The sequence below is a fragment of the Euphorbia lathyris genome, chromosome 3 (assembly GCF_963576675.1).
Source record: "Euphorbia lathyris chromosome 3, ddEupLath1.1, whole genome shotgun sequence".
NCBI classification, from domain to species: domain Eukaryota; kingdom Viridiplantae; phylum Streptophyta; class Magnoliopsida; order Malpighiales; family Euphorbiaceae; genus Euphorbia; species Euphorbia lathyris.
In genome coordinates, this window is record NC_088912.1 from 317,004 (window position 1) to 605,361 (window position 288,358).

Genomic DNA, 288,358 nt, shown 5'->3' on the forward strand with positions numbered 1-288,358 from the left:
TTAACTAACAAAAATAAGTTTCGTGAGCCACCACTTGGTTACCTTGTGCCAATGCCACATCTTCTCTAGTTGGAATTTGTCAGGCCAAATTATCAATAAACAGAGCCTTAGCAGATTTGGACAAGAGAAGACGCTCTATGATGACATTGTATTGAACCACTGAGTTAATTACTAAAAATTCAGTTTTGGAATTTCTTTTTATTGGGCCATCCCCAAGAGATACTTGCAAATGAGCACTGGCCAGCAAAAGTACAATATGATCAGAAATTCCCACCAATGGTGATAAAGTGGTAGTGAATATCAAGATCAAGATTCAATGCCTCATATGCCTTTCTAGTGATGATGTTTACAGAACTTCCAGCATCAATGAATACTCTACGAACCTTATATTCATCCACATTGATCTCAATTACCAAAGCATCATTGTGTGCATGAAATTCTTTCTATTAAACCAGAGTCATACGGGTTTCTGATCTGACCGCCAGTTTCTGGTTTGATTTCAGTTCTGTCAGTTTAATTCGGACTAGAGATCCTGCCGGTTCCCGCTTCAACCGGTCGAACCATTTGGTCCGAGTTTGAGAACATTGATAATAAGTACTTAATTGGTTTTCTTTTGGAATTGGATTCCTCACATGATTTGGTTCATTGAATTTGGACATTGATAAAATCTAATTGGACATTGGTTGAATAGGAATGAAATTGTAATTCAATTAAAAAGGAATAAAATATTAACACACCTACATCTAACCCATTAATGAGTTACTACTACTTAAAGGTAGCAGTTATGCGCTACTGTCTATGACAACAGCAGGACTGTGTGAATAATTTGGGATGTGTTTGATTGGTTTTATTTTTTCTGATTTTATTTGGATACAAAATATGAGTATTCCAAGTTGGCCACTAGACTCTTAATCAGAATAAGACTCCGTTATTCCAATAAAAAAATGATGTATTCTAGAAATTTATTTGGGTCATCCAGTCTCTCTCCTATATAGGATCCAGCCAAGTGCATCGAAATCTAATCCAAAATATATATTGGGTTGTTATCGGTTGTGTTTTTTTATCTATAATATGAAAATAAATTTATAATTAGAAATAGCATATCTAATGAAAATACATGTACTAGAAATATCATATTTTTTTAGTGAAAGCTGTGAACAGAAAATTAAAGATATGAATATTTTAATTAGGTTAACACAATCAAACCTTTAAAACAACGGAACCCTATTATTATTAAAGAAATAAAATAAAACAAATTCACAAGATAAAATAACCCAAAAACCCGGAAAGAAAACAAACAAGCTCAAAAACATCATAAGAAGTAAGAATATATTTATTTCATAGGGTAATAATAAGAAATGAAACACATAGGTCATGCAAGATTACATAGAGGATTGATGAATTGATCAACAATAGCAATGACAGTAAGGCTTTTTAACATGCTTGCAAAATCCACCTTTTGTGCACTCAGAACAATAGCTTGTGCAATCTGAATCAGCTGAGCAACTTGGTCCATCGGCATTGCAGCACACAGAAGTAGGAACTATTTCACCCATCACAACCTTTGGACTCAAAACCATCATAATTGATATAAGAATAAAAATTCCAAACACCTTCATTTTTCACTGTTAGTTACACTTAAACGTCTCTATTAATATCAATTTCTGTTATGATGCCTTCTTTTTATACTACTATAATTATTTAGAAAAGGAAACTAAATCCTTTTGTTACTAGAAAAGAAACAAAATCCTTTTGTTACTCAACTACTATATATATTCTATTTTATATGATCTTCTTACCATTACTGTTAAAATATGAAAAATATGTCAATAATTTGGAAAATCTTCTATCATGTTTTTGTTACTTTTTAACTTACATCTGAAACAAATTCTTCTTATTTTTTTGGAGAATAATTGGAATTGAATTTTCTTATGCAGGTGATACTGCTTTTTAATAGCTTCTTAATCAGTGAACTTACTATGGAATTGAATTCTTCTAGCTATAAATTACTCACAATTTTTTTAAAGTGTCTAAAATATTTAGTGTCTTACTAATATAGTTACAAATAATCCACTAAAAATGTACGAAGTTGTTCAGTTTATTGATATACTTGTTTGGAAGTTTGATGTGACATTTTAAACCAGTTTTTTCAATTTTTTTGCAACTTGTCCCTAAATTTCATCTTGATTTGAAATGTTACTGTTAAATTTACATCATTTTATAAGTTATGACTAAATCTACACTCCTTAAAAAAAACTTTAGGGTCTGTTTACACCATAATTTAATTTTTTGGCACTTGTATATTTTTAATATATTAAATTGGCCTAACTTACGTCTAAATAGATTTTCCAATAGTGAATACCGTGGGAAAACTATTTTCTAAGATGAACCTCAAGGAGAACCTAAGGTAAATCAAAGGGACATCAGAAAGCCATTTAATATTTTAACGTGTATTTTGTGAGCCAATTAGAATGCAGGAAAGTTAGAAAGCGCCATAAGGAATCCATCATGAAAGTCAAAGTGGAGCAGTTATTCAAGACGTGGTTTGAAGGTGGAGAACGTGACTTGTGGAAACAATCAGGAAGTTACCTCCAACGTCTATTAAAGAAAGAAATCACGATGAAACAACCCCAATCAACCAACCAACAACTCAACACAACTACCCAAAACTCTAGCAAATTATCTCTAGACTTGAGCATTTTTACAATTCTTGATTGTTTCCTTAGATTTAATTTTCCAGTGCAAAGTTCATTCAAGCTTCCAGTACATTTTTATTTTATTTGTTGTTCAACCATTTTCTGCAAGGTCGGTATCGTTTTGATAATCGAATCTTAGGAATTTTACGGTCTCTTTATTCCTTACAATCGTTTTGATAATTAGAAGTTAGCAAGCGCACTCAATTTCACTCCATAGTTTGATAATACTATAATTATCTGGCACGCCCGCAATTTCCCACGAAAGAGCCAAACAAAAATTGGCACGCCCAGTGGCACACAATCACAATGTGGCCGAAGAAAAGTGATAAGAGCAACAAAGATCCCGTAGTTGCAAGTTCTGAAGAAGAGGAGGTCATGACAATAGGCAATGTTCCACAGATGGTGGGACGAATCGAAGGGGAAAAGGTTGCTAGCCCTAGAGGAGAATCATGGATCTCTACAGAGATCCAAAATTCACCATTCTTGGAGGAGCGTTTCAATTCCATCGAGAAGAATATGGAAGCTCTGCGGAGTGACATGGATTCGAAGATGTATAAAATACTCAAGAAGCTGTCAGAACCAGGGGTAATCAATAATGGAGAAAACCATGTTCCTCAAGGTTCCCTAGATTCCAATGGGGGACGTGGGGTGTCCGACGCTGAGAAGTATCAAATTCCACATTTGAGGGATGAAGTTGTCTTGCAGAAGGCCGCTAGTTCAGTAGGCCGGGAAAATACTGGTAAGTCACCTGTTTCTCAATATTTTGGAAACACTAATCCTACCTCCCATACAGCTTTGTATCATGAGGAGGCAGGAGGCCACCATATCACTGGGGACATGGGGGGGCAACTATAGAGGCAATGGAAGGAACACTGGATTTCTTCATATGCCTTACGGTCACCATCAGAATGGCATGCCTCAACAAGTTCCATCATTCAATATGGAGGCTGTGAGAGAAGTTGTTCAAGAGCTGTATGGGCCTGGCCTTCGTCAAGTTGGCCGCCCTGAGTTCCACAAGCCTTACCCTCATGCGATTGAAATGGAGAATCCTTACCCAAAGGGTACAAAGTACCTGACTTCTCCCTATTCTCTGGGGAAGATGGGTTGTCAACTTTGGAGCACGTAGCAAGGTTCACGATCTAGTGTGGATAACTTGCCAACTACCCTAACTTCAACCATCTCAAGTTGAGGCTCTTCCCAAATTCTCTGACGGGACCAGCCTTCACTTGGTATGCTACTCTCCCTAGAGACTCCATCCATGGTTGGCAAGATATGGAGAGGCAATTTCACACTCAATTATTCTGAGCAGAGCCAGAAGTGTGTGTTGCAGAACTTTCTAGGCTTACTCAGAAGGGAGGTGAAAGAGCAGACCAGTTCATTACTCGTTTCAAAAAGATGAGGAACAGATGCAATGTCTATCTCCCAGAGGTGGAGTACGTGAAGATGGCCCAGAGGGGACTTGACATCGAGCTGAGGAAGAAGTTCCAAGGAATGGAGTTTAGAGACTTTTATGAGTTAGCTGCCAAGGTGACAGAATACGAAGATCTGTTAAGGGAAGAGAGCCACAGAAAGAAGAGTGCCATGGGAACTTATTGCCAAGAAATATACCACGAGGTTGCAGTGGCAGATCTTAAAAGTACAAGGACTCATGTTTGCCCCTTACTCCAGTCCACCGGAGGGCATGATGCAGCAAAGAAATCTTTCAACGATAAACCTCCACAATTCATCTTTGATGTGTCCAAGAGTGATGAACTCTTTGACTTTCTCTTAAAGGAGAAGTTTATTACTTTGCCTGCAGGTCATAAATTGCCAACAAAAGAAGAAACCAAAGGGAAGACATATTGCAAGTATCATGATTCCTGGAATCATGCAACCAACAATTGTTGGGGCTTCAAGAATGCAGTTCAGGAAAGAATCAACAAGGGAATTCTTAAGTTCGCTGAGAAGAAAGAAGCAATGTTGGTTGATGAAGATCCTTTTCCACCGGTGGTGACTATGAACATGGTGGAAGTAGATATGCGAGATGTCCTCAATAGGAAGAAGGGAGACCTTCATTTGAGACTTACAGAGTCCAAGAAGGAGAAAGGCAGAAGTTACCATACTTGGATCCCTAAGGAGTATCTCAGAGGTCCTGATGAACTTCAGGCTAACATCAAGGAGCAAGGGGGTCAGAAGTCAAAAATTCGAGTAGAAGTGAAGAGCATCGTAGGGAATCATTATGAAAGAAGAGTTCAGATTGAGAGGAATCAAAAACCTCTAAGAAGTAAATTTCACCGAGAGAAGTATGCCCAACTTCCAATCAGAGGAGACCTCGTTTTGTGGTGCCTCAAGCAGAAACTTCTGGTAAGTGGCGCGTGGTACGCCATAAAAAGTTCCCCCAACCTCTTACAAGAACACAGAAGAGAAGGATGCAACGTAAGAGAGCAGCTGTTGAAAGACACCATGATGAGAAAGATGAAGTAGGGGAACGGGTGGAAAAAGAAGAAGTGAAAGCTGGTGAGCCAAAACCAATAGTTTCAGAGGAGGAGCCAGAGGAAATCATTCAAAATGTGCGAATAGGTGACATGGTGATACCTATCAGGTGTGCAACAGCTTCAGTGACATTGCCAGCAGATTTCCTAGGAAGTTCAAGGGATCATCATGGTGAGGAGGAAAAGAGTTCACTTATTCCTGAGAAGAGAGATTCATTCACCAGTGGGGTCGCAATTCAATCGAGTGGCCCAGGAGAACCAAAAAGAGTGGTTTTTGAGAAACCTGCAGATAGCATGACCAAACATATCAGGCATCTTTACATCAAGGCACGTCTGAATGGCAAGCCAGTATCAAAAGTGTTGATCGATAATGGCTCTGCAGTGAATATCATGCCATTTAGGATGATGAAGACCTTCGGGAAGTCAATAGAAGATCTAATTGCCACAGAGGTTATGGTCTCAACTTTCACAGGGGAAACCACCAAAACCTTAGGAGTTCTGCCAGTAGATATTACTGTGGGAAGCAACACATCTATGGCAGCATTCTTCGTTGTTGATTCAACAGCAAGTTATCAAATCTTGCTAGGGAGAGACTGGATTCATGCCAATTGGTGTGTACCGTCCTCACTCCATCAATTCTTGCTTTTTTGGAAAGGAAATGAAGTAGAAGTTGTCTGGACAGATGGGAAACCGTTTACAACTCAAGCTGATTCTGTAGAGGCAAGGTACTATGATGGAGCTGTGGGTCCAATAGATTTCAGAGGTGAAAGCAAGAGAGGAGGACCCAAAAGTATCACCTGGAAGAAGCAATGTCAGAACAAAGGGAAAGCTATCCTCCAACCATCAGCCATCGTTCCATCCAAATCTTGGGGAGCGTTAGGAGAACTGATCATCGAAGAAATCGATGATTAGTAAGCATAATGAGAAAGAAATGGCAGTAGTTGGCGCTGCCATACAAAAAGCCCAATTGCAGCAGGTGTTGGACGAATTGCAGAAGGAAGAATGTCTGGAGGCTCTGGGTGCTGAAGTAATCTATGAAGAAGAGCCTCTAGAATAAGAAAGTGAAAACGTCATCCAGATAGATGAATTGAAACCAGCTCCTTCACCATTAGAGGATGACAGATCATTGGCCAGAGATCCATTGGAGGAAGTGAACTTGGGAACTTCTGAGAACCCAAGATGTACATACATCAGTAGTCTTTTGGATCCACACATCAAAGAGAGACTCATTGCATTGTTGCAAGAGTACAAGGATTGCTTTGCATGGGAGTATCATGAGATGCCTGGACTTAGTAGAAAGTTGGTGGAGCATCATCTGCCAATGAAGCCAGAATTCAAACCTTATAAACAACCTCCCAGAAGAATGTCCAAAGAGGTAGAATTGAAGGTGAAGGAAGAAATTGAAAAGTTGTTGAAAGCTGGATTCATAAGACCCATCAGGTATGCTCAATGGCTATCTAATGTTGTACCGGTGGTAAAGAAGAATGGCAAGCTACGAGTTTGTGTGGACTTCAGAGACCTTAATACAGCAACTCCGAAGGATGTGTATGTGATGCCCATGGCAGACATGTTGGTGGATGTAGTAGCTAACAATGAGCTTTTATCTTTTTTAGATTGTGTGGCAGGATATAATCAAATTGCCATTGCTGAAGAAGATACTTCAAAGACCGCCTTTCGATGTTCAGGTGCTATTGGGACATTTGAGTGGCTTGTCATGCCTTTTGGCTTGAAGAATGCAGGTGCTACCTACTAAAGAGACATGAATGCCATTTTCCATGATATGATTGGAAAACATCTTGAGGTTTACATTGATGACATCGTCATAAAGTCCAAAAAAGAAATGGAGCACATAAATCACTTGAGATGTGGTTTTCAAAGGATGAGGGAGCATCAATTAAAACTCAATCCCCTCAAGTGTGCTTTTGGGGTGAAAGCTAGAAACTTCCTTGGGTTCCTAGTGCACCAAAGAGGCATGGAGATAGATCAGAACAAAGCCAAGGCGATCATGGAGTCCAAATCCCCTCAAACAAAAAAGGAGCTTCAACGGTTCTTGGGGCAAGTGAATTATCTCAGGACGTTCATCTCCAACTTGGCTAGAAAATCTAAGACATTTTCTGATTTGCTGCGATTAAAGAAGGAAGATGAATTCAAATGGGAGGAACACCATCAGCAAGCCTTCAAGAGTATCAAAGAGTATCTATGCAAAGCTCATGTACTTATGCCGCCAAGACCAGGTGTACCTCTGAAACTTTATCTATTTGCCGCTCATGATTCCATTGGATGCTTGTTAGCACAAAACAATTCCAAAGGATATGAGCAGGCAATATATTATTTCAGTAGATTCTTGAATGCAACTGAGGTAAAATATTCACCAATCGAGAAACTCTGCCTTACATTGTATTTTGCTTGTACCAAACTCCGGCATTATATGATTGGGGCAAGGGTGTTGGTGGTATCTCAGACTGTTGAATAAGCCGCTTATAACTGGGAGGATTGAAAAGTGGTCGCTGGCTTTGGCAGAGTTTACTCTGGTGTACTATCCTCAAAAATCTGTGAAGGGCCAAGCACTTGCAGATTTCCTGGCAGATCACCCATGTCTTGATGTGAAGGATGAAATAGATCAAGATCTACCAATCTTGAGTGTTGAAAAAAAATCCCACTGGATTTTAAAATTTGATGGATCTAGCACCGAGATATCTGCATGAGCAGGAGTAGTCATTATATCCCCCATAGGAACCAAAACAACAATGTCTTTCAACCTGGATTTCAAATGTACGAACAATCAGGCGGAATATGAAGCTGCGGTCATTGGCCTAGAGATCTTGAGGGTGTTATGAGCAGATGAAGTCTTGATCCAAGGGGATTCCCAACTTGTGCTGAGGCAACTATCAGGAGAATACAAATGCACTAGTCTAAGCTTGGCTCCATATTATACAGCCGCTGTTCAACTACTGCAGGAATTCAATGACTTCTCCTTTCTTCATGTTCCAAGAGAGATGAACTAGGAGGCTAATGAGCTAGCTCAAATAGCCTCTAGTTTGAAAATGTCAGAAGAACTCACCCATAGGTTGATAATGATCAAGAAGCTCATACATCCTTCCATCATGGAGAGGGGAATTCAAGTGGAGACATTCAATATAGATGTCAATCTAGCTAGTGACTGGAGGAGTCCCATCAAGGAGTATTTGTCGAACCCAGGAAGACGAGTACCTTATTCCCTCAAGATTAGAGCATTGAACTTCTTATTGATGGAAGGTGACTTGTACCGCAAAAATGTAGATGGACTTTTGCTGAAATGCTTAGGATTTCCAGACAGAATGGAAGTTATGAAACAAGTCCACGAAGGAGTATGTGGAGCTCATCAGGCAGGCATCAAGATGAAGTGGCTCATAAGGAGACATGGGTACTTCTGGCCATCTATGCTGAAGGATTGTATGTCGTATGCAAAAGGATGCCGCCAATGCCAAAGATATAGGCAGATTCAAAGAGTTCCTGCAGATGAGATGCACGAAGTCGTCAAGCCGTGGCCTTTCAGAGGATGGGCAATTGATTTGATAGGGAAAATTTATCCTACATCATCAAAAGGGCATAGCTTTATGTTCGTGGCAACAGACTACTTCACAAAATGGGTAGAGGCCTAACCAATGAAGAAAGTGGACCAGAGAGATGTTGTGAAGTTCATCAAGGAGAACATCATTCACAGGTATGGGATCCCTCAGTCAATTACCACAGACCAAGGAACCATGTTCACCGGAGATGACATGAAGGACTTCATGGAAGATTATCCATAAGCTAATGGTCAAGCTGAGGCCTCCAACAAAGTTCTCATCAACATCCTTAAAAAGATGATCGAAGATAACCCTAGGGAATGGCACATCTTACTTTCAGAAACTTTATGGGCATATAGAACATCAAAAAGGAGTGCCACATGCGTCAGTCCTTTCTCATTAACATATGGACATGATGCCGTGCTTCTTATGGAGGTAGTAGTGTCGTCCCTCAGAGTAGCCAGACAAAATAAACTCACTCCAGCAGAATACACAAAAGCTATGATGATGGAACTTGAAGAATCTGATGAAGCTAGAATGCAAGCACTTGATCGAATGATCGCCCAGAAAAAGAAAGTAACCAAAGCATATAATAAGAGAGTGAAGAAAAAGACCTTTGAAGAATGAGACATGGTTTGGAAACTCATCTTACTAGTTGGAAGTAAAGATAGAGCGTATGGAAAATGGTCTCCAAATTGGGAAGGACCATTCAAAATCTTCCAAGTTCTAAAAGGAAACTCTTATTGGTTAGCCAGCTTGCAAGGGGAGCCATATAAGAGGTTCATCAATGGAAAGTACCTCAAGAAATTCTATCCCACCCTTTGGGAACTGAGGGAGTATCAGCCATAGGATATAGGCAATATGTATTTGATGTAATGCAAAGCAATTTTAATTTGAAAATTATAAAGCTGGCTTATAGCCGCTATTCTATTGCAATAAATAATAGCAGGCCACAAGGCCGCAATTTATTCATCATTCAATGTCTATCAAATATGTTTAACAAAGAAATCTATCTAGCAAGGAATCAAATCAAACATCCTCTAAATCTATGGTCTTTAGATCTTCCCAACAAGCCCGAGAAGCAGATCGAAGTTTTTGACGTTCGGCAGCCCATGCTTTAGCTTGGTCATAGTTTGATCTCAAAGAGTTCGCCATGAGTATCTTGTTCTCCCACCTATCTTTCTGGAGGTGGCGCAACTTTTCACCTTGGACTATCGAGCTCATCAGTTCATCTTCAATTGTCTTCAACAGTTTCTTGACTTCTTCCACCTTTTTATACCTTTGGTCGATCAATTAAATGGAAGACTCAACCTCTTGGTCAGCAATAGAGTTACTTTCACACAACTTCTGGTAAAGGAGGTGATCGGAGGCACACGAATCTAACTTGTCACTTAAAAGGGTCAACTGAGGTTCCACAGTAGAGTAATCAGAGTGACATGAGTGAACTTGAGTCTTGAATCTAGTCAGGCGTTTCTTAAACTCAGCAGAAGAGGAGCGGTGAATAAGATCATCAATAGTTGAAAAGAGTATCGTCAAATGTTGAGCAGAAATTGAGGATATATCAAGATCATTAACAAAAATCTTGAAGTTGGAAGTTGGTTTTATTTACCTCAGATCTAGAAGCAATGTGAGCATCATTCTTTGATGGAAGTTCCCCTACATGGTCTATGCTGGCTAGATCAGATGAAGATTGAGATTGAGGGATATTGACCACGGCTGAAGCAAGAATCTCACCTACTGATGGCGAAGTACAATCAACTTGTGCTACAGAGAGTACGCCATCATGCTCTGCCTGAGTGCCTTCATCACCTAGGTCAACGGTGTCAGCCGGAATATCAGGGGACTTGTCCATTCTTTGCCTTTTTAAAGGAGGAGAATCATCTTCCAAGAGTCTCTCATCTGAATCTAAATCTAAATCTTCAAAGTTAACTTGAGCAAGGAAAGCAAAATCTGCTTCAGGGAAGTCGTCGAGGTCGGCAGATTCAGATTCATCAGGAGCAACATCGGCTTCAACAACATCGTTATCTTCGTCTCCATTGACTTCTTCCTCATCAACCACCTTCCCTGCATGAAATATGTGTGAATGGCAAGGAAGGCGCAAAGACCACCACTTGTCAAACTCAGCAACAACTTTGTTCATACTCCAATCCAACGTGCAAGTAGACTGAATGATGGAATCTTCATCAACAATACTTGGTAGTGCAACACGAAAAACTTGGTAGCGCTGTGATTAAAGGAAACCGATCAGTTGACTGATCCAGCCTCTAATCCTTGGCATCATCAAATCTTTCGTCAGAATAGGGATTGATAGTGCACTGATCTCCACAACAGCTTCATTGAAAAATTGAGTCGGTAATCCAATCACAAGCAACTTGTTGGCACCTTGATTAAAGGAAACCGATCAATGTTTGATCCGGCCTTTAATCCTTCTCACCGGGAAACTTTTTGTCAGAATAAGTACTGGTTGTGCACTTATGTTCAGAGGCCTTTACTTCTTGACACCGACAAACCCTTTATGAGAACAGGGACTAGTTATGGACTTCTGTTCAAGAGCTCTAATCCAACGTACAAGCAAGCCGAATGATGGAAACTTGGTCAAACAAGAGTTGGTGATGCACGTACAACTTGGTAGCACCGTGATTAAAGGAACCCGATCAATGATTGATCCGTCCCCTAATCTTGGACACTAACAAGCTTTCCCGTCACAATAGGGACTGTACATGTAATATACACAGCAGTCCCAGGGACGACTTTATCAGGAAACACCGATTAAAGAAGATGCAATGGTCAATAAGATTCATTCTTCAATCTGGGAAAAAAAACTTGTTGAGAGATATCAAAGAAAAGTCAGTGATCTTAAATCACTCGGGAGCTGAAGTTTGAGGATGAGTTTCTCCATGGAAATTATATTTTGGAAAGGATGAGTCTCCTTCATTATCTCTGGCAAGGTGCGCAAGTTGATTACAAGCTTCAATTTTCTCCATCAATGGTGGCAAGCAATTGAAGACCAAACCCAAGCAAGAATAAGATGTTACTCGCAATTGGAGGAAGAGTAAGAACAGTACCAACATCATCACTCGCACCGCTGCTTCGAAAGCCTCATATACTCTCCAGCCACTTTATATCAGCAACCGAAGGTTCAAGAAGATTTTGCACTTTCCTAAAGCAGCACCGATGATCGTCACAACCCGGCGAAACAGACTCCATCGCTTACACTTGCAGACGAGGGTTAGGGCACAGTCAAGATTCTTATAAACCACGGCAATGATCCTCCGAACTGGGCGGTCATAGGAAGATTGAACGGAGCTAGTGAATCGGATGAGACGGTGCAGCTTATCGGAAAGCATATCGGTGCTGATGTTAGCACTCTTGCTTAATGGTGTCGGCCTCCTCAACAGCTGAAGTGTGGTGACTGGTGAGGATAATCTGAAAACTGAGGTTGTGCTGGATATATGCAAACTCACCGCAGACATTACTGATGCGTGTTTGGATTAGCAGGTAAACAAAAAGAAAGAAAAAAAAGAAGTCGAGCATATATACTGGTGAGTTTGAGGCTTCTCTTCCACTACGGTTCAGTTTTCTAATTCTAATCAAATTGGTTAGCTTTTTATTATTATTTTATTTTTTAACATAATTTATTCTACTGCAAATAGTTTTTAAGTCCATCTAAAAGTCTCAAAATCTGTACTTCTGTTTTGATGGATCTTGTTGGTTTTTGTTTTTATCTCATTTTTCTTCTTTTCGGTCTATACTTATATTTTTAATTAATTTATATTTTTTTTTAAGTTTTGATTTTAGATTAGGATTAGTGTTTTCTTTTAAGAGTCTTAATTCATTTGGAAGATTAATACCTAGTCTTTTATTTTAATTAAGCTTCTTAAATTTGTTTTATTTTATTCCTTTATGCATTTTGATTTTTTTTTTTGGAGTCTAAAAGATTTTGTTAGGGACCAAACATAAATTTTCGTCTCTCAAATTCATGTTTGTGGGGGGCAATTGTTTACACCATAATTTAATTTTTTGGCACTTGTATATTTTTAATATATTAAATTGGCCTAACTTACGTCTAAATAGATTTTCCAATAGTGAATGCCGGGGGAAAACTATTTTCTAAGATGAACCTCAAGGAGAACCTAAGGTAAATCAAAGGGACATCAGAAAGCCATTTAATATTTTAACGTGTATTTTGTGAGCCAATTAGAATGCAGGAAAGTTAGAAAGCGCCATAAGGAATCCATCATGAAAGTCAAAGTGGAGCAGTTATTCAAGACGTGGTTTGAAGGTGGAGAACGTGACTTGTGGAAACAATCAGGAAGTTACCTCCAACGTCTATTAAAGAAAGAAATCACGATGAAACAACCCCCATCAACCAACCAACAACTCAACACAACTACCCAAAACTCTAGCAAATTATCTCTAGACTTCAGCATTTTTACAATTCTCGATTATTTCCTTAGATTTAATTTTTCAGTGCAAAGTTTATTCAAGCTTCCAGTACATTTTTTTTATTTGTTGTTCAACCATTTTCTGTAAGGTCTGTATCGTTTTGATAATCGAATCTTAGGAATTTTACGGTCTCTTTATTCCTTACAATCGTTTTGATAATTAGAAGTTAGCAAGCGCACTCAATTTCACTCCATAGTTTGATAATACTATAATTATCTGGCACGCCCGCAATTTCCCACGAAAGAGCCAAACAGGGTCAAATTTAATTTTTATCTCTTTTTAAAAACAAGCTTATGTTACCTTTATGTTCACAATGTTTGAGTTCCCTTTGTAAAATTGAAATCTAGTAATGCATCTTTTGCAATAGTTTCACAAAATTTCATTTCAATTAAGAGTCCATCTTATCGAGGCAAGGTGACTTTTTCTTATAAAATTACTATGTTATTTTCAATAATTACAAAATACCTTAGAGCTTCGATAAATTAATATTCGATAAACTAATAAACTCTATTAAATAATAATTTTTTCCGGCCCAGATTTGGGCCAATGGAATAAAATAAAAATCTCGCTAAATGCATAAGATAATAATTCAAAAAAAACTCCTTATCGTCCACTTAAAATAAAAAATAATGACTCATTGAATATGAATGTAAATTACGTATATAATTCATAAAATAAACCACTTCCCAAATGTGACCAATGGAAAAACTTCTTTTAGAAAAACATGTGGTATATCTTTATTATCATATGGACCTTGATTGTCATCGTATAATCAATGGAATATAACTTTAATTTTACACCTACACATATGACCAAATGTGACCAATGGAATATAACTATAAACCAATTTATAAAGATGACTTTAAATTAATTGTTAAAAATAAAGATCATCGATGTAATTGTACCTAAAGCGGATAAACTGAATCTCGTGTTTAGAGACGAAAGTCGCCACTGACATCAACCTCAAATGTAGTACCAACACCTAATTCACTCATTTTTCCTTCAACACTCTGACTTGGTTCATCTACTTTCTTTCGATTCTGCATTATTCTTTTTCTCTATTTCAATCATTTCTTTTGGTAAATTCTTTACAAACCACGGGATTGTATTCCTCTTTGCAGTAGCGGAGCTAGGAATTTCGATTTAGTGGGGCTAATTTTAGTCGTGGGGTTAAGGGTAAATTTTCAAAGTTCAGCCCGTTAGGACTGAGCAAATTTTTTTTGACTCCAATGCATTACAACTATAAATTTTTTATCATTTTTAGAAACTAGCACTTAACTAATAAAAAATTAAATATGTTTACTCTTTTCACGTTGGACACTTTTAATGTTTTAACGAACACAACGTTCGTTGTCAAACGTGAAAATAGTAAACATATTTAATTTTCTATTAGTTCAATGCTAGCTTTTAAGAAATTATAACATTTTTACTGTTTTTATTTTTAAATTTTTCATAAATTAAAATTTAATTTAAAAACTAAATTATTTGAATTTCAAAAATAAGAAAGTAATTTTTTTAATGATAAAGATATAATAAAAATGAATTCAAAAGTGTTACCACAATAAATAATCCATTTAAATTAATTAATAATAGTAACATGTTTTATAGTTATTGAAAAATAAACGAGGTTTGGGGGAGTTGAACCTAGGACCTCTTGAATATAAGCATGCATTCCTAACCATCTCATCAACCTTCAAACATTTAAATAATATTATATAGAATCAATGTATACGAATTTTAGGGGGGCTATAGAGGACAAAACGAAAAATACAAAAGGGCGGAGTGTTAAAAAATTAATAAACTTAATTTTGATATAAAAAATAATAAATAAAAATTAAATAAATAAAGACATGTGATGATGTCAAAGTCTTGGTATGGGTTGTAAAAGTCATCGTATGGAGTTTGTTTTTTATTTTGTCATATATGTTCAAAATGTCAAAGTAGTAGTATGGGTTTAGTATGGGTTAGTTTTTATCCAGAAAATAAATTGTGCCATTGGTATGGTGCAAGTAGTATATATATATATATTGAGTGAATGTGGTGTAGAGAAAAAAAAGTGAAGTCTTTAATATTTTGTATCATATGTATCCTGGAATGAAATTAATTTTTCCATAAAGTAATTAGTCCCTCTAGTCTAACAAAGTGGTATCAGAGCCACGTTACGAGAGTTAGTCTTCTGCAGAAATAATTATATTCTCTCAAAACCAAGTGTTCCAAATACCCTACAAAAATGTCAGACGGTCTCAAACTTCCTTATCAATAGCCTCAGCTCACCAAAACCAATTATTCAAGTTGGTGTATTCGAATGAATGCGTTACTCGGATGTCAAGATGTCTGGGATATTATCGAAAAAGACTACGTAGTTCCAGCCAACAAGGTAGCGTTGTCACAGGTAGAAAAAGATACTCTGCAGAAAAATCGCAAAAGCGCTCAAAATGCACTTACTCTCATCCATCAAGGATTGGATGAATTAATGTTCGAGAAAGTAGCCGAAGCTACCACCGCCAAACAAGCGTGAGAAATCCTACAAGTTTCTCTTCAAGGGAGGAGAAAGTTAAAAAGGTTCGTTTGCAGATGCTGAGAGGAGAATTTGAGACAATGAGGATGAAAGAGACAGAGGCCATTAGTGATTACTCATCCCGAGTAAAATCTGTCGTAAATCAGATGCGGTAGTATGGAGAAAAAATTACAGGACTGAAGCTGTTGGGACAGAAGCAGATGGTAAACGGATTGCCTCACATTGACCAGCCCCATCAACTGTGCGAAGGATGTCTTGTTGGAGAACAATTCAGAACCAGTTTTCCAAAGGAGTCCATATCAAGAGCAAAGACACCACTTGAGCTAGTTCACACAGACGTGTGTGGACCGATCACTCCACAGTCTCTGGGTAAAAATAAGTATTTTCTACTTTTCATTGATGATTATAGTAGAAAAACTTGGGTGTATCTTTTGAAGGAAAAATCAGAAGTTTTTGAGACATTTAAAAAATTCAAAGTCCAAGTAGAGAAAGAAAGTGGCCATCTTATTAAGGCACTCAGATCAGACAGAGGCGGTGAATATATATCCATCTCTTTCAACCAATTTTGTGAAGAGCATGGAATCTGTCATTTCCTTTCAGTCCCCATATCACTTCAGCAAAATGGCGTAGTCGAAAGAAAGAACAGAACGGTGCTCAACATGGTGAGAAGCATGTTAAAAAGCAAAAATTTGCCGAAGCAGTTATGGGCTGAAGCAGTAGACTGTGTTGTCTACCTGGTGAACAGATCACCAACTGTTAGTGTTTGGGATCAAACTCCATAAAAAGCATGGAGCGGAATAAAACCCAGTATTTCTCATTTGCGTGTTTTTGGTAGTGTTGCTCATGTCCATGTACCAGATGAAGAACGCAAAAAGCTAGATGATAAAAGTAAGAAATACTTGTTTGTGGGCTATTCAAAACATTCCATAGGGTACAAAATGTTTGATCCTCAGACTTAAAAAATCGTCATCAGTAGAGATGTCACCATTGATGAAGAAGTAGTTTGGGACTGGACTGGTGAAAAAGAAAACAACTACAGTTTTTATTCTTTTATGGATGAAGACAATGATCAAGAAGAACCAGCCACAGTTGCAGCCACTGTTAGAGATTATTGCCAGTTAATCAACTGTAATGCAGCGGAATTGCGGTTTAAAATTTATTTCTAATCCCTTATAGCTTGATCTTTGTCCGTTAACCATTGATTGAATAAAACCTTTTAGATCCATTTAAGGATAAAAACTTACCCGGACTGTCTCTTCTAGAGATGGCTGAAGAATCCACAAAGTAGTAAGATCTCCATATAGTCAGGTGCACGAACAGCTATCGAGCTAAAACCGGTGCTAGCCGAAGAACGAAGAAGAACTAGAGAGATTTTGATATTTGCCTAAACAAAATCCCACTTTCAAGTGGAATGGTGGCTGCCGAAAATCGTTTCGATTTTCTTCCTCCATGTTTGTGGTGGCCGAATAAGTGTATTAGTTAATTAGGTTTAGAGTGTTTTTAATTTATATATATATAGTGTATTCTATATATAGTTAATTAGGTTAAATTGGTTAATTACAAAACTAATCCAATCCTAATCTAATTACATAAATAAATACCAATAATATTTATTCTATGCAATTAGTTATGATTAGATTAAATTTAATTACCCCAATTAAATGAATAACACTAATTAATAAATTGACGTGTTAATTTAATTAATTATTCACCGAATGCAATTTCATTAATTTACTAATTAATTAATTACATTCCACAAACTAATTTATCAATTAAATACTCAACACTTAAGACCATTAATCAATTACCTTGATACAAAGTATCAATTAATCAATTAACTAACCACCAATTAATTACCTTGACATTTTACTGTCAATCAATTAATTAATTCTATCTCTCTAATGTACCGTTCTATAAGTTCCAACTCAGATGTTTGATGTGCACGATCATATGGGAATGTCTTTAGCTAGCAGTGGGCTTATGGTACACAGACAGTAAATGGGTTCTAGCAAACCATTACTGCCCCTAACTAAGACAGAATTTCAGCAGTCTAAAGATGCAGAGACCCTGTAGTTATCTCTTAACGTCTTTTACCATTTGATATCGATATTATATAAACTAGAGGCATGGCGGCTGTCATCTCTCTATTGTTTATGATATTTCTTGATCTTAAGTAGATTAATGAATCAGATAAGTAACCTACTTATCAAGGTGTGGCCACACACTTATCAATTTCACTTATCAAGTGGCTTGTGATATCATCTCACTATTACATGAGTGGTAATTCCATCACTTCACTATCAATACCAACGTGTTCAGTTGTTCACCCAATCATACTCGTATTTGGCATCCTGTTACAGACCTATTAGGCGTATGTCAAAGTGAACCGGATCCCACATTGATATTATAATGAAATCTGGTCTGAAGACAGTTAGAGACCTACATAAGAAGACCAATGACACAACCACTATGTAGTTTTCTCGGGCGGATCGATTCAGTCACATGTATACAACATGTACCCATATTCACAACTGACTTATCAAGTGCTATGGCTAGTATCAATTACTACCATACAAGTCTGTGGTCCTAATCATTCCCATGATAGAATAGACTTGGGATATGGTTTTACGATTATCAATCAATGGATTCTCTATTCATATTATAGCACAAGATATAAATGAACTAGATTAATGCCTTTATTAATGTGACACATATACATTTTATAAGAACTAATGCCTATGAACTAGGGCACACCAACAGCCACAACACCAGCAACCAGTTCGACATCAGCAATCTCATCTAGTTCGAGTTTGTCCTCGAGTGATGAAAACAGTTCAGATGAACATCCGCCCAGAAAGCCTACGAAATTCATACCTATTAAAGATCTCTATGATGTAACAAGAAATCTCAATGATGAATTAACTCTTTATTCTCATTTTGTTAATGATGAACCAACAGATTCAGAAAAAGCAACGAAAGATGAAAAATGGAGAAAAGCCATGGAAAAGGACATTCATTAGATCCAGAAAAATAAAACATGGGAGCTGACATCACTTCCGGCTCGTCAAAAACCCATTGGAGTTAAATGGGTGTTCAAAGCACAGAAAGATGCAAACAGTGTAATTTTCCGACATAAAGCAAGATTGGTGGTAAAAGAGTTCAGTCAAGGACCCGGAATTGACTATAATGAAGTTTTTGCTCTTGTTGCCAGAATGGAGAGTATCATACTGGTAATTTCTGTAGCTGCTCAACATGGTTGGAGAATCCATCAAATGGACGTGAAATCCATATTTCTCAACGGATATCTAGAAGAGGAAATTAATATCCAGCAACCACCTGGGTATGTTGTGAAAGGTCAAGAAAATAAAGTGCTAAAATTGAAAAAAGGCAAGCACGAGCCTGAAACAGTCGCATTGACAAATATTTTCAAGAAAATGGTTTTGTCAAATGCCCACATGAATATGACCTATATGCAAAGATGAAAAATGGAGATATGTTACTTGTTTGTTTGTATGTGGATGATCCTAAGATGTTTGAAGAGTTCAAGAAGACAATGGCTCGTGAGTTCGAGATGACTGACATTGGTCTAATGTCATATTATCTTGGCATTGAAGTTAGGGGTGAGCATGGTCCGGTTCGGTCCAAAAATCGAACCAAACCGAATTGGACCGAACCAAATTACCTCTATTTTTAGGACCAAACCAAACCAAATTATAATTCGGTTTGGTCTAGACCGAACCGAATTATTCTGGTTCGGTCCGGTCCGGTTTGGTTCATGTTTGGACCAAACAAAGCACTAGAGACCTATAACTATTGTACCTTCACTAACTAAACAATTATATAAAGAAAATAATCATATAATTAGTTTTTCTTTTGTATATATAATTAGTTGAGAGAGAAAAAAACATGTTTAATTGTTTCTTCTTTTCTATATATAATTAGTTAATTAATTTAGAACCTTAAAATTAAGAGTAGTACATATTGTATTTCGGTTTGATTTTGTTCGGTTTTGGACTGGACCAAACCGAACCGAAACCAAACTAGCTTAAAAATTAGGACCGAACCAAACCAAAATATAATTTGATCCGATTTGGTTCGGTTTTTTCAGTCCGATTTTTTTCGGTCTTTGGATTTTCGGTTCGGTTCTGCTCACCCCTATTTGAAGTGAAGCAGAATGATGACAAAATTTTTATTTTTCAAAGTGGTTTTGCAAAGGAGATCTTAAAGAAGTTCAAGATGGAAAATTATAATTCTGTCAGCACGCTAGTCGAATGTGGAATTAGGTTGACAAAAGATGAATGTGGATACAGAGTCAACCCGACATTATTCCGAAGCTTGGTCGGAAGTCTCAGATACTTGACATGTACGAGACCGGATATTCTTTATGCAGTCGGCTTAGTAAGTCGATACATGGAAGCTCCAACAGTGTCACTTTGGAAAGCAGCAAAAAGAATTCTCCGTTATGTGAAAGGTACAACTAATTTGGGATTACTTTATTAAAAAACTGATGATTTCAAATTATTTGGATACTGTGATAATGATTGGACCGGTGATAAAGATGACCGAAAAAGTACAACTGGATTTGTATTTTTTCTGGGTGACACATCATTCACATGGAGTTCAAAGAAGCAACCGATCGTGACCTTATCTACATGTGAATCTGAATATGTTGCTGGAACATCATGTGTTTGTCATGCAATATGGCTCCGAAGATTGTTAAAAGAATTTCAGATGGAAGAACGAGATTAGAAGGAGATTTCGTTGATAACAAGTCTGCATTGGCATTAGCTAAAAATCCAGTGTTTCATGACCGGAGTAAACACATCGACACGAGGTATCATTTTATTCGGGAGTGCGTTGAGCAAAAGGAGGTGACACTAAAGTACGTAAAAACACAAGATCAGTTTACAGACATTTTCACGAAGCCGCTAAAGTATGATGTGTTCAGTCATTTGAGAGCTCAACTGGGAGTCGTGGAAAATTAAGTTTAAGGGAGCATGTTAAAAAATTAATAAACTTAATTTTGATATAAAAAATAATAAAAAAATTAAATAAAGAAAGACATGTGATGATATCAAAGTCTTGGTGTGGGTTGTCAAAGTCATTGTATGGGGTTTGTTTTTTATTTTGTGATATATGTTCAAAATGTCAAAGTAGTAGTATGGGTTTAGTATGAGTTTAGTTTTTATCCAGGAAATAAATTGTGTCATTGGTATGGTGCAAGTAGTATATATATATATATATATATATATATATATATATATATATATATATATATATATATATATAGGGGTGAGATCCAGTGTGATAAGGGGTTAGGGTGTGACAAGGAGCTTATTGTGTGACATAACAAAACTACGTAGTTTTGATGATAATTAAAAAGGGCAATGTGACAAATTTGTAAATAAAATAAAAGATATGATAGAAAAAATTGTTTTATTTCTTTTCTTTAAAATACATTTTCCCGACATCTCTAACATCGTTTTTCGAAAATTTTTATACTATTAGACTCGTCTAAATTAGACGGTCATTTTAAGATCCCTGAAACTCAAGTAAAAAAATTCCGGTGATCGGAATCCGGGTGGACGTTTTTCGGCGAGAAATAAAGTGCCCATAAAATTCTCAAAAAACTCTAGAAAATGTAAAACATTATTCTAAGAAACTTTAATTCTTGGGTCGAAGCGAGATTTATTACGGTTTAGTCCCAATAAAACGTTTTCCTTAATTTTATCAATTTTTCATGCTTCAACAATTTGTTGGGTCAAACCTGTAAGGAATCTCGCTTTGAGCCAAGAATTAAAGTTTCTTAAAATGATGTTTTAAATGTTTTGGAATTTTTTGATAATTTCTTGGGCACGTTTTTTGTCCTACTTACATTGTTCCAAATCAGTGTACTATTTGTTCCAACATAATGCTTATATTGTTCCAACAGAAAATTGTTTTATTTCTTTTCTTTAAAATACATTTTTCTGACATTTCTAACCTCGTTTTTCAAAAAATTTTATACCATTAGACTCGTCTAAATTAAACGGTCATTTTAAGATCCCTGAAGTTCAAGTAAAAAAAATTCCGGTGAACGGAATCCGGGTGGACGTTTTCTGGCGAGAAAAAAAGTACCCAGAAAATTCTCAAACAATTCCAGAAAATGTAAAATATTATACTAAAAAATTTTAATTCTTGTGTCGAAGCGGGATTTCTTACGGTTTAATCCCAATAAAACTTGTTCCTTAATTTTATCCGTTTTAAATTCTTCAACAATTTATTGGGTGAAAACTATAAGGAACCTCGCTTTGAGCCAAGAATTAAAGTTTCTTAAAATAAAGTTTTACATGTTTTGGAATTTTTTGATAATTTTCTAGCCACGTTTTTTATCCTACTTACATTGTTCCAAATCAGTGTACCATTTGTTCCAAATCAGTGTATCATTTGTTCCAAGATAATACTTATATTGTTCCAACAGAAAAATGTTTTATTTCTTTTCTTTAAAATACATTTTCACGACATTTCTAACCTCGCTTTTCAAAAAAATTTATACTATTAGTATTCAAGACACTATTAATATTTTCTGAAGCAAAATAACAAATATTATGTGTCGTTTATTTTGCGACGCTTTATTAAAACGTAGTGGGAGTTTCTGAAATTGAAAATAAATAATATTAAAAAAATTACGACGCTAAAAATTTAAGCGTTGGAAACATAACGACGCTTGTATGAGGTATGTCGTCGGATTGAATTTACCTACACAATGTCTTATGCGTCGTTAAATTTAACGACACACGATTTAAGGACGCTTACGACGACTCTTTGAAAAGCGTGAGTAAGCATTTAGAGACGCCGAAAAGCGTCGTTAAACCTTAAATTTTAGCGTCGTAATAGACCATTTTTTTTGTAGTGAAACCGGGTGGGCGTTTTCTGGTGAGAAAGAAAAGTGCTCAGAAAATTCTCAACAAATTTCAGAAAATGTAAAACATTATTCTAAGAAACTTTAATTCTTGGGCTGCAGCGGTATTTTTACGGTTTTGACCCAATCAATTGTTGAAGGATGTAAAATGGATAAAATTAAGGAAAACGTTTTATTGGGACTAAACCGTAAGAAATCCTACTTCGACTCAAGAGTTAAAGTTTCTCCAAATAATGTGTTACATTTTCTCGAATTGTTTGAGAATTTTCTGGGCACTTTCGAGTTTTTTTATCGGACGCCCATCTAACCGCTGGATTCCGTTGATTTGGGACTAAACCGTAAGTAATCTCATTTTGAATCAAGAATTAAAGTTTCTCAAAATAATATTTTAAATTTTCTAGAATTTTTTGGATATTTTTTCTTACAGAGAAACGGATCACCGGATTCCATTCACCGGAAATTTTTTTACCCGAGCTTCTGGGATCTTAAAATGACCGTCTAATTAAGACGAGTCCAACGGTATAAAATTTTTTGAAGAACAAGGTTGGAAAAGTTGGGAAAATACATTTTAAAGAAAAAAAATAAAACAATTTTCTCTTTCCTTTTATTTATAAATTTGCCATCTCCTTTTGGTTAATTACAAAATTGGTTATTGTAACAAAATAAGAAATGTCTCACACCTGATATCTCCTCGATATATATATACTTAATATTGAGTGAATGTGGTGTAGAGAAAAAAAAAGTGAAGTCTTTAATCTTTTGTATCATATGTATCCTGGAATGAAATTAATTTTTCCATAAAGTAATTAGTCTCTCTAGTCTAACACGGAGTCGGTGGCCGGCGGGCCGGCCCCCCCAAGCCCTGGGCTGGCTCCGCCCCTACCTCTTTGCGCACAATCAAACCATCCAGGAACAAGATCATTTGGATCAAAAATACGAGACAGCAAATGCTTGCAATCTCCAGAAACACTCATTACTCTTTGAAAAAGTTTCAACTGTCAATTTGAGTTCCGTAACATGATAACAGATAAGAATAAACTTGAACTTCCTTGGTGAGACGCATGATAAAGTTACCACCAAAGCTCGTTCTGCTTCACCTTTTCTTCATCTTCCACCGGTGTTGTTGTCACATTTAATACAAATTTTCTTGCTTTTTGTCACATTTATGAATATTCTGCTACCTTGCATCTTCAAGCGGGAGGCAGTGGCTCTTCTTGCTGTAGAAATTTGACTACCTTAGAATCAAACAACTCAATGATTTGATCTAAGAGAACAAAAACAGATGGTTGAAACCCATAGCAGCACCCTGAATTCATTTGTCAATAATGGAAATCAGCTTATATTTTAAGCTAAATATAGTAAAATAAGATTGATGGATGATTAGACCAAAATATGAGATTGAACAGAGGATATCACACCCAAATTAAGAACAACAGAGATTTAAAATTGAAAATTAATTTAGAAACAAATATGTCAATGATTTGAAGACAACAAAGCTTAGATTAGATCGAAGAGGAAGAAATCAGATGATGTAAACCTATGGAAACGGCTTGAATATCAGAGAGAGATAATTCAAGGACCAAAATTAGATGAGTTACTCTCATTTCCTCCATGGGAATTTCAAGTCAGAGAAACACATGGTTGACTCTTTGATTTCATTTCTTTTTGCGGACAGGTTTCCTTTTATGGGTGTTCCGTGATAAGTGTCTTTTAACATAACATCTTTAAGACCATCCTACATTTAGCCTGAAAGTTAAATGTTTGAACATCTGTAATTTATAATAGAAAACACAAATGCATTATTGTTTCTAATCAAACCAGAATGCATAATGTCAGCTAAATTGGAAGGACACGAAAAAGGTCTTCCTGCTATCATCTAAGCGTCAAACGTTATGGCGACAAATGAGCGAGAGACGTGTTGAAAGGGACAACAAGGAGAACACTCAAAAGTATATTGCACTAATAGGAGAAGTAAGAACATAACAAAACCGAATCAGACCGACACTTCATATTTATTCCGCACATGAATTAAAACCCACTTAGAATCAACATCCAAAGTACCATAGCCAGGAACACAAGCACGACCATGAGGTGCTCATCAAGGTTCAGCTGTCTTAGCTTACAATAATGCACTACTTAAAGAAAAATCAACAACAATATGTACTACTTTCCAATATGATAGTTTTTCAAAACCAAACCTTAAAAGCATTGAATGAATATAGAACGGATATAGTTTAGCCCATGAATAGGATCATTGTAAGCTATGTTGAATTTGCAGTTCAGTTCAATAACGAACCTTTCCTCAGGATCCTACCAGATTCATCTTATTTTCAACAAAGTCTTTTAAAACCAAGCCTTAAAAGCATAGAAAGAATATAGTTTAGCCCATGAATAGAAATCATTGCAACCTATGTTGAATTTGCAGTTCAGGTCAACAAGGAACCTTTCATCACGAGCCTATTGATCCTACCAGATTCATCTTATCTTCAACAAGCAATGTTAACAATTTGACTCCTAATTTGCACATTTGAACAAAGAATTAGTAATTTAAACCTCAACTTACTTATGTGTTATTATCATCTTCATGATAGTTTTCGCCAGCAACATTCTGCAATCAGTGATAAAATATGTTTTTTTGTTTTTCTTAGTGCCCGGAAGATCTGCTAGTGCACTCACATCTTGATCTGAATCTTCTTTCCGTTTCTCCACCATCAATTTTTCTGTAAAAAATTAACTAAGTTAAAATCATGGTTTCCATAGGTTTTGATTTAAATAAAAATACGAAGACCTTCCTTTCTTTACTCTATCGCTTAAAGGAAACAAAAGCAACTAAACTAACCAAGTCAAAAACTAAACATTTGAGTCGAAAGCAAACTAGCAAAGTGTCCACAAATATTTCTCATAATAGTGTAATGTTATTTTATTCTAGGTACAATAGCCTGATAAAATCCATCTTAAATCAAGTGAAATATTGAAGGATAAATAAAACAAATAAACAACTTGGAACATACAATATCAGTATTCACATAATGTGAAGAGAGGATAAGAAATTTAAAATAGTTAAGTCTTATAATTATCAGGTTATCCAGAAAAATTAAAAGAATGAAAAATTATCTTTGTAGATGCCGTGCTTATTACCTATTGTATCGAGAAGGTCTGAATCTTTGAAATGTGTTTCTTGCGTCACATGAAAGTATGACATTGAAACAACAATTTAGATCCACCAAAAAATAGAACAATTGAAAATATTAATAAACTTGAACATTAACCACGCATGTAGTTCATACTTAGCAAGTAATCAAAACACTGAAGACATTTATCATAATATAAAAAAACACAAGTGATTAAAATATCCCATATCAGTGACCAACACAAAAACTCAGTGATTAAAAAACATACAGTGAAAGGATAGAAGCACATATGAGTAATTAAAGTAATGGAAACTATTTAAAATATTTAAAATTCAGATCATCAGACGCACTCAGTAACCCCAGTTACATCCTCTCGTACCAAGAACAAAACGAAGACCACAATGATTTAAAGTTGAAAACTGATAACGTGAGTTAAAATTAAATACCTCGATCATGTTTCAGCTTTTCTTTTTATTCTTTATTTTTGAGTAATTGATTCAATTGAAAAAAAAATTTCAAAATTTACTCTTTTCTTAAGGTTTTTTATCAATACCAATACAATATTAATGAGGTTATTGAAATGACTAATGTACCCGTCATACTTTTTTCCCAGATCTCTTCTTTCTACGCAAAATTTCTCTCTCTTATTTATTTTTATGGCTTATTTAAGATAATTTGTATCAATAATTATACATCTCTCTTACCATAGGGACAAATTAGATAAAGCATTGTAAAAAGTATATTAGTAATACAAAACGACATAAAAAATGAACTTAATTTTACTTGCAACCTTACTTGTAACATGTTTAATAAATTTTTCATTGGCTTTTTTCCAATTGTCAAATCCATTGGTATTAAATACCTCATCTCTATAGCGACTGATATTAGGTGGCTTGAATAGAAAACAACAAAAACAATAAGCGGCATCATTCGATATTGATTAATGTGTAATGATCAAACAATTACTTTAAAAAAATGCCTAACCCATGATAAACCTGATTGGACCGGCCAAAGGTCTATCAATAGGTCTACTAAATATTAATTGAGAAAATACTTATGGGATTGGATTTGGTATAATTATATATATATTCAACTTTTTTATTGAAATGTATTTTCATTTCCTATTATTTTTTTATTGAAAGATATGTTATATTGGATAATTTTCAAGTCATTCTATGCATTTATTCAGATGCCAACGAGCATTTTCTACACTTTGAAAGTCCATTTAGCTGGCTAGTCATTATTTTTGAAGTGATGTTGTTTTGGAAATTTTCCAAACAAATTTATGCCACTTAGACATACACGCAAACAAAAAAAGAGGTAAAAAAACACTAAGTAATGTCAATATTTATATTAAATGTGCAGAATTTTATTTTATTTTTATATTTGTTTTTGTTTTCAATTTTTTTTAGGGAAAAGTATAAAAATAAATCTTGTGGTTACACTTGTTTTCGATTGCAGTCTTTTGGTTTAAAAATTTCCAAAATGGTACATTGAGGTTCATTCCGTTAGCAAACACATACCAAATTGACTAACGGTGTTAAAAGTCAAAAAGAAAAGAGTTAATTGAGTCCTTATATTTATTTATTTTATAAATTATCCCTCATTATTATCTAATTATCACAAACAAACCCCAAAATTAAAAATAAAAATCAAATACCTCTCTTCTCTTTTGGATTCCCTGCCATTTTCTCTTCTTCTTTTTTAATGCAAACACTCCAAATCCCATTTCCTTTCTTCTCTTTCTCCCTGTCACCTTAATCCATCGTCTTCTTCTCTACAAGATTCCAACTTTCTCATCTGAAACACCAAAACTTTCTCATTAATTTTCTAACCAACCAATCAAATGCTGTCTCTTCTTCTTCACAGAGTTTCACACATTGTACTTCCCTTTTCTCCGCCATTGTTGCTATTCCTCTCTTTTTTCTCCACTTCCGCTACTCAAATTGACTTCGAAACCTTAACTTTAAGTAGCCTGAAGCTCATCGGAGATGCTCATTTAAACAATGGGAGTGTCTGTCTCACTCGTGACCTCGCCGTTCCTAACTCTAGCGTTGGTAAAGTACTCTATTCGAAGCCAATTAGATTCCAGCAACCGGGGAGTCATTCCATTGCGAGTTTCGCTACCTTTTTCTCTTTCTCTGTTTCTAATTTAAAACCATCTTCAATCGGTGGTGGGCTTGCATTTGTCATCTCGCCTGATGCTGAAACAATTGGTGCCGCCGGTGGATGTCTCGGACTTCTCAACGTCGACGGGGTTGGGTCCGGGTTCGTTGCAGTTGAATCTGATACTCTTATGGATGTCGAATTTTGCACATAATATATATATATATATATATATATATATATATATATATAAAAGAAATTAAAGAGATGCGAAGATGATGCATTTGATTTTTATTTTTTATTTTAGGGTTTTTTTGTGATAATTAGATAATAAATGAAGTTAATTTATAAAATAAATAAATGTAAGGACCAAATTAACTATTTTCCTTTTGACTTTTAACACCGTTAGTCAATTTGGTATGTGTTTGCTAACGGAATGAACCTCAATGTACCATTTTGGAAATTTTTAAACCACAAGACTGCAATCGAAAACAGGCGTAACCACAAGGTTTATTTTTGTACTTTTCCCTTTTTTTTATTAAGGTTCATGAATATTATTGTTGTTTTGAAGTGTCTACTGAAAAATTAAAAACGCTAATGAATATCAAAGTCATTTGAAATGTACACAATAATAACAAAATATTGACACACATTTCAGATTTTAGCAATAATGGTAAGAAGATTGTATAAAATAGAATATATATAGTAGTTAAGTAACAAAAGGATTTTATTTCATTTACAGTAATAGTAGGATTTAGTTTCCATTTCCAAATAACTATAATAGTATAAAAAGAAGTTAGAATAAGAGAAATTGATATGAATAGAAGCATTTAAGTGTAACTAACAGTGGAAAAATGAGAGTTTTTGAGATATTTATTCTGATATCAATTATTATGGTTATGGGTCCAAATGTTGTTATGGGTGAAATAATTGCTGCTCCTTTATGCTGCAACAGTGATGGACCAAGATGCTCAGCTGATTCAGATTGCACAATCTATTGTTCTGATTGCACAAGTGGATTTTGCAAGCATTCCGAAAATCAAAAGGCTTACTGTCACTGCTATTGTTGATCAATTCATGAATTATCTATGTAATTTTACATTACTTATGTGTTTCATATCTTATCATTAGCCTATTAAATAAATATTATGGTCTTTTTTGTGTTGTTTTATCTTGTGACTTCGTTTTATTTTATTTCTTTAGTAATATGAGGGTCTGGTTATTTTAGAAGTGTTTGATCGTGTCAACCTAATTTAAATGTTCATCACCTTAATTTCCTACTCTCAGTTTTCACTAAAAAAATATGATATTTCTAATACAGTGAAACCTCTGTAAATTAATACTCGATAAATTAATAAACTCTTTAAAATAATAATTTCTTCTGATCCCGACTTCGGCCAGTTCAAAAAATGATTAATTTTAATAAATTAATAAGATAATAATTTTCTGGAACAACCCTTTATAAATACATTGTATTATTACCTCTATAAATTAATAATTTCTCAAATACATATGCGAAATATATATAGATATACATACTTAGGATAATTTAGCAAAATATGAATCTATAGTATTTTGTTTTTTCTTGAAATTTAAATCTAGTTGAATTTCATCTCTAACTATTCTTAGTGCATTCAAAAGTTCCAGTGTATCCTTGTCAAATTGTAACAAAAAATTGTAAAAAGTGGATGATACTATAATTGCTTCCTTTCCTTTGACTGGTTTCAAAAGTACCGAATTATCCTAAGCTTCATCATCATTTTTGGTATGATTGGAAACAACACTCCATATAAATTTATATAGTAATTCATTTTTTTTTGTAGGAAAGGAAAGGAAAGAAAACCACAAACAACAAAGAGCTTAGCCCGGGATCAGCCTAGGAAAACTAACCCCAACCATATCATCCATCAGAAGAGAAGAAAGGAAACGAGGAGGTGAAGAGAAGGTAGAGACCCCCAAAATCCTCACATGGCCTTCTGCTGCAAGACGATCCGTCACCCTATAATTCATTAACTATGATACATTGAATATATTTAACATAAATACAATGAACTTCCAAGTTCAATTAACTTATATAATGCACATTTAATTTTATTTGTTCATTGATTTTAGACAACAACTTTATTTAAATTAGTAATTTAAAATTTATTTTTAAAAAATTTAAAATCACTCTATAAATTAATAATTATTAATTTATCGATTAATTAATAACTCTATAAATTAATAAAATTTCATGGTCTTAACATTATTAATTTATAGAGGTTTTACTATATATGTATATTTTCATAAGATATGATATTTTTAATTATAAATTTATTTTCATACTATAGATAAAAAAAGACAAAATTGGAAACAACCATTATATATTTTGGATCAGATTTAGGTACCGAGATATAGGATTTCCAAGACACATATTTAAAATGCATCAGTGTTAGATTGGAATAACAATGTCCTATTCTTATTGGGAGTCAAACGGCCAAACACATGTGGAATCATATTTGAGCACTAAGTGCCTTAGATGTAGATGTGTTAATATTTTATTCTTTTATAATTTAATAGCAATTTCATTACTATTCAATTAATGTCCAATTAGATTTTATCAATGCTCAAATTCAGTGAAACAAATTAGGTGAGGAATCCAATTCCAAACAAAACCAATTAAATACTAATTGTACATTTTCTCACAAAACAAAACAAAACTTCTTATACATTAATTCTATTTCTAATAAGTAGTCCGAATAATAAAATGAAATTGCAAATCAAATTTGCAAATAAGAAATCTTCTAAAAAAAAGCAGGTTCAGTTGGCAAGAAGAAAGAAAAATGTGCCAGAATCATCCCCTACTAGTTGTTTTTGGATATTCATCTTGAAATATTTTGTACACCTCAAGGTAATGACAGAAAGTAAACTAGCTTGGTCATGAAAATCAGGATTATACTGAATTATATTTGTTCATAATACCAAACAATTCTAGAAAATCCCTCTTTTGGTTCAAGCATTCGTATGTACCCAACACTTTGCGTAACTTCTAAATTAGTATCAATAATTTAAACTCGCTTCAGCTGCAAGGTGGTGCCATGATCACTCTGCCAATCAAATTGTTAATATGATTATTTTATGGAAACTAGGGGATAACTTGACATGTGCTTATGCTTTAGCCTCCTACCAATTGATTGTGTATTTGGCCTTCTTTTCCTTGTGCTTTTTTTTATTAACTATTTGTATACATATGCAAATGACACTTACATTTATTGCATAAGTGAAAACAATTCCTACAAGTAAGTTGAGGTTTAGAATTACAAATTTCTTGTTTCTGTTAACCCTGAAGTTTTTGTTTAAGAACAGTTCTTTTTTTTTTGTTACGTGTAAGCAATGCTCTTTGCAATTATGTCATTTATTTTATACTTTTACTGTGCCATTATAATCCCATCCCAGGTAGAGTCTTGTGTTGTGCAAATGACTGATTTGATAGAGTTTTTTTGTGCAAATTATTATCTTACATAGTAGATTTAGAAGAAATGCAAGTCCTATGGACCTGATAAGCGTAATGGTGAAGGTCTGTGTCTTGTTCAGTGGTAACTGAAAGTTCTCCTAGGATCTCCAGAGGTAATTTGGTGCCTATTGTACTCCGACAGCTTAATTTATTGATACAGATTGAAAGCGAAAAATGAAGGTTTTAATCGTAAACCAACAAAGAGGTTCTTCTCTAGCTAAACTGGAAGGAGTGAATTCCGATAAACAAGGTATAAACCTTAGGTTCTCAAAGAGAATGAATTTGATTGATTAAAAGTTAGTTCATCCTTACAAAATGAGGGTTTAAATACATCCTCCTAATGACAATAAAAGACAAGGACTACCCCTTACTAGGGTTTCAATAAGGCTATCCGTAAAGGGTAAAATAGGTGATGCGCCCCGACAATCAGTACAATGGTACATGTACGGATTGTCAGGGTTGTTGGTGAATTACTTCGAGAGGAAGTAAACCGAGATTCGCCCAGGGGTAGATGTTGATTCGCCTCCTTGTGTACTCCTAGATCCGCCCTGCTCGTATGTCCTGGGGATCCGCCCTCCTAGGTACAACCTCTGTGGGTCTGATGTCTGAGGATCCGCCAGAGCGTGTGTGATCAGCGATCCCAGTTAGGATGTCCGCATCATTCTTTCCTTCTTTAAAAGAATTCGGCACTGATTTGTCTGTGTTGAACTCCAAAGGACCATCCGGCTTCCACGGGCTAAGGTCACGGATGTTGAACGCTGGTGAGATTTTACCAAGCCAATTCGGCAATGCTATATGATAGGCATTGGCATTGACTTTCTTGGTGACCTTGTATGGCCCGTATTTCCTAGGCCGAAGCTTGCTGCTTGTGGCGTTGGCGAGTCTCTCTTTGCCGAAATAGACCATAACCTCATCCCCAACCTCAAACTGTAGGTCCCTACGGTGCTCATCCGCCTTAGCCTTTAATTTCTGATTTCTCTCTTCAAGAGTCTCTCTCACCTCTTGGTGCATCTGTACATAATCCTTGGCCAGCTGGTTGGCAGTCACGTTTCCTTTAGGAAGATGGGCTATATCAAGGACGTGGTTCGGGGTCTTCGTGTATACCACCTCAAATGGGGATCTCCCGGTTCCCGAATGTACAGAGCCGTTGTAGGCGAACTCAGCTTGGGCTAAAACCACATCCCACATCCTGGGCTTATCCTTACATTTGTTGCGTAGTAAGTTTCCCAAAGTTCTATTGACCACCTCAGTCTGTCCGTCTGTTTGAGGGTGGGTGGTAGTACTAAACTTCAGAGACGTATCAAACAGAGCCCACAACGTTCGCCAGAAGTGACTGAGGAACTTCGTATCACGATCCGAGACAATGCTCTTAGGTACGCCATGTAGCCTGACAATCTCTTTGAAGAAAAGCTTAATAGTTGCTGAGGCATCATTAGTTTTACGACAAGGTATGAAGTGGGCCATCTTTGAAAACCGATCAACCAAAACAAAGATGGAATCCATGCCTCTCTGAGTTCTGGGCAACCCTAGGACAAAGTCCATGGACAGATCCTCCCATATGGTCTCTGGCACAGGCAAAGGTAGTTGCAAGCCAGCATTTGTAGTGCGTCCCTTGGCGGTCTGGAAAATATAGCATCGTTCTACTAAGTAGGCAACATCTCTTCTCATCTTAGGCCAGAAATAACGAGAACTCACTGCTTCAAATGTCTTGTCTCGCCCAAAATGCCCTCCAAGGGATCCACCATGTAGATCACGAACAACCTTTTCGCGGATGGAAGTGCAGGGTAAGCAAAGTTGGTTGCCCCTCATGAGATACTCATCCATCAGATGATACGCCCCATCCCCGTACTGGTGTTGACACTTCTCCCAGATACTGCCAAAGTCAGGATCCACCAAGTATTCTCCTCTGATGTGTTCAAAACAACCGGTCTCCAGGTTGACTGTTTTTATTAGCGACACCCTTCGACTCAAGGCGTCCGCCACCTTGTTCTGTTTTCCAGCCTTATGGATAAGCTTATAGGAGAACTTATCTATAAAGGCGGACCACCGGGCATGCATGGAGCTTCGAAGTTGCTTCTGACTTCCTAGGTACTTGAGAGCTTGATGGTCAGTGTAGAGGATGAATTCTTTCCCCACCAAGTAATGTTCCCAAACTTTCAACGCCCTCACTATAACATAAAACTCTTGATCATACGTGGCCCACTTTTGCCGTGCCTCACAGAGCTTCTCACTGAAATATGCAATGGGCCTCTTTTCTTGCATCAAGACTCCACCAATCCCAAATCCACTGGCATCACACTCAACTTCGAACAGTTTATCAAAATTGGGATACGCCAGCACTGGCGCTGTACTCAGCTTTTCCTTGATCAGGGCGAAGCTCTTCTCTTGGGCATCCGCCCACTCGAACCCCCTTCCATTCTTCAAACATTCTGTCAACAGGGCCACTATAGCACTGAAGTTCTTGATGAATCGGCGATAAAATATTGCTAGCCCATGAAAACTTCTGATATCTCCCATATTTCCTTGGAGTAGGCCATTCTCGGATGGCTCTTACCTTCTCCCCATCAACTTGGACCCCATCGCCACTGACCACGAACCCAAGGAAAACCAGGCTCTCCATGACAAAATCACATTTCTTAGTGTTGGCGTATAGCTGGTGTTTCCTTAACAGGTCAAATACTGTCCGCAAGTGCTCCACATGTTCCGCCAGGGTCTGGCTATGAATCAGAATATCATCAAAATACACAACTACAAATTTGCCAATTACCGGGCGGAGCACCTGATTCATCAGCCTCATAAATGTACTGGGGGCGTTAGTCATCCCGAATGGCATTATTAACCACTCATACAATCCATCTCTGGTCTTGAAAGCAATCTTCCACTCATCCCCAGCCTGAACCCGTATTTGATGATAGCCACTCCTGAGGTCAATCTTGGAGAAGACTTTGGATCCGCCAAGCTGATCCAGCATATCATCCAACCTCGGGATTGGGAACTTTTACTTGACGGTGATCTTGTTAATGGCTCTGCTGTCAACACACATCCGCCAAGACCCATCCTTCTTAGGTGTAAGTAAAGCTGGAACGGTGCAAGGACTCATGCTTTCTCTAACGTATCCCATCTCGATGAGCTCTTCCACTTTCTGCCTCATGATGTCATTTTCCTTTGGACTCATTCGATAATGAGGAAGGCTTGGTAAACTAGCCCCGGGCACAAGATCGATATGATGTTGGATGTCCCTCAAAGGTGGTAACCCACTCGGCAGCCCTTCAGGGAACAGATCTTGATATTCGCCAAGTAGGCGGGTCACCTCAGTTGGCATCTCCCTTTTGCCTCTTTGGGCGGATTCATGATTCGCCTTAACCATTACCACATACACCATCTGGCTCTCTTCACATTCGCTGACAAATGATTTGTGTGTAGGACAGACTACCAAGGTAGACTTCTCGTCGGTCTTTGGCTCTCTCATCATTGGCGTAAGTACGAACTTCACCCCATTCTTCACAAATCTGTAAGTGTTCTCTCTTCCTGCGTGGGTGGCATCATTATCAAACTGCCAGGGTCAGCCCAACAATAGGTGGCAGGCATCCATATCAACCATATCACAACAGACTTCATCGCTGTAATCACCAATCGCAATAGGTACCCTGCATCTCTGGGTCACCCTAAGTTCACCCACGTTTTTTATCCATCCCACCCTATAGGGGTCGGGATGCGCCTCCGCCAACAACCCGAATTTCTGAACGGCGCTACTGCTCACAATGTTCTCTTGGCTCCCACTATCTATTATCACATTGCATCGCCCACCTCTCACGAGACAGCGGGTCCTGAATAGTCGGTGCCTCTTGTTGAAACACCTTTCCACATAATTTTGATTTGACAAAATTATTTAAGTAAAATTAAATATATTCTAAACACACTAAGTTTAAATGCTTTCATTTATTTAACTAATGTGTTTGTTCAATGTTGAGTTATATTGTTTATAAGACATAAAGACTAAAAGGCTTAAAGCCCATACGGAAGTCAAAGCCCAAGTCAAATAGATCAAGACAACTCGGCCCGCGTGTGCAAAATGCTGTCGTTATGATCAAAACGCAACTCAGCAAAAGAAGGATCTAGAAGACCTTCGTTGAACAACTTCGGAATGAAGCTGCTGAATTGAATCGACAAAGAGTACAAGACAGCAGCTGAGCAAGAATAACTTCCAGACAAAGTGTTTCCACTTTGGGTAAAGTTCAGAAGACACAGGACGCTATCTAGTTGACCTTACCATAAAAGGAGAGACATTATGCCGAGCTGACTAAAAGCTGACCGAGGACAGAAGATACTCAAATCTGATTGGCCGAGAGCTCTGAGCAAGACAGAGTGACAACGACAGGAAGCCGTTTCCCTCCAATGGTTATTTCGAAATTCGAAATGACTGATGTCTCAGACGTCTCTATAAATAGTGCCCTTTAGTTGCTTCACTTCTACATAGAACATTATCAAGCCATTACGCTGACCAAAATTCTACTCAAGTTCTGTGAGAAAAAGCAAAGCAAATTCTTACACCAAATTATATATCTTTCGTGTAAAAGTCTAGAGTGATTATTCAATCATCTAAGGTCTCTTAGCAATTGTTGTTTAGGACAAATCTTTATCATTTCTAGAGATTAGAAAGGAGAGGCTGAGTACTCGGTTATAGTACTCAGCGAGAGATTAGGAGTGAGTAGAGGTATAGAGGAAGGTACTCTTGTTATACTCAGCTTCTAAGTTGTAAAAGGGTTGATGCTCTACCATTAAAGAGCTCAGTAGAGAATTCGAAAGCTCGGAACGTGTTCCGAGGACAGGACGTAGGCTTAGAGGCCGAACCTGGATAAATCTGTTGAGTAACATCTTTCTAACCTTAAACTTCTTAATATATATATTGCTTGCTTAAACAAAACTGCCCAAGTAAAGAGGTCACGCTGAGTTGTGTTGTATTGAGTATATGAGTTCAGGAATAGACTCAAGTGCTATCTCCTGACTCAAAGAAAGAAGCTGACTTAGTCACCAGTTGACTAAGCTAGTGTCTTAATTTACTCAGCGAGCTGTGTAATCCTTTTCAAAGAAAAAGAAGTCAGCATTAACGTATTAAAATTTTAAATAGTTCCTATCCCCCCCCTTGGAACTAACTTGTTACATTATAAGGGACCAACAAATGGTATCAGAGCTTAAAAGCTCACTGTTAAAGGTTTAACTACCTTGAGCTGATCCCCACTATGGCTGAAAACAGCCCTCGGTTTCTCCTAGGAAACCAGACAACTCAGATCTTACCTGAGGGGCTGTCCATTACTCGGCCTCCCCTATTCTTCGGGTCTAACTACACCTTTTGGAAGAACAGGATGAAAAACTTTATTCAGGCAACAAACATGAGTGCATGGCTTTCAATAGTCCAAGGCCCGTTTGTTCCTGTTGAAGTTGTGGCTGGCCAAACAGTTGTCAAAGCTGAGGCCAAATGGACAGAGGATGATCTCAAGAAGCTACAAAATCATGTTTCGGCTATAAATATGCTTCACTGTGCGCTTGATGCTGCAGAATATAATAAGATATCAGGTTGTGAGTCAGCGCAAGAGATCTGGAAGAAGCTGGAGGTCACCTACGAAGGAACCAACAAAGTAAAGGAGTCCAAGGTGAACCAGCAGATGAGACTATAGGAGCTGTTCGAGATGAACGATGATGAGGGAATCTCTGACATGAATGCAAGGTTTACAAACATCATCGATGAGCTCAAGAGACTTGGGAAGATCTTCACTGAGGAAGAACAAGTCAAGAAGATTCTTAGGAGTCTTCCTAAAAACTGGCAAGCAAAGAAGACTGTTGTTGAGGAAGCTCAAGACTTAACCACCTAAAAATATGATGAACTCATCGACTCACTGCTGACCCATGAGATCTCAATGAAGAATTTTGAGGTGAAGGAAAAGTCTGAAGACAAGAAGCAAAAATCTCTTGTAATGAAAGCTGACTCCACTGATGGGAGCTCAACAAATGATGAGGAGATGGCCATGTTCACCAGGAAGATGAAAAGGCTGTTCAGGAAGAATGACAAATATTCTAAGAAGCCTTACAGAAAGTTTGATAAGTATAAAGCTGAGTCCCGCGACAGCAAATACAAGAAGGACAACTCAAAGCCCATTACATGCTTTGAATGTCATCAAACTGGCCATATCAAGTCAAGATGCCCCACGCTGAGGAAAGAAAGGAAGAACGGCAAAAAGGCAATGGTGGCAACATGGAGCGACAGTGATGAGTCTTCATCATCAGAAGCTGATGTCACTGAGTCAGCAAAGATCTGTTTTATGGCTGATGAACTTGCTGAGCCGTGCATCTCTGAGCATGCTGACGCCTCCATCGCATCTGATGACGAGGAGCAATCAAATGAGGTACTATCACTACCCCAGCTCAGAAATGAAATGGTTAATGCCCTGAGTGATCTCTACACACTTGTCAAAAAGTGTAATAAGAAAGTTAGAGCACTCAGCAGGCGTTGTGACGAGGTTGAAGAGGTCAAGCTGAGTGACCTCAAATTCCTTCTTCAGGACAACTCAACTTTGCATGATAACATGGAGATCATACATAAGTCTGTCTCTGAAGTCCAATCAGTTTCTAAGAAACTGAGAAAGGACGTCACAACTATCCAGAACCAACTAAAGGTTCCAAACAAAAGAAATATTCCTCTGAATACTCAGTACCGAGGTACTGGTTAGCAGAGATGGAATCCTCAGCGGAAAGTCCAGTGTGACTTCTGTCGGAAGAAAGGACACACTATAAAGGTGTGCTGGCACGCTCGGCACTGGGGTGCTGACCAGTCAGTGAGAAATCCTAAACGGAAGGTCAGCTGTGACTTCTGTGGAAAGAATGGCCATACTGTTCAAGTATGTCGCCATAAAATAAAATATGATGCTTTACCTGTTGAACCTAACAAGCAAGGACCCAAAAAGAATTGGGTATCTAAGAGTAACTAGTTACATTGCAGGTAAGCCTGAGATGTGCTGAGAAGTCAAAGATGTGGTATATTGACAGCGCATGCTCGAGGCATATGACTAGTGATGAAACTCAGTTCATCATATTTGAGCGTAAACGAGGAGGAAGCGTAAGTTTTGGAGACAACAAAAAGGGTAAGATAGTAGGGTCAGGAACCGTTGGAGGTAATCCTACTATTGAGTCAGTCTCCCTAGTCAGCGGACTCAAATATAACTTACTCAGTGTAGCTCAGCTATGTGACAATGGGAGAAAAGTTATATTTGATGACACTGGATGTAAAATATACGAGGGTAAAACTAATGAGTTAATTTTAACTGTCCCTCGCATTGATAATGTCTTCATGCTGAACTTGGAGAAAAAGTTTTCAAAAACTGTATGCTTAGTTTCAAAGGAAGAAAATTCCTGGCTATGGCACAGGAGACTTGGTCATGTAAGCATGGACCTCCTGGCCAAATTAGCAAGAAAGCAATTAGTTGAGGGATTTCCAGAACTTAAATTTGAAAAAGATCAACTATGACACGCTTGCCAAGCGGGAAAACAAACTAAACTATCTTTTCATAGTAAAAATATTGTCTCAACTAAGCGTCTGTTAGAGTTACTACACTTGGATCTCTTCGGTCCAGTCCAGCCGCTGAGTCTGGGTGAAAGAAGATTTTCCTTGGTCATTGTAGATGACTTCTCTCGGTACACGTGGATCATCTTGCTGAGTAGCAAGGATGAGACCTTTGAGACATTTTCAAATTTGGTTAGAAAACTTGAAAATGATAAAGACCTAAAACTGGCTCACATTCGAAGTGATAATGGTGGAGAATTAAAAAACCAACAGTTTGTTGAATTCTGTGAAGCCAGCGGCATTGACCATAATTTTTCTGCTCCTAGGACGCCTCAACAAAATGGGGTTGTTGAAAGGAAGAACAGAACCTTGTTTGAAATAGCCAGGACAATGCTGAGTGAGCATAGGCTTCCAAAGTACTTTTGGGGAGAAGCTGTTAACACAGCATGCTATATTCTTAATAGGGCTCTTGTTAGACCTATACTAAAGAAAACCCCCTACGAACTTTGGAAAGGACGAAAGCCCAACATTGGATACTTTCGTGCCTTTGGCTGTAAATGTTTTATTTTAAACAGCAAAGCATACAGAGTTTTCAATAAACGAACTCAAGTTTTAGAAGAGTCAATACATGTTGAGTTCGACGAAACTAACCCTACAGGAAGATATCTGCCGCTGACCGAGGATGATCCACACTCAGTTCCCGCTGATCAAGAAACAGCCGCTGAGTCATTCCCTCAAGGGCTGACCCAAAGTAAAAGTGAACCTCAAATTGTTTTCACTGACCAGTCTACACCTGCAGAGATTGTTGAAACATAAACAACACAAGACATCAATCTACCAAAGGAGATAAGGATACCAAGAGGACACTCGAAGAGTGCTATTCTTGATGCCGCTGAGAATACCCTGATGACAAGAAACCAACTCAGGAGATACCTCAGCAATGTAGCCTTCGTCTTAGTTCAGGAACCAAAGAACTTCGCTGATGCTGAGGAAGATGAATTCTGGATGAGCGCAATGCAAGAGGAACTTGATCAATTCAGAAGAAACGATGTATGGGAGCTAGTGCCACATCCAAGGAGTCAGAAGACCATTGGAACAAGATGGGTCTTCCGCAATAAGCTGGATGAGCAAGGAAATGTAGTCAGGAACAAAGCAAGGATTGTAGCTCAGGGCTACAGTCAGCAAGAAGGTATTGACTACGGTGAGACCTTTGCCCCAGTGGCAAGGCTAGAGGCTATTAGAATTTTATGCGCTTATGCAAGCTATATGAACTTTAAACTGTTTCAAATGGATGTTAAGAGTGCGTTCCTTAATGGAGTTATAAATGAGGAAGTTTATGTTAATCAACCTCCCGGGTTTGAGGATCCTAAATTCCCAAACCACGTTTATAAACTCAAAAAGGCTCTGTACGACCTCAAGCAAGCACCACGTGCTTGGTATAAGAGGCTGACTAGTTTCCTGCTGACTAGAAACTATGTCAGGGGCAAAGCTGATACAACCTTATTCATTAAGAGAAAGGGTAAATATACCCTGCTGGCTCAAATATATGTTGATGATATTATTTTCGGTGCTACTAATGAGTCAATGTGCAAGGAATTTAGCAAGCAAATGCAGACTGAGTTTGAAATGTCTATGATGGGAGAACTCAACTTCTTCCTTGGACTTCAAATCAAACAAGGGAAAAATGACATCTTCATCAGTCAAGCTAAATATGCCAAGGAGATATTGAAGAAATATGATCTTGAAAATTGCAAACCAATATCCACTCCTATGGGCACTGACACTGTCCTCTGCGCTGACGAGAATGGTAAGTCGGTAGACAGCAAATTGTATCGAGGTATGATAGGCTCTCTACTTTACTTAACAGCAAGTAGACCAGACATTCAGTTCTCAGTATCCTACTGTGCTAGATATCAATCTAACCCTAAGGAATCTCATTACATAGCTGTAAAAAGAATCCTTAGATATTTGCAAAGCTCGGTGAACGCATGTTTATGGTATCCCAACACTCATGGTTTCACACTTGTTGGATACACTGACGCTGACTACGGACGAGACAAGCTTGAACGAAAAAGCACCTCTGGAGGATGTCACTTCTTAGGAAGCTGTCTTGTATCCTGGTTCAGCAAGAAGCAGGCGTCAGTAGCCTTGTCTACCACTGAAGCTGAGTACATTGCTGCTGGACACTGTGTTGCTCAAGTCCTATGGATTAAGCAACAGCTTGAAGACTATGGTGTTCAAACAAAGACGATTAAGGTCAAATGTGACAGCAAAAGTGCAATTGATCTATCCAAGAACCCAATTCAACACAGCATGATGAAGCATGTCAGCATAAGACATCGCTTCATTAGAGACCATGTACTCAAGGGTGAGATAAAGCTGACCTATGTCCCAACGGATGAGTAGCTTGCGGATATCTTCACAAAGCCACTGGCTCGTGAGCAGTTCAGCATACTGAGAGAAGCCATTGGTATGTTTAATCCTCTTCAGTAAATTCCAGCTCTTAATATATATTCATGCTGAGTGAATTAACATGCTGAGTGATCTATTATTTGCTGACTGAATAGATGTATGCTGAGTGATTAATGCTAAATGAATGAATATCACATACTGAGCAAACATTGGCACCGAGTAGTTATATCAAACTGAGAAATCATCCGTTTACATAAAACTGACCACTCAGAATATAAAACGCTTAGTATTCTAAACGCTGAGTATAAGATCTGTTGCATTTAATGCTAGAGCACGCGAATAGCCACCTAGGATGACGTATGCGCCGAATGTGTCATAAAAGCCAGGATCATTATCGGTTGACAATCCCAAGGCAAAACTGACACATGGATTCGATAAGATCCACTTTTCACCGCTATAAATAATGGGCAAATCCCCATTTTTATCTTTTTACACTTACTGAATCCTCTGGCATAAGCATTCTCTCTCTAAAAACTCTTAAAACTTCCCAATCTCTCTCTGAAGCTATGACTAAGGTTTCCGTGAACATCTCCGGTGCCGGTCACCCTAAGACCAGTTCCGATGAACCATCTAGGCAAACTACTTCGCCTCAAACGACTAAGGCCACTACACCGAGTAAAGGCAAAGCTGGCCAAGCTACCTCCTCTAAGGGAAAACCGACCAAAGTCAGAACCTACACTAAGGTGTTTGCAGACGTAAGAGAATGCGAGATAGACTTCTCAAGATGATTCTCTGAGGCTTTTGTAACAACCGAGCAACCATTCTGTGAATGGATATCGAAGAATGGCTGGACCGAGTTGTTCTCCATTAGAGATCCCAATTACACTGACCTTGTAAGGGAATTCTACCATAACTTGCGAGTTGCTAACGATAACCAGGACTATCTGGTAACCGTGGTAAAGGAGAAAACAATCTTTATCAACCCTACCTATCTTGCCAATTTGCTAAAACTGAAGAATGAGAGAACCAAGATGAGGAGAACTGGTGATCATGAAGGAACTGGGTATGTAGCCACCTTCTGCAAACCCCCTGGCCATTCTGGAGAAATCTCAAGTTCTTCAATGGGTCAGCACCAAAAGATGGCACACTATCTGCTGACCAATTACATTTACCCCAAGATTAATTGCACCAGCTCAGCGACAAATTTCGAGCAATGCTTCATATGGAATATGCTGACCTATAAGCCCATCAATATGCCAGTTTTCTTAATTGCTGGCTTCCAAAGGAGCACTGGAACTCTTAGGCTGGGCTCACTCATAACCAGAATCCTCAAAGACCATCAGATTGATCTATTCGAGGAAACTCAGGCCCAAGGCTCTGAGATCACAGCGGCTGCGCTGTGTGCCTTGAAGTATGACCAACCGATTAAGAAAGGCAAAAATGCTGATGACGCTGATAAGGAGACAACTGTCTCAAAGAAGGGGAAAAGGAAAAAGGCTCCATCTGCCCGAAAAAGGAAAGCTGTTGGGACTCCTTCCAAGAAGGCTGAGCCTCAGGCCAAGAAACTAAAGTCAGCTGCTCAAAAAGGTCAGGAGAGACCTAAGTCAGCTGAGAAGAGAAGCAGGCAAGATGAGCCTGATACTGAGGAAAGAGTAGAAGATGAGCAACCTCTGAAGAAGAAGAAGAAGTCTTCAGAGCTGACCCCTATTGATGCTATCCCCACTGACATCATTGTTCCTGGTGATTCTCACTTCACACAGTGTCAATGAACTAAAGCTGAGCATCAAGCAGATGATGTGGAACTGGATGATCACTTCATCACTCAGGTGGAAGAAGAATTAGATAACGAAGATCAGGATGATGAGGAAGAAGAAGACGAAAAAGACAGTGATCAGGATGACGCTGAGGAAACAGCGAGTGAAGAGGAAGCTGCTGACCCAACTAACACTGAGTTGGCGGCAGATGAAGTACAAGTACAAGCTAAACAGCCCAATGCTGATCAAGAAGAGACTTCTCCTTCTCACTCAAGAGAATCTATCCAAGCTGATCCCACTCCTCCTCGCAGAAGAAGATTAGTAAAGGCAAGTCAGAAAACGGTCATTGACCTCCCTATTCAAAAGCCGACTAAAGATCCTTCTTCTCTTAAGCTGAAGTTTTTCAGTAAGCAAACCCCTTCTTCTCAACGAGTTTCTCTTGAAAAGCAAGCCTCTGTTTCTTCACAAAAGGAACAAGCCGACTTGAATGCTTCTGCTAACTCTACAAGCCAAATCGAGCAAGTTCTCATCAATATTGCTACTCTAAGCACTGTGCTGACTCAGAACATTCCTGCCCCCGTCAGCACTGACTCTATTAGGGTTACTACTTCACCAACCATAGCTCCTGCTGATCAACAATCTCTTCCAGAACACCAAGTGCAGACTGAAAACTCCCTTCCAGTCACTGACCACGTCATAACTCTGACTCCTCCACAAACTGGTCATACTGAGGAAACTAGGCAACATGATGAAGAATCCCTCAGCTATCTGCATGCCACCGAGTCTGGTAGAAAACTCCTCAACTCGGTGCAGTCATTAATTAAGGACATTCATCAAACTGCTGAACCTACTGCTGGGTCTAGTAACAATGCATCAACTCAGTTGTCCCAAGTCACTCAGCTCTTAAATGAGGTTAAAGGACTGAAGGATCTGCTAAGTGATATGATTTCAATTCAATCACATCAGCCCAAACAGGACTCAATAACTAAGCTGGCTGAGCTCCAACTGACAACTGTTCAACATCTTAACACGCTTCAAGGCCAATTCCGGACCCTATCAGCTGCGAATACTCAGTATGCAACTTCTGATGAAGTTAAGATGCTCTTTGCCCAGCTTCACACTGAGCAAATCAAGACCAACAATCAGCTGGCCTCCTACTCCCAATGCTCGGTGGAGCAAATAAGCGAAGCAGTTCGTCTGCTGAACTTAAATAAACAAGAGATGGACACTGATCAGATGAAGCAGAATGAGATTCTGGTCACTACCCAAAGGACCTTCACACATGTGCGTCATAATAATATCCAGCGCCAATACTATGACTCAGCCCTGTTGAAGACGTTTCATCAAATGTTTGTTGTGCTGTCAGATACAATTACTTGGGTAGGTAAGTCTCAAGCCTACATCGTGAGCTTACTCAGCGCCGCTGAACTAGGTATACCTAAAGATGTCTTGGATGAAGGCGTTATTGTTTTCGACGGCATCAATGAAAGTGCCGATAAACTAAAGGAGCTGTCCGGTGTACTGACCGCCGCAGTCTTAACCGACTCCTTCAGGATTCCTGCTCCTCCCGATGCTGACAAAACGAGGGAGAAAGAATAAGCTAGAACTCAGCAGGAGGCTCCTAGAAGCAGTCAGTCTAAGCAAAAGAAAAAGAAGTAGAAATCGGCTAGCTTAGTTTTGTACTTAGTCTGTAGTCTCTATGTTCTTTTATGCTCATCTTTTGCTATGTATGCTGACTACTTTACTTCAATACAATACTTGCATCTTTTATCCTAACTTGAGTTATTTCATACGATGTTGAGTATTATGTTATTATGTATCTTCAATTACATCAACTGTGTTTACTGTCTATAATACTTGTTGATTGTATCCCATGCTGATCAAATGTTTGACATTGTCCTGTATGTTTATAAAACACTGTCTAATAAGACCCATTGAACAAAACAACTAGTCAGCGCTCTCTGAATGATAAACCTTCCGCTTAATACTGAGTAAAATAGAATATGTTCCATGAGCTGACCTATATCTGAAAACTGACCTTAGACTTACTCGATTAAACCTTAAAATGTTTGGAGTAAAACTAAGTCAGTAGCTCAACCGTGACGGGGGAGTTTGCTAAGTAATAATAGGTCAACTATCATGGGGGAGCTCAACACTGAGTTCCTCGCTGAATAGTTTTGCCAACATCAAAATGGGGGAGTTTGTTGAAACACCTTTCCACATGATTTTGATTTGACAAAATTATTTAAATAAAATTTAAGGGTAAATTCCAAAAAAAAACCCCTGTGGTTTGATGTTGTTCCAAAAAAACCCTTGTGGTTTGGTTTTACAAAAAAAAAGGACCGTGGTTTCGCCGTTACCCGAAAAACGGAAAATGACTTAACACCGTTAAAAATGCTGACGTGGCAAGGGGTAGAGTTGGAAAAATATTTTTTTTATTTTTTCTTTTTCTTTTTCTTTTTCTTCTTCTTCCTCTCCTCCTTTTCTTCTCCTCCTCCTCCTCCTCCTTCTTCTTCTTCTTCTTCTTCTTCTTCTTCTTCTTCTCTTTTTTCTTTTCTTCTTCTTTTTTCTTCTTCTTCCTCTCTCTCTTCTCTTCTTCTTCTTTTTTTCTATCTTTTTTTTTCTTTTTTTTAATTTCCAGAATTCTAGAAAATTCCAGAATTCTGGAACAGAATTCTGGAAAAGGAGACAGTGATGAGCGTTCAGTTCAAATTGAATCGCCTTCGCGTAAGGCTCCACCGACCGACCCTAAACGAGAAAGTGATGAGCGTTCAGTTCCAATCGAATCGCCTAGCGTTCAGTTCAAATCGAATCGCCTTCACCTAAACGAGAAGCTTACCGGAAAGAAACTTATTTGGTCGATTGACTGATAACGAGAAAGAGACTCAAGCTACTGGTCCGGTCGAGTAACGCGGTAAACTCATTGCTTCCTCTCTTTTCAAAGCTTGTGGTCCGGCGGAAAAATAGAAGTCATCTGTATCAAGTGATACGTGAATTGCAGGAAGTTCAAGATCGCATCAAGGAAAGCGGTGAAAGATAGAATCCATTCTTCTCCAAAGAATTCTATTATTACGAAGTCAATTCAAGTTTGGGAATCAATAAAACAGGAAAAGAAGGGTTTCTGGAAAATTCCAGAATTCTGGAAAATTTCCAGAATTATGGAAATTTTCCAGAATTCTGAAAATTAAAATAAAAATAGAAGAAGAAGAGGAGAGGAGGAAGAAGAAGAAGAAGAAGAAGAAGAAGAGAGGAAGAAGAAGAGAAGAGAGGAAGAAGGAGAAGAAGAGGAAGAAGAAGAAGAAGAGGAGGAGAGGAAGAAGGAGAAGAAGAAAAAGAAAAAAGAAAAATAAAAAAAATAAAAAAAATATTTTTCCAACTCTACCCCTTGCCACATCAGCAACTTTAACACTGTTAAGCCAATTTCTGTTTTTCGGGTAACGGTGAAACCACGGTCCTTTTTTTTTGTAAAACCAAACCACAAGGGTTTTTTTGGAACAACATTAAACCACAGGGGTTTTTTTTGGAATTTACCCTAAAATTAAATATATTCTAAACACGCTAAGTTTAAATGTTTTGATTTATTTAACTAATGTGTTTGTTCAATGTTGAGTTATATTGTTTATAAGACATAAAGACTAAAAGGGTTAAAGCCCATACGGAAGTCAAAGCCCAAGTCAAACAGATCAAGACAACTCGGCCCGCGTGTGCAAAACGTTGTCGTTATAATCAAAACGCAACTCAGCAAAAGAAGGATCTAGAAGACCTTCGTTGAACAACTTCGGAATGAAGCTGCTGAGTTGAATCGACAAAGAGTACAAGACAGCAGCTGAGCAAGAATAACTTCCAGACAAAGTGTTTCCACTTAGGGTAAAGTTCAGAAGACACAGGACGCTGTCTAATTAACCTTACCATAAATGGAGAGACATTCTGCCGAGCTGACTAAAAGCTGACCGAGGACAGAAGATACTCAAATCTGATTGGCCGAGAGCTCTGAGCAAGACAGAGTGACAACGACAGGAAGCCGTTTCCCTCCAACGGTTATTTCGAAATCCGAAATGACTGATGTCTCAGACGTCTCTATAAATAGTGCCCTTTAGTTTCTTCACTTCTACACAGAACATTATCAAGCCATTATGCTTTTCTCATGCTCATAAAATGGAATATCATTCACCTCAAATGGATAGATATGTACTTCAGTTCCTCTGCCTTCTGTAACATGACCCATAATTGATCTTATGTCTTTATCACCTTCAACTAACATTAAGCCATCAGACAAAGACTTCCCCAACTCTAAGTAATATAGATGTTGAATGTCCTTACACCCTAAATCATCAATGTATCTGTCTTTTATGTCTTTATAGCTGAGAAAATCTATGTCAAACCTGAATTCAATATCCACATTACCACCAATGTAATGCCTTGTGGGCATTAGTATCCACTTGCCACCAAAGTGCAGGTATAAATCACAGCAAGTTGTCATTCTGCAAATTATTAATAATAAAATTAATTTGTGAGCCAATAATCTGCATATGCACTGAACTAGGCTCAAATAAGAATTTTCATCAGGTCCAAATGAAGTTAAATGCATTTCAACTAAATGCATAATAACACCTTGAGAGGAAACACGGTGCACAAATGGCTTATATATGTAAAATTGGTACCACTAACTATCTTTACAAACAAAGTAACCATTAAAAAATGTGAACAAAGACAACTCACTAAAAGATAACTACATTCTTAGACTCATTAGAGTAATATCACACATCTGTAAATGACACGTATAGAGACAAATGACCTACTTCTATGCTAATCTTTTTTATATGAGATAAAAAATGTTATTATATTCAACCTGAATCCTTGCACATAAGAAAAAAAAAGTTAAGAAAGTTACCTTTGTTATTACTTGGTGGCTGCACAAATAAAAAAACCAGAATGCTTGAGTTCCTTTCAGTTCAATATCATCATTTACGATCCAGAAATGCTTGCTATTATATAGATAGAGGTCTTTTTCTCCAGCAAAAATCAAAGTGAATGGCAGGAAAAAAGAACCGAATCAAAGTGAAGTGAAAAAACCAAGAAGTGAAATAAACTATATTAGGGTTCCTGGGTTTTCGAATAATAGATTTGGGTGAAAATTTTAGATTTGTGAATTCTATGGCTTTACACTTAATCACATTAGTTCAATCTTCATGGAGGTACAAGAAAGAAGAAGCATATTCACCTGGATGCTTGAATCAACAAAGTCCATTCAAAATCCATTGCTTAACACAGAAGATGAAAGAGTGGGGGTACAATTGACATTTGATTAATTTATATCCCTATGAGTCGGCAAACGGCAATCACTATAAGTAACGGTGTAAATTAAGATTTGTTAGTATGGGTAAAATTGAACCAATAGGTTAACCATAGGTCCTTAATTGTACCATTTTAGACCTTAAGGGTATTATTGCTCTTGGCTGTCTATCTTAAGGGTATTTTTGAACCTTATCCCTAAATTAATTAGCAGTGTAATTGATCATTTTCAATGCCTTATTTTTCGTTTTCTTTTCTACTTTTAATTAGATGATAATAGAAGTTTTTATATATATATAAAAATACTTATAACTTTATTGGATTAAAACAGAATAATTATAACCAGAAAATAAACTTAAGAAATCAAATCTTACGAAATCTACAAAGCGACTAAAACCAGTGCACAAAGCAAAAAAAAAAAAAGTCATAAAAACATAAAACAACAATAAAACATAGCTACTAGACCAGAGATGAAGTATGAAAAAAAAACAATAATTAGGTTGATTAACTAGTCAAGGTTAATTGCAACTTTATTTAGAGATCTATACAATGACTTCAAGTTTTCCCCTGATATGAACTTTATATGTTCATAATTTGTTCAAAGTTTAGTATTTCATTTTGATAATTTGAGTGTTTATTATGTGATTTGTTAGTGTTTTATCCTTGTTTTAGTGTTATGTTTTGTATAGGAAAATTGTCAAATAGATGCATGAACATTCACATTTTGAGATGAAAATCAGCTGAAACGCGCCCGCAGAAAAAAGCACGCTCATTGGATTAAAGAGGCTTGGATTGCAGGAATTTCCAAAACGCGCTCGCGGAAAATAACACGCCCGCGGAATTTTCCAAAATTGCTGTAAAGTTATGTCTCTTTGTCAAAAGTCACATTCTTCCATCCAAAAGACATGTCTATCTAGAGTGGTGTTTCAAGGGGTGTCTCTACATTTAAAAGAACATAATTGCTGGATGTTTTGAGGATGACAAAATTACTTGAAGAAGAACACAAGAGATCAGAAAAAAAAAGAGACTTGAAGATCAATTGCATGTTTAAAGCATTTTGAAGAGAAGTTAAAGATCAAGAAGAAAGAAGACAGTAATGTAAAAAGGATAGAGAGATCATCCTTCACTATTCTCCTTCTTCTTTACTTCTTGTATTTACAATTACATTCTATATGTTTTTACATTTAAGGATGATAATTACTATCTACTTTAGTTTGTTCAATTGACTTAGTTTAATCTAACTTACAATATTCTTATCATAATACATGTCTCAGTTAAGATCTTAATTATTCTTTATAGTTAGGAATATGATCGAGAGACAATTCCTTAACGAAATTTATGAAAGAATTGATTATCTTTTATCACTAGAGAGATCAGGATAAAAAGATAGTTGTCGTATGTTGATTATTGAATTAGTAATGTTTATGATTGTTTAGTTGATTCAACAAGTGAGAACTGAGAATTAATATCATCATTTTATATTACTAAGTACTCTAATTTATGTCGAGAGAGTAGATTAGAATTATTTACAACCTAACTTGTAATCGTTAGATTGAATAAGTATAATTAAGCAAATCATTAAGTTTTTATCATCTGTCTCTGACTTGTTATTCAAATGCATATTTAAGTTTGATCTTTAGATTCAAGTAATTAGATTAGTTTTAGTTGGATAATTAACAACATTCTTATATTTTATTTCTGTAAACAAAAGAAACGGATTAAATGATAGTGAGTAATAATTTTGTTCCTCGAGGGATCGACATCTTTTATTACTACAAGGAAACCATATACTTGCGGAAATTTCCTCAACAAGTTTTTGGCGCCGTTGCCGGGGAGCAATTCTGTTTATTGCCATTATTTTACTTAGTCTAACTTTTGGATTACAGTCATTTTTTTTATTTACTGATTTTTTTTTTCTTTTCAATTTTGCAGATTTTTTTTAATTCAAGTACATGCCTAGGACAAGAAGTTCCAAGGAAAAGCTTGAAACATTTATCCCAGAGATTGAAAATTTTTATAAACAGAAAAGAAAAACAAAAAAATTGAAAGACAAGATGGCAAATCTACCCGAGCAAAGACTTATGGATTATGCCATTCCAGCAGTGAATGGGGCGCAACAAGGAGTGGTTCGTCCGACGGTTAATGCAAATCAATTTGAAATAAAACCAGCTTTGCTTCAAATGATGCAAAATTGTATCCAATTTTATGGTTTGCCAAATGAAAATCCAAACTCTCATTTAGCAAATTTTTTTGAGATATGTGATACATTTAAAATTAATAATGTTCCTGCCGAAGCAATTAAGCTTCGGCTTTTTCCATTTACTTTAAAGGATAAAGCCAAAGCTTGGTTAAATTCATTACCACCAGGATCCATTACAACTTGGGATCAATTGGCACAATCATTTTTATCCAAGTATTTTCCTTTGGCAAAAACAGCCAAGTTGATAAAGGAAATTACTACATTTACACAATTTGATTCTGAATCATTATATGAAGCATGGGAACGTTTTAAGGATTTGCAGCGGAGTTGCCCCCATCATAACCTTCCAAGAGAGTTACTTATGCAGACTTTCTACAATGGAGTTAATCTAGCCACCAGAACCACTATTGATTCAGCATCCGGAGGATCACTTATGAGGAAAACTACTACTGATGCCTATGATTTATTGGAAGAAATGGCTACTAACAATTGCATGTGGCCAAGTGAGAGAGCAAAGGAATCATCTTCTCAGCCTATGAAAGGAATTATTACTACTGACCCAATGACTGTTTTGCAGGCACAAATTTCAGCATTAACCAATAAGATTGAGAAAATGAGTATGGGTAATCAACCAACTTGTACAGTGTGTGGACAAAGTGGACATTATGAACTTGAATGTCCCTTGGGACAACCAAGTACAGAGGAGCAAGTTAATTATGTCCAAGGACAAGCACGGGGAAATCCATATCCTAATAATTACAGTTCTGGTTGGAGGCCTAATCAAAATTAATGCATAGGATTCATATGGAAGAAAAACACCAACCTAAAGCGGATAGGCAAAGAAGACTAAATCCAAACATGAAGGAAGTAGTTAAGAAAGAAATAATTAAACTACTTGATGCTGGCATAATATATCCCATATCAGATAGTGAATGACTTAGTCCAGTGCAGTGTGTACCAAAAAAAGGTGGGATCACAGTTGTAAAAAATGATAAAGGAGAGTTGATATCTACACGAACCACGACTAGATGGAGGGTTTGTATAGATTATAGAAAATTAAACTCAGCAACTAGGAAAGACCATTTTCCCTTACCATTTATTGACCAAATGCTAGAACGAATTGCTGGTCATGCATTTTATTGTTTCTTAGATGGATTTTCTGGATACTTCCAAATCTTTATATATCCAACTGACCAAGAAAAAACAACATTTACATGTCCCTACGGTACCTTTGCCTATAGGAGAATGCCGTTTGGATTATGTAATGCACCAGCAACTTTTCAAAGGTGCATGACTTCAATATTTGGGGATATGATAGAGCATATTATGGAGGTGTTTATGGATGATTTTTCTGTCTATGGTGATTCATTTGACTCATGTTTGTCTAATTTAGATAAAGTATTGGCTAGGTGTGAAGAATCCAATTTGGTCCTTAATTGGGAAAAATGCCATTTTATGGTTGAAGAAGGGATTGTGTTGGGACATAAAATATCAACCAAAGGCATAGAAGTTGATAGGGCTAAAACAGAGATGATAGAACGATTACCCCCACCTAATTCAGTAAAAGGTATCAGATCATTCCTAGGACATGCCAGATTTTATAGGAGATTCATTAAAAACTTCTCTTTAATAGCAAAACCATTAACAAATCTCTTGGTGAAAGATGCTAAATTTGATTTTGGAGATGATTGTTTGAAGGCTTTTGAGACTTTAAAAAATGCCTTAGTAAGTGCACCTATAATCACAACTCCGGATTGGAATTTACCTTTTGAGATAATGTGTGATGCTAGTGATCTAGCCATAGGGTGTGTTTTAGGCCAAAGAAGAGAGAACAGATTACATGTCATTTCTTATGCAAGTCATGCTTTAACAGGTGCTCAATTAAACTACACAACTACAGAAAAAGAAATGCTTGCTGTAGTATATGCGTGTGATAAGTTTAGGTCATATTTATTGGGTTCTAAAGTGATCATATTTACTGACCAAGCGGCACTTCGTTATTTATTTGCAAAAAAGGATGCAAAACCACGCCTCATTCGGTGGGTTTTGTTATTACAAGAATTTGATATCGTAATTAAAGATAAGAAAGGCACAGAAAATTCAGTGGCGGATCATTTATCCCGCCTTGAGGATAAAAATGGACCTATTGGAGATACGTCCGGAATCAATGATGATTTTCCGGACGAAGCATTAATGTTAGTTAGGCATTTGACTGCACCTTGGTATGCTGATTTCGCTAACTTTCATGCTGCAGGAATCACTCCCCATGATTTTACATATCAACAGAGAAAGAAATTTCTTTCTAATTCCAAACATTACTTTTGGGAGGAACCATACTTGTTTAAAGTCTGTGGGGATGGACTCATTAGGAGATGTGTGAGTGAGGACGAATATATTGATATCTTAACCACTTGTCATTCTAGTCCATATGCAGGCCATCATGGAAGTTTAAAAACAGCATCTCGTGTCCTTGAATGTGGTTTTCATTGGCCAACATTATTCAAAGATGCACGTGATTTTGTGCAAAGATGTGATCGATGCCAACGAGTCGGCAATATAAGTAAGAGGGATTCTATGCCATTAACCAACATGTTAGAGGTAGAGTTGTTTGATGTATGGGGAATAGACTTTATGGGTCCTTTTCCTACTTCTTTTGGGCAGAATTATATTCTAGTGGCTGTGGACTATGTGTCCAAATGGGTAGAGGCAATCGCCTCGCCAACAAATGATTCTAAGGTAGTAACTAAGTTCTTAAAAAAATTATTTACTCGATTTGGAGTTCCTAGAGTCATCATAAGTGACGGAGGTACGCATTTCATTAATCGTAATTTTGATGCTTTGCTTAGGAAATATGATGTTCACCATAGGGTATCTACACCATATCATCCACAAACTAGTGGCCAAGTGGAGATATCTAATCGAGAATTAAAATGGATTCTTGAGAAAACCGTTTCCAGTTCACGAAAAGATTGGTCACAAAAATTGGACGATGCCCTATGGGCATATCGTACAGCATTCAAAACTCCCATCGGCATGTCACCTTATAGGTTAATTTATGGAAAAGCATGCCATTTGCCCGTTGAATTGGAGCACAAGGCCTATTGGGCTATAAAAGCACTTAACTTTGATATGTCTAAAGCCGGATTTAAAAGAAAATTGCAATTAAACGAGTTAGATGAATTGCGGCTTTTCTCATATGAAAATGCTAAACTCTATAAAGAACGAACTAAGAAGTGGCATGATGCACATATTCATGTTAAGCATTTTAATATAGGGGATAAAGTTCTTCTATTTAATTCAAGGTTAAAACTATTTCCGGGTAAACTTAAATCTCGGTGGAGTGGTCCGTTTGAAGTTGTAAGAGTCTTTTACCATGGGGCTTTGGAATTAAAAAATTCGAAGGGCGAAATATTTAAAGCCAATGGACAACGATGTAAAATTTATTTTGACGATAAAATTCTTAGTCGGGAGATTTCGATCATTAAATTCATAAAGTAAGAATAAGTATTTTAGCGGGCCAAGTGGACGCAATGCGTCAGGAACACCAATCCTTTGCTCGGACGATGATGTCTTACTTCCGCAAGCAAAATGTGGAATTCACTCCTTCCCCGCCTGGTTCTCCAAATGGAAATGCATAAAGGGGCAGTTTTTCTTAACCTTTTATTTATTTATTTATTTTTGTTTTTTTTTTGTCTCATTTTTCATCTTATGCATGTTTTATTTTCTCCTAATCCTCTTCTTCATCTCTTCCTTACAATGAGGACATTGTATTTTTCAAGTATGGGGAGGAGATTTGTGTCGTTTTGTTATTCATGTATGCATTGGAGTTTCTTTTCTTGATTTGATATTGTCTACACTTTACAGGTGGAAATTTATCTTTGAAAATAGTGATTTTGGGGACATAATTGATTAGGTAGCTTTAAATGGATGTTGAACTTTGAGAATTAGTGTAAACTAATTTAGGAGCATTGATAAGTAAAGCACTGTTGATTAATTATATACTTTTCTAAGTTTATTTTTCATAATACATGCTTGATATTGAACAAACAAAGTTTTGTCATGAGTAACATTACCTTTTGTGAGAATTTTTGAGCCTAAATTAATGTGTTTTTACATATAATTTCTTTCATGAGTGTCCTTATATTTTGACTATATTCTAGAACTTGTGCGTTTTAAGTTTCAAGATTACATTTAATATTAGACTATGCTTTTAATATGATAAGGGCATTAGAATCACCCATCAAGTTTAGCCTTTCATTAGCCACCCGAATACTTTAGGTAGCCAAGTTTGAGCAGAAGCCCTTTCTTTGAATTAAACACATTACAACCCGAATATTCCTTTTGCACGCTTAACTTTGTTTATTGATTCAAAATGGTTCCTAGTTCCTTCAAAATGCAAAAATAAATGCATATCAAAGAGAACAAAGTTTTCTCTTAATCTAAAAAAAAAAAAAAAAAACAAAAACAGGAGCAAAAGAGAAAAAGGAAAGAAAAGAGAACAATGTTTTCTCTTGAGGAAAAAAAAAAGAAAAAGAAAAAAAAGGAACTTAGGAATGTAAAGAATTCTTCCAATGACATGCACAGCTTAAGTTTGTCTCTGTTATCTTTTTGTTGATTTTCTTTCCACAACTCAAGTCACTTCTACCTAAAAATTCCTACCCTAATAAAGTCCCTTTGATTAATTGCATAAATCTATGTTAGTAGTGAAGATTTTTATTGCTTACAAGCTTATGGTAGTATGTCAATATATTGAAGGAATAGAGTGCAAACACCAATACCCCTAAACACTTGATCCTATGTTTTATTTTGAAATTACTTCTTAATTAGCTTTACCATAATTTTGAATTTGCTATTATCCATTTGAGTTGCTTGAGATATTACTGGTCTAATATTTTTGAAAATTTTGTTTGATTGAAGCCTATCTATTTTTACAATTTCAATAAAAGAAAGATACTCCAGTGTTATGTTATGTTTGTGTTTAGTTGTGTCCTATTTCCTTAAGTCTTTCTTGGGGACAAGCAAGGGTTAAGTATGGGGAAATTTGATATGAACTTTATATGTTCATAATTTGTTCAAAGTTTAGTATTTCATTTTGATAATTTGAGTGTTTATTATGTGATTTGTTAGTGTTTTATCCTTGTTTTAGTGTTATGTTTTGTGTAGGAAAATTGTCAAATAGATGCATGAACATTCACATTTTGAGATGAAAATCAGCTGAAACGCGCCCGCAGAAAAAAGCACGCTCATTGGATTAAAGAGGCTTGGATTGAAAGAATTTCCAGAACGCGCTCGCGGAAAATAACACGCCCGCGGAATTTTCCAGAATTGCTGTAAAGTTATGTCTCTTTGTCAAAAGTCACATTCTTCCATCCAAAAGACATGTCTATCTAGAGTGGTGTTTCAACGGGTGTCTCTACATTTAAAAGAACATAATTGCTGGATGTTTTGAGGATGACAAAATTACTTGAAGAAGAACACAAGAGATCAGAAAAAAAAAGAGACTTGAAGATCAATTGCATGTTTAAAGCATTTTGAAGAGAAGTTAAAGATTAAGAAGAAAGAAGACAGTAATGTAAAAAGGATAGAGAGATCATCCTTCACTATTCTCCTTCTTTACTTCTTGTATTTACAATTACATTCTATATGTTTTTACATTTAAGGATGATAATTACTATCTACTTTAGTTTGTTCAATTGACTTAGTTTAATCTAACTTACAATATTCTTATCATAATACATGTCTCAGTTCTACTTTAGTTTGTTCAATTGACTTAGTTTAATCTAACTTACAATATTCTTATCATAATACATGTCTCAGTTAAGATCTTAATTATTCTTTATAGTTAGGAATATGATCGAGAGACAATTCCTTAACGAAATTTATGAAAGAATTGATTATCTTAATATCATCATTTTATATTACTAAGTACTCTAATTTATGTCGAGAGAGTAGAAAATGCATATTTAAGTTTGATCTTTAGATTCAAGTAATTAGATTAGTTTTAGTTGGATAATTAACAACATTCTTATATTTTATTTCTGTAAACAAAAGAAACGGATTAAATGATAGTGAGTAATAATTTTGTTCCTCGAGGGATCGACATCTTTTATTACTACAAGGAAACCGTATACTTGATGTGGTAACATTCAATAATTTTTTAACTGCTACCTAAGTTGCACAGGCATAGACAAACAAAAACTATAAAAGACATTTCAGTCTTAAATATTGAACTCGATTCTCCAGCTTTCATCTGATTAATTAATGACCTACAATTTTGTCTTCTTGGGATATGTGTGCTGTTCCAAAATTAAGGAAGGAGGGTTGGGTATGAAGGATTATTTTGTTTTGAATCAGGTCATGCTGCGCGGTTTCTGTTGGGACTTAATTGACTCTAAAAATATTCCCCTAAACATTCTGAAATCTCATTTTCTTACCGGCCCTTGCTCTCCGCGTTGCTCACCTATCGGGTTCTCGGTTTGGTCATCATTAAAGGGAGTTTTCAAGAAGGTGAACTCGCATTGTTTATGGTTGATTGACGTGACCTCAAAGCTAAGCTTTTGGACCGATTCCTGGATCCTCCCTTCATTTTGGGAGCGCTTGAATCTGAATCTTGGGGACACGTCCTGTAACACCCTGATCCAATACCATGTAGATATTGTCCGCTCTGGCCCAATTCCAACACATTGGGCCTCACGGCTTTAAAACGCGTCTACATGTATTGGATTCACATCTTACTAATAAGCCCCAATCACTCCCTCTCCATTTCCGATGTGGGATTCAGTTCATTCCTGCCCCCATCGCCATCCCTTAGGGCCGCTCCTTGCTCAGGCCTTCTTACCCCGGCGACCCACTCCGGACCGGGTCGTTACAGTCCCACCAGCTTTCGCCTGGTTCGTCCCTGAACCACACATCGTACGTGGAGAGTCAGCTCTGATACCAATTGTAACACCCTGATCCAATACCATGTAGATATTGTCCGCTCTGGCCCAATTCCAACACATTGGGCCTCACGGCTTTAAAACGCGTCTACATGTATTGGATTCACATCTTACTAATAAGCCCCAATCACTCCCCCTCCATTTCCGATGTGGGATTTAGTTCATTCCTGCCCCCATCGCCATCCCTTAGGGCCGCTCCTTGCTCAGGCCTTCTTACCCCGGCGCCACCCACTCCGGACCGGGTCGTTACACGTCCTTGATCAATTATTCGGTTCTAAATTATTTTGAGCATTCCTCGGGATGGTTAGAGCTACCTATTAGTGTGTACTCTCATCTTTTGCACATCCTAAGCATTAAGGATATGACCCTTCAGATGTTTTTGTTTGGACTAAATCGAATAAGAGGTGGTTCACGGTTGGAGCTTCTACTCCTTACTGTGTGGAGCTCATCCTAGGGTGGCTTGGGCTAATTTTATATGGAAACATTTTCTTCCTCCCTTGCGTTCATTTACTTGTTGGCGCGCCACTAGACGACGTCTTTTGATGCATAACTTTCTCCGGACTCGTGGTATGTTCATCATGTCAAGGTGTGTCTACTTTCAGCATTCTGAAACCGGAGACCATCTATTTGTTCGCTACCAGTTTGCACAGGTTTTTTGAAAGCCGTCATGTCGCTTTTTGGTTTACATCTGGACTGATTGACTCGATTGATGGACTACAACAAGTGTTTCAGTCTCAGCAATTTAGTCCGCAAATTGCAGACATTTGGGCTGCCAGCTTCGTCATCGGTATGTGGTTGCTTTGGTGCACTAGAAAAATCGCTATGTTTGACTCCATCACCCCAAATGTTCATATTTTTCTTAGGGATCTTTGGAGCGCCATTCGGGAGTCATTGCACGGGCAGCCTGGCTACGTCCTTTAATTCCACTCTTGATAGACACGTCTTGGATCAGCTCTCCGTTGCTCTGCGCCTTCCTATTGCACCTCGGGTATTGGATGTTATTTGGGCTCTCTCGTTGTTCGGCTGGAAGAAGCTTAACACTGATGGTTCTGTGGCGTCCTCGGCTGTTTCGGAACTCAAGTGGTCATCCAACGAGAGCATTTCTGATCCCACTTTCCTCTTGCGCGCCTTTTGAAGCGGAACTACATGTGGTCATTTTTTGTATTTTAGCAAGGGCGAAAGGGATCTGCCTCGTTTGGGTGGACTCTGACTCTTCGGTTATTGATGAGCCTTCGGTGAAGAAGACTCACTAAGGGATAAGTGTACCCCGTCGTTATCAAGTAATAAATTTCTGGTTAAGTCCAGGTTATCGTCCACAAGATTTATTCCTGCAAGTATCGAGTTACTTGGTTTCAGGTGTTATCTAGGCTTAGGGGGTTTTGAGTTGGTTTTTCTAAGTTAATCTACTCCTAGGTTGAATTATACTACTCCTAGCTAAGTTATCTGATTCTAACTAAGTTATTCTACTCCTAATTACGTTACTCTACTCCTAAGTTATTCTACTTCTGCCAATGCAATTATCCGAAGGAACATGAAGGGATACGATGATAATGAGAATAGATTGTTTAAGCAATTGAATTAAAACCTAAGTCACTTGTGTCCGAGGCGATTAACCCGACCTATCCTCCTAAAGTCCCTAGTTCGTGATTCCCTTGTAAGGCCGAAACTAGCTCTAAGGCTCAGCAATTTGGGCTTAATCTTCTATAGGGTCGTCAATCCTATAGGCACTGACTAGGTCAGATTCAGCTCGCAATATGTGCCAACTTGATTTTAGGATTATCGAATGAGTTAAACCAATCAGACAAAGCGTAGGACAAAGATTAAAGCATTAAAACAATTGAATGAACAAGAACTATAATATATATCAAAGATGAAAGTATTGTCACTAAGTTACAATGAGCCTAGGATTCATAACATGTATCAGAGGCTAGACATAATATAAAAGAAGAAAAATCCCTTTCAGGGAACCTGTCTACCAATGCAGGCGTCTTCCTAGGACTTAAGGATGGAGCTTGAGCAATCCTCGGTGAACGGAGCTTCGGAGGTGTCTTCAATGGAGGTTTGAAGGATATGGAGGAGGTGGAGAGGATTTCTCAAGATGAAAAGCTAAGAAAATTACAAAGATAAAAGATATCTAATTTATATTGGAAAAATCCTATTTATAGACGCGGCTCGACCCCTTTTCTTGACCTATTTCGTGTCCTTATGCAGGTAGGAAGTCATGGGGCCCATCGTGGCATCGTGGGGGCGGAATTGGTCTTTTTGACCAATTCCCGCAGGCCTGCTCGCCGAGCAGGGCGAGCTGCTCGGCGAGTAGGCGCTGCTCGTCGCGAGCAGGCATTGCCTGCTCGGCGAGTAGGCCTATGAGGGCCTGCTCGGCGAGCTGGCCTACGAAGGCCAGCTCGCCCGAGCAGGCCCCTAAGGGCCTGTTCGGCAAGCTGGCATAGCCAGCTCGGCGAGCTGGCCTAAAATAGGCTAGTTCGTCGAGCCGTCTTGCCCGATACGCCTCCGCTCGGTTGCCGAACGCCAACAACGTGCTTTTCGCCCGAATTTATCCCTGCGCATGCACAAAAACTCCAGATAACATTAGTCCAAAGGCTAAATTGACCCGCCAATCGCTTATTTTGAGCAAACGCTTCGTTTGGTGCGACTTTTGACGGATCAATTAGCTTCAAAAGATAACGAAATTGTTATACGCATGCCATTTTGGCCGTATTTGCCTAAATTGATCACAAAACGAGCCTAAACAACGAAAAGTAAATAAAACATTTCCAATTTCTAACTAACTCACACAAAAGCATTTAAATGCGAGAATTGCTCGCTTATTAACTAAATAACGCTAAAACCCGTCCTAAAACCGTACCCAAAGATAGGGGTTTTTGACCCCTATCAGTTATTACCACGATCGTGACTCGGACCAGTCGGGTTCTTTGGCATCTGCGTCCGGACTGGGTAACTAGTTGACACTTTTTTCCACCATGCAGTTGTTCGCATCGCATATCTTTCGTGAAGGCAACAAGGCAGCCGATGCTTTGGCAAATTTTGGTCGACTAGCTACTGATCCAACCATTTAGCCGCAGTCTCCTCCTTTTATCTCACATTTCATTTCTACAGATTTTGCATGCTTCCCGCAAAATCGGTTCTGCTGGGTGTTTTATTCTTTACTTTATATTCATTTCATCCTTTCTATTTTTCTATTCTTTTGTATTACATTTTGTGACATTATTTTCTTTTTAATAATATTTGGGCCTGTTGTTCTCGGTTTTGGGGGGTGCTGGCCTCGTTAGGTTGCCCTAGGATCGTTGGTAACGGCTTCCAACCTCTTTAATTAAAAAAAGGAACAAAAGAAGCTTAGCAGTTTTGAACTTTCAAACTAACATTTCTACTGAATGGAATAAATATATTGGGCATGGATGTTATTTGATATTCATGTGGACTTTGTTTAAATGAATAAGAATGAGAAATTGTCTTTCTTAACAAAATTAATGTTATTGCTAGGCAATAATCTAATTGTAAATTTGGATCTAATTAAACAAATTCAATATACTTTCTAAGAGTACTTACAAGCTCTAGCCCATTGAATATACAAGGATCATTTTAGTTTTTAAATTTCAACAAGAAATTAGTAATTTAAATAATACAGATTTAAACAAGAAATTAGTAATTTAAACCTAAACTTAATTGTAGTCTCTTATTAGAAAGGACAATATTCGCTAATGACATTGAACAAGCAGTTTTGGAATGTCATTTTTTGTTCTTTTGAGTACCCAGATGGATCAATTGCAAAACCATGGAGACTATGCACTGTATGGTCAAACAGTATACTAGTAGCTGTTGAAGTAGCACTAGTCCATATGCAGCCATTGAAGTAGCACTAGTCCAAGCAGCTTAACTGTTATGCATATCCACCTACTAAGATAGTTTATAGTCCTTTCATATAGTAAAAGGTTCTGCAATAGTTGGCCTTTTAAGTAAACAAAACAAGGCTGGGAAAATGGAAATAAGAGGCTAGAAAGAAGATCCAATCAGTGGTTTGCCGAACTCCATCATTCAACATATCCTCTCCTTTTTTCCATCAACCAAACAAGGTATTCACAATGGAATTATATAAGAACTATGGCCGAATCGATGGACTCAAGTCCCATTTATCATCTTCCAAAACTTCTTATGAAAACTGGTATGTCTTATGAAAACTTCTTTAAATTCATTGACAAAACATCAATTTCTTAGCCTACATCTTCCCTGTCAGTCGTTTTCGTCCGTGACACTGGATATGCTAATTTCAGGTAATTGTTACTTTGATTTGACAAATTTTCACCATTATTTAGTTTAAGTAAAATATAGTCTTATACAGCAAAATATTGGGGTTTTGTTTGCTTTGGCAATGATATAGTCTTATACAATAAAATATAGTCTTACACAGTATACTGAACTTGTTTAAAGTTGAAATTTATTTTTGAAAGGTTTAGAGGTCAAAGAATGCTAAAAAGTTGGAATCTATCTTGATTCAAAACAAAGTTCTACAATCCAATTGAAAAATCAAAGAAATTACTAAAAGGCAAATTTTATAATTTTAATCATGGCAATTCCATTAATCCCCAGTACTTAACTGGCGAATCTTTGCTTCCATGGATATTAACTGATGTAGCGAAATTAAACAGACTTTCGTCCTAAACGGTTGTTCGCGCACGAACAATGCTTAAAACCCTCAACGATCGTTGAATCGCGCACGACTAACGAAAATTGGAAAGAGAGAGAATAAACTCTGAAATTTTATTAATCAAATAACTGCATTACATAAGGTGGGGGTCGAGCCTTTATATAGGCTGGCCAATAAAACCTAATCCGAAACCTAAAAGGAAAAAGCAATAAAACAGGAAAATAACCGAAAGTGCGATAAAAACACAAAACGCCCTTTTGAGGCCCTAAACGACCTCGGATGGCTAAAAAACATGTCCACCATAGGTTTATTGACCGATGGGTTTTATTCAATGGGCCGAATCTAATAAAATTAGGGTCCGAAATCGCTAAATTCCAACGATCCCGTTTTAACTTCAAAATCTCAGTTTCGGGTCCGCTTTCTCCAAATAGTTCAAGGCCCGCTCCACTTCATCATTCTCCCCTGGGTGAACAGAATTCGCCCTCAAATGGTCATCATCAGAAGAATCCCCAGAAAAAGGAATCAGGTGGTTCACATTAAAAACATCTGCAGTGCGAATATCACTAGGCAACTTCAACCGGTAAGCATTTGGGTTGATTTTCTCCACAATCTCCACGGGCCCTATCTTCTTAGCAGACAGTTTGTTATAATCTCCCACGGAGTACCTTTCCTAAGTCAGGACAGCCCAAACAAAATCCCCAACTTCGAACTCTACGTGGCGACGCTTCCTATCCGCATATTTCTTGTAATTGCTGGCTGCCGTCACAAGATTATCATGAACTTGCTTATGCACCTCCACCAAGCTGTTCACAAAAGTTTCTGCCTTCCCATGCACGCGCGTCTTATCTGGTAATGGTACCAAATCAAGTGGACCTCTTGGAATAATAGAATAAACCACAGCAAAAGGACTGAAACCCGTACTGCGATTAACAGCATGGTTGTGTGCAAACTCAGCTTTGCTCAACAATTCATCCCACGTTTTAGCCTTGTCACCAATCAAACAACGCAACAGATTGCCTAAGGACCGATTCACAACTTCATTTTGCCCATCAGTTTGAGGATGGTAGGCACTACTAAAATTCAATTGTGTATTGACCATTTTCCACAAACTACGCCAAAAATGGCTAACAAATCGAGTGTCTCGGTCAGACACGATAGTTTTTGGCAAGCTGTGTAGCTTGTAAACCTCTCAGAAGAACAATTGGGCTACTTGAACAGCATCAGTTGTCTTTTTACAAGGAATAAAGTGTACCATTTTTGAAAAACGATCCACCACAACAAAAATAGAATCATTGCCTCGTTGTGTACGCGGTAACCCCAACACAAAGTCCATACTGATGTCTACCCACGGCTGTGTAGGAATAGGAAGTGGACGATACAACCCTGCATTAGTAGCTGTTCCCTTCGAAACTTGGCAAATGCGACATCTCTGTACCAATTTCTCCACTTCTTTTCTGATAGAAGGCCAGAAGTAATTGGCCTGAACCAACTGCAAGGTACGATCCCGGCCCACATGACCTTCTCCATGCAGCTCTTCAATAATTTTTAACCGCCAACTACAATCAGGGACACACAACTGGTTGCCCTTGAATAGAAAACCATCTTGAAGGTGGTAACCTGTACGCTCTCCAGCTCGTATTTTTGCCAATACGCCAACAAAATATGGGTCAGTGTCATACAATTCAGCGAAAGAGTCGAATCCAAATACCTCAACCGACAATTTGGTGAGCAACCCCCTCCTCCTACTCAATGCATCCGCCACCTTGTTGGTCACTCCAGATTTATGTTTCAAAACAAAGGTGAACTATTGCAGATACGCCACCCATCTCGCATGTCTGGCTGAAACTTTGTCATGACTATGCAAATGCTTCAACGCTTCATGGTCAGTGAACAAGACAAACTCCCGCTGGAACAAGTAATGCCTCCCATGCTTAATGGCCTGCACAACTGCGTAAAACTCAACATCATAAGTACTGTACCGCAGTTTAGCTCCTGACAGCTTCTCACTGAAATACGCCACGGGTCTATTATTCTGGCTGAGTACAGCTCCAATTCCCATCTTGGAAGCATCAGAATGAAGCTCGAATGGTTGCTGAAAATTAGGAAGGACTAAAATCGGAGCCGAAGTAAGGCGGTCCTTGATGAACTCAAAAGCTGACTCCGCTTCGTTGGTCCACACAAACTTTCCGTTCTGCTTCATACAATCAGTAATAGGAGCCATGATACTACTAAAATGAGGTATGAAACGCCGATAAAACAATGCGAGCCCATGGAAGCTCCGAACTTCAGTAATAGTATTGGGCCTGGCCCAGTGTCTGACAGCTTCAATTTTGGACTCATCCACCTGCAAACCCACATCTGAAACGACATAACCAAGAAACACCACCCTGGTTGACATGAAAACACACTTTTTGATAGTAGCAATAAATTTCTCTCCCCTCAAAACAGTGAGAACCTCCCTCAAAATAGCCAAATGTTCACGCGGATTTTTACTGTAAATTAGAATGTCATCAAAATACACAATGACACTATTACCAATAAAAGGCCTCAAGACCTGGTTCATAACTCGCATGAAAGTGCTAGGTGCATTTGACAACCCGAAATGCATCACCAGCCACTCATATAGTCCTTCGCATGTTTTAAAAGCTGTTTTCCACTCATCTCCCTCCCGAATACGAATCTGATGGTACCCGCTCTTCAAATCTAGCTTTGTAAACACAGTAGCTCCACTCAACTGATCCAACAGGTCATCTAAGCGAGGGATAGGAAAACGGTACCTGATCGTGATCTTATTGATAGCTCTACTATCCACGCACATTCTCCAAGTGCCATCTTTTTTTGGAATCAACAGGGCCGGTACTGCACAAGGGCTCAAACTCTCTAATGTACCCCTTTGCCAGCAACTCCTCTACATGTCTCCTCAACTCTTCATGTTCACCCGGACTCATTCTGTAATATGGACGGTTGGGTAATGCGGCCCCTGGCTCAAGATCAATCTGGTGTTGAATTTCCCGTATGGGTGGTAAACCATTGGGCAATTCTTCAGGGAACAGATCATGAAATTCTGACAGCAACGGCTTCACATCTTCTGGAATCACCCCTTCTTGATCTGCTCGCTTACCCATCAACAAATACACCACTTCAGTATCCCGAAGCTCTTCCTCCAGTTGTACCCGATTCACCAATAAGACGCTTCCGTTGGGCGCTGCTTTACTGATTTCCTCCTTCGTAGGCACCAGCACAATTTTAGCACCATTGAAAACAAAACTGTAAGTATTGGCCCTACCATTGTGGAATGTGATCCGGTCAAACTGCCACGGTCTCCCTAATAGGAGATGGCACGCATCCATGGGTACCACATCACACCACACCTCATCCTTATATCTGGTTCCCACAGAAAAAGATACCAAAACTCGTTTGGTTACAGTTAACTCACCTCCCTGCTTCGACCATGCCAACTTGTATGGTGCCGGATGTTTCTTGGGTACTAGTTCCAACTTCTTCACTGCCTCTGTTGAGATGATATTTTCACAGCTTCTAGAATCAATAATAAGCTTACACACCTTCTCCTTAATAGTGCAAGTGGATTGAAATATATTATTTCGTAGCCACCGTTCCTCCACAGCTCGGGGCGTCAAGCACGATCGCCTTACAACCAGCGAAGTCCCAACATCTCCTATCACAATCTCCTCATCTATAGGCTCCTCATCATCAAAGACAGGTTCTCCATCTATTTCTCGATAATGGACAGTCTCCTCTCCTTCTCCTGTATCAGCAAACATCACTCTCTTTCCTGCTTTTCTACAGTCAGCCTGTCTATGCCCAACCTCACCGCAAGAGAAACACTTCATAGAGCTACTGCTTGGTGCAGTTCGTCTGTTAGCACTAGGTGCTGCTGCTATTGTAGGGGCTGAAGTTTTCACAAATTCCCGAGTTCCTCCTACAGACTGCCCGAACCCGCTAACACGCCTCTTCTCCAGTTAGACTGCCCTTTGGTGTGTGGCAGAAACCGATATGGAATCAAACATATTGACGGTTTCCCTTATCTGTTCTCGCAATCCACCAATATACCTGGCCACCAATTGATCTTCTGTCTCATGTACCTCGTTCCGAGCAATGAGCTGGTAAAAGTCGGTCGTGTATTCATGAACTGAACGACTCCTTTGCCGCAGATTCTGCAACCTCTGGTACATAATACGCTGGTAATTGTATAGCAGGAACGTCGCACGCAACTTCTTCTTCATCTTCTCCCAACTTGTAATTTTCGATTTGCCCAGTCGAACCCTAGTTTGCTTCAACTGATGCCACCACGCCATCGTCCTATCTCTGAGCCGAGTAGCGACTAAAGGCACCCTTTTGTTTTCAGGAACACCCTTAAATTCTAGGATCTCTTCCACAGTGGTCAACCAATCAAGGAACTCTTCAGGTTGAAGGGAACCTCGAAACTCGGGAATCTCCGTCCTCATTCCAGCCTCCCAACGCCTATCGTCTCCCACAATACGTGGTGGACGAGGCCTCCTAACTTCTTCATAATACTCCTCATCAGTCCCTTCTTCATCAAAATCAGCAGCGAACAGATTCCTTTGCTGATGATGATATTGCGGATTAGGGTTTCGTTGTCCTTGAGTTGCGAACATGTCACCCAACCTCCGTGTCAGCTGATCCACGATGTCATCGAATCGCTGTTCGAATCGTTGCCCTATCGCTTGCTCACCCCGCTGTCCAATCCTTTGTTCCAGGTGTTGTTGATCCTCTCGCGCGTTAATCTCATCAACAACCGTTTTGGGCGGCATGACGATAACGGTTTAGGCTCTGATACCAACTGATGCAGCGAAATTAAACAAACTTTCGTCCTAAACGGTTGTTCGCGCACGAACAATGCTTAAAACCCTCAATGATCGTTGAATCGCGCACGACTAACGAAAATTGGAAAGAGAGAGAATAAACTCTGAAATTTTATTAATCAAATAACTGCCTTACATAAGGTGGGGGTCGAGCCTTTATATAGGCTGGCCAATAAAACCTAATCTGAAACCTAAAAGGAAAAAGCAATAAAACAGGAAAATAACCGAAAGTGCGATAAAAACACAAAACGCTGTTTTGAGGCCCTAAACGACCTCGGATGGCTAAAAAACACGTCCACCATGGGTCTATAGACCGATGGGTTTTAATCAATGGGCCGAATCCAATAAAATTAGGGTCCGAAATCGCTAAATTCCAACGATCCCGTTTTATCTTCAAAATCTCAGTTTCGGGTCCACTTTCTCCAAATAGTTCAAGGCCCGCTCCACTTCATCATTAACTCCATATATTGGATGGGATAGTTTAAATTCAGAAAAAAAAGTCCTAAGAAAGCAATGAAATGGAAGTGTATTTGTAGAGTTAAAGCTCAATGGAAGCTGCTGGCAAAGAGGAAGAGAAGATCATAGATTTGATTGCCCAAATTTTTAGTCAAATTTTTGTGTCTCTTCCTATCATTTTGATTATATTATGTATATGACTTGTGAACGGAGAAATATATTTAATTTGAATGCAGAAATTGGTAATTACAACAAAAACCATGGAATATATGCCATTTTCTTTCTGATTTGCTTCCTTTTGCAATGGAACTGCTTGGAGTACTTATGTTGTCATCCATTTTGATCCCTTTATTGCTAAATGTATTTTTCTCTTTTTTATTTCTCTGTCTGGTTGACATTGAAATCTTTATAATATTTGTCATCAAGTATAATAAATTAAACTTGAGGTTTTGGTTCAGATTGAGGGTATAATCCGAGTTGAAAATCTGATAAAAGATGGATATTCTTGAAATCTGATCATGCAAATAGAGTCAGTTGAGATTGAAGATGGCCATCAAAGAACGGAAATCAACAAGAAAGTTGCATTAGCATATTAATGATTCTAAACAATAAAAGGAGCAAATGACAAGAAGGATGTGTATAAGCCAAAGGACATTGCTTTGGGAGATTTTGTTACAAGCTCCTGAATCTGGTCTTAGTTGGTCTATTCCAGGGTATGATATTTATGGGTATTCAAAAAGTGGACGATTTGATGATTTCAAATAATGAAAGGAACTGGCTTCTCTTGTAACTATAATTGCTCTTGTCACTTTTATCTAAATAAGAATGATTGTGTAAAATTCATCATGTGATAATGAGTTAGCCAATTTTCCTTTAATACTTAATCCTCAATACATTATACACACCCAGACACGATGTAATATGATTCAGTGAGCACTGATTTGGTCCATTATTTTTTTTTTCTCAATCCATTACTTTTTATTTGGAATTATTTGTGATTTTGGATAATTGTTCTCTGTTTTATTTGTTTTAAGGTTTTCTGGATTTTCTTTGTGTAAAGGATATTTTTTTGTTTATTAGGATGTCACAATGAAGATTATATCATTTTCGAACAAGGCCCTCAAGCCATATGCATTCTCTATGCAAATGGTGTCATCTAAAGTCTTACAATTTGTCTGTCATCCCGGTCTGCTGGCAACCTCCTCCGCTGGGATGGTTAAAAGTCAATACTGACGCTTCTGTAATAGGCTGCCCTGGTCAGGCGGGATGTGGGGGAATTTTCAGAGGATCGGATGGTTGATTTTTTGGTGCATTTGCTTACCCATTATCTCCTACTTTCTCTTATTTAGCGCAACTGTCAGCTGCAATTTTTGCCATTAAAATGGCTCTCGAAAGGGGCTGGATGAATGTCTAGCTTCAATGGGATTTGCTTATGTCGTATCTTTTCTTCCAACAGAACTTTGGCAGCTCCCTGGATGCTTCGGTAAGATTGGTTGTTCCGTTTGCACCGTCTTGACTCTCTCCATCTGGTAATCTCGCACATCTTCCGTGTGCAGACACTCTAGCCAATTACGGACGAAGTGCTCCTGCTCAGGTTTGGTGGAACGAGCTTCCCTTTCTGTTCATGGTCTTTCTACTGTAATTTAGGAGGACGACATGTTTTCCGTTTCACATGACTTGCTCTACTTTGTAACTTTTTTCTTTCCATTAATAATATCGGCCCTAGATTCGGGTGTTCTATAGGGGGTGCCAACCTAGTCGGGATGTCCTTGGTTCACCCCTATCAGCTGCTTGCTTTCTATTAAAAAAGAATTCTTACAATTTGTCTGCCCTCTTTATCTAGTATGGAGGGCCTGCCAATAGGAAAAATTAAGAACAACACCAAACTGATTCCAAGTCAAAAGTAATATATCACCAAAACAAGCTTTTATTGTCAACTATAATCCAATATCATGTAAGAGGGCACTGAATGAAGTTCGTGGTGATAACAAGCCATTCTTAAAATTCAAGGATTTATTAAACCTTGTTTTATAAATAAATAAAGGTATAAGCGTGATAGGGGTAAAAAACCCCTATCTTTGGGTACGGTTTTAGGACGGGTTTTAGAGTTATTTGGTTAATAAGCGAGCAATTCTCGCATTTAAATGCTTTTGTGTGAGTTAGTTAGGAATTGGAAACGTTCTATTTACTTTTCGTCGTTTAGGCTCTTTTTATGATCAATTTAGGCAAATACGGTCGAAATAGCATGCATAATAGAATTCCGTTATCTTTTGAAGCTAATTGGTCCGTCAAAAGTCGCACCAATCGAAGCGTTTGCTTAAAATAAGCGATTGACGGATCAATTTGGCTTTTGGACTAATGTTTTCCGGAGTTTTTATGCGTGTGTAGGTGTAAGTTCGGACGAAAAAGGGCATGGAACTCATCAAGCTTGAATCGAGCACGCTTCGGGCGAAAACGCTCGGCGAGCAGGGCCCCACGGGCCATTTCTGCTCGCCGAGCAGGGCGCCAGGCGGCTGCTCGGCGAGCAGGGGGCTGCTCGGCGCGAGCAGCCCTGCTCGCCGAGCAGCCTTCCCTGCTCGGCGAGCAGCCCTGCGGGAATTGGTCAAAAAGACCAATTCCGCCCCCACGAAGCCACGTTCGGCCCCACGTCTTCTTACACCAACAATGGAAAGGATTGTCAAGCAGGTAGCCCTTTCGCTGGAGATGGGGTGGAGATGGTCAACTATGTTGGGGGGCAGCCGAGATACAATCAGAACTATAACAACTCCAACCCCAACAACTACAACTCCTACAACAACAACAACAATGGCAACTACAGGAGGCCTCAGCACCCGAACCTCTCTTACGGGAATTCAAATCAAAATGTGCTCCGACCTCCTAGCGGATTTGTTCAAGAGAATAGAGAGCAGGGGCTTGGCATGCCCCCATACCAACAGCAAAATCAAGGGCCAGTGCAACACCCTAAGGAATCTGACGAAGTGATCACTCTTTTAAAGGAGATATCGGCTAGGCTTGCCAACAACGAAGCCTTCTACAAGGATTTGAGCAATCAGGTAGCTCAGATTAATAGGGACAGGCAGGAAAGGCCACAGGGTTCTCTCCCGAGCACAACGGAGAAGAATCCAAAGATCCTGAGAAAGGATTGAGTACGGGGGAGAAATCGGGTTCTCCTCGGTTTTTAATTCAAAGTTTGAACAATTCCATTATGCATTCCCTTTTCTTTTTGTTTTTTTATTGATTATTGAATTTTAATCTCGTTGTTTATTTGCACTGTCAAACTTTGTTCCCCCGCACTCTAGAAAAAAAAAAAAAATTTCGCCCAACTCGAGCGAGTTAGGCACTGCCCAGTTCGCCGGGCTGGCCGGCCGAGTAAGCCGGCTCGGCCGACATGGGCTGTTCGGGATTCTAAAATCCCGAACCAAAAAAAAGAGAAAAAGAAAGGAAGAAGAAATATAAAATAAAAGAAAAAAAAGGAAGAAAGAATAAGAAAAAGGGGGGGTGACTCATCATCCCCTTCCCCACCTTCTTCTTCCCTTCTCTCTTCTTTCTTTTATTCTATTCTTTTCTTCTTCCCTCCTTCTTTTCCTTTTGCTTCTCCAAAACCTAACCCCCCAAATCCACCATTCTAACCCGAATTCAAGATTTAAGGTATGAATCTTTACCTATTTTTGATTTCTAACATGTTTCTAGGCTTAGATTTTAGCTTAGGGTGATAATTTTTGAGTTTTAAGAAAAACCTAAGTTTTAGGTTTCTCTCTCTTTTCTCAAATTAATCTCTTGTTTGCTTTTAAATTCTTGATTTCCTTGCAATTTGTGTTGACATGATGATTAATTTATAGTTTGGGTGTGATTTCCATTCTCAATTTGTGGATATTTGGAGAAATTGCTCAATTTGGGTAAAATCCCCATTTTAGCTCAAAGTTCAACTATTCAAATCATAGTTAGAAACGTATCAATGGAGTTGTGAATTGCATTCTTTTTATATTTTAGTCATTGGGTATCTCCAATTTTGCATGAATTTGTGAATTTCGGGTGAAACACTTAGGGACCAAATACTTATGGTTCAGTCCCTAAGTTCCTAAAGCTATGATTTTTGCCTATGAATGGTTGTTTCGGGGTTTATGTTGAAACTTGTAAATATGTTCTAACTCTTCCATTTTTGGTCTATTCCTCAGGAACTATGGGTCGGAAAGGCAAAGCTAAGGTCATCGTCGAGAATGAAGCCGAATCTGAGGTCGAGTTCGACGAAAGACTCCAAGCTAAGTATGATCCACCCTTTGGTCTTATTGATGAACGTGAGGGAATATTGTACGATAGGTTTTCCAAGCAAGACCTTGCCACACACATAGTTGTTGATCAAACTTATTTATCGAGTATAGGTTTAAAGAAGGATTTCAATGAAATCCTCAAATTCCACGGTGGTATAGACTAGCCACCAAACAGACTCCAGTTTATCACAACTTTACCATGGAATTCTTGACCACTTGGAAAAAAGAGCTACCCTTGGGCGGTGGGAAACACTCCTTTAGACTAAACGGTAAACCCTACCGTCTCGATGGCACCACACTAGCAGCCCTAATGGGAGTTTATAACGACCCAGAGGCAATCTCAGACTTTGAGAAGCCTATAACAAAAGATATAGCTTGGGAACAACTCACAAGCATATCAGACTTTAACTCCCAGACTGCTAGCCCAGTCGCTCTCCTAGACCCACTTCTCAATCTTGTTCACAAATTTGTGGCCCACAACTTATTGGGCAAAAACGAGAGCAATAAAGTCTCAAAGACGGAATTGCTCATACTATGGTGCGTGGCCAACAACAAACACGTGGACAATGTCAAGACCATATTTGAAGGCTTCTCAAGCCAAACAAGTAGAAAACGCGGTTCCCTAGGCCTTGGGCACTTAGTTACCAACCTACTTGAGAGCCAATTCAAAAATTTGGACAATCCCAAAATTGCTATTTACCCCACTTTGCTTAACTCCAAGGTTTTGGGGAAATCTACTTTTCAAGAAGTCTTAAACAGGAACCCAACCGGAGGAGCAAGCTCTAGCGCAGGGGGAAGAAAAAGAGCACGAGTTCCACAACAGCAAAGGGATGAAGAACCTGAGGAAGAAGAACCTGCGACAGCAGGAGACCAAAGGGAACACCAAGCGTCGGGGACGGAGGCCCAGTTCCAAGCCATCAACACTATGATGGCAGAAATGCGAGATCTTAACCTACGGACCTTTAACACTGTTCAGCAGATGGACCAACGGTTCACCAACTTTGAGCAGAACATGGACCGAAGGCTTTCGGGTCTTGAATACGTAGCAGCAGACTACTGCGAGCGCTACAACATGCCTTGGCCTGTCTTCTCCACCCTAACTCTTTACACTCGTACTTCATGATTTGTGATGCAATGTTGGAACTTATTGCATGTTTTAGTGTGAGGAGGAGGGGTAGACAAACTTACAAAAATTGTATAAATTTTAAATTTTTGTTGCGTCGTGTCTAGTTTAGTTTAGCGTTTTTAGGTTTTGTTTATGTTTTTGCATGTTTAGGACCTAAAACCGTGAACCTCCTTCGAATCTAAACTTCGTTATTTGTCTTTGAGGGCTGAGAACCGAATCTAAAATTGCATGACAACTAGTTTAGGCGTAGGACACAACTCTTGTATCTGTAAAAGCATGAGCTACAGTTTGCATTTAGACCCTACTTTTGAAGAAATGCTAAAATCATTACTTAGGTAGATAACTTAAGAATTGAAGGCATGTGATATTAAACTTGAGTTTGGGGAAAACTAGTAAACACAAAATTGAAACCCAAAGAATTGTGAGATGAATTTGAGCCTAAGAGTGAACATCAAAAAGCTCTTTTTCTTGACATTTTTGTGTGAATGCTTTGACTTGTGGAAGATTACAGATTTTTGTACCTAATACTGTGTTGAACCTACATGCAATGATTTGAGATGATAAACGATGAATCAGCCTCATTAGAATTAATCCTTTTCTTTACCTTATTTTTTCTTTTTCATCCACTCTAGGAAGCCCCTTTGAGCCGACATTTTTATAGTTTGTAGATTTTTCTTTCGTTCTAACCCGTTTTTTCAAACCACAACTTGGTTCGCTATTTAACCTTTGTTTTTGCAAAGCTCGAAATTGAGCCCTTGCTTTCTTCTAGCGCCTTACCTTTGTTTATGGCATTTTAGTAGCAAGCCAAAAGGCTAAGAAGTGAATGAGCATCACTACCCCAAAAAGAAAAAGAGAAAAACAGAAACAGAAAAAGAAAAGAAAAGAGACGAACAAAAGGGGAAAAACTTCATTCCCCAGTTCCTAAAAATCAAAAACGTCTCAAGAAAACATCCCAAAAGAAAAAATATAATAAGGGATGAATAAAAAGCTCAGTCACTTCGTATTTGCTAAAGCCATTTTAACTTTGTTTTTGTAGCGCTAGAACTTTTAACCCTTGTTGTACCTTTAACCCTCTAACCACATTACAACCCCAATTAGAGGCTGTTTTTGATATCATCGGAGTCATATAGCATAGTAGAGGAACTCGGATGAACATGCAAAATCAACGTAATCCTAAGCAAGAACATAAGCCGAGAGTAAACACTTTAGCCACCAAATTTGTGTGAATGAGTGAACTACCTATGGTGAGGTGTTTTACTTAGCGATCCCCTTAAACTCGTTTAATTGAACATGTGTCCATTTGCTTAAAACTATGACCCATGATAATTGAAATGCGGCTTTTGGATATCGTGTATCTACTTTGTATTTCCGAATGCATGTAATTACAGATGCTCGAAGTTGTGTCAAGCACCTAGTCAAACCGGGAGGTTTTCTAGCTTGCTTGTGATGGCGGGTTTAGTTTTTAGTTTACTTGGGGACAAGTAAAGTTTTAAGTGCGAGGAGGTTTGATAGGGGTCAAAAACCCCTATCTTTGGGTACGGTTTTAGGACGGGTTTTAGAGTTATTTGGTTAATAAGCGAGCAATTCTCGCATTTAAATGCTTTTGTGTGAGTTAGTTAGGAATTGGAAACGTTCTATTTACTTTTTGTCGTTTAGGCTCGTTTTATGATCAATTTAGGCAAATACGGCCAAAATAGCATGCATAATAGAATTCCGTTATCTTTTAAAGCTAATTGGTCCGTCAAAAGTCGCACCAAACGAAGCGTTTGCTTAAAATAAGCGATTGACGGATCAATTTGGCTTTTGGACTAATGTTTTCCGGAGTTTTTATGCGTGTGCAGGTGTAAGTTCGGACGAAAAAGGGCATGGAACTCATCAAGCTTGAATCGAGCACGCTTCGGGCGAAAACGCTCGGCGAGCAGGGCCCCATGGGCCATTTTTGCTCGCCGAGCAGGCCCCTGGTGGCCTGCTCGCCGAGCAGGGCGCCAGGCGCCTGCTCGGCGAGCAGCCTTCCCTGCTCGGCGAGCAGCCCTGCGGGAATTGGTCAAAAAGACCAATTCCGCCCCCACGAAGCCACGTTTGGCCCCACGTCTTCCTACACCAACAAGGACACGAAAATAGGTCAAAATGAGGCCCGAGACGCGTCTATAAATAGGATTTTTCCATTGTAATTTAGATATCTTTTTCCTTTGTAATTTACTTAGCTTTTCACCTTGAGAAATCCTCTCCAGCTCCTCCATATCCTTCAAACCTCCATTGAAGACACCTTCGAGGCTCCATTCACCGAGGATTACTCAAGCTTCATCCTTAAGTCCTAGAAAGATGCCTGCATTGGTAGACAGGTTCCCTGAAAGGGATTTTTCTTCTTTTACATTCTGTCTAGCCTCTGATACATGCTATGAATTCTAGGTTTATTGTAACTTCGTGACAATGTTTCCATCTTTGATATATATTATAGTTCTTGTTTATTCAATTGTTTTGATGTTTTAATCTTTGTCTTACGCTTTGTCTGATTGATTTAACTCATTCGATAATCCCAAAATTAGGTTGGCACATATTGCGAGCTGAATCTGACCTAGTCAGTGCCTATAGGATTGACAACCCTATAGAAGATTAAGCCCAAATTACTGAGCCTTAGAGCTAGTTTCGGCCTTACAAGGGAATCACGAACTAGGGACTTTAGGAGGATAGGTCGGGTTAATCGCCTTGGACACAAGTGACTTAGTTTCAATTCAATTGGTTAAACATTCTATTTTCATTATCATCGTATCCCTTCATGTTCATTCGGTTAATTGCATTGGTAAAAGATCAATTAGGGGTAGAGTAACTTAGTTAGGCGTAGAATAACTTAGCTAGAATTAGATAACTTAGTTAGAATTAGATAACTTAGCGAGGATTAGCATAATTCAACCTAGGAGTAGATTAATATAAACAAACCAACTCAAAACCCCCTAAGCCTAGATAACATCCGAGATCGAGTAGCTCAGTACTTGCAGAAATAAATCCTGTGGACGATAACCTGGACTTAAACCAGAAATTTATTACTTGATAACGACGGGGCCTCAGATCGGGTTTTTCGCGGAACCCGCATCAAAGCGCTAAAGTTAATCCTAACATTTTAAGCCAAATGCATATTTAGGCCTAACATATGAAATGGTACAAATTTAACCATAGTGTTTCTAAGAAAGAATAATTTTAGTCCTACACTATTGAAAATTTGAAAAGACTTGTTTCACTATTATTTAATTGTAGCATCAGACCTACTTAAATTGCAGTCTATATATATATTTGCTTCCAACCATATTACACATGTCAAAAACTTCTTTGAAACTGTAAAAAATATAAACTTTGGACGCAAGTGAAATGAATAACACTCTGTTAGCCGAGTTTTAGGCTCAAATTTGAATTTTTTTTTTTTTTTGTGATCATGGGCTTTATGTGGCAGAAATAAAAGATAAGAGGTTTAACATATCTAAATAAAAAATTAATTGTTTAATGATTCAACAATTGAAAGCTCATAGTAGATTTTTATAAGGGTATTGAAAAACTACAATCTATATAAATTCTATTGTTCTTAATATTGTAAAATATGAATATTCACAGAATAATTATCAAGTAAAAATAATAAAAAATAATAATTAATCATTAGAACATGGGTAAATTACATACATGGTGTATAACTTTTACTCATTTTCACTTTGGTGTACAACCTTCAATAAAATGTACAACCTTCTAGTGACCTCCCACTAAAGTGTACAACAGGTAAAAATGACCAATCAACCCAGTCAACATGCGAAATCATAAATTTTTAACGCATTTTTTAATGAAAGTATGACTCATTCATCTTCTTCAACCTTATATATTCATCTTTATTTTGTCTCTCCTCCATTTTTGTCAAATATTATTTCTCTCACTAACTCTCATCTCTCTCATTTTCACTTTCTCCTTTTAACTCTCATCTCTCTCTAATTCTCTCTTTCTTTTTCTAACTCATGAGAATATAAGTTGGTTCCAAATTTAATTTTTCTTCAAAGACAAAGAGTTCAAATTTATTTTTAAAAGTTAGACATACAGATGCAAAACATTTGACAGTAGAAAAATAATTAAAAAAAATGGAAATACAATTTGGCTTTTACTTTTTACCCTCTGCTCTCAATAAGAAGTCTCAGATTCAATTCTTTACCCAATCCCACAAACAGAAATTCTTCACAAAGCTTCAAACAGAATTCTTGCTCAACAACAGTGACCTTATCGGAAAAACTGGTGACCTTATCGGAAAAACTGATAAATCCGAAAGCAATAATGCTTCTTCTTCTTTGGGAGGCTCCCAATGCTTCTTCTTCTTCTTCCATGTCGACGGCGGCTCCCAATGCTTCTTCTTCTTCGACGCCGTCATCGACGTAGATCGGAGTTTGTGTTAAGTAGAAACTGTTCTTATTTTCATTTTTGTAGAGTTATGTGAGATGTTGAAGAAGATGAAGATTTAAATAGAGAAGTAGAGCTAAATTTTAAAACAAAAAAACAACCGAAGTTTCTAAATTTGGTGGGATTATGAAAACAAGAGAAAGAAAGGTAGACAGAGAAAGCGAAAGTGAGAGAGTTACAATTAGAGAAAGAAAGTGAAAGAGAGAAGTTTGGGAAATGAAAGAAGAAGGTGGGGATATTTTAGTAATTAATAAGAATAAGAGCATTTTAGTAATTAAATAAAGAGTGGGTCCCATTTTTTTAAATGTGTAAGATGAAAAATGGTGATGTGGCGCGTTAACTTTGACTTGACCGGTCATAATTACCGACTGTACACGAAAGTGTGAAAGAAGGTAAATGTTGTATACCACATATGTAATTTACCCATTAGAACATCTCCAACAGTTTCTTAGTTGCGCTTTTCAGTTAAAATTTGAGTAGAAAGAGAGTTATAAATCAACTCCAACAGCCTCTTAGTGACTCATCACTTAACTAGGAGATTATCTCTATTAAGAAGACTCTCTTTGCTCCTAGTCCCCTAAATTTTTATTAATAATTTATTATTTAGGAGTCCTGCCTCTCATTATTCATAAATATAAGGAGTATGAGGAGTATTATTAGAGATAATATGTATTATGCTCTCCATACTAGATATGGGTGGTTAGCACAGTCAGAATAGAATTATGAGTATTTGTTAATATTGACTTCAAAAACTTTCAAAAGTAATCATTAATTTTTTTGTAATTAGTTTTCTTAAGTTATACTTTTTTGTAAATTTTTCTTAAATAAATTGTGTGAAAAGCCGAAGGAAAATATTTTAAGTACTATAGAGTTTATTTTTTTTTTTTTTGTAGAAAAGGAAAAGAAAAACGAATAACAACAAACTACCCAGGAATTAGCCTAGGGAAGCTAACCCCAATCCTATCTTCTAAGAGAAGATGAGAGATGAAACTAGGGGAAACAGGAAGGGTAGTAACGCCTAACGTCCCTTCATGGCCCGCCGCCGCCAAGCGATCAGCAACACGATTCTGCTCTCTAAAAATGTGTCTGAACTCTACGAACTCAAAGGAGGAGCAAAGCCTTATAATAGCTTTGATGAGGTTGCGATTGTTAAGACCCATAGAATGATTCTCAGAAATCATTTTGATTGCTTCCAAATTATCAGACTCCACAGAGAGCCTCTTAACACCCAGCCTTTTAGCAAGTACTATAGAGTTTATAAATTAGTTGTCTATAATATATTTTTTGGGTCTAGGATTTATAGATTAGGTCTAGTTTTTTTAAAAGTACTGATTTTACTAGTTTCACATAATTCAAAATCATTAATTGACATAATTGTAGAATTTTTTTAAAAAGTGAATTTATATGTAAATTTCCCTAATTTTTATAGCTAATAATAATTTGAAAAATTTACTTGGAAATACAACTTTCAAAAATTATTTATAACTATGTCAAATTATTATTTGAATTATGTCAAATAAAGCAGATTATCATTTTTAATATATTTTAAGCATTGAGATTTATAAATTAGGAGAATATAATATATTTTTTAAGGTTAAAATTTATGAATTGAGGTATATAATTTATAAATTACAGTATAAAAACATACTTATTTTGTGGTATATAAAAAATAATGACATAGTTAGAATTAAGTTTTGTGATATGATGTAACTGTAATTTTTAAAACTAATGTGATTTTCAAATAAAAAACCCTAATGATTTCCTATGAAAAGCCCAAAGCCTAATCCAAAAGGCCTTCTAGATTGTTTTGCAGAGAAATGAGTTTGCCTGGAATCCTTAAACATCCGGACTTTCTTCTATAAATTCAAAAAACCTGATCCAGGCAAAGAAGAAGAGAAGGTTGCCTCTATCGGTCTCTCTTTCTCTCTCCTTGAACAGTAAGGCTTTGTTATCTCTAATTAGTTTTTCTTCCACGATGAGAATTCTAACTAATTTCCATCAAATCTCAAAATAGAATTCTGCAAGCATTCTTTGATAAATTAGCTGCTTATATTTGAGAATGGGTGCAGGAAAAATAACGGTGAAAAAACAAAAGTCAATATATTCCTATGTAAAGAAGGATATTCCAGCACTGATTGCAGAATGTCGCTGGCGATTCCTACAAGTAAGTTGAGGTTTAAAATTACTAATTTGTTATTTATCCTAAACATGAAGTTTTTGTTTACGAATAATTGTTTTATTGATAGGTTCATTTTGTTTTCTGATCAGTTTACAAACCTAAATTTATATATACACTAACATTTTTAAATTTATGCATATTAGTATATAACAAATTTATTATTTATTATTATTATTATTTTTTTTTTGCTCATTTGCTTTACTATTTGATATAATATGTTTTGGCCTAAAGTGATCTTTTGGCATCATGAACTTGGTTTAAGTGGTTTGTATTTGAACTTGCTCAAGTCCCCTCTTATGTTGCTACCTACCAAGAATAAATAAAATGTCATATTTTGTGAGTTCTTAGATGTAAAGGCTTAGCAATCAGAATAGTTCTTCACATAGCAATTGATGTATATATATAATAATAGTATAAACTTTTGTTATATTCTTTACTGCCTTTGGTGTATGGGTACGTTTTTGTGATGAATTTCAGTTACTTTCAGGATCTTGATACCATACTAATGATGAGTCTCCTGCCAATGTTGAAGCTGCAGTAAGTGATTTATTGCTTTATTGTCACCATTTCTATACTTGGCAACTTAACTCAGTTTTGGCCCTGGGCAATCATATTTTTGCTGTTCTGTGTTGATAGATAGTAACACAGTTTGATTTTGGTCGAATTAAAAGATTAGTCAATTTAGGTTTTCCTTTCTACTGGTTTATTTACATTAAGATACTAATTAATGCAGCAATCAATTGAGATAGATTTGAGGAATTAATTTGAAGTGCTTTAGGATGTTTGGAAGTTAGTTTAAGAAATACTAAAAGTAAATAATTTGCTTAAAGCGATGAACAGATGATGAAACAAACAAATAAGCCTTCTACTTATGTTCCGACTTATCATCTTACTCTGAAATTTTGATTATGAATTCTTAGAATAATATAAAAAATTAGAGTAATATACTATAAGTCTTATTCTGCCTGCTAATCTGACTTTGATATGGTTTATATAGGGCTTTCACCTCAACAAACTTCTGAAATGGAAACAATTCTGATGACAAAACAGATGACTACAAATATAAGGATTTCATACCTTCACTTATGGATAATACATCTAATGGGGTTTCTACTTTAAGAGAATTCAACATGGCTTCATCTTCCAATTAAGCTGTGAAGATTTCTTATTGCAGTTCTTCAGTAAACCCTTCTTTTCAAAGTCAATCTGATTGCAATTATTGGAGAAGTGGAAGATGAATAAAACTGTTGGAAATGGCTTGTGAACCTATCTTGTTTGTAAATACTAATTCTATAAATGTGCATGTACTCCATTTTAAGAAAAGTGATAAAATGCAGAAGGTAAAGCTTACCAAAAGTCTACATTCATCAAAGGTAAATTATGCTCTCGTTCATGGCAATAATTCTTGGTGCAGAGAAAGATATGGAATTGTTCATGCAGCTCGAGCTGCTAATCTAGTACCCAGTAAAAGCAAACAGGTGCTTCCAGTGGTAACTTAAAGTTACCCTGGGATCTGGAGAGGCAATTTCGTGCCTATTGTACTCCAACCAATAAATTTATGAAATAGGGCTGCTGGCCAAACATCCTCTAACACAACCATACGGGTTCAGGTAGCGCCCTCAAAAGGCAAACAAGTTTTAGATGCTGTAGATTCATTGATTATATCAACACCAACGAACCAAGCGCAGGCATTTGAAACACAGTTTATTCATTTCCAATCTCAATATAACCGTAGGGAAATACCTTCTGGCGTACAGCATAAAGCTCATGTTGCCCAAAATACAGTAGAGACGGTGCAAGAGTCTGAATCAAAGGGCACATGCCTTTTGAGAAACTGCTCACTGAAATCATAAAGAGAAATCAAGTATTGCTGTTATCAACAGATGCTAATACCAGCTCTGTTGGCAAAGTTGTCTGATGATTCTAGCGCTGCTTGGGATGTTTATAATGATGACGATGACAATGACAATGAAGACAACCACACACATGATGATGCACTTTTTGTTGAAGCCAAAGAAATATCTCATTTATCTTGATGATATAACTGGAGGAGAAGAAAGTGTAGAAATTTCAATAGCGAATGAATATGGTGATCTAGATTTGCCAAATTTTTTGTAGATAAAAAGAATATGGTTCACAAAGATGCTCATATGGTGTTTTCACTTGCTCGAATATCGGATGATATTATTCTGCAAATTGGTGTGGAGATTGTCTATCTTCAGCTTTGCCTTGTGCATGTGCTGGTGAAACTAGAGGTGAGTTTTGCTTATACAATGGATGGATTTGTCAAGGAAGAATGAATTGGTTTGAGTATCACTAAGTAATTGCTATCCTCAGTGAGAAAAAATCACTGAGGAACGGTATAGTATGCTTTCAAAAGCACTAACCAAACAATGAAATCAAATGATTAATTGCATATTTAAGTATATATTTCATTTATTGATGGGAGACGAGTTTTGTTTGGGTGAGCGGTAGTGTTTGGAGGAAAATATAGTCTTGTTTAAAGTTGAAATTTATTTTTGAATGCTTTAGAGCTCAATGAAATCTAAATATGTGTAAATTTACTAAATTATTCAAATGTTTTTGGTTCAGGTTGCTTAGAAGATTGAAAATATGATTGGAGTTAAAAATCACATAAAAGATGGATGTTCTTGGAGTACGATTCGGCGAATGGAGGTAGTTGAGATTGAAGATGGTAATAAAAGAATGAAAATCAAGATCAAAGTTGCATTAGCATATTAATGCATCTAAACCACAAAAAAAGAACAAGAAGGATGTTTATAAGGGAGAGGACTGTGCCTTGGGAGATTTCGTTTCGGTCAAATGTGGGAAAAGTTTTTCATTGTGATCAGTTTATTCTTAGTTGTTCCATTCTATTTGTTTTTTGTGTGATTTTTAGTGGTATTCAAAAAGTGGAACATGAATGGTATTATTCCTCTCTTTATAATGGAAATTAATGTTTTCTTAAATGGTAATATTTATGTTAATTCATGGATAGGTGTGTCTGCTATAAATGATGTTCCGTCTGAGTTGTTATATGTACAGAAAATCTAATTTCATTATATTATAATGTGAATCAAGTAAACCTCATGTCATTGTACAAAAAATACTTTTATAATTGTTAATTTCCTTCTTAAAAAAACATCTGTTAATTTTTTGTTATACTTCATAAAAAAACTGTTATTGCAGTTATTCATTTGACTAAATGTGGTTGCCATTATTCATTTAACTAAATGTGGTATGCTAACTCGTCATTAATATAATCACAATGATGTGATTACATTTTTTTTTGGGTTTCCATGTGACCAGATTGTGATGCCTTGTCATGGGTGCAACTATAATTTGTTGGTTTTAAACAAAAGCTACATGGGTGAAACTAAAACGATGGCTTTCTCGTTAAAAATCTAGTGATCCCCTAACGCTTCATTTGGCCAAAATGTCAAGGCGATATAATAACATTCTCTCACCATTTTCTTCTTTCTACCATTTTATTGCTTCTTTCTCCGGCTGCTTTATTTTGTGCAACAATCAAATATTTTCATCTTCAACCTTAATATCAATTATCAAAGCAACTCATGTCTTATTCTTGGTATTTTTATCTTTTTCGATTTTGCCTTACTTAGAATACAAATTTAAGAAATATAGAAATTATTTCATTTGCTCTTGAGCTATGTTGTAGGGAAATGGAAATTTAAATTGAAAAGGACACTCTGAAATGTTATTTCTAAAAGAAAATATAGCTAAAAATAGGAAATAGAATCCGAAAAAAGAAACTGAAATGATGCTAATTAAACTAAAGAAGAATTTCCGTTGCAACATAAAAATCTATGAGGTAATTCCTCAAGATCAAGTCTTAAAAATGAAATACAAGATTCTAACAATCTATGGGGGTAATTTCACCCTATATAGAGTTTACAACATTTTACACATTTTTTTAGGTTGTGATATCAAAAAAGAAAAGAAATACAAAATTTGAAGATTTACAATTTGATAAACAAATTCATTAATATTAGCACCAATGATGGTTGTTGAGGAGGTACTCACTGTAGCCGTATTGTTATTGTTATTATTACGGGTTTCCACATCCCATTAGCTCCCATGTCAATCTCTCAATTTCAGATACCCAAGCTAACTCTTTCACCATATCTGACCCTCCTTTTCTACACATTGTAACCAGAGTTGCAATTGAACTTTTCCTTGCCCCATCTGATCCTTCCCTTAATATTTTGCTTATTCCACCTCCCTTCACCACCGTTTCAAGTATCCTTAATGCGTCTTCCCACAACAAATTTGAAGGTGGACCTATAATTTATTGAGAAAATTGATCGGTAAACAAATAGCATCCAAAATTGATAATTTTATAACCATGCTTGTATAGACTTCAAATCTAAAAAGCATTCACATGTAAGTAGACATTAGAGATATAAAAGCTACTCTTGAAAACTTAAGCTTTACGAAATACAAAAGCTAAAATGCTTGCTTAGCTCTATCTTAAACTAATTTTTAATTTAACACCTTATCATTTCTCAACATACATCCGACAAACACGGTATCTAAGTTTTTGATCAATATCTGCCTTTTTATACACTTCTATTCCACTAGAACAATTCAACCCCTAATATCCTAGGCTAAACTGTGAAAGTTTAAGTGCAATAACAATAACACCATATTTCTGTAGGACTTGCCTGCAATCCAAATTCAAAGTAAAGTTAATCATTCGTTGCTGCTTAAATATGTAGATGGTTCTTATTAGGATCCGACAACCAATAATCGTGCATCTAAACAATAAAGGACCCCTAGAATGATTTGTTTTTAATAATGCAAATTTGAACTAGCAGTTAGTAATTTAAACCTCAACTTACATGGAGGATCCTATCCTCAAAACGGATCGTTTTCGCCGGCCACCTTCTGCAATCACCTATGAGATATCCTATTTTGTTTTCCTGAAAGCCCCAAAGATCCGTTGATGCACTCTGTTAGCAATGCAACTGTTAGGCCTAGGATTTGGAAAGTCTATGATGTTGGTCCCGTGTGATTAGTTCCAAGGGGGGGTTAGGAACTAATATAACTTTTTCCTTTTTAATTAAGCTGACTTAATATATTTTCTTGAGTTTGTTAATCCAGCTTTAGTCAGCACGGCCAATTGTAGTGTAAGATAGCTTTAGTCAAATGTTGAAACAAACGATGAACAGATGATGAACAGATGATGAAACAAACAAATAAGCCTTCTACTTATGTTCCGACTTATCATCTTACTCTGAAATTTTGATTATGAATTCTTAGAATAATATAAAAAATTAGAGTAATATACTATAAGTCTTATTCTGCCTGCTAATCTGACTTTGATATGGTTTATATAGGGCTTTCACCTCAACAAACTTCTGAAATGGAAACAATTCTGATGACAAAACAGATGACTACAAATATAAGGATTTCATACCTTCACTTATGGATAATACATCTAATGGGGTTTCTACTTTAAGAGAATTCAATATGGCTTCATCTTCCAATAAAGCTGTGAAGATTTCTAATTGCAGTTCTTCAGTAAACCCTTCTTTTCAAAGTCAAAATCTAATTCCAATTATTGGAGAAGTGGAAGATGAATAAAACTGTTGGAAATGGTTTGTGAACCTATCTTTTTTGTAAATACTAATCCTATAAATGTGCATGTACTCCATTTTAAGGAAAGTGATAAAATGGAGAAGGTAAAGCTTCCCAAAAGTCTACATTCATCAAAGGTAAATTATGCTCTCATTCATGGCAATAATTCTTGGTGCAGAGAAAGATATGGAACTATTCATACAACTTGAGCTGCTAATCTAGTACCCAGTAAAAGCAAATAGGTGCTTCCAGTGGTAACTGAAAGTTACCCTGGATCTGGAGAGGCAATTTCGTGCCTGTTGTACTCCAACCAATTAATTTATGAAATAGGGCTGCTGGCCAAACATCCTCTAACACAACCATACGGGTTCAGGTAGCGCCCTCAAAAGGCAAACAAGCTTTAGATGCTGCAGATTCATCGATTATATCAACACCAACGAACCAAACGCAGGCATTTGAAACACAGTTTATTCATTTCCAATCTCAATATAACCACAGGGAAATACTTCTGGCATACAACATAAAGCTCTTGTCCCTCAAAATCCAGTAGAGACGGTGCAAGAGTCTGAATCAAAGGGCATATGCCTTTTGAGAAACTGCTCACTAAAATCATCAAGAGAAATCAAGTGTCGCTGCTGTCAACAGATGCTAATACCAGCTCTGTTAGCAAAGTTGTCTGCTGATGATTCTAGCGCTGCTTGGGATGTTTATAATGATGACGATGACAATGACAATGAAGACAACGACACAAATGATGATGCCCTTTTTGTTGAAGCCAAAGAAATATCTCATTTATCTTGATGATATAACTGGAGGAGAAGAAAGTGTAGAAATTTCAATAGCGAATGAATATGGTGATCTAGATTTGCCAAAACTTTTGTCATTAAAAAAGAATATGGTTCACAAAAATGCTCATATGGAGTTTTCACTTGTTCGAATATCGGATGATATTATTGTGCAAATTGGTGTGGAGATTGTCTATCTTCAGCTTTGCCTTGTGCATGCGCTGGTGAAACTAGAGGTGAGTTTTCTTATACAATGGATGGATTTGTCAAGGAAGAATGCATTGGTTTGAGTATCACTAAGTAATTGCTATCCTCAGTGACAAAACATCACTGAGGAACGGTATAGTATGCTTTCAAAAGCACTAACCAAACAATGAAATCAAATGATTAATTGCATATTTAAGTATATATTTCATTTATTGATGGGAGAATGTTGGCAAGGGGTGAGCTGCCTACTTAATAAATATATTACGTATATATGTATTCAAAAGTAATGTAAAGAACACATATCAAAATATATCATCAGTACCAAGTTAGAATTTATTCACTTGTTTCACTTATTATAGTAATACTTATTTTAGAAAGGCCTTGTTATACTTAGACAATATATATAAAATGGTCCTTGGGCCCAATCTGTATCCCGGCTCACTAAATTCGGAATACAATCATCTGTGCTACAGAGGAGTTAAACTTAACTCACGTACTCATATATCTCAACACATGTGTTTCCGGCTCACAATATTCGGATAACACTGTCAACTTGGACCATTTCACATATGCATCTAAGCAAGATCATATTCATTTATAATCCAACCATTATCTAGTTCCAGTATGTGCACAAGGCTCAACATGCCACATTTACTCATAACACTGCAACGTACTCAATCATATCACTTTCGTATCAATCATAACGTATCACAAACACTCAAACATTATTCACATCATTCACATCAGATTCAACCACATCTCCCACTTAACAAGTTACAAGGCACAATACACTCATACACATATATAAGCAATATGCTTACCGTCGCACTCAGTTCGATCTATTCTACACGATCCGGTGTGCGTTCAATTGCACATTGTCCTCCTAATGTCACATAACATTTATACAATTAGTCATAACATAAACTTAATGAAAATATAAACTAATGAATGCTATATGATTTACAAGACACTAACTCCACAAAGTTCATGCAATCTAATCCTTTTGTCTTAGATCATCACATGACCTACTTGCACACATTCTGCCATAACTTTCTCTATATGCATCCAAATGCCCTGTTTCTTGAACCTACTGAAACTGGACATATATGGGTATAACATATCCAAAATTCACATTAATATCACTTCTACATAATATATGGCATACAAAATGATTATGTCCTGTTTCCAGCCAAGAAACAAACTACCCAGATTTGCATCCACCATAATTCACTCAACCTAGCTCACACTAAACATAATTGATTGCCAAATACTTTTACAGACATATACTTCAAGAAGTTAGGAACACGTTTTTATAGATAAACGTTCTCAAATTATGACTCTAAGGCCCTCAAAATGCTACATCAACATGGCTGCCTCACATGATATTCAATTTCGAGGCAGTCATGTTCCATCTAGGTTTTCTTCATCTATATATGGAATTAAAGCCTCATATTTTACAGAGGGTTTTATAATATATATATGAACATAGTTTATTCTTTATGTCTCTCCAAATTCGAACAAGATTGAGATGAAAAACATGCTCCAAGATGAATGAAAGCAGTACCCTATATTTCTGTTTAGGGCACTCACTACGCCAAAACCCCCTTCAGACGATAGTTAAAAACCGTCGTCCCGCGAGATATAAATCTGTCACAGGGCTCACTGTCGTCTATTGCACCTTCAGACGACGGTTAGGTTCTGTCATTTGAAGATACTATACATGACATCAGCTTAGTCTCGTACTGTCATATGAACATTGTTACGATGCATCTTTTTATTTATTAACGTCACTTTTAATGTCATCACATGACATACTAATAATTAAAAATGTCAAATCACTATATGGGAAATTGGCATATTGGTATTCGCGGTGACAGTTTTTATAATAATTTCTATCGTAGTAACTTGTATCAGATGGCATAGGTCTTAATCAATCATGTCAAGAGATTTGTTTTAGATGACAGATTCTTTTAATTTAATGTCTTTTTATTGTCGTTTAGATGATATTTTTTTAAACGTAAATGTCACTCATTGCCTTCTTCTTCGAATGATTCTGGAAATAAACAATAATTATCAAATGAACAAGAATTTATGTATATCAATGATTTTAATTTTACTGGAGACTAATGCTGATAATCTTGTTACATTTGAACTACACAAAATAACTGAATGAATGTCTGATGATAAAAAAATATAAGCAATTAATGAACATCTCCAAATCTGTATATATAGTCAAAGGCGTGGTGGTGTTGATTGGAAAGCCAAATCCAACTTGAACTGAAGCATATCTAAGTCATCATCTCCTAGAATCCCCAAAGTCTTGGTATCTGCAAAACCAATTGATGATGCTCATTAATTACACACCGTATACAGATAGACCTAATTAATCTCAATTTACCTTTTCTCCATTCTGAGACCCTTCACTTACCCACCCACATTATAAATACGAAGCGTTTACCAATTCTCAATAGTCACCCAGGGCAACGTAACACTATACTTAAAGATTGTTATGTCGAGCAGGAATAGAAGGAACCTCTATCGTAATGTTGGGTTTCAGATTGAACAACTCTGATATGAGGCACCTAGGTGGCTTGTCAATATACATGGTCCTGACCGGCAGCAATGGACTGCCGTGAAGAATGGCCCTCCAAACACCCCTTATGAAGGAGGTGTATTCATAGTCCAAATGGACTTCCCTGTCGATTTCCCCTCCACACCTCCAGTTGTAAGAACATGCATAAACTTGTTAACACACATAAATCAGTTCATATCTTTGTAAATACACTCATGATATTACTATTGTTCGCAGGTAATATTCAGGACCAAAATTTACCATCCTAATATTGGTCCCTTGGGGCATGTTTCTATGCCCCAGCTACTTGATCGCCCTCCGCATAGTATTGCCACGGTAAGATGTAAATCTATGTATTTTTTACCCGTAAATTTATCTATTCATGTTTGGGGTCTAGTTTATCTACTCATGTTTGGGGTCTAATTTAATTTATCTATGCATTTTATAGCTGATGTGGAATATTTATGGACTGCTGGTAGAGCCCTTCATTGAGGGGTTATTTCCTGGCCGAGAACGAATTACTGAACGATACATCAGCAACAGGGCAGGTTATGTAGCAACTGCCAGAAGATGGACTGAAGTGCATGCAATGGATATATGATGTGCAAATAGCAAGCAAGGGGGGCATTATGATGTGAGGTGCGAATAGCGTAAAGGGGGGGCGTGATGTGCAAATAGCAAGGAAATTTGGATGCTGGGCAACCATTGATTTAGATGGTGTCGACTAGTGGATGGGCATAGAGCCAATCTTGAAGAACAGAATGATTACTGATTACAAATGTACTTGGTAATCGATCTGATCTTCAATGTTGGCTCCATGCCCCTCAAGTATTCGACACCATTTAACTCTGATGGTTCCTCATCATCCCGATATCCTTGTTTACCATTTGCACATTCTTGAAGCAAGGAGATTTTGATGCTAAAGAAACACTGGAGCTGGATGGTGTGGACTACTGCATGGGCATAGAGCCAATCTCGAAGAACAGAATTATTACTGATTACAAATGTACTTGGTAATCAATCTGATCTTCAAAGTTGGCTCCATGCCCCTCTAGTACTCCACTCCATCCATCTAGCTCCAGTGTTTCTTTAGCATCAAAATCTCCTTTTTAATCGCGCATCACGCCCCCCCCCCCCCTTATACGCTATTCGCATGTCACATCATAATGCCCCCCTTGCACGCTATCCTTTTTTGATAGGCAATATAAAGTAGACAACTTATTCAAGTAGACATATATATGTATATTCAAGTGGATGATAACATGCTATAACAAAGTAGTCAACTTATTCGTTTATGTCTATTAAATTGAATCAGTTCTACTTCCTAACACATAACATGCTAAATTGATATGAAACATATGTCTATTCTTGAATCAGTTACTTCATAAACAGAACATAAAACAAGCCAACATATGCCTCATCAGCATAACTCATGTTAAAATAGAAAAGAATCAGGAAAGTTCATCATTTTCAGCTTTAAGAGTATGCATGATCAGCTACCTTCCTAAACATAATATCAAGTTCATAACTTATGCTGATAGCATCGAAAACCCATCAACATCCTGAATGGTTTCAATCAGATAACAAGCCAAGTGGAAGGTATATGAGTTTACTGGGAATTGAGGAAAATATGGTAGTGGATAGGACGGAGTGGGGGGAGCGAATTTGTGTCGCTGACACGACTTGATTTCACGGTTTTATATGATGGTTCATGTTAGCCGACCCCGAATCATTTCGGGACTAAGGCTTTGTTGTTGTTGTTGTAGACTTAAGTTCAGTTTTTATCCGGCTGTTCAGCACTCAGGTGATTTCTGCTATATCTCTTTTTGGCTTTGAAGTCAAGTTCTTGTCCATTGCTAACTCAAGTTGATCTTCTTCATCTTTCTCCATTAGATAAAATACCTACCAAAACAAAAAGTAACAAGTACCACTCAATAAACCTATGACAATGCATTAAATGAAAATAGAGGTGAAATATCAAGGATATATCATGAGTTTCACAAAACCCAATATATATAATATATAAAAGAAGATAATAAATAAAGAGAAGTGCATTAACGGTGCATTTACATGAATCATGGATTTCAAACGAAGATAATAAATAAAGAGAAGTGCATTAATGTTGATGGACATTACTGTCATTCTCTTCATTCAAGTGAGCATACTTTTCCCCTTGCGGACCCCGAGACATTTAAAAGTAAAAAATAACAATTCCGTTATCACGTGAACAAAAATAAGTAAAAAAAATACTAATTACCTTGCAATATGTTCTCTTATGGCCTGTTTGTCCACAATTACTGCATTTTTGAATCTGACCCTTCCTTGATAGTCTAGTTCCAGTCCTCTCCCCTACATTACCTTCACTAGCTTCCTTTATCCTTTTTTTCTTTGGTCTACCAGGCATTCTCGTAATCTTTGGAGGTTCAATAGGTTCAAAATCCTCCATTCTCCAAAAACGTTTCCCTCTTACTGGTTGCATTTTGTACTTGTATGTCATCATGTATCTCAATTTAGAATAATACAAGTCTATTTGCTTCACAGGATTTATTTCAGCATGATACATAGCACATATGGCATGAGGGCAGGGTACATGTGCACTTTCTCTCAAGTAAAATTACACAGTGCCTATCAGTCCCATGTGTGACTTCATACCCTTTTTCCCCATTAAACACAACTCGACAATATCTGGCTATCGAATGATTTAGCATGAATTCCTCCATACTAGTTGGTGAATAGTCACCACTCCAACTTGTAGCCTTCTTTTCATTTTCATGCAACTTATTCATGATCATCACTCTCAGTTCTTCTAACATCCTCAAAATTGGTCTTGATCTCTGTTCCAGAATCCAACTATTGAAGCTCTCGGTCATATTATTATCCACCATGGGATCTTTACACCTATCAGTGAAATAAGCCATACACCAATGTTGAGGAGGATACTTTAACAAGTATTCTGCTACTTTTTTATTCACATCTGCCAAGGTCTTTAAGTTGTCCTTGAACTCTTCTTCATATGTACTCCATGCACAACTCCAAAAGTGTTTCTGCAGCTCTAATCCTTTAAACTTGATCCCCCAATTGGATAGAACATGTCTTGCACACCATCTATGTTCTGCCCTCGGGAGTAGCATACTTACAGCAGGGAGCAATCCCTACATACATGGAAAAGAGACAAGCATGATTAATAATTAAATTACTTACCTTCTACATATTTAATTGTATAAAGAGACAAACATAATTAATAAATTAAATTACTTACCTTCTGCATATCAGACATCAGTGTTACATTAGCCCCATCTTGCAGCTTCGGATCTTCTATCAAGTGAGACAAGAACCATTCCCAATTTGCCTTGGTCTCTTTTTCGACAACAGCCCATGTTATTAGGTAGATTTGATCCATTGCATCGTGTCCCACAGCCACAAGTAGTTGCCCTTTGCATATATCTTTTAAAAAAACAACCATCTAGACCAATTATTGGCCTACATCCATCCATCCATCCTTTTCTACACGCATCAAAACATAGATATAATCGACAAAATATTCTTTTGCCAATTCTGAGACCTTCTTTTAAAAACTGTAAATCAAATGTGCTACCCGGATTACTTGTAATCAACTCATTCACATATGCTTCCAAACATGAGTACTCTTCCTTATATCCCCCATCCAACTCTTGAATGATCGCCCTCTTAGCTCTTTTGCACATACTAGGTGTCACTTCTAGTTCTAATGCTTCCTTTGCATGATCCTTCATATCTCTAATTGAATACTCAGGTTTTCCCCTAATTTTTTCCTTAAAATATTCAGCTAAAAACAATTTTGTGGCTCTGGGGTTAGTATATTGTCGAGTGCATTCATGACTTGGGACAAATGTCCTAACCACAAATTCATCACAATTCATATAATTTAAAAGAACAAGTAGGTTCGCAGTGGTACCTAACTCTATTTTTATCACTCTTGATCACTTTTAATGGACATCCCTCTTGAACTGAATATTTGGAGACAGCCAATCAAAAGGCCTTAGCATTTGCAAATGTTTGACCAAGTTCGAAAGTGAATTTCTTATTTAAACAAAGCCTTTTAATAGCTGCTTCATTTCCCATCAGAATATTTATAACACCAACTTCATCAGACTCATACTTCTCATTATCATAATCTTCTTCATTATCATCACTGCCCTCATTACCACCGTGTCCTTCATATGCTTCCCGTATCTCAAAAGAATTCCATTCTGCACTATATTCAGTATGAATTTCAATATTTACATCCACTTGGCTTGCTTCTATTTCATCCAATTCGTCTAACATAGGAGCTGCATTTGATTGTGTAAATATTTCAACAATCTCATCGTTTGTTCTGTTATCGCGATTTGATTTCACATGACTATTAGGCTACATGCTTTTCTCATGCTCATAAAATGGAATATCATTCACCTCAAATTGATAGATATGTACTTCAGTTCCTCTGCCTTCTGTAACATGACCCATAATTGATCTTATGTCTTTATCACCTTCAACTAACATTAAGCCATCAGACAAAGACTTCCCCAACTCTAAGTAATATAGATGTTGAATGTCCTTACACCCTAAGTCATCAATGTATCTGTCTTTGATGTCTTTATAGCTGAGAAAATCTATGTCAAACTTGAATTCAATATCCACATTACCACCAATGTAATGCCTTGTGGGCATTAGTATCCACTTGCCACCAAAGTGCAGGTATAAATCACAGCAAGTTGTCATTCTGCAAATTATGAATAATAAAATTAATTTGTGAGCCAATAATCTACATATGCACTGAACTAGGCTCAAATAAGAATTTTCATCAGGTCCAAATGAAGTTAAATGCATTTCAACTAAATGCATAATAACACCTTGAGAGGAAACATGGTGCACAAAGTGGTATCATGTACTTCATTCCGTTAGCAAACGCATACCAAATTGACTAACGGTGTTAAAAGTCAAAAGGAGAAGAGTTAATGGTCCTTATATACACCCATTTTCGAACAACACCCATGTGTTTAAAAATTTGCAAAGTGGTAGCATGTATTTCATTCCATTAGCAAACACATACCAAATTGACTAACGGTGTTAAAAGTCAAAGGGAAAAGAGTTAATTTGGTCCTTATATTTATTTATTTTTATAAATTGACCCTTTATTATCTAATTATCACAAACAAACCCCAAAATAAAAAATAAAAATCAAATATACCATCTTCTCTATCTCTTTTTAATTTCTTATTTTTTTTCTTATTTTTCTCTCCTCTCTCTTCCCTCTTTGGTTGTGTCTTATTTTGAATGTTGTAGATTGCATTATAACATTCAAAATGAATCTAGGTCTTAATTTGGATCACGCTATAGGATCTCCAAAGACTTGGATATGAATGTTGTAGATTGCATTATAACATTCAAAATGAATCTAGGTCTTAATTTGGATCACGCTAGGATCTCCAAAGATTTGGATATAACACATGAGGAAAATATATCTGTCTTCTAAAAATGTTAAACTGCTAAAATATTACATTTTAAAGGTTCATTTTAAAAGTTCAATTGAGAGAAACAAGTTGCCATATTACCATAGCTTTTATTATGGCAGTAAAGATTCAACACGATTATATAAACACCAAAAATAAGGAAAGTACAGTCATCACCAGCAATGGCTACCAAAAATAAGGTAAACTTTTTGTCACTTTGCCCATTCATGCATCTGTACAATTAGCAGGAAGTTATTCTCTCAGTTCAACATGATTATATAAACACCATTAGTATACTCTGTAGGTTATTCTCTCAATTAGCTTTGTCATAATTCTTCTTAAATTTTTGGGCAGCATACTTCTTCTTTTAAGGGAGAGCATAGATGAGTGCTCTCTGTCACCATTGCTAGCCCTTGGTTTCTGTATCTAATTTGAAAGTTAAAGCAGCAGTATACTAGTAGTTGTTGAACTTCAACGGTTGAAGTAGCACCAGGCCTAAGCAGCTTAACTGTTCTGCACTATATTGACGCAGTAAGATAGTTTATAGTCTATCTACAACTATCCATTAAGTAAACCATCTCTTATTCTTTGATGCAAATCCTTGCATTCTTCCTGCAACCAACAGAACAATGCCAAAGAAAGCCATGAGATCATTCAATGCATAGAAACTTGAATTTCATATACTCAAATAACCTTTCTAATCCAAAAATTATATAAATCGTTCCACATATTATATATTGTTGTATATTTCAAATGTCACCATTAACACAGGGAATAAAATCACATGGGACCCATAAACGCAATAGAAAAACCACATGAATTTGTTGGGTTGATGCATTATGAAGCCATTTTTTTAATTGGATTAGAATTAACTAATTTAAAATAATAAATTGTTAATTGAAACCACAAAAACATTATCTATCCATCCACACAAATTATGTACCCTATTTATACGTCATTCTAAATTACTAATGATGTCATAATTTAAAAAGGAAAAATGAACATACTAAGCAAAACAAAACAATTATATATATAATTTATAAAAGTTGTGCGCAATGCACTTACATTAAACAAAGGAAAATTACATTAAAGACAAAGAAAAACTCTCAACCCACCTCACCCATGTGATTCGAACCCATGACCTCACCTATAGGATCATATGTAAGCTCTCAACCAACAAGCTAAGAGCTTTATATATTATTGTGGATAACTACAAGACCAAAGGGACTAAATGCTGCTCACAAGAACTAAACATGACTTCCTCAAGTGCTCAAATTTTTTTTTTTTACAATATTAATCTTTTGAAGGCTAGCTTCTCAATTTACACCAACAAAAACAAAAGCTACCAAAGATGACCATAAGGAATGAAGTTGACGGATGACAAGTTAAACAACCATAATTTAGAAAAGAGGATAAGGGCAAAACTTATTGAACTAATCATAACAGATCGAAGCATGTCGTATACAACGGGTTTCACCAAGTTTAAACAGTTTAAGCAACACACACACATAAAAAAAATTAGCAAAACCAAAATATCAATGTTCTTCTATTATTTCATCAATATGAAACAAGGACCACCGCTTTAGCACACACCATAGATCAACTTTTGAAAATAAATAGCATTTTACAAAGGGATTTCTTCATATAACTTCACAACATAATGAACCAATCAATAAAACCAAATGTTCTCAAAAATAAACTTAATCATTTTTCATTTAAATAGTGGAAATCTAAATGTAAGGGGTCAAGTTAACATAAACAGAAAATAAATAATTCAAAACCTCTTATCATATTCGTTGTAAGAAGAAGTGTTTTCGCCGGCGACATTCTGCAATCAGTGCTAGAATATACTTTTTCTTTCTTCCTGTTTCTTAGATCCGCTGAAGCACTCATATCTTCACAAGGACTTTCTTCATGTTTCTTCAATGTCATTTTTGCTACACAAAATTAACTAAGTTAAAATCATGTGTTTTGGAGATTGATTCAGATTTTTCACTAACATTCTAGATATGTTCAAATTTCTTTTTATTTCTTAAATATTCCAAGGTAGATCTATTCAAATTTCTCCATTTCTTTTGATTTAAAAATAAATAAATTCAATAGCCATAACGTTACATATCTCTCCATGTCTCTCTCTAAGGAATGATATAAATTTAAACAATCTAGTTTACAACCCCAATGATGTACTCAGACACCAATTCTACCATATTGCAACTGCTCCCAAATATGCAAATTTTAGAAGCCAAAAGAACAAATTCCACAGTTCAAATTGGAAAGTCATACATATATATTAAATTTAGGAGCATTGGGTAGATTAGAAAAACAAACTAAAAATCAATACAAGGAATTTGTAGACACGGTTTCCAATGGCATCAAATGAACAATATATAAGCAATGGGATACAGAATATCAGTGAATTTGTATACTTACATTTTCTTGGAAAACCACAAGGAAGCGACCACTCTTGTAGAAGTGAAAGCCACTGTTCATTTGATGATTTTGATGGAGAAATCCTTCATTTTTTTAAGTAAATACAACTGAATATCAGTGTGATTTACTGAGATACAGAATAAAAGAGACTTTCTTAATAAAAGAAGACAATGTTGGTGAAGATATATATATATATATATATATATATCATTTGGGTGGCTAGGTTTCTGTTCATGAATCAATTGTTTATATATGAGATTTGGAATGGTATTTTTGTAATTAACTTGTATATGTTGGGCTTGTATGTGAACAACCATGTTGATAAAATCATAGCCATAGACAAGTGTATTGCATTAAGTTATCCAATTGGAGGGATATTTATATATATATAGTAAAACTGAAAATCTTAGAGGATCTGATAAAAAATATTCAATTGCAAGTATACAGAAGAATTTGGTTTTTATATATGGAAACTTGGATCAGAGGGGATTTGGTCCATTGAACCAACCTAATATTCTCACTTGGACAAGATTTGGTTTCCATGATTTCTAAAAATCATATTCATAAGGTTTAGTTGGTAGGTAGCTTCATTTGGTTGAAAAAAAAAATCAGTAAATCCAATTAAAAAAAAATGGTCAAATATAATTAGTTCTATGTTATTTTCGTTCATGTGTAAATTTATAAACTCTTTTAGTAATACAATTTAAAAATATAGAATATACTAATACTTTTAAAATTTCAATGTCATTTTTGTATTAAGAGTAGTGTTTATATGGACCCTGATGATCACTTGAATTTGGTCATTCACTTAGATCAGACTGAGTTAATCAAATTTGATTCTAAATCTATTTAATCAAATTTTAACTCACCAGTAATATTATGTTGGGTTGTGTATTGTTTTCATAAATTAATTGCAATTTTACTATATCTATAAAAAAAAATGATATGTAAAAATATGAGATGTTTAAGTTGTGTCTGCAAAAAAATACGAAATCATGTGTAAATATATAAACTGTGGTACTTGTAAAATTTATAAATATAGAAAGATATACAATTGTATATTTTAGGTCATTTTGTGTTGGCAAGTTAAGGTGGTTATGCAAAAAATTTGATTTTAAACCTAAGGAAAACAATTGTAATTTTTTTTATATTAAAATGACATCTAAGAACATTAGAAGTTATAATTAAAAAAAAAAAATCGTGCTTATAATGATTTGTAGATGAAGGATTGTTTTTTTTTGTCAAAATGAATATGAAAAACGAAAAAAGAAAAGGTCTATTTGTTTTCGTTTTTAGGGTTTTTTTCATGTTTTTTGTGCTCTTACTGTTTTTCACTGTTTAACATTTTTCGCATTTTTATCTCTCTCACTATTTTCCATTTTCTCATTTTTCAAGTTTTTCCTTTTTTTTTGTTTTTACAATTAATATGTGTAGTGTTTATACATGTTCACATTTTTTTCCGTGTTTTCACCGTTTTCCAAGTTTTTTTTGTGTTTGGGCTTTTCTAGCATTTTCACATACTTTCATCTTTTCATATATTTTTTTTGTTTTTCAGTTTTCTCGATTTTACCATTTTTCAGGTTCTTCAGTTTTTCTATTTTTGATATTTTTTTCGGTTTTCACCTTTTTCTTGTTTTCCATTTTTTTTTTTTTTTGCGGGTTTCTAGCATTTTCACATTCTTTCTGTTTTCACCTGATTAATATGCAAATAAATGATAGCAATAAATGGTGTTTCTTGGATATGAAATGGCTTAAAATTGGGTTTCAGATAAGAGTTTGGGTGAAACGAAAGTTTGGGATCGAAGTTGGTATGTCAGGAATAGAAACAATGTAAATTATTTTTTGTTTAACGAAATCGAGTTGACCGGAAAAAATATTGGAAAATGACTTGTGGAATGTGAACTTTTTTAAGAGCAGAAAATCAGGAATGTGAACTTCTATATCTAAATAATTTGTGTTTTTGCTCGCAATAATTTTTTTAAAACTATTGTAAGGGTGAATCTATGAAATGATGTAACTGTTTGATAAATACTAAAAATATAAAATACTGACTATAAAAATAATAGATCATAATATTTGAATTAAAACATTAAATTAAATATTTTGACTTATTGAAATAACTGATTTTAACTTAATTGAATATTTTAAGTGGTTGGCAATTTACTTAGTGATTTTTTGAATTATCAAATTAATCCTGAATAATATTTTATAAAAATCATTAATTCTTCACTTTTCCAAATTCACGTCCTATTGTTCCTCATTTTATCATCAAATAAGTCTAGAATTTGATATGATTGTATTGTATGTAAATATGGGGTCCAACACCTGTATAAAACTTGTTTTTTGAAATGTTAAACGTTCCAATTGATAATTGAGAAAAAAATATGAAAATGGTTTTCTTTATATATTTTTTTTTTCTTATGTCCATAAGGTTCGAATATTCAACTTTTTTTTTTATATGTATTAGTTATACACTTATGATGGTATTTAGAATCTAATTTTTACATAAAAATATAGTCTATCATTGCAAGATTTTGATGCTAATTTTATTAATTGTAAAAAGAATTAATGGGAAATATTTACTACTTCTAAGGATGGGTGACGATTTTGAAATTCAATTTGATAATGAAGACTAAAAATTGAAATTGCCAAAAAGGAAAGCCAGTACATTGTGTTGTAAATGTGTTCATGGAGAAAGCCAAAAAGGAAAGCATACTTTAGGTAATAGTGCATAAAAGGAAATGTGTTTGGTGGAGTTTTAATTGTTTTGTTCCAACTCGATCTGCGATCTGCAATATAAATTCATCATCCCAGACTAGAACAGACCAGACCCCACCACTCCAAAATATGGCGAACAAGACTTTTGTTCATCAACTACTAATTCTGCTATTTCTTTCTCACCTTATAATCTCTCTCAACTCTGCCCCTTCATCAAGTAATTTACTCTTTAACTTATATCTTATCTTAATAATTAATTTGATTATGTTAATTTAGCATCATCATCCATTTCTCTTCATGATTACAGCCTCTGGTATTGAAGATGTGTCTTCTTTCAACAATGCCCTCCACGTATATTTTTTAGATTTTATTGATTATATGCTATTAAATCTTCTAAGTTTTAGTATCAATATATGTAAATATATATTTTTCAGAAATTGCCAAGTTGATTGGGAGAAATAAATGAAATAGTGATTAACGCAGTGGCTTAGATAAAAGTTTAAATGCATAGTATATGTGGATCCTAACTTTTTCTGCTTTACTACCTCTCACTCGACCGGGTTTGATGGGTTTCTGGTTCGTCTGGATCACTCGTTAGTCCGGATCCAAAATCGGGATTCATTTTTACATGTGTAGATAGAGTAGTTCTATTTTATCTATGTTATACACTTTCTTAAATTTTTCCTATTAATATTTAATTTTTTAGATGTTTCAACTTACATTTTATTATGTTATCTTTTTTTTTTTTTTTTTTTGAAGGTGGAAGATTGGATGCAAAATTTACAAGAGTTGGATGATTACCCACCAACAGGATCTAATCCTGGCCATAGTCCTCCACCCCCTCCTGGTCAAAATTAAGCTAGTGTTTCCCTTCCTTTTTATTTTTCTGTAATAAAAATAAGCTTGTACTTAAGATTCTAAGAGGATATAAAGTATTAATTATTTTTCACCTTATATATTATATCATATTGTATTTTTTTCCTAGACTAATGTTGTTTCTGAACATATTCCCATAAATAGGACTTGATTAAATTTATTTCGAGGACTAATGGTGGTTCCCCGTAGCAATGTGTAACGAATACAAAAAGCCAAAGAATGGTAAGAAGATGGGGACATAAACACTAACTAATAACTCTCCTTATTCAAGCTCATACTCATGGTATATCCCTTTTATATATAGTACCGATAATTCCATTAGGATCAGATAGTACTAAGTATGTGGCGGTACAGTAGCCATCCCCATCTCTAGTCTATATTTGCATTGAATTAAGAGTCAAAAGGTCCATAAAGTTGGCCAACACTCCAATTGGTAAATTTTGACAAATTTACTCAGATTCACTCAGTTTTAATACCAACTAATTTCAAAAATGACTCAGTTGATACCTAAAAATCAATTCAAGTTTAACGTTCTAGGTTATATCTAAACATCAATTTTTATTATATTAGTCCTCAATGTCAATTTTAGCATAATTATTTTTATTTTGATCTGAAGAAGAATAAAGTTTATAACTTTTTTTTCAATTGGTATTAAGCGATTAATTAAGGAGTTAGTGCCCACATTTCAGACCATATTTGATAGCATTATTGATTTGACATAATTCAATTTATGCTTGACCAACAAAGGCTGAAGACTGATATTGGAAATGAATGTATTGTTCTTTTCAGTTTTTTCACATAATTCAATAAAAATGAATGTGTTGTGTGGTTAAATTGTTAAAATATTAAACTTAATTTTGAATTAAAAAAAAGGATAATGTTGAGCATGTTCACGTGATGAGAGAGAGAAGTCTTCCTTTGAATGCATAAGTAAAAAATGCATTTATTTTGGGTGAAGAAAATAGATCAATAATGTGATATATAGACTAATATATGGTGTAGGGTATAGATTTATATTTGTGATGTTTATTTGGACAAGCATGTGGTTCAAAATTAAGTTAAATGGTTTAAGCTATATATATATATATATATATATGAGAGATCAGGTGTGACACATCTCTTATGGTGTGACAAGCTTTATTGTGTGACAATGACCAATTTTGTAATTAACCAAAAGGAGGTGGCAAATTTGTAAATAAAAGGAAAGAGAAAATTGTTTTATTTTTTTTCTTTAAAATGCATTTTCCCGACTTTTCCAATCTCGTTTTTCAAAAAATTTTATACCGTTGGACTCGTCTTAATTAAACGGTCATTTTAAGATCCATGAAGCTCAAGTAAAAAAAATTCCGGTGAACGGAATCCGGGTCAGCGTTTTTCGGTAAGCAAAAAAGTGTCCAAAAAATTCTCAAAAAATTTCAAAACATGTAAAACATTATTCTAAGAAACTTTAATTCTTGGGTCGAAGCGAGATTTCTTACGGTTTAGTCCCGATAAAACTTTTTCCTTAATTTTATCCATTTTACATGCTTCAACAATTTGTTGGGTAAAAACTGTAAGGAATCTCGCTTTGAGCCAAGAATTAAAGTTTCTTAAAATAATGTTTTACATGTTTTGGAATTTTTTGATAATTTTCTGGATACGTTTTTTGTCCTACGTACGTTGTTTCAAATCAATGTACCGTTTATTCCAACATAATACTTATATTGTTCCAACAGAAAATTGTTTTATTTCTTTTCTTTAAAATACATTTTTCTGACATTTCTAACCTCGTTTTTTGAAAAATTTTATACTATTACACTCGTCTAAATTAGACAGTCATTTTAAGATCCCTGAAGCTCAAGTAAAAAAAATTCCGGTGAACGGAATCCGAGTGGCGTTTTCTGGCAAGAAAAAAAGTGCCCAGAAAATTCTAAAAAAATTTTAAAAAATGTAAAACATTATTCTAAGAAACTTTAATTCTTGGGTCGAAGCGGGATTTCTTACGGTTTAGTCCCAATAAAACTTATTCCTTAATTTTATCTATTTTATTGGGTCAAAACTGTAAGGAATTTCGCTTTGAGCCAAGAATTAAAGTTTCTTAAAATGATGTTTTACATCTTTTCGAATTTTTTGATAATTTTCTGGGTACGTTTTTTGTCCTACTTACATTGTTCCAAATCAGTGTACAATTTGTTCCAAATCAGTGTACCATTTGTTCCAACATAATACTTGCATTGTTCCAACAGAAAAATGTTTTATTTCTTTTCTTTAAAATACATTTTTCCGACATTTCTAACCTTGTTTTTCGAAAAATTTTATACTATTAGACTCGTCTAAATTAGACGGTCATTTTAAGATCCCTGAAGTTCAAGTAAAAAAAATTCCGGTGAACGGAATCCGGGTGGGCGTTTTCTGGCGAGAAACAAAGTGCCCAGAAAATTCTCAAAAAATTCCAGAAAATGTAAAACATTATTATAATAAACTTTAATTCTTAGGTCGAAGCGGGATTTCTTACGGTATAGTCCCAACAAATTGTTGAAGCATGTAAAATGGATAAAATTAAGGAAAATGTTTTATGGGGACTAAACCGTAAGAAATCCTGTTTCGACCCAAGAATTAAAGTTTCTTAGAATAATGTTTTACATTTTCTGGAATTTTTTTAGAATTTTCTGTGCACTTTGTTTCTCGCCGGAAAACGCCCACCCGGATTCCGTTCACCGGAAATTTTTTTACTTGAGCTTCAGGGATCTTAAAATGACTGTCTAATTTAGGCGAGTCTAATAGTATAAAAATTTTCAAAAAACGATGTTAGAGATGTCGGGAAAATGTATTTTAAAGAAAAGAAATAAAACAATTTTCTCTATCCTCTCTTTCATTTTATTTACCAATTTGCCACCTTGCCCTTTTTAATTATCATCAAAACTACGTAGTTTTGTTATGTCACACAATAAACTTCTTGTCACAACTTAAGCCATTGCCACGCTGGATCTCACCCATATATATATATATATATATATATATATATATATATATATATATATATAAGAGTCTCTATTTGGTATGAGGTTGTATGAAAAAAATTAAAATTGAGTAAAAAAGTGGTTTGTGCCAATTTTTCTTAGTTCCTCAAATTACATATCCACTCCTTATAAAATTATAATTTAGTCAACATAAATAACTTAGCCTAAAACTTGGTTGGCTTTTAAACTTCCATTGAATACCATGGTATGGTAGATTTGAGTCTAGAAAGCTTCTTCAAGCAACATTGTTGTCCTCAGATGAGACTCTAGCAAGTGTACTAGATACAAGTAATAAAATGATAAGTCAAGTATCGTCTCCACAGGGATTGAGATCCAAAATTATATTAGAAAATCATTGCTGAACAATGTGTGTGTAAAAGTATCTTCTTAGTAGGGTTGATTGTTTGAGTTTGGTCAGTTAAGACAAAAGAGTGCTAATTCTATGAAAGATATGACAAATAGATGACAGTTTAAAAGATAGAACAGGCTAAGCACTGCCGAACAGGTAGTGCAAGGTCATACAACAATCCAACGAATTAGTGATAATACCAATGAAGTCAATGTATCAGCTTTAATGCCCACTTAAGTCAACTTTCGTGTGTTCTTAAGTTTCTAAGATTTACTAGAACCAATAGCGTCCCAAAGGAACATTCTTTCTTGCATTAAGATCAAAGTTGCATTTCTGTTAAGAAAACCTTTGACACAACCATCAAACATGTCTGCTTCGAGGTTGCGAGATTGATAGAGATATCAGTGAAGATGCAAGCAGTGTCCTAACATTCATCTATCACATGCATAAATGCCGAAGCACAGAAATATAAACCCTCATCAACACATCATTGGTAAAATACTACATATTCATTGCAAAAGTTATAAGACTTACATCACCGGCCCGGACTGGTCGTGCCCATTCAAAATGGATTACTCACTCATATCAAGCAGTGAGTAATCAGAAGTTCTTTTTACATTCAGAAACTCCATTGGAGCTCTCTTCTATCGCCTAAACAGTGACTTTTCTATTCTAAACAAAATATCTGATCTCCCTAGTCTTCCCTTTGCTACCTCTATGTAAAGGAGAAAGACCGGGGCCAAAATTGGTACTCGAATGTATCCTTACAAAATAATATAGAAATAAGTCAACTCCAACTAAAACTAAACAATCATAAATAATTATGGATCCTTTTGACCCTTGAACACTCAAGGGTTGAAACTTCTTGTCATCATGCTACTTTAGGTAACACCACTGAAACACCTTTCCACCTGCTGTCTCTGCCACACCCACCTCTGTTCTGTCGCTGTCCGTCATCAGATTATCCGGCGTTTGACCGCTGGATCATAGAAAGGCTCCACTCCTCTTTGGCAGTTGGGAAACAAGTTGTTTCCAGCATGTTTGGCTTTAATCTTTACTTATCTGCAAAAAAACATTAATCAGCCCTTCATTCTTGCAATATAACAGAAAAACACCCCAATTCTTGTATAAATATTGTACTAAACTTAGTCAATTTCATGCCTAATAAATACCCCCAAATTGAATCTTTGCTTGTCCTCAAGCAACCAAATGTAAGAAAAAAGAATTCAACAGAAGAAGAGTTAGAAATGAAATATTACAGAGAATGATATGGAGAAAAGAAATTGTTTTGCTCAGCGGGGTAGTTGACAGATGCGAGCTATGATCTCATTGAAAAGTTAAGGCTTGTTTTAAACTGTGTGCCTTTAATCGAGAAATTCCTTAAAGCTTAAAATTTAGACTTCTACTTTCACAAGGAGCAACCGACTCGCCAGACATGCCTCACTAAGGACTGGAATAATTCACTCACTCTTGTATGGCATTTATTTACCATAGAAAAAAGAATGCAACTTCACTCCTTAGCTCAGTCACCACACCTTTAGGGTGTGAGTTTGCCTTTTGGTCCTGAATCTATGGGTCAAAATTCTTCCAAACATAGTCCAAAGGACTTGACAAAGGTTGTAATGTTAGGCTCAGGTTCTGGTTTGACAGTGAGAAGCTATTTAAGTGTATAAATTCTGTCTTTATGCAAATTATTTAACCTACACAGCTTTCAACAAATTAGCATTCCTTTCCTTACCCGATCCACACACCCTGCTTCTTATAACAAACTACTCTTTCTATTCATAATGAACAATCATTAAAGATTTTTCCATCCAAACACATGATTCCCAGGTTCCTTTCTATCTTTTCTTTAGCATCATCTGCTCAATCGCCTTTGTTTTCCTGATTTGTGTATCTTTAAAAACAATGATTTCAAATTAAGCAGTTGGTTTTGAAGCACAAGACAGAATTCAGGGTATTTAGGAATATCAGTGAAAGGAAAGGGTTTCTTTGCGTGGTGTTTAGAAAGAACAGGTTATGGCTCAAATTGGTTATCCTAAATTTGGAGTGCAAAGCACAGGTGCTTTTTGTGTAGCGAAAAGGGAATCTAATTGCCTTTTTCCTCCTATGATTGTTAAAAACAATCTCCATTTCAACAGGGCAAACCAAGGCAAATTCTCCCTAAAGATAGTGAGTGCTGACCCACTCAGAAAAAATCAATGCATAATTTAGATGCACTTGCAGGCTCGAGTTCTCACTATTTTTGGGGAAATGCAATAAGGCAAGGGTTTCTAATTGTGAAAGAAGATTTAAAATTTTCAAAATTTTCTGAACTTCCAGACTCGGGGAGACATAATTCAAACAACTAAAACTAGACAAATTCATCATAAAACGCACAGTCTATACAGTGATTCCCGTGAACACAAAACAATCGAAGAGATTTAATAAACAAGGAGACGAGACAGCAAAGAAAAGATTACAAAGGATATTTACATCAAAGATTCTCAAGGGGATATTTGCTATTCACCAAATCAATTAAATTATCAACCTGAATAAGCATTTATCATGTTATGCCTGCATATATTGTGATGTGTAATTCCCCACCCCCAAATTAAAACGGAACATTGTCCTCAATGTTATCAGGATGGCAGCAAAATATAGATAATAATAGCATAATAACATAGGCAGAGTGCACAATTTGATAGAGTAAGGGGTTAGATGTTACCAAATGCTAGGACAGCGACAAAGGTGACGAATCAGACGGGCTGGGAAAGAGATGAGTTAACCTCTCTATCCGCAGTGGCAGGAATGCCCTCCCCTTTCGAGGAAGCATCAACATTAGCATTAGCATTAGCAGGTGTTTCAGGCATTTTCCTTGCCATGCTCCTCAATACAGATGGTTTTGAGCATGTCATCGATCCCTGTTGTGACTCATATTTTTGCTCAAGGGCAAATATCATTTCTCGATTGGCTTGGTTTTGAGCAAACAGGGCGTTGAACTTGTCAAGGATGTCCTCACTCGAAAGCTTTGCCCATTTCTTATAGAAATCCAGATCCTTTGGCCGCTCGACTTCTTCGGAATCCGATGAGACCGACATAGTTGGTTCACTTTTCCTCTTCCGGCTTTCAACTCTCCTGGCCGCAACAAAGTCTGCCATCCAAACCCACTTTCCATTCACCATTTTGTCAAACAACATTTTCTGCAGACTCCGGAGATCAATCTGGTCCCGAAGGTTCATAATAGTGAGCCGAGAGTGGTCCTCAGGCTTAAAAACTCCTATGGATTCAACAATTCTAGTCATAATGCTCCCGCAGCAGATGAGCGAAGAGTTATTTTTACCAAAAGCACTGATGTACTCCCCAAACCAGTAACCTAAATTCATTCTTGGCTCGATTGCCATACTCCACAAAGCTGTAAGGTCTGCATGCGGCATAGTGGCTTGATTTTCGCGAGCAAAAATTGTTCTGGAGACCAGCTTATGCAAGTCCCGAAATAGAATTCCAGAAGGCAGTAGGGTCAAAGACATCAGGGGTCTTGGTAAATGCTTCCTTGTAGCTCTCGGACTCCAGGTCATCATCATCCGAAGGGCCTAACAAACAGTTAAACATGTTGAGCGAAGGCCTCTGAGTGTGACCCATGAGCCTGAAACTGAACTTCCCTTCTTCATCAGGGTCAGTGATCTCAGCATCGTGCTTGAAAGTAGCCAGGAACTCTAACGTCAGTTCCTTGTATGCCGGCTCCGTCATCTCAAAGAAGCAGCCGAAATGGCCTGCTTCCATGAGCTTGCGCACACGTTCAGCAAGCTTGAGCCTCTTCAGGGTGTCCCAACAAACTGTTCGTATGGGCCCGAATTCAAGTTTAGCCAGATCTTCGTAGTACTTTTGCACCTCAGCATCTTTGAATTGTGAGAGTTTTTTCACTAGCTTCTCATCCGGAACGAAAGCGACCGTGCTTGGTTCAGTCATCTTGCCTTTTGCTTTCTCCTTCTTGGTCGAGCCCTCAACTTTTACGTGCTTTCCCGAACCACGAGTTCTCATCTGTAAATCAAACTAAATAGGTGCCTCCGCAACCTGTATGAGAAAAAGAATTCTTGGTAAAGGTGAGAGAGAATAGTGTGTAAAGACTAATTAGGGTACCCATCAGTCTGCGTCCTTTAAGTAGAAAAGAGGAGACAGATCTCTTGAACTACCGCCCTAAAGATCGTCTCCTAATCTGCCACCTGAAATAAGTTATATGGAGAGATGACCATTCCAGGCGAAAAGACGCAAGGGTACCGTAATTATTCAATTACGGCACACCATCCACTTTTGTTTTTTACCGAGGGGGCGTTTAGGCTGAAATTACAGCCTATGACAGTGGATTTGACGTGTCCCTTATCCTTCTGATTTGTGTGTTTATTATTTTTATTTTGAATTTATCCCCCCCCCCCAAAAACTCTTACGACCTAGCTCCGCATCCCTCCAAAGATTACACAAGCAAAACTTAAAACTTCACTCTTATTGACAAGGGTAGAAGTTTTATATTTTTCCTTGTGAATATATCGATTTGACTTGAATGCATGGTTAAAGCAAAAATGAGACAATGTAATTGTTATCAGGTAAATGACTTAACACATGATGAGGGATAATAAAATAAAAAGGAATTGTTGGAGGGGTACTTTCCTGCTGCAATTGGTGTTTGCAGCAAACACCCTGCGTCTCTGATCATTGGTGCGGAGGGTCCTGGAAGTGAATAGTGTCAATCTTCCTCTTATGGTCATTCTCAAGATACGATTTGAGACGCTGCCCGTTCAATTTGAAAGGAGCATCACCACAGCTCCATGCTCGAACACCCTGTTTACTGTGAATGGTCCTGACCATCGTGACTTTAACTTTCCTGGAAAAAGTCTCAGCCTTGAATTGTACAAAAGAACGTTTTAACCTTCATGAAAGACCTTTTCCTGGATCTTTTTATCGTGCCACTGCTTGGTCTTTTCTTTGTAGTTGACTGCATTCTCGTAGGAGAACACCCTGAATTCTTCCATGTCGTACAGTTGCAACCGTCTCTGTTCTCCAACAGCCTTTGTCACAAAATTTAAGAATGTTAATGCCTAAAAAGCCCTGTGTTCCATTTCAACCGGCAGGTGACAAGATTTTCCATATAACAATCTAAACGGAGACATTCCAATCGGTGTTTTATAGGCCGTCGTATATGCCCAAAGAGCATCGTCAAGCTTGTTTGCCCAGTCTCTCCTAGAACTGCCAACAGTTTTTTCTAAAATTCTTTTGATTTCACGATTGGAAATCTCCACCTGTCCACTTGTTTGTGGATGGTAAGGTGTGGCAATTCTGTGAGAGACCCCAAGCTTGCCCATCAGCTTCTCAAATTTGGCATTGCAAAAATGGGTTCCTTGATCACTAATGATCGCTCGTGGGACACCGAATCTGGCAAACAGCCTTTTCAGGAACTTTACAACCACACGGGCGTCATTGGTGGGACTAGCCATTGCTTCAACCCACTTGCTCACATAATCTACAGCCACTAAGATATATTTATTCCCAAAAGACGTAGGGAATGGACCCATAAAATCTATTCCCCATATATCAAAAATTTCACAAACAACTATGTTGTTGAGGGGCATGGCATTTCTAGCCGAGATATTGCATGTTCGTTGGCACTCATTGCAAGTGCCAACGAATAGATGGGCATCTTTAAAAAGTGTTGGCCAGAAAAAACCTGATTGAAGAATCTTGGCTGCAGTTCTGCTAGCGCTATGGTGCCCTCCAGCTTCTCGGTCATGACAATGGCTTAGAACATCCTGTCCCTCCTCCTGCGATATACACCTTCGAATAATTTGGTCGGCGCACAACCTGAAAAGATAGGGGTCTTTCCAAAAATAATATTTAATTTCAGCAAAAATAATTTAGTGGACAGGTTGTGCGGCTTAAGCGAACTTGCTAGGTAATTAGCAATATCGGCAAACCATGGCGCAGGCTGTGCGGCGTATAGATGCTCGTCTGGAAATTTTTCCAAAATCTCTGGTTGTTCATGGCTGCCTTGGTGAGAAATCCTTGACAAATGATCAGCCGCGACATTTTCCGTTCCCTTTTTATCCTTAATTTCGAGATCAAACTCTTGAAGCAATAATAGCCAGTGGATTAACCTAGGCTTAGCATCCTTTTTCGCGAACAAGTAGCGCAACGCAGCATGGTCTGTGTGCACAACTACTTTGGATAACACCAAGTAGGGTCGAAATTTGTCGAAGGCATACACAACTGCAAGAAGCTCCTTCTCTGTAGTGGTGTAGTTCTGCTGGGCCTCGTTTAATGTCCTGCTTGCATAGTAAATTGGCCTAAACTTTTTCTTTATCCTTTGTCCAAGAACAGCTCCCACACAAGTATCGCTCGCGTCGCACATCATCTCAAAAGGTTGCTCCCAGTCGGGTCCTGTCAGTATAGGCGAGTTGATCAGCTTGCTCTTTAAGAGTTCAAACGCCTTTATCCAGCTTGCGTCAAAAGAAAATTTCGCTTCCTTATGAAGTAAGGCTGACAAAGGTAGCGCAATCTTTGAAAAATCTTTGATAAACCTGCGGTAAAACCCTACGTTCCCCAGAAAACTTCGCACATCTTTTACATTGGTCGGAACAGCCAGCTTTTCTATTACTTCCACCTTCGCTTTGTCCACTTCCATCCCTTTTTCTGAAATTTTATGCCCGAGAACAATTCTGCCCGTAACCATGAAGTGGCATTTCTCCCAATTCAAGATCAAGTGGGTCTCCTTGCATCACACAAGCACGGCTTCGAGGTTGTTTAGACAACTATCAAAAGAGTTTCCATAAACAGAGAAGTCGTCCATGAATATTTCTACAGTCCGCTCCACCATGTCATGAAAAATGGACATCATACATCTTTGGAAAGTGGCTGGAGCGTTGCACAGTCCGAACGGCATTCGTTTGTAAGCATAGGACCCATACGGACATGTGAACGTTGTCTTCTCTTGATCCTCACTATGAATTGCGATCTGGTTGTATCCTGAATAACCGTCATGAAAATAATAAAAGGCATAGCCAGCTAACCGCTCCAACATCTGATCAATGAAGGGTAAGGCGAAATGATCCTTCCTTGTGGCTTCGTTGAGCTTTCTGTAATCAACACATCTCCACCTTGTTATTGTTCTTGTGGGCACCAACTCGTCTTTGTCGTTGAGGACTACGGTTGTTCCTCCCTTCTTTGGAACAGGGCTGGTCCACACACTATCAGAGATTGGGTAAATAATGTCGGCATCAAGAAGCTTGATCACCTCTTTTCGCACAACCTCCTTCATGTGGGGATTCAGTCTGCGTTGCGGCTGGACAGATGGCTTGTGTTCCTTTTCCATCAAGATTCTATGGACACAGACTGCTGGGCTGATACCTTTTATGTCATCAATTTTCCATGCGATTGCATCCTTGTTTCTTCGCAAAACCGCCATAAGTTGCGCCTTCTGATCAGGAGTTAACTTTGAGGATATTATGACTGGACTTCCGTTGGGTGGTTCCAGGAAAGCATACTCGAGGTGTGCAGGCAACGGTGTCAATTCTGGTTTAGACACCGGCACAGTTGGTATCTCCGGTGGTTCTTGATGAGTAGGAACAGTAGGATCAAAAATAGGTGTCGGTAGGTTGGATTCAATGGAACAGCTTGTTCCTTCACATATGTTCACCTCTTCTCCCAATAAAGTCTCTAGAGTGTCCTATTCCTGCAAAGTAGAAAGACTTTGAAAATCATCCAAGAAACAACATGTGTCATCATTATTGTTTGCACGTCTCATTGCCTCGTTCATTTTGAAAATGACTTCTTCCCCATTAATCCTCAAGAATAATTGTCCCTCTCCTACGTCTATCAGTGCTCTACCCGTGGCTAAAAATGGTCTACCTAGGATAATAGGAACATGCAAGTCTTCATCAATGTCCATTATAATGAAATCAACGGGCAATATGAATTTTCCTACTTTGACTAGCACATCTTCCACTACTCCCCTAGGATAACATACTGAATGATCGGCCAATTGAATGGACATACGAGTAGGTTGGGGTTCTCCTAATCCAAGTTTAGCATATACAGAATAAGGCATAAGGTTTATGCTAGCTCCTAGGTCACATAGTGCATTTTCAATATTTAGCTTTCCAATTGAACAAGGAATAGAAAAACTCCCTAGATCTTTTAGCTTTTTTGGTAGCTGATAAGTCTCCAATTCAACGTTCAAATGTCCACTTTAGTGCTAGGTTATTTAATTAATTTGGTGTTATTTTGGGTATTACTGCTTGTTTTGGTTTAATTTGCCTCCACAGGACTCAAATGATTAAAAGGAGCAGAATTGGGCTTAATTGGAGAAACTTTGGACCAGAAAGGAATTTGGTGCTGAATTAAAGGATTTGAAGCGAAAATGGAGTTAGTCTTGCCCAAGACTAAGGACCTCCGAATCTTCTGATGTTCAAATTGACCAGGACCTTTTCCAACTCGAGATAGAAGGCAGAAAATCAGGGATTTGAAATTTGTAAAAGAGGTTGATGATTTAGATATATATTATTTTGTTACCCAACTTTTAGGATGGGGTTTTCTCTATAAATAGATGAGAATTTACACCTTGGGGGGGGGGAGAAGTTCTTTTTTAGGTTTTTTCTCTCTTTTTGGTTTCTTAGTTAGCTTTATTTATTTTTATCGTCTTTAATGGCTATCATAGTCGATTTCATGACTATGTGTAGCTAAACACTTTATTCGGTTAAGGGATTAATCAAAGGCGAGCATTATTTTCTATCATGAGATTGTTACTCTTTAATTTAGAAATCTGAATTTATATGAGCTGTTTGCATGTTTGTTAATCTATAAAATCAGACCATCATTGGAGGTTCAGGCGAAGGTTTGGCCAGACTTTTGCTTTTTCATTCATTGAACAACGTTAGGAAATAGGATTTGTAATCATCTGAATATCTTAACAACGATTAAGCGCATGAACATGTGATTTGGTTTGAATCGGAATCGCTAAGAATTCGGTTAACTTAGATTGGGTCCTTCTAATTCCTAATGCTTTCGACGGATTAAATTCTAAGCGCTAAGCTAGAACTGTCTGATTGAATAGGGGCTTATCTTTAGGCGCTCTAGGATGTGCTTTACAATTAAGGAATGATTAGGTCGGGAATGAATAAGGAACGGCTATAACCAATCCAGATCATGTTAATTACGATGTTATCTCACTTTCAATGATCGATGGGAAATAATTGTTTGGCCTGCGGAATCTCCCTTAACTGAAATTCCAACACATAATTTTACATTCAATTTCAATTCGATTCTGCACTTTTTATTTATTCATTAATCAACAATTTCAATCCCCCCTATTTACTTTTTGTCAATTGCTTGGTTATATTTGTGATTAGATCAGTATTAATCCTTTGGGTACGACCTTTACTTGCTCTTTTACAATTTATTTTCGGCTAAGTGAAGTTATAATTATCTTTGGTGGATTCGACACCCATCATATTTTGGCGCCGTTGCCGGGGATTAATTTAACTTGATTTAATTCCATATATGACCAGGTCTGAAACTTCCAATTCTAGTGAAGAAGAGGAAATTTCCAGCGAAGAAAGCGAGTCATCTGAAGGAGAAACGATGGCAGGCAGAACTTTAAGACAACTCCATGCGCCTCAGGCTGATCAACAGCCCTTATGTGTCACATACCCAGTCCTAAATGCGGCTTTTGAACTTAAATCGGGACTGATTCATTATTTGCCTAAGTTTCATGGAATGGAAAGTGAAAATCCACATAATCATCTCAAAGAATTTCATGCGGTCTGCTCAGGTATGAGTCCACAAGGAATAACCGAGGAACAAGTGAAATTAAGAGCTTTTCCCTTTTCTTTGCAGGATGCGGCTAAAGACTGGTTTCTCAATCTGCCCTCTGGATCCATCACAACATGGATGGGTATGGCACAAGCATTCCTAGAAACGTATTTTCCAGCTTCTCGAGAAGCAATGATTCGAAGGGAGATTAGTGGAATAAGAAAAAAAGATATTGAGACACTCCATGATTATTGGGAGAGATTCAAAAGGCTATGTGCAAGCTGTCCCCAACATGGGATAACTGAACATTCTCTTATTCAATATTTTTATGAGGGAATGTTAGGCATGGAAAGAAAGATGATAGATGCAGCTAGTGGGGGAAGCCTGATTGATAAAACTCCATCTGCTGCTAAAGAATTGATCCAAAGCATGGCAGCAACTTCCCAACAATTTGGGAAACAACAAGATGCTTCACGAAAAGCGTATGAGGTAGGTACTTCTTCCATTGAAGAAAAATTAAATACTTGGACATCTCTTGTACAAAATTTGGTTGTAGGGAAGGTAGCTCAAGTGAAAACATGCGGGATATGCACGGTTATTGGACATGCTACAGATGGATGTCCCACATTACATGAAGGAACACCGGAATAGATTAATGCCGTCCTCGGATATCAGGGGCAACCTCCACATAAATATGATCCATACTCCAACACGTATAATCCAGGATTGCGTGATCACCCATATCTCAGCTACAATCAGCAAAATAATGTGCTTCAATCAAATGCAACCCAACAATATCAGCAAAGACCTCAACAATATAGACCTGTTCAAACAGATCCAAATTCAGGTATGCTGCCAAATCCTAATGACCAATCTGTTCTTTCTAACTTGTTGAAATTTCAGGAAGAACAAAGCAAGATCAATGTAAATCTTCAAGCAAATGTCCAAAATTTAGAGAAGCAAATGAGTCAGATAACGACCGCTTTAAGTGCAATACAGTCCCAGGGGAAGTTACCTTCACAAACTGAGGCGAATCCGAGACAGAATATGAGTGCAATCTCACTCTGTAGCGGAAAAGCTTTAGTCTTGCCCAAGACTAAGTCCTCTTCCGAATTAGAACAGATTGTGTTAGAGAAATCTGCAAGCAAAAAGGAGGCATTCGAAAAAGAAACGGAAGGTTTAGCTACAGAAGGTTCAACTGGTAAGTCATCCGAAGAGCAAGATATGCCTTTTGTAATTAAGGTCCATTTCCCTCAACGTTTAGCCAAATTAAAGAAGGAAAAAGAAGAGAAAGACATCTTTGAGGTATTTCGTAAGGTTGAGGTGAATATTTCATTGCTTAATTTTATTAGACAAATCCCTCAATATGCTAAATTCCTTAAAGAATTGTGTGCTAACAAGATTAAAAAAATTTGGTATGAAAAGATCACCATGAGTGAGAATGTGTCTGCTGTACTCCAAAAGAAAATGCCCCAAAAATGTAAGGACAGAGGTATGTTTGCTATTTCTTGTCAAATTGGGAATACTAGTATTAAGAGAGCAATGTGTGATCTAGGAGCATCAATTAATGTCATGCCTAAATCAATTTATTCATCTTTAAATGCTGATCCTTTACAAAAAACAGGAGTAGTAATCCAACTCGCTAACCGATCTATAGTTTATCCCGAAGGTTTGTTGGAAGATGTTCTTGTGTAGGTTAATGGTTTAATTTTCCCAGCTGATTTCTATGTCGTAGACATGGAAGATGAAGATCACTCTTCAGATTCATCGGAAATCCTGTTAGGTAGACCATTCCTAACAACTGCTCGGACAAAAATCGATGTTCACAAAGGAACAATGACTATGGAGTTTGATGGTAAAATTGTTCAATTTGATGTTTATAAGGCCATGAAAATTCCTAATGAAGTGTCTTCTGTTTGTGGCATAGATGCTATTGAACCAATAACTCATCAAGTTTTTGAAGCATGTAGGGAAGACAGGATGCAAGTACTAATAAAAGAAAGCTTAGATGTGAGCAGCAAAATAGAGGAGAAAGAAGTGGAGATTGGAGAAGATGTGCAGGAAGTAATGCAACAGTTGGCAGCTCTGAAATCAGAACCTGAGCGTTCTAATCCTAAAATTTCACACACAACTCAACATCTTTTAGCTTCTGTTTTGCAGGAACCAAAATCAGAACACAGAGCCTTATGGGCAATTGAGTAGTGTAACATGAATAATGATGAAGCAGGAAAACTCAAGAAGCTGAAAGTACAAGAGCTTGGGGAACTAAGGAATGAAGCTATAGAAATTCAGCGTTTGGAGAACGGGAAAGTACATAAAGTAAATGGCTATCGTCTCACGCCATTTTATGAGAATATCCCGATTGAAAGTGGAGAAGTTATGGAGATACAAGTTCCTGGAGACTAGCCTGAAGCTTGATTCCGTCTAGCCAAAGACATTAACTAGCGGCGCTAATGGGAGGCAACCCAGTGTTGGTCCTGCCCAGGACCAGCATCTGTCATTTATATTCAGCAGTGTTGGTCCTGCCCAGGACCAGCATCTGTCATTTATATTCAGCCTTTGTTTTTATTTATTTATTTATTTATTTATTCAATTCATATGGAATAACCAATTTTACCATCATCTTCTCCAATTAAGTTGTGGTTCTGGATTCTGATTTGCAGGTGTGTAGGGAAGAAAAGAATGGAGAAATAAGCCTAAAGGAGTGAAATAAGAGAGTTAATTGAATTAATAGGGGCCCAATATGCTGAAAAGAAGTTAAAAAGAGGGTTAAAAACAATTTTTGATTTTAATTCCTCTCTTTTTACCCTTAATTTTTTTTTTACTCTCACCACTGTATTTCCAAAATCAAAACCTTATCTCCATCTCTTTCAATCGTACTCTTCAAACTGCAGCCACACCAAACCCATCTCTTTCAAATCGCACAACCTGCAGCCACAACCATCAAAGATCGGCCACCATCGGCTCCAGTGCAGACAAATCCAGCACCACTGCCAAGGACACGTTAAATGAGATTGAGGAAATATGTGCAAATCAATAGGCTTACTTCGAGTCTATCAACTTCGTACAAACATTCCTAAACAAAGATTGAGGCACGAGGTTCCCTTCTCCAAAAAGGGCAGTAAGCACAATTTCTCTTTCGCTTTATTTTTCTCCTATTTGTTGCCCTTTGCCCCTGATTTTTTTGAATTCCGCTTTGGGGACAATGCGAGGAGAAAAGTGGGAGAGGGATCGTTGCTATAGAAGTGTTTGACTTGTGATTTCATGATTAATTGGTTGATTGTGATGGTTAATTTGTTGAAAGACTTCTAGCTTCGGATTGTTTTGGAAATTTTGTGCTAGTATATTTGGGATTAAATTTATCTGCTGTCGAAATTTCATTATCTTACTGCTGCAATTTTAGTTTAATTTTATGGAATATGTGCTAAATTAGTGTGAGGGTCCACCTCAAGTGAAAAAACCAGAAAATATGCTCGAGTCTAGTGTGGGGTGTTTACCCTTTGTTTTGTCCCTAGAAATAACAATGCTAGCTCTCAGTTTTGCACTTGGTTGAAACTAGGTTGCCAACTTAGTATTGAAACCTCTAAGTCTTGTTTTGAGTAAAGCTGTCAATTTCAAAAGGTCAGGGTTGCACAATTGTCTTGAGCATGCATATGAACAACTTGATTAATTTCCCATTACATGACAGACGTTTTGAATGAAACAACACCAATTTACCCCAATTTTTGGAAAGTTTTTGAGCCTAAATGCAAGAACAAAAACATTACACTTTGTTCTATTCTTTTTTAGTGTTATCCAATTCTAGTTTGGAATTCTAGAACTTGCCATGTTATGCATTTCGAGACCACACTGATGTATTCAAGCATTAAAAATGATCAGGGCAGTAGGTTTTTTTTCTGTCAGCCATTTCAAATAAAAGTTGAACCCTTAGTCTTGATCAAGACTAACAAAAATAACAGTATCATCCCTTAGTTAGCCATATTTGAGCCTTTTCCCATTCTTGACACACCTTTGTTCGAGTCCCTTGGCCAGGAACGTTCTAGCCACCAGAGTCTGTACATTCTCCCACTTATTTTTGTGTTTAGCTGTTGCTTTAAGCAATATCCATATTCGAATTAACCACAAGCTCATCAAAGTATGAGGATTTAGCATAAGCCTTTTGCTTATATGTGGTTGTGATTCAAAAGGTGTCTAAATGGACATTAGCTTGAAAAGTGGTAGCTTTCTTATTCTAGTTTGAAGTATTATCTTTAGAAAAAAAAGAAAAAAAAGAAGCCTCAAAGAAAAAAAAAGGAAGAAAGAAAAAAATAAGAGGCACACAAAAAAAGAAGAAAAAAACAGAAGCAAAAAGAAAAAAAGAATGTGTCGTTAACTTATTCATTTCAGTATGTCTATAGTTGTTTAAGTTTGTCTTAAACATTCATTCTGAAGTTTAAGAATTGTGAGTCGTTTGTAAATAATTGTGTCTTGATTTCCATTTTGGCCATTTTCAGAGTAAATGTACATTTTTATTACTCTCGATTTCCCTTTCTTCCTCATTTCCTATCCAAACCTTAACCCTAGCCTACCTTACACCCCGTTTTAAGTCCCTTTGATTTAGTGTCTTGAATTCATACTAAGTGGTGGAGATTTGATATATTGGCAAGCTTATGGTAATTTCATTCTAGGTTGCGACTTGAGTGATTTCTTAAAATTAATTATAGCCCAAACACTTGAGTGCAATGAGTGGCTTCCGTGAGGGTGTTGTTGATTTTAATTCATACCTTATGTACATGGTCGAAAGCTCAATTCCTGAGATTCTTCAAGTAATTACATTGTGTGTTTAAACATGAATAATATCTTGGCTTTGAGAGTTGATGGCTGATAATCTTTACATTATGAGGGGGGGGTCGAGAAAGGTTGGTTAACACGAAATCATAAGAGTAAAGAGCTATTGACATGATCTGATATGCTTGGGGACAAGCATTGGGTAAGTGTGGGGTATTTGATAAGTCTCCAATTCAACGTTCAAATGTCCACTTTAGTGCTAGGTTATTTAATTAATTTGGTGTTATTTTGGGTATTATTGCTTGTTTTGGTTTAATTTGCCTCCACAGGACTCAAATGATTAAAAGGAGCAGAATTGGGCTTAATTGGAGAAACTTTGGACCAGAAAGGAATTTGGTGCTAAATTAAAGGAGCTGAAGCGAAAATGGAGTTAGCCTTGCCCAAGACTAAGGACCTCCGAATCTTCTGATGTTCAAATTGACCAGGACCTTTTCCAACTCGAGATAGGAGGCAGAAAATCAGGGATTTGAAATTTGTAAAAGAGGTTGATGATTTAGATAGATATTATTTTGTTACCCAACTTTTAGGATGGGGTTTTCTCTATAAATAGATGAGAATTTACACCTTTGGGGGGGAGAAGTTCTTTTTTAGGTTTTTACTCTCTTTTTGGTTTCTTAGTTAGCTTTATTTATTTTTATCGTCTTTAATGGCTATCATAGTCGATTTCATGACTATGTGTAGCTAAACACTTTATTCGGTTAAGGGATTAATCAAAGGCGAGCATTATTTTCTATCGTGAGATTGTTACTCTTTAATTTAGAAATCTGAATTTATATGAGCTGTTTGCATGTTTGTTAATCTATAAAATCAGACCATCATTGGAGGTTCAGGTGAAGGTTTGGCCAGACTTTTTCTTTTTCATTCATTGAACAACGTTAGGAAATAGGATTTGTAATCATCTGAATATCTTAACAACGATTAAGCGCATGAACATGTGATTTGGTTTGAATCGGAATCGCTAAGAATTCGGTTAACTTAGATTGGGTCCTTCTAATTCCTAATGCTTTCGACGGATTAAATTCTAAGCGCTAAGCTAGAACTGTCTGATTGAATAGGGGCTTATCTTTAGGCGCTCTAGGATTTGCTTTACAATTCAGGAAGGATTAGGTTGGGAATTAATAAGGAACGACTATAACCAATCCAGATCATGTTAATTACGATGTTATCTCACTTTCAATGATCGATGGGAAATAATTGTTTGGCCTGCGGAATCTCCCTTAACTGAAATTCCAACACATAATTTTACATTCAATTTCAATTCGATTCTGCACTTTTTATTTATTCATTAATCAACAATTTCAATCCCCCCTATTTACTTTTTGTCAATTGCTTGGTTATATTTGTGATTAGATCAGTATTAATCCTTTGGGTATGACCTTTACTTGCTCTTTTACAATTTATTTTCGGCTGAGTGAAGTTATAATTATCTTTGGTGGATTCGACACCCATCAGTAGCTGCTGCTTGTTTTGGAGTATTGACGAACAATCTCTGTTGAGTTGGATCATAGAAATGTTTGCCAGCTTCTTTTTGTTCGACAGGATATCCTTGAGGAACTTTGCGTATGTCGGCATCTATGCCAGCGCTTCTACGAAAGGAATGTTTATGTGCAACTTCCTTAAAGTGTCCAATACCTTAGAATTTTGTTCTTCCAGCTTTTTGTTGATCAACCGCGTTGGATATTGCACAGGTGGAACATACGGTGGTGGTGGCTTATACATTCTTTCGCTTTCCCCTTGATCCTTCTTACTGGTACATGTTGTCTTCCTGGTTTCTTCTTCACTGGGAACAGCCTGTTCCTGCTCCCTTTCAGCTTCTTTGGACATTCATGTGCATTCAGCATTTTCATCAATCGATATAATGTGTTGAGTTTGCTTACCAGATCTCAGGGTAATTGCCATGACATCGCCCTTTGGATTTGGCTCTGTGTTGCTCGACATTATTCCCTTCCCTTTTGACGTAGATGCAGCTAACTGGTGAACTTGTGTTTCCAGATTTTTAATTGATGCTTGTGTCTGTTTCATGAACTGCATCATCATTGTCTTCATATCTGGCTCTACATCTTCCTTTGGTGGCACATGTTGTTTATAATGCTGCTGAGGTTGCCTTTGGTAGTGTCCTCCTTACTGTTGTTGATATCTCGGTTGTTCCTGCTGGTTCGGCTGGCCTGTCCATCCAAAATTCGGATGGTTTCTTGTGGCAGGATTATACGTGTTGGAATAAGGGTTAGGTTGATTCCTCTGATTCTGCCTGTGCGCCCTTTCCCTGCTTACTCCGGGACAATTGATGCTGAAATGAAGGCCTCCACAAAAATCACAAATGTCATTGAATGGTGGTTCATTGTGAATTGAGGACACATTTATCTTGCCCAGATGTCTAGCAAGCTGTTCTACCTGACTTGTCAATTTTGACACGACATCTTCATTTCCCATTTTTTTTCCTTCACTTCTGGCGGAGTGCCAGTTGTAACTTGTGCTTACTACCTTCTCAATAAGGTCATACAAAGCTTGTGGCTCAAGATCTTCTGGGTTACCATTGGCAATGGATTCAATCTGGATTTTGTAGATGTTTGTTACACCATTATAAAAATTCTGCACTTGCATCCACATAGGGATACCATGATTTGGTACCCTTCTCAACAGCTCTTTGTATCTTTCCCAGGCTTCTGCTAGCGACTCATCCTCTTCTTGTACAAATCGAGACACTTCATTTCTCAGTTTTATGGCTTGTCGAGGTGGGAAATATTTCATCAGAAAAGCTCATGCCATTTCTTCCCAACTTGTGATTGTCCCTGGCTGTAAATTTCTTAGCCAGTTTTTTGCTTTATCCCTTAGCGAAAAAGGAAACAGCTTCAGTCTGATTACGTCGTCAGAAACACCTCTGTTTGATCTGAATGTGTTGCACAACGTGATGAATTCTTGAATATGCCCATTTGGATCTTCAGATTGAAACCCATTGAATTGCACTGAGGCCTGGATCATCTATATCATGGACCCCTTCACCTCGAACATGTTGTTCCCTTCGTTGGGCAACACGATGCAGGATGAATGTCCTTCTGTGGTTGGCCTTGAATAATCTCTGATTCACATGACAGGAGGGTTGTTATTCTCCCATTCTTCTTCTTGGTTTGGTTGAACTGGTTGTTTGGGTGGTACCCTTCCAACCATTCTTCTCTCTCTTTCTCGTTCTCTTTCTCATGCACGTCGAGCTCCCGCTTTGTTTCGTCTACACGTTCTCTCTATTTCAAGATCGATAGGAAAAACAGGAGGTCCAGCTCTGCGCATAAACTGGTAAAGAACTTCTTTTTTCCTGCACGCCTTAGCAAACAGATTAAAAACACCCTGTTTCATAGAAATTTCAGATAAATTTTGTTGCTTTCAATCCCCGGCAACGGCGCCAAAAACTTGTTGTCCTCAGATGAGACTCTAGCAAGTGTACTAGATACAAGTAATAAAGTGATAAGTCAAGTATCGTCTCCACAGGGATTGAGATCCAAAATTATATTAGAAAATTGTTGCTGAACAGTGTGTGTGTGTAAAGGTATCTTCTTAGTAGGGTTGATTGTTTGAGTTTGGTCAGTTAAGACAAAAGAGTGCTAATTCTATGAAAGATATGACAAATAGATGACAGTTTAAAAGATAGAACAGGCTAAGCACTGTCGAACAGGTAGTGCAAGGTCATACAACAATCCAACGAATTAGTGATAATACTAATGAAGTCAAAGTATCAGCTTTAATGCCCACTTAAGTTAACTTTCGTGTGTTCTTAAGTTTCTAAGATTTACTAGAACCAATAGCGTCCTAAAGGAACATTCTTTCTTGCATTAAGATCAAAGCTGCATTTCTGTTAATAAAACCTTTGACACAACCATCTAACATGTCTCCTTCGAGGTTGCGAGATTGATAGAGATATCAGTGAAGATGCAAGCAGTGTCCTAACATTCATCTATCACGTGCATAAATGCCGAAGCACAGAAATATAAACCCTCATCAACACATCATTGGTAAAATACTACATATTCATTGCAAAAGTTATAAGACTTACATCACCGGCTCGGACTGGCCGTGCCCATTCAAAATGGATTACTCACTCATATCAAGCAGTGAGTAATCAGAAGTTCTTTTTACATTCAGAAACTCCATTGGAGCTCTCTTCTATCGCCTAAACAGTGACTTTTCTGTTCTAAACAAAATATTCGATCTCCCTAGTCTTCCCTTTGCTACCTCTATTTAAAGGAGAAAGACCGGGGCCAAAATTGGTGTTCGAAAGTATCCTTACAAAATAATACAGAAATAAGTCAACTCCAACTAAAACTAAACAATCAGAAATGATTATGGATCCTTTTGACCCTTGAACACTCAAGGGTTGAAACTTCTTGTCATCATGCTACTTTAGGTAACGCCACTGAAACACCTTTCCACCTGCTGCCTCTGCCACGCCCACCTTTGTTCTGTCGTTGTCCGTCATCAGATTATCCGGCGTTTGACCGCTGGATCATAGAAAGGCTCCACTCCTCTTTGGCAGTTGCGAAACAAGCTGTTTCCAGCATGTTTGGCTTTAATCTTTACTTATCTGCAAAAAAACATTAATCAGCCCTTCATTCTTGCAATATAACAGAAAAACACCCCAATTCTTGTATAAATATTGTGCTAAACTTAGTCAATTTCATGCCTAACAAACATCTTCTATTACAGTCAACGACCTGACAACCAAATCAATATTACACAAGTTAGAGGTTCAAAAATCATAGTTGACATGCCTTTCAGCGTATATTTTTTTTGGGTGGCAATGATGGATTGGATTTACGCACATTCAGATTTGGATAAAAATGAGAAAAGCAATTAGAGTTAGAAGGAAATAAGAGAGTTGTTCATTTCATTCTTTTGATATAACTAGTGTTGGTTTTTATATATTAGCACAAACTAATAGAATAGGGAATTCAGTATTCGTATCATGTGTGAGACTTGTGCAATGAACCAAACAGATTGAAAACACTAGTATAGTAATACATATCTATCTACAAAGAATGGATTGAACCTATTACTTCTCTTTCAACTCTAATTACTCTTGTTATTTTTATCTAAATCCGAAGCTATGCACAAAGAGCATCTAGGGATTTTATTTACAATGGGCCTCCAGGTGTCAATTCCTTATTCAGTCCTCCAGCATCAAGTTACCCTCAAAGATACGTAATTATGATTCAACACCTTCCTTTGCAAGGTCGTACGGACATAGGAAGAAGGAGCCCTTTGGTATATGATGATGTTGCAAGTCATGGTTCATCGAGCAAACGCTCCTCACCATGGGAAAAGGAGACTGACAACATGTGGACCATGAGGCTGATGACAGATAGAGTAACCATGGTGAGACTTATTCATACCACCACCAATATTAATGGAGGTGAAATCTCGTTATAGCAGTATCCCCTTGGTTAAATACGCTCTCTGTCCTTACTGCCCCTCATTGATATGTTAAGTTGGCTACCCTCACAGCGGACGCGCTAGCTAGCTTCGGAGCAGGCTGTTTCGGGATCCAATGGTGGAGCTCGGCCCCTGACTTATGCACCCTTTACATTTTTGATGCCATTTGTAATCTAGCTCGTTTACGTTTTAGATAACTCTCCTTTAAGATGTAACTCTTTTATTATTTATTTATTTAATTAGGATTTGTGCCTTGACCAATGACGGGATGCCAACCTAGTTGGGATATCCGTCTTCGGTTCAAGCCACTCTTCTCTACTTATATTCAAAAAAAAGTTGGCTACCCACAAAAGGTCTAGTTTTTTCAAGATTGAGACACTAGGGGTATACCAATGCTTTTCATTATTATTATTCCATGTCTATTACCACAAATGCATTTAGTTAGTTACTATGATGTTGCATAAACTTGTAGCATGCATCCAATATCGGGTTATTGGTTGGATAGGTGGGAGTTTTCCGATAATTGTTTTAGTTGGATTGTTTCATTTATTAGTAAGATGGATTATTATCACCTCTATTTTCTTTTCTCCTTTTTCAGTCCTTTGTTCATAATTCTGGATGATTTGTTATGTGTCAATAGAGATCTCTCATATGCCTTATATATCTGCATAATGGTATTTGTTTATAACCACAAGACAAAAATTACCTACTTTTATACTTCTTTTGGGTCAAAATTCTTTATAATTTCTAATAACTTTTTCATCTCTTTAATCTTGTGCATTTTTTGTTAAATTCAAGAACTTTTCAGTATTAGATAAATAGACGAGGTCATTTTCTAATCTAAATTAATGTAATTGGACTTGTAGACGGTTCTTATTTGAGTATTGTAAAAAGTATGACATTACTTCTAAAACTGAACTGAGGACCGTTGGTGACATTTGTATGCGTAAGTTGCTCATTTGAGAATACTCTTTAATATTTTGCTTTCTTAAATGATGAGACCTATTTGTAACTTTGTTTATAATATTTTTTTTATCATACATGTATTAAATAGGCCTAATGCTTCCCCAGCCCCCTTAACTTGTTCAAATTGGTCATTTTACCACCTCAACTCATCAAATATCCTATTTACCCCTTTAACTCCATAAAAGTGGTATTTCTCACCCCCTCAACTTGTCTATTTATCCCCCCAACTCATAGAATGTTCTATTTACCCCCTTAACTCCATAAAAGTGGTATTTTTCACCCCTTACAATTTGTTATCGAAGCCTAAATTGATAACTTAAACGTTAAATCTATATTTATGTTATTTTGTAAGTGGAACCTAAATTGATATTTCCCCAAAAATCATAGGCCTATTTTGGTACATTATCCCTACATATAATGTATTTAACTTGTTTATATTATTGTTCTTGTTATTTGTATTTTTTATTCGTTCTTTCTTTTTCAACTTTTTTTACTACTATAAAGGGATAAGAAATACCATTTTTATGGAGTTAAGAGGGTAAAAAGGATCATAAGTGGTGAAAAATACCACTTTTATGGAGTTAAGGAGGTAAATAGGATATTCGATGAGTTGAGAAGGGGGAAAATGACAAATTTGGACAAGTTAAGGGGGTGAGAAATACCATTTTTATAGAGTTAAGGGGGTAAATAGGACATTCGATGAGTTGGAGGGGTAAAATGACCAATTTGGACAAGTTAAGGGAGCCGGAGAAGCATTAAGCCTTCATTTATTTACATATTCAATTGGCAATACCAAAATTTTCATTCCCAATAACTTATGGCTGCTTTATATGGAGGGATAGAGGAGATGAAGGGATCATTAATATAGCCTTTAAATTAGTAAATAAAGGCTTAATAATCCCTAACCCTCATATTTATATAAACCCATTAAAGAAGACACATTATTATACACTATACATTTAAAAAGAAAAAGGAGTCAGTCATGGAGAATAGGGATGAAAATTAAATTTTATTATTCATTAAGACTGATTTATTTATTTAAGTAAATTATTAACTGCATATCCATATATATAAAAGGCTTATCCTGTTTCATGTTTAAGGGACACAAATAACTACAAGTTATCGTTGTCCCAAACAGAGACACAGTCATAATGAAAATCTTTACTAACACTAGTAACATCCTTCAACATAACAGCCTCCATTTTTTTCATTTTGTCGCTCTACAGTAGTCGCGGCCACTTTTCTATTATTTCCCACTAGCTCCGGCTATGACGTCTTCCCTATGTAAATAACATGTATAGAGTCATTTCAGAATCGAAAATAAATTATATAAAAACATATGAGTGTACAAGTAGCCCTACTTTCCTGGACATTTGATTTCTGTCATGTGAGAGGTTGCTCCTATATCCATATGCCATTGATAAGGAGGTGGTGTGATTGACATTGTGTGCATTGCTTCTGCAATATCAGTTGGTGCGTATGATGGGGAGAACATATTGAGATGTGAGGATGCCAGATTGAGAGGCCGGTCGGTCTGACGAGACCGGGGCTGCCAATTGTTCATTGGAAAGGGGTAGGGTGGAGTAGCCCACGGCTGCTGCGGCACCCATGGGTATTGGGGATGCCAAGGCGTGTAGGCAGCTGGACGGTAGCCCGAGTGTGCAGCAGACCGTGTATGATAACGGCCTCTGCGGCCGCGGCTGGAGCGACCACAGTACCTGCCACCGCGATAGTAGTGCTGTTGACACTAGAGCGCCAGACGGGCAGGAGGGAATTGCTGCTGATGGGCGACGGAGTCGGTGGAGGTGACGGATAGGGCAACGGAATCAGACAGCGGAAGGTTCTTACGAGCACTGGTTGTTTCTTCTTATATGAGCATGGATCAGGCTTTGTGAAAAGGACGAAGAGGGTCCCCATGGCGAATCTGAGTTCCAATAGTGTCATAGGCATCAGTGAGACTAGATATGAGTTGCAGAATTATCTGATCATTGGTAACAAGATAATCCACATTGGATAGTTGATCAGACGGGGATTTGAGGTTTTTACAGTAGGAGAAGATATCAGAAAAATCGTCTAGTTTGGTTTTGGAGAATTCTTGTTGAACGAAAAGAGTACGAGAGTGCTTGTTGTCTAAGAATATGTCCTGTAGACGAGTCCAGGTTGTGGCTGCCGTGGAATCTGCTTCAATAATGGTGTGAAGCAGATCAACGGAGATAGTATTGTATATCCATTGAAGAACAAAAGCATCAATATGGGACCATAGTTCAGGGTTTCAGGTTTTGAGGGAGGTAGCAGGAGTGTTAGAGGGGGGTATGAACCACTTCCATAGTTGCACAAAAATTGATTAGCAGCACCAACAACCATTACCAAGACTCAAAATGAACAAGTTCTAATAAGCCAAAACCTGCATATCCTTAATTCAGACCTCTCTTCCTTTTGCAAGTTCCACATTCTAATGCATCCTCTGCAGCTTCGGTAGCTTTGTCCTAATTGCACTACATAATATACCATCGTCTTCAACAACATCGTCTTCAACAACATCGTCTGAAAAAAAGAGAACAGAAAATTAATTTTTCAATTTTACCATAAGCAATTAGCAACTTCTTATTCCAAAGTCATTAAAATTAATTCAACGACTTTAACTATTTAAATTAAAAAGCGAGGAGAGTTGCACATTGTTTTGTTCCAATTGAAGTTTAAGTTTACCTTGACTAATCCTCCATAAACCCCAAGCCTGTAAGTCTTAAATACTCATAAGGCTTTTCCAGGTTTGAGTTGTTAAGAATAGTGCAAGGGTATGTTAGCGGCAAAAGACTAACACAATAAATATCTATTTCAGAATTCTTTCCTTTAGGCTCGGACCGGACCCGCCGGCCCGGGAACCCGTGTGACCCACGTCGTGGGTGTGCACCTCTAATCCAATGGTTAATTGATTGCACCCCTGCGCGTGAGAGAGCTTTTTCCCTAGTAATTGGTTAAAGGCTTGTAAAGCCCATTTACTTATAAACTAGTTAACTTTCTCATTTCTTTCCTATGTGGGATGTAAGTGTTTAATTTCATTTTATTTTCTTCCAAACCATTTCAAATGGTTCAATTTGAGCATCAATTTCTCATTCATCATTTGTCCGGTTTGAGTTTATAATATATTTTTAAAAAGATCTCATGACATAAAATACGTTGATGTATTTCAATTTATTCTGAATTTGATTTATACGTTATATATTTAAGACTCAAATTAACATAAAATAACAAACCAAAAGTTGTTTATAATTTATTTTTGACATATATAATGTATAAAAATATTTTTAAATTAATTATATATATTTAATATATATAAATATTATTTATTTATTTATTACGTCATCCGGTTCGACCAATCCGAGCCATCCAGTCCGACCAAATGACCAGTGACCCTTGGGTTGTGATAATATTGCAAAATTGTTGTAATTTCCTTGAAAGAGTTACCCTTAATTAAAAGCATCTTGGTCTCAGGTGTAGCTGCTATTTCAGGGGTGATCTGCTATTTCCCATGCACTAGAAGGAAAGAAATGAATGATGTCAAACCAAATGCAGTCAAGTCAGTCATAAATGAAATGACAAGCAAATAAAAGAAGATAATCTGAAGCAAACGACTTCTAACAGCAAAAGAAGATAACCCAATTATCAAATAATTAAAATATCACTATCACATCTAACAAACGGCTTCTAACAACAAAAATAACAAGTAACCGGATTTAAACACCGTCATCACCCAATTTAAATATCACTATTACTTAATTGTATAGCTCAGACCTCATGTTGACAAATTTTGAGGAATTGACCCAAATACAATAAATCTCAAGTTAAGATAGCATGAATGAGTAGTATGAATTAAAGATCACCATAAGAAATGAAGTTGATTGCTGACAAGTTTAACAACCATAATCTAGTAAAGAGGATAAGGCCAAAACTAATTGAACTAATCATAATAAACTGAAGCATGTTGTATATAATGGGTTTTGTCAAATTTAAACATTTTAAGCAACACAAAAAAATCAGCAAAACCAAAATATCAATATGAAACAAGGACCACTTCTTTAGCACACACCATATAAGAAGTTTTGAAAATAAATAACATTTGACAAAGGCATTTGATCATATAACTTAATAACACAATGAATCAATCAATAAAGCTAACTGTTTGGAAGCATACAACTTTTTAAATAATGCAAATTTATATGTAAGACAAACATGTTAACATAAACAAGAAATTATTACTTCAAAACCTCAACTTACTTGATGCCTCTTATCATCTTCTTTGTCAGAAGAGATGGTTTTCGCCGACCACATTCTGCAATCAGTGCTAAAATATATTTTTTCATTCCCCCGTTTCTGAGTGTTGAAGCACTCATATTTTGGCATGGATTTTCTTCATGTCCCTTTAGTGTCACTTTTCCTGCACAAAATTAACTAAGTTAAAAATTCTGTGTTTTCTAGATGGATTTGGATTTTTTACTGTCATTCTAGATATGTTCAAGTTTCATTTGATTTCGTAAACATCCAAGATAGATCTATTCAGATTTGTCCATTGGTTTTGATATAAAAAGAAAGAATTCAATAGCCATATCCTTGCATCTCTCTCCGTCTCTCTCTAAGCAATGATAGAAATTTAAACAATCGTGTTTACAACCTAAATGATCTACTTAGACACTCATTCTACAATATTAATTGCTACTGATTTGCCACAAAAATATGGAAGCTTCATAAGGGAAGACAACAAATTCCACAAAGCATTATATGTATAAACTTAATGGTGCAACTCAAAGTTCAAATTGGAAAACAATACATATATATTAAAATTAGGAGCTTTGAGTATATTAGAAAAACAAACAAAATAGACACAGTTTTGAATCCAATCAAATGAACATATATACAAGTAATGAGAGAGAGAGTATTCATACATTTCCTGGAATTAGAGGCACAATAACGACTCAAATAGAGAATTCGTTCATTCTTTTAAAATACAACCCAAGATTAGTGTGATTGACTCAGATAGAGAATAAAAGAGAGGAAGACAATTTTAGCGGAGCTGTTGCAGATATATGAGATATGGAGGCTAGGGTTTCTGTTCATCAACCATGTTGTTTATATATGAGATTTGGGAGGGTATTTTTGTAATTAAATTTTATCTGTTAGGGTTTCTGTACAGAATCATTTTGCTTATATATTTTAAAATTTAGGAATAATTTTTTTATATATTCCGTCCATCAACACTTAGGTTTGGTTGTAATTTTTTGAGATAATGATGAAATTTGGTCTAACATTTTTTAAAGTGCATATTTAGTCTTAAGGTATGAAATAGTTCAACTTTAATCCTAACATTTTCAAACAATATCAATTTTAAGCTTACCTTATTGAGAATTTGAAAAAACTTGTTTGACTATTATTTAATTGTCACATCAGACATTTCAAACAAGTTTATTAATGAATTGAAGTATTTTTATAATTTTTTATAAGATAAGGCTAAAATTTATCTTACTTGAAAATGTTAGGGATAAATTTGATCCATTTAATACATTGCGGCTAAATCTTCCCTTTTCATAAAACCTTAGGACTAAATTTGATTTTATCCCTTAAGAAAATAGACTAATGCTTTTTATTAAATTATTATTAAAATAATGTTTTGTTGATTTTTTTTTAAAAGAATTTAAAGACTTTAACTTCATTCAAAATTTTAGTAATTGGAATGTTCAAAGTTTCTTAAATTAAAATAAAATTTAGATTAAAAAATCGAGTCTTTGTGTATTTCACATAATATGTTATTTTACTTTTTTTAATTTATTAAAACTTCATGAAGAATTGAACAAGTAGTCATTCAGCTACCTAAATATAGCTGAATTGACTACTTTTTTTACCATCTTTTTGGAAATCAAGCGACTCTTATTTAACTGTTTTATCATACATTCCAAGTAAGTTTATCGATAATTTGAAGCAATTTCGTATATTTTCGGTTGATTTTTGTAACTATGTTAATAATATGAATAAATGTTTTAGACAAATTGACAACACAAAATTATGATATCGCACACAATACATCTAAATTTTTTTATAAAACTTCGGTAAAAAATACTAAAACATTTTGACAAAACAAAAGTATGATTAACATATAAATTTGTTAGTAATACATTAAATATTTTAGACATAATACTAAGGGGGTTCACGATAAAACTTTTCTATGCATGGTTAGGGAACGAACCGTCTTCATTAGCAGTTTATCAGTTCCTTTGGCAGAAATTCATCCCGCATGCACACTCTCTCTTTTTTTCGCGCGCTTTGCTTGGTTATCTCCCCACCCACGACGCTCTGCGGCTTCGAGGTATGTCTATTGTCTTCCGTTGTTGTTTATGCCTTGAGAATTGTGAGTCCATACAACATCTATTTGTGGATTGTCAGTTTGCTCAAACGCTTTTCCAAAGTGTGCCATTGTTGTTTGGCCCATGAATTATCACATCATCTGTTGCGGATCTGCTTAGCTGGACTGCGGATCAGAGGTATATCTCTCAGATTTTTGCTCCTTGGTGCAATGCAATCCTTCATGTGCTTTGGGTAATCTGGAAGACGCATCATGACTCCGTCTTCTCAGATTTGTCCCCTAATATTCATTCTACGTCGAGTCTTCTTTGGTTTCAAATTCGTCGATCTCATCTTCTATCATTCGGCTGTGTTTGGAACTCAACTGTTGAACTTGGTCCGCTCCACATGTTGAAGTTGTTGCCTCGTGGGTCCCTGGCGCCAAGATTCTATCGGTCTGCTGGTCCGCTCCTCCGTTTGGTTGGATGAAGTGTAATTCAGATTCCTCTATTACCATTGCTAATGTCGGTTGTGGAGGTGTGTTTCGGGATTCTGCTGGACACTCATTGAGTTCATTGGCTTTTCCGACTACTTATTCCCTGGTACATGTTGTGGAACTCTATAATGGGCTTTATGCAATTCGTTTGTCCTGCAACAAGGCCTGGCATCATATTCGGCTTCAAAGTGACTCGACTTATGTGGTATCTCTACTTCGTCATGCCGATTTATCGGCCCCCTGGAAGATACATCAGGAGCTTATAGAGTGTCGCACCCTAATTCGTGAAATGCATTTCGTTGTGTCGTATGTTTTTGGGAAGGTAATCAGGTTGCAAATGTGGTAGCCAACCATTTATATTCTAGTTATATTTGGGACAATTGTAACGACCGAGACTTGTATCGGTTCTCTTAGTCTTACCATTTCTCTGTTTGACATTATTTGTTTTTTATTTTATTTATTTATTTTTATTGATTGGGTTCGAGGGTGGTTGTTTGAGGGGTGCCAACCTTGTTGAGATGTCTCAAACCTACTTTCCTTGTCCTCTACCTTTTAATAAAAAAAACCTATCAAATTGTTTTCTCTATCATGAATTATTATCATCTCCAATTTACATATGCGTCATTTTATTAGCCATTAGTAGCAAATCACAAACATATGATTAGAGGTGAAAACAAATAAAATAAATATTCGAGGCTGGACAAAAAAATCAAATATTTCACAAATATACGATTTGGGCAAAAAAAAAAATATGAGTTGGACAAAAAAAATCTCCAAAATTTCACCAGTTTATAAATATTAATCTTCAATTCTATTATTAAATCATAAAAATTATATTTTTTTTAAAATCAACTGATATGCAATTGGTACAAAATAAAGAACAAAATATCAATTATAGTTCTGTTGAATTGTATTTAACGATTTTAAATTTAAGCGAAAATTTCACTCAATAAAAATGTTTGTGAAGGGAATATGTAAAAGCCTATCAAATCTAAGTGTTGATGAATGGAATATATAAAAATCTATTAAATTAAATAAAAATGCTATTCTTAAATTTAAAAAATATATAAACCAAATTATTCTTATACAGAAACCATATCATATAAAAGTTAATTATAAAAATACCCACCCAAATCTTATATATAAACAAAATGATTTATGAAGAGAAACCCTAGCCTCCCAATCTCATATACCTGCAACACCTCTCGACCAACATTTTGTCTTCTTTTATTTAGAAAACCTCTTTTATTCTCCATCTAAGTCAATCACACTGATCTTCAGTCATCAAATGATTGCTTTCATTTACAGAAGAGCCGTTCTGCCTGTGCTTTTCCAGGAAAAGTATGTATACTCCCTTTGTCTCTCCTTTCCCAAGATCCAAAACTGAATTTTTAGTTTATTTTTCTTTTTTACCTTGAACTGTCCCATTGAGTTTATACATATAATGCTTTGTGGAATTTGGGGCAAAGTAGTTGCAATATGGTAGAATGGATGCCTTAGTACATTATTTAGGTTGCAAACAAGATTGTTTATGATTAGATTAATTATTTTCGAGAACATATCAAAATATTATATGGTACACGGGCTAACAATATTGGTTTAAGGGTCTTATTAATAACGTATACTTGTGTTTATTAAAATGCCATTATATTTCTAATCCAATTTCATTTAAATATTGTTTAGCGTTGCAAAGCGATAAAATTATTACATCGGTATCACAAATGAAACAAATAGCCCATACATGAATTCTAGCCCTCAACAATAAATCTATTAAACCTGCAAAACAATAAACATTTAGGTACCAGACATTGGGACCCGCCTTTCGGATTTAACTACGATACAAACAATAACATCCTATAATATTTAAAGTGAATAGTTGTTGTTACAAAGACAAATACATACAGAACAACAACATCCATCATTTTCAACTTAAAAAGTTGACCTACTTAACAATAACATCATTTCACATCTTATTCTTAAGTTAAAATGGAAAAACCTCAAGTTTAATGAAACTGGAAAAGTCATGATTGTAAATTTACAAGAAACGTTATAAATCAATGATACTTGAAAAGAACTCAAATCCTCGATACTATCTTAGTGGCAAAGAATGAAATGAACATGTTATTTCTATTCAGGAGTTACTCTTTTTAAAACTAAGCATGAAAAGCATATGATAGGAAGATTAATTAATAGTCCTTAGCTTTTTTTAGTGTTTGAGCTTTTATTTGGATTTTTTGTTAAGGTTGATTTGAATTTTATGAATTGGGAATTAAATTTAGTCTTTTTTTTTCAACTTAGTATGATTTATTGATTGTTTATTTAATGTAGTTCTTATAATTTTGATTGATTCACAATTTGATGGATTAAGGGTTTAATTGAAAATATTAATTGATTATTTGGAGATTGAATTTAATACTGTTTTAATCTTAGTATTATTATTTGCATGTTTAATTTAATGTAGTTATCATAATTTTGAAAGATTGTATGTATTATATGTATAAAAAAAGTATTATACGTATTTATATAGATAAAAAAAACTTAATAATCCAACAGTGCGGATGGAGACCATGAAATACTTTATTTATCTTCTATTCTAAATTTATTTTAAATTTTAAATATACCATTTCATAGTTTTTGGTGATTTGTAATATTTATGGGTATTGTTTTTAACTTGTTTGAGTTGTTCACACGTTTTTAAAGATACATGTTATAAATATACATGTTTTTTATATTAAATCATTTTATAGTATTAATTTTAGATTATATGATATATATTTTAGTTGCATTTACGTAACAGTTTGTTTATTAACTAATAAAAAAATATAAAAATACAAATTCGATTAGATTCCGACTAATTTCCAAAGGCAATGTCGGTCGACTAGCATTTATTGGGAAGACCCATTTATCCTCCACTACAAAAACAATGAAATCTTATGTCCAACATTTATTAGACAGTGCGATTCCAAGTCTTATTCATAAAAAATGAGTTGTTTTTCATTAACAAAAGACGTGATAATTGAAGCCTTATTTGTTGGTATGTGATATTTTAATCACTGAGTTATTTTTTATTTTTTACATTAACATACTGATTATGACTAATGTTGTGATAAGTTTTATAATTATGATAAATGTCTTCAGTATTTTGATTACTCATTAATTATGAACCACTTCATGTTCAAGTATATTACATTTATATGATCTGAAACAGAGAAACTTCATCAATTACACTATTCATCATATGCTGCTGATGATCTGAAATTAGTCCAATGAATTTTATAAATTCCTAGTCTAAAACATCAATAAATCAGAACCAATTTCATTGTTAAATCATGATGTGACCACCTGTTTTTTTAGGTATATTCCAATTTCAATTGTTCTATTTTGTTGGATCTAAATTGTTGTTTCCATTTCAATTTCAGACTCAATTGTTTAGTGTTGGACTTGGTTACTTTAGTTTCATGTACGGATTGTCTTTTTTTTTTATTTAAATCATGATGATTTTAAGTTTGTTAATTTTGTGTAGGAAAAATAATGGCGAAGACACAAGAAGAAAATTCATTTCAAGATGCGCGTGCACAACAGATCTTCCCGGCATATAGAAGAACAAAAAAAAAGATATTTTAGCACTGATTGCAGAATGTCGCCGGCGAAACCCAAAAGTAAGTTGGGGTTTAAATTACTAATTTCTTGATAAAATTTGCATTATTTAAACAAAAAATGATGAAGTTTTTGTGTTTTTATTGATTGGTTCATTACTAGATGATAGATGCATTAGAGTGTTCCAATTCTCTTTCCCTCGAAAATGATAGTGCTTATCTTACAATTTACTCTGAATTCTGAATTCCATTTGTTTATTACTTCCTCCTATTGTTGCCTTAGTTGTATATTGCTTTTTCTAGGACTCTTCTACCGGGACATGTGAATGTCTGGAAGAACATGGAGAGGAGTGTGGTCATACTCCTATTGATGATCTGGCTTATGTTTGTCGCATTTGCCGAGTTATTCAGAAAAGCATTATACCCTACTTGAGTTTCAATTCTCTAAGGTACAAGAATTCTTTTACCAATTTTTGTTTCCAATGATTCAAGAACCAAAAATACTACCAATTAAGACATTCTTCCACGGAAAATACTGAACTTGATGGTTTTGTTCACGTTGCTGAGAAGATTCCAGGTATAATGGGAGTTGAAAATGGAATAAAAGATGGATATTCTTGGAATTCATCCTGCGAATAGAGGTAGTTGAGATGGAAGCTGAACATAAAAGAACGGAAATCAACACTAAATTTGCATTAGCATATTAATGCATCTAAACAATAAAAGGAGAAAAGAACAAAATGGATGTGTATAAGCCACATGACTTTGCATACTTGAATGTTTCCTTTTCTTTTAGTTGGATGGATTCTCTTCAGCTTAGAAGAATTTGTTGTTGCAGAACCTTTTATTATTGTTTTACTGACCAGTTGTATGGTCATTTGACGATTGAGAACCATGTTAGCTTAACTTGTATATTAGTTGTCCTATATGTTTAATTTGTGTGCAACTATTACTTATGTATATTTATCAATGTTACTGGAAGTGGTTCAGCTTATTTAAAAAATAAAACAATTTCAGATTCTATATTCTTAAATGCAACTGGTTAATTTTGTTTAGAATAGAAGTTGGCTGAGAGGTTCTTTATTTTCTTTATTGCACAGATTAACCATTATTTTCTGCAAATGGAATGGCATGATGAAGACTCAGGTGAGAATACTTGAGAATACTTGGTACAACCAGTGGCGCAAGCATGATGCTCATTCGGTTTGTTATGCCCTTTGGGTTTCATATGAGTTTTGCCCTTAGGGTTTCTTTTTGAATCTGGTGGATGTTCTTCTTCTTCAGAATATAACGTGAGGTATCTGGATGATTGTTTAGACACAAATAGTTCTGAAAATGACATAACTGGTATACCATACTTCTATTGTATATTCCTGAATTGTGGGATACGTGGTACCCTTGTTCTTTTGATTTGATAAATAATAAATAAATATTATACCAGTAATAAAAATGATATCACTGGCGACTGTAATACCATTCCAAAACTAGTGTACCACATGATTGACCTGGAATTTGAAGGCATGGGAGTGCTTCAACCTGGATTTTGAGGGAGAACCTTAGTTACCTTACGGCATTGGAGCAAAAGAAGTTTGAGGCTGAGCAGAGACCTACAGCTCTTCTAGCAGCAAGCAACCACATGGAATTGGACTCCAATGTTACAATAATGCAATGTTCGGGGATTTATATGTCAAGAAATAAAAGATTACAGGCTACTCTTTTAGTAACGCTATAGTTCAAGCATAATGGCTGCAATTTATCTTAGAATTATATTAAAAAATTTTACACCATCTATAGGACTCACTCAGGAAGAGAATGTGATGTGCTTTTATAGTCTGAACAATTTTGAATGTCTATTCATAATATGATTGAGAATGTGCATGTTTCATAACTTTGTTACATCCTCCGTGTATAAGATGTTATGGAATGGAGGGATGGATCATTTGATGAACTCTCATTACAGCATTAATATATTCAAGCACTTGTAATTGTGTATACATGTTTAGATATAACTTGAGTACAAATAAAAAAATCACAAATTTCAATTGAGTACAAATAAGTGAAGGTTATAGCATGCAACCAACCATAATTATATTCTTCTATCTCGTGAACTGAGCACCTCAGTAGTATGAATTAATCGTATTTCCGAGAAATTAAACCTCCTGTTGCTTTTCCTCGTCACTTCAAACCTGAATGTGTAAATTCACTCCACCATCTGATAATAAGTTAGCTGATATGCCTTGCATACTTTAATACTTGAAAAGAAAGATGTGGAGATGCATGAACGACAATGAGCTAGCCGATATGTCTTTCATTGCCACCCGAAAACAGTATAGGCTCAAAGAAATGGCAATGTTCAAACTGCCTCATTAACAAGTGCAAAAACAAAAGTAAGAAAGGTTCATATTGCAGATATAAGAGCCTTGTTATTTCACGGCAATGTTGAGGATACCAACTGGGATCACTATATTCTTTAAAAGGCAAAGCACTAATAAACTCATCATACTAGCATCGCAAACGGTCTTCAAATTTATCACATAATCCGGGCTTGGGTTGCAAGCAATGGCTGAAGATATGCATTGAAGCTGCTAGAGGCTTGCACTACCTTCATACTAGACCTGTTTATGGGTTGGGCCGGGCCGGGGCTAACCGGGTTTTACATATATTAACTGTGTCCAAGCCCAGCCTAGCCCGTACTATATTTACATCGGGCTCGGGCCGGGTTGGGCTAGACTAAAAAACCTAATTCCCAAGCCCGGCTCGGCCCAGCCCATCCATCCGATACATTTATATTAAAAGTTTCTTAATCTAACTTAAATTAAATTGTTATTATAAATAATAAAAATTCACATATTAAAGCATTATTATAAATAAGAAAAATGTAACAATTTATATTTATAAACTATAATTTATAAAGAAGAGTTTGCAAGCAGTAATTTTCTTTTACAAAAGATCAATCCACTTATCATTAAAAAAAACCAATCTACTGTAACTTAAAAACTAATGGCGTGAAAATTGAATAATTCAAACTAATATTATAAATATAAATAAAATATTAAATGTAATTAAATTATATAGAATTATTTTATATCTCGGGCCGGGCCGGGCTAGACATGGGTTTTGAAATAAATCCCAAGCCCAACACATTTTAAGTTCGGGCTTTTGCGGGCTCGGACTGGGCCGGGCTAAATGCTAAATATGCATGTCAAGCCCAACCCATAAAAGCCGGGCTTGGACGGGCTGGGCAGGCTAATGGGCTCGTGAACAGGTCTACTTCATACGGGTATGCTAAAGTAGTCATTCATTGAGTCGTGAAATCAACAAATATTTTTCTTGGGATCTGCTTGTTCACTAGCCGTCTGGTTGTGCTTCTAGCATGTTCTCTTTACGGGCTGGATGTTCGTCTTCAAGTAGAAACTATGTCTGCCTTCGTTTGCTTTGGGATTGCCGAACCAATTTGCACAGACTTTCCTTCGGCCAAGCATACTATCTCCAAATCACCCACTGGTTTGGCTCTTTCGCGCTCCTCTTCCCTAGGATCCTCTGTTGGCTTCATTTTTAACTAACAAAAATAAGTTTCGTGAGCCACCACTTGGTTACCTTGTGCCAATGCCACATCTTCTCTAGTTGGAATTTGTCAGGCCAAATTATCAATAAACAGAGCCTTAGCAGATTCGGACAAGAGAAGACGCTCTATGATGACATTGTATTGAACCACTGAGTTAATTACTAAAAATTCAGTTTTGGAATTTCTTTTTATTGGGCCATCCCCAAGAGATACTTGCAAATGAGCACTGGCCAGCAAAAGTACAATATGATCATAAATTCCCACCAATGGTGATAAAGTGGTAGTGAATATCAAGATCAAGATTCAATGCCTCATATGCCTTTCTAGTGATGATGTTTACAGAACTTCCAGCATCAATGAATACTCTACGAACCTTATATTCATCCACATTGATCTCAATTACCAAAGCATCATTGTGTGCATGAAATTCTTTCTATTAAACCAGAGTCATAGGGGTTTCTGATCTGACCGCCGGTTTCTGGTTTGATTTCAGTTCTGTCAGTTTAATTCGGACTAGAGATCCTGCCGGTTCCCGGTTCAACCGGTCGAACCGTTTGGTCCGAGTTTGAGAACATTGAAAATAAGTACTTAATTGGTTTTCTTTTGGAATTGGATTCCTCACATGATTTGGTTCATTGAATTTGGACATTGATAAAATCTAATTGGACATTGGTTGAATATGAATTAAATTGTAATTCAATTAAAAATGAATAAAATATTAACACACCTACATCTAACCCATTAATGAGTTACTACTACTTAAAGGTAGCAGTTATGCGCTACTGTCTATGACAACAGCAGGACTGTGTGAATAATTTGGGATGTGTTTGATTGGTTTTATTTTTTCTGATTTTATTTGGATACAAAATATGAGTATTCCAAGTTGGCCACTAGACTCTTAATTAGAATAAGACTCCGTTATTCCAATAAAAAAATGATGTATTCTAGAAATTTATCTGGGTCATCCAGTCTCTCTCCTATATAGGATCCAGCCAAGTGCATCGAAATCTAATCCAAAATATATATTGGGTTGTTATCGGTTGTGTTTTTTTATCTATAATATGAAAATAAATTTATAATTAGAAATAGCATATCTAATGAAAATACATATACTAGAAATATCATATTTTTTTAGTGAAAGCTGTGAACAGAAAATTAAAGATATGAATATTTTAATTAGGTTAACACAATCAAACCTTTAAAACAACGGAACCCTATTATTATTAAAGAAATAAAATAAAACAAATTCACAAGATAAAATAACCCAAAAACCCGGAAAGAAAACAAACAAGCTCAAAAACATCATAAGAAGTAAGAATATATTTATTTCATAGGGTAATAATAAGAAATGAAACACATAGGTCATGCAAGATTACATAGAGGATTGATGAGGATCAACAATAGCAATGACAGTAAGGCTTTTTAACATGCTTGCAAAATCCACCTTTTGTGCACTCAGAACAATAGCTTGTGCAATCTGAATCAGCTGAGCAACTTGGTCCATCGGCATTGCAGCACACAGAAGTAGGAACTATTTCACCCATCACAACCTTTGGACTCAAAACCATCATAATTGATATAAGAATAAAAATTCCAAACACCTTCATTTTTCACTGTTAGTTACACTTAAACGTCTCTATTAATATCAATTTCTCTTATGATGCCTTCTTTTTATACTACTATAATTATTTAGAAAAGGAAACTAAATCCTTTTGTTACTAGAAAAGAAGCAAAATCTTTTTGTTACTCAACTACTATATATATTCTATTTTATATGATCTTCTTACCATTACTGTTAAAATATGAAAAATATGTCAATAATTTGAAAAATCTTCTATCATGTTTTTGTTACTTTTTAACTTGCATCTGAAACAAATTCTTCTTATTTTTTTGGAGAATAATTGGAATTGAATTTTCTTATGCAGGTGATACTGATTTTTTAATAGCTTCTTAATCAGTGAACTTACTATGGAATTGAATTCTTCTAGCTATAAATTACTCACAATTTTTTTAAAGTGTCTAAAATATTTAGTGTCTTACTATTATAGTTACAAATAATCCACTAAAAATGTACGAAGTTGTTCAGTTTATTGATATACTTGTTTGGAAGTTTGATGTGACATTTTAAACCACTTTTTTCAATTTTTTTGCAACGTGTCCCTAAATTTCATCTTGATTTGAAATGTTACTGTTAAATTTACATCATTTTATAAGTTATGACTAAATCTACACTCCTTAAAAAAAACTTTAGGGTCTGTTTACACCATAATTTAATTTTTTGGCACTTGTATATTTTTAATATATTAAATTGGCCTAACTTACGTCTAAATAGATTTTCCAATAGTGAATACCGGGGGAAACCTATTTTCTAAGATGAACCTCAAGGAGAACCTAAGGTAAATCAAAGGGACATCAGAAAGCCATTTAATATTTTAACGTGTATTTTGTGAGCCAATTAGAATGCAGGAAAGTTAGAAAGCGCCATAAGGAATCCATCATGAAAGTCAAAGTGGAGCAGTTATTCAAGACGTGGTTTGAAGGTGGAGAACGTGACTTGTGGAAACAATCAGGAAGTTACCTCCAACGTCTATTAAAGAAAGAAATCACGATGAAACAACCCCAATCAACCAACCAACAACTCAACACAACTACCCAAAACTCTAGCAAATTATCTCTAGACTTGAGCATTTTTACAATTCTTGATTGTTTCCTTAGATTTAATTTTCCAGTGCAAAGTTCATTCAAGTTTCCAGTACATTTTTATTTTATTTGTTGTTCAACCATTTTCTGCAAGGTCGGTATCGTTTTGATAATCGAATCTTAGGAATTTTACGGTCTCTTTATTCCTTACAATCGTTTTGATAATTAGAAGTTAGCAAGCGCACTCAATTTCACTCCATAGTTTGATAATACTATAATTATCTGGCACGCCCGCAATTTCCCACGAAAGAGCCAAACAAAAATTGGCACGCCCAGTGGCACACAATCACAATGTCGCCGAAGAAAAGTGATAAGAGCAACAAAGATCCCGTAGTTGCAAGTTCTGAAGAAGAGGAGGTCATGACAATAGGCAATGTTCCACAGATGGTGGGACGAATCGAAGAGGAAAAGGTTGCTAGCCCCAGAGGAGAATCATGGATCTCTACAGAGATCCAAAATTCACCATTCTTGGAGGAGCGTTTCAATTCCATCGAGAAGAATATGGAAGCTCTGCGGAGTGACATGGATTCGAAGATGGATAAAATACTCCAGAAGCTCTCAGAACCAGGGGTAATCAATAATGGAGAAAACCATGTTCCTCAAGGTTCCCCAAATTCCAATGGGGGACGTGGGGTGTCCGGCGCTGAGAAGTATCAAATTCCACATTTGAGGGATGAAGTTGTCTTGCAGAAGGCCGCTAGTTCAGTAGGCCGGGAAAATACTGGTAAGTCACCTGTTTCTCAATATTTTGGAAACACTAATCCTACCTCCCATACAGCTTTGTATCATGAGGAGGCAGGAGGCCACCATATCACTGGGGACATGGGGGGGCAACTATAGAGGCAATGGAAGGAACACTGGATTTCTTCATATGCCTTACGGTCACCATCAGAATGGCATGCCTCAACAAGTTCCATCATTCAATATGGAGGCTGTGAGAGAAGTTGTTCAAGAGCTGTATGGGCCTGGCCTTCGTCAAGTTGGCCGCCCTGAGTTCCACAAGCCTTACCCTCATGCGATTGAAATGGAGAATCCTTACCCAAGGGGTACAAAGTACCTGACTTCTCCCTATTCTCTGGGGAAGATGGGTTGTCAACTTTGGAGCACGTAGCAAGGTTCACGATCTAGTGTGGATAACTTGCCAACTACCCTAACTTCAACCATCTCAAGTTGAGGCTCTTCCCAAATTCTCTGACGGGACCAGCCTTCACTTGGTATGCTACTCTCCCTAGAGACTCCATCCATGGTTGGCAAGATATGGAGAGGTGAAAGAGCCAGAAGTGTGTGTTGCAGAACTTTCTAGGCTTACTCAGAAGGGAGGTGAAAGAGCAGACCAGTTCATTGCTCGTTTCAAAAAGATGAGGAACAGATGCAATGTCTATCTCCCAGAGGTGGAGTACGTGAAGATGGCCCAGAGGGGACTTGACATCGAGCTGAGGAAGAAGTTCCAAGGAATGGAGTTTAGAGACTTTTATGAGTTAGCTGCCAAGGTGACAGAATACGAAGATCTGTTAAAGGAAGAGAGCCACAGAAAGAAGAGTGCCATGGGAACTTATTGCCAAGAAATATACCACGAGGTTGTAGTGGCAGATCTTAAAAGTACAAGGACTCATGTTTGCCCCTTACTCCAGTCCACCGGAGGGCATGATGCAGCAAAGAAATCTTTCAACGATAAACCTCCACAATTCAGCTTTGATGTGTCCAAGAGTGATTCTCTCTTTGACTTTCTCTTAAAGGAGAAGTTTATTACTTTGCCTGCAGGTCATAAATTGCCAACAAAAGAAGAAACCAAAGGGAAGACATATTGCAAGTATCATGATTCCTGGAATCATGCAACCAACAATTGTTGGGGCTTCAAGAATGCAGTTCAGGAAAGAATCAACAAGGGAATTCTTAAGTTCCCATAGAAGAAAGAAGCAATTTTGGTTGATGAAGATCCTTTTCCACCGGTGGTGACTATGAACATGGTGGAAGTAGATATGCGAGATGTCCTCAATAGGAAGAAGGGAGACCTTCATTTGAGACTTACAGAGTCCAAGAAGGAGAAAGGCAGAAGTTACCATACTTGGATCCCTAAGGAGTATCTCAGAGGTCCTGATGAACTTCAGGCTAACATCAAGGAGCAAGGGGGTCATAAGTCAAAAATTCGAGTAGAAGTGAAGAGCATCGTAGGGAATCATTATGAAAGAAGAGTTCAGACTGAGAGGAATCAAAAACCTCTAAGAAGTGAATTTCACCGAGAGAAGTATGCCCAACTTCCAATCAGAGGAGACCTCGTTTTGTGGTGCCTCAAGCAGAAACTTCTGGTAAGTGGCGCGTGGTACGCCATAAAAAGTTCCCCCAACCTCTTACAAGAACACAGAAGAGAAGGATGCAACGTAAGAGAGCAACTGTTGAAAGACACCATGATGAGAAAGATGAAGTAGGGGAACCGGTGGAAAAAGAAGAAGTGAAAGCTGGTGAGCCAAAACCAATAGTTTCAGAGGAGGAGCCAGAGGAAATCATTCAAAATGTGCGAATAGGTGACATGGTGATACCTATCAGGTGTGCAACAGCTTCAGTGACATTGCCAGCAGATTTCCTAGGAAGTTCAAGGGATCATCATGGTGAGGAGGAAAAGAGTTCACTTATTCCTGAGAAGAGAGATTCATTCACCAGTGGGGTCGCAATTCAATCGAGTGGCCCAGGAGAACCAAAAAGAGTGGTTTTTGAGAAACCTGCAGATAGCATGACCAAACATATCAGGCATCTTTACATCAAGGCACATCTGAATGGCAAGCCAGTATCAAAAGTGTTGATCGATAATGGCTCTGCAGTGAATATCATGCCATTTAGGATGATGAAGACCTTCGGGAAGTCAATAGAAGATCTAATTGCCACAGAGGTTATGGTCTCAACTTTCACAGGGGAAACCACCAAAACCTTAGGAGTTCTGCCAGTAGATATTACTGTGGGAAGCAACACATCTATGGCAGCATTCTTCGTTGTTGATTCAACAGCAAGCTATCAAATCTTGCTAGGGACAGACTGGATTCATGCCAATTGGTGTGTACCGTCCTCACTCCATCAATTCTTGCTTTTTTGGAAAGGAAATGAAGTAGAAGTTGTCTGGGCAGATGGGAAACCGTTTACAACTCAAGCTGATTCTGTAGAGGCAAGGTACTATGATGGAGCTGTGGGTCCAATAGATTTCAGAGGTGAAAGCAAGAGAGGAGGACCCAAAAGTATCACCTGGAAGAAGCAATGTCAGAACAAAGGGAAAGCTATCCTCCAACCATCAGCCATCGTTCCATCCAAATCTTGGGGAGCGTTAGGAGAACCGATCATCGAAGAAATCGATGATTAGTAAGCATAATGAGAAAGAAATGGCAGTAGTTGGCGCTGCCATACAAAAAGCCCAATTGCAGCAGGTGTTGGACGAATTGCAGAAGGAAGAATGTCTGGAGGCTCTGGGTGCTGAAGTAATCTATGAAGAAGAGCCTCTAGAATAAGAAAGTGAAAACGTCATCCAGATAGATGAATTGAAACCAGCTCCTTCACCATTAAAGGATGACAGATCATTGGCCAGAGATCCATTAGAGGAAGTGAACTTGGGAACTTCTGAGAACCCAAGATGTACATACATCAGTAGTCTTTTGGATCCACACATCAAAGAGAGACTCATTGCATTGTTGCAAGAGTACAAGGATTGCTTTGCATGGGAGTATCATGAGATGCCTGGACTTAGTAGAAAGTTGGTGGAGCATCATCTGCCAATGAAGCCAGAATTCAAACCTTATAAACAACCTCCCAGAAGAATGTCCAAAGAGGTAGAATTGAAGGTGAAGGAAGAAATTGAAAAGTTGTTGAAAGCTGGATTCATAAGACCCATCAGGTATGCTCAATGGCTATCTAATGTTGTACCGGTGGTAAAGAAGAATGGCAAGCTATGAGTTTGTGTGGACTTCAGAGACCTTAATACAGCAACTTCGAAGGATGTGTATGTGATGCCCATGGCAGACATGTTGGTGGATGTAGTAGCTAACAATGAGCTTTTATCTTTTTTAGATTGTGTGGCAGGATATAATCAAATTACCATTGCTGAAGAAGATACTTCAAAGACCGCCTTTCGATGTTCAGGTGCTATTGGGACATTTGAGTGGCTTGTCATGCCTTTTGGCTTGAAGAATGCAGGTGCTACCTACCAAAGAGACATGAATGCCATTTTCCATGATATGATTGGAAAAAATCTTGAGGTTTACATTGATGACATCGTCATAAAGTCCAAAAAAGAAATGGAGCACATAGATCACTTGAGATGTGGTTTTCAAAGGATGAGGGAGCATCAATTAAAACTCAATCCCCTCAAGTGTGCTTTTGGGGTGAAAGCTGGAAACTTCCTTGGGTTCCTAGTGCACCAAAGAGGCATGGAGATAGATCAGAACAAAGCCAAGGCGATCATGGAGTCCAAATCCCCTCAAACAAAAAAGGAGCTTCAACGGTTCTTGGGGCAAGTGAATTATCTCAGGACGTTCATCTCCAACTTGGCTGGAAAATCTAAGACATTTTCTGATTTGTTGCGATTAAAGAAGGAAGATGAATTCAAATGGGAGGAACACCATCAGCAAGCCTTCCAGAGTATCAAAGAGTATCTATGCAAAGCTCATGTACTTATGCCGCCAAGACCAGGTGTACCTCTGAAACTTTATCTATTTGCCGCTCATGATTCCATTAGATGCTTGTTAGCACAAAACAATTCCAAAGGATATGAGCAGGCAATATATTATTTGAGTAGATTCTTGAATGCAACTGAGGTAAAATATTCACCAATCGAGAAACTCTGCCTTACATTGCATTTTGCTTGTACCAAACTCCGGCATTATATGATTGGGGCAAGGGTGTTGGTGGTATCTCAGACTGTTGAATAAGCCGCTTATAACTGGGAGGATTGGAAAGTGGTCGCTGGCTTTGGCAGAGTTTACTCTGGTGTACTATCCTCAAAAATCTGTGAAGGGCCAAGCACTTGCAGATTTCCTGGCAGATCACCCATGTCTTGATGTGAAGGATGAAATAGATCAAGATCTACCAATCTTGAGTGTTGAAAAAAAATCCCACTGGATTTTAAAATTTGATGGATCTAGCACCGAGATATCTACATGAGCAGGAGTAGTCATTATATCCCCCATGGGAACCAAAACAACAATGTCTTTCAACCTGGATTTCAAATGTACGAACAATCAGGCGGAATATGAAGCTGCGGTCATTGGCCTAGAGATCTTGAGGGAGTTAGGAGCAGATGAAGTCTTGATCCAAGGGGATTCCCAACTTGTGCTGAGGCAACTATCAGGAGAATACAAATGCACTAGTCTAAGCTTGGCTCCATATTATACAGCCGCTGTTCAACTACTGCAGGAATTCAATGACTTCTCCTTTCTTCATGTTCCAAGAGAGATGAACTAGGAGGCTAATGAGCTAGCTCAAATAGCCTCTGGTTTGAAAATGTCAGAAGAACTCACCCATAGGTTGATAATGATCAAGAAGCTCATACATCCTTCCATCATGGAGAGGGGAATTCAAGTGGAGACATTCAATATAGATGTCAATCTAGCTAGTGACTGGAGGAGTCCCATCAAGGAGTATTTATCGAACCCAGGAAGACGAGTACCTTATTCCCTCAAGATTAGAGCATTGAACTTCTTATTGATGGAAGGTGACTTGTACCGCAAAAATGTAGATGGACTTTTGCTGAAATGCTTAGGATTTCCAGACAGCATGGAAGTTATGAAACAAGTCCACGAAGGAGTATGTGGAGCTCATCAGGCAGGCATCAAGATGAAGTGGCTCATAAGGAGACATGGGTACTTCTGGCCATCTATGCTGAAGGATTGTATGTCGTATGCAAAAGGATGCCGCCAATGCCAAAGATATAGGCAGATTCAAAGAGTTCCTGCAGATGAGATGCACGAAGTCGTCAAGCCGTGGCCTTTCAAAGGATGGGCAATTGATTTGATAGGGAAAATTTATCCTGCATCATCAAAAGGGCATAGCTTTATGTTCGTGGCAATAGACTACTTCACAAAATGGGTAGAGGCCTAACCAATGAAGAAAGTGGACCAGAGAGATGTTGTGAAGTTCATCAAGGAGAACATCATTCACAGGTATGGGATCCCTCAGTCAATTACCACAGACCAAGGAACCATGTTCACCGGAGATGACATGAAGGACTTCATGGAAGATTATCCACAAGCTGATGGTCAAGCTGAGGCCTCCAACAAAGTTCTCATCAACATCCTTGAAAAGATGATCGAATATAACCCTAGGGAATGGCACATCTTACTTTCAGAAACTTTATGGGCATATAGAACATCAAAAAGGAGTGCCACAGGCGTCAGTCCTTTCTCATTAACATATGGACATGATGTCGTGCTTCCTATGGAGGTAGTAGTGCCGTCCCTCAGAGTAGCCAGACAAAATAAACTCACTCCAGCAGAATACACAAAAGCTATGATGATGGAACTTGAAGAATCTGATGAAGCTAGAATGCAAGCACTTGATCGAATGATCGCCCAGAAAAAGAAAGTAACCAAAGCATATAATAAGAGAGTGAAGAAAAAGACCTTTGAAGAATGAGACATGGTTTGGAAACTCATCTTACTAGTTGGAAGTAAAGATAGAGCGTATGGAAAATGGTCTCCAAATTGGGAAGGACCATTCAAAATCTTCCAAGTTCTAAAAGGAAACTCTTATTGGTTAGCCAGCTTGCAAGGGGAGCCACATAAGAGGTTCATCAATGGAAAGTACCTCAAGAAATTCTATCCCACCCTTTGGGAACTGAGGGAGTATCAGCCATAGGATATAGGCAATATGTATTTGATGTAATGCAAAGCAATTTTAATTTGAAAATTATAAAGCTGGCTTATAGCCGCTATTCTATTGCAATAAATAATAGCAGGCCACAAGGCCACAATTTATTCATCAATCAATGTCTATCAAATATGTTTAACAAAGAAATCTATCTAGCAAGGAATCAAATCAAACATCCTCTAAATCTATGGTCTTTAGATCTTCCCAACAAGCCCGAGAAGCAGATCGAAGTTTTTGACGTTCGGCAGCCCATGCTTTAGCTTGGTCATAGTTTGATCTCAAAGAGTTCTCCATGAGTATCTTGTTCTCCCACCTATCTTTCTGGAGGTGGCACAACTTTTCACATTGGACTATCGAGCTCATCAGTTCATCTTCAATTATCTTCAACAGTTTCTTGACTTCTTCCACCTTTTTATACCTTTGGTCGATCAATTCAATGGAAGACTCAACCTCTTGGTCAGCAATAGAGTTACTTTCACACAACTTCTGGTAAAGGAGGTGATCAGAGGCACACGAATCTAACTTGTCACTTAAAAGGGTCAACTGAGGTTCCACAGCAGAGTAATCAGAGTGACATGAGTGAACTTGAGTCTTGAATCTAGTCAGGCGTTTCTTAAACTCAGCAGAAGAGGAGCGGTGAATAAGATCATCAATAGTTGAAAAGAGTATCGTCAAATGTTGAGCAGAAATTGAGGATATATCAAGATCAATTATCGATCATATCATATTCTTAGAGGCAGAAGTATGGTCTTTATCAGGCGCATCACTATGAGAGTCATCCTCAAGAAAGGAGAAGTCGGTGTTAGAAGAAGTATCCTCAAAGGGAGAAGCTTTCACTCCGGCAATTCTATCTAGGAGTGCCTGATCAAAAGTAAAGAAATCTATCAAAAAAAAAACAAAAATCTTAAAGTTGGAAGTTGGTTTTATTTACCTCAGATCTAGAAGCAATGTGAGCATCATTCTTTGATGGAAGTTCCCCTACATGGTCTATGATGGCTAGATCAGATGAAGATTGAGATTGAGGGATATTGACCACGGCTGAAGCAAGAATCTCACCTACTGATGGCAAAGTACAATCAACTTGTGCTACAGAGAGTACGCCATCATGCTCTGCCTGAGTGCCTTCATCACCTAGGTCAACGGTGTCAGCCGGAATATCAGGGGACTTGTCCATTCTTTGCCTTTTTAAAGGAGGAGAATCATCTTCCAAGAGTCTCTCATCTGAATCTAAATCTAAATCTTCAAAGTTAACTTGAGCAAGGAAAGCAAAATCTGCTTCAGGGAAGTCGTCGAGGTCGGCAGATTCAGATTCATCAGGGGTAACATCGGCTTCAACAACATCGTTATCTTCGTCTCCATTGACTTCTTCCTCATCAACCACCTTCCCTGCATGAAATATGTGTGAATGGTAAGGAAGGCGCAAAGACCACCACTTGTCAAACTCAGCAACAACTTTGTTCATACTCCAATCCAACGTGCAAGTAGACTGAATGATGGAATCTTCATCAACAATACTTGGTAGTGCAACACGAAAAACTTGGTAGCGCTGTGATTAAAGGAAACCGATCAGTTGACTGATCCAGCCTCTAATCCTTGGCATCAGCAAATCTTTCGTCAGAATAGGGATTGATAGTGCACTGATCTCCACAACAGCTTCATTGAAAAATTGAGTCGGTAATGCAATCACAAGCAACTTGTTGGCACCTTGATTAAAGGAAACCGATCAATGTTTGATCCGGCCTTTAATCCTTCTCACCGGGAAACTTTTTGTCAGAATAAGTACTGGTTGTGCACTTATGTTCAGAGGCCTTTACTTCTTGACACTGACAAACCCTTTATGAGAACAGGGACTAGTTATGGACTTCTGTTCAAGAGCTCTAATCCAACGTACAAGCAAGCCGAATGATGGAAACTTGGTCAAACAAGAGTTGGTGATGCATGTACAACTTGGTAGCACCGTGATTAAAGGAACCCGATCAATGATTGATCTGTCCCCTAATCTTGGACACTAACAAGCTTTCCCGTCACAATAGGGACTGTACATGTAATATACACAGCAGTCCCAGGGACGACTTTATCAGGAAACACCGATTAAAGAAGATGCAATGGTCAATAAGATTCATTCTTCAATCTGGGGAAAAAAAACTTGTTGAGAGATATCAAAGAAAAGTCAGTGATCTTAAATCACTCGGGAGCTGAAGTTTGAGGATGAGTTTCTCCATGGAAATTATATTTTGGAAAGGATGAGTCTCCTTCATTATCTCTGGCAAGGTGCGCAAGTTGATTACAAGCTTCAATTTTCTCCATCAATGGTGGCAAGCAATTGAAGACCAAACCCAAGCAAGAATAAGATGTTACTCGCAATTGGAGGAAGAGTAAGAACAGTACCAACATCATCACTCGCACCGCTGCTTCGAAAGCCTCATATACTCTCCAGCCACTTTATATCAGCAACCGAAGGTTCAAGAAGATTTTGCACTTTCCTAAAATCAGCAGCACCGATGATCGTCACAACCCGGCGAAACAGACTCCATCGCTTACACTTGCAGACGAGGGTTAGGGCACAGTCAAGATTCTTATAAACCACGGCAATGATCCTCCGAACTGGGCGGTCATAGGAAGATTGAACGGAGCCAGTGAATCGGACGAGACGGTGCAGCTTATCGGAAAGCATATCGGTGCTGATGTTAGCACTCTTGCTTAATGGTGTCGGTCTCCTCAACAGCTGAAGCATGGTGACTGGTGAGGATAATCTGAAAACTGAGGTTGTGCTGGATATATGCAAACTCACCGTAGACATTACTGATGCGTGTTTGGATTAGCAGGTAAACAAAAAGAAAGAAAAAAAAGAAGTCGAGCATATATACTGGTGAGTTTGAGGCTTCTCTTCCACTACGGTTCAGTTTTCTAATTCTAATCAAATTGATTAGCTTTTTATTATTATTTTATTTTTTAACATAATTTATTCTACTGCAAATAGTTTTTAAGTCCATCGAAAAGTCTCAAAATCTGTACTTCTATTTTGATGGATCTTGTTGGTTTTTGTTTTTATCTCATTTTTCTTCTTTTCGGTCTATACTTATATTTTTAATTAATTTATATTTTTTTTTAAGTTTTGATTTTAGATTAGGATTAGTGTTTTCTTTTAAGAGTCTTAATTCATTTGGAAGATTAATACCTAGTCTTTTATTTTAATTAAGCTTCTTAAATTTGTTTTATTTTATTCCTTTATGCATTTTGATTTTTTTTTTTTTGGAGTCTAAAAGATTTTGTTAGGGACCAAACATAAATTTTCGTCTCTCAAATTCATGTTTGTGGGGGCAATTGTTTACACCATAATTTAATTTTTTGGCACTTGTATATTTTTAATATATTAAATTGGCCTAACTTACGTCTAAATAGATTTTCCAATAGTGAATGTCGGGGGAAAACTATTTTCTAAGATGAACCTCAAGGAGAACCTAAGGTAAATCAAAGGGACATCAGAAAGCCATTTAATATTTTAACGTGTATTTTGTGAGCCAATTAGAATGCAGGAAAGTTAGAAAGCGCCATAAGGAATCCATCATGAAAGTCAAAGTGGAGCAGTTATTCAAGACGTGGTTTGAAGGTGGAGAACGTGACTTGTGGAAACAATCAGGAAGTTACCTCCAACGTCTATTAAAGAAAGAAATCACGATGAAACAACCCCCATCAACCAACCAACAACTCAACACAACTACCCAAAACTCTAGCAAATTATCTCTAGACTTCAGCATTTTTACAATTCTCGATTGTTTCCTTAGATTTAATTTTTCAGTGCAAAGTTTATTCAAGCTTCCAGTACATTTTTTTTTATTTGTTGTTCAACCATTTTCTGTAAGGTCGGTATCGTTTTGATAATCGAATCTTAGGAATTTTACGGTCTCTTTATTCCTTACAATCGTTTTGATAATTAGAAGTTAGCAAGCGCACTCAATTTCACTCCATAGTTTGATAATACTATAATTATCTGGCACGCCCGCAATTTCCCACGAAAGAGCCAAACAGGGTCAAATTTAATTTTTATCTCTTTTTAAAAACAAGCTTATGTTACCTTTATGTTCACAATGTTTGAGTTCCCTTTGTAAAATTGAAATCTAGTAATGCATCTTTTGCAATAGTTTCACAAAATTTCATTTCAATTAAGAGTCCATCTTATCGAGGCAAGGTGACTTTTTCTTATAAAATTACTATGTTATTTTCAATAATTACAAAATACCTTAGAGCTTCGATAAATTAATATTCGATAAACTAATAAATTCTATTAAATAATAATTTTTTCCGGCCCAGATTTGGGCCAATGGAATAAAATAAAAATCTCGCTAAATGCATAAGATAATAATTCAAAAAAAACTCCTTATCGTCCACTTAAAATAAAAAATAATGACTCATTGAATATGAATGTAAATTACGTATATAATTCATAAAATAAACCACTTCCCAAATGTGACCAATGGAAAAACTTCTTTTAGAAAAACATGTGGTATATCTTTATTATCATATGGACCTTGATTGTCATCGTATAATCAATGGAATATAACTTTAATTTTACACCTACACATATGACCAAATGTGAGCAATGGAATATAACTATAAACCAATTTATAAAGATGACTTTAAATTAATTGTTAAAAATAAAGATCATCGATGTAATTGTACCTAAAGCGGATAAACTGAATCTCGTGTTTAGAGACGAAAGTCGCCACTGACATCAACCTCAAATGTAGTACCAACACCTAATTCACTCATTTTTCCTTCAACACTCTGACTTGGTTCATCTACTTTCTTTCGATTCTGCATTCTTCTTTTTCTCTATTTCAATCATTTCTTTTGGTAAATTCTTTACAAACCACGGGATTGTATTCCTCTTTGCAGTAGCGGAGCCAGGAATTTCGATTTAGTGGGGCTAATTTTAGTCGTGGGGTTAAGGGTAAATTTTCAAAGTTCAGCCCGTTAGGACTGAGCAAATTTTTTTTTTGACTCCAATGCATTACAACTATAAATTTTTTATCATTTTTAGAAACTAGCACTTAACTAATAAAAAATTAAATATGTTTACTCTTTTCACGTTGGACACTTTTAATGTTTTAACGAACACAACGTTCGTTGTCAAACGTGAAAATAGTAAACATATTTAATTTTCTATTAGTTCAATGCTAGCTTCTAAGAAATTATAACATTTTTACTGTTTTTATTTTTAAATTTTTCATAAATTAAAATTTAATTTAAAAACTAAATTATTTGAATTTCAAAAATAAGAAATTAATTTTTTTAATGATAAAGATATAATAAAAATGAATTCAAAAGTGTTACCACAATAAATAATCCATTTAAATTAATTAATAATAGTAACATGTTTTATAGTTATTGAAAAATAAACGAGGTTTGGGGGAGTTGAACCTAGGACCTCTTGAATATAAGCATGCATTCCTAACCATCTCATCAACCTTCAAACATTTAAATAATATTATATAGAATCAATGTATACGAATTTTAGGGGGGCTATAGAGGACAAAACGAAAAATACAAAAGGGCGGAGTGTTAAAAAATTAATAAACTTAATTTTGATATAAAAAATAATAAATAAAAATTAAATAAATAAAGACATGTGATGATGTCAAAGTCTTGGTATGGGTTATAAAAGTCATCGTATGGAGTTTGTTTTTTATTTTGTCATATATGTTCAAAATGTCAAAGTAGTAGTATGAGTTAGTTTTTATCCAGAAAATAAATTGTGCCATTGGTATGGTGCAAGTAGTATATATATATATATATTGAGTGAATGTGGTGTAGAGAAAAAAAAGTGAAGTCTTTAATATTTTGTATCATATGTATCCTGGAATGAAATTAATTTTTCCATAAAGTAATTAGTCCCTCTAGTCTAACAAAGTGGTATCAGAGCCACGTTACGAGAGTTAGTCTTCTGCAGAAATAATTATATTCTCTCAAAACCAAGTGTTCCAAATACCCTACAAAAATGTCAGACGGTCTCAAACTTCCTTATCAATAGCCTCAGCTCACCAAAACCAATTATTCAAGTTGGTGTATTCGAATGAATGCGTTACTCGGATGTCAAGATGTCTGGGATATTATCGAAAAAGACTACGTAGTTCCAGCCAACAAGGTAGCGTTGTCACAGGCAGAAAAAGATAATCTGCAGAAAAGTCGCAAAAGCGCTCAAAATGCACTTACTCTCATCCATCAAGGATTGGATGAATTAATCTTCGAGAAAGTAGCCGAAGCTACCACCGCCAAACAAGCGTGAGAAAGAGACAGAGGCCATTAGTGATTACTCATCCCGAGTAAAATCTGTCGTAAATCAGATGCGGTAGTATGGAGAAAAAATTGCAGGACTGAAGCTGTTGGGACAGAAGCAGATGGTAAACGGATTGCCTCACATTGACCAGCCCCATCAACTGTGCGAAGGATGTCTTGTTGGAAAACAATTCAGAACCAGTTTTCCAAAAGAGTCCATATCAAGAGCAAAGACACCACTTGAGCTAGTTCACACAGACGTGTGTGGACCGATCACTCCACAGTCTCTGGGTAAAAATAAGTATTTTCTACTTTTCATTGATGATTATAGTAGAAAAACTTGGGTGTATCTTTTGAAGGAAAAATCAGAAGTTTTTGAGACATTTAAAAAATTCAAAGTCCAAGTAGAGAAAGAAAGTGGCCATCTTATTAAGGCACTCAGATCAGACAGAGGCGGTGAATATATATCCATCTCTTTCAACCAATTTTGTGAAGAGCATGGAATCTGTCATTTCCTTTCAGTCCCCATATCACTTCAGCAAAATGGCATAGTCGAAAGAAAGAACAGAACGGTGCTCAACATGGTGAGAAGCATGTTAAAAAGCAAAAATTTGCCGAAGCAGTTATGGGCTGAAGCAGTAGACTGTGTTGTCTACCTGGTGAACAGATCACCAAATGTCAGTGTTTGGGATCAAACTCCACAAAAAGCATGGAGCGGAATAAAACCCAGTATTTCTCATTTGCGTGTTTTTGGTAGTGTTGCTCATGTCCATGTACCAGATGAAGAACGCAAAAAGCTAGATGATAAAAGTAAGAAATACTTGTTTGTGGGCTATTCAAAACATTCCAAAGGGTACAAAATGTTTGATCCTCAGACTTAAAAAATCGTCATCAGTAGAGATGTCACCATTGATGAAGAAGTAGTTTGGGACTGGACTGGTGAAAAAGAAAACAACTACAGTTTTTATTCTTTTATGGATAAAGACAATGATAAAGAAGAACCAGCCATAGTTGCAGCCACTGTTAGAGATTATTGCCAGTTAATCAACTGTAACGCAGCGGAATTGCGGTTTAAAATTTATTTCTAATCCCTTATAGCTTGATCTTTGTCCGTTAACCATTGATTGAATAAAACCTTTTAGGTCTGTTTAAGGATAAAAACTTACCCGGACTGTCTCTTCTAGAGATGGCTGAAGAATCCACAAAGTAGTAAGATCTCCATATAGTCAGGTGCACGAACAGCTATCGAGCTAAAACCGGTGCTAGCCGAAGAACGAAGAAGAACTAGAGAGATTTTGATATTTGCCTAAACAAAATCCCACTTTCAAGTGGAATGGTGGCCGCCGAAAATCATTTCGATTTTCTTCCTCCATGTTTGTGGTGGCCGAATAAGTGTATTAGTTAATTAGGTTTAGAGTGTTTTTAATTTATATATATATAGTGTATTCTATATATAGTTAATTAGGTTAAATTAGTTAATTACAAAACTAATCCAATCCTAATCTAATTACATAAATAAATACCAATAATATTTATTCTATGCAATTAATTATGATTAGATTAAATTTAATTACCCCAATTAAATGAATAACACTAATTAATAAATTGACGTGTTAATTTAATTAATTATTCACCGAATGCAATTTCATTAATTTACTAATTAATTAATTACATTCCACAAACTAATTTATCAATTAAATACTCAACACTTAAGACCATTAATCAATTACCTTGATACAAAGTATCAATTAATCAATTAACTAACCACCAATTAATTGCCTTGACATTTTACTGTCAATCAATTAATTAATTCTATCTCTCTAATGTACCGTTCTATAAGTTCCAACTCAGATGTTTGATGTGCACGATCATATGGGAATGTCTTTAGCTAGCAGTGGGCTTATGGTACACAGACAGTAAGTGGGTTCTAGCAAACCATTACTGCCCCTAACTAAGACAGAATTTCAGCAGTCTAAAGATGCAGAGACCCTGTAGTTATCTCTTAACGTCTTTTACCATTTGATATCGATATTATATAAACTAGAGGCATGGCGGCTGTCATCTCTCTATTGTTTATGATATTTCTTGATCTTAAGTAGATTAATGAATCAGATAAGTAACCTACTTATCAAGGTGTGGCCACACACTTATCAATTTCACTTATCAAGTGGCTTGTGATATCATCTCACTATTACATGAGTGGTAATTCCATCACTTCACTATCAATACCAACGTGTTCAGTTGTTCACCCAATCATACCCGTATTTGGCATCCTGTTACAGACCTATTAGGCGTATGTCAAAGTGAACCGGATCCCACATTGATATTATAATGAAATCTGGTCTGAAGACAGTTAGAGACCTACATAAGAAGACCAATGACACAACCACTATGTAGTTTTCTCGGGCGGATCGATTCAGTCACATGTATACAACATGTACCCATATTCACAACTGACTTATCAAGTGCTATGGCTAGTATCAATTACTACCATACAAGTCTGTGGTCCTAATCATTCCCATGATAGAATAGACTTGGGATATGGTTTTACGATTATCAATCAATGGATTCTCTATTCATATTATAGCACAAGATATAAATGAACTAGATTAATGCCTTTATTAATGTGACACAGATACATTTTATAAGAACCAATGCCTATGAACTAGGGCACACCAACAGCCACAACACCAGCAACCAGTTCGACATCAGCAATCTCATCTAGTTCGAGTTTGTCCTCGAGTGATGAAAACAGTTCAGATGAACATCCGCCCAGAAAGCCTACGAAATTCATACCTATTAAAGATCTCTATGATGTAACAAGAAATCTCAATGATGAACCAACAGATTCAGAAAAAGCAACGAAAGATGAAAAATGGAGAAAAGCCATGGAAAAGGACATTCATTAGATCCAGAAAAATAAAACATGGGAGCTGACATCACTTCCGGCTCGTCAAAAACCCATTGGAGTTAAATGGGTGTTCAAAGCACAGAAAGATGCAAACGGTGTAATTTTCCGACATAAAGCAAGATTGGTGGTAAAAGAGTTCAGTCAAGGACCCGGAATTGACTATAATGAAGTTTTTGCTCTTGTTGCCAGAATGGAGAGTATCATACTGGTAATTTCTGTAGCTGCTCAACATGGTTGGAGAATCCATCAAATGGACGTGAAATCCATATTTCTCAACGGATATCTAGAAGAGGAAATTAATATCCAGCAACCACCTGGGTATGTTGTGAAAGGTCAAGAAAATAAGTGCTAAAATTGAAAAAAGGCAAGCACGAGCCTGAAACAGTCGCATTGACAAATATTTTGAAGAAAATGGTTTTGTCAAATGCCCACATGAATATGACCTATATGCAAAGATGAAAAATGGAGATATGTTACTTGTTTGTTTGTATGTGGATGATCCTAAGATGTTTGAAGAGTTCAAGAAGACAATGGCTCGTGAGTTCGAGATGACTGACATTGGTCTAATGTCATATTATCTTGGCATTGAAGTTAGGGGTGAGCATGGTCCGGTTCGGTCCAAAAATCGAACCAAACCGAATTGGACCGAACCAAATTACCTCTATTTTTAGGACCAAACCAAACCAAATTATAATTCGGTTTGGTCTAGACCGAACCGAATTATTCTGGTTCGGTCCGGTCCGGTTTGGTTCATGTTTGGACCAAACAAAGCACTAGAGACCTATAACTATTGTACCTTCACTAACTAAACAATTATATAAAGAAAATAATCATATAATTAGTTTTTCTTTTGTATATATAATTAGTTGAGAGAGAAAAAAACATGTTTAATTGTTTCTTCTTTTCTATATATAATTAGTTAATTAATTTAGAACCTTAAAATTAAGAGTAGTACATATTGTATTTCAGTTTGATTTTGTTCGGTTTTGGATCGGACCAAACCGAACCGAAACCAAACTAGCTTAAAAATTAGGACCGAACCAAACCAAAATATAATTTGATCCGATTTGGTTCGGTTTTTTCACTCCGATTTTTTTCGGTCTTTGGATTTTCGGTTCGGTTCTGCTCACCCCTATTTGAAGTGAAGCAGAATGATGACAAAATTTTTATTTCTCAAAGTGGTTTTGCAAAGGAGATCTTAAAGAAGTTCAAGATGGAAAATTATAATTCTGTCAGCATGCTAGTCGAATGTGGAATTAGGTTGACAAAAGATGAATGTGGAGACAGAGTCAACCCGACATTATTCCAAAGCTTGGTCGGAAGTCTCAGATAATTGACATGTACGAGACCGGATATTCTTTATGCAGTCGGCTTAGTAAGTCGATACATGGAAGCTCCAACAGTGTCACTTTGGAAAGCAGCAAAAAGAATTCTCCGTTATGTGAAAGGTACAACTAATTTGGGATTACTTTATTAAAAAACTGATGATTTCAAATTAGTTGGATACTGTGATAATGATTGGACCGGTGATAAAGATGACCGAAAAAGTACAACTGGATTTGTATTTTTTCTGGGTGACACATCATTCACATGGAGTTCAAAGAAGCAACTGATCGTGACCTTATCTACATGTGAATCTGAATATGTTGCTGGAACACATGTGTTTGTCATGCAATATGGCTCCGAAGATTGTTAAAAGAATTTCAGATGGAAGAACGAGATTAGAAGGAGATTTCGTTGATAACAAGTCTGCATTGGCATTAGCTAAAAATCCAGTGTTTCATGACCGGAGTAAACACATCGACACGAGGTATCATTTTATTCGGGAGTGCGTTGAGCAAAAGGAGGTGACACTAAAGTACGTAAAAACACAAGATCAGTTTACAGACATTTTCACGAAGCCGCTAAAGTATGATGTGTTCAGTCATTTGAGAGCTCAACTGGGAGTCGTGGAAAATTAAGTTTAAGGGAGCATGTTAAAAAATTAATAAACTTAATTTTGATATAAAAAATAATAAAAAAATTAAATAAAGAAAGACATGTGATGATATCAAAGTCTTGGTGTGGGTTGTCAAAGTCATTGTATGGGGTTTGTTTTTTATTTTGTGATATATGTTCAAAATGTCAAAGTAGTAGTATGGGTTTAGTTTTTATCCAAGAAATAAATTGTGTCATTGGTATGGTGCAAGTAGTATATATATATATATATATATATATATATATATATATATATATATATATATATAGGGGTGAGATCCAGTGTGATAAGGGGTTAGGGTGTGATAAGGAGCTTATTGTGTGACATAACAAAACTACGTAGTTTTGATGATAATTAAAAAGGGCAAGGTGGCAAATTTGTAAATAAAATGAAAGATATGATAGAAAAAATTGTTTTATTTCTTTTCTTTAAAATACATTTTCCCGACATCTCTAACATCGTTTTTCGAAAAATTTTATACTATTAGACTCGTCTAAATTAGACGGTCATTTTAAGATCCCTGAAACTCAAGTAAAAAAATTCTGGTGATCGGAATCCGGGTGGACGTTTTCCGGCGAGAAATAAAGTGCCCATAAAATTCTCAAAAAACTCTAGAAAATGTAAAACATTATTCTAAGAAACTTTAATTCTTGGGTCGAAGCGGGATTTATTACGGTTTAGTCCCAATAAAACGTTTTTCTTAATTTTATCAATTTTTCATGCTTCAACAATTTGTTGGGTCAAACCTGTAAGGAATCTCGCTTTGAGCCAAGAATTAAAGTTTCTTAAAATGATATTTTAAATGTTTTGGAATTTTTTGATAATTTTTTGGGTACGTTTTTTGTCCTACTTACATTGTTCCAAATCAGTGTACTATTTGTTCCAACATAATGCTTATATTGTTCCAACAGAAAATTGTTTTATTTCTTTTCTTTAAAATACATTTTTCTGACATTTCTAACCTCGTTTTTCGAAAATTTTTATACCATTAGACTCGTCTAAATTAAACGGTCATTTTAAGATCCCTGAAGTTCAAGTAAAAAAAATTCCGGTGAACGGAATCTGGGTGGACGTTTTCTGGCGAGAAAAAAAGTGCCCAGAAAATTCTCAAACAATTCCAGAAAATGTAAAATATTATACTAAAAAATTTTAATTCTTGTGTCGAAGCGGGATTTCTTACGGTTTAATCCCAATAAAACTTGTTCCTTAATTTTATCCATTTTACATTCTTCAACAATTTATTGGGTGAAAACTATAAGGAACCTCGCTTTGAGCCAAGAATTAAAGTTTCTTAAAATAAAGTTTTACATGTTTTGGAATTTTTTGATAATTTTCTGGCCACGTTTTTTATCCTACTTACATTGTTCCAAATCAGTGTACCATTTGTTCCAAATTAGTGTATCATTTGTTCCAAGATAATACTTATATTGTTCCAACAGAAAAATGTTTTATTTCTTTTCTTTAAAATACATTTTCACGACATTTCTAACCTCGTTTTTCAAAAAAATTTATACTATTAGTATTCAAGACACTATTAATATTTTCTGAAGCAAAATAACAAATATTATGTGTCGTTTATTTTGCGACGCTTTATTAAAACGTAGTGGGAGTTTCTGAAATTGAAAATAAATAATATTAAAAAAATTACGACGCTAAAAATTTAAGCGTTGGAAACATAACGACGCTTGTATGAGGTATGTCGTCGGATTGAATTTACCTACACAATGTCTTATGCGTCGTTAAATTTAACGACACACGATTTAAAGACGCTTACGATGACTCTTTGAAAAGCGTGGGTAAGCATTTAGAGACGCCGAAAAGCGTCGTTAAACCTTAAATTTTAGCGTCGTAATAGACCATTTTTTTGTAGTGAAACCGGGTGGGCGTTTTCTGGTGAGAAAGAAAAGTGCTCAGAAAATTCTCAACAAATTTCAGAACATGTAAAACATTATTCTAAGAAACTTTAATTCTTGGGCTGAAGCGGTATTTCTTACGGTTTTGACCCAATCAATTGTTGAAGGATGTAAAATGGATAAAATTAAGGAAAACGTTTTATTGGGACTAAACCGTAAGAAATCCTACTTCGACTCAAGAGTTAAAGTTTCTCCAAATAATGTGTTACATTTTCTCGAATTGTTTGAGAATTTTCTGGGCACTTTCGAGTTTTTTTATCGGACGCCCATCTAACCGCTGGATTCCGTTGATTTGGGACTAAACAGTAAGTAATCTCATTTTGAATCAAGAATTAAAGTTTCTCAAAATAATATTTTAAATTTTCTAAAATTTTTTGGATATTTTTTCTTACAGAGAAACGGATCACCGGATTCCATTCACCGGAAATTTTTTTATCCGAGCTTCTGAGATCTTAAAATGACCGTCTAATTAAGACGAGTCCAACGGTATAAAATTTTTTGAAGAACAAGGTTGGAAAAGTTGGGAAAATACATTTTAAAGAAAAAAAATAAAACAATTTTCTCTTTCTTTTTATTTACAAATTTGTCATCTCCTTTTGGTTAATTACAAAATTGGTTATTGTCACAAAATAAGAAATGTGTCACACCTTATCTCTCCTCGATATATATATATATATATATATATATATACTTAATATTGAGTGAATGTGGTGTAGAGAAAAAAAAAGTGAAGTCTTTAATCTTTTGTATCATATGTATCCTGGAATGAAATTAATTTTTCCATAAAGTAATTAGTCTCTCTAGTCTAACACGGAGTCGGTGGCCGGCGGGCCGGCCCCCCCAAGCCCTGGGCTGGCTCCGCCCCTACCTCTTTGCGCACAATCAAACCATCCAGGAACAAGATCATTTGGATCAAAAATACGAGACAGCAGATGCTTGCAATCTCCAGAAACACGTACATAGTCTGCAACACTCATTACTCTTTGAAAAAGTTTCAACTGTCAATTTGAGTTCCGTAACATGATAACAGATAAGAATAAACTTGAACTTCCTTGGTGAGACGCATGATAAAGTTACCACCAAAGCTCGTTCTGCTTCACCTTTTCTTCATCTTCCACCGGTGTTGTTGTCACATTTAATACAAATTTTCTTGCTTTTAGTCACATTTATGAATATTCTGCTACCTTGCATCTTCAAGCGGGAGGCAGTGGCTCTTCTTGCTGTAGAAATTTGACTACCTTAGAATCAAACAACTCAATGATTTGATCTAAGAGAACAAAAACAGATGGTTGAAACCCATAGCAGCACCCTGAATTCATTTGTCAATAATGGAAATCAGCTTATATTTTAAGCTAAATATAGTAAAATAAGATTGATGGATGATTAGACCAAAATATGAGATTGAACAGAGGATATCACACCCAAATTAAGAACAACAGAGATTTAAAATTGAAAATTAATTAACTTAGAAACAAATATGTCAATGATTTGAAGACAACAAAGCTTATATTAGATCGAAGAGGAAGAAATCAGATGATGTAAACCTATGGAAACGGCTTGAATATCAGAGAGAGATAATTCAAGGACCAAAATTAGATGAGTTACTCTCATTTCCTCCATGGGAATTTCAAGTCAGAGAAACACATGGTTGACTCTTTGATTTCATTTCTTTTTGCGGACAGGTTTCCTTTTATGGGTGTTCCGTGATAAGTGTCTTTTAACATAACATCTTTAAGACCATCCTACATTTAGCCTGAAAGTTAAATGTTTGAACATCTGTAATTTATAATAGAAAACACAAATGCATTATTGTTTCTAATCAAACCAGAATGCATAATGTCAGCTAAATTGGAAGGACACAAAAAAGGTCTTCCTGCTATCATCTAAGCGTCAAACGTTATGGCGACAAATGAGCGAGAGACGTGTTGAAAGGGACAACAAGGAGAACACTCAAAAGTATATTGCACTAATAGGAGAAGTAAGATCATAACAAAACCGAATCAGACCGACACTTCATATTTATTCCGCACATGAATTAAAACCCACTTAGAATCAACATCCAAAGTACCATAGCCAGGAAAACAAGCACAACCATGAGGTGCACATCAAGGTTCAGCTGTCTTAGCTTACAATAATGCACTACTTAAAGAAAAATCAACAACAATATGTACTACTTTCCAATATGATAGTTTTTCAAAACCAAACCTTAAAAGCATTGAATGAATATAGAACGGATATAGTTTAGCCCATGAATAGGATCATTGTAAGCTATGTTGAATTTGCAGTTCAGTTCAATAACGAACCTTTCCTCAGGATCCTACCAGATTCATCTTATTTTCAACAAAGTCTTTTAAAACCAAGCCTTAAAAGCATAGAAAGAATATAGTTTAGCCCATGAATAGAAATCATTGCAACCTATGTTGAATTTGCAGTTCAGGTCAACAAGGAACCTTTCATCACGAGCCTATTGATCCTACCAGATTCATCTTATCTTCAACAAGCAATGTTAACAATTTGACTCCTAATTTGCACATTTGAACAAAGAATTAGTAATTTAAACCTCAACTTACTTATGTGTTATTATCATCTTCATGATAGTTTTCGCCAGCAACATTCTGCAATCAGTGATAAAATATGTTTTTTTGTTTTTCTTAGTGCCCGGAAGATCTGCTAGTGCACTCACATCTTGATATGAATCTTCTTTCCGTTTCTCCACCATCAATTTTTCTGTAAAAAATTAACTAAGTTAAAATCATGGTTTCCATAGGTTTTGATTTAAATAAAAATACCAAGACCTTCCTTTCTTTACTCTATCGCTTAAAGCAAACAAAAGCAACTAAACTAACCAAGTCAAAAACTAAACATTTGAGTCTAAAGCAAACTAGCAAAGTGTCCACAAATATTTCTCATAATACTGTAATGTTATTTTATTCTAGGTACAATAGCCTGATAAAATCCATCTTAAATCAAGTGAAATATTGAAGGATAAATAAAACAAATAAACAACTTGGAACATAGAATATCAGTATTCACATAATGTGAAGAGAGGATAAGAAATTTAAAATAGTTAAGTCTTATAATTATCAGGTTATCCAGAAAAATTAAAAGGATGAAAAATTATCTTTGTAGATGCCGTGCTTATTACCTATTGTATCGAGAAGGTCTGAATCTTTGAAATGTGTTTCTTGCGTCACATGAAAGTATGACATTGAAACAACAATTTAGATCCACCAAAAAATAGAACAATTGAAAATATTAATAAACTTGAACATTAACCACGCATGTAGTTCATACTTAGCAAGTAATCAAAACACTGAAGACATTTATCATAATATAAAAAAACACAAGTGATTAAAATATCCCATATCAGTGACCAACACAAAAACTCAGTGATTAAAAAACATACAGTGAAAGGATAGAAGCACATATGAGTAATTAAAGTAATACTTTTTTATCAAAATTTACTCTTTTCTTAAGGTTTTTTATCAATACCAATACAATATTAATGAGGCTATTGAAATGACTAATGTACCGTCATACTTTTTTCCCAGATCTCTTCTTTCTACGCAAAATTTCTCTCTCTTATTTATTTTTATGGCTTATTTAAGATAATTTGTATCAATAATTATACATCTCTCTTACCATAGGGACAAATTAGAGAAAGCATTGTAAAAAGTATATTAGTAATACAAAACGACATAAAAAATGAACTTAATTTTACTTGCAACCTTACTTGTAACATGTTTAATAAATTTTTCATTGGCTTTTTCCCAATTGTCAAATCCATTGGTATTAAATACCTCATCTCTATAGCGACTGATATTAGGTGGCTTGAATAGAAAACAACAAAAACAATAAGCATCATTCGATATTGATTAATGTGTAATGATCAAACAATTACTTTAAAAAAATGCCTAACCCATGATAAACCTGATTGGACCGGCCAAAGGTCTATCAATAGGTCTACTAAATATTAATTGAGAAAATACTTATGGGATTGGATTTGGTATAATTATATATATATTCAACTTTTTTATTGAAATGTATTTTCATTTCCTATTATTTTTTTATTGAAAGATATGTTATATTGGATAATTTTCAAGTCATTCTATGCATTTATTCAGATGCCAACGAGCATTTTCTACACTTTGAAAGTCCATTTAGCTGGCTAGTCATTATTTTTGAAGTGATGTTGTTTTGGAAATTTTCCAAACAAATTTATGCCATTTAGACATACACGCAAACAAAAAAAGAGGTAAAAAAACACTAAGTAATGTCAATATTTATATTAAATGTGCAGAATTTTATTTTATTTTTATATTTGTTTTTGTTTTCAATTTTTTTTAGGGAAAAGTATAAAAATAAATCTTGTGGTTACACCTGTTTTCGATTGCAGTCTTGTGGTTTAAAAATTTCCAAAATGGTACAATGAGATTCATTCCGTTAGCAAACACATACCAAATTGACTAACGGTGTTAAAAGTCAAAAAGAAAAGAGTTAATTGAGTCATTATATTTATTTATTTTATAAATTATCCTTCATTATTATCTAATTATCACAAACAAACCCAAAAATTAAAAATAAAAATCAAATACCTCTCTTCTCTTTTGGATTCCCTGCCATTTTCTCTTCTTCTTTTTTAATGCAAACACTCCAAATCCCATTTCCTTTCTTCTCTTTCTCCCTGTCACCTCAATCCATCGTCTTCTTCTCTACATGATTCCAACTTTCTCATCTAAAACACCAAAACTTTCTCATTAATTTTCTAACCAACCAATCAAATGCTGTCTCTTCTTCTTCACAGAATTTCACACATTGTACTTCCCTTTTCTCCGCCATTGTTGCTATTCCTCTCTTTTTTCTCCACTTCCGCTACTCAAATTGACTTCGAAACCTTAACTTTAAGTAGCCTGAAGCTCATCGGAGATGCTCATTTAAACAATGGGAGTGTCTGTCTCACTCGTGACCTCGCCGTTCCTAACTCTAGCGTTGGTAAAGTACTCTATTCGAAGCCAATTAGATTCCAGCAACCGGGGAGTCATTCCGTTGTGAGTTTCGCTACCTTTTTCTCTTTCTCTGTTTCTAATTTAAACCCATCTTCAATCAGTGGTGGGCTTGCATTTGTCATCTCGCCTGATGCTGAAACAATAGGTGCCGCCGGTGGATGTCTCGGACTTCTCAACGTGGACGGGGTTGGGTCCGGGTTCGTTGCAGTTGAATCTGATACTCTTATGGATGTCGAATTTTGCACATAATAATATATATATATATATATATATATATATATATATATATATATAAAAGAAATTAATAGATGCGAAGATGATGCATTTGATTTTTATTTTTATTTTAGGGTTTTTTTGTGATAATTAGATAATAAATGGAGTTAATTTATAAAATAAATAAATGTAAGGACCAAATTAACTATTTTCCTTTTGACTTTTAACACCGTTAGTCAATTTGGTATGTGTTTGCTAACGGAATGAACCTCAATGTACCATTTTGGAAATTTTTAAACCACAAGACTGCAATCGAAAACAGGCGTAACCACAAGGTTTATTTTTGTACTTTTCCCTTTTTTTTATTAAGGTTCATGAATATTATTGTTGTTTTGAAGTGTCTACTGAAAAATTAAAAACGCTAATGAATATCAAAGTCATTTGAAATGTACACAATAATAACAAAATATTGACACACATTTCAGATTTTAGCAATAATGGTAAGAAGATTGTATAAAATAGAATATATATAGTAGTTAAGTAACAAAAGGATTTTATTTCATTTACAGTAACAGTAGGATTTAGTTTCCATTTCCAAATAACTATAATAGTATAAAAAGAAGTTAGAATAAGAGAAATTGATATGAATAGAAGCATTTAAGTGTAACTAACAGTGGAAAAATGAGAGTTTTTGAGATATTTATTCTGATATCAATTATTATGGTTATGGGTCCAAATGTTGTTATGGGTGAAATAATTACTGCTCCTTTATGCTGCAACAGTGATGGACCAAGATGCTCAGCTGATTCAGATTGCACAATCTATTGTTATGATTGCACAAGTGGATTTTGCAAGCATTCCGAAAATCAAAAGGCTTACTGTCACTGCTATTGTTGATCAATTCATGAATTATCTATGTAATTTTACATTACTTATGTGTTTCATATCTTATCATTAGCCTATTAAATAAATATTATGGTCTTTTTTGTGTTGTTTTATCTTGTGACTTCGTTTTATTTTATTTCTTTAGTAATATGAGGGTCTGGTTATTTTAGAAGTGTTTGATCGTGTCAACCTAATTTAAATGTTCATCACCTTAATTTCCTACTCTCAGTTTTCACTAAAAAAATATGATATTTCTAATACAGTGAAACCTCTGTAAATTAATACTCGATAAATTAATAAACTCTTTAAAATAATAATTTCTTCTGATCCCGACTTCGGCCAGTTCAAAAAATGATTAATTTTAATAAATTAATAAGATAATAATTTTCTGGAACAACCCTTTATAAATACATTGTATTATTACCTCTATAAATTAATAATTTCTCAAATACATATGCGAAATATATATAGATATACATACTTAGGATAATTTAGCAAAATATGAATCTATAGTATTTTGTTTTTTCTTGAAATTTAAATCTAGTTGAATTTCATCTCTAACTATTCTTAGTGCATTCAAAAGTTCCAGTGTATCCTTGTCAAATTGTAACAAAAAATTGTAAAAGTGGATGATACTATAATTGCTTCCTTTCCTTTGACTGGTTTCAAAAGTACCGAATTATCCTAAGCTTCATCCTCATTTTTGATATGATTTGAAACAACACTCCATATAAATTTATATAGTAATTCATTTTTTTTGTAGGAAAGGAAAGGAAAGAAAACCACAAACAACAAAGAGCTTAGCCCGGGATCAGCCTAGGAAAACTAACCCCAACCATATCATCCATCAGAAGAGAAGAAAGGAAACGAGGAGGTGAAGAGAAGGTAGAGACCCCCAAAATCCTCACATGGCCTTCTGCTGCAAGACGATCCGTCACCCTATAATTCATTAACTATGATACATTGAATATATTTAACATAAATACAATGAACTTCCAAGTTCAATTAACTTATATAATGCACATTTAATTTTATTTGTTCATTGATTTTAGACAACAACTTTATTTAAATTAGTAATTTAAAATTTATTTTTAAAAAATTTAAAATCACTCTATAAATTAATAATTATTAATTTATCGATTAATTAATAACTCTATAAATTAATAAAATTTCATGGTCTTAACATTATTAATTTATAGAGGTTTTACTATATATGTATATTTTCATAAGATATGATATTTTTAATTATAAATTTATTTTCATACTATAGATAAAAAAAGACAAAATTGGAAACAACCATTATATATTTTGGATCAGATTTAGGTACCGAGATATAGGATTTCCAAGACACATATTTAAAATGCATCAGTGTTAGATTGGAATAACAATGTCCTATTCTTATTGGGAGTCAAACGGCCAAACACATGTGGAATCATATTTGAGCACTAAGTGCCTTAGATGTAGATGTGTTAATATTTTATTCTTTTATAATTTAATAGCAATTTCATTACTATTCAATTACTGTCCAATTAGATTTTATCAATGCTCAAATTCAGTGAAACAAATTAGGTGAGGAATCCAATTCCAAACAAAACCAATTAAATACTAATTGTACATTTTCTCACAAAACAAAAAAAAAAACTTCTTATACATTAATTCTATTTCTAATAAGTAGTCCGAATAATAAAATGAAATTGCAAATCAAATTTGCAAATAAGAAATCTTCTAAAAAAAAGCAGGTTCAGTTGGCAAGAAGAAAGAAAAATGTGCCAGAATCATCCCCTACTAGTTGTTTTTGGATATTCATCTTGAAATATTTTGTACACCTCAAGGTAATGACAGAAAGTAAACTAGCTTGGTCATCAAAATCAGGATCATACTGAATTATATTTGTTCATAATACCAAACAATTCTAGAAAATCCCTCTTTTGGTTCAAGCATTCGTATGTACCCAACACTTTGTGTAACTTCTAAATTAGTATCAATAATTTAAACTCGCTTCAGCTGCAAGGTGGTGCCATGATCACTCTGCCAATCAAATTGTTAATATGATTATTTTATGGAAACTAGGGGATAACTTGACATGTGCTTATGCTTTAGCCTCCTACCTATTGATTGTGTATTTGGCCTTCTTCTCCTTGTGCTTTTTTTATTAACTATTTGTATACATATGCAAATGACACTTACATTTATTGCATAAGTGAAAACAATTCCTACAAGTAAGTTGAGGTTTAGAATTACAAATTTCTTGTTTCTGTTAACCCTGAAGTTTTTGTTTAAGAACAATTCTTTTTTTTTTTTGGTTACGTGTAAGCAATGCTCTTTGCAATTATGTCATTTATTTTATACTTTTACTGTGCCATTATAATCCCATCCCAGGTAGAGTCTTGTGTTGTGCAAATGACTGATTTGATAGAGTTTTTTTGTGCAAATTATTATCTTACATAGTAGATTTAGAAGAAATGCAAGTCCTATGGACCTGATAAGCGTAATGGTGAAGGTCTGTGTCTTGTTCAGTGGTAACTGAAAGTTCTCCTAGGATCTCCAAAGGTAATTTGGTGCCTATTGTACTCCGACAGCTTAATTTATTGATACAGATTGAAAGCGATAAATGAAGGTTTTAATCGTAAACCAACAAAGAGGTTCTTCTCTAGCTAAACTGGAAGGAGTGAATTCCGATAAACAAGGTATAAACCTTAGGTTCTCAAAGAGAATGAATTTGATTGATTAAAAGTTAGTTCATCCTTACAAAATGAGGGTTTAAATACATCCTCCTAATGACAATAAAAGACAAGGACTACCCCTTACTAGGGTTTCAATAAGGCTATCCGTAAAGGGTAAAATAGGTGATGCGCCCCGACAATCAGTACAATGGTACAGGTATGGATTGTCAGGGTTGTTGGTGAATTACTTCGGGAGGAAGTAAACCGAGATTCGCCCAGGGGTAGATGTTGATTCGCCTCCTTGTGTACTCCTAGATCCGCCCTGCTCGTATGTCCTGGGGATCCACCCTCCTAGGTACAACCTCCGTGGGTCTGATGTCTGAGGATCCGCCAGAGCGTGTGTGATCAGCGATCCCAGTTAGGATGTCCGCATCATTCTTTCCTTCTTTAAAAGAATTCGGCACTGATTTGTCTGTGTTGAACTCCAAAGGACCATCCGGCTTCCACGGGCTAAGGTCACGGATGTTGAACGCTGGTGAGATTTTACCAAGCCAATTCGGCAATGCTATATGATAGGCATTGGCATTGACTTTCTTGGTGACCTTGTATGGCCCGTATTTCCTAGGCCGAAGCTTGCTGCTTGTGGCATTGGCGAGTCTCTCTTTGCCGAAATAGACCATAACCTCATCCCCAACCTCAAACTGTAGGTCCCTACGGTGCTCATCCGCCTTAGCCTTTAATTTCTGATTTCTCTCTTCAAGAGTCTCTCTCACCTCTTGGTGCATCTGTACATAATCCTTGGCCAGCTGGTTGGCAGTCACGTTTCCTTTAGGAAGATGGGCTATATCAAGGACGTGGTTCGGGGTATTCGTGTATACCACCTCAAATGGGGATCTCCCGGTTCCCGAATGTACAGAGCCGTTGTAGGCGAACTCAGCTTGGGCTAAAACCACATCCGACATCCTGGGCTTATCCTTACATTTGCTGCGTAGTAAGTTTCCCAAAGTTCTATTGACCACCTCAGTCTGTCCGTCTGTTTGAGGGTGGGTGGTAGTACTAAACTTCAGAGACGTATCAAACAGAGCCCACAACGTTCGCCAGAAGTGACTGAGGAACTTCGTATCACGATCCGAGACAATGCTCTTAGGTACGCCATGTAGCCTGACAATCTCTTTGAAGAAAAGCTTAATAGTTGCTGAGGCATCATTAGTTTTACGACAAGGTATGAAGTGGGCCATCTTTGAAAACCGATCAACCACAATAAAGATGGAATCCATGCCTCTCTGAGTTCTGGGCAACCCTAGGACAAAGTCCATGGACAGATCCTCCCATATGGTCTCTGGCACAGGCAAAGGTAGTTGCAAGCCAGCATTTGTAGTGCGTCCCTTGGCGGTCTGGCAAATATAGCATCGTTCTACTAAGTAGGCAACATCTCTTCTCATCTTAGGCCAGAAATAACGAGAACTCACTGCTTCGAATGTCTTGTCTCGCCCAAAATGCCCTCCAAGGGATCCACCATGTAGATCACGAACAACCTTTTCACGGATGGAAGTGCAGGGTAAGCAAAGTTGGTTGCCCCTCATGAGATACTCATCCATCAGATGATACGCCCCATCCCCATACTGGTGTTGACACTTCTCCCAGATACTGCCAAAGTCAGGATCCACCAAGTATTCTCCTCTGATGTGTTCAAAACAATCGGTCTCCAGGTTGACTGTTTTTATTAGTGACACCCTTCGACTCAAGGCGTCCGCCACATTGTTCTGTTTTCCAGCCTTATGGATAAGCTTATAGGAGAACTTATCTATGAAGGCGGACCACCGGGCATGCATGGAGCTTCGAAGTTGCTTCTGACTTCCCAGGTACTTGAGAGCTTGATGGTCAGTGTAGAGGATGAATTCTTTCCCCACCAAGTAATGTTCCCAAACTTTCAATGCCCTCACTATAACATAAAACTCTTGATCATACGTGGCCCACTTTTGCCGTGCCTCACAGAGCTTCTCACTGAAATATGCAATGGGCCTCTTTTCTTGCATCAAGACTCCACCAATCCCAAATCCACTGGCATCACACTCAACTTCGAACAGTTTATCAAAATTGGGATACGCCAGCACTGGCGCTGTACTCAGCTTTTCCTTGATCAGGGCGAAGCTCTTCTCTTGGGCATCCGCCCACTCGAACCCCCTTCCCTTCTTCAAACATTCTGTCAACGGGGCCACTATGGCACTGAAGTTCTTGATGAATCGGCGATAAAATGTTGCTAGCCCATGAAAACTTCTGATATCCCCCACATTCCTTGGAGTACGCCATTCTCGGATGGCTCTTACCTTCTCCCCATCAACTTGGACCCCATCGCCACTGACCATGAACCCAAGGAAAACCAGGCTCTCCATGACAAAATCACATTTCTTAGTGTTGGCGTATAGCTGGTGTTTCCTTAACAGGTCAAATACTGTCCGCAAGTGCTCCACATGTTCCGCCAGGGTCTGGCTATGAATCAGAATATCATCAAAATACACAACTACAAATTTGCCAATTACCGGGCGGAGCACCTGATTCATCAGCCTCATAAATGTACTGGGGGCGTTAGTCATCCCGAATGGCATTATTAACCACTCATACAATCCATCTCTGGTCTTGAAAGCAGTCTTCCACTCATCCCCAGCCCGAACCCGTATTTGATGATAGCCACTCATGAGGTCAATCTTGGAGAAGACTTTGGATCCGCCAAGCTGATCCAGCATATCATCCAACCTCGGGATTGGGAACTTGTACTTGACGGTGATCTTGTTAATGGCTCTGCTGTCAACACACATTCGCCAAGACCCATCCTTCTTAGGTGTAAGTAAAGCTGGAACGGCGCAAGGACTCATGCTTTCTCTAACGTATCCCATCTCGATGAGCTCTTCCACTTTCTGCCTCATGATGTCATTTTCCTTTGGACTCATTCGATAATGAGGAAGGCTTGGTAAACTAGCCCCGGGCACAAGATCGATATGATGTTGGATGTCCCTCAAAGGTGGTAACCCACTCGGCAGCCCTTTAGGGAACAGATCTTGATATTCGCCAAGTAGGCGGGTCACCTCAGTTGGCATCTCCCTTTTGCCTCTTTGGGCGGATTCATGATTCGCCTTAACCATTACCACATACACCATCTGGCTCTCTTCACATTTGCTGACAAATGATTTGTGTGTAGGACAGACTACCAAGGTAGACTTCTCGTAGGTCTTTGGCTCTCTCATCATTGGCGTAAGTACGAACTTCACCCCATTCTTCACAAATCTATAAGTGTTCTCTCTTCCTGCGTGGGTGGCATCATTATCAAACTGCCAGGGTCAGCCCAACAATAGGTGGCAGGCATCCATATCAACCATATCACAACAGACTTCATCGCTGTAATCACCAATCGCAATAGGTACCCTGCATCTCTGGGTCACCCTAAGTTCACCCACGTTTTTTATCCATCCCACCCTATAGGGGTCGGGATGCGCCTCCGCCAACAACCCGAATTTCTGAACGGCGCTGCTGCTCACAATGTTCTCTTGGCTCCCACTATCTATTATCACATTGCATCGCCCACCTCTCACGAGACAGCGGGTCCTGAATAGTCGGTGCCTCTTGTTGAAACACCTTTCCACATGATTTTGATTTGACAAAATTATTTAAGTAAAATTAAATATATTCTAAACACACTAAGTTTAAATGCTTTCATTTATTTAACTAATGTGTTTGTTCAATGTTGAGTTATATTGTTTATAAGACATAAAGACTAAAAGGCTTAAAGCCCATATGGAAGTCAAAGCCCAAGTCAAACAGATCAAGACAACTCGGCCCGCGTGTGCAAAACGCTGTCGTTATGATCAAAACGCAACTCAGCAAAAGAAGGATCTAGAAGACCTTCGTTGAACAACTTCGGAATGAAGCTGCTGAGTTGAATCGACAAAGAGTACAAGACAGCAGCTGAGCAAGAATAACTTCCAGACAAAGTGTTTCCACTTTGGGTAAAGTTCAGAAGACACAGGACGCTGTCTAGTTGACCTTACCATAAAAGGAGAGACATTCTGCCGAGCTGACTAAAAGCTGACCGAGGACAGAAGATACTCAAATCTGATTGGCCGAGAGCTCTGAGCAAGACATTTCGAAATTTGAAATGACTGATGTCTCAGACGTCTCTATAAATAGTGCCCTTTAGTTGCTTCACTTCTACACAGAACATTATCAAGCCATTACGCTGACCAAAATTCTACTCAAGTTTTGTGAGAAAAAGCAAAGCAAATTCTTACACCAAATTATATATCTTTCGTGTAAAAGTCTAGAGTGATTATTCAATCATCTAAGGTGTCTTAGCAATTGTTGTTTAGGACAAATCTTTATCATTTCTAGAGAGGCTGAGTACTCGGTTATAGTACTCAGCGAGAGATTAGGAGTGAGTAGAGGTATAGAGGAAGGTACTCTTGTTATACTCAGCTTCTAAGTTGTAAAAGGTTTGATGCTCTACCATTAAAGAGCTTAGTAGAGAATTCGAAAGCTCGGAACGTGTTCCGAGGACAGGACGTAGGCTTAGAGGCCGAACCTGGATAAATCTGTTGAGTGACATCTTTCTAACCTTAAACTTCTTAATATATATATTGCTTGCTTAAACAAAACTGACCAAGTAAAGAGGTCACGCTGAGTTGTGTTGTATTGAGTATCTGAGTTCAGGAATAGACTCAAGTGCTATCTCCTGACTCAAAGAAAGAAGCTGACTTAGTCACCAGTTGACTAAGCTAGTGTCTTAATTTACTCAGCGCGTTGTCTAGTCCTTTTCAAAGAAAAAGAAGTCAGCATTAACGTATTAAAATTTTAAATAGTTCCTATCCCCCCCCCCCTTGGAACTAACTTGTTACGTTATAAGGGACCAACAAATGGTATCAGAGCTTAAAAGCTCACTGTTAAAGGTTTAACTACCTTGAGCTGATCCCCACTATGGCTGAAAACAGCACTCGGTTTCTCCTAGGAAACCAGACAACTCAGATCTTACCTGAGGGGCTGTCCATTACTCGGCCTCCCCTATTCTTCGGGTCTAACTACACCTTCTGGAAGAACAGGATGAAAAACTTTATTCAGGCAACAAACATGAGTGCATGGCTTTCAATAGTCCAAGGCCCGTTTGTTCCTGTTGAAGTTGTGGCTGGCCAAACAGTTGTCAAAGCTGAGGCCAAATGGACAGAGGATGATCTCAAGAAGCTACAAAATCACGCTTCGGCTATAAATATGCTTCACTGTGCGCTTGATGCTGCAGAATATAATAAGATATCAGGTTGTGAGTCAGCATAAGAGATCTAGAAGAAGCTGGAGGTCACCTACGAAGGAACCAACAAAGTAAAGGAGTCCAAGGTGAACCAGCAGATGAGACTATACGAGCTGTTCGAGATGAACGATGATGAGGGAATCTCTAACATGAATGCAAGGTTTACAAACATCATCGACGAGCTCAAGAGACTTGGGAAGATCTTCACTGAGGAAGAACAAGTCAAGAAGATTCTTAGGAGTCTTCCTAAAAACTGGCAAGCAAAAAAGACTGTTGTTGAGGAAGCTCAAGACTTAACCACCTACAAATATGATGAACTCATCGACTCACTGTTGACCCATGAGATCTCAATGAAGAATTTTGAGGTGAAGAAAAAGTCTGAAGACAAAAAGCAAAAATCTCTTGTCATGAAAGCTGACTCCACTGATGGGAGCTCAACAAATGATGAGGAGATGGCCATGTTCACCAGGAAGATGAAAAGGCTGTTCAGGAAGAGTGACAAATATTCTAAGAAGCCTTACAGAATGTTTGATAAGTATAAAGCTGAGTCCCGCGACAGCAAATACAAGAAGGACAACTCAAAGCCCATTACATGCTTTGAATGTCATCAAACTGGCCATATCAAGTCAAGATGCCCCACGCTGAGGAAAGAAAGGAAGAACGGCAAAAAGGCAATGGTGGCAACATAGAGCGACAGTGATGAGTCTTCATCATCAGAAGCTGATGCCACTGAGTCAGCAAAGATCTGTTTTATGGCTGATGAACTTGCTGAGCCGTGCATCTCTGAGCATGGTGACGCCTCCATCGCATCTGATGACGAGGAGCAATCAAATGAGGTAATATCACTACCCCAGCTCAGAAATGAAATGGTTAATGCCCTGAGTGATCTCTACACACTTGTCAAAAAGTGTAATAAGAAAGTTAGAGCACTCAGCAGGCGCTGTGACGAGGTTGAAGAGGTCAAGCTGAGTGACCTCGGATTCCTTCTTCAGGACAACTCAACTTTGCATGATAACATGGAGATCATACATAAGTCTGTCTCTGAAGTCCAATCAGTTTCTAAGAAACTGAGAAAGGATGTCACAACTATCCAGAACCAACTAAAGGTTCTAAACAAAAGAAATATTCCTCTGAATACTCAGTACCGAGGTACTGGTCAGCAGAGATGGAATCCTCAGCGGAAAGTCCAGTGTGACTTCTGTCGGAAGAAAGGACACACCATAAAGGTGTGCTGGCACGCTCAGCACTGGGGTGCTGACCAGTCAGTGAGAAATCCTAAACGGAAGGTCAGCTGTGACTTCTGTGGAAAGAATGGCCATACTGTTCAAGTATGTCGCCATAAAATAAAATATGATGCTTTACCTGTTGAACCTAACAAGCAAGGACCCAAAAAGAATTGGGTACCTAAGAGTAACTAGTTACATTGCAGGTAAGCCTGAGATGTGCTGAGAAGTCAAAGATGTGGTATATTGACAGCGCATGCTCGAGGCATATGACTGGTGATGAAATCAGTTCATCATATTTGAGCGTAAACGAGGAGGAAGCGTAAGTTTTGGAGACAATAAAAAGGGTAAGATAGTAGGGTCAGAAACCGTTGGAGGTAATCCTACTATTGAGTCAGTCTCCCTAGTCAGCGGACTCAAATATAACTTACTCAGCGTAGCTCAGCTATGTGACAATGGGAGAAAAGTTATATTTGATGACACTAGATGTAAAATATATGAGGGTAAAACTAATGAGTTAATTTTAACTGTCCCTCGCATTGATAATGTCTTCATGCTGAACTTGGAGAAAAAGTTTTCAAAAACTGTATGCTTAGTTTCAAAGGAAGAAAATTCCTAGCTATGGCACATGAGACTTGGTCATGTAAGCATGGACCTCCTGGCCAAATTAGCAAGAAAGCAATTAGTTGAGGGATTTCCAGAACTTAAATTTGAAAAAGATCAACTATGCCACGCTTGCCAAGCGGGAAAACAAACTAAACTATCTTTTCATAGTAAAAATATTGTCTCAACTAAGCGTCTGTTAGAGTTACTACACTTGGATCTCTTCGGTCCAGTCCAGCCGCTGAGTTTGGGTGGAAGAAGATTTTCCTTGGTCATTGTAGATGACTTCTCTCGGTACATGTGGATCATCTTGTTGAGTAGCAAGGATGAGACCTTTGAGACATTTTCAAATTTGGTTAGAAAACTTGAAAATGATAAAGACCTAAAACTGGCTCACATTCGAAGTGATAATGGTGGAGAATTCAAAAACCAACAGTTTGTTGAATTCTGTGAAGCCAGCGGCATTGACCATAATTTTTCTGCTCCTAGGACGCCTCAACAAAATGGGGTTGTTGAAAGGAAGAACAGAACCTTGGTTGAAATAGCCAAGACAATGCTGAGTGAGCATAGGCTTCCAAAGTACTTTTGGGGAGAAGCTGTTAACACAGCGTGCTATATTCTTAATAGGGCTCTTGTTAGACCTATACTAAAGAAAACCCCCTACGAACTTTGGAAAGGACGAAAGCCCAACATTGGATACTTTCGTGCCTTTGGCTGTAAATGTTTTATTTTAAACACCAAAGATAGCCTAGCTAAGTTTGACTCAAAAGCTGATGAAGCTATTTTTTAGGCTACTCAACAAACAGCAAAGCATACAGAGTTTTCAATAAACGAACTCAAGTTTTAGAAGAGTCAATACATGTTGAGTTCGACGAAACTAACCCTGCAGGAAGATATCTGCCGCTGACCGAGGATGATCCACACTCAGTTCCCGCTGATCAAGAAACAGCCGCTGAGTCATTCCCTCAAGGGCTGACCCAAAGTAAAAGTGAACCTCAAATTGTTTTCACTGACCAGTCTACACCTGCAGAGATTGTTGAAACACAAACAACACAAGACATCAATCTACCAAAGGAGATAAGGATACCAAGAGGACACTCGGAGAGTGCTATTCTTGATGCCGCTGAGAATACCCTGATGACAATAAACCAACTCAGGAGATACCTCAGCAACGTAGCCTTCGTCTCAGTTCAGGAACCAAAGAACTTCGCTGATGCTGAGGAAGATGAATTCTGGATGAGCGCAATGCAAGAAGAACTTGATCAATTCAGAAGAAACGATGTATGGGAGCTAGTGCCACATCCAAGGAGTCAGAAGACCATTGGAACAAGATGGGTCTTCCGCAATAAGCTGGATGAGCAAGGAAATGTAGTCAGGAACAAAGCAAGGATTGTATCTATAAAAACTTCTGGTAAGTGGTGCCTCAAGCAGAAACTTCTGGTAAGTGGCGCGTGGTACGCCATAAAAAGTTCCCCCAACCTCTTACAAGAACACAAAAGAGAAGGATGCAACGTAAGAGAGCAGCTGTTGAAAGACACCATGATGAGAAAGATGAAGTAGGGGAACCGGTGGAAAAAGAAGAAGTGAAAGCTGGTGAGCCAAAACCAATAGTTTCAGAGGAGGAGCCAGAGGAAATCATTCAAAATGTGCGAATAGGTGACATGGTGATACATATCAGGTGTGCAACAGCTTCAGTGACATTGCCAGCAGATTTCCTAGGAAGTTCAAGGGATCATCATGGTGAGGAGGAAAAGAGTTCACTTATTCCTGAGAAGAGAGATTCATTCACCAGTGGGGTCGCAATTCAATCGAGTGGCCCAGGAGAACCAAAAAAGTGGTTTTTGAGAAACATGCAGATAGCATGACCAAACATATCAGGCATCTTTACATCAAGGCACATCTGAATGGCAAGCCAGTATCAAAAGTGTTGACCGATAATGGCTCTGCAGTGAATATCATGCCATTTAGGATGATGAAGACCTTCGGGAAGTCAATAGAAGATCTAATTGCCGCAGAGGTTATGGTCTCAACTTTCACAGGGGAAACCACCAAAACCTTAGGAGTTCTGCCAGTAGATATTACTGTGGGAAGCAACACATCTATGGCAGCATTCTTCGTTGTTGATTCAACAGCAATCTATCAAATCTTGCTAGGGAGAGACTGGATTCATGCCAATTGGTGTGTACCGTCCTCACTCCATCAATTCTTGCTTTTTTTGAAAGGAAATGAAGTAGAAGTTGTCTGGGCAGATGGGAAACCGTTTACAACTCAAGCTGATTCTATAGAGGCAAGGTACTATGATGGAGTTGTGGGTCCAATAGATTTCAGAGGTGAAAGCAAGAGAGGAGGACCCAAAACTATCACCTGGAAGAAGCAATGTCAGAACAAAGGGAAAGCTATCCTCCAACCATCAGCCATCGTTCCATCCAAATCTTGGGGAGCGTTAGGAGAACCGATCATCGAAGAAATCGATGATTAGTAAGCATAATGAGAAAGAAATGGCAGTAGTTGGCGCTGCCATACAAAAAGCCCAATTGCAGCAGGTGTTGGACGAATTGCAGAAGGAAGAATGTCTGGAGGCTCTGGGTGCTGAAGTAATCTATGAAGAAGAGCCTCTAGAATAAGAAAGTGAAAACGTCATATTGATAGATGAATTGAAACCAGCTCCTTCACCATTAGAGGATGACAGATCATTGGCCAGAGATCCATTGGAGGAAGTGAACTTGGGAACTTCTGAGAACCCAAGATGTACATACATCAGTAGTCTTTTGGATCCACACATCAAAGAGAGACTCATTGCATTGTTGCAAGAGTACAAGGATTGCTTTGCATGGGAGTATCATGAGATGCCTGGACTTAGTAGAAAGTTGGTGGAGCATCATCTGCCAATGAAGCCAGAATTCAAACCTTATAAACAACCTCCCAGAAGAATGTCCAAAGAGGTAGAATTGAAGGTGAAGGAAGAAATTGAAAAGTTGTTGAAAGCTGGATTCATAAGACCCATCAGGTATGCTCAATGGCTATCTAATGTTGTACCGGTGGTAAAGAAGAATGGCAAGCTACGAGTTTGTGTGGACTTCAGAGACCTTAATACAGCAACTCCGAAGGATGTGTATGTGATGCCCATGGCAGACATGTTGGTGGATGTAGTAGCTAACAATGAGCTTTTATCTTTTTTAGATTGTGTGGCAGGATATAATCAAATTGCCATTGCTGAAGAAGATACTTCAAAGACCGCCTTTCGATGTTCAGGTGCTATTGGGACATTTGAGTGGCTTGTCATGCCTTTTGGCTTGAAGAATGCAGGTGCTACCTACCAAAGAGACATGAATGCCATTTTCCATGATATGATTGGAAAACATCTTGAGGTTTACATTGATGACATCGTCATAAAGTCCAAAAAAGAAATGGAGCATATAGATCATTTGAGATGTGGTTTTCAAAGGATGATGGAGCATCAATTAAAACTCAATCCCCTCAAGTGTGCTTTTGGGGTGAAAGCTGGAAACTTCCTTGGGTTCCTAGTGCACCAAAGAGGCATGGAGATAGATTAGAACAAAGCCAAGGCGATCATGGAGTCCAAATCCCCTCAAACAAAAAAGGAACTTCAACGGTTCTTGGGGCAAGTGAATTATCTCAGGACGTTCATCTCCAACTTGGCTGGAAAATCTAAGACATTTTCTGATTTGCTACGATTAAAGAAGGAAGATGAATTCAAATGGGAGGAACACCATCAGCAAGCCTTCCAGAGTATCAAAGAGTATCTATGCAAAGCTCATGTACTTATGCCGCCAAGACCAGGTGTACCTCTGAAACTTTATCTATTTGCCGCTCATGATTCCATTGGATGCTTGTTAGCACAAAACAATTCCAAAGGATATGAGCATGCAATATATTATTTGAGTAGATTCTTGAATGCAACTGAGGTAAAATATTCACCAATCGAGAAACTCTGCCTTACATTGTATTTTGCTTGTACCAAACTCCGGCATTATATGATTGGGGCAAGGGTGTTGGTGGTATCTCAAACTGTTGAATAAGCCGCTTATAACTGGGAGGATTGGAAAGTGGTCGCTGGCTTTGGCAGAGTTTACTCTGGTCTACTATCCTCAAAAATCTGTGAAGGGCCAAGCACTTGCAGATTTCCTGGCAGATCACCCATGTCTTGATGTGAAGGATGAAATAGATCAAGATCTACCAATCTTGAGTGTTGAAAAAAAATCCCACTGGATTTTAAAATTTGATGGATCTAGCACCGAGATATCTGCATGAGCAGGAGTAGTCATTATATCCCCCATGGGAACCAAAACAACAAACCGATCGATAAAGTGAAGTACCAGAGGATTTTTTGGGATTTTTCTTTCGGAAGAAAAAGATTGAAATGACTGTTCCAAATTTCACCTGAGATTTAAAAGAAATTTTTTTTTTTTCTTATGTTATGATATTTATTATTATTACCGTTGTCTCTTCTGGGTGAAACGAAAGTTTGGGATCGAAGTTGGTATGTCAGGAATAGAAACAATGTAAATTATTTTTTGTTTAACGAAATCGAGTTGACCGGAAAAAATATTGGAAAATGACTTGTGGAATGTGAACTTTTTTAAGAGCAGAAAATCAGGAATGTGAACTTCTATATCTAAATAATTTGTGTTTTTGCTCGCAATAATTTTTTAAAAACTATTGTAAGAGTGAATCTATGAAATGATGTAACTGTTTGATAAATACTAAAAATATAAAATACTGACTATAAAAATAATAGTTCATAATATTTGAATTAAAACATTAAATTAAATATTTTGACTTATTGAAATAACTGATTTTAACTTAATTGAATATTTTAAGTGGTTGGCAATTTACTAAGTGATTTTTTGAATTATCAAATTAATCCTAAATAATATTTTATAAAAATCATTAATTCTTCACTTTTCCAAATTCACGTCCTATTGTTCCTCATTTTATCATCAAATAAGTCTAGAATTTGATATGATTGTATTGTATGTAAATATGGGGTCCAACACCTGTATAAAACTTGTTTTTTGAAATGTTAAACGTTCCAATTGATAATTGAGAAAAAAATATGAAAATGGTTTTCTTTATATATATATTTTTTTCTTATGTCCATAAGGTTCGAATATTCAACTTTTTTTTATATGTATTAGTTATACACTTATGATGGTATTTAGAATCTAATTTTTACATAAAAATATAGTCTATCATTGCAAGATTTTGATGCTAATTTTATTAATTGTAAAAAGAATTAATGGGAAATATTTACTACTTCTAAGGATGGGTGACGATTTTGAAATTCAATTTGATAATGAAGACTAAAAATTGAAATTGCCAAAAAGGAAAGCCAGTACATTGTGTTGTAAATGTGTTCATGGAGAAAGCCAAAAAGGAAAGCATACTTTAGGTAATAGTGCATAAAAGGAAATGTGTTTGGTGGAGTTTTAATTGTTTTGTTCCAACTCGATCTGCGATCTGCAATATAAATTCATCATCCCAGACTAGAACAGACCAGACCCCACCACTCCAAAATATGGCGAACAAGACTTTTGTTCATCAACTACTAATTCTGCTATTTCTTTCTCACCTTATAATCTCTCTCAACTCTGCCCCTTCATCAAGTAATTTACTCTTTAACTTATATCTTATCTTAATAATTAATTTGATTATGTTAATTTAGCATCATCATCCATTTCTCTTCATGATTACAGCCTCTGGTATTGAAGATGTGTCTTCTTTCAACAATTCCCTCCACGTATATTTTTTAGATTTTATAGATTATATGCTATTAAATCTTCTAAGTTTTAGTATCAATATATGTAGATATATATTTTTCAGAAATTGCCAAGTTGATTAGGAGAAATAAATGAAATAGTGATTAACGCAGTGGCTTAGATAAAAGTTTAAATGCATAGTATATGTGGATCCTAACTTTATCTGCTTTACTACCTCTCACTCGACCGTGTTTGATGGGCTTCTGGTTCGTCTGGATCACTCGTTAGTCCGGATCCAAAATCGGGATTCATTTTTACATGTGTAGATAGAGTAGTTCTATTTTATCTATGTTATACACTTTCTTAAATTTTTCCTATTAATATTTAATTTTTTAGATGTTTCAACTTACATTTTATTATGTTATTTTTTTTTTTTTTTTTTTTTGAAGGTGGAAGATTGGATGCAAAATTTACAAGAGTTTGATGATTACCCACCAACAGGATCTAATCCTGGCCATAGTCCTCCACCCCCTCCTGGTCAAAATTAAGCTAGTGTTTCCCTTCCTTTTTATTTTTCTGTAATAAAAATAAGCTTGTACTTAAGATTCTAAGAGGATATAAAGTATTAATTATTTGTCACCTTATATATTATATCATATTGTATTTTTTTCCTAGACTAATGTTGTTTCTGAACATATTCCCATAAATAGGACTTGATTAAATTTATTTCGAGGACTAATGGTGGTTCCCCGTAGCAATGTGTAACGAATACAAAAAGCCAAAGAATGGTAAGAAGATGGGGACATAAACACTAACTAATAACTCTCCTTATTCAAGCTCATACTCATGGTATATCCCTTTTATATATAGTACCGATAATTCCATTAGGATCAGATAGTACCAAGTATGTGGCGGTACAGTAGCCATCCCCATCTCTAGTCTATATTTGCATTGAATTAAGAGTCAAAAGGTCCATAAAGTTGGCCAACACTCCAATTGGTAAATTTTGACAAATTTACTCAGATTCACTCAGTTTTAATACCAACAAATTTCAAAAATGACTCAGTTGATACCTAAAAATCAATCCAAGTTTAACGTTCGAGTTTATATCTAAACATCAATTTTTATTATATTAGTCCTCAATGTCAATTTTAGCATAATTATTTTAATTTTGATCTGAAGAAGAATAAAGTTTATAACTTTTTTTTCAATTGGTATTAAGCGATTAATTAAGGAGTTAGTACCCACATTTCAGACCATATTTGATAGCATTATTGATTTGACATAATTCAATTTATGCTTGACCAACAAAGGCTGAAGACTGATATTGGAAATGAATGTATTGTTCTTTTCAGTTTTTTCACATAATTCAATAAAAATGAATGTGTTGTGTGGTTAAATTGTTAAAATATTAAACTTAATTTTGAATTAAAAAAAAGGATAATGTTGAGCATGTTCACGTGATGAGAGAGAGAAGTCTTCCTTTGAATGCATAAGTCAAAAATGTATTTATTTTGGGTGAAGAAAATAGATCAATAATGTGATATATAGACTAATATATGGTGTAGGGTATAGATTTATATTTGTGATGTTTATTTGGACAAGCATGTGGTTCAAAATTAAGTTAAATGGTTTAAGCTATATATATATATATATATATATATATATATATATATATATATAAGAGATCAGGTGTGACACATCTCTTATGGTGTGACAAGCTTTATTGTGTGACAATGACCAATTTTGTAATTAACCAAAAGGAGGTGGCAAATTTGTAAATAAAAGGAAAGAGAAAATTGTTTTATTTTTTTTCTTTAAAATGCATTTTCCCGACTTTTCCAATCTCGTTTTTCAAAAAAATTTATACCGTTGGACTCGTCTTAATTAAACGGTCATTTTAAGATCCATGAAACTCAAGTAAAAAAAATTCCGGTGAACGGAATCCGGGTCGGCGTTTTCTGGTAAGCAAAAAAGTGTCCAAAAATTTCTCAAAAAATTTCAGAACATGTAAAACATTATTCTAAAAAACTTTAATTCTTGGGTCGAAGCGAGATTTCTTACGGTTTAGTCCCGATAAAACTTTTTCCTTAATTTTATCCATTTTACATGCTTCAACAATTTGTTGGGTAAAAACTGTAAGGAATCTCGCTTTGAGCCAAGAATTAAAGTTTCTTAAAATAATGTTTTACATGTTTTGCAATTTTTTGATAATTTTCTGGACACGTTTTTTGTCCTACGTACGTTGTTTCAAATCAATGTACCGTTTGTTCCAACATAATACTTATATTGTTCCAACAGAAAATTGTTTTATTTCTTTTCTTTAAAATACATTTTTCTGACATTTCTAACCTCGTTTTTTGAAAAATTTTATACTATTAGACTCGTCTAAATTAGACAGTCATTTTAAGATCCCTGAAGCTCAAGTAAAAAAAATTCCGGTGAACGGAATCCGAGTGGGCGTTTTCTGGCAAGAAAAAAAGTGCCCAGAAAATTCTAAACAAATTCTAAAAAATGTAAAACATTATTCTAAGAAACTTTAATTCTTGGGTCGAAGCGGGATTTCTTACGGTTTAGTCCCAATAAAACTTATTCCTTAATTTTATCTATTTTACATGCTTCAACATTTTATTGGGTCAAAACTGTAAGGAATTTCGCTTTGAGCCAAGAATTAAAGTTTCTTAAAATGATGTTTTACATCTTTTCGAATTTTTTGATAATTTTCTGGGTACGTTTTTTGTCCTACTTACATTGTTCCAAATCAGTGTACAATTTGTTCCAAATCAGTGTACCATTTGTTCCAACATAATACTTGCATTGTTCGAACAGAAAAATGTTTTATTTCTTTTCTTTAAAATACATTTTTCCGACATTTCTAACCTTGTTTTTCGAAAAATTTTATACTATTAGACTCGTCTAAATTAGACGGTCATTTTAAGATCCCTGGAGTTCAAGTAAAAAAAATTCTGGTGAACGGAATTCGGGTGGGCGTTTTCTGGCGAGAAACAAAGTGCCCAGAAAATTCTCAAAAAATTCCAAAAAATGTAAAACATTATTCTAATAAACTTTAATTCTTGGGTCAAAGCGGGATTTCTTACGGTATAGTCCCAACAAATTGTTGAAGCATGTAAAATGGATAAAATTAAGGAAAATGTTTTATGGGGACTAAACCGTAAGAAATCTTATTTCGACCCAAGAATTAAAGTTTCTTAGAATAATGTTTTACATTTTCTGGAATTTTTTGAGAATTTTCTGTTCAGTTTGTTTCTCGCCGGAAAACGCCCACCCGGATTCCGTTCACCGGAAATTTTTTTACTTGAGCTTCAGGGATATTAAAATGACTGACTAATTTAGGCGAGTCTAATAGTATAAAAATTTTCAAAAAACGATGTTAGAGATGTCGGGAAAATGTATTTTAAAGAAAAGAAATAAAACAATTTTCTCTATCCTCTCTTTCATTTTATTTACCAATTTGCCACCTTGCCCTTTTTAATTATCATCAAAACTACGTAGTTTTGTTATGTCACACAATAAACTTCTTGTCACAACTTAAGCCATTGCCACGCTGGATCTCACCCATATATATATATATATATAAATATTTATATATATATATATATATAAGAGTCTCTATTTGGTATGAGGTTGTATGAAAAAAATTAAAATTGAGTAAAAAAGTGGTTTGTGCCAATTTTTCTTAGTTCCTCAAATTACATATCCACTCCTTATAAAATTATAATTTAGTCAACATAAATAACTTAGCCTAAAACTTGGTTGGCTTTTAAACTTCCATTGAATACCATGGTATGGTAGATTTGAGTCTAGAAAGCTTCTTCAAGCAACATTGTTGTCCTCAGATGAGACTCTAGCAAGTGTACTAGATACAAGTAATAAAATGATAAGTCAAGTATCGTCTCCACAGGGATTGAGATCCAAAATTATATTAGAAAATCATTGCTGAACAATGTGTGTGTAAAAGTATCTTCTTAGTAGGGTTGATTGTTTGAGTTTGGTCAGTTAAGAGAAAAGAGTGCTAATTCTATGAAAGATATGACAAATAGATGACAGTTTAAAAGATAGAACAGGCTAAGCACTGCCGAACAGGTAGTGCAAGGTCATACAACAATCCAACGAATTAGTGATAATACCAATGAAGTCAATGTATCAGCTTTAATGCCCACTTAAGTCAACTTTCGTGTGTTCTTAAGTTTCTAAGATTTACTAGAACCAATAGCGTCCTAAAGGAACATTCTTTCTTTCATTAAGATCAAAGCTGCATTTCTGTTAAGAAAACCTTTGACACAACCATCAAACATGTCTGCTTCGAGGTTGCGAGATTGATAGAGATATCAGTGAAGATGCAAGCAGTGTCCTAACATTCATCTATCACATGCATAAATGCCGAAGAACAGAAATATAAACCCTCATCAACACATCATTGGTAAAATACTACATATTCATTGCAAAAGTTATAAGACTTACATCACCGGCCCGGACTGGCCGTGCCCATTCAAAATGGATTACTCACTCATATCAAGCAGTGAGTAATCAGAAGTTCTTTTTACATTCAGAAACTCCATTGGAGCTCTCTTCTATCGCCTAAACAGTGACTTTTCTGTTCTAAACAAAATATTCGATCTCCCTAGTCTTCCCTTTGCTACCTCTATGTAAAGGAGGAAGACCGGGGCCAAAATTGGTACCCGAATGCATCCTTACAAAATAATACAGAAATAAGTCAACTCCAACTAAAACTAAACAATCATAAATGATTATGGATCCTTTTGACCCTTGAACACTCAAGGGTTGAAACTTCTTGTCATCATGCTACTTTAGGTAACACCACTGAAACACCTTTCCACCTGCTGTCTTTGCCACGCCCACCTCTGTTCTGTCGCTGTCCGTCATCAGATTATCCGGCGTTTGACCGCTGGATCATAGAAAGGCTCCACTCCTCTTTGGCAGTTGGGAAACAAGCTGTTTCCAGCATGTTTGGCTTTAATCTTTACTTATCTGCAAAAAAACATTAATCAGCCCTTCATTCTTGCAATATAATAGAAAAACACCCCAATTCTTGTATAAATATTGTACTAAACTTAGTCAATTTCATGCCTAATAAATACCCCCTGACGGGTGTCGAATCCACCAAAGATAAATATAACTTTACTTGACCAAAATATGGATTTGTAACAAGGGTAAGTAAAGGTCGAACCCAAAGGATTAGTACTGATTTAACTAAATTAATAACCAAAAAGACAAGTAAAATAAAATGGGGGGTTTTGAGTAGACTGATCACCTAAGTTAACAAGAATAACGAAATCAAAATTGAAATTAAATATAGTAAATAAAGAAGATTTCAGCTAAGGGGTTCTCAGGCAAGGAATTCAATTAGTCTTGATCATTGACAGATAAAATAGACTCTTATATACATACCGGACCAGTTTGGAGTATTCTTTCTTAATATTAAACTAGTCAAGCACGGAAAATAACTAGTTCCTAATCAATAAATAATCCAGCCTCAGCGGTCAAGATTCAATCTATTGACAGCCTTATGAATTAGAAGAACCCGATCTTAGCCAACCGACACTCAGCGTAGACGATTCAGAAACTAAGTTATTTGTTCATTCGACTCAAATAAACCCAATTACTTTTGTATTAATGTCACATGAAAGACAATCTCAGGTTGTCAAATCTGAATCTATTCTTTCAAATACAAAACTAACTTGATTTATATTATCGATTGCTACTATGATTGGTTCGTTTAGGTAAAACTCTAACTTTACCAATTCAGCCGTATGACAATCCAATTCAAAAAATGACATGCAGTTATCATTCGAAGAATGAATAATCAATTGAGAATAAATCCCTAAAATGCAACGAACAAATAAGCGGTAAGATAAGAATTAAAGCACAACGGCCTCACAATAATGAAGAAAACCTCCTTTGAATTAGCCCTTAGCCGAATGTAGAAGTTTAGCTATGAATAGCCATGGAGAATAACGTTTCTCTCTTCTCAAAGAGAGAACAAAATAAAAATAAAAGCTAAACCTAAAAACTAAAAACTAAAAACGGAATTTAAAACTCAACTCCCCTTAGAGATAGATCCTCTCTTATTTATAGGAGTTCTCCAACCCTAATTAGGAGATAAATACTAGCTAATTATAAAAAATAAATATTCTAACTTCCTAATACTACTTGGCTTCTTCCTTCCTGATTTGTAGGCTTAAAACTCTTTAATAGACATCTGAAAACGTGATGGAATTGAACAGATTCGCACTTGATTTATTTGGAAAGATTGCTGCCCGTCTGCTTCTTAGTCTTGTGCAAGACTAACTCCCAGTTTCGACTTCAGGTCTTTAAAACAGTTCCAAATTTTATCTTTAGTCAAATTAGCTCCAAATAGCCCCAATTCAGCTCCTTTCTTCATAATAAGTCCCTATAGAGGCATAATACACAAAACAAGCAATAAAACCCATGATAACAATCAAACCGGCTAACAAATAGCATAACAAGTGGGTATTTTATCGCTGAAATAGACACTTATCAAACACCTCACACTTACCCAATGCTTGTCCTCAAGCATACCAGATCATGTCAACAGTTCTTAGCTCTAATGATTTCGTGTTTACTAACCTTTCCCGATCCCCCCTCATAATGCAAAGATTATCGGCCATTAACTCTCCAAGTCAAGAATTTATTCATGTTTAAATACACAATGTAACTACTTGAAAAAATCTCATCAAATAAGCTTTTGACCATGTACATGAGAGATGAATTAAAATCAGCAGCACCCTCACAGAGGTCACTCATTGCACTCAAGTGTTTTAGGCTATGATTAATTTTTCAAGAAATCGCTCAATTCACAACCTAGAATGAAATTACCATAAGCTTGCCAATAGATCAAATCTCCACCACTTAGTATGAATTCAAGACACTAAATCAAAGGGACTTAAAACAGGGTGTAATATAGGTTGGGGGTAAGGTTTGGAAAGGAAAGGATGGAGAAAGGGAAACCGAGAGTAGTAAAAATGTACATTCTACTCTGAAAATGGCCAAATGGAAATCAAAGCTCAATTATTTGCAAATGACTTACAATTCTCAAACTTCAGAATGAATGTTCAAGATGAACTTAAACAACTATAAACAGACTGAAATGAAAAAACTAACAAGAAATTTTTCTTTGTTTATTTTTCTTTTTTTTTTTCTTCTTTTTTTTTTCTTTTTTTTATGCCTCTGACTTTTTTTCTTCTTTTTTTTTCTGAGGCTTTTTTTCTGATTTTTTTTTAATATAGAACACATTTGAACTAGAACAAGAGAGCTGCTATTTTACCGACTAATGTCTATTTAGACACTTTTTGAAGCACACCCACATATACTATAACTAAAGGACTATTCAATTGAATCCTTAAACTTTGATGAACTTGTGGTTTCGAACATGGAAATTGCTCAAAGCGGCAATTAATCATTGAATAAAGTAAAAGAATATACAGACTCTGATGGCTAAATTGTCCCTAACCAAAGGACTCAAACAAGGGTTGTGTCAAGAATGGGGAAAAGGCTCAAATGTGGCTGAACTAAGGGCTGGATACTGTTATTTTTGTTAGTCTTGAGCAAGACTAAGGGTTCGAATTTATTTGAAATGGCTAAGAAAAAAAAAACCTACTGCCCTTATCATTTTTAATGCTCAAATTCATCAGATGTGGTCTCGAAATGCATAACATGGCAAGTTCTAGAATTTCAAACTAAAATTGGACAACACTCAGAAAAATAGAACAAAGTGTAATGTATTTTGTTCTTGCATTTAGGCTCAAAGTCTTTCCAAAAATAGGGATAAAAGTGGTGTTGCTTCATTCAAAACATATTTTCATGTCATGGGAGATTAATCAAGTAGTTAATATGCATACTTAGGGCAATTATGAAATCCCGACCTTTTGAAATCAATGACCTTACTCAATACAAGACTTAAGGATTTCAGTACTAAGTCAGCAACCTAGTTTCAATCGAGCGCAAAATAGTGAGCTAGCATTGGTAGTTTTAAGGACGAAGCAAAAGGTGGACACCTCACACTAGACTCGAATATATTTTCTGATTTTTTTTTCTTTTGAGGCGGACACCTCACACTATTTCAGCACATATCCCATAAAATTAAACCCGATTTTTCAGCAGCAACTTGAAGATAATTCACCCAAATTTTCAGCAGCAAATTAGCACCAAAGCCTAGAAAATTTGCATCAATTAACTCAAAAATTTCAGCAGTAGACTTGCTAAAATTTCAGCAGTAAATTCCATAGAATTAAATCCGATTTTTCAGCAGCAACTTGAAGATAATTCACCCAAAATTCCAGCAGCAAATTAGCACTAAAAACCACCATCAAATTCATAAATTTATAGCACTAAATCATCACCAAAACCCAGAAAAATTGCATCAATTAACTCAGAAAATTTCAGCAGCAAATTCAAAAATTTAATCCCAAACATACAAACATGAAAATCATAGAAAAAATGGAGCAAATCATCACTACTAATTTGATTAGAGACCCCCCAAACACCTCACACTTAATTTTCGTGTTGTCCTCAATACGGGGCAAAATGTAATGTGGTGAAGGATAACAAAAATTTAAATGAAAAGGATGAGGAAACTTCCCTAGTTTTAGTGCTGTAGTCAGAGATAGTGAAGAGTTGGCTGCTATAAAAGTACTTCAGACGGTCGAATCATGCACAAACTAAGCTTATTCTTTCGGTGGCATTGCATTGCATGACAGCACTGATGAATGGGTAGATGATTGTCCAAGCAAGTCTTCATCTGGAAAAAAAAAATTGGAAATAAAAGGAGAACCAGCACAACAAGGAAGATGAAGGCAATTAAAATTAAAATAAAGAAGCAAAATGCAAGAATTTAAATAACAAGAACAACAGTTTAGCTCTATCAAAGCTAAACGATGGGCTGCCTCCCAAAAGCGCCTCTATTTAACGTCTTTGGCCAGACGTCTGTGATTTTACATTATCCAATTCCTAACCGTTCATCCTTCTTTCCATCCCAATCATAACCAAAAATATTTTCAAGATTGTCCGGGTTACTCTTTTCCTGCACAGTGGAATCAATCAAGCCAACCTGAAAAGCACAATTAAATTCAATTGGATATAAAATTATACCCTCTTGAATATCCAAATTTTCATTAGCCTTAGATGAGTCAATCAGAAAATGTTGCTCTGAATTTATGATTGAATTGTTACTTGCATCCAAAACATAAAAATCCTTTGAATAATCTAACTCATTGACAGCTATGTAATTTTTATCATCAACTACCTTATCATTTTCTATTATTTCATCTTCCTCTAAGACATAATCATGAACTAAAATTGGAGTGGATAAATTTAAAACAATTTCATCAAGGGACATACTAGAGGTTGGCGAATTAATAGAATATGATTGATAATTATCTGAACTTGATTGGTTCCAAAAGAAATTGGGACATGGAGAATAGTATGGATCAGAATTCCAGTGGTACTCATTGATGAGTTGAAGCACATGATCCATAATTATGAAAAATCACTCAAATGAACAAAAAAAAATACAAACCTGATTATTAATAAAATTAAAGCAAGTTAAACTAATCCCCGGCAACGGCGCCAAAATTTGACGGGTGTCGAATCCACCAAAGATAAATATAACTTTACTTGACCGAAATATGGATTTGTAACAAGGGTAAGTAAAGGTCGAACCCAAAGAATTAGTACTGATTTAACTAAATTAATAACCAAAAAGACAAGTAAAATAAAATGGGGGGTTTTGAGTAGACTGATCACCTAAGTTAACAAGAATAACGAAATCAAAATTGAAATTAAATGTAGTAAATAAAGAAGATTTCAGCTAAGGGGTTCTCAGGCAAGGAATTCAATTAGTCTTGATCATTGACAGATAAAATAGACTCTTATATACATACCGGACCAGTTTGGAGTATTCTTCCTTAATATTAAACTAGTCAAGCACGGCAAATAACTAGTTCCTAATCAATAAATAATCCAGCCTCAGCGGTCAAGATTCAATCTATTGACAGCCTTATGAATTAGAAGAACCCGATCTTAGCCAACCGACACTCAGCGTAGACGATTCAGAAACTAAGTTATTTGTTCATTCGACTCAAATAAACCCAATTACTTTTGTATTAATGTCACATGAAAGACAATCTCAGGTTGTCAAATTTGAATCTATTCTTTCAAATACAAAACTAACTTGATTTATATTATCGATTGCTACTATGATTGGTTCGTTTAGGTAAAACTCTAACTTTACCAATTCAGCCGTATGACAATCCAATTCAAAAAATGACCTGCAGTTATCATTCGAAGAATGAATAATCAATTGAGAATAAATCCCTAAAATGCAACGAACAAATAAGCGGTAAGATAAGAATTAAAGCACAACGGCCTCACAATAATGAAGAAAACCTCCTTTGAATTAACCCTTAACCGAATGTAGAAGTTTAGCTATGAATAGTCATGGAGAATAACGTTTCTCTCTTCTGAAAGAGAGAACAAAATAAAAATAAAAGCTAAAGCTAAAAACTAAAAACTAAAAACGGAATTTAAAACTCAACTCCCCTTAGAGATAGATCCTCTCTTATTTATAGGAGTTCTCCAACCCTAATTAGGAGATAAATACTAGCTAATTATAAAAAATAAATATTCTAACTTCCTAATACTACTTGGCTTCTTCCTTCCTGATTTGTAGGCTTAAAACTCTTTAATAGACATCTGAAAACGTGATGGAATTGAACAGATTCGCACTTGATTTATTTGGAAAGATTTCTGCCCGTCTGCTTCTTAGTCTTGTGCAAGACTAACTCCCAGTTTCGACTTCAGGTCTTTAAAACAGTTCCAAATTTTATCTTTAGTCAAATTAGCTCCAAATAGCCCCAATTCAGCTCCTTTCTTCATAATAAGTCCCTATAGAGGCATAATACACAAAACAAGCAATAAAACCCGTGATAACAATCAAACCGGCTAACAAATAGCATAACAAGTGGGTATTTTATCGCTGAAATAGACACTTATCACCCCCAAATTGAATCTTTGCTTGTCCTCAAGCAACCAAATGTAAGAAAAAAGAATTCAACAGAAGAAGAGTTAGAAATGAAATATTACAGAGAATGATATGGAGAAAAGAAATTGTTTTGCTCAGCGGGGTAGTTGACAGATGCGAGCTATGACCTCATTGAAAAGTTAAGGCTTGTTTTAAACTGTGTGCCTTTAATCGAGAAATTCCTTAAAGCTTAAAATTTAGACTTCTACTTTCACAAGGAGCAACCGACTCGCCAGACATGCCTCACTAAGGACTGGAATAATTGACTCACTCTCGTATGGCATTTATTTACCATAGAAAAAAGAATGCAACTTCACTGCTTAGCTCAGTCACCACACCCTTAGGGTGTGAGTTTGCCTTTTGATCCTGAATCTATGGGTCAAAATTCTTCCAAACATAGTCCAAAGGACTTGACAAAGGTTGTAATGTTAGGCTCAGGTTCTGGTTTGACAGTGAGAAGCTATTTAAGTGTATAAATTCTGTCTTTATGCAAATTATTTAACCTACACAGCTTTCAACAAATTAGCATTCCTTTCCTTACCCGATCCACACAGCCTGCTTCTTATAACAAACTACTCTTTCTATTCATAATGAACAATCATTAAAGATTTTTCCATCCAACCACATGATTCCCAGGTTCCTTTCTATCTTTTCTTTAGCATCATCTGCTCAATCGCCTTTGTTTTCCTGATTTGTGTATCTTTAAAAACAATGATTTCAAATTAAGCAGTTGGTTTTGAAGCACAAGACAGAATTCAGGGTATTTAGGAATATCAGTGAAAGGAAAGGGTTTCTTTGCGTGGTGTTTAGAAAGAACAGGTTATGGCTCAAATTGGTTATCCTAAATTTGGAGTGCAAAGCACAGGTGGCTTTTTGTGTAGCGAAAAGGGAATCTAATTGCCTTTTTCCTCTTATGATTATTAAAAACAATCTCCATTTCAACAGGGCAAACCAATGCAAATTCTCCCTAAAGATAGTGAGTGCTGGCCCACTCAGAAAAGATCAATGCATAATTTAGATGCACTTGCAGGCTCGAGTTCTCACTATTTTTGGGGAAATGCAATAAGGCAAGGGTTTCTAATTGTGAAAGAAGATGTAAAAATTTCAAAATTTTCTGAACTTCCAGACTCGGGGAGACATAATTCAAACAACTAAAACTAGACAAATTCATCATAAAACGCACAGTCTATACAGTGATTCCCGTGAACACAAAACAATCGAAGAGATTTAATAAACAAGGAGACGAGACAGCAAAGAAAAGATTACAAAGGATATTTACATCAAAGATTCTCAAGGGGATATTTTCTATTCACCAAATCAATTAAATTATCAACCTGAATAAGCATTTATCATGTTATGCCTGCATATATTGTGATGTGTAATTCCCCACCCCCAAATTAAAACGGAACATTGTCCTCAATGTTATCAGGATGGCAGCAAAATATAGATAATAATAGCATAATAACATAGGCAGAGTGCACAATTTGATAGAGTAAGGGGTTAGATGTTACCAAATGCTAAGACAGCCACAAAGGTGACGAATCAGACGGGCTGGGAAAGAGATGAGTTAACCTCTCTATCCGCAGTGGCAGGAATGCCCTCCCCTTTCGAGGAAGCATCAACATTAGCATTAGAATTAGCAGGTGTTTCAGGCATTTTCCTTGCCATGCTCCTCAATACAGATGGTTTTGAGCATGTCATCGATCCCTGTTGTGACTCATATTTTTGCTCAAGGGCAAATATCATTTCTCGGTTGGCTTGGTTTTGAGCAAACAGGACGTTGAACTTGTCAAGGATGTCCTCACTCGAAAGCTTTGCACATTTCTTATAAAAATCCAGATCCTTTGGCCGCTCGACTTCTTCAGAATCCAATGAGACCGACATAGTTGGTTCACTTTTCCTCTTCCGGCTTTCGACTCTCCTGGCCGCAACAAAGTCTGCCATCCAAACCCACTTTCCATTCACCATTTTGTCAAACAACATTTTCTGCAGACTCCAGAGATCAATCTGGTCCGGAAGGTTCACAATAGTGAGCCGAGAGTGGTCCTCAGGCTTAAAAACTCCTATGGATTCAACAATTCTAGTGATAATGCTCCCGCAGCAGATGAGCGAAGAGTTATTTTTACCAAAAGCACTGATGTACTCCCCAAGCCAGTAACCTAAATTCATTCTTGGCTCGATTGCCATACTCCACAAAGCTGTAAGGTCTGCATGCGGCATAGTGGCTTGGTTTTCGCGAGCAAAAATTGTTCTGGAGACCAGCTTATGCAAGTAACGAACAGCATAATCATCAATATTTGACGCCTTAGAAACGCTCCCGTCATAATGTTGCTATCCCGAAATAGAATTCCAGAAGGCAGTAGGGTCAAAGACATCAGGGGTCTTGGTAAATGCTTCTTTGTAGCTCTCGGACTTCAGGTCATCATCGTCCGAAGGGCCTAACAAACAGTTAAACATGTTGAGCGAAGGCCTCTGAGTATGACCCATGAGCCTGAAACTGAACTTCCCTTCTTCATCAGGGTCAGTGATCTCAGCATCGTGCTTGAAAGTAGCCAGGAACTCTAACGTCAGTTCCTTGTATGCCGGCTCCGTCATCTCAAAGAAGCAGCCGAAATGGCCTGCTTCCATGAGCTTGCGCACACGTTCAGCAAGCTTGAGCCTCTTCAGGGTGTCCCAACAAACTGTTCGTATGGGCCCGAATTCAAGTTTAGCCAGATCTTCGTAGTACTTTTGCACCTCAGCATCTTTGAACTGTGAGAGTTTTTTCACTAGCTTCTCATCCGGAACGAAAGCGACCGTGCTTGGTTCAGTCATCTTGCCTTTTGCTTTCTCCTTCTTGGTCGAGCCCTCGACTTTTACGTGCTTTCCCGAACCACGAGTTCTCATCTGTAAATCAAACTAAATAGGTGCCTCCACAACTTGTATGAGAAAAAGAATTCTTGGTAAAGGTGAGAGAGAATAGTGCGTAAAGACTAATTAGGGTACCCATCAGTCTGCGTCCTTTAAGTAGAAAAGAGGAGACAGATCTCTTAAACTACCGCCCTAAAGATCGTCTCCTAATCTGCCACCTGAAATAAGTTATATGGAGAGATGACCATTCCAGGCGAAAAGACGCAAGGGTACCATAATTATTCAATTACGGCACACCATCCACTTTTGTTTTTTTACAGAGGGGGCGTTTAGGCTGAAATTACAGCCTATGAAAGTGGATTTGACGTGTCCCTTATCCTTCTGATTTGTGTGTTTATTATTTTTATTTTGAATTTATCCCCCCCCCAAAAAACTCTTACGACCTAGCTCCGCATCCCTCCAAAGATTACAGAAGCAAAACTTAAAACTTCACTCTTATTGACAAGGGTAGAAGTTTTATATTTTTCCTTGTGAATATATCGATTTGACTTGAATGCATGGTTAAAGCAAAAATGAGACAATGTAATTGTTATCAGGTAAATGACTTAACACATGATGAGGGATAATAAAATAAAAAGGAATTGTTGGAGGGGTACTTTCCTGCTGCAATTGGTGTTTGCAGCAAACACCCTGCGTCTCTGATCATTGGTGCGGAGGGTCCTAGAAGTGAATAGTGTCAATCTTCCTCTTATGGTCATTCTCAAGATACGATTTGAGACGCTGCCCGTTCAATTTGAAAGGAGCATCACCACAGCTCCATGCTCGAACACCCTGTTTACTGTGAATGGTTCTGACCATCGTGACTTTAACTTTCCTGGAAAAAGTCTCAGCCTTGAATTGTACAAAAGGACGTTTTAACCTTCATGAAAGACCTTTTCCTGGATCTTTTTATAGTGCCACTGCTTGGTCTTTTCTTTGTAGTTGACTGCATTCTCGTAGGAGAACACCCTGAATTCTTCCATGTCGTACAGTTGCAACCGTCTCTGTTCTCCAACAGCCTGTGTCTCAAAATTTAAGAATGTTAATGCCCAAAAAGCCCTGTGTTCCATTTCAACCGGCAGGTGACAAGATTTTCCATATAACAATCTAAACGGAGACATTCCAATCGGTGTTTTATAGGCCGTCGTATATGCCCAAAGAGCATCATCAAGCTTGTTTGCCCAGTCTCTCCTAGAACTGCCAACAGTTTTTTCTAAAATTCTTTTGATTTCACGATTGGAAATCTCCACCTGTCCACTTGTTTGTGGATGGTAAGGTGTGGCAATTCTGTGAGAGACCCCAAGCTTGCCCATCAGCTTCTCAAATTTGGCATTGCAAAAATGGGTTCCTTGATCACTAATGATCACTCGTGGGACACCGAATCTGGCAAACAGCCTTTTCAGGAACTTTACAACCACACGGGCGTCATTGGTGGGACTAGCCATTGCTTCAACCCACTTGCTCACATAATCTACAGCCACTAAGATATATTTATTCCCAAAAGACGTAGGGAATGGACCCATAAAATCTATGCCCCATATATCAAAAATTTCACAAACAACTATGTTGTTGAGGGGCATGGCATTTCTAGCCGAGATATTGCATGTTCGTTGGCACTCATTGCAAGTGCTAACGAATAGATGGGCATCTTTAAAAAGTGTTGGCCAGAAAAAACCTGATTGAAGAATCTTGGCTGCAGTTCTGCTAGCGCTATGGTGCCCTCCAGCTTCTCGGTCATGACAATGGCTTAGAACATCCTGTCCCTCCTCCTGCGATATACACCTTCGAATAATTTGGTCGGCGCACAACCTGAAAAGATAGGGGTCTTTCCAAAAATAATATTTAATTTCAGCAAAAAACTTCCTTCTCTGATTAGTGGACAGGTTGTGCGGCTTAAGCGAACTTGCTAGGTAATTAGCAATATCGGCAAACCATGACGCAAGCTGTGCGGCGTATAGATGCTCGTCTGGAAATTTTTCCAAAATCTCTGGTTGTTCATGGCTGCCTTGGTGAGAAATCCTTGACAAATGATCAGCCGCAACATTTTCCGTTCCCTTTTTATCCTTAATTTCGAGATCAAACTCTTGAAGCAATAATAGCCAGTGGATTAACCTAGGCTTAGCATCCTTTTTCGCGAACAAGTAGCGCAACGCAGCGTGGTCTGTGTGCACAACTACTTTGGATAACACCAAGTAGGGTCGAAATTTGTCGAAGGCATACACAACTGCAAGAAGCTCCTTCTCTGTAGTGGTGTAGTTCTGCTGGGCCTCGTTTAATGTCTTGCTTGCATAGTAAATTGGCCTAAACTTTTTCTTTATCCTTTGTCCAAGAACAGCTCCCACACAAGTATCGCTCGCGTCGCACATCATCTCAAAAGGTTGCTCCTAGTCGGGTCCTGTCAGTATAGGCGAGTTGATCAGCTTGCTCTTTAAGAGTTCAAACGCCTTTAAACAGCTTGCGTCAAAAGAAAATTTCGCTTCCTTATGAAGTAAGGCTGACAAAGGTAGCGCAATCTTTGAAAAATCTTTGATAAACCTGCGGTAAAACCCTACGTTCCCCAGAAAACATCGCACATCTTTTACATTGGCCGGAACAGCCAGCTTTTCTATTACTTCCACCTTCGCTTTGTCCACTTCCATCCCTTTTTCTGAAATTTTATGCCCGAGAACAATTCTGCCCGTAACCATGAAGTGGCATTTCTCCCAATTCAAGATCAAGTGGGTCTCCTTACATCACACAAGCACGGCTTCGAGGTTGTTTAGATAGCTATCAAAAGAGTTTCCATAAACAGAGAAGTCGTCCATGAATATTTCTACAGTCCGCTCCACCATGTCATGAAAAATGGACATCATACATCTTTGGAAAGTGGCTGGAGCGTTGCACAGTCCGAACGGCATTCGTCTGTAAGCATAGGACCCATACGGACATGTGAACGTTGTCTTCTCTTGATCCTCACTATGAATTGCGATCTGGTTGTATCCTGAATAACCGTCATGAAAATAATAAAAGGCATAGCCAGCTAACCGCTCCAACATCTGATCAATGAAGGGTAAGGGGAAATGATCCTTCCTTGTGGCTTCGTTGAGCTTTCTTTAATCAACACATCTCCACCTTGTTATTGTTCTTGTGGGCACCAACTCATCTTTGTCGTTGAGGACTACGGTTGTTCCTCCCTTCTTTGGAACAGGGCTGGTCCACACACTATCACAGATTGGGTAAATAATGTCGGCATCAAGAAGCTTGATCACCTCTTTTCGCACAACCTCCTTTATGTGGGGATTCAGTCTGCGTTGCGACTGGACAGATGGCTTGTGTTCCTTTTCCATCAAGATTCTATGGACACAGACTGCTGGGCTGATACCTTTTATGTCATCAATTTTCCATGCGATTGCATCGTTGTTTCTTCGCAAAACCGCCATAAGTTGCGCCTTCTGATCAGGAGTTAACTTTGAGGATATTATGACTGGACTTCCGTTGGGTGGTTCCAGGAAAGCATACTCGAGGTGTGCAGGCAACGGTTTCCATTCTGGTTTAGACACCGGCACAGTTGGTATCTCCGGTGGTTCTTGATGAGTAGGAACAGTAGGATCGAAAATAGGTGTCGGTAGGTTGGATTCAATGGAACAGCCTGTTCCTTCACATATGTTCACCTCTTCTCCCAATAAAGTCTCCAGAGTGTCCTGTTCCTGCAAAGTAGAAAGACTTTGAAAATCATCCAAGAAACAACATGTGTCATCATTATTGTTTGCACGTCTCATTGCCTCGTTCATTTTGAAAATGACTTCTTCCCCATTAATCCTCAAGAATAATTGTCCCTCTCCTACGTCTATCAGTGCTCTACCCGTGGCTAAAAATGGTCTACCTAGGATAATAGGAACATGCAAGTCTTCATCAATGTCCATTATAATGAAATCAACGGGCAATATGAATTTTCCTACTTTGACTAGCACATCTTCCACTACTCCCCTAGGATAACATACTGAATGATCGGCCAATTGAATGGACATACGAGTAGGTTGGGGTTCTCCTAGGTCACATAGTGCATTTTCAATATTTAGCTTTCCAATTGAACAAGGAATAGAAAAACTCCCTAGATCTTTTAACTTTTTCGGTAGCTGATAAGTCTCCAATTCAACGTTCAAATGTCCACTTTAGTGCTAGGTTATTTAAATAATTTGGTGTTATTTTGGGTATTATTGCTTGTTTTGGTTTAATTTGCCTCCACAGGACTCAAATGATTAAAAGGAGCAGAATTGGGCTTAATTGGAGAAACTTTGGACCAGAAAGGAATTTGGTGCTGAATTAAAGGAGCTGAAGCGAAAATGGAGTTAGTCTTGCCCAAGACTAAGGACCTCCGAATCTTCTGATGTTCAAATTGACCAGGACCTTTTCCAACTCGAGATAGAAGGCAGAAAATCAGGGATTTGAAATTTGTAAAAGAGGTTGATGATTTAGATAGATATTATTTTGTTACCCAACTTTTAGGATGGGGTTTTCTCTATAAATAGATGAGAATTTACACTTTGGGGGGGGAGAAGTTCTTTTTTAGGTTTTTTCTCTCTTTTTGGTTTCTTAGTTAGCTTTATTTATTTTTATCGTCTTTAATGGCTATCATAGTCGATTTCATGACTATGTGTAGCTAAACACTTTATTCGGTTAAGTGATTAATCAAAGGCGAGCATTATTTTCTATCGTGAGATTGTTACTCTTTAATTTAGAAATCTGAATTTATATGAGCTGTTTGCATGTTTGTTAATCTATAAAATCAGACCATCATTGGAGGTTCAGGTGAAGGTTTGGCCAGACTTTTGCTTTTTCATTCATTGAACAATGTTAGGAAATAGGATTTGTAATCATCTGAATATCTTAACAACGATTAAGCGCATGAACATGTGATTTGGTTTGAATCGGAATCGCTAAGAATTCGGTTAACTTAGATTGGGTCCTTCTAATTCCTAATGCTTTCGACGGATTAAATTCTAAGCGCTAAGCTAGAACTGTCTGGTTGAATAGGGGCTTATCTTTAGGCGCTCTAGGATGTGCTTTACAATTAAGGAATGATTAGGTCGGGAATGAATAAGGAACGGCTATAACCAATCCAGATCATGTTAATTACGATGTTATCTCACTTTCAATGATCGATGGGAAATAATTGTTTGGCCTGCGGAATCTCCCTTAACTGAAATTCCAACACATAATTTTACATTCAATTTCAATTCGATTCTGCACTTTTTATTTATTCATTAATCAACAATTTCAATCCCCCGTATTTACTTTTTGTCAATTGCTTGGTTATATTTGTGATTAGATCAGTATTAATCCTTTGGGTACGACCTTTACTTGCTCTTTTACAATTTATTTTCGGCTAAGTGAAGTTATAATTATCTTTGGTGGATTCGACACCCATCAAATTTTGGCGCCGTTTCCGGGGATTAATTTAACTTGATTTAATTCCATATATGACCAGGTCTGAAACTTCCAATTCTAGTGAAGAAGAGGAAATTTCCAGCGAAGAAAGCGAGTCATCTGAAGGAGAAACGATGGCAGGCAGAACTTTAAGACAACTCCATGCGCCTCAGGCTGATCAACAGCCCTTATGTGTCACATACCCAGTCCTAAATGCGGCTTTTGAACTTAAATCGGGACTGATTCATTATTTGCCTAAGTTTCATGGAATGGAAAGTGAAAATCCACATAATCATCTCAAAGAATTTCATGCGGTCTGCTCAGGTATGAGTCCACAAGGAATAACCGAGGAACAAGTGAAATTAAGAGCTTTTCCCTTTTCTTTGCAGGATGCGGCTAAAGACTGGTTTCTCAATCTGCCCTCTGGATCCATCACAACATGGATGGGTATGGCACAAGCATTCCTAGAACCGTATTTTCTAGCTTCTCAAGCAGCAATGATTCGAAGGGAGATTAGTGGAATAAGACAAAAAGATATTGAGACACTCCATGATTATTGGGAGAGATTCAAAAGGCTATGTGCAAGCTGTCCCCAACATGGGATAACTGAACATTCTCTTATTCAATATTTTTATGAGGGAATGTTAGGCATGTAAAGAAAGATGATAGATGCAGCTAGTGGGGGAAGCCTGATTGATAAAACTCCATCTGCTGCTAAAGAATTGATCCAAAGCATGGCAGCAACTTCCCAACAATTTGGGAAACAACAAGATGCTTCACGAAAAGCGTATGAGGTAGGTACTTCTTCCATTAAAGAAAAATTAAATATTTGGACATCTCTTGTACAAAATTTGGTTGTAGGGAAGGTAGCTCAAGTGAAAACATACGGGATATGCACGGTTATTGGACATGCTACAGATGGATGTCCCACATTGCATGAAGGAACACCGGAACAGATTAATGCCGTCCTCGGATATCAGGGGCAACCTCCACATAAATATGATCCATACTCCAACACGTATAATCCAGGATTGCGTGATCACCCATATCTCAGCTACAATCAGCAAAATAATGTGCTTCAATCGAATGCAACCCAACAATATCAACAAAGACCTCAACAATATAGACCTGTTCAAACAGATCCAAATTCAGGTATGCTGCCAAATCCTAATGACCAATCTGTTCTTTCTAACTTGTTGAAATTTCAGGAAGAACAAAGCAAGATCAATGTAAATCTTCAAGCAAATGTCCAAAATTTAGAGAAGCAAATGAGTCAGATAGCGACCGCTCTAAGCGCAATACAGTCCCAGGGGAAGTTACCTTCACAAACTGAGGCGAATCCGAGACAGAATGTGAGTGCAATCTCACTCTGTAGCGGAAAAGCTTTAGTCTTGCCCAAGACTAAGTCCTCTTCCGAATCAGAACAGACTGTGTTAGAGAAATCTGCAAGCAAAAAGGAGGCATTCGAAAAAGAAACGGAAGGTTTAGCTACAGAAGGTTCAACTGGTAAGTCATCCGAAGAGCAAGATATGCCTTTTGTAATTAAGGTCCATTTCCCTCAACGTTTAGCCAAATTAAAGAAGGAAAAAGAAGAGAAAGACATCTTTGAGGTATTTCGTAAGGTTGAGGTGAATATTCCATTGCTTAATGTTATTAGACAAATCCCTCGATATGCTAAATTCCTTAAAGAATTGTGTGCTAACAAGATTAAAAAAATTGGGTATGAAAAGATCACCATGAGTGAGAATGTGTCTGCTGTACTCCAAAAGAAAATGCCCCAAAAATGTAAGGACAGAGGTATGTTTGCTATTTCTTGTCAAATTGGGAATACTAGTATTAAGAGAGCAATGTGTGATCTAGGAGCATCAATTAATGTCATGCCTAAATCAATTTATTCATCTTTAAATGCTGGTCCTTTACAAAAAACAGGAGTAGTAATCCAACTCGCTAACCGATCTATAGTTTATCCCGAAGGTTTGTTGGAAGATGTTCTTGTGTAGGTTAATGGTTTAATTTTCCCAGCTGATTTCTATGTCGTAGACATGGAAGATGAAGATCACTCTTCAGATTCATCGGAAATCCTGTTAGGTAGACCATTCCTAACAACTGCTCGGACAAAAATCGATGTTCACAAAGGAACAATGACTATGGAGTTTGATGGTAAAATTGTTCAATTTGATGTTTATAAGGCCATGAAAATTTCTAATGAAGTGTCTTCTGTTTGTGGCATAGATGCTATTGAACCAATAACTCATCAAGTTTTTGAAGCATGTAGGGAAGACAGGATGCAAGTACTAATAAAAGAAAGCTTAGATGTGAGCAGCAAAATAGAGGAGAAAGAAGTGGAGATTGGAGAAGATGTGCAGGAAGTAATGCAACAGTTGGCAGCTCTGAAATCAGAACCTGAGCGTTCTAATCCTAAAACAATTTACACACAACTCAACATCTTTTAGCTTCTGTTTTGCAGGAACCAAAATCAGAACACAGAGCCTTATGGGCAATTGAGCAGTGTAACATGAATAATGATGAAGCAGGAAAACTCAAGAAGCTGAAAGTACAAGAGCTTGGGGAACTAAGGAATGAAGCTATGGAAATTCAGCGTTTGGAGAACGGGAAAGTACAGAAAGTAAATGGCTATCGTCTCACGCCATTTTATGAGAATATCCCGATTGAAAGTGGAGAAGTTATGGAGATACAAGTTCCTGGAGACTAGCCTGAAGCTTGATTCCGTCTAGCCAAAGACATTAACTAGCGGCGCTAATGGGAGGCAACCCAGTGTTGGTCCTGCCCAGGACCAGCATCTGTCATTTATATTCAGCATTGTTGGTCCTGCCCAGGACCAGCATCTGTCATTTATATTCAGCCTTTGTTTTTATTTATTTATTTATTTATTTATTCAATTCATATGGAATAACCAATTTTACCATCATCTTCTCCAATTAAGTTGTGGTTCTGGATTCTGATTTGCAGGTGTGTAGGGAAGAAAAGAATGGAGAAATAAGCCTAAAGGAGTGAAATAAGAGAGTTAATTGAATTAATAGGGGCCCAATATGCTGAAAAGAAGTTAAAAAGAGGGTTAAAAACAATTTTTGGTTTTAATTCCTCTCTTTTTACCCTTAATTTTTTTTACTCTCACCACTGTATTTCCAAAATCAAAACCTTATCTCCATCTCTTTCAATCGTACTCTTCAAACTGCAGCCACACCAAACCCATCTCTTTCAAATCGCACAACCTGCAGCCACAACCATCAAAGATCGGCCACCATCGGCTCCAGTGCAGACACATCCAGCACCACTGCCAAGGACACGTTAAATGAGATTGAGGAAATATGTGCAAATCAATAGGCTTACTTCGAGTCTATCAACTTCGTACAAACATTCCTAAACAAAGATTGAGGCACGAGGTTCCCTTCTCCAAAAAGGGCAGTAAGCACAATTTCTCTTTCACTTTATTTTTCTCCTATTTGTTGCCCTTTGCCCCTGATTTTTTTGAATTCCGCTTTGGGGACAATGCGAGGAGAAAAGTGGGAGAGGGATCGTTGCTATAGAAGTGTTTGACTTGTGATTTCATGATTAATTGGCTGATTGTGATGGTTAATTTGTTGAAAGACTTCTAGCTTCGGATTGTTTTGGAAATTTTGTGCTAGTATATTTGGGATTAAATTTATCTGCTGTCGAAATTTCATTATCTTACTGCTGCAATTTTAGTTTAATTTTATGGAATATGTGCTAAATTAGTGTGAGGGTCCACCTCAAGTGAAAAAACCAGAAAATATGCTCGAGTCTAGTGTGGGGTGTTTACCCTTTGTTTTGTCCCTAGAAATAACAATGCTAGCTCTCAGTTTTGCACTTGGTTGAAACTAGGTTGCCAACTTAGTATTGAAACCTCTAAGTCTTGTTTTGAGTAAAGCTGTCAATTTCAAAAGGTCAGGGTTGCACAATTGTCTTGAGCATGCATATGAACTACTTTATTAATTTCCCATTACATGACAGACGTTTTGAATGAAACAACACCAATTTACCCCAATTTTTGGAAAGTTTTTGAGCCTAAATGCAAGAACAAAAACATTACACTTTATTCTATTCTTTTTTAGTGTTATCCAATTCTAGTTTGGAATTCTAGAACTTGCCATGTTATGCATTTCGAGACCACACTGATGTATTCAAGCATTAAAAATGATAAGGGCAGTAGGTTTTTTTTCTGTCAGCCATTTCAAATAAAAGTTGAACCCTTAGTCTTGATCAAGACTAACAAAAATAACAGTATCATCCCTTAGTTAGCCATATTTGAGCCTTTTCCCATTCTTGACACACCTTTGTTCGAGTCCCTTGGCCAGGAACGTTCTAGCCACTAGAGTCTGTACATTCTCCCACTTATTTTTGTGTTTAGCTGTTGCTTTAAGCAATATCCATATTCGAATTAACCACAAGCTCATCAAAGTATGAGGATTTAGCATAAGCCTTTTGCTTATATGTGGTTGTGATTCAAAAGGTGTCTAAATGGACATTAGCTTGAAAAGTGGTAGCTTTCTTATTCTAGTTTGAAGTATTATCTTTAGAAAAAAAAGAAAAAAAAGAAGCCTCAAAGAAAAAAAAAGAAAGAAAGAAAAAAATAAGAGGCACACAAAAAAGAAGAAAAAAACAGAAGCAAAAAGAAAAAAAGAATGTTTCGTTAACTTATTCATTTCAGTATGTCTATAGTTGTTTAAGTTTGTCTTAAACATTCATTCTGAAGTTTAAGAATTGTGAGTCGTTTGTAAATAATTGTGTCTTGATTTCCATTTTGGCCATTTTCAGAGTAAATGTACATTTTTATTACTCTCGATTTCCCTTTCTTCCTCATTTCCTATCCAAACCTTAACCCTAGCCTACCTTACACCCCGTTTTAAGTCCCTTTGATTTAGTGTCTTGAATTCATACTAAGTGGTGGAGATTTGATATATTGGCAAGCTTATGGTAATTTCATTCTAGGTTGCGACTTGAGTGATTTCTTAAAATTAATTATAGCCCAAACACTTGAGTGCAATGAGTGGCTTCCGTGAGGGTGTTGTTGATTTTAATTCATACCTTATGTACATGGTCGAAAGCTCAATTCCTGAGATTCTTCAAGTAATTACATTGTGTGTTTAAACATGAATAATATCTTGCCTTTGAGAGTTGATGGCTGATAATCTTTACATTATGAGGGGGGTCGAGAAAGGTTGGTTAACACGAAATCATAAGAGTAAAGAGCTATTGACATGATCTGATATGCTTGGGGACAAGCATTGGGTAAGTGTGGGGTATTTGATAAGTCTCCAATTCAACGTTCAAATGTCCACTTTAGTGCTAGGTTATTTAATTAATTTGGTGTTATTTTGGGTATTATTGCTTGTTTTGGTTTAATTTGCCTCCACAGGACTCAAATGATTAAAAGGAGCAGAATTGGGCTTAATTGGAGAAACTTTGGACCAGAAAGGAATTTGGTGCTGAATTAAAGGAGCTGAAGCGAAAATGGAGTTAGCCTTGCCCAAGACTAAGGACCTCCGAATCTTCTGATGTTCAAATTGACCAGGACCTTTTCCAACTCGAGATAGAAGGCAGAAAATCAGGGATTTGAAATTTGTAAAAGAGGTTGATGATTTAGATAGATATTATTTTGTTACCCAACTTTTAGGATGGGGTTTTCTCTATAAATAGATGAGAATTTACACCTTAGGGGGGAGAAGTTCTTTTTTAAGTTTTTTCTCTCTTTTTGGTTTCTTAGTTAGCTTTATTTATTTTTATCATCTTTAATGGCTATCATAGTCGATTTCATGACTATGTGTAGCTAAACACTTTATTCGGTTAAGGGATTAATCAAAGGCGAGCATTATTTTCTATCGTGAGATTGTTACTCTTTAATTTAGAAATCTGAATTTATATGAGCTGTTTGCATGTTTGTTAATCTATAAAATCAGACCATCATTGGAGGTTCAGGTGAAGGTTTGGCCAGACTTTTGCTTTTTCATTCATTGAACAACGTTAGGAAATAGGATTTGTAATCATCTGAATATCTTAACAACGATTAAGCGCATGAACATGTGATTTGGTTTGAATCGGAATCGCTAAGAATTCGGTTAACTTAGATTGGGTCCTTCTAATTCCTAATGCTTTCGACGGATTAAATTCTAAGTGCTAAGCTAGAACTGTCTGATTGAATAGGGGCTTATCTTTAGGCGCTCCAGGATTTGCTTTACAATTAAGGAAGGATTAGGTTGGGAATGAATAAGGAACGGCTATAACCAATCCAGATCATGTTAATTACGATGTTATCTCACTTTCAATGATCGATGGGAAATAATTGTTTGGCCTGCGGAATCTCCCTTAACTGAAATTCCAACACATAATTTTACATTCAATTTCAATTCGATTCTGCACTTTTTATTTATTCATTAATCAACAATTTCAATCCCCCCTATTTACTTTTTGTCAATTGCTTGGTTATATTTGTGATTAGATCAGTATTAATCCTTTGGGTACGACCTTTACTTGCTCTTTTACAATTTATTTTCGGCTAAGTGAAGTTATAATTATCTTTGGTGGATTCGACACCCATCAGTAGCTGCTGCTTGTTTTGGAGTATTGACGAACAATCTCTGTTGAGTTGGATCATAGAAATGTTTTCCAGCTTCTTTTTGTTCGACAGGATGTCCTTGAGGAACTTTGCGTATGTCGGCATCTATGCCAGCGCTTCTACGAAAGGAATGTTGATGTGCAACTTCCTTAAAGTGTCCAATACCTTAGAATTTTGTTCTTCCAGCTTTTTGTTGATCAACCGCGTTGGATATGGCACAGGTGGAACATACGGTGGTGGTGGCTTATACATTCTTTCGCTTTCCCTTTGATCCTGCTTACTGGTACAGGTTGTCTTCCTGGTTTCTTCTTCACTGGGAACAGCCTATTCCTGCTCCCCTTCAGCTTCTTTGGACATTCATGTGCATTCAGCATTTTCATCAATCGATATAATGTGTTGAGTTTGCTTACCAGATCTCAGGGTAATTGCCATGACATCGCCCTTTAGATTTGGCTCTGTGTTGCTCGGAATTATTCCCTTCCCTTTTGACGTAGATGCAGCTAACTGGTGAACTTGTGTTTCCAGATTTTTAATTGATGCTTGTGTCTGTTTCATGAACTGCATCATCATTGTCTTCATATCTGGTTCTACATCTTCCTTTGGTGGCACATGTCGTTTATAATGCTGCTGAGGTTGCCTTTGGTAGTGTCCTCCTTACTGTTGTTGATATCTCGGTTGTTCCTACTGGTTCGGCTGGCCTGTCCATCCAAAATTCGGATGGTTTCTTGTGGCAGGATTATACGTGTTGGAATACGGGTTAGGTTGATTCCTCTGATTATACCCTGCGTAATCACATTCTGCCTGTGCGCCCTTTCCCTGCTTACTCCGGGACAGTTGATGCTGAAATGAAGGCCTCCACAAAAATCACAAATGTCATTGAATGGTGGTTCATTGTGAATTGAGGACACATTTATCTTGCCCAGCTGTCTAGCAAGCTGTTCTACCTGACTTGTCAATTTTGACACGACATCTTCATTTCCCTTTTTTTTTCCTTCACTTCTGGCGGAGTGCCATTTGTAACTTGTGCTTACTACCTTCTAAATAAGGTCATACAAAGCTTGTGGCTCAAGATCTTCTGGGTTACCATTGGCAATGGATTCAATCTGGATTTTGTAGATGTTTGTTACACCATTATAAAAATTCTGCACTTGCATCCACATAGGGATACCATGATTTGGTACCCTTCTCAACAGCTCTTTGTATCTTTCCCCGGCTTCTGCTAGCGACTCATCCTCTTCTTGTACAAACCGAGACACTTCATTTCTCAGTTTTATGGCTTGTCGAGGTGGGAAATATTTCATTAGAAAAGCTCATGCCATTTCTTCCCAACTTGTGATTGTCCCTGGCTGTAAATTTCTTAGCCAGTTTTTTGCTTTATCCCTTAGGGAAAAAGGAAACAGCTTCAGTCTGATTACGTCGTCAGAAACACCTCTGTTTGATCTGAATGTGTTGCACAACGTGATGAATTCTTGAATATGCCCATTTGGATCTTCAGATTGAAACCCATTGAATTGCACTGAGGCCTGGATCATCTATATCATGGACCCCTTCACCTCGAACATGTTGTTCCCTTCGTTGGGCAACACGATGCAGGATGAATGTCCTTCTATAGTTGGCCTTGAATAATCTCTGATTCACATGACAGGAGGGTTGTTATTCTCCCCTTCTTCTTCTTGGTTTGGTTGAACTGGTTGTTTGGGTGGTACCCTTCCAACCATTCTTCTCTCTCTTTCTCGTTCTCTTTCTTGTGCACGTCGAGCTCCCGCTTTGTTTCGTCTACACATTCTCTCTATTTCAAGATCGATAGGAAAAACAGGAGGTCCAGCTCTGCACATAAACTGGTAAAGAACTTCTTTTTTCCTGCACGCCTTAGCAAACAGATTAAAAACACCCTGTTTCATAGAAATTTCAGATAAATTTTGTTGCTTTCAATCCCCGGCAACGACGCCAAAAACTTGTTGTCCTTAGATGAGACTCTAGCAAGTGTACTAGATACAAGTAATAAAGTGATAAGTCAAGTATCGTCTCCACAGGGATTGAGATCCAAAATTATATTAGAAAATTGTTGCTGAACAGTGTGTGTGTAAAGGTATCTTCTTAGTAGGGTTGATTGTTTGAGTTTGGTCAGTTAAGACAAAAGAGTGCTAATTCTATGAAAGATATGACAAATAGATGACAGTTTAAAAGATAGAACAGGCTAAGCACTGCCGAACAGGTAGTGCAAGGTCATACAACAATCCAACGAATTAGTGATAATACTAATGAAGTCAAAGTATCATCTTTAATGCCCACTCAAGTCAACTTTCGTGTGTTCTTAAGTTTCTAAGATTTACTAGAACCAATAGCGTCCTAAAGGAACATTCTTTCTTGCATTAAGATCAAAACTGCATTTCTGTTAATAAAACCTTTGACACAACCATCTAACATGTCTGCTTCGAGGTTGTGAGATTGATAGAGATATCAGTGAAGATGCAAGCAGTGTCCTAACATTCATCTATCACGTGCATAAATGCCGAAGCACAGAAATATAAACCCTCATCAACACATCATTGGTAAAATACTACATATTCATTGCAAAAGTTATAAGACTTACATCACCGGCCCGGACTGGCCGTGCCCATTCAAAATGGATTACTCACTCATATCAAGCAGTGAGTAATCAGAAGTTCTTTTTACATTCAGAAACTCCATTGGAGCTCTCTTCTATCGCCTAAACAGTGACTTTTCTGTTCTAAACAAAATATTCGATCTCCCTAGTCTTCCCTTTGCTACCTCTATTTAAAGGAGAAAGACCGGGGCCAAAATTGGTGCCCGAAAGTATCCTTACAAAATAATACAGAAATAAGTCAACTCCAACTAAAACTAAACAATCAGAAATGATTATGGATCCTTTTGACCCTTGAACACTCAAGGGTTGAAACTTCTTGTCATCATGCTACTTTAGGTAACGCCACTGAAACACCTTTCCACCTGCTGCCTCTGCCACGCCCACCTTTGTTCTGTCGTTGTCCGTCATCAGATTATCCGGCGTTTGACCGCTGGATCATAGAAAGGCTCCACTCCTATTTGGCAGTTGCGAAACAAGCTGTTTCCAGCATGTTTGGCTTTAATCTTTACTTATCTGCAAAAAAATATTAATCAGCCCTTCATTCTTGCAATATAACAGAAAAACACCCCAATTCTTGTATAAATATTGTGCTAAACTTAGTCAATTTCATGCCTAACAAACATCTTCTATTACAGTCAACGACCTGACAACCAAATCAATATTACACAAGTTAGAGGTTCAAAAATCATAGTTGACATGCCTTTCAGCGTATATTTTTTTTGGGTGGCAATGACAGATTGGATTTACGAACATTCAGATTTGGATAAAAATGAGAAAAGCAATTAGAGTTAGAAGGAAATAAGAGAGTTGTTCATTTCATTCTTTTGATATAACTAGTGTTGGTTTTTATATATTAGCACAAACTAATAGAATAGGGAATTCAGTATTCGTATCATGTGTGACACTTGTGCAATGAACCAAACAGATTGAAAACACTAGTATAGTAATACATATCTATCTACAAAGAATGGATTGAACCTATTACTTCTCTTTCAACTCTAATTACTCTTGTTATTTTTATCTAAATCCGAAGCTATGCACAAAGAGCATCTAGGGATTTTATTTACAATGGGCCTCCAGGTGTCAATTCCTTATTCAGTCCTCCAGCATCAAGTTACCCTCAAAGATACGTAATTATGATTCAACACCTTCCTTTGCAAGGTCGTACGGACATAGGAAGAAGGAGCCCTTTGGTATATGATGATGTTGCAAGTCATGGTTCATCGAGTAAACGCTCCTCACCATGGGAAAAGGAGACTGACAACAGGTGGACCATGAGGCTGATGACAAATAGAGTAACCATGGTGAGACTTATTCATACCACCACCAATATTAATGGAGGTGAAATCTCGTTATAGCAGTATCCCCTTGGTTAAATACGCTTTCTGTCCTTGCTGCCCCTCATTGATATGTTAAGTTGGCTACCCTCACAGCGGACGCGCTAGCTAGCTTCGGAGCAGGCTGTTTCGGGATCCAATGGTGGAGCTTGGCCCCTGACTTATGCACCCTTTACATTTTTGATGCCATTTGTAATCTAGCTCGTTTACGTTTTAGATAACTCTCCTTTAAGATGTAACTCTTTTATTATTTATTTATTTAATTAGGATTTGTGCCTTGACCAATGACGGGATGCCAACCTAGTTGGGATATCCGTCTTCGGTTCAAGCCACTCTTCTCTACTTATATTCAAAAAAAAGTTGGCTACCCACAAAAGGTCTAGTTTTTTCAAGATTGAGACACTAGGGGTATACCAATGCTTTTCATTATTATTATTCCATGTCTATTACCACAAATGCATTTAGTTAGTTACTATGATGTTGCATAAACTTGTAGCATGCATCCAATATCGGGTTATTGGTTGGATAGGTGGGAGTTTTCCGATAATTGTTTTACTTGGATTGTTTCATTTATTAGTAAGATGGATTATTATCACCTCTATTTTCTTTTCTCCTTTTTCAGTCCTTTGTTCATAATTCTGGATGATTTGTTATGTGTCAATAGAGATGTCTCATATGCCTTATATATCTGCATAATGGTATTTGTTTATAACCACAAGACTAAAATTACCTACTTTTATACTTCTTTTGGGTCAAAATTCTTTATAATTTCTAATAACTTTTTCATCTCTTTAATCTTGTGCATTTTTTGATAAATTCAAGAACTTTTCAGTATTAGATAAATAGACGAGGTCATTTTCTAATCTAAATTAATGTAATTGGACTTATAGACGGTTCTTATTTGAGTATTGTAAAAAGTATGACATTACTTCTAAAACTGAACTGAGGACCGTTGGTGACATTTGTATGCGTAAGTTGCTCATTTGAGAATACTCTTTAATATTTTGCTTTCTTCAATGATGAGACCTATTTGTAACTTTGTTTATAATATTTTTTTTATCATACATGTATTAAATAGGCCTAATGCTTCCCCAGCCCCCTTAACTTGTTCAAATTGGTCATTTTACCACCTCAACTCATCAAATATCCTATTTACCCCTTTAACTCCATAAAAGTGGTATTTCTCACCCCCTCAACTTGTCTATTTATCCCCCCAACTCATAGAATGTTCTATTTACCCCCTTAACTCCATAAAAGTGGTATTTTTCACCCCTTACAATTTGTTATCGAAGCCTAAATTGATAACTTAAACGTTAAATCTATATTTATGTTATTTTGTAAGTGGAACCTAAATTGATATTTCCCCAAAAATCATAGGCCTATTTTGGTACATTATCCCTACATATAATGTATTTAACTTGTTTATATTATTGTTCTTGTTATTTGTATTTTTTATTCGTTCTTTCTTTTTCAACTTTTTTTACTACTATAAAGGGATAAGAAATACCATTTTTATGGAGTTAAGAGGGTAAAAAGGATCATAAGTGGTGAAAAATACCACTTTTATGGAGTTAAGGAGGTAAATAGGATATTCGATGAGTTGAGAAAGGGGAAAATGACAAATTTGGACAAGTTAAGGGGGTGAGAAATATCATTTTTATAGAGTTAAGGGGGTAAATAGGACATTCGATGAGTTGGAGGGGTAAAATGACCAATTTGGACAAGTTAAGGGAGCCAGAGAAGCATTAAGCCTTCATTTATTTACATATTCAATTGGCAATACCAAAATTTTCATTCCCAATAACTTATGGCTGCTTTATATGGAGGGATAGAGGAGATGAAGGGATCATTAATATAGCCTTTAAATTAGTAAATAAAGGCTTAATAATCCGTAACCCTCATATTTATATAAACCCATTAAAGAAGACACATTATTATACACTATACATTTAAAAAGAAAAAGGAGTCTGTCATGGAGAATAGGGATGAAAATTAAATTTTATTATTCATTAAGACTGATTTATTTATTTAAGTAAATTATTAACTGCATATCCATATATATAAAAGGCTTATCCTGTTTCATGTTTAAGGGACACAAATAACTACAAGTTATCGTTGTCCCCAACAGAGACACAGTCATAATGAAAATCTTTACTAACACTAGTAACATCCTTCAACATAACAGCCTCCATTTTTTTCATTTTGTCGCTCTACAGTAGTCGCGGCCACTTTTCTATTATTTCCCACTAGCTCCGGCTATGACGTCTTCCCTATGTAAATAACATGTATAGAGTCATTTCAGAATCGAAAATAAATTATATAAAAACATATGAGTGTACAAGTAGCCCTACTTTCCTGGACATTTGATTTCTGTCATGTGAGAGGTTGCTCCTATATCCATATGCCATTGATAAGGAGGTGGTGTGATTGACATTGTGTGCATTGCTTCTGCAATATCAGTTGGTGCGTATGATGGGGAGACCATATTGAGATGTGAGGATGCCAGATTGAGAGGCCGGTCGGTTTGACGAGACCGGGGCTGCCAATTGTTCGTTGGAAAGGGGTAGGGTGGAGTAGCCCACGGCTGCTGCGGCACCCATGGGTATTGGGGATGCCAAGGCGTGTAGGCAGCTGGACGGTAGCCCGAGTGTGCAGCAGACCGTGTATGATAACGGCCTCTGCGGCCGCGGCTGGAGCAACCACAGTACCTGCCACCGCGATAGTAGTGCTACTGACACTAGAGCGCCAGACGGGCAGGAGGGAATTGCTGCTGATGGGCGACGGAGTCGGTGGAGGTGACGGATAGGGCAACGGAATCAGCAGAAGGTTCTTACGAGCACTGGTTGTTTCTTCTTATATGAGCATGGATCAGGCTTTGTGAAAAGGACGAAGAGGGTCCCCATGGAGAATCTGAGTTCCAATAGTGTCATAGGCATCAGTGAGACTAGATATGAGTTGCAGAATTATCTGATCATTGGTAACAAGACGATCCACATTGGATAGTTGATCAGACGGGGATTTGAGGTTTTTACAGTAGGAGAAGATATCAGAAAAATCGTCTAGTTTGGTTTTGGAGAATTCTTGTTGAACGAAAAGAGTACGAGAGTGCTTGTTGTCTAAGAATATGTCCTGTAGACGAGTCCAGGTTGTGGCTGCCGTGGAATCTGCTTCAATAATGGTGTGAAGCAGATCAACGGAGATAGTATTGTATATCCATTGAAGAACAAAAGCATCAATATGGGACCATAGTTCAGGGTTTCAGGTTTTGAGGGAGGTAGCAGGAGTGTTAGAGGGGGTATGAACCACTTCCATAGTTGCACAAAAATTGATTAGCAGCACCAACAACCATTACCAAGACTCAAAATGAACAAGTTCTAATAAGCCAAAACCTGCATATCCTTAATTCAGACCTCTCTTCCTTTTGCAAGTTCCACATTCTAATGCATCCTCTGCAGCTTCGGTAGCTTTGTCCTAATTGCACTACATAATATACCATCGTCTTCAACAACATCGTCTTCTGCATTTAAGCAAAATATTATTTCCTTCATCTTCAACATTTCCTCCCCCACTCTCTTATAATACTGCAAACAAACATTATAAAAAAATCATGCCAAATAGGAGTTATCTGAATTTACTAAAAAAATTAGAATTTGAAACACCTATTATATATACTAATTATATGTTTTCCACAACATATTTTCGCTCTTGTAATTATTTCTTACACATCTCCATTAAGCTCTACCAAAAAACAAAAACTATTGATGATAATAGAACTGAAAAAAAAGAGAACAGAAAATTAATTTTTCAATTTTACCATAAGCAATTAGCAACTTCTTATTCCAAAGTCATTAAAATTAATTCAACGACTTTAACTATTTAAATTAAAAAGCGAGGAGAGTTGCACATTGTTTTGTTCCAATTGAAGTTTAAGTTTACCTTGACTAATCCTCCATAAACCCCAAGCCTGTAAGTCTTAAATACTCATAAGGCTTTTCCAGGTTTGAGTTGTTAAGAATAGTGCAAGGGTATGTTAGCGGCAAAAGACTAACACAATAAATATCTATTTCAGAATTCTTTCCTTTAGGCTCGGACAGGACCCGCCGGCCCGGGAACCCGTGTGACCCACGTCGTGGGTGTGCGCCTCTAATCCAATGGTTAATCGATTGCACCCCTGCGCGTGAGAGAGTTTTTTCCCTAGTAATTGGTTAAAGGCTTGTAAAGCCCATTTACTTATAAACTAGTTAACTTTCTCATTTCTTTCCTATGTGGGATGTAAGTGTTTAATTTCATTTTATTTTCTTCCAAACCATTTCAAATGGTTCACTTTGAGCATCAATTTCTCATTCATCATTTGTCCGGTTTGAGTTTATAATATATTTTTAAAAAGACCTCATGACATAAAATACGTTGATGTATTTCAATTTATTCTGAATTTGATTTATACGTTATATATTTAAGACTCAAATTAACATAAAATAACAAACCAAAAGTTGTTTATAATTTATTTTTGACATATATAATGTATAAAAATATTTTTAAATTAATTATATATATTTAATATATATAAATATTATTTATTTATTTATTACGTCATCCGGTTCGACCAATCCGAGCCATCCAGTCCGACCAAATGACCAGTGACCCGGTCATCAATCTGGTTTGATGTCCGGTCCGGTTGTGATAATATTGCAAAATTGTTGTAATTTCCTTGAAAGAGTTACCCTTAATTAAAAGCATCTTGGTCTCAGGTGTAGCTGCTATTTCCCGGGTGATCTGCTATTTCCCATGCACTAGAAGGAAAGAAATGAATGATGTCAAACCAAATGCAGTCAAGTCAGTCATAAATGAAATGACAAGCAAATAAAAGAAGATAATCTGAAGCAAACGACTTCTAACAGCAAAAGAAGATAACCCAATTATCAAATAATTAAAATATCACTATCACATCTAACAAACGGCTTCTAACAACAAAAATAACGAGTAACCGGATTTAAACACCGTCATCACCCAATTTAAATATCACTATTACTTAATTGTATAGCTCAGACCTCATGTTGACAAATTTTGAGGAATTGACCCAAATACAATAAATCTCAAGTTAAGATAGCATGAATGAGTAGTATGAATTAAAGATCACCATAAGAAATGAAGTTGATTGCTGACAAGTTTAACAACCATAATCTAGTAAAGAGGATAAGGCCAAAACTAATTGAACTAATCATAATAAACTGAAGCATGTTGTATATAATGGGTTTTGTCAAATTTAAACATTTTAAGCAACACAAAAAAATCAGCAAAACCAAAATATCAATATGAAATAAGGACCACTTCTTTAGCACACACCATATAAGAAGTTTTGAAAATAAATAACATTTGACAAAGGCATTTGATCATATAACTTAATAACACAATGAATCAATCAATAAAGCAAACTGTTTCGAAACATACAACTTTTTAAATAATGCAAATTTATATGTAAGACAAACATGTTAACATAAACAAGAAATTATTACTTCAAAACCTCAACTTACTTGATGCCTCTTATCATCTTCTTTGTCAGAAGAGATGGTTTTCGCCGACCACATTCTGCAATCAGTGCTAAAATATATTTTTTCATTCCCCCGTTTCTGAGTGTTGAAGCACTCATATTTTGGCATGGATTTTCTTCATGTCCCTTTAGTGTCACTTTTCCTGCACAAAATTAACTAAGTTAAAAATTCTGTGTTTTCTAGATGGATTTGGATTTTTTATTGTCATTCTAGATATGTTCAAGTTTCATTTGATTTCGTAAACATCCAAGATAGATCTATTCAGATTTGTCCATTGGTTTTGATATAAAAAGAAAGAATTCAATAGCCATATCCTTGCATCTCTCTCCGTCTCTCTCTAAGCAATGATAGAAATTTAAACAATCGTGTTTACAACCTAAATGATCTACTTAGACACTCATTCTACAATATTAATTGCTACTGATTTGCCACAAAAATATGGAAGCTTCATAAGGGAAGACAACAAATTCCACAAAGCATTATATGTATAAACTTAATGGTGCAACTCAAAGTTCAAATTGGAAAACAATACATATATATTAAAATTAGGAGCTTTGAGTATATTAGAAAAACAAACAAAATAGACACAGTTTTGAATCCAATCAAATGAACATATATACAAGTAATGAGAGAGAGAGTATTCATACATTTCCTGGAATTAGAGGCACAATAACGACTCAAATAGAGAATTCGTTCATTCTTTTAAAGTAAATACAACCCAAGATTAGTGTGATTGACTCAGATAGAGAATAAAAGAGAGGAAGACAATTTTAGCGGAGCTGTTGCAGATATATGAGATATGGAGGCTAGGGTTTCTGTTCATCAACCATGTTGTTTATATATGAGATTTGGGAGGGTATTTTTGTAATTAAATTTTATCTGTTAGGGTTTCTGTACAGAATCATTTTGCTTATATATTTTAAAATTTAGGAATAATTTTTTTATATATTCCGTCCATCAACACTTAGGTTTGGTCGTAATTTTTTGAGATAATGATGAAATTTGGTCTAACATTTTTTAAAGTGCATATTTAGTCTTAAGGTATGAAATAGTTCAACTTTAATCCTAACATTTTCAAACAATATCAATTTTAAGCTTACCTTATTGAGAATTTGAAAAAACTTGTTTGACTATTATTTAATTGTCACATCAGACATTTCAAACAAGTTTATTAATGAATTGAAGTATTTTTATAATTTTTTATAAGATAAGGTTAAAATTTATCTTACTTGAAAATGTTAGGGATAAATTTGATCCATTTAATACATTGCGGCTAAATCTTCCCTTTTCATAAAACCTTAGGACTAAATTTGATTTTATCCCTTAAGAAAATAGACTAATGCTTTCTATTAAATTATTATTAAAATAATGTTTTGTTGATTTTTTTTAAAAGAATTTAAAGACTTTAACTTCATTCAAAATTTTAGTAATTGGAATGTTCAAAGTTTCTTAAATTAAAATAAAATTTAGATTAAAAAATCGAGTCTTTGTGTATTTCACATAATATGTTATTTTACTTTTTTTAATTTATTAAAACTTCATGAAGAATTGAACAAGTAGTCATTCAACTACCTAAATATAGCTGAATTGACTACTTTTTTACCATCTTTTTGGAAATCAAGTGATTCTTATTTAACTGTTTTATCATACCTTCCAAGTAAGTTTATCGATAATTTGAAGCAATTTCGTATATTTTCGGTTGATTTTTGTAACTATGTTAATAATATGAATAAATGTTTTAGACAAATTGACAACACAAAATTATGATATCGCACACAATACATCTAAATTTTTTTATAAAACTTCGGTAAAAAATACTAAAACATTTTGACAAAACAAAAGTATGATTAACATATAAATTTTTTAGTAATACATTAAATATTTTAGACATAATACTAAGGGGGTTCACGGTAAAACTTTTCTATGCATGGTTAGGGAACGAACCGTCTTCATTAGCAGTTTATCAGTTCCTTTGGCAGAGATTCATCCCGCATGCACACTCTCTCTTTTGTTGGCGCGCTTTGCTTGGTTATCTCCCCACCCACGACGCTCTGCGGCTTCGAGGTATGTCTATTGTCTTCCGTTGTTGTTTATGCCTTGAGAATTGTGAGTCCATACAACATCTATTTGTGGATTGTCAGTTTGCTCAAACGCTTTTCCAAAGTGTGCCATTGTTGTTTGGCCCATGAATTTATTACATCATCTGTTGCGGATATGCTTAGTTGGACTGCGGATCAGAGGTATATCTCTCAGATTTTTGCTCTTTGGTGCAATGCAATCCTTCATGTGCTTTGGGTAATCTGGAAGACGCATCATGACTCCGTCTTCTCAGATTTGTCCCCTAATATTCATTCTACGTCGAGTCTTCTTTGGTTTCAAATTCGTCGATCTCATCTTCTATCATTCGGCTCTGTTTGGAACTCAACTGTTGAACTTGGTCCGCTCCACATGTTGAAGTTGTTGCCTCGTGGGTCCCTGGCGCCAGGATTCTATCGGTCTGCTGGTCCGCTCCTCCGTCTGGTTGGATGAAGTGTAATTCAGATTCCTCTATTACCATTGCTAATGTCGGTTGTGGAGGTGTGTTTCGGGATTCTGCTGGACACTCATTGAGTTCATTGGCTTTTCCGACTACTTATTCCCTGGTACATGTTGTGGAACTCTATAATGGGCTTTATGCAATTCGTTTGTCATACAACAAGGCCTGGCATCATATTCGGCTTCAAAGTGACTCGACTTATGTGGTATCTCTACTTCGTCATGCCGATTTATCGGCCCCCTGGGAGAAACATCAGGAGCTTATAGAGTGTCGCACCCTAATTCGTGAAATGCATTTCGTTGTGTCGTATGTTTTTGGGAAGGTAATCAGGTTGCAGATGTGGTAGCCAACCATTTATATTCTAGTTATATTTGGGACAATTGTAACGACCGAGACTTGTATCGGTTCTCTTAGTCTTACCATTTCTCTCTTTGACATTATTTGTTTTTTATTTTATTTATTTATTTTTATTGATTGGGTTCGAGGGTGGTTGTTTGAGGGGTGCCAACCTTGTTGAGATGTCTCAGACCTACTTTCCTTGTCCTCTACCTTTTAATAAAAAAAACCTATCAAATTGTTTTCTCTATTATGAATTATTATCATCTCCAATTTACATATGCGTCATTTTATTAGCCATTAGTAACAAATCACAAACATATGATTAGAGGTGAAAACAAATAAAATAAATATTCGAGGCTGGACAAAAAAATCAAATATTTCACAAATATACGATTTGGGCAAAAAAAAATATGAGTTGGACAAAAAAAATCTCCAAAATTTCACCAGTTTATAAATATTAATCTTCAATTCTATTATTAAATCATAAAAATTATATTTTTTTTAAAATCAACTGATATGCAATTGGTACAAAATAAAGAACAAAATATCAATTATAGTTCTGTTGAATTGTATTTAACGATTTTAAATTTAAGCGAAAATTTCACTCAATAAAAATGTTTGTGAAGGGAATATGTAAAAGCCTATCAAATCTAAGTGTTGATGAATGGAATATATAAAAATCTATTAAATTAAATAAAAATGCTATTCTTAAATTTAAAAAATATATAAACCAAATTATTCTTATACAGAAACCATATCATATAAAAGTTAATTATAAAAATACCCACCCAAATCTCATATATAAACAAAATGATTTATGAAGAGAAACCCTAGCCTCCCAATCTCATATACCTGCAACACCTCTCCACCAACATTTTGTCTTCTTTTATTTAGAAAACCTCTTTTATTCTCCATCTAAGTCAATCACACTGATCTTCAGTCATCAAATGATTGCTTTCATTTACAGAAGAGCAGGAAAAGTATGTATACTCCCTTTGTCTCTCCTTTCCCAAGATCCAAAACTGAATTTTTAGTTTATTTTTCTTTTTTACCTTGAACTGCCCCATTGAGTTTATACATATAATGCTTTGTGGAATTTGGGGCAAAGTAGTTGCAATATGGTAGAATGGATGCCTTAGTACATTATTTAGGTTGCAAACAAGATTGTTTATGATTAGATTAATTATTTTCGAGAACATATCAAAATATTATATGGTACACGGGCTAACAATATTGGTTTAAGGGTCTTATTAATAACGTATACTTGTGTTTATTAAAATGCCATTATATTTCTAATCCAATTTCATTTAAATATTGTTTAGCGTTGCAAAGCGATAAAATTATTACATCGATATCACAAATGAAACAAATAGCCCATACATGAATTCTAGCCCTCAACAATAAATCTATTAAACCTGCAAAACAATAAACATTTAGGTACCGGACATTGGGACCCGCCTTTCGGATTTAACTACGATACAAACAATAACATCCTATAATATTTAAAGTGAATAGTTGTTGTTACAAAGACAAATACATACAGAACAACAACATCCATCATTTTCAACTTAAAAACTTGACCTACTTAACAATAACATCATTTCACATCTTATTCTTAAGTTAAAATGGAAAAACCTCAAGTTTAATGAAACTGGAAAAGTCATGATTGTAAATTTACAAGAAACGTTATAAATCAATGATACTTGAAAAGAACTCAAATCCTCGATACTATCTTAGTGGCAAAGAATGAAATGAACATGTTATTTCTATTCAGGAGTTACTCTTTTTAAAACTAAGCAGGAAAAGCATATGATAGGAAGATTAATTAATAGTCCTTAGCTTTTTTTAGTGTTTGAGCTTTTATTTGGATTTTTTGTTAAGGTTGATTTGAATTTTATGAATTGGGAATTAAATTTAGTCTTTTTTTTCAACTTAGTATGATTTATTGATTGTTTATTTAATGTAGTTCTTATAATTTTGATTGATTCACAATTTGATGGATTAAGGATTTAATTGAAAATATTAATTGATTATTTGGAGATTGAATTTAATACTGTTTTAATCTTATTTGAATGTTTAATTTAATGTAGTTATCATAATTTTGAAAGATTATATGTATTATATGTATAAAAAAAAGTATTATACGTATTTATATAGATAAAAAAAACTTAATAATCCAACAGTGCGGATGGAGACCATGAAATACTTTATTTATCTTCTATTCTAAATTTATTTTAAATTTTAAATATACCATTTCATAGTTTTTGGTGATTTGTAATATTTATGGGTATTGTTTTTAACTTGTTTGAGTTGTTCACACGTTTTTAAAGATACATGTTATAAATATACATGTTTTTTATATTAAATCATTTTATAGTATTAATTTTAGATTATATGATATATATTTTAGTTGCATTTACGTAACAGTTTGTTTATCAACTAATAAAAAAATATAAAAATACAAATTCGATTAGATTCCGACTAATTTCCAAAGGCAATGTCGGTCGACTAGCATTTATTGGGAAGACCCATTTATCCTCCACTACAAAAACAATGAAATCTTATGTCCAACATTTATTAGACAGTGCGATTCCAAGTCTTATTCATAAAAAATGAGTTGTTTTTCATTAACAAAAGACGTGATAATTGAAGCCTTATTTGTTGGTATGTGATATTTTAATCACTGAGTTATGTTTTTATTTTTTACATTAACATACTGATTATGACTAATGTTGTGATAAGTTTTATAATTATGATAAATGTCTTCAGTATTTTGATTACTCATTAATTATGAACCACTTCATGTTCAAGTATATTACATTTATATGATCTGAAACAGAGAAACTTCATCAACTACACTATTCATCATATGCTGCTGATGATCTGAAATTAGTCCAATGAATTTTATAAATTCCTAGTCTAAAACATCAATAAATCAGAACCAATTTCATTGTTAAATCATGATGTGACCACCTGTTTTTTTAGGTATATTCCAATTTCAATTGTTCTATTTTGTTGGATCTAAATTGTTGTTTCCATTTCATAATTTTATATGACACATGAAACACATTATCCTTTTAATTCTCTTCTCCATTCTTCACAGAATGTGAATATTGATATTGTATATCCAAGTTGTTGGATTGTTATATCCTTCAATATTTCACTTGATTTAAAATGGATTTTATGGGACTTTTGTACCTAGAATAAAAAAAGATAATAGTATTAAGAGAACTCTCTGTTCATACTTTGGTAGTTTGCTTCAGACTCAATTGTTTAGTGTTGGACTTGGTTACTTTAGTTTCCTGTACGGATTGTCTTTTTTTTTTTTATTTAAATCATGATGATTTTAAGTTTGTTAATTTTGTGTAGGAAAAATAATGGTGAAGACACAAGAAGAAAATTCATTTCAAGATGCGCGTGCACAACAGATCTTCCGGGCATATAGAAGAACAAAAAAAAAGATATTTTAGCACTGATTGCAGAATGTCGCCGGCGAAACCCAAAAGTAAGTTGGGGTTTAAATTACTAATTTCTTGATAAAATTTGCATTATTTAAACAAAAAATGATGAAGTTTTTGTGTTTTTATTGATTGGTTCATTACTAGATGATAGATGCATTAGAGTGTTCCAATTCTCTTTCCCTCGAAAATGATAGTGCTTATCTTACAATTTACTCTGAATTCTGAATTCCATTTGTTTATTACTTCCTCCTATTGTTGCCTTAGTTGTATATTGCTTTTTCTAGGACTCTTCTACCGGGACATGTGAATGTCAGGAAGAACATGGAGAGGAGTGTGGTCATACTCCTATTGATGATCTGGCTTATGTTTGTTGCATTTGCCGAGTTATTCAGAAAAGCATTATACCCTACTTGAGTTTCAATTCTCTAAGGTACAAGAATTCTTTTACCAATTTTTGTTTCCAACGATTCAAGAACCAAAAATACTACCAATTAAGACATTCTTCCACGGAAAATACTGAACTTGATGGTTTTGTTCACGTTGCTGAGAAGATTCCAGGTATAATGGGAGTTGAAAATGGAATAAAAGATGGATATTCTTGGAATTCATCATGCGAATAGAGGTAGTTGAGATGGAAGCTGAACATAAAAGAACGGAAATCAACACTAAATTTGCATTAGCATATTAATGCATCTAAACAATAAAAGGAGAAAAGAACAAAATGGATGTGTATAAGCCACATGACTTTGCATACTTGAATGTTTCATTTTCTTTTAGTTGGATGGATTCTCTTCAGCTTAGAAGAATTTGTTGTTGCAGGACCTTTTATTATTGTTTTACTGACCAGTTGTATGGTCATTTGACGATTGAGAACCATGTTAGCTTAACTTGTATATTAGTTGTCCTATATGTTTAATTTGTGTGCAACTATTACTTATGTATATTTATCAATGTTACTGGAAGTGGTTCAGCTTATTTAAAAAATAAAACAATTTCAGATTCTATATTCTTAAATGCAACTGGTTAATTTTGTTTAGAATAGAAGTTGGCTGAGAGGTTCTTTATTGATGCACTGATTAAACATTATTTTCTGTGTTATTTATCTACTTCGTTATTGCACCGATTAACCATTATTTTCTGCAAATGGAATGGCATGATGAAGACTCAGGTGAGAATACTTGAGAATACTTGGTACAACCAGTGGCGCAAGCATGATGCTCATTCGGTTTGTTATGCCCTTTGGGTTTCATATGAGTTCTGCCCTTAGGGTTTCTTTTTGAATCTGGTGGATGTTCTTCTTCTTCAGAATATAACATAACGTGAGGTATCTGGATGATTGTTTAGACACAAATAGTTCTGAAAATGACATAACTGGTATACCATACTTCTATTGTATATTCCTGAATTGTGGGATACGTGGTACCCTTGTTGTTTTGATTTGATAAATAATAAATAAATATTATACCAGTAATAAAAATGATATGACTGGCGACTGTAATACCATTCCAAAACTAGTGTACCACATGATTGACCTGGAATTTGAAGGCATGGGAGTGCTTCAACCTGGATTTTGAGGGAGAACCTTAGTTACCTTACGGCATTGGAGCAAAAGAAGTTTGAGGCTGAGCAGAGACCTACAGCTCTTCTAGCAGCAAGCAACCACATGGAATTGGACTCCAATGTTACAATAATGTAATGTTCGGGGATTTATATGTCAAGAAATAAAAGATTACAGGCTACTCTTTTAGTAACGCTATAGTTCAAGCATAATGGCTGCAATTTATCTTAGAATTATATTAAAAATGTTTACACCATCTATAGGACTCACTCAGGAAGAGAATGTGATGTGCTTTCATAGTCTGAACAATTTTGAATGTCTATTCATAATATGATTGAGAATGTGCATGTTTCATAACTTTGTTACATCCTCCGTGTATAAGATGTTATGGAATGGAGGGATGGATCATTTGATGAACTCTCATTACAGCATTAATATATTCAAGCACTTGTAATTGTGTATACATGTTTAGATATAACTTGAGTACAAATAAAAAAATCACAAATTTCAATTGAGTACAAATAAGTGAAGGTTATAGCATGCAACCAACCATAATTATATTCTTCTTCCTCGTGAACTGAGCACCTCAGTAGTATGAATTAATCGTATTTCCGAGAAATTAAACCTCCTGTTGCTTTTCCTCGTCACTTCAAACCTGAATGTGTAAATTCACTCCACCATCTGATAATAAGTTAGCTGATATGCCTTGCATACTTTAATACTTGAAAAGAAAAAGATGTGGAGATGCATGAACGACAATGAGCTAGCCGATATGTCTTTCATTGCCACCCGAAAACAGTATAGGCTCAAAGAAATGGCAATGTTCAAACTGCCTCATTAACAAGTGCAAAAACAAAAGTAAGAAAGTTTCATATTGCAGATATAAGAGCCTTGTTATTTCACGGCAATGTTGAGGATACCAACTGGGATCACTATATTCTTTAAAAGGCAAAGCACTAATAAACTCATCATACTAGCATCGCAAACGGTCTTCAAATTTATCACATAATCCGGGCTTGGGTTGCAAGCAATGGCTGAAGATATGCATTGAAGCTGCTAGAGGCTTGCACTACCTTCATACTAGACCTGTTTATGGGTTGGGCCGGGCCGGGGCTAACCGGGTTTTACATATATTAACTGTGTCCAAGCCCAGCCCAGCCCGTACTATATTTACATCGGGCTCGGGCCGGGCTGGGCTAGACTAAAAAACCTAATTCCCAAGCCCGGCTCGGCCCAGCCCATCCATCCGATACATTTATATTAAAAGTTTCTTAATCTAACTTAAATTAAATTGTTATTATAAATAATAAAAATTCACATATTAAAGCATTATTATAAATAAGAAAAATGTAACAATTTATATTTATAAACTATAATTTATAAAGAAGAGTTTGCAAGCAGTAATTTTCTTTTACAAAAGATCAATCCACTTATCATTAAAAAAAAACCAATCTACTGTAACTTAAAAACTAATGGCGTGAAAATTGAATAATTCAAACTAATATTATAAATATAAATAAAATATTAAATGTAATTAAATTATATAGAATTATTTTATATCTCGTGCCGAGCCGGGCTAGACATGGGTTTTGAAATAAATCCCAAGCCCAACACATTTTAAGTTCGGGCTTTTACGGGCTCGGACTGGGCCGGGCTAAATGCTAAATATGCATGTCCAAGCCCAACCCATAAAAGTCGGGCTTGGACGGGCTGGGCAGGCTAAGGGGCTCGTGAACAGGTCTACTTCATACGGGTATGCTAAAGTAGTCATTCATTGAGTCGTGAAATCAACAAATATTTTTCTTGGGATCTGCTTGTTCACTAGCCGTCTGGTTGTGCTTCTAGCATGTTCTCTTTACGGGCTGGATGTTCGTCTTCAAGTAGAAACTATGTCTGCCTTCGTTTGCTTTGGGATTGCCGAACCAATTTGCACAGACTTTCCTTCGGCCAAGCATACTATCTCCAAATCACCCACTGGTTTGGCTCTTTCGTGCTCCTCTTCCCTAGGATCCTTTGTTGGCTTCATTTTTAACTAACAAAAATAAGTTTCGTGAGCCACCACTTGGTTACCTTGTGCCAATGCCACATCTTCTCTAGTTGGAATTTGTCAGGCCAAATTATCAATAAACAGAGCCTTAGCAGATTTGGACAAGAGAAGACGCTCTATGATGACATTGTATTGAACCACTGAGTTAATTACTAAAAATTCAGTTTTGGAATTTCTTTTTATTGGGCCATCCCCAAGAGATACTTGCAAATGAGCACTGGCCAGCAAAAGTACAATATGATCAGAAATTCCCACCAATGGTGATAAAGTGGTAGTGAATATCAAGATCAAGATTCAATGCCTCATATGCCTTTCTAGTGATGATGTTTACAGAACTTCCAGCATCAATGAATACTCTACGAACCTTATATTCATCCACATTGATCTCAATTACCAAAGCATCATTGTGTGCATGAAATTCTTTCTATTAAACTAGAGTCATACGGGTTTCTGATCTGACCGCCAGTTTCTGGTTTGATTTCAGTTCTGTCAGTTTAATTCGGACTAGAGATCCTGCCGGTTCCCGGTTCAACCGGTCGAACCATTTGGTCCGAGTTTGAGAACATTGATAATAAGTACTTAATTGGTTTTCTTTTGGAATTGGATTCCTCACATGATTTGGTTCATTGAATTTGGACATTGATAAAATCTAATTGGACATTGGTTGAATAGGAATGAAATTGTAATTCAATTAAAAAGGAATAAAATATTAACACACCTACATCTAACCCATTAATGAGTTACTACTACTTAAAGGTAGCAGTTATGCGCTACTGTCTATGACAACAGCAGGACTGTGTGAATAATTTGGGATGTGTTTGATTGGTTTTATTTTTTCTGATTTTATTTGGATACAAAATATGAGTATTCCAAGTTGGCCACTAGACTCTTAATCAGAATAAGACTCCGTTATTCCAATAAAAAAATGATGTATTCTAGAAATTTATTTGGGTCATCCAGTCTCTCTCCTATATAGGATCCAGCCAAGTGCATCGAAATCTAATCCAAAATATATATTGGGTTGTTATCGGTTGTGTTTTTTTATCTATAATATGAAAATAAATTTATAATTAGAAATAGCATATCTAATGAAAATACATATACTAGAAATATCATATTTTTTTAGTGAAAGCTGTGAACAGAAAATTAAAGATATGAATATTTTAATTAGGTTAACACAATCAAACCTTTAAAACAACGGAACCCTATTATTATTAAAGAAATAAAATAAAACAAATTCACAAGATAAAATAACCCAAAAACCCGGAAAGAAAACAAACAAGCTCAAAAACATCATAAGAAGTAAGAATATATTTATTTCATAGGGTAATAATAAGAAATGAAACACATAGGTCATGCAAGATTACATAGAGGATTGATGAATTGATCAACAATAGCAATGACAGTAAGGCTTTTTAACATGCTTGCAAAATCCACCTTTTGTGCACTCAGAACAATAGCTTGTGCAATCTGAATCAGCTGAGCAACTTGGTCCATCGGCATTGCAGCACACAGAAGTAGGAACTATTTCACCCATCACAACCTTTGGACTCAAAACCATCATAATTGATATAAGAATAAAAATTCCAAACACCTTCATTTTTCACTGTTAGTTACACTTAAACGTCTCTATTAATATCAATTTCTGTTATGATGCCTTCTTTTTATACTACTATAATTATTTAGAAAAGGAAACTAAATCCTTTTGTTACTAGAAAAGAAACAAAATCCTTTTGTTACTCAACTACTATATATATTCTATTTTATATGATCTTCTTACCATTACTGTTAAAATATGAAAAATATGTCAATAATTTGGAAAATCTTCTATCATGTTTTTGTTACTTTTTAACTTGCATCTGAAACAAATTCTTCTTATTTTTTTGGAGAATAATTGGAATTGAATTTTCTTATGCAGGTGATACTGATTTTTTAATAGCTTCTTAATCAGTGAACTTACTATGGAATTGAATTCTTCTAGCTATAAATTACTCACAATTTTTTTAAAGTGTCTAAAATATTTAGTGTCTTACTAATATAGTTACAAATAATCCACTAAAAATGTACGAAGTTGTTCAGTTTATTGATATACTTGTTTGGAAGTTTGATGTGACATTTTAAACCAGTTTTTTCAATTTTTTTGCAACTTGTCCCTAAATTTCATCTTGATTTGAAATGTTACTGTTAAATTTACATCATTTTATAAGTTATGACTAAATCTACACTCCTTAACAAAAACTTTAGGGTCTGTTTACACCATAATTTAATTTTTTGGCACTTGTATATTTTTAATATATTAAATTGGCCTAACTTACGTCTAAATAGATTTTCCAATAGTGAATACCGTGGGAAAACTATTTTCTAAGATGAACCTCAAGGAGAACCTAAGGTAAATCAAAGGGACATCAGAAAGCCATTTAATATTTTAACGTGTATTTTGTGAGCCAATTAGAATGCAGGAAAGTTAGAAAGCGCCATAAGGAATCCATCATGAAAGTCAAAGTGGAGCAGTTATTCAAGACGTGGTTTGAAGGTGGAGAACGTGACTTGTGGAAACAATCAGGAAGTTACCTCCAACGTCTATTAAAGAGAGAAATCACGATGAAACAACCCCAATCAACCAACGAACAACTCAACACAACTACCCAAAACTCTAGCAAATTATCTCTAGACTTGAGCATTTTTACAATTCTTGATTGTTTCCTTAGATTTAATTTTCCAGTGCAAAGTTCATTCAAGCTTCCAGTACATTTTTATTTTATTTGTTGTTCAACCATTTTCTGCAAGGTCGGTATCGTTTTGATAATCGAATCTTAGGAATTTTACGGTCTCTTTATTCCTTACAATCGTTTTGATAATTAGAAGTTAGCAAGCGCACTCAATTTCACTCCATAGTTTGATAATACTATAATTATCTGGCACGCCCGCAATTTCCCACGAAAGAGCCAAACAAAAATTGGCACGCCCAGTGGCACACAATCACAATGTCGCCGAAGAAAAGTGATAAGAGCAACAAAGATCCCGTAGTTGCAAGTTCTGAAGAAGAGGAGGTCATGACAATAGGCAATGTTCCACAGATGGTGGGACGAATCGAAGGGGAAAAGGTTGCTAGCCCTAGAGGAGAATCATGGATCTCTACAGAGATCCAAAATTCACCATTCTTGGAGGAGCGTTTCAATTCCATCGAGAAGAATATGGAAGCTCTGCGGAGTGACATGGATTCGAAGATGTATAAAATACTCAAGAAGCTGTCAGAACCAGGGGTAATCAATAATGGAGAAAACCATGTTCCTCAAGGTTCCCTAGATTCCAATGGGGGACGTGGGGTGTCCGACGCTGAGAAGTATCAAATTCCACATTTGAGGGATGAAGTTGTCTTGCAGAAGGCCGCTAGTTCAGTAGGCCGGGAAAATACTGGTAAGTCACCTGTTTCTCAATATTTTGGAAACACTAATCCTACCTCCCATACAGCTTTGTATCATGAGGAGGCAGGAGGCCACCATATCACTGGGGACATGGGGGGGGCAACTATAGAGGCAATGGAAGGAACACTGGATTTCTTCATATGCCTTACGGTCACCATCAGAATGGCATGCCTCAACAAGTTCCATCATTCAATATGGAGGCTGTGAGAGAAGTTGTTCAAGAGCTGTATGGGCCTGGCCTTCGTCAAGTTGGCCGCCCTGAGTTCCACAAGCCTTACCCTCATGCGATTGAAATGGAGAATCCTTACCCAAAGGGTACAAAGTACCTGACTTCTCCCTATTCTCTGGGGAAGATGGGTTGTCAACTTTGGAGCACGTAGCAAGGTTCACGATCTAGTGTGGATAACTTGCCAACTACCCTAACTTCAACCATCTCAAGTTGAGGCTCTTCCCAAATTCTCTGACGGGACCAGCCTTCACTTGGTATGCTACTCTCCCTAGAGACTCCATCCATGGTTGGCAAGATATGGAGAGGCAATTTCACACTCAATTATTCTGAGCAGAGCCAGAAGTGTGTGTTGCAGAACTTTCTAGGCTTACTCAGAAGGGAGGTGAAAGAGCAGACCAGTTCATTACTCGTTTCAAAAAGATGAGGAACAGATGCAATGTCTATCTCCCAGAGGTGGAGTACGTGAAGATGGCCCAGAGGGGACTTGACATCGAGCTGAGGAAGAAGTTCCAAGGAATGGAGTTTAGAGACTTTTATGAGTTAGCTGCCAAGGTGACAGAATACGAAGATCTGTTAAGGGAAGAGAGCCACAGAAAGAAGAGTGCCATGGGAACTTATTGCCAAGAAATATACCACGAGGTTGCAGTGGCAGATCTTAAAAGTACAAGGACTCATGTTTGCCCCTTACTCTAGTCCACCGGAGGGCATGATGCAGTAAAGAAATCTTTCAACGATAAACCTCCACAATTCAGCTTTGATGTGTCCAAGAGTGATGAACTCTTTGACTTTCTCTTAAAGGAGAAGTTTATTACTTTGCCTGCAGGTCATAAATTGCCAAAAAAAGAAGAAACCAAAGGGAAGACATATTGCAAGTATCATGATTCCTGGAATCATGCAACCAACAATTGTTGGGGCTTCAAGAATGCAGTTCAGGAAAGAATCAACAAGGGAATTCTTAAGTTCCCATAGAAGAAAGAAGCAATTTTGGTTGATGAAGATCCTTTTCCACCGGTGGTGACTATGAACATGGTGGAAGTAGATATGCGAGATGTCCTCAATAGGAAGAAGGGAGACCTTCATTTGAGACTTACAGAGTCCAAGAAGGAGAAAGGCAGAAGTTACCATACTTGGATCCCTAAGGAGTATCTCAGAGGTCCTGATGAACTTCAGGCTAACATCAAGGAGCAAGGGGGTCAGAAGTCAAAAATTCGAGTAGAAGTGAAGAGCATCGTAGGGAATCATTATGAAAGAAGAGTTCAGATTGAGAGGAATCAAAAACTTCTAAGAAGTAAATTTCACCGAGAGAAGTATGCCCAACTTCCAATCAGAGGAGACCTCGTTTTGTGGTGCCTCAAGCAGAAACTTCTGATAAGTGGCGTGTGGTACGCCATAAAAAGTTCCCTCAACCTCTTACAAGAACACAGAAGAGAAGGATGCAACGTAAGAGAGCAGCTGTTGAAAGACACCATGATGAGAAAGATGAAGTAGGGGAACCGGTGGAAAAAGAAGAAGTGAAAGCTGGTGAGCCAAAACCAATAGTTTCAGAGGAGGAGCCAGAGGAAATCATTCAAAATGTGCGAATAGGTGACATGGTGATACCTATCAGGTGTGCAACAGCTTCAGTGACATTGCCAGCAGATTTCCTAGGAAGTTCAAGGGATCATCATGGTGAGGAGGAAAAGAGTTCACTTATTCCTGAGAAGAGAGATTCATTCACCAGTGGGGTCGCAATTCAATCGAGTGGCCCAGGAGAACCAAAAAGAGTGGTTTTTGAGAAACCTGCAGATAGCATGACCAAACATATCAGGCATCTTTACATCAAGGCACGTCTGAATGGCAAGCCAGTATCAAAAGTGTTGATCGATAATGGCTCTGCAGTGAATATCATGCCATTTAGGATGATGAAGACCTTCGGGAAGTCAATAGAAGATCTAATTGCCACAGAGGTTATGGTCTCAACTTTCACAGGGGAAACCACCAAAACCTTAGGAGTTCTGCCAGTAGATATTACTGTGGGAAGCAACACATCTATGGCAGCATTCTTCGTTGTTGATTCAACAGCAAGTTATCAAATCTTGCTAGGGAGAGACTGGATTCATGCCAATTGGTGTGTACCGTCCTCACTCCATCAATTCTTGCTTTTTTGGAAAGGAAATGAAGTAGAAGTTGTCTGGACAGATGGGAAACCATTTACAACTCAAGCTGATTCTGTAGAGGCAAGGTACTATGATGGAGCTGTGGGTCCAATAGATTTCAGAGGTGAAAGCAAGAGAGGAGGACCCAAAAGTATCACCTGGAAGAAGCAATGTCAGAACAAAGGGAAAGCTATCCTCCAACCATCAGCCATCGTTCCATCCAAATCTTGGGGAGCATTAGGAGAACTGATCATCGAAGAAATCGATGATTAGTAAGCATAATGAGAAAGAAATGGCAGTAGTTGGCGCTGCCATACAAAAAGCCTAATTGCAGCAGGTGTTGGACGAATTGCAGAAGGAAGAATGTCTGGAGGCTCTGGGTGCTGAAGTAATCTATGAAGAAGAGCCTCTAGAATAAGAAAGTGAAAACGTCATCCAGATAGATGAATTGAAACCAGCTCCTTCACCATTAGAGGATGACAGATCATTGGCCAGAGATCCATTGGAGGAAGTGAACTTGGGAACTTCTGAGAACCCAAGATGTACATACATCAGTAGTCTTTTGGATCCACACCTCAAAGAGAGACTCATTGCATTGTTGCAAGAGTACAAGGATTGCTTTGCATGGGAGTATCATGAGATGCCTGGACTTAGTAGAAAGTTGGTGGAGCATCATCTGCCAATGAAGCCAGAATTCAAACCTTATAAACAACCTCCCAGAAGAATGTCCAAAGAGGTAGAATTGAAGGTGAAGGAAGAAATTGAAAAGTTGTTGAAAGCTGGATTCATAAGACCCATCAGGTATGCTCAATGGCTATCTAATGTTGTACCGGTGGTAAAGAAGAATGGCAAGCTACGAGTTTGTGTGGACTTCAGAGACCTTAATACAGCAACTCCGAAGGATGTGTATGTGATGCCCATGGCAGACATGTTGGTGGATGTAGTAGCTAACAATGAGCTTTTATCTTTTTTAGATTGTGTGGCAGGATATAATCAAATTGCCATTGCTGAAGAAGATACTTCAAAGACCGCCTTTCGATGTTCAGGTGCTATTGGGACATTTGAGTGGCTTGTCATGCCTTTTGGCTTGAAGAATGCAGGTGCTACCTACTAAAGAGACATGAATGCCATTTTCCATGATATGATTGGAAAACATCTTGAGGTTTACATTGATGACATCGTCATAAAGTCCAAAAAAGAAATGGAGCACATAAATCACTTGAGATGTGGTTTTCAAAGGATGAGGGAGCATCAATTAAAACTCAATCCCCTCAAGTGTGCTTTTGGGGTGAAAGCTGGAAACTTCCTTGGGTTCCTAGTGCACCAAAGAGGCATGGAGATAGATCAGAACAAAGCCAAGGCGATCATGGAGTCCAAATCCCCTCAAACAAAAAAGGAGCTTCAACGGTTCTTGGGGCAAGTGAATTATCTCAGGACGTTCATCTCCAACTTGGCTAGAAAATCTAAGACATTTTCTGATTTGCTGCGATTAAAGAAGGAAGATGAATTCAAATGGGAGGAACACCATCAGCAAGCCTTCAAGAGTATCAAAGAGTATCTATGCAAAGCTCATGTACTTATGCCGCCAAGACCAGGTGTACCTCTGAAACTTTATCTATTTGCCGCTCATGATTCCATTGGATGCTTGTTAGCACAAAACAATTCCAAAGGATATGAGCAGGCAATATATTATTTGAGTAGATTCTTGAATGCAACTGAGGTAAAATATTCACCAATCGAGAAACTCTGCCTTACATTGTATTTTGCTTATACCAAACTCCGGCATTATATGATTGGGGCAAGGGTGTTGGTGGTATCTCAGACTGTTGAATAAGCCGCTTATAACTGGGAGGATTGAAAAGTGGTCGCTGGCTTTGGCAGAGTTTACTCTGGTGTACTATCCTCAAAAATCTGTGAAGGGCCAAGCACTTGCAGATTTCCTGGCAGATCACCCATGTCTTGATGTGAAGGATGAAATAGATCAAGATCTACCAATCTTGAGTGTTGAAAAAAAATCCCACTGGATTTTAAAATTTGATGGATCTAGCACCGAGATATCTGCATGAGCAGGAGTAGTCATTATATCCCCCATAGGAACCAAAACAATAATGTCTTTCAACCTGGATTTCAAATGTACGAACAATCAGGCGGAATATGAAGCTGCGGTCATTGGCCTAGAGATCTTGAGGGTGTTATGAGCAGATGAAGTCTTGATCCAAGGGGATTCCCAACTTGTGCTGAGGCAACTATCAGGAGAATACAAATGCACTAGTCTAAGCTTGGCTCCATATTATACAGCCGCTGTTCAACTACTGCAGGAATTCAATGACTTCTCCTTTCTTCATGTTCCAAGAGAGATGAACTAGGAGGCTAATGAGCTAGCTCAAATAGCCTCTGGTTTGAAAATGTCAGAAGAACTCACCCATAGGTTGATAATGATCAAGAAGCTCATACATCCTTCCATCATGGAGAGGGGAATTCAAGTGGAGACATTCAATATAGATGTCAATCTAGCTAGTGACTGGAGGAGTCCCATCAAGGAGTATTTGTCGAACCCAGGAAGACGAGTACTTTATTCCCTCAAGATTAGAGCATTGAACTTCTTATTGATGGAAGGTGACTTGTACCGCAAAAATGTAGATGGACTTTTGCTGAAATGCTTAGGATTTCCAGACAGAATGGAAGTTATGAAACAAGTCCACGAAGGAGTATGTGGAGCTCATCAGGCAGGCATCAAGATGAAGTGGCTCATAAGGAGACATGGGTACTTCTGGCCATCTATGCTGAAGGATTGTATGTCGTATGCAAAAGGATGCCGCCAATGCCAAAGATATAGGCAGATTCAAAGAGTTCCTGCAGATGAGATGCACGAAGTCGTCAAGCCGTGGCCTTTCAGAGGATGGGCAATTGATTTGATAGGGAAAATTTATCCTACATCATCAAAAGGGCATAGCTTTATGTTCGTGGCAACAGACTACTTCACAAAATGGGTAGAGGCCTAACCAATGAAGAAAGTGGACCAGAGAGATGTTGTGAAGTTCATCAAGGAGAACATCATTCACAGGTATGGGATCCCTCAGTCAATTACCACAGACCAAGGAACCATGTTCACCGGAGATGACATGAAGGACTTCATGGAAGATTATCCATAAGCTAATGGTCAAGCTGAGGCCTCCAACAAAGTTCTCATCAACATCCTTAAAAAGATGATCGAAGATAACCCTAGGGAATGGCACATCTTACTTTCAGAAACTTTATGGGCATATAGAACATCAAAAAGGAGTGCCACATGCGTCAGTCCTTTCTCATTAACATATGGACATGATGCCGTGCTTCTTATGGAGGTAGTAGTGCCGTCCCTCAGAGTAGCCAGACAAAATAAACTCACTCCAGCAGAATACACAAAAGCTATGATGATGGAACTTGAAGAATCTGATGAAGCTAGAATGCAAGCACTTGATCGAATGATCGCCCAGAAAAAGAAAGTAACCAAAGCATATAATAAGAGAGTGAAGAAAAAGACCTTTGAAGAATGAGACATGGTTTGGAAACTCATCTTACTAGTTGGAAGTAAAGATAGAGCGTATGGAAAATGGTCTCCAAATTGGGAAGGACCATTCAAAATCTTCCAAGTTCTAAAAGGAAACTCTTATTGGTTAGCCAGCTTGCAAGGGGAGCCATATAAGAGGTTCATCAATGGAAAGTACCTCAAGAAATTCTATCCCACCCTTTGGGAACTGAGGGAGTATCAGCCATAGGATATAGGCAATATGTATTTGATGTAATGCAAAGCAATTTTAATTTGAAAATTATAAAGCTGGCTTATAGCCGCTATTCTATTGCAATAAATAATAGCAGGCCACAAGGCCGCAATTTATTCATCATTCAATGTCTATCAAATATGTTTAACAAAGAAATCTATCTAGCAAGGAATCAAATCAAACATCCTCTAAATCTATGGTCTTTAGATCTTCCCAACAAGCCCGAGAAGCAGATCGAAGTTTTTGACGTTCGGCAGCCCATGCTTTAGCTTGGTCATAGTTTGATCTCAAAGAGTTCGCCATGAGTATCTTGTTCTCCCACCTATCTTTCTGGAGGTGGCGCAACTTTTCACCTTGGACTATCGAGCTCATCAGTTCATCTTCAATTGTCTTCAACAGTTTCTTGACTTCTTCCACCTTTTTATACCTTTGGTCGATCAATTAAATGGAAGACTCAACCTCTTGGTCAGCAATAGAGTTACTTTCACACAACTTCTGGTAAAGGAGGTGATCGGAGGCACACGAATCTAACTTGTCACTTAAAAGGGTCAACTGAGGTTCCACAGTAGAGTAATCAGAGTGACATGAGTGAACTTGAGTCTTGAATCTAGTCAGGCGTTTCTTAAACTCAGCAGAAGAGGAGCGGTGAATAAGATCATCAATAGTTGAAAAGAGTATCGTCAAATGTTGAGCAGAAATTGAGGATATATCAAGATCATTAACAAAAATCTTGAAGTTGGAAGTTGGTTTTATTTACCTCAGATCTAGAAGCAATGTGAGCATCATTCTTTGATGGAAGTTCCCCTACATGGTCTATGCTGGCTAGATCAGATGAAGATTGAGATTGAGGGATATTGACCACGGCTGAAGCAAGAATCTCACCTACTGATGGCGAAGTACAATCAACTTGTGCTACAGAGAGTACGCCATCATGCTCTGCCTGAGTGCCTTCATCACCTAGGTCAACGGTGTCAGCCGGAATATCAGGGGACTTGTCCATTCTTTGCCTTTTTAAAGGAGGAGAATCATCTTCCAAGAGTCTCTCATCTGAATCTAAATCTAAATCTTCAAAGTTAACTTGAGCAAGGAAAGCAAAATCTGCTTCAGGGAAGTCGTCGAGGTCGGCAGATTCAGATTCATCAGGAGCAACATCGGCTTCAACAACATCGTTATCTTCGTCTCCATTGACTTCTTCCTCATCAACCACCTTCCCTGCATGAAATATGTGTGAATGGCAAGGAAGGCGCAAAGACCACCACTTGTCAAACTCAGCAACAACTTTGTTCATACTCCAATCCAACGTGCAAGTAGACTGAATGATGGAATCTTCATCAACAATACTTGGTAGTGCAACACGAAAAACTTGGTAGCGCTGTGATTAAAGGAAACCGATCAGTTGACTGATCCAGCCTCTAATCCTTGGCATCATCAAATCTTTCGTCAGAATAGGGATTGATAGTGCACTGATCTCCACAACAGCTTCATTGAAAAATTGAGTCGGTAATCCAATCACAAGCAACTTGTTGGCACCTTGATTAAAGGAAACCGATCAATGTTTGATCCGGCCTTTAATCCTTCTCACCGGGAAACTTTTTGTCAGAATAAGTACTGGTTGTGCACTTATGTTCAGAGGCCTTTACTTCTTGACACCGACAAACCCTTTATGAGAACAGGGACTAGTTATGGACTTCTGTTCAAGAGCTCTAATCCAACGTACAAGCAAGCCGAATGATGGAAACTTGGTCAAACAAGAGTTGGTGATGCACGTACAACTTGGTAGCACCGTGATTAAAGGAACCCGATCAATGATTGATCCGTCCCCTAATCTTGGACACTAACAAGCTTTCCCGTCACAATAGGGACTGTACATGTAATATACACAGCAGTCCCAGGGACGACTTTATCAGGAAACACCGATTAAAGAAGATGCAATGGTCAATAAGATTCATTCTTCAATCTGGGAAAAAAAACTTGTTGAGAGATATCAAAGAAAAGTCAGTGATCTTAAATCACTCGGGAGCTGAAGTTTGAGGATGAGTTTCTCCATGGAAATTATATTTTGGAAAGGATGAGTCTCCTTCATTATCTCTGGCAAGGTGCGCAAGTTGATTACAAGCTTCAATTTTCTCCATCAATGGTGGCAAGCAATTGAAGACCAAACCCAAGCAAGAATAAGATGTTACTCGCAATTGGAGGAAGAGTAAGAACAGTACCAACATCATCACTCGCACCGCTGCTTCGAAAGCCTCATATACTCTCCAGCCACTTTATATCAGCAACCGAAGGTTCAAGAAGATTTTGCACTTTCCTAAAATCAGCAGCACCGATGATCGTCACAACCCGGCGAAACAGACTCCATCGCTTACACTTGCAGACGAGGGTTAGGGCACAGTCAAGATTCTTATAAACCACGGCAATGATCCTCCGAACTGGGCGGTCATAGGAAGATTGAACGGAGCTAGTGAATCGGACGAGACGGTGCAGCTTATCGGAAAGCATATCGGTGCTGATGTTAGCACTCTTGCTTAATGGTGTCGGCCTCCTCAACAGCTGAAGTGTGGTGACTGGTGAGGATAATCTGAAAACTGAGGTTGTGCTGGATATATGCAAACTCACCGCAGACATTACTGATGCGTGTTTGGATTAGCAGGTAAACAAAAAGAAAGAAAAAAAAGAAGTCGAGCATATATACTGGTGAGTTTGAGGCTTCTCTTCCACTACGGTTCAGTTTTCTAATTCTAATCAAATTGGTTAGCTTTTTATTATTATTTTATTTTTTAACATAATTTATTCTACTGCAAATAGTTTTTAAGTCCATCTAAAAGTCTCAAAATCTGTACTTCTGTTTTGATGGATCTTGTTGGTTTTTGTTTTTATCTCATTTTTCTTCTTTTCGGTCTATACTTATATTTTTAATTAATTTATATTTTTTTTTAAGTTTTGATTTTAGATTAGGATTAGTGTTTTCTTTTAAGAGTCTTAATTCATTTGGAAGATTAATACCTAGTCTTTTATTTTAATTAAGCTTCTTAAATTTGTTTTATTTTATTCCTTTATGCATTTTGATTTTTTTTTTTGGAGTCTAAAAGATTTTGTTAGGGACCAAACATAAATTTTCGTCTCTCAAATTCATGTTTGTGGGGGGCAATTGTTTACACCATAATTTAATTTTTTGGCACTTGTATATTTTTAATATATTAAATTGGCCTAACTTACGTCTAAATAGATTTTCCAATAGTGAATGTCGGGGGAAAACTATTTTCTAAGATGAACCTCAAGGAGAACCTAAGGTAAATCAAAGGGACATCAGAAAGCCATTTAATATTTTAACGTGTATTTTGTGAGCCAATTAGAATGCAGGAAAGTTAGAAAGCGCCATAAGGAATCCATCATGAAAGTCAAAGTGGAGCAGTTATTCAAGACGTGGTTTGAAGGTGGAGAACGTGACTTGTGGAAACAATCAGGAAGTTACCTCCAACGTCTATTAAAGAAAGAAATCACGATGAAACAACCCCCATCAACCAACCAACAACTCAACACAACTACCCAAAACTCTAGCAAATTATCTCTAGACTTCAGCATTTTTACAATTCTCGATTGTTTCCTTAGATTTAATTTTTCAGTGCAAAGTTTATTCAAGCTTCCAGTACATTTTTTTTTATTTGTTGTTCAACCATTTTCTGTAAGGTCGGTATCGTTTTGATAATCGAATCTTAGGAATTTTACGGTCTCTTTATTCCTTACAATCGTTTTGATAATTAGAAGTTAGCAAGCGCACTCAATTTCACTCCATAGTTTGATAATACTATAATTATCTGGCACGCCCGCAATTTCCCACGAAAGAGCCAAACAGGGTCAAATTTAATTTTTATCTCTTTTTAAAAACAAGCTTATGTTACCTTTATGTTCACAATGTTTGAGTTCCCTTTGTAAAATTGAAATCTAGTAATGCATCTTTTGCAATAGTTTCACAAAATTTCATTTCAATTAAGAGTCCATCTTATCGAGGCAAGGTGACTTTTTCTTATAAAATTACTATGTTATTTTCAATAATTACAAAATACCTTAGAGCTTCGATAAATTAATATTCGATAAACTAATAAACTCTATTAAATAATAATTTTTTCCGGCCCAGATTTGGGCCAATGGAATAAAATAAAAATCTCGCTAAATGCATAAGATAATAATTCAAAAAAAAACTCCTTATCGTGCACTTAAAATAAAAAATAATGACTCATTGAATATGAATGTAAATTACGTATATAATTCATAAAATAAACCACTTCCCAAATGTGACCAATGGAAAAACTTCTTTTAGAAAAACATGTGGTATATCTTTATTATCATATGGACCTTGATTGTCATCGTATAATCAATGGAATATAACTTTAATTTTACACCTACACATATGACCAAATGTGACCAATGGAATATAACTATAAACCAATTTATAAAGATGACTTTAAATTAAATGTTAAAAATAAAGATCATCGATGTAATTGTACCTAAAGCGGATAAACTGAATCTCGTGTTTAGAGACGAAAGTCGCCACTGACATCAACCTCAAATGTAGTACCAACACCTAATTCACTCATTTTTCCTTCAACACTCTGACTTGGTTCATCTACTTTCTTTCGATTCTGCATTATTCTTTTTCTCTATTTCAATCATTTCTTTTGGTAAATTCTTTACAAACCACGGGATTGTATTCCTCTTTGCAGTAGCGGAGCTAGGAATTTCGATTTAGTGGGGCTAATTTTAGTCGTGGGGTTAAGGGTAAATTTTCAAAGTTCAGCCCGTTAGGACTGAGCAAATTTTTTTTGACTCCAATGCATTACAACTATAAATTTTTTATCATTTTTAGAAACTAGCACTTAACTAATAAAAAATTAAATATGTTTACTCTTTTCACGTTGGACACTTTTAATGTTTTAACGAACACAACGTTCGTTGTCAAACGTGAAAATAGTAAACATATTTAATTTTCTATTAGTTCAATGCTAGCTTTTAAGAAATTATAACATTTTTACTGTTTTTATTTTTAAATTTTTCATAAATTAAAATTTAATTTAAAAACTAAATTATTTGAATTTCAAAAATAAGAAAGTAATTTTTTTAATGATAAAGATATAATAAAAATGAATTCAAAAGTGTTACCACAATAAATAATCCATTTAAATTAATTAATAATAGTAACATGTTTTATAGTTATTGAAAAATAAACGAGGTTTGGGGGAGTTGAACCTAGGACCTCTTGAATATAAGCATGCATTCCTAACCATCTCATCAACCTTCAAACATTTAAATAATATTATATAGAATCAATGTATACGAATTTTAGGGGGGCTATAGAGGACAAAACGAAAAATACAAAAGGGCGGAGTGTTAAAAAATTAATAAACTTAATTTTGATATAAAAAATAATAAATAAAAATTAAATAAATAAAGACATGTGATGATGTCAAAGTCTTGGTATGGGTTGTAAAAGTCATCGTATGGAGTTTGTTTTTTATTTTGTCATATATGTTCAAAATGTCAAAGTAGTAGTATGGGTTTAGTATGGGTTAGTTTTTATCCAGAAAATAAATTGTGCCATTGGTATGGTGCAAGTAGTATATATATATATATTGAGTGAATGTGGTGTAGAGAAAAAAAAGTGAAGTCTTTAATATTTTGTATCATATGTATCCTGGAATGAAATTAATTTTTCCATAAAGTAATTAGTCCCTCTAGTCTAACAAAGTGGTATCAGAGCCACGTTACGAGAGTTAGTCTTCTGCAGAAATAATTATATTCTCTCAAAACCAAGTGTTCCAAATACCCTACAAAAATGTCAGACGGTCTCAAACTTCCTTATCAATAGCCTCAGCTCACCAAAACCAATTATTCAAGTTGGTGTATTCGAATGAATGCGTTACTCGGATGTCAAGATGTCTGGGATATTATCGAAAAAGACTACGTAGTTCCAGCCAACAAGGTAGCGTTGTCACAGGTAGAAAAAGATACTCTGCAGAAAAATCGCAAAAGCGCTCAAAATGCACTTACTCTCATCCATCAAGGATTGGATGAATTAATGTTCGAGAAAGTAGCCGAAGCTACCACCGCCAAACAAGCGTGAGAAATCCTACAAGTTTCTCTTCAAGGGAGGAGAAAGTTAAAAAGGTTCGTTTGCAGATGCTGAGAGGAGAATTTGAGACAATGAGGATGAAAGAGACAGAGGCCATTAGTGATTACTCATCCCGAGTAAAATCTGTCGTAAATCAGATGCGGTAGTATGGAGAAAAAATTACAGGACTGAAGCTGTTGGGACAGAAGCAGATGGTAAACGGATTGCCTCACATTGACCAGCCCCATCAACTGTGCGAAGGATGTCTTGTTGGAAAACAATTCAGAACCAGTTTTCCAAAGGAGTCCATATCAAGAGCAAAGACACCACTTGAGCTAGTTCACACAGACGTGTGTGGACCGATCACTCCACAGTCTCTGGGTAAAAATAAGTATTTTCTACTTTTCATTGATGATTATAGTAGAAAAACTTGGGTGTATCTTTTGAAGGAAAAATCAGAAGTTTTTGAGACATTTAAAAAATTCAAAGTCCAAGTAGAGAAAGAAAGTGGCCATCTTATTAAGGCACTCAGATCAGACAGAGGCGGTGAATATATATCCATCTCTTTCAACCAATTTTGTGAAGAGCATGGAATCTGTCATTTCCTTTCAGTCCCCATATCACTTCAGCAAAATGGCGTAGTCGAAAGAAAGAACAGAACGGTGCTCAACATGGTGAGAAGCATGTTAAAAAGCAAAAATTTGCCGAAGCAGTTATGGGCTGAAGCAGTAGACTGTGTTGTCTACCTGGTGAACAGATCACCAACTGTTAGTGTTTGGGATCAAACTCCATAAAAAGCATGGAGCGGAATAAAACCCAGTATTTCTCATTTGCGTGTTTTTGGTAGTGTTGCTCATGTCCATGTACCAGATGAAGAACGCAAAAAGCTAGATGATAAAAGTAAGAAATACTTGTTTGTGGGCTATTCAAAACATTCCATAGGGTACAAAATGTTTGATCCTCAGACTTAAAAAATCGTCACCAGTAGAGATGTCACCATTGATGAAGAAGTAGTTTGGGACTGGACTGGTGAAAAAGAAAACAACTACAGTTTTTATTCTTTTATGGATGAAGACAATGATCAAGAAGAACCAGCCACAGTTGCAGCCACTGTTAGAGATTATTGCCAGTTAATCAACTGTAATGCAGCGGAATTGCGGTTTAAAATTTATTTCTAATCCCTTATAGCTTGATCTTTGTCCGTTAACCATTGATTGAATAAAACCTTTTAGATCCATTTAAGGATAAAAACTTACCCGGACTGTCTCTTCTAGAGATGGCTGAAGAATCCACAAAGTAGTAAGATCTCCATATAGTCAGGTGCACGAACAGCTATCGAGCTAAAACCGGTGCTAGCCGAAGAACGAAGAAGAACTAGAGAGATTTTGATATTTGCCTAAATAAAATCCCACTTTCAAGTGGAATGGTGGCTGCCGAAAATCGTTTCGATTTTCTTCCTCCATGTTTGTGGTGGCCGAATAAGTGTATTAGTTAATTAGGTTTAGAGTGTTTTTAATTTATATATATATAGTGTATTCTATATATAGTTAATTAGGTTAAATTGGTTAATTACAAAACTAATCCAATCCTAATCTAATTACATAAATAAATACCAATAATATTTATTCTATGCAATTAGTTATGATTAGATTAAATTTAATTACCCCAATTAAATGAATAACACTAATTAATAAATTGACGTGTTAATTTAATTAATTATTCACCGAATGCAATTTCATTAATTTACTAATTAATTAATTACATTCCACAAACTAATTTATCAATTAAATACTCAACACTTAAGACCATTAATCAATTACCTTGATACAAAGTATCAATTAATCAATTAACTAACCACCAATTAATTACCTTGACATTTTACTGTCAATCAATTAATTAATTCTATCTCTCTAATGTACCGTTCTATAAGTTCCAACTCAGATGTTTGATGTGCACGATCATATGGGAATGTCTTTAGCTAGCAGTGGGCTTATGGTACACAGACAGTAAATGGGTTCTAGCAAACCATTACTGCCCCTAACTAAGACAGAATTTCAGCAGTCTAAAGATGCAGAGACCCTGTAGTTATCTCTTAACGTCTTTTACCATTTGATATCGATATTATATAAACTAGAGGCATGGCGGCTGTCATCTCTCTATTGTTTATGATATTTCTTGATCTTAAGTAGATTAATGAATCAGATAAGTAACCTACTTATCAAGGTGTGGCCACACACTTATCAATTTCACTTATCAAGTGGCTTGTGATATCATCTCACTATTACATGAGTGGTAATTCCATCACTTCACTATCAATACCAACGTGTTCAGTTGTTCACCCAATCATACTCGTATTTGGCATCCTGTTACAGACCTATTAGGCGTATGTCAAAGTGAACCGGATCCCACATTGATATTATAATGAAATCTGGTCTGAAGACAGTTAGAGACCTACATAAGAAGACCAATGACACAACCACTATGTAGTTTTCTCGGGCGGATCGATTCAGTCACATGTATACAACATGTACCCATATTCACAACTGACTTATCAAGTGCTATGGCTAGTATCAATTACTACCATACAAGTCTGTGGTCCTAATCATTCCCATGATAGAATAGACTTGGGATATGGTTTTACGATTATCAATCAATGGATTCTCTATTCATATTATAGCACAAGATATAAATGAACTAGATTAATGCCTTTATTAATGTGACACATATACATTTTATAAGAACTAATGCCTATGAACTAGGGCACACCAACAGCCACAACATCAGCAACCAGTTCGACATCAGCAATCTCATCTAGTTCGAGTTTGTCCTCGAGTGATGAAAACAGTTCAGATGAACATCCGCCCAGAAAGCCTACGAAATTCATACCTATTAAAGATCTCTATGATGTAACAAGAAATCTCAATGATGAATTAACTCTTTATTGTCATTTTGTTAATGATGAACCAACAGATTCAGAAAAAGCAACGAAAGATGAAAAATGGAGAAAAGCCATAGAAAAGGACATTCATTAGATCCAGAAAAATAAAACATGGGAGCTGACATCACTTCCGGCTCGTCAAAAACCCATTGGAGTTAAATGGGTGTTCAAAGCACAGAAAGATGCAAACAGTGTAATTTTCCGACATAAAGCAAGATTGGTGGTAAAAGAGTTCAGTCAAGGACCCGGAATTGACTATAATGAAGTTTTTGCTCTTGTTGCCAGAATGGAGAGTATCATACTGGTAATTTCTGTAGCTGCTCAACATGGTTGGAGAATCCATCAAATGGACGTGAAATCCATATTTCTCAACGGATATCTAGAAGAGGAAATTAATATCCAGCAACCACCTGGGTATGTTGTGAAAGGTCAAGAAAATAAAGTGCTAAAATTGAAAAAAGGCAAGCACGAGCCTGAAACAGTCGCATTGACAAATATTTTCAAAAAAATGGTTTTGTCAAATGCCCACATGAATATGACCTATATGCAAAGATGAAAAATGGAGATATGTTACTTGTTTGTTTGTATGTGGATGATCCTAAGATGTTTGAAGAGTTCAAGAAGACAATGGCTCGTGAGTTCGAGATGACTGACATTGGTCTAATGTCATATTATCTTAGGGGTGAGCATGGTCCGGTTCGGTCCAAAAATCGAACCAAACCGAATTGGACCGAACCAAATTACCTCTATTTTTAGGACCAAACCAAACCAAATTATAATTCGGTTTGGTCTAGACCGAACCGAATTATTCTGGTTCGGTCCGGTCCGGTTTGGTTCATGTTTGGACCAAACAAAGCACTAGAGACCTATAACTATTGTACCTTCACTAACTAAACAATTATATAAAGAAAATAATCATATAATTAGTTTTTCTTTTGTATATATAATTAGTTGAGAGAGAAAAAAACATGTTTAATTGTTTCTTCTTTTCTATATATAATTAGTTAATTAATTTAGAACCTTAAAATTAAGAGTAGTACATATTGTATTTCGGTTTGATTTTGTTCGGTTTTGGACTGGACCAAACCGAACCGAAACCAAACTAGCTTAAAAATTAGGACCGAACCAAACCAAAATATAATTTGATCCGATTTGGTTCGGTTTTTTCAGTCCGATTTTTTTCGGTCTTTGGATTTTCGGTTCGGTTCTGCTCACCCCTATTTGAAGTGAAGCAGAATGATGACAAAATTTTTATTTTTCAAAGTGGTTTTGCAAAGGAGATCTTAAAGAAGTTCAAGATGGAAAATTATAATTCTGTCAACACGCTAGTCGAATGTGGAATTAGGTTGACAAAAGATGAATGTGGATACAGAGTCAACCCGACATTATTCCGAAGCTTGGTCGGAAGTCTCAGATACTTGACATGTACGAGACCGGATATTCTTTATGCAGTCGGCTTAGTAAGTCGATACATGGAAGCTCCAACAGTGTCACTTTGGAAAGCAGCAAAAAGAATTCTCCGTTATGTGAAAGGTACAACTAATTTGGGATTACTTTATTAAAAAACTGATGATTTCAAATTATTTGGATACTGTGATAATGATTGGACCGGTGATAAAGATGACCGAAAAAGTACAACTGGATTTGTATTTTTTCTGGGTGACACATCATTCACATGGAGTTCAAAGAAGCAACTGATCGTGACCTTATCTACATGTGAATCTGAATATGTTGCTGGAACATCATGTGTTTGTCATGCAATATGGCTCCGAAGATTGTTAAAAGAATTTCAGATGGAAGAACGAGATTAGAAGGAGATTTCGTTGATAACAAGTCTGCATTGGCATTAGCTAAAAATCCAGTGTTTCATGATCGGAGTAAACACATCGACACGAGGTATCATTTTATTCGGGAGTGCGTTGAGCAAAAGGAGGTGACACTAAAGTACGTAAAAACACAAGATCAGTTTACAGACATTTTCACGAAGCCGCTAAAGTATGATGTGTTCAGTCATTTGAGAGCTCAACTGGGAGTCGTGGAAAATTAAGTTTAAGGGAGCATGTTAAAAAATTAATAAACTTAATTTTGATATAAAAAATAATAAAAAAATTAAATAAAGAAAGACATGTGATGATATCAAAGTCTTGGTGTGGGTTGTCAAAGTCATTGTATGGGGTTTGTTTTTTATTTTGTGATATATGTTCAAAATGTCAAAGTAGTAGTATGGGTTTAGTATGAGTTTAGTTTTTATCCAGGAAATAAATTGTGTCATTGGTATGGTGCAAGTAGTATATATATATATATATATATATAGGGGTGAGATCCAGTGTGATAAGGGGTTAGGGTGTGACAAGGAGCTTATTGTGTGACATAACAAAACTACGTAGTTTTGATGATAATTAAAAAGGGCAAGGTGACAAATTTGTAAATAAAATAAAAGATATGATAGAAAAAATTGTTTTATTTCTTTTCTTTAAAATACATTTTCCCGACATCTCTAACATCGTTTTTCGAAAATTTTTATACTATTAGACTCGTCTAAATTAGACGGTCATTTTAAGATCCCTGAACTCAAGTAAAAAAATTCCGGTGATCGGAATCCGGGTGGACGTTTTCCGGCGAGAAATAAAGTGCCCATAAAATTCTCAAAACACTCTAGAAAATGTAAAACATTATTCTAAGAAACTTTAATTCTTGGGTCGAAGCGAGATTTATTACGGTTTAGTCCCAATAAAACGTTTTCCTTAATTTTATCAATTTTTCATGCTTCAACAATTTGTTGGGTCAAACCTGTAAGGAATCTCGCTTTGAGCCAAGAATTAAAGTTTCTTAAAATGATGTTTAAATGTTTTGGAATTTTTTGATAATTTTTTGGGCACGTTTTTTGTCCTACTTACATTGTTCCAAATCAGTGTACTATTTGTTCCAACATAATGCTTATATTGTTCCAACAGAAAATTGTTTTATTTCTTTTCTTTAAAATACATTTTTCTGACATTTCTAACCTCGTTTTTCAAAAAATTTTATACCATTAGACTCGTCTAAATTAAACGGTCATTTTAAGATCCCTGAAGTTCAAGTAAAAAAAATTCCGGTGAACGGAATCCGGGTGGACGTTTTCTGGCGAGAAAAAAAGTACCCAGAAAATTCTCAAAAAATTCCAGAAAATGTAAAATATTATACTAAAAAATTTTAATTCTTGTGTCGAAGCGGGATTTCTTACGGTTTAATCCCAATAAAACTTGTTCCTTAATTTTATCCATTTTAAATTCTTCAACAATTTATTGGGTGAAAACTATAAGGAACCTCGCTTTGAGCCAAGAATTAAAGTTTCTTAAAATAAAGTTTTACATGTTTTGGAATTTTTTGATAATTTTCTAGCCACGTTTTTTATCCTACTTACATTGTTCCAAATCAGTGTACCATTTGTTCCAAATCAGTGTATCATTTGTTCCAAGATAATACTTATATTGTTCCAACAGAAAAATGTTTTATTTCTTTTCTTTAAAATACATTTTCACGACATTTCTAACCTCGCTTTTCAAAAAAATTTATACTATTAGTATTCAAGACACTATTAATATTTTCTGAAGCAAAATAACAAATATTATGTGTCGTTTATTTTGCGACGCTTTATTAAAACGTAGTGGGAGTTTCTGAAATTGAAAATAAATAATATTAAAAAAATTACGACGCTAAAAATTTAAGCGTTGGAAACATAACGACGCTTGTATGAGGTATGTCGTCGGATTGAATTTACCTACACAATGTCTTATGCGTCGTTAAATTTAACGACACACGATTTAAGGACGCTTACGACGACTCTTTGAAAAGCGTGAGTAAGCATTTAGAGACGCCGAAAAGTGTCGTTAAACCTTAAATTTTAGCGTCGTAATAGACCATTTTTTTTGTAGTGAAACCGGGTGGGCGTTTTCTGGTGAGAAAGAAAAGTGCTCAGAAAATTCTCAACAAATTTCAGAACATGTAAAACATTATTCTAAGAAACTTTAATTCTTGGGCTGCAGCGGTATTTCTTACGGTTTTGACCCAATCAATTGTTGAAGGATGTAAAATGGATAAAATTAAGGAAAACGTTTTATTGGGACTAAACCGTAAGAAATCCTACTTCGACTCAAGAGTTAAAGTTTCTCCAAATAATGTGTTACATTTTCTCGAATTGTTTGAGAATTTTCTGGGCACTTTCGAGTTTTTTTATCGGACGCCCATCTAACCGCTGGATTCCGTTGATTTGGGACTAAACCGTAAGTAATCTCATTTTGAATCAAGAATTAAAGTTTCTCAAAATAATATTTTAAATTTTCTAGAATTTTTTGGATATTTTTTCTTACAGAGAAACGGATCACCGGATTCCATTCACCGGAAATTTTTTTACCCGAGCTTCTGGGATCTTAAAATGACCGTCTAATTAAGACGAGTCCAACGGTATAAAATTTTTTGAAGAACAAGGTTGGAAAAGTTGGGAAAATACATTTTAAAGAAAAAAAATAAAACAATTTTCTCTTTCCTTTTATTTATAAATTTGCCATCTCCTTTTGGTTAATTACAAAATTGGTTATTGTCACAAAATAAGAAATGTCTCACACCTGATATCTCCTCGATATATATATATATATATATATATATATATATATATATATAATATTGAGTGAATGTGGTGTAGAGAAAAAAAAAGTGAAGTCTTTAATCTTTTGTATCATATGTATCCTGGAATGAAATTAATTTTTCCATAAAGTAATTAGTCTCTCTAGTCTAACACGGAGTCGGTGGCCGGCGGGCCGGCCCCCCCAAGCCCTGGGCTGGCTCCGTCCCTACCTCTTTGCGCACAATCAAACCATCCAGGAACAACAAGATCATTTGGATCAAAAATACGAGACAGCAAATGCTTGCAATCTCCAGAAACACTCATTACTCTTTGAAAAAGTTTCAACTGTCAATTTGAGTTCCGTAACATGATAACAGATAAGAATAAACTTGAACTTCCTTGGTGAGACGCATGATAAAGTTACCACCAAAGCTCGTTCTGCTTCACCTTTTCTTCATCTTCCACCGGTGTTGTTGTCACATTTAATACAAATTTTCTTGCTTTTTGTCACATTTATGAATATTCTGCTACCTTGCATCTTCAAGCGGGAGGCAGTGGCTCTTCTTGCTGTAGAAATTTGACTACCTTAGAATCAAACAACTCAATGATTTGATCTAAGAGAACAAAAACAGATGGTTGAAACCCATAGCAGCACCCTGAATTCATTTGTCAATAATGGAAATCAGCTTATATTTTAAGCTAAATATAGTAAAATAAGATTGATGGATGATTAGACCAAAATATGAGATTGAACAGAGGATATCACACCCAAATTAAGAACAACAGAGATTTAAAATTGAAAATTAATTAACTTAGAAACAAATATGTCAATGATTTGAAGACAACAAAGCTTAGATTAGATCGAAGAGGAAGAAATCAGATGATGTAAACCTATGGAAACGGCTTGAATATCAGAGAGAGATAATTCAAGGACCAAAATTAGATGAGTTACTCTCATTTCCTCCATGGGAATTTCAAGTCAGAGAAACACATGGTTGACTCTTTGATTTCATTTCTTTTTGCGGACAGGTTTCCTTTTATGGGTGTTCCGTGATAAGTGTCTTTTAACATAACATCTTTAAGACCATCCTACATTTAGCCTGAAAGTTAAATGTTTGAACATCTGTAATTTATAATAGAAAACACAAATGCATTATTGTTTCTAATCAAACCAGAATGCATAATGTCAGCTAAATTGGAAGGACACGAAAAAGGTCTTCCTGCTATCATCTAAGCGTCAAACGTTATGGCGACAAATGAGCGAGAGACGTGTTGAAAGGGACAACAAGGAGAACACTCAAAAGTATATTGCACTAATAGGAGAAGTAAGAACATAACAAAACCGAATAAGACCGACACTTCATATTTATTCCGCACATGAATTAAAACCCACTTAGAATCAACATCCAAAGTACCATAGCCAGGAAAACAAGCACGACCATGAGGTGCTCATCAAGGTTCAGCTGTCTTAGCTTACAATAATGCACTACTTAAAGAAAAATCAACAACAATATGTACTACTTTCCAATATGATAGTTTTTCAAAACCAAACCTTAAAAGCATTGAATGAATATAGAACGGATATAGTTTAGCCCATGAATAGGATCATTGTAAGCTATGTTGAATTTGCAGTTCAGTTCAATAACGAACCTTTCCTCAGGATCCTACCAGATTCATCTTATTTTCAACAAAGTCTTTTAAAACCAAGCCTTAAAAGCATAGAAAGAATATAGTTTAGCCCATGAATAGAAATCATTGCAACCTATGTTGAATTTGCAGTTCAGGTCAACAAGGAACCTTTCATCACGAGCCTATTGATCCTACCAGATTCATCTTATCTTCAACAAGCAATGTTAACAATTTGACTCCTAATTTGCACATTTGAACAAAGAATTAGTAATTTAAACCTCAACTTACTTATGTGTTATTATCATCTTCATGATAGTTTTCGCCAGCAACATTCTGCAATCAGTGATAAAATATGTTTTTTTGTTTTTCTTAGTGCCCGGAAGATCTGCTAGTGCACTCACATCTTGATCTGAATCTTCTTTCCGTTTCTCCACCATCAATTTTTCTCTAAAAAATTAACTAAGTTAAAATCATGGTTTCCATAGGTTTTGATTTAAATAAAAATACGAAGACCTTCCTTTCTTTACTCTATCGCTTAAAGGAAACAAAAGCAACTAAACTAACCAAGTCAAAAACTAAACATTTGAGTCGAAAGCAAACTAGCAAAGTGTCCACAAATATTTCTCATAATACTGTAATGTTATTTTATTCTAGGTACAATAGCCTGATAAAATCCATCTTAAATCAAGTGAAATATTGAAGGATAAATAAAACAAATAAACAACTTGGAACATACAATATCAGTATTCACATAATGTGAAGAGAGGATAAGAAATTTAAAATAGTTAAGTCTTATAATTATCAGGTTATCCAGAAAAATTAAAAGAATGAAAAATTATCTTTGTAGATGCCGTGCTTATTACCTATTGTATCGAGAAGGTCTGAATCTTTGAAATGTGTTTCTTGCGTCACATGAAAGTATGACATTGAAACAACAATTTAGATCCACCAAAAAATAGAACAATTGAAAATATTAATAAACTTGAACATTAACCACGCATGTAGTTCATACTTAGCAAGTAATCAAAACACTGAAGACATTTATCATAATATAAAAAAACACAAGTGATTAAAATATCCCATATCAGTGACCAACACAAAAACTCAGTGATTAAAAAACATACAGTGAAAGGATAGAAGCACATATGAGTAATTAAAGTAATGGAAACTATTTAAAATATTTAAAATTCAGATCATCAGACGCACTCAGTAACCCCAGTTACATCCTCTCGTACCAAGAACAAAACGAAGACCACAATGATTTAAAGTTGAAAACTGATAACGTGAGTTAAAATTAAATACCTCGATCATGTTTCAGCTTTTCTTTTTATTCTTTATTTTTGAGTAATTGATTCAATTGAAAAAAAAATTTCAAAATTTACTCTTTTCTTAAGGTTTTTTATCAATACCAATACAATATTAATGAGGTTATTGAAATGACTAATGTACCCGTCATACTTTTTTCCCAGATCTCTTCTTTCTACGCAAAATTTCTCTCTCTTATTTATTTTTATGGCTTATTTAAGATAATTTGTATCAATAATTATACATCTCTCTTACCATAGGGACAAATTAGATAAAGCATTGTAAAAAGTATATTAGTAATACAAAACGACATAAAAAATGAACTTAATTTTACTTGCAACCTTACTTGTAACATGTTTAATAAATTTTTCATTGGCTTTTTTCCAATTGTCAAATCCATTGGTATTAAATACCTCATCTCTATAGCGACTGATATTAGGTGGCTTGAATAGAAAACAACAAAAACAATAAGCGGCATCATTCGATATTGATTAATGTGTAATGATCAAACAATTACTTTAAAAAAATGCCTAACCCATGATAAACCTGATTGGACCGGCCAAAGGTCTATCAATAGGTCTACTAAATATTAATTGAGAAAATACTTATGGGATTGGATTTGGTATAATTATATATATATTCAACTTTTTTATTGAAATGTATTTTCATTTCCTATTATTTTTTTATTGAAAGATATGTTATATTGGATAATTTTCAAGTCATTCTATGCATTTATTCAGATGCCAACGAGCATTTTCTACACTTTGAAAGTCCATTTAGCTGGCTAGTCATTATTTTTGAAGTGATGTTGTTTTGGAAATTTTCCAAACAAATTTATGCCACTTAGACATACACGCAAACAAAAAAAGAGGTAAAAAAACACTAAGTAATGTCAATATTTATATTAAATGTGCAGAATTTTATTTTATTTTTATATTTGTTTTTGTTTTCAATTTTTTTTAGGGAAAAGTATAAAAATAAATCTTGTGGTTACACTTGTTTTCGATTGCAGTCTTGTGGTTTAAAAATTTCCAAAATGGTACATTGAGGTTCATTCCGTTAGCAAACACATACCAAATTGACTAACGGTGTTAAAAGTCAAAAAGAAAAGTGTTAATTGAGTCCTTATATTTATTTATTTTATAAATTATCCCTCATTATTATCTAATTATCACAAACAAACCCCAAAATTAAAAATAAAAATCAAATACCTCTCTTCTCTTTTGGATTCCCTGCCATTTTCTCTTCTTCTTTTTTAATGCAAACACTCCAAATCCCATTTCCTTTCTTCTCTTTCTCCCTGTCACCTTAATCCATCGTCTTCTTCTCTACAAGATTCCAACTTTCTCATCTGAAACACCAAAACTTTCTCATTAATTTTCTAACCAACCAATCAAATGCTGTCTCTTCTTCTTCACAGAATTTCACACATTGTACTTCCCTTTTCTCCGCCATTGTTGCTATTCCTCTCTTTTTTCTCCACTTCCGCTACTCAAATTGACTTCGAAACCTTAACTTTAAGTAGCCTGAAGCTCATCGGAGATGCTCATTTAAACAATGGGAGTGTCTGTCTCACTCGTGACCTCGCCGTTCCTAACTCTAGCGTTGGTAAAGTACTCTATTCGAAGCCAATTAGATTCCAGCAACCGGGGAGTCATTCCATTGCGAGTTTCGCTACCTTTTTCTCTTTCTCTGTTTCTAATTTAAACCCATCTTCAATCGGTGGTGGGCTTGCATTTGTCATCTCGCCTGATGCTGAAACAATTGGTGCCGCCGGTGGATGTCTCGGACTTCTCAACGTCGACGGGGTTGGGTCCGGGTTCGTTGCAGTTGAATCTGATACTCTTATGGATGTCGAATTTTGCACATAATAATAATATATATATATATATATATATATATATATATATATATATAAAAGAAATTAAAGAGATGCGAAGATGATGCATTTGATTTTTATTTTTTATTTTAGGGTTTTTTTTGTGATAATTAGATAATAAATGAAGTTAATTTATAAAATAAATAAATGTAAGGACCAAATTAACTATTTTCCTTTTGACTTTTAACACCGTTAGTCAATTTGGTATGTGTTTGCTAACGGAATGAACCTCAATGTACCATTTTGGAAATTTTTAAACCACAAGACTGCAATCGAAAACAGGCGTAACCACAAGGTTTATTTTTGTACTTTTCCCTTTTTTTTATTAAGGTTCATGAATATTATTGTTGTTTTGAAGTGTCTACTGAAAAATTAAAAACGCTAATGAATATCAAAGTCATTTGAAATGTACACAATAATAACAAAATATTGACACACATTTCAGATTTTAGCAATAATGGTAAGAAGATTGTATAAAATAGAATATATATAGTAGTTAAGTAACAAAAGGATTTTATTTCATTTACAGTAATAGTAGGATTTAGTTTCCATTTCCAAATAACTATAATAGTATAAAAAGAAGTTAGAATAAGAGAAATTGATATGAATAGAAGCATTTAAGTGTAACTAACAGTGGAAAAATGAGAGTTTTTGAGATATTTATTCTGATATCAATTATTATGGTTATGGGTCCAAATGTTGTTATGGGTGAAATAATTGTTGCTCCTTTATGCTGCAACAGTGATGGACCAAGATGCTCAGCTGATTCAGATTGCACAATCTATTGTTCTGATTGCACAAGTGGATTTTGCAAGCATTCCGAAAATCAAAAGGCTTACTGTCACTGCTATTGTTGATCAATTCATGAATTATCTATGTAATTTTACATTACTTATGTGTTTCATATCTTATCATTAGCCTATTAAATAAATATTATGGTCTTTTTTGTGTTGTTTTATCTTGTGACTTCGTTTTATTTTATTTCTTTAGTAATATGAGGGTCTGGTTATTTTAGAAGTGTTTGATCGTGTCAACCTAATTTAAATGTTCATCACCTTAATTTCCTACTCTCAGTTTTCACTAAAAAAAATATGATATTTCTAATACAGTGAAACCTCTGTAAATTAATACTCGATAAATTAATAAACTCTTTAAAATAATAATTTCTTCTGATCCCGACTTCGGCCAGTTCAAAAAATGATTAATTTTAATAAATTAATAAGATAATAATTTTCTGGAACAACCCTTTATAAATACATTGTATTATTACCTCTATAAATTAATAATTTCTCAAATACATATGCGAAATATATATAGATATACATACTTAGGATAATTTAGCAAAATATGAATCTATAGTATTTTGTTTTTTCTTGAAATTTAAATCTAGTTGAATTTCATCTCTAACTATTCTTAGTGCATTCAAAAGTTCCAGTGTATCCTTGTCAAATTGTAACAAAAAATTGTAAAAAGTGGATGATACTATAATTGCTTCCTTTCCTTTGACTGGTTTCAAAAGTACCGAATTATCCTAAGCTTCATCATCATTTTTGGTATGATTGGAAACAACACTCCATATAAATTTATATAGTAATTCATTTTTTTTTGTAGGAAAGGAAAGGAAAGAAAACCACAAACAACAAAGAGCTTAGCCCGGGATCAGCCTAGGAAAACTAACCCCAACCATATCATCCATCAGAAGAGAAGAAAGGAAACGAGGAGGTGAAGAGAAGGTAGAGACCCCCAAAATCCTCACATGGCCTTCTGCTGCAAGACGATCCGTCACCCTATAATTCATTAACTATGATACATTGAATATATTTAACATAAATACAATGAACTTCCAAGTTCAATTAACTTATATAATGCACATTTAATTTTATTTGTTCATTGATTTTAGACAACAACTTTATTTAAATTAGTAATTTAAAATTTATTTTTAAAAAATTTAAAATCACTCTATAAATTAATAATTATTAATTTATCGATTAATTAATAACTCTATAAATTAATAAAATTTCATGGTCTTAACATTATTAATTTATAGAGGTTTTACTATATATGTATATTTTCATAAGATATGATATTTTTAATTATAAATTTATTTTCATACTATAGATAAAAAAAGACAAAATTGGAAACAACCATTATATATTTTGGATCAGATTTAGGTACCGAGATATAGGATTTCCAAGACACATATTTAAAATGCATCAGTGTTAGATTGGAATAACAATGTCCTATTCTTATTGGGAGTCAAACGGCCAAACACATGTGGAATCATATTTGAGCACTAAGTGCCTTAGATGTAGATGTGTTAATATTTTATTCTTTTATAATTTAATAGCAATTTCATTACTATTCAATTAATGTCCAATTAGATTTTATCAATGCTCAAATTCAGTGAAACAAATTAGGTGAGGAATCCAATTCCAAACAAAACCAATTAAATACTAATTGTACATTTTCTCACAAAACAAAACAAAACTTCTTATACATTAATTCTATTTCTAATAAGTAGTCCGAATAATAAAATGAAATTGCAAATCAAATTTGCAAATAAGAAATCTTCTAAAAAAAAGCAGGTTCAGTTGGCAAGAAGAAAGAAAAATGTGCCAGAATCATCCCCTACTAATTGTTTTTGGATATTCATCTTGAAATATTTTGTACACCTCAAGGTAATGACAGAAAGTAAACTAGCTTGGTCATCAAAATCAGGATTATACTGAATTATATTTGTTCATAATACCAAACAATTCTAGAAAATCCCTCTTTTGGTTCAAGCATTCGTATGTACCCAACACTTTGCGTAACTTCTAAATTAGTATCAATAATTTAAACTCGCTTCAGCTGCAAGGTGGTGCCATGATCACTCTGCCAATCAAATTGTTAATATGATTATTTTATGGAAACTAGGGGATAACTTGACATGTGCTTATGCTTTAGCCTCCTACCAATTGATTGTGTATTTGGCCTTCTTCTCCTTGTGCTTTTTTTATTAACTATTTGTATACATATGCAAATGACACTTACATTTATTGCATAAGTGAAAACAATTCCTACAAGTAAGTTGAGGTTTAGAATTACAAATTTCTTGTTTCTGTTAACCCTGAAGTTTTTGTTTAAGAACAGTTCTTTTTTTTGTTACGTGTAAGCAATGCTCTTTGCAATTATGTCATTTATTTTATACTTTTACTGTGCCATTATAATCCCATCCCAGGTAGAGTCTTGTGTTGTGCAAATGACTGATTTGATAGAGTTTTTTTGTGCAAATTATTATCTTACATAGTAGATTTAGAAGAAATGCAAGTCCTATGGACCTGATAAGCGTAATGGTGAAGGTCTGTGTCTTGTTCAGTGGTAACTGAAAGTTCTCCTAGGATCTCCAGAGGTAATTTGGTGCCTATTGTACTCCGACAGCTTAATTTATTGATACAGATTGAAAGCGAAAAATGAAGGTTTTAATCGTAAACCAACAAAGAGGTTCTTCTCTAGCTAAACTGGAAGGAGTGAATTCCGATAAACAAGGTATAAACCTTAGGTTCTCAAAGAGAATGAATTTGATTGATTAAAAGTTAGTTCATCCTTACAAAATGAGGGTTTAAATACATCCTCCTAATGACAATAAAAGACAAGGACTACCCCTTACTAGGGTTTCAATAAGGCTATCCGTAAAGGGTAAAATAGGTGATGCGCCCCGACAATCAGTACAATGGTACATGTACGGATTGTCAGGGTTGTTGGTGAATTACTTCGGGAGGAAGTAAACCGAGATTCGCCCAGGGGTAGATGTTGATTCGCCTCCTTGTGTACTCCTAGATCCGCCCTGCTCGTATGTCCTGGGGATCCGCCCTCCTAGGTACAACCTCTGTGGGTCTGATGTCTGAGGATCCGCCAGAGCGTGTGTGATCAGCGATCCCAGTTAGGATGTCCGCATCATTCTTTCCTTCTTTAAAAGAATTCGGCACTGATTTGTCTGTGTTGAACTCCAAAGGACCATCCGGCTTCCACGGGCTAAGGTCACGGATGTTGAACGCTGGTGAGATTTTACCAAGCCAATTCGGCAATGCTATATGATAGGCATTGGCATTGACTTTCTTGGTGACCTTGTATGGCCCGTATTTCCTAGGCCGAAGCTTGCTGCTTGTGGCGTTGGCGAGTCTCTCTTTGCCGAAATAGACCATAACCTCATCCCCAACCTCAAACTGTAGGTCCCTACGGTGCTCATCCGCCTTAGCCTTTAATTTCTGATTTCTCTCTTCAAGAGTCTCTCTCACCTCTTGGTGCATCTGTACATAATCCTTGGCCAGCTGGTTGGCAGTCACGTTTCCTTTAGGAAGATGGGCTATATCAAGGACGTGGTTCGGGGTCTTCGTGTATACCACCTCAAATGGGGATCTCCCGGTTCCCGAATGTACAGAGCCGTTGTAGGCGAACTCAGCTTGGGCTAAAACCACATCCCACATCCTGGGCTTATCCTTACATTTGTTGCGTAGTAAGTTTCCCAAAGTTCTATTGACCACCTCAGTCTGTCCGTCTGTTTGAGGGTGGGTGGTAGTACTAAACTTCAGAGACGTATCAAACAGAGCCCACAACGTTCGCCAGAAGTGACTGAGGAACTTCGTATCACGATCCGAGACAATGCTCTTAGGTACGCCATGTAGCCTGACAATCTCTTTGAAGAAAAGCTTAATAGTTGCTGAGGCATCATTAGTTTTACGACAAGGTATGAAGTGGGCCATCTTTGAAAACCGATCAACCACAACAAAGATGGAATCCATGCCTCTCTGAGTTCTGGGCAACCCTAGGACAAAGTCCATGGACAGATCCTCCCATATGGTCTCTGGCACAGGCAAAGGTAGTTGCAAGCCAGCATTTGTAGTGCGTCCCTTGGCGGTCTGGAAAATATAGCATCGTTCTACTAAGTAGGCAACATCTCTTCTCATCTTAGGCCAGAAATAACGAGAACTCACTGCTTCAAATGTCTTGTCTCGCCCAAAATGCCCTCCAAGGGATCCACCATGTAGATCACGAACAACCTTTTCGCGGATGGAAGTGCAGGGTAAGCAAAGTTGGTTGCCCCTCATGAGATACTCATCCATCAGATGATACGCCCCATCCCCATACTGGTGTTGACACTTCTCCCAGATACTGCCAAAGTCAGGATCCACCAAGTATTCTCCTCTGATGTGTTCAAAACAATCGGTCTCCAGGTTGACTGTTTTTATTAGCGACACCCTTCGACTCAAGGCGTCCGCCACCTTGTTCTGTTTTCCAGCCTTATGGATAAGCTTATAGGAGAACTTATCTATAAAGGCGGACCACCGGGCATGCATGGAGCTTCGAAGTTGCTTCTGACTTCCTAGGTACTTGAGAGCTTGATGGTCAGTGTAGAGGATGAATTCTTTCCCCACCAAGTAATGTTCCTAAACTTTCAACGCCCTCACTATAACATAAAACTCTTGATCATACGTGGCCCACTTTTGCCGTGCCTCACAGAGCTTCTCACTGAAATATGCAATGGGCCTCTTTTCTTGCATCAAGACTCCACCAATCCCAAATCCACTGGCATCACACTCAACTTCGAACAGTTTATCAAAATTGGGATACGCCAGCACTGGCGCTGTACTCAGCTTTTCCTTGATCAGGGCGAAGCTCTTCTCTTGGGCATCCGCCCACTCGAACCCCCTTCCATTCTTCAAACATTCTGTCAACAGGGCCACTATGGCACTGAAGTTCTTGATGAATCGGCGATAAAATATTGCTAGCCCATGAAAACTTCTGATATCTCCCACATTCCTTGGAGTAGGCCATTCTCGGATGGCTCTTACCTTCTCCCCATCAACTTGGACCCCATCGCCACTGACCACGAACCCAAGGAAAACCAGGCTCTCCATGACAAAATCACATTTCTTAGTGTTGGCGTATAGCTGGTGTTTCCTTAACAGGTCAAATACTGTCCGCAAGTGCTCCACATGTTCCGCCAGGGTCTGGCTATGAATCAGAATATCATCAAAATACACAACTACAAATTTGCCAATTACCGGGCGGAGCACCTGATTCATCAGCCTCATAAATGTACTGGGGGCGTTAGTCATCCCGAATGGCATTATTAACCACTCATACAATCCATCTCTGGTCTTGAAAGCAATCTTCCACTCATCCCCAGCCTGAACCCGTATTTGATGATAGCCACTCCTGAGGTCAATCTTGGAGAAGACTTTGGATCCGCCAAGCTGATCCAGCATATCATCCAACCTCGGGATTGGGAACTTTTACTTGACGGTGATCTTGTTAATGGCTCTGTTGTCAACACACATCCGCCAAGACCCATCCTTCTTAGGTGTAAGTAAAGCTGGAACGGTGCAAGGACTCATGCTTTCTCTAACGTATCCCATCTCGATGAGCTCTTCCACTTTCTGCCTCATGATGTCATTTTCCTTTGGACTCATTCGATAATGAGGAAGGCTTGGTAAACTAGCCCCGGGCACAAGATCGATATGATGTTGGATGTCCCTCAAAGGTGGTAACCCACTCGGCAGCCCTTCAGGGAACAGATCTTGATATTCGCCAAGTAGGCGGGTCACCTCAGTTGGCATCTCCCTTTTGCCTCTTTGGGCGGATTCATGATTCGCCTTAACCATTACCACATACACCATCTGGCTCTCTTCACATTCGCTGACAAATGATTTGTGTGTAGGACAGACTACCAAGGTAGACTTCTCGTCGGTCTTTGGCTCTCTCATCATTGGCGTAAGTACGAACTTCACCCCATTTTTCACAAATCTGTAAGTGTTCTCTCTTCCTGCGTGGGTGGCATCATTATCAAACTGCCAGGGTCAGCCCAACAATAGGTGGCAGGCATCCATATCAACCATATCACAACAGACTTCATCGCTGTAATCACCAATCGCAATAGGTACCCTGCATCTCTGGGTCACCCTAAGTTCACCCACGTTTTTTATCCATCCCACCCTATAGGGGTCGGGATGCGCCTCCGCCAACAACCCGAATTTCTGAACGGCGCTACTGCTCACAATGTTCTCTTGGCTCCCACTATCTATTATCACATTGCATCGCCCACCTCTCACGAGACAGCGGGTCCTGAATAGTCGGTGCCTCTTGTTGAAACACCTTTCCACATAATTTTGATTTGACAAAATTATTTAAGTAAAATTAAATATATTCTAAACACACTAAGTTTAAATGCTTTCATTTATTTAACTAATGTGTTTGTTCAATGTTGAGTTATATTGTTTATAAGACATAAAGACTAAAAGGCTTAAAGCCCATACGGAAGTCAAAGCCCAAGTCAAACAGATCAAGACAACTCGGCCCGCGTGTGCAAAATGCTGTCGTTATGATCAAAACGCAACTCAGCAAAAGAAGGATCTAGAAGACCTTCGTTGAACAACTTCGGAATGAAGCTGCTGAATTGAATCGACAAAGAGTACAAGACAGCAGCTGAGCAAGAATAACTTCCAGACAAAGTGTTTCCACTTTGGGTAAAGTTCAGAAGACACAGGACGCTATCTAGTTGACCTTACCATAAAAGGAGAGACATTCTGCCGAGCTGACTAAAAGCTGACCGAGGACAGAAGATACTCAAATCTGATTGGCCGAGAGCTCTGAGCAAGACAGAGTGACAACGACAGGAAGCCGTTTCCCTCCAATGGTTATTTCGAAATTCGAAATGACTGATGTCTCAGACGTCTCTATAAATAGTGCCCTTTAGTTGCTTCACTTCTACATAGAACATTATCAAGCCATTACGCTGACCAAAATTCTACTCAAGTTCTGTGAGAAAAAGCAAAGCAAATTCTTACACCAAATTATATATCTTTCGTGTAAAAGTCTAGAGTGATTATTCAATCATCTAAGGTCTCTTAGCAATTGTTGTTTAGGACAAATCTTTATCATTTCTAGAGATTAGAAAGGAGAGGCTGAGTACTCGGTTATAGTACTCAGCGAGAGATTAGGAGTGAGTAGAGGTATAGAGGAAGGTACTCTTGTTATACTCAGCTTCTAAGTTGTAAAAGGGTTGATGCTCTACCATTAAAGAGCTCAGTAGAGAATTCGAAAGCTCGGAACGTGTTCCGAGGACAGGACGTAGGCTTAGAGGCCGAACCTGGATAAATCTGTTGAGTAACATCTTTCTAACCTTAAACTTCTTAATATATATATTGCTTGCTTAAACAAAACTGCCCAAGTAAAGAGGTCACGCTGAGTTGTGTTGTATTGAGTATATGAGTTCAGGAATAGACTCAAGTGCTATCTCCTGACTCAAAGAAAGAAGCTGACTTAGTCACCAGTTGACTAAGCTAGTGTCTTAATTTACTCAGCGCGCTGTGTAATCCTTTTCAAAGAAAAAGAAGTCAGCATTAACGTATTAAAATTTTAAATAGTTCCTATCCCCCCCCTTGGAACTAACTTGTTACATTATAAGGGACCAACAAATGGTATCAGAGCTTAAAAGCTCACTGTTAAAGGTTTAACTACCTTGAGCTGATCCCCACTATGGCTGAAAACAGCCCTCGGTTTCTCCTAGGAAACCAGACAACTCAGATCTTACCTGAGGGGCTGTCCATTACTTGGCCTCCCCTATTCTTCGGGTCTAACTACACCTTCTGGAAGAACAGGATGAAAAACTTTATTCAGGCAACAAACATGAGTGCATGGCTTTCAATAGTCCAAGGCCCGTTTGTTCCTGTTGAAGTTGTGGCTGGCCAAACAGTTGTCAAAGCTGAGGCCAAATGGACAGAGGATGATCTCAAGAAGCTACAAAATCATGTTTCGGCTATAAATATGCTTCACTGTGTGCTTGATGCTGCAGAATATAATAAGATATCAGGTTGTGAGTCAGCGCAAGAGATCTGGAAGAAGCTGGAGGTCACCTACGAAGGAACCAACAAAGTAAAGGAGTCCAAGGTGAACCAGCAGATGAGACTATAGGAGCTGTTCGAGATGAACGATGATGAGGGAATCTCTGACATGAATGCAAGGTTTACAAACATCATCGATGAGCTCAAGAGACTTGGGAAGATCTTCACTGAGGAAGAACAAGTCAAGAAGATTCTTAGGAGTCTTCCTAAAAACTGGCAAGCAAAGAAGACTGTTGTTGAGGAAGCTCAAGACTTAACCACCTAAAAATATGATGAACTCATCGACTCACTGCTGACCCATGAGATCTCAATGAAGAATTTTGAGGTGAAGGAAAAGTCTGAAGACAAGAAGCAAAAATCTCTTGTAATGAAAGCTGACTCCACTGATGGGAGCTCAACAAATGATGAGGAGATGGCCATGTTCACCAGGAAGATGAAAAGGCTGTTCAGGAAGAATGACAAATATTCTAAGAAGCCTTACAGAAAGTTTGATAAGTATAAAGCTGAGTCCCGCGACAGCAAATACAAGAAGGACAACTCAAAGCCCATTACATGCTTTGAATGTCATCAAACTGGCCATATCAAGTCAAGATGCCCCACGCTGACGAAAGAAAGGAAGAACGGCAAAAAGGCAATGGTGGCAACATGGAGCGACAGTGATGAGTCTTCATCATCAGAAGCTGATGTCACTGAGTCAGCAAAGATCTGTTTTATGGCTGATGAACTTGCTGAGCCGTGCATCTCTGAGCATGCTGACGCCTCCATCGCATCTGATGACGAGGAGCAATCAAATGAGGTACTATCACTACCCCAGCTCAGAAATGAAATGGTTAATGCCCTGAGTGATCTCTACACACTTGTCAAAAAGTGTAATAAGAAAGTTAGAGCACTCAGCAGGCGTTGTGACGAGGTTGAAGAGGTCAAGCTGAGTGACCTCAGATTCCTTCTTCAGGACAACTCAACTTTGCATGATAACATGGAGATCATACATAAGTCTGTCTCTGAAGTCCAATCAGTTTCTAAGAAACTGAGAAAGGACGTCACAACTATCCAGAACCAACTAAAGGTTCCAAACAAAAGAAATATTCCTCTGAATACTCAGTACCGAGGTACTGGTCAGCAGAGATGGAATCCTCAGCGGAAAGTCCAGTGTGACTTCTGTCGGAAGAAAGGACACACTATAAAGGTGTGCTGGCACGCTCAGCACTGGGGTGCTGACCAGTCAGTGAGAAATCCTAAACGGAAGGTCAGCTGTGACTTCTGTGGAAAGAATGGCCATACTGTTCAAGTATGTCGCCATAAAATAAAATATGATGCTTTACCTGTTGAACCTAACAAGCAAGAACCCAAAAAGAATTGGGTACCTAAGAGTAACTAGTTACATTGCAGGTAAGCCTGAGATGTGCTAAGAAGTCAAAGATGTGGTATATTGACAGCGCATGCTCGAGGCATATGACTAGTGATGAAACTCAGTTCATCATATTTGAGCGTAAACGAGGAGGAAGCGTAAGTTTTGGAGACAACAAAAAGGGTAAGATAGTAGGGTCAGGAACCGTTGGAGGTAATCCTACTATTGAGTCAGTCTCCCTAGTCAGCGGACTCAAATATAACTTACTCAGCGTAGCTCAGCTATGTGACAATGGGAGAAAAGTTATATTTGATGACACTGGATGTAAAATATACGAGGGTAAAACTAATGAGTTAATTTTAACTGTCCCTCGCATTGATAATGTCTTCATGCTGAACTTGGAGAAAAAGTTTTCAAAAACTGTATGCTTAGTTTCAAAGGAAGAAAATTCCTGGCTATGGCACAGGAGACTTGGTCATGTAAGCATGGACCTCCTGGCCAAATTAGCAAGAAAGCAATTAGTTGAGGGATTTCCAGAACTTAAATTTGAAAAAGATCAACTATGACACGCTTGCCAAGCGGGAAAACAAACTAAACTATCTTTTCATAGTAAAAATATTGTCTCAACTAAGCGTCTGTTAGAGTTACTACACTTGGATCTCTTCGGTCCAGTCCAGCCGCTGAGTCTGGGTGAAAGAAGATTTTCCTTGGTCATTGTAGATGACTTCTCTCGGTACACGTGGATCATCTTGCTGAGTAGCAAGGATGAGACCTTTGAGACATTTTCAAATTTGGTTAGAAAACTTGAAAATGATAAAGACCTAAAACTGGCTCACATTCGAAGTGATAATGGTGGAGAATTAAAAAACCAACAGTTTGTTGAATTCTGTGAAGCCAGCGGCATTGACCATAATTTTTCTGCTCCTAGGACGCCTCAACAAAATGGGGTTGTTGAAAGGAAGAACAGAACCTTGTTTGAAATAGCCAGGACAATGCTGAGTGAGCATAGGCTTCCAAAGTACTTTTGGGGAGAAGCTGTTAACACAGCATGCTATATTCTTAATAGGGCTCTTGTTAGACCTATACTAAAGAAAACCCCCTACGAACTTTGGAAAGGACGAAAGCCCAACATTGGATACTTTCGTGCCTTTGGCTGTAAATGTTTTATTTTAAACAGCAAAGCATACAGAGTTTTCAATAAACGAACTCAAGTTTTAGAAGAGTCAATACATGTTGAGTTCGACGAAACTAACCCTACAGGAAGATATCTGCCGCTGACCGAGGATGATCCACACTCAGTTCCCGCTGATCAAGAAACAGCCGCTGAGTCATTCCCTCAAGGGCTGACCCAAAGTAAAAGTGAACCTCAAATTGTTTTCACTGACCAGTCTACACCTGCAGAGATTGTTGAAACATAAACAACACAAGACATCAATCTACCAAAGGAGATAAGGATACCAAGAGGACACTCGAAGAGTGCTATTCTTGATGCCGCTGAGAATACCCTGATGACAAGAAACCAACTCAGGAGATACCTCAGCAATGTAGCCTTCGTCTTAGTTCAGGAACCAAAGAACTTCGCTGATGCTGAGGAAGATGAATTCTGGATGAGCGCAATGCAAGAGGAACTTGATCAATTCAGAAGAAACGATGTATGGGAGCTAGTGCCACATCCAAGGAGTCAGAAGACCATTGGAACAAGATGGGTCTTCCGCAATAAGCTGGATGAGCAAGGAAATGTAGTCAGGAACAAAGCAAGGATTGTAGCTCAGGGCTACAGTCAGCAAGAAGGTATTGACTACGGTGAGACCTTTGCCCCAGTGGCAAGGCTAGAGGCTATTAGAATTTTATGCGCTTATGCAAGCTATATGAACTTTAAACTGTTTCAAATGGATGTTAAGAGTGCGTTCCTTAATGGAGTTATAAATGAGGAAGTTTATGTTAATCAACCTCCCGGGTTTGAGGATCCTAAATTCCCAAACCACGTTTATAAACTCAAAAAGGCTCTGTACGACCTCAAGCAAGCACCACGTGCTTGGTATAAGAGGCTGACTAGTTTCCTGCTGACTAGAAACTATGTCAGGGGCAAAGCTGATACAACCTTATTCATTAAGAGAAAGGGTAAATATACCCTGCTGGCTCAAATATATGTTGATGATATTATTTTCGGTGCTACTAATGAGTCAATGTGCAAGGAATTTAGCAAGCAAATGCAGACTGAGTTTGAAATGTCTATGATGGGAGAACTCAACTTCTTCCTTGGACTTCAAATCAAACAAGGGAAAAATGACATCTTCATCAGTCAAGCTAAATATGCCAAGGAGATATTGAAGAAATATGATCTTGAAAATTGCAAACCAATATCCACTCCTATGGGCACTGACACTGTCCTCTGCGCTGACGAGAATGGTAAGTCGGTAGACAGCAAATTGTATCGAGGTATGATAGGCTCTCTACTTTACTTAACAGCAAGTAGACCAGACATTCAGTTCTCAGTATCCTACTGTGCTAGATATCAATCTAACCCTAAGGAATCTCATTACATAGCTGTAAAAAGAATCCTTAGATATTTGCAAAGCTCGGTGAACGCATGTTTATGGTATCCCAACACTCATGGTTTCACACTCGTTGGATACACTGACGCTGACTACGGACGAGACAAGCTTGAACGAAAAAGCACCTCTGGAGGATGTCACTTCTTAGGAAGCTGTCTTGTATCCTGGTTCAGCAAAAAGCAGGCGTCAGTAGCCTTGTCTACCACTGAAGCTGAGTACATTGCTGCTGGACACTGTGTTGCTCAAGTCCTATGGATTAAGCAACAGCTTGAAGACTATGGTGTTCAAACAAAGACGATTAAGGTCAAATGTGACAGCAAAAGTGCAATTGATCTATCCAAGAACCCAATTCAACACAGCATGATGAAGCATGTCAGCATAAGACATCGCTTCATTAGAGACCATGTACTCAAGGGTGAGATAAAGCTGACCTATGTCCCAACGGATGAGTAGCTTGCGGATATCTTCACAAAGCCACTGGCTCGTGAGCAGTTCAGCATACTGAGAGAAGCCATTGGTATGTTTAATCCTCTTCAGTAAATTCCAGCTCTTAATATATATTCATGCTGAGTGAATTAACATGCTGAGTGATCTATTATTTGCTGACTGAATAGATGTATGCTGAGTGATTAATGCTAAATGAATGAATATCACATACTGAGCAAACATTGGCACCGAGTAGTTATATCAAACTGAGAAATCATCCGTTTACATAAAACTGACCACTCAGAATATAAAACGCTTAGTATTCTAAACGCTGAGTATAAGATCTGTTGCATTTAATGCTAGAGCACGCGAATAGCCACCTAGGATGACGTATGCGCCGAATGTGTCATAAAAGCCAGGATCATTATCGGTTGACAATCCCAAGGCAAAACTGACACATGGATTCGATAAGATCCACTTTTCACCGCTATAAATAATGGGCAAATCCCCATTTTTATCTTTTTACACTTACTGAATCCTCTGGCATAAGCATTCTCTCTCTAAAAACTCTTAAAACTTCCCAATCTCTCTCTGAAGCTATGACTAAGGTTTCCGTGAACATCTCCGGTGCCGGTCACCCTAAGACCAGTTCCGATGAACCATCTAGGCAAACTACTTCGCCTCAAACGACTAAGGCCACTACACCGAGTAAAGGCAAAGCTGGCCAAGCTACCTCCTCTAAGGGAAAACCGACCAAAGTCAGAACCTACACTAAGGTGTTTGCAGACGTAAGAGAATGCGAGATAGACTTCTCAAGATGATTCTCTGAGGCTTTTGTAACAACCGAGCAACCATTCTGTGAATGGATATCGAAGAATGGCTGGACCGAGTTGTTCTCCATTAGAGATCCCAATTACCCTGACCTTGTAAGGGAATTCTACCATAACTTGCGAGTTGCTAACGATAACCAGGACTATCTGGTAACCGTGGTAAAGGAGAAAACAATCTTTATCAACCCTACCTATCTTGCCAATTTGCTAAAACTGAAGAATGAGAGAACCAAGATGAGGAGAACTGGTGATCATGAAGGAACTGGGTATGTAGCCACCTTCTGCAAACCCCCTGGCCATTCTGGAGAAATCTCAAGTTCTTCAATGGGTCAGCACCAAAAGATGGCACACTATCTGCTGACCAATTACATTTACCCCAAGATTAATTGCACCAGCTCAGCGACAAATTTCGAGCAATGCTTCATATGGAATATGCTGACCTATAAGCCCATCAATATGCCAGTTTTCTTAATTGCTGGCTTCCAAAGGAGCACTGGAACTCTTAGGCTGGGCTCACTCATAACCAGAATCCTCAAAGACCATCAGATTGATCTATTCGAGGAAACTCAGGCCCAAGGCTCTGAGATCACAGCGGCTGCGCTGTGTGCCTTGAAGTATGACCAACCGATTAAGAAAGGCAAAAATGCTGATGACGTTGATAAGGAGACAACTGTCTCAAAGAAGGGGAAAAGGAAAAAGGCTCCATCTGCCCGAAAAAGGAAAGCTGTTGGGACTCCTTCCAAGAAGGCTGAGCCTCAGGCCAAGAAACTAAAGTCAGCTGCTCAAAAAGGTCAGGAGAGACCTAAGTCAGCTGAGAAGAGAAGCAGGCAAGATGAGCCTGATACTGAGGAAAGAGTAGAAGATGAGCAACCTCTGAAGAAGAAGAAGAAGTCTTCAGAGCTGACCCCTATTGATGCTATCCCCACTGACATCATTGTTCCTGGTGATTCTCACTTCACACAGTGTCAATGAACTAAAGCTGAGCATCAAGCAGATGATGTGGAACTGGATGATCACTTCATCACTCAGGTGGAAGAAGAATTAGATAACGAAGATCAGGATGATGAGGAAGAAGAAGACGAAAAAGACAGTGATTAGGATGACGCTGAGGAAACAGCGAGTGAAGAGGAAGCTGCTGACCCAACTAACACTGAGTTGGCGGCAGATGAAGTACAAGTACAAGCTAAACAGCCCAATGCTGATCAAGAAGAGACTTCTCCTTCTCACTCAAGAGAATCTATCCAAGCTGATCTCACTCCTCCTCGCAGAAGAAGATTAGTAAAGGCAAGTCAGAAAACGGTCATTGACCTCCCTATTCAAAAGCCGACTAAAGATCCTTCTTCTCTTAAGCTGAAGTTTTTCAGTAAGAAAACCCCTTCTTCTCAACGAGTTTCTCTTGAAAAGCAAGCCTCTGTTTCTTCACAAAAGGAACAAGCCGACTTGAATGCTTCTGCTAACTCTACAAGCCAAATCGAGCAAGTTCTCATCAATATTGCTACTCTAAGCACTGTGCTGACTCAGAACATTCCTGCCCCCGTCAGCACTGACTCTATTAGGGTTACTACTTCACCAACCATAGCTCCTGCTGATCAACAATCTCTTCCAGAACACCAAGTGCAGACTGAAAACTCCCTTCCAGTCACTGACCACGTCATAACTCTGACTCCTCCACAAACTGGTCATACTGAGGAAACTAGGCAACATGATGAAGAATCCCTCAGCTATCTGCATGCCACCGAGTCTGGTAGAAAACTCCTCAACTCGGTGCAGTCATTAATTAAGGACATTCATCAAACTGCTGAACCTACTGCTAGGTCTAGTAACAATGCATCAACTCAGTTGTCCCAAGTCACTCAGCTCTTAAATGAGGTTAAAGGACTGAAGGATCTGCTAAGTGATATGATTTCAATTCAATCACATCAGCCCAAACAGGACTCAATAACTAAGCTGGCTGAGCTCCAACTGACAACTGTTCAACATCTTAACACGCTTCAAGGCCAATTCCAGACCCTATCAGCTGCGAATACTCAGTATGCAACTTCTGATGAAGTTAAGATGCTCTTTGCCCAGCTTCACACTGAGCAAATCAAGACCAACAATCAGCTGGCCTCCTACTCCCAATGCTCGGTGGAGCAAATAAGCGAAGCAGTTCGTCTGCTGAACTTAAATAAACAAGAGATGGACACTGATCAGATGAAGCAGAATGAGATTCTGGTCACTACCCAAAGGACCTTCACACATGTGCGTCATAATAATATCCAGCGCCAATACTATGACTCAGCCCTGTTGAAGACGTTTCATCAAATGTTTGTTGTGCTGTCAGATACAATTACTTGGGTAGGTAAGTCTCAAGCCTACATCGTGAGCTTACTCAGCGCCGCTGAACTAGGTATACCTAAAGATGTCTTGGATGAAGGCGTTATTGTTTTCGACGGCATCAATGAAAGTGCCGATAAACTAAAGGAGCTGTCCGGTGTACTGACCGCCGCAGTCTTAACCGACTCCTTCAGGATTCCTGCTCCTCCCGATGCTGACAAAACGAGGGAGAAAGAACAAGCTAGAACTCAGCAGGAGGCTCCTAGAAGCAGTCAGTCTAAGCAAAAGAAAAAGAAGTAGAAATGGGCTAGCTTAGTTTTGTACTTAGTCTGTAGTCTCTATGTTCTTTTATGCTCATCTTTTGCTATGTATGCTGACTACTTTACTTCAATACAATACTTGCATCTTTTATCCTAACTTGAGTTATTTCATACGATGTTGAGTATTATGTTATTATGTATCTTCAATTACATCAACTGTGTTTACTGTCTATAATACTTGTTGATTGTATCCCATGCTGATCAAATGTTTGACATTGTCCTGTATGTTTATAAAACACTGTCTAATAAGACCCATTGAACAAAACAACTAGTCAGCGCTCTCTGAATGATAAACCTTCCGCTTAATACTGAGTAAAATAGAATATGTTCCATGAGCTGACCTATATCTGAAAACTGACCTTAGACTTACTCGATTAAACCTTAAAATGTTTGGAGTAAAACTAAGTCAGTAGCTCAACCGTGACGGGGGAGTTTGCTAAGTAATAATAGGTCAACTATCATGGGGGAGCTCAACACTGAGTTCCTCGCTGAATAGTTTTGCCAACATCAAAATGGGGGAGTTTGTTGAAACACCTTTCCACATGATTTTGATTTGACAAAATTATTTAAATAAAATTTAAGGGTAAATTCCAAAAAAAAAACCCTGTGGTTTGATGTTGTTCCAAAAAAACCCTTGTGGTTTGGTTTTACAAAAAAAAAGGACCGTGGTTTCGCCGTTACCCGAAAAACGGAAAATGACTTAACACCGTTAAAAATGCTGACGTGGCAAGGGGTAGAGTTGGAAAAATATTTTTTTTATTTTTTCTTTTTCTTTTTCTTTTTCTTCTTCTTCCTCTCCTCCTTTTCTTCTCCTCCTCCTCCTCCTCCTTCTTCTTCTTCTTCTTCTTCTTCTTCTTCTTCTTCTTCTTCTCTTTTTTCTTTTCTTCTTCTTTTTTCTTCTTCTTCCTCTCTCTCTTCTCTTCTTCTTCTTTTTTTCTATCTTTTTTTTTCTTTTTTTTAATTTCCAGAATTCTAGAAAATTCCAGAATTCTGGAAAATTCCAGAATTCTGGAAAAGGAGACAGTGATGAGCGTTCAGTTCAAATCGAATCGCCTTCGCGTAAGGCTCCACCGACCGACCCTAAACGAGAAAGTGATGAGCGTTCAGTTCCAATCGAATCGCCTAGCGTTCAGTTCAAATCGAATCGCCTTCACCTAAACGAGAAGCTTACCGGAAAGAAACTTATTTGGTTGATTGACTGATAACGAGAAAGAGACTCAAGCTACTGGTCCGGTCGAGTAATGCGGTAAACTCATTGCTTCCTCTCTTTTCAAAGCTTGTGGTCCGGCGGAAAAATAGAAGTCATCTGTATCAAGTGATACGTGAATTGCAGGAAGTTCAAGATCGCATCAAGGAAAGCGGTGAAAGATAGAATCCATTCTTCTCCAAAGAATTCTATTATTACGAAGTCAATTCAAGTTTGGGAATCAATTAAACAGGAAAAGAAGGGTTTCTGGAAAATTCCAGAATTCTGGAAAATTTCCAGAATTATGGAAATTTTCCAGAATTCTGAAAATTAAAATAAAAATAGAAGAAGAAGAGGAGAGGAGGAAGAAGAAGAAGAAGAAGAAGAAGAAGAGAGGAAGAAGAAGAGAAGAGAGGAAGAAGGAGAAGAAGAGGAAGAAGAAGAAGAAGAGGAGGAGAGGAAGAAGGAGAAGAAGAAAAAGAAAAAAGAAAAATAAAAAAAATAAAAAAAATATTTTTCCAACTCTACCCCTTGCCACATCAGCAACTTTAACACTGTTAAGCCAATTTCTGTTTTTCGGGTAACGGTGAAACCACGGTCCTTTTTTTTTGTAAAACCAAACCACAAGGGTTTTTTTGGAACAACATTAAACCACAGGGGTTTTTTTTGGAATTTACCCTAAAATTAAATATATTCTAAACACGCTAAGTTTAAATGTTTTGATTTATTTAACTAATGTGTTTGTTCAATGTTGAGTTATATTGTTTATAAGACATAAAGACTAAAAGGGTTAAAGCCCATACGGAAGTCAAAGCCCAAGTCAAACAGATCAAGACAACTCGGCCCGCGTGTGCAAAACGTTGTCGTTATAATCAAAACGCAACTCAGCAAAAGAAGGATCTAGAAGACCTTTGTTGAACAACTTCGGAATGAAGCTGCTGAGTTGAATCGACAAAGAGTACAAGACAGCAGCTGAGCAAGAATAACTTCCAGACAAAGTGTTTCCACTTTGGGTAAAGTTCAGAAGACACAGGACGCTGTCTAATTAACCTTACCATAAATGGAGAGACATTCTGCCGAGCTGACTAAAAGCTGACCGAGGACAGAAGATACTCAAATCTGATTGGCCGAGAGCTCTGAGCAAGACAGAGTGACAACGACAGGAAGCCGTTTCCCTCCAACGGTTATTTCGAAATCCGAAATGACTGATGTCTCAGACGTCTCTATAAATAGTGCCCTTTAGTTTCTTCACTTCTACACAGAACATTATCAAGCCATTATGCTTTTCTCATGCTCATAAAATGGAATATCATTCACCTCAAATGGATAGATATGTACTTCAGTTCCTCTGCCTTCTGTAACATGACCCATAATTGATCTTATGTCTTTATCACCTTCAACTAACATTAAGCCATCAGACAAAGACTTCCCCAACTCTAAGTAATATAGATGTTGAATGTCCTTACACCCTAAATCATCAATGTATCTGTCTTTTATGTCTTTATAGCTGAGAAAATCTATGTCAAACCTGAATTCAATATCCACATTACCACCAATGTAATGCCTTGTGGGCATTAGTATCCACTTGCCACCAAAGTGCAGGTATAAATCACAGCAAGTTGTCATTCTGCAAATTATTAATAATAAAATTAATTTGTGAGCCAATAATCTGCATATGCACTGAACTAGGCTCAAATAAGAATTTTCATCAGGTCCAAATGAAGTTAAATGCATTTCAACTAAATGCATAATAACACCTTGAGAGGAAACACGGTGCACAAATGGCTTATATATGTAAAATTGGTACCATTAACTATCTTTACAAACAAAGTAACCATTAAAAAATGTGAACAAAGACAACTCACTAAAAGATAACTACATTCTTAGACTCATTAGAGTAATATCACACATCTGAGTAAAGTAAATGACACGTATAGAGACAAATGACCTACTTCTATGCTAATCTTTTTTATATGAGATGAAAAATGTTATTATATTCAACCTGAATCCTTGCACATAAGAAAAAAAAAGTTAAGAAAGTTACCTTTGTTATTACTTGGCGGCTGCACAAATAAAAAAACCAGAATGCTTGAGTTCCTTTCAGTTCAATATCATCATTTACGATCCAGAAATGCTTGCTATTATATAGATAGAGGTCTTTTTCTCCAGCAAAAATCAAAGTGAATGGCAGGAAAAAAGAACCGAATCAAAGTGAAGTGAAAAAACCAAGAAGTGAAATAAACTATATTAGGGTTCCTGGGTTTTTCGAATAATAGATTTGGGTGAAAATTTTAGATTTGTGAATTCTATGGCTTTACACTTAATCACATTAGTTCAATCTTCATGGAGGTACAAGAAAGAAGAAGCATATTCACCTGGATGCTTGAATCAACAAAGTCCATTCAAAATCCATTGCTTAACACAGAAGATGAAAGGGTGGGGGTACAATTGACATTTGATTAATTTATATCCCTATGAGTCGGCAAACGGCAATCACTATAAGTAACGGTGTAAATTAAGATTTGTTAGTATGGGTAAAATTGAACCAATAGGTTAACCATAGGTCCTTAATTGTACCATTTTAGACCTTAAGGGTATTATTGCTCTTGGCTGTCTATCTTAAGGGTATTTTTGAACCTTATCCCTAAATTAATTAGCAGTGTAATTGATCATTTTCAATGCCTTATTTTTCGTTTTCTTTTCTACTTTTAATTAGATGATAATAGAAGTTTTTTTATATATATAAAAATACTTATAACTTTATTGGATTAAAACAGAATAATTATAACCAGAAAATAAACTTAAGAAATCAAATCTTACGAAATCTACAAAGCGACTAAAACCAGTGCACAAAGCAAAAAAAAAAAAGTCATAAAAACATAAAACAACAATAAAACATAGCTACTAGACCAGAGATGAAGTATGAAAAAAAAAACAATAATTAGGTTGATTAACTAGTCAAGGTTAATTGCAACTTTATTTAGAGATCTATACAATGACATCAAGTTTTCCACTGATATGAACTTTATATGTTCATAATTTGTTCAAAGTTTAGTATTTCATTTTGATAATTTGAGTGTTTATTATGTGATTTGTTAGTGTTTTATCCTTGTTTTAGTGTTATGTTTTGTATAGGAAAATTGTCAAATAGATGCATGAACATTCACATTTTGAGATGAAAATCAGCTGAAACGCGCCCGCAGAAAAAAGCACGCTCATTGGATTAAAGAGGCTTGGATTGCAGGAATTTCCAGAACGCGCTCGCGGAAAATAACACGCCCGCGGAATTTTCCAAAATTGCTGTAAAGTTATGTCTCTTTGTCAAAAGTCACATTCTTCCATCCAAAAGACATGTCTATCTAGAGTGGTGTTTCAAGGGGTGTCTCTACATTTAAAAGAACATAATTGCTGGATGTTTTGAGGATGACAAAATTACTTGAAGAAGAACACAAGAGATCAGAAAAAAAAAAGAGACTTGAAGATCAATTGCATGTTTAAAGCATTTTGAAGAGAAGTTAAAGATCAAGAAGAAAGAAGACAGTAATGTAAAAAGGATAGAGAGATCATCCTTCACTATTCTCCTTCTTCTTTACTTCTTGTATTTACAATTACATTCTATATGTTTTTACATTTAAGGATGATAATTACTATCTACTTTAGTTTGTTCAATTGACTTAGTTTAATCTAACTTACAATATTCTTATCATAATACATGTCTCAGTTAAGATCTTAATTATTCTTTATAGTTAGGAATATGATCGAGAGACAATTCCTTAACGAAATTTATGAAAGAATTGATTATCTTTTATCACTAGAGAGATCAGGATAAAAAGATAGTTGTCGTATGTTGATTATTGAATTAGTAATGTTTATGATTGTTTAGTTGATTCAACAAGTGAGAACTGAGAATTAATATCATCATTTTATATTACTAAGTACTCTAATTTATGTCGAGAGAGTAGATTAGAATTATTTACAACCTAACTTGTAATCGTTAGATTGAATAAGTATAATTAAGCAAATCATTAAGTTTTTATCATCTGTCTCTGACTTGTTATTCAAATGCATATTTAAGTTTGATCTTTAGATTCAAGTAATTAGATTAGTTTTAGTTGGATAATTAACAACATTCTTATATTTTATTTCTGTAAACAAAAGAAACGGATTAAATGATAGTGAGTAATAATTTTGTTCCTCGAGGGATCGACATCTTTTATTACTACAAGGAAACCATATACTTGCGGAAATTTCCTCAACAAGTTTTTGGCGCCGTTGCCGGGGAGCAATTCTGTTTATTGCCATTATTTTACTTAGTCTAACTTTTGGATTACAGTCTTTTTTTTTATTTACTGATTTTTTTTTTCTTTTCAATTTTGCAGATTTTTTTTAATTCAAGTACATGCCTAGGACAAGAAGTTCCAAGGAAAAGCTTGAAACATTTATCCCAGAGATTGAAAATTTTTATAAACAGAAAAGAAAAACAAAAAAATTGAAAGACAAGATGGCAAATCTACCCGAGCAAAGACTTATGGATTATGCCATTCCAGCAGTGAATGGGGGCGCAACAAGGAGTGGTTCGTCCGACGGTTAATGCAAATCAATTTGAAATAAAACCAGCTTTGCTTCAAATGATGCAAAATTGTATCCAATTTTATGGTTTGCCAAATGAAAATCCAAACTCTCATTTAGCAAATTTTTTTGAGATATGTGATACATTTAAAATTAATAATGTTCCTGCCGAAGCAATTAAGCTTCGGCTTTTTCCATTTACTTTAAAGGATAAAGCCAAAGCTTGGTTAAATTCATTACCACCAGGATCCATTACAACTTGGGATCAATTGGCACAATCATTTTTATCCAAGTATTTTCCTTTGGCAAAAACAGCCAAGTTGATAAAGGAAATTACTACATTTACACAATTTGATTCTGAATCATTATATGAAGCATGGGAACGTTTTAAGGATTTGCAGCGGAGTTGCCCCCATCATAACCTTCCAAGAGAGTTACTTATGCAGACTTTCTACAATGGAGTTAATCTAGCCACCAGAACCACTATTGATTCAGCATCCGGAGGATCACTTATGAGGAAAACTACTACTGATGCCTATGATTTATTGGAAGAAATGGCTACTAACAATTGCATGTGGCCAAGTGAGAGAGCAAAGGAATCATCTTCTCAGCCTATGAAAGGAATTATTACTACTGACCCAATGACTGTTTTGCAGGCACAAATTTCAGCATTAACCAATAAGATTGAGAAAATGAGTATGGGTAATCAACCAACTTGTACAGTGTGTGGACAAAGTGGACATTATGAACTTGAATGTCCCTTGGGACAACCAAGTACAGAGGAGCAAGTTAATTATGTCCAAGGACAAGCACGGGGAAATCCATATCCTAATAATTACAGTTCTGGTTGGAGGCCTAATCAAAATTAATGCATAGGATTCATATGGAAGAAAAACACCAACCTAAAGCGGATAGGCAAAGAAGACTAAATCCAAACATGAAGGAAGTAGTTAAGAAAGAAATAATTAAACTACTTGATGCTGGCATAATATATCCCATATCAGATAGTGAATGGGTTAGTCCAGTGCAGTGTGTACCAAAAAAAGGTGGGATCACAGTTGTAAAAAATGATAAAGGAGAGTTGATATCTACACGAACCACGACTAGATGGAGGGTTTGTATAGATTATAGAAAATTAAACTCAGCAACTAGGAAAGACCATTTTCCCTTACCATTTATTGACCAAATGCTAGAACGAATTGCTGGTCATGCATTTTATTGTTTCTTAGATGGATTTTCTGGATACTTCCAAATCTTTATATATCCAACTGACCAAGAAAAAACAACATTTACATGTCCCTACGGTACCTTTGCCTATAGGAGAATGCCGTTTGGATTATGTAATGCACCAGCAACTTTTCAAAGGTGCATGACTTCAATATTTGGGGATATGATAGAGCATATTATGGAGGTGTTTATGGATGATTTTTCTGTCTATGGTGATTCATTTGACTCATGTTTGTCTAATTTAGATAAAGTATTGGCTAGGTGTGAAGAATCCAATTTGGTCCTTAATTGGGAAAAATGCCATTTTATGGTTGAAGAAGGGATTGTGTTGGGACATAAAATATCAACCAAAGGCATAGAAGTTGATAGGGCTAAAACAGAGATGATAGAACGATTACCCCCACCTAATTCAGTAAAAGGTATCAGATCATTCCTAGGACATGCCAGATTTTATAGGAGATTCATTAAAAACTTCTCTTTAATAGCAAAACCATTAACAAATCTCTTGGTGAAAGATGCTAAATTTGATTTTGGAGATGATTGTTTGAAGGCTTTTGAGACTTTAAAAAATGCCTTAGTAAGTGCACCTATAATCACAACTCCGGATTGGAATTTACCTTTTGAGATAATGTGTGATGCTAGTGATCTAGCCATAGGGTGTGTTTTAGGCCAAAGAAGAGAGAACAGATTACATGTCATTTCTTATGCAAGTCATGCTTTAACAGGTGCTCAATTAAACTACACAACTACAGAAAAAGAAATGCTTGCTGTAGTATATGCGTGTGATAAGTTTAGGTCATATTTATTGGGTTCTAAAGTGATCATATTTACTGACCATGCGGCACTTCGTTATTTATTTGCAAAAAAGGATGCAAAACCACGCCTCATTCGGTGGGTTTTGTTATTACAAGAATTTGATATCGTAATTAAAGATAAGAAAGGCACAGAAAATTCAGTGGCGGATCATTTATCCCGCCTTGAGGATAAAAATGGACCTATTGGAGATACGTCCGGAATCAATGATGATTTTCCGGACGAAGCATTAATGTTAGTTAGGCATTTGACTGCACCTTGGTATGCTGATTTCGCTAACTTTCATGCTGCAGGAATCACTCCCCATGATTTTACATATCAACAGAGAAAGAAATTTCTTTCTAATTCCAAACATTACTTTTGGGAGGAACCATACTTGTTTAAAGTCTGTGGGGATGGACTCATTAGGAGATGTGTGAGTGAGGACGAATATATTGATATCTTAACCACTTGTCATTCTAGTCCATATGCAGGCCATCATGGAAGTTTAAAAACAGCATCTCGTGTCCTTGAATGTGGTTTTCATTGGCCAACATTATTCAAAGATGCACGTGATTTTGTGCAAAGATGTGATCGATGCCAACGAGTCGGCAATATAAGTAAGAGGGATTCTATGCCATTAACCAACATGTTAGAGGTAGAGTTGTTTGATGTATGGGGAATAGACTTTATGGGTCCTTTTCCTACTTCTTTTGGGCAGAATTATATTCTAGTGGCTGTGGACTATGTGTCCAAATGGGTAGAGGCAATCGCCTCGCCAACAAATGATTCTAAGGTAGTAACTAAGTTCTTAAAAAAATTATTTACTCGATTTGGAGTTCCTAGAGTCATCATAAGTGACGGAGGTACGCATTTCATTAATCGTACTTTTGATGCTTTGCTTAGGAAATATGATGTTCACCATAGGGTATCTACACCATATCATCCACAAACTAGTGGCCAAGTGGAGATATCTAATCGAGAATTAAAATGGATTCTTGAGAAAACCGTTTCCAGTTCACGAAAAGATTGGTCACAAAAATTGGACGATGCCCTATGGGCATATCGTACAGCATTCAAAACTCCCATCGGCATGTCACCTTATAGGTTAATTTATGGAAAAGCATGCCATTTGCCCGTTGAATTGGAGCACAAGGCCTATTGGGCTATAAAAGCACTTAACTTTGATATGTCTAAAGCCGGATTTAAAAGAAAATTGCAATTAAACGAGTTAGATGAATTGCGGCTTTTCTCATATGAAAATGCTAAACTCTATAAAGAACGAACTAAGAAGTGGCATGATGCACATATTCATGTTAAGCATTTTAATATAGGGGATAAAGTTCTTCTATTTAATTCAAGGTTAAAACTATTTCCGGGTAAACTTAAATCTCGGTGGAGTGGTCCGTTTGAAGTTGTAAGAGTCTTTCACCATGGGGCTTTGGAATTAAAAAATTCGAAGGGCGAAATATTTAAAGCCAATGGACAACGATGTAAAATTTATTTTGACGATAAAATTCTTAGTCGGGAGATTTCGATCATTAAATTCATAAAGTAAGAATAAGTATTTTAGCGGGCCAAGTGGACGCAATGCGTCAGGAACACCAATCCTTTGCTCGGACGATGATGTCTTACTTCCGCAAGCAAAATGTGGAATTCACTCCTTCCCCGCCTGGTTCTCCAAATGGAAATGCATAAAGGGGCAGTTTTTCTTAACCTTTTATTTATTTATTTTTTTTTGTTTTTTTTTTGTCTCATTTTTCATCTTATGCATGTTTTATTTTCTCCTAATCCTCTTCTTCATCTCTTCCTTACAATGAGGACATTGTATTTTTCAAGTATGGGGAGGAGATTTGTGTCGTTTTGTTATTCATGTATGCATTGGAGTTTCTTTTCTTGATTTGATATTGTCTACACTTTACAGGTGGAAATTTATCTTTGAAAATAGTGATTTTGGGGACATAATTGATTAGGTAGCTTTAAATGGATGTTGAACTTTGAGAATTAGTGTAAACTAATTTAGGAGCATTGATAAGTAAAGCACTGTTGATTAATTATATACTTTTCTAAGTTTATTTTTCATAATACATGCTTGATATTGAACAAACAAAGTTTTGTCATGAGTAACATTACCTTTTGTGAGAATTTTTGAGCCTAAATTAATGTGTTTTTACATATAATTTCTTTCATGAGTGTCCTTATATTTTGACTATATTCTAGAACTTGTGGGTTTTAAGTTTCAAGATTACATTTAATATTAGACTATGCTTTTAATATGATAAGGGCATTAGAATCACCCATCAAGTTTAGCCTTTCATTAGCCACCCGAATACTTTAGGTAGCCAAGTTTGAGCAGAAGCCCTTTCTTTGAATTAAACACATTACAACCCGAATATTCCTTTTGCACGCTTAACTTTGTTTATTGATTCAAAATGGTTCCTAGTTCCTTCAAAATGCAAAAATAAATGCATATCAAAGAGAACAAAGTTTTCTCTTAATCTAAAAAAAAAAAAAAAAACAAAAACAGGAGCAAAAGAGAAAAAGGAAAGAAAAGAGAACAATGTTTTCTCTTGAGGAAAAAAAAAGAAAAAGAAAAAAAAGGAACTTAGGAATGTAAAGAATTCTTCCAATGACATGCACAGCTTAAGTTTGTCTCTGTTATCTTTTTGTTTATTTTCTTTCCACAACTCAAGTCACTTCTACCTAAAAATTCCTACCCTAATAAAGTCCCTTTGATTAATTGCATAAATCTATGTTAGTAGTGAAGATTTTTATTGCTTACAAGCTTATGGTAGTATGTCAATATATTGAAGGAATAGAGTGCAAACACCAATACCCCTAAACACTTGATCCTATGTTTTATTTTGAAATTACTTCTTAATTAGCTTTACCATAATTTTGAATTTGCTATTATCCATTTGAGTTGCTTGAGATATTACTGGTCTAATATTTTTGAAAATTTTGTTTGATTGAAGCCTATCTATTTTTACAATTTCAATAAAAGAAAGATACTCCAGTGTTATGTTATGTTTGTGTTTAGTTGTGTCCTATTTCCTTAAGTCTTTCTTGGGGACAAGCAAGGGTTAAGTATGGGGAAATTTGATATGAACTTTATATGTTCATAATTTGTTCAAAGTTTAGTATTTCATTTTGATAATTTGAGTGTTTATTATGTGATTTGTTAGTGTTTTATCCTTGTTTTAGTGTTATGTTTTGTGTAGGAAAATTGTCAAATAGATGCATGAACATTCACATTTTGAGATGAAAATCAGCTGAAACGCGCCCGCAGAAAAAAGCACGCTCATTGGATTAAAGAGGCTTGGATTGCAGGAATTTCCAGAACGCGCTCGCGGAAAATAACACGCCCGCGGAATTTTCCAGAATTGCTGTAAAGTTATGTCTCTTTGTCAAAAGTCACATTCTTCCATCCAAAAGACATGTCTATCTAGAGTGGTGTTTCAAGGGGTGTCTCTACATTTAAAAGAACATAATTGCTGGATGTTTTGAGGATGACAAAATTACTTGAAGAAGAACACAAGAGATCAGAAAAAAAAAAGAGACTTGAAGATCAATTGCATGTTTAAAGCATTTTGAAGAGAAGTTAAAGATTAAGAAGAAAGAAGACAGTAATGTAAACTTACAATATTCTTATCATAATACATGTCTCAGTTAAGATCTTAATTATTCTTTATAGTTTTCTTTACTTCTTGTATTTACAATTACATTCTATATGTTTTTACATTTAAGGATGATAATTACTATCTACTTTAGTTTGTTCAATTGACTTAGTTTAATCTAACTTACAATATTCTTATCATAATACATGTCTCAGTTAAGATCTTAATTATTCTTTATAGTTAGGAATATGATCGAGAGACAATTCCTTAACGAAATTTATGAAAGAATTGATTATCTTTTATCACTAGAGAGATCAGGATAAAAAGATAGTTGTCGTATGTTGATTATTGAATTAGTAATATTTATGATTGTTTAGTTGATTCAACAAGTGAGAACTGAGAATTAATATCATCATTTTATATTACTAAGTACTCTAATTTATGTCGAGAGAGTAGATTAGAATTATTTACAACCTAACTTGTAATCGTTAGATTGAATAAGTATAATTAAGCAAATCATTAAGTTTTTATCATCTGTCTCTGACTTGTTATTCAAATGCATATTTAAGTTTGATCTTTAGATTCAAGTAATTAGATTAGTTTTAGTTGGATAATTAACAACATTCTTATATTTTATTTCTGTAAACAAAAGAAATGGATTAAATGATAGTGAGTAATAATTTTGTTCCTCGAGGGATCGACATCTTTTATTACTACAAGGAAACCGTATACTTGCGGAAATTTCCTCAACAAGTATCTATTATATTAATTAAAGCAACTTAACAATTGTATGATCATCTATAAAAAAAAATTGTATTATCATATAATGTGCTCCAACTATAACCTTTTATTATGTTCATGGTTTTCTATCAAAGTTTGAATTACTAGACATAGACATGCTAAAAAAAGTTTTATTCTTCACTTGATGTGGTAACATTCAATAATTTTTTAACTGCTACCTAAGTTGCACAGGCATAGACAAACAAAAACTATAAAAGACATTTCAGTCTTAAATATTGAACTCGATTCTCCAGCTTTCATCTGATTAATTAATGACCTACAATTTTGTCTTCTTGGGATATGTGTGCTGTTCCAAAATTAAGGAAGGAGGGTTGGGTATGAAGGATTATTTTGTTTTGAATCAGGTCATGCTGCGCGGTTTCTGTTGGGACTTAATTGACTCTAAAAATATTCCCCTAAACATTCTGAAATCTCATTTTCTTACCGGCCCTTGCTCTCCGCGTTGCTCACCTATCGGGTTCTCGGTTTGGTCATCATTAAAGGGAGTTTTCAAGAAGGTGAACTCGCATTGTTTATGGTTGATTGACGTGACCTCAAAGCTAAGCTTTTGGACCGATTCCTGGATCCTCCCTTCATTTTGGGAGCGCTTGAATCTGAATCTTGGGGACACGTCCTGTAACACCCTGATCCAATACCATGTAGATATTGTCCGCTCTGGCCCAATTCCAACACATTGGGCCTCACGGCTTTAAAACGCGTCTACATGTATTGGATTCACATCTTACTAATAAGCCCCAATCACTCCCTCTCCATTTCCGATGTGGGATTCAGTTCATTCCTGCCCCCATCGCCATCCCTTAGGGCCGCTCCTTGCTCAGGCCTTCTTACCCCGGCGACCCACTCCGGACTGGGTCGTTACAGTCCCACCAGCTTTCGCCTGGTTCGTCCCTGAACCACACATCGTACGTGGAGAGTCAGCTCTGATACCAATTGTAACACCCTGATCCAATACCATGTAGATATTGTCCGCTCTGGCCCAATTCCAACACATTGGGCCTCACGGCTTTAAAACGCGTCTACATGTATTGGATTCACATCTTACTAATAAGCCCCAATCACTCCCCCTCCATTTCCGATGTGGGATTTAGTTCATTCCTGCCCCCATCGCCATCCCTTAGGGCCGCTCCTTGCTCAGGCCTTCTTACCCCGGCGCCACCCACTCCGGACCGGGTCGTTACACGTCCTTGATCAATTATTCGGTTCTAAATTATTTTGAGCATTCCTCGGGATGGTTAGAGCTACCTATTAGTGTGTACTCTCATCTTTTGCACATCCTAAGCATTAAGGATATGACCCTTCAGATGTTTTTGTTTGGACTAAATCGAATAAGAGGTGGTTCACGGTTGGAGCTTCTACTCCTTACTGTGTGGAGCTCATCCTAGGGTGGCTTGGGCTAATTTTATATGGAAACATTTTCTTCCTCCCTTGCGTTCATTTACTTGTTGGCGCGCCACTAGACGACGTCTTTTGATGCATAACTTTCTCCGGACTCGTGGTATGTTCATCATGTCAAGGTGTGTCTACTTTCAGCATTCTGAAACCGGAGACCATCTATTTGTTCGCTACCAGTTTGCACAGGTTTTTTGAAAGCCGTCATGTCGCTTTTTGGTTTACATCTGGACTGATTGACTCGATTGATGGACTACAACAAGTGTTTCAGTCTCAGCAATTTAGTCCGCAAATTGCAGACATTTGGGCTGCCAGCTTCGTCATCGGTATGTGGTTGCTTTGGTGCACTAGAAAAATCGCTATGTTTGACTCCATCACCCCAAATGTTCATATTTTTCTTAGGGATCTTTGGAGCGCCATTCGGGAGTCATTGCACGGGCAGCCTGGCTACGTCCTTTAATTCCACTCTTGATAGACACGTCTTGGATCAGCTCTCCGTTGCTCTGCGCCTTCCTATTGCACCTCGGGTATTGGATGTTATTTGGGCTCTCTCGTTGTTCGGCTGGAAGAAGCTTAACACTGATGGTTCTGTGGCGTCCTCGGCTGTTTCAGAACTCAAGTGGTCATCCAACGAGAGCATTTCTGATCCCACTTTCCTCTTGCGCGCCTTTTGAAGCGGAACTACATGTGGTCATTTTTTGTATTTTAGCAAGGGCGAAAGGGATCTGCCTCGTTTGGGTGGACTCTGACTCTTCGGTTATTGATGAGCCTTCGGTGAAGAAGACTCACTAAGGGATAAGTGTACCCCGTCGTTATCAAGTAATAAATTTCTGGTTAAGTCCAGGTTATCGTCCACAAGATTTATTCCTGCAAGTATCGAGTTACTTGGTTTCAGGTGTTATCTAGGCTTAGGGGATTTTGAGTTGGTTTTTCTAAGTTAATCTACTCCTAGGTTGAATTATACTACTCCTAGCTAAGTTATCTGATTCTAACTAAGTTATTCTACTCCTAATTACGTTACTCTACCCCTAATTAAGTGAAACTACTCCTAAGTGATCTTCTGCCAATGCAATTATCCGAAGGAACATGAAGGGATACGATGATAATGAGAATAGATTGTTTAAGCAATTGAATTAAAACCTAAGTCACTTGTGTCCGAGGCGATTAACCCGACCTATCCTCCTAAAGTCCCTAGTTCGTGATTCCCTTGTAAGGCCGAAACTAGCTCTAAGGCTCAGCAATTTGGGCTTAATCTTCTATAGGGTCGTCAATCCTATAGGCACTGACTAGGTCAGATTCAGCTCGCAATATGTGCCAACTTGATTTTAGGATTATCGAATGAGTTAAACCAATCAGACAAAGCGTAGGACAAAGATTAAAGCATTAAAACAATTGAATGAACAAGAACTATAATATATATCAAAGATGAAAGTATTGTCACTAAGTTACAATGAGCCTAGGATTCATAACATGTATCAGAGGCTAGACATAAGATAAAAGAAGAAAAATCCCTTTCAGGGAACCTGTCTACCAATGCAGGCGTCTTCCTAGGACTTAAGGATGGAGCTTGAGCAATCCTCGGTGAACGGAGCTTCGGAGGTGTCTTCAATGGAGGTTTGAAGGATATGGAGGAGGTGGAGAGGATTTCTCAAGATGAAAAGCTAAGAAAATTACAAAGATAAAAGATATCTAATTTATATTGGAAAAATCCTATTTATAGACGCGGCTCGACCCCTTTTCTTGACCTATTTCGTGTCCTTATGCAGGTAGGAAGTCATGGGGCCCATCGTGGCATCGTGGGGGCGGAATTGGTCTTTTTGACCAATTCCCGCAGGCCTGCTCGCCGAGCAGGGCGAGCTGCTCGGCGAGCAGGCGCTGCTCGTCGCGAGCAGGCATTGCCTGCTCGGCGAGTAGGCCTATGAGGGCCTGCTCGGCGAGCTGGCCTACGAAGGCCAGCTCGCCCGAGCAGGCCCCTAAGGGCCTGTTCGGCAAGCTGGCATAGCCAGCTCGGCGAGCTGGCCTAAAATAGGCTAGTTCGTCGAGCCGTCTTGCCCGATAC

General features: G+C 36.6%; 2 non-coding genes across 2 annotated transcripts; both read right to left on the minus strand.

Annotated features, from left to right (window-relative positions):
• Positions 1–50,761: 50,761 nt before the first annotated feature.
• On the minus strand, positions 50,762–50,868 carry LOC136224981 (small nucleolar RNA R71). The gene has a single exon (XR_010686723.1). It is a non-coding gene; the product is annotated as a small nucleolar RNA R71 (small nucleolar RNA).
• A 227,922-nt stretch (positions 50,869–278,790) lies between these two features.
• Positions 278,791–278,897, minus strand: LOC136224982 (small nucleolar RNA R71). Its single transcript, XR_010686724.1, has one exon. It is a non-coding gene; the product is annotated as a small nucleolar RNA R71 (small nucleolar RNA).
• Positions 278,898–288,358: the final 9,461 nt, after the last annotated feature.